Genomic DNA, 277,595 nt, shown 5'->3' with positions numbered 1-277,595 from the left:
GACGTCACGGTACTGACGATTAGCAACAATGTTACAAGGATTTGACCTCAAATGACCAAACAGCGGTGGGGGGGGGGGGGAATAGAACGCTTGGCGGGAACTGGACTGGCGGGACAGAGACAGATAACGCAGACAATAGACATTATACAAACAACTATACAACACACTAAAAAAAATTAGGCACGAAACAAATCTTTTCGAGGCATATGAGCGGGCATAAAAAGGACCTTCTTTATTTATTTATTTTTTGTTAACATCATTCTGTTAACATAGAGATCAACGCATATGTCTTCTTCTCGTCCTCAAACTTCTTCTGTCTTAAGGTCCGTAGATAAGGACCCTCTTCAAATAGCCATGCCTCTCCACATAAATCCTTCTTTTCAAAACAATCGTATCCAAGATCCTGATAACTGTCCATGATGGTTTCACATACATGGGTAAGTCCCTATGGAACAGCATTGACGATACGAGAGTAGATGCTTCTACTATGTTGACACATCATAGCCTCATCCCAACACATTTAGTTGGGTAAGACTTAGAAGCGACACCCTTGTTTTCTAAAAATGTTTTGAAAGGTGCTAGGTTGCTCTGTCCATCCGATTAGTGTTGCACGTTTTGGTGTTAATATAAAGTAATAATGAAAATTTAAAATAAATGTAATTTCAACAGTCTCTGTTTTGCTCGTCAAATGGTAATTGCATAGTTTTGCATTATCCCAGAAAAAGTTTTAGATAATTGTACTTTCTTCCCTATGCCCGGGTTGGCACTGGGCCTGATTTCCAAATTATCATCACTTTGAACTTAGGATAGTACTAGTTCCCCTTAAGACTATCAAATCTAAGGGAGGGGTTCTTTTCCTTTTTGTCCCTTGTAGTTAGTTTTATTATAGTGACTGCCAGTCATTTGTCCTTGTGATGTGTATTGATGAGTGTTGTGTTGTATTTGCGCCCATATAAATGTAAGGACAGTTCTGTCTAGATCAAATTAATTGAAGTAATTTGTTCTTATCTAAACTTAGATATTTCAAGCCGAAAATAAAATATTTAGTATAAAAATAATAAGGTGAATAAGTGCTTTTGTTTTTGTTTAGTGAGTGTTGCGTATTGTTATAGGTATTTCAGTTATTTCTATATGCCGTAGCATATTATGGTCTAATCGTGTTTAGCTTTCTTGTTTCATGTAGGATTGAAATCTTCCATCACGCGGAAAACAGTCATTAAGTTGTTTTTGTATTGCAATTAGTTTTGTTACTTTTTGCATCTTGATGCAAAAGTTGAATAAAAAGTCTATATCACGCTGACTCAAAAGCTTTAGTGTATAAAACTATTTAAGTTGCCAATCTCAAGGCTCCCCGTTCAGCTTCTCTTTGGAGTGCACATCGTTAGATGGCTTACCTATCAGGAGAGCCATGTTTCTTTTTTGGTATGTAGTAGTCATTTACAGATTGCTTCAGTTAAATAGTTTCAAAACTTGGAGTACCTTGGCACTTCCAAAAGGATTGAAATTTTTTATCACGCGGACGTGATGGAAAATATGCATCAGTCAAAAGCGCGCCAAATTATAGTGTTGTATACCTGTAGAGATCCAGTGTCTTAAATAAAATAAATTCATCATTTTGCAATCTTGATTAGTAAATCAGTAATCATTATCCAACTAATGTCGTTTTTCATTGATTCATTTCTTTGTCTATCCATTTGAAATTTGGTTCCATATTGAATAAGTTTCCTGTTGAGATCCAGTGTCTGAAATAAAATAAATTCATCATTTGGCAATCTTGGTTAGTAAATCAGTAAGCATTATCCAACTGATATCGTTTTCCTTGGTTAATTGCATTGTCTGTCCATTTGTAATATATTGAATAAGTTTCCGTGTCTTGTATAAGAAAAATTTGGCAATTTTGATTAGTAAATTAGTAGTCATTATCCAACTGGTATCGTTTTTCTTAGGTTGATTGGGTTAAAACTTTCAAATTTCCATATGAATCATCCGAAATTCTAATTCAAAGTCCATTTTCGTTTCTATGTTCATTCCATTACCAAGAAATTTTCCTGGATTATAATATTCCTTATCATAGTCCTTGTGATTTTGTGGTTTCACGGGTTATACCTTTTTAAAGGTTCTGTGAACTTGTTATTTAAAAATTCCATACGAATCATCCGAAATTCCAAATCAAAGTCCATTTTCGTTTCTATGTTCATTCCATCACCAAGAAGTTTTCTTTCCTACTTTAGAATAATCCATTTCATAGTCCTTGTGGTTTCGTGGTTTTATGGTTTATACCTGGGTAAAGGTACTGGGAACGTGTTAGAATCTAGATTCCACCCCGCTGACCTTCATGTTGGAAATGTCTTCTGTGGTAGATCCAAATTCCATGGTGATTCTGCCACACCGGGATTGGCGGTCTGCCACACCGGGATTGGCGGGAATATGCCCCCATTAGTGAACAAGAAAGACCAAGGCCAGCCGAATTATTACAGTACCTGGTGGCAAAGGGAACAAAAATGAGCGACATAAAGGGACTGAAAAACGAAAGTAGAGGTATCTTCTTCTTGTTTGCCAAGGGAGGCGTACCGCTGTACAAGAATGACCAAACAATGGAATTTAGGGGAAAAGCCGTAAAGATATACGCCCCTCCTCCCCTGATCAAAAATATCGGAGAGAAAGCAATGGAAGTGCACTTCTCAGGACTGCCACTGGAAATACCAACTATAGAGCTCCACACTAAAATACAGAAGAAATATGGAGTTAAGCCGATAAGATCATATAAGGGCTACCTACTGGGGATTCCCATCAATATACACGGGATTCAGAGTAATAAGCCTTTCTCTAGAAGATGCAAAGAAGATGCCATCCTTCTTTTACTTCATGGAGTTTTTAATCAAAACCTGGTACAGGGGAGGCCAATGCCATAGACAATGTTATCAATGCGGAAACACCGGCCACTTGGCCAGGGAATGCCAACAAGCGCCGCAACAGGCCACACAGGAGGCGCCCTCCAATACAACTACAAAATCTTATGCAGCAGCTGTAACAGATACAGAGACTAGATAATACCAATATAGACGGAGAGCATGCTGGAACTGTTCCCGAACCAGAACAGGAAATACAAACCATAAATGGCGAAACTAAATGGGAATTAGCTGACCAAGCCAGCTATTTGAGAGAAGGAGGGCAAAGGCAAGAGCAAGAAAAATCCAGAGGAAAGGAGGAGAAGCAAAACTGTTAGAGAAAAAAAAAACGCACCGTTCTTTGTATTAGAAGAGCCAAACTTTGCAAACAGTTCAAATAGCCTAGAGCAGACACAAGAAAATTCCCAAACCAGTCTGGAAATATCAAGGATAGAGGAGACAATAGAACAACAAGTAGAAGTGGAAACTAATATAGCACCCAAAACAGCCGAAACACCAATGGTAACGCAAAAAAGAAAAAAAGCGGCATCTACACCCAGAACGCCTCCGAAGCAGAAATCACCGATCTCATTAAAGACTGTAAATCTCCACGAGAAAGAGAACCTAGGAAAGAAACAAGAGAAAAAGAACAAAGAAGGACAGTAAGTCTCAACAGAAACGAAAAAAAGAAGAGTCCTAACCATAGAGGAATACAGGGCGAGAAATATTACCCACTAAAATCAAAACTTAAATGACTATCTAAATGCTTTATAGAACGTACACAAATTTTGTTTTGAACAATAATGTAATAATTAAATATATAACTTAAGCACCTTCTCATAGTCAAGATGGAGCTAAATCTGAAAATCCTGACTATGAATGTAAATGGCGTAAATAATAAAACTGAAAGTATTACAGCACAAGCCAAAAAATATGATGTAATTTTAATACAAGAAACGCACGGAATGTCCATACATGTCATGAAAAAACTGGAGGAGGACTTAGACGTGTTAGTTTTTATTAGTAACCACCCAACAGGGAGAAAAGCTGGGGTGGCGACAATTATCAGGCAGACCGCCAAGGGACTAAACCTTGAAAATATAGGAATACCGGATGATTTTCACAAGGACGCTTAGTCCATCTAAAACTAAATAACTGAAATATATTCAACATGTACACTGGGTAACTACCCATCTAGATAAAAGTGAATGATTAACGGGAAATGACAGGAGCATTTTTAAATGGATTAGGACCTTTACAAAAACAAATAATATGGTAGATATTTTTAGATTTATGGATAAAAATAAGAGAGATTACACATATAAATACGACATTAATAAGGAAAGTAAAATTGATATGTTTTATATATCGGAAAGTGAAACCGATGCATTAATAAACTGTGAAATTCTACAAAAAAAGATTATCAGACCACAAATCAGTACTCCTAGAGACTAAAATTCCGAACACACTTAAATGGGGACATGGAGTGTGGAAGATGAACAGTGCTCTCGTGCTCGATGATGAGAATGTGAGTACTGTTTGCACGCACCTTAGCAGGATGAAACAAGAACACGCTGAAGATATAATGATATAATGGGAAAACGTTAAAAATGAAATAAAACGGAAGACAAAACAAATACAAAAACAATGGTTAAAAGAAAAACAAACAGAAAGTATGACCCTTAAAAGACCGCTAACAGAGCCAATTAACAATTAAACAATGGGAGAATACGGAAAAGAAACTACACAAGGGATTAAATTAAGGGCGGGAAAATACGAAAACATATACAACAAAAGGGAGGGGAATATGCAGAAGACTAGAAATTAAAAGGAGAGAAAACAAAAAGATAGATCTAATACAAATTAATGATAACGTTTATAAAAATAAAAATGACATATTAGAAGGTATAAGACAATATTTTGCTGAGATATATAAATCTCAAAATATAGATGAAGAGGTAATAAATAGGTATATAAAGGAAACAATGTATAACCAAATATCATTAGATGACAAGAATATGTGTGAAAAAAAATTTAACTAACAAAGAAATTTTTGAGGCAGTTAATAGTTTACAAAAGGGAAATCACCAGGATCGGACGGTATAACAGCGGAATTTTACAAAAAAATTTAAGTAAGAACTTTTAGATTTTTTAGAATTACTATATAATAATATACTGCTTAAAGGGGAAATGCCTACAACTTTAAGGGAGGGAATTATTACTCTAATATATAAAGGGAAGGGAGAGAAAAAGAAATCTTAAAGAACTGGAGACCAATAACTTTGCTAAATAATGATCACAAAATCCTAAGTAAAATTATAACTAACAGAATAAAAAATTGTATAAGCAAAATTATTGATATAAATCAAAGATGTGGGGGAAGGGGGAAAATATCATAAATAATGCTCTATTTATAGGTGCTATAATTGAATTACTAAATACTAAAGGGGAAAAAGGAGTCATATACCTATTCGATCAAGAAAAGGCTTTTGATCGAATAGAGCATGATTTATTTTTAAAACATTAGAAAAATGTGGCTTCGGACACAATATTATAAACTGGGTAAGAGCCATGTACAAAATATAAGTTCAAAAATAATAATAAACTGAGATCTCTCCAAAGAAATAAGTATGCAAAGATCAGTTAGATGGGGCTGTCCCCTGTCTATGTAATAGCTACAGAATCCCTGAACATAAATATCAACCAAAATAACAACATTCAGGGAATAAAAATACCAAATATGAAAAGAGATTTCAAAACTATATTACATGCAGATGACTGCATTAACTTTACCAGAGATGGCTTATCCTTCAAACATTTACATTAAGAATTCACAACATTTGGAAAATCCTCTGGTTCAGCTATTAGTCACGATAAGACAGAGATTTTATTAATAGGCAACTGGCGGGGTAACCACCCAGGTTTCCCCCACCCAACCTAATTAAGAAAAAGTAAAAGCTTTAGGAATCACATATGGAACGAACTCTACTCACAAAAACTACAGTGAGCTATTAATCAAGATTGAAACACAAATATAAACTTGGTCATATACGAAGATTAACCTCATAACAGAAGCAATGATTAATATGATTGAAAAGAAAATACTGAACTTTATTTAGGATAACAAATCCACCATTTAAAGAAAGACCATATATGCAAACCTAAGGACAAAGGAGGATTAGCCCTACCCAACTTAAGTATAACACAAAAATCTTACATTTTGAATAGATTTAAATGTACAAATAACCCTCCCCAATTACCATGGGAAGTTATTTACATATACATATATGGATACCTATGTCGTTTTAACAATACAATATATCAAAATAACTTATTAACTAAACTATTAAAACCACCCGAGACTTGTAAAAGAATAAGCGATCTATTATATAGATATAGAGATAACAAAGATATATGGGATAAAAACAAGAAGACATACAATATACTAAATGAGATAGCAAGCCAAGATAACACACAATAGAATTCAAGTATCCGAATTTAAACTGGCCGATAATATGGAAAAATTATGTGAACATAAAATCAAAGGCTGTCCAAGGTGAAAATTTTTATATCTACATGGAAGCTGGATGACCGGTGAGATACGGAGAGACAAATTATAAAAAAACAAAATCATAAATAAATATGGAAATTTTAATGCCATGCAACTATTGTTTACAAATAATATCGAGGAAAAGAGTTTATACAATGACATAATATGGTATTCCATTATGAAAACAAGAAGGGAATATTTTGAATAATAATATTTTTATATAGATATCGTAAGGTGACATAAATTATTCTGGGTAAAAGAGATCCTTGTAAGACTATACTATCTCTGACAACAAATACACATATAGTGCACACATAAACACACAAATACCACATACACAGCTTCTTACACATTTTACTCAACAACAAATAATAATAATAATAATAATAATAATAATAATAATAATAATAATAATAATAATAAAACAAATAAATAAATCAATAAGAACGACTCTTCTATGACCCACTACTTACCCACACTAAAATGCTTCCATATACTATTAAATAAAAACAACTAAGAACAACTTGAAAAGTTTTGACTTAATAAGCCAGTTCGAACACAAACACAAGAATAAAAGCAACTAAACAATATAACACCATACATATAGCACACACCGGACAATACCGATCCACTAGCAATGGATCACTCATGTAAACAACTCCAAAACCAGCCAGGGCAATGGAGTTTTTGAAACACTAGAATAGGGCGGTGTTGCAAACCCTATCAAAATTTTATCCAAAAGCAATTTGTAAAATAAAATATACATACAACACACCTATTTAAAAAGAAGAAAAAAAAAACAGACATAACATCCTTTACTGTTTAGGAACTAGGGGGTTCGCCAAATGATGTAATTCTGAGGCGAACCACACCAATAAAGGAAACTAAGAAGACAATGAATTGGGATGCACCGTCCATGGAGACGAGAAGCGATGGTATAGCAGTGGCTACCAAATTCAACACAGGCTTACTTGAAGAAGAGGTCGATTTTAATTGGGATGTAGTCGATTTTCTTTCTTCGCAGTACCTTCACCACCTTCTCCTTTACCACATGTCGAGGATTTTAAACAGAGACAGAAAGAAGAATTGGAGACATTTTTACAATAACAGAAAGAAGCAGCACAAGCTTTTCTCCTTCAACAGCAACAGCGAGAAGAAGAAGAGGAAAGAAGGAAACGACAGGAAGAAACAGCAGAGAAGAAACAAGGCCTAGTAGAGAAGGAGAATAGTGAAAGCCAAACGATAACAGTACTTTCAGACATTTTAGCAGAGTTAAGGAGTCTAAAACAAATGTATTAGACTTCTTTATTACGACCCAAGAGAAAAAGATCTTCCCGTGCAAACCAACCCAGCCCTGTTACTGCAACTGAGATAAAATCCCTAGTGATTTTTACCAAATTACCATCGACAGGAGCCAGTCCAGAAGCAGGCCTTGGGGGTGGCAAAGGCTTAATTAAGGCAATTAAAGATGATTATGTCCGGTCCTTTTGATGGCCAACCACTTGTCGAAAAGAGATAGTATTTCAATTGCCAAAATCAATTAAAACTCAAAGCCCTTTTTTTTACCCATGATGTACGTGTGTGATTGCGTGAGTGTGGGTCCATATTCTAAAATATCAAAACCAAGAGACACTTACGTTTTATGCCTGGTCTATTCTGGTACAAATTTTACAATTCAATTCATAACACAACACAAGACTTTAAAAAGTTCATAGAAATCTTCTTTGTCTATGTTTACTCTGTTTTTTAAAATAATTTCTTCACTTTCACAGTTGTTTTTTTTCCAACTCTTCTTCCTCACTTTTTCCTAATCTTTCTTTCTTCTCTTTTTTCTCTTTCTGCACGTGTTTGAGTTCTTTCTTCCTGTTCGAAACCCCCCTCTTCCCCTTACTCCTGTTGTTTTTTAGGGCACTCTGAAGATAAATGTCCTTTTTCTTGACAATGATAACATATATCTTGAGTAGTTAATGGGGATCTTATAGGGTCTATGGGATTTATCATTACAGACCCCCTTGGGAACATATAGGGTCTATGTAAATTTAACATGGAGAAAAATCGTGGGAACATATAGGGTCTATGGGAATTTACATGGCCAAAAACCCTGGGACAATATAGGGTCTATGTAAATTTAACATGGAGAAAAATCGTGGGAACATATAGGGTCTATGGGAATTAACATGGCCAAAAACCCTGGGACAATATAGGGTCTATGTAAATTTAACATGGACATAAACCCTTGGGACTGTATAGGGTCTATGTAAAATTGAAACAGGGAGGGTCTCTATTTTTTTTTTAAAAAAATAAAAAAATAAAATAAAAAAAGGGTAGGCAATTCAAAGACTATCTCTTTTCGAGAAATATGGCTGGCCCTGAAAAGGGCCTTTGGGTTTTCTTCTTCTTCTTCTTCTTCTAATTTCTTCTTTTCCTCCACCAAGTTCTTATTTTATCTCCTACACTCTTCTTCTCTTTCTTTTTTTTCTTCTCCTCCTCTTCTTTCTTCTTCTCTTCCTCCTCTTCTTTCTTCCTCTTTTCATTTTCTTCTTCTTTTTCAATCTTTTCGTTCCATTTGCTTATTCTTATTCTTTCCTCTTCATCCTCCTTCTCCTCCTTGATCTCTTTCATGACACCACTAATCTTGTCCTTTGCTTTCCTTAAGTTATTAATTTCCATCTTCACACGATGGGGACTATAGGAATAATGGTCTTCAACCAGTCTTAATAGCATCTGTTCCATTATTCCTAAGTTGTCTAAAACGTCTTGCAAGGTTTGAATTTTGTCGATTTGGTTTGACGCCATCTTCTTTTTATTCTTTGCAGAATGGTTTGAACAACGAACACTGTGGGTTATTATAGTGAAAGCGCGGACGTGATGGAAAACATCCCCCTAAAAAACATAAAATCTATCTTACCTAGATCATGACCCAACAACGCGCGAACGTGAAGGAAAACATCCCCACTTTTCTCATTTCATATAATATAACCCAAACTATACTCTCCACATACGCTAAAAAACAATAAAGAAACCCATAATCTACTATTCACACAAACTTACTTTATTAGTTACTAACACACAATCACATACACTCCCACTATTAATAAAGAGTTAGTGTTTATTTTCACACTACTCTACCTACACACATTGGCAAATCGATCGTTATTTCTTTTCTAGAGTATTGGGTAGCCCTGAAAAGGGCTGTTTTGTTTGGAACTTCATGGACACCTGGTTAATGGTGGCACCTTCCAGGCCTGGCGCCACATACACATCTTATCCCCCAGTTACTTTTTACCTTTTGGGGGGAGAGAGCAGAGACAGGATATGTCGCTTCAGAATCCCAATTTTCGCTCTCTGGGATTTTGAAATTTCTTCTCTCCTTTTCCTCCTCCTCTTCTTTGTTTCTTCTTTCCTCTTTATATCTTCTTTCTTCTTCTTCTTTATATCTTCTCTCCTCCTCTTCTTTGTTTCTTCTTTCCTCCTCTCTTATCCTTCCCTCCTCGACAATGGCTTCCGCGGCCAGTTCATTTAATATGCGCCTGGCATATTCCAGATGCACATGAAGCTCCAACAGTTTCTCAAGTCTCGTGTTCATTTTTTGGTGTTGATCAATCAACAAGGGTAGCTGGACTGCCGAACGAGTTTCAATTTATACTGAAAGCGCGGACGTGAAGGAAAACATCCCCCTAATAACATAAAATTCATCTTACCTAGATCATGACCAAAAAAAACAACAACGCGCGGACCTAAAAGAAACACTCATTCACTTTTTATGCTACCCATCACTATTTTAAAATTTTTTTATAAATCACTTCAATAGACTATCCACATACGCAAAGCAATTCAATCTAACTCCAAATTTACACCTCAAACACTAAGAAAAGATATCATTTTAATCTACTATCCACACCAACTTACTTGAGCTCTTACAAACACAAACACACCAACACATACCCTCACATTTTTAAAAAGAGTTAGTGTTTATTTTCACACTACTCTACCTACACACATTGGCAAATCGATCGTTACTTCTTTTCTAGAGTATTGGGGTAGCCCTGAAAAGGGCTGTTTTTTTGTTTGCTATGGCATCCTTTTTTAGTTTCTAAGAATGCGATGTCCTCTGAGGATAGACTTTCTGGCGATAGGTCTGCTTCTTCGGAAAGAGAAGAAGAACTCTTTGGTGTCGATACGACAATCGACAAAGCCTCTGTCAGCTTCAGGTTGTTGCTGCTGTTGCTGTTGTTGCTGCTGTCTCTGAAGTCTGTACTTCTCCGTCCATTCTTCTTTTTCCCTGTTCACTTCTTCTCTGAAGAGCTCTTCTATCAGGTCTTCGGTGATTTTTAACATTCTCACATTCTCTATTTCTTCTGGCTTCGGTATCAGACTGTGTCTGACCCTATGCAAATTCACGTAGGCTTCGTTGAGCTTAGCTAGTTTGGAGCACATCTTCTTAGGAGGATGAGTCGACAATGGATGGCTAGACTGGAAACAACCCCGGTTATTATAGTGAAAGCGCGGACGTGAAGGAAAACATCCCCCACACTTTTTTTCGATTCGCAACGTTCAGTGATTGTCATGAGAGGGATAGTAAGAAATGAAAGAGCATCAATTCAACATTTCTTATAGCTAAACAAAAGACAAAAGCATTTTTTCAAAACACAACATTTTTTATTCAAAAATCACTTAACACTAAACAACAACTCTAACATTTTTAACAATAATCCAACACTATAACATCAAACAATTTTTTCAAATCACTAACATTTTTTCTCAATGGACAATCTACTTTAAACAAGGCTGACAACGTTGTGAATGAAATTGTGATTTCCACTGTTGGAAATCATTAGGCCATTGATGGACACTACGTTTCCTAGCTTGAGACAAAAGATAAGCATAATGGTCACAAAACCATCGATCTACTTTCACATCGTTTCTAGCAGAAGAACGAGGATCGAAATGAGTCACTAAATGTTCTAAGGAATAGCCCAGGCTGCGATGATGCAGAAAATACACACAGTACTGTCCACACACCAAGGAATCTGTGCCTTGTAATTTCACGTTATTGAATCGGGTGGTTTGAGCATTTCTTCTCATAAAGTCGATGATATCGTCTTCCAAAGGGGGCAATCCGTACGAATCGAAATATTCCACACATCCTTCTTGAGGAAAGTAGACGGCTACCCAGTGGGTTCCTGGGAGATGACTGTCGTCCGTGTTGATCACGTAAGCTTGATGGTCTTTAGGTTTGCGATGAGGGAGTTCATCTTTAGCACAGACGACAGGATTCCAAGAAGCCGTATACGAACTATGGTTCAAAAGGTAATAAAGTTCCCAGGTATCCATTGATTTGTGTTTTTTTTCTTCTTCACAGGTAATAATAAGTCGTCAATTCGATCCTGACTTTTTGCTTGAAAATGTCTGACGAATAAACGGTTATTCGTTCTGTTTCCTCACTCTGATTCAGGAGAGCTTCGATACGATGGATCTCTTGAGTGGTTAATGGTGGACAAGAATGTTCACGCAAGTCTTTATACCACTGGTGCAACACGTCTTTGTTCGAGATGAGACTCCAAGCTTCGTCCAGATACTCGTCCAATTTTTCTTCTTGACTCAACATCAGGCATTTATCGTGTTGAATTTGACTGGGATGATCGTTTTGACATCCATAGCAATTTTTCTTGATCAATTCCGTCATTTTGTCGACCAAGTATTTGGCAAAACAGGAGACTAAATGGGCTTCTTGTTCTGGCCATCTTGACTTCATCATGACAACTTCTTCGTCTTTGTCTTGAGATTCTTCTCCTTCCACGGTCTCCTCACATTTCATCTCCAAAGTTTCTCCACTTTGTAAAGAGGGATAACAGTCTTCCATGATTTCTAGTAATCTAGAATGACTTCTCTCAAACTGTTGATTTCTATGGTATTATCGAATTCTGCATACAGGATGACGTTCACTGTCTGGTCCAGTGGCTTTACAAACTGAAGTTCCACACGAATCTGGCCAGATTTTATAGGGTGGAAATGTCCCTCGTCGCTGCCTTGGTCTGGAGTGAAATCGAAAGCCCACAAAGCGTAGCCTCCGTCATAATCCTCGTATGTAATGCCGTGACTGGTGTTGGTTCCTAACTGTCCCGTGGCTTCGTACAGGGACAAGTACGATCTCAAGTAATTCTTCTGGGCAAAGTTAGGTTCGAAAGGTCGGGTACACAAGGTCTTGCCATCGCGACTGACTTCGATCTTGGACACGCCAAAGTGATGAAAGTTGAAAGGATTTTTAGCGAAGGCTCCGTTGAAGGCTTCATTCTCGACTATACCAAGGATCAAACGTTTGGGTAACTGTCCTTGGAACAGATGATCTTCGGTTATGGATTGATTGTTACGGGGAATGGTGAACGTTTTCACTTCCACGCGTCGGATGGGATACTTGGCGGTTGTTCTGCTCAACGTTTGACTGATGTCGTTACCTACTTTAGGTAACACTTCCACGCGTCGTACGTAGAGTTTAGCCTCCATGATTTGGCTTTTAGGATTGCCACCAGTAGTAGCATCAACATCACCCAACAAATGGAAAGCGGCACTGCTACGATTCAGTCTCAGGCGAATATTCACTCCGTTTAGCAAATATTTCTCTTGCAACCACATGTCCAAATGCAAACGATCCATCAGTTCTAAACTCTGTCCATCTAATATTTTCTTTCTTCGTTCTACAAATCCCTCATTGGTGGTTGTTTTTAATTTAGGGTCAGGGTCAAGACCTGTTTTATCAAATTCGTCCGCTTCGTCAGGTTGCCACACCACACAGGCATCGAGATGAGTATCCTTGGCATCTATTCCGTACGTCAAGAGATTTTCCAGGTAGGCACGGTAAGGGTAAGTATCCATGCTGCTGCTAACCAGTTTGTTGTTCAAGTACAAGTCCACTGAGCTGAACAAGGAATGCATGAAATTGTTGATCGGAGCTACTTTCTCTTCGCCGCTTATAGTATCTCCTCCCTTATCTTTAACTTGGACTTTCAAGTACAAGTAACTGCTATTCAAATCGATGTAATCTTCGGGTTGTCCTTTGATGTCAAACTCGATGGGAGCGGAATCGATCAGTGAGGAGATGGGATTAAATTCCACCCACTGGGATTCTTGCATGGTCATCATGGTGGGGGGCATGGCAAACAGATCCAGTTCCGTCTTGGAACAAGCGCAAGACTCTCGGTGCATCATTTTGTTCTGTGTTTCAATAATCGAAAACGTCTAAGTCTCGAACGGTTCTTCTTTTCTTGGCCTTTCTAGCTTGAAGTCTGGTGAAAGGGTGTTTTCTTCGTCGTCTCTTTCTGCCTTGTCCTTGCTGAATGCCTGACTCGGTAGCGTGCAGGGCATTTATAGGTGTCTCTCGTCGGCCTAAAATGTCTTTGCCCGTTTGCGGCAAGACATTTTTGCCTGCCCTCATGAAGGCTTCTTTAGGGTTTTGTTTGTCGATGATGACATTTTGGAGAAATTCTTTGCCTTGCGTCAGTGCCGCATCTTTCAAGGCGTGCAATCCGCGTGTCACCATCGGTTTCAACACCGGGACCACCGAACGAAAGGCCGATTTTAACATATCTCCTAAACCGTGTCCTCGCTGTCGAGCAACCCCTTGGTACACTGGATACATGACTTACTTACGAGTCGTGAGAGAACCGTTTTCGAAAATGGAGTTTCACCGTGACTTTTCCTTTGGTGAATGGAATATTTTGTCCCAAATCTCCTTTTATAGTAATGTTGACCGTGTCCAAATACGACTTGCTGACGGGTAAATAATGAGGATGGACAAATTCGCGGTGGACGTGGTAAGTGTTTCCGCCTTCCTCGTCAGTGTTCGTAGTAGAATCCACTTTGAAAGGAATGACACGCAGTAATGGCACAGAGGTGTGTCCCACCACGTTGTACTCCACCACATCGGAGTACACAAAGATCAAATTCAGTCCTTGGTTCAGTTCTACCGGGTTTCCAAAAGCTCTGTAAAAATCCATATTATTGTTGATCTTGGGGCTCCAATTGTTTGTGACCATTGTTGGATGTCCACCCAAAATTTCAAACAAACTACCATTGAACCTGAGGGACAATATTTGGGTGTCCTGAAATTTCATCAGTAAGCGACGAGCCACTTTATGGTACTCCAGGATGACACGTTTATTTACTTTGTTCAGGGCTTTGCCAAAGGCTAACTCGAACCTGTCCGCAATAGTGTCCACCAAATGTTGGCCACTAAAATAAAACCCTGGTGGAATTTTCAAGGTGTAGATTTTGAAGGCTGGATTGCTGGCTTGTGTTGTGATCCCTGAAAACCCGCCGATTTCATTTATGGTCTTTTGTAATTGTTCGTTCAGGATTTCGACCTCAAAAAAGTTTTGTTTTTCGGTGATGTTTTGGATTTGTGTAGGGTGAATCATTTCTACTAAAGCCACTTCCCAATGGGCTTCGTGATCTAAGGGGATGGCCTGAGGTAATTTAGCCGTGTAACAGCACAACGTGTTATGGGGAAACACCTCCATGGAACTGTCACTGGGTAAGGTTAAGTAAAATTGGTTTTGGTGACTCATAATTCCAGAGTTCTGTGGCTGTCCGAGGGGTTAGTGAACGTCAGAGGCGTGTCTCCGCCCAAAATGGGGTTCTGGTTGTGGTTGTTGTTGGAGTGGTGACTGACACTGGCACTGGACACAAGGTTCCCGTTCGAGGAGAATTTCAGGGAGGGATTGGGAAGCAGGTAACCGATGCAACTGCTCAATAAAATGGTCCACAATTGTTTGTCTCCTTGTTGCAAACTCAAATTGGCGATGGCTGCCCCGATGACACAATACACCACGAAGATTTGGCAGAAAAAGACGATTTGCGTTTTAGGCACACGTTCTCCACACCACACCCACAAGGGTTGTTTTTGTAAATCTTGCACAGAAGAACTGGGTGAAGGAGGAGTGGTCGACGTAGCTGCGTCTGCTGTGTGAAAGGGCATGATGGTCACTTCTTTTTATAGTCGATGACTTGCGAAGCGTCGATCCAAGAATCGAAACTGGGTGGATATCCTTTCCAACGTACTTTGACTTCTTTGACACGTCGTTTGCCCACTTTACGGGTTCTGCGTTCGAGAATGCTTTCGATGTCGTACACGTCGTCTTCTTTTTTGGTGACACGTTGTAACTCGGGCAAATAAAACGTTCCTTTGAGTACTTCTCCGTTCATGTCTTCCAATTTATAGACGGCAGGATGACGGCCATGTACTCGTCCAGTGACGCGAAACAATTCGGTTGTCCAGTTAGGTAAGTAACCTTTGTCGAAAGTGCGTTTGGTTTTGCCAATGCGCACCCAATCTCCTACGGTCAACTCTCCACTTTTCTTGGGGACAGCCCTCGTCGGGGACGTACCGAACAGACGCTCAAACACCAACACTTCATTGTCGGGAGTCACGTCTTGCGGGGCACGTCCGATGCTTCGATGGTAAGATTGGTTGTACGCTTGCACCAGGTGCGGTAAGATGTCGATGTACTTCAGAGTGTGGTGATGCGTAAAATATTTCCACATGCGTTCTTTCAAAGTGCGTTGAAAACGCTCCACGATGCTGGCTTTGGTTTCGGGATTCTCGGTGGTAAAAAAATGAATGTCACGTTTCTTTAATTCTTTTTGGAAAGCTTGGTTCAGAAATTCGGTGCCTTTGTCCGTTTGCCATCGAAGAGGGTGACGGCCACTTTGTTTCAACACTCGTTGCAGGGCTCGCACTAACTCGCTGCTGGATTTGGAAGTCAAGGGCACGACCCAGGCAAATTTGGAAAAGACGTCGATGACACAAAACAGATATTTGTAGCCACGATTGTAGCTGGCCAAATGAGAGACATCGGCTAAATCGGCTTGCCATTGATGATCGATGCCTTCCACTCGGGTGCGACTTCTGGCAAACTTGCGTCGAATGGGTTTGTGCAAAGTGTAGGTAGCTTGTTCTTGTAACCAGGTAAACGGAGACTTTTCATTCGCGTTTTGGCAGCACGATACAATTTTTGAACTCCTGCGTAACCTGCAGGATGCGAGGGATCGTAGTAAATGCTAGCTAAGACTTTTTCCATTTTTTTGTGTTGATTGGTGTCTTAATAAGGCACCCACTCTTGGAAGAGGCTACTCTTTTTCTCTTGGGGTATTTTCTTGGATTGCAAGGCTTTGCGTGTGCGACCGGCAATAGGTGTCGAAGAGGAGGATGTCTGAGCAGGGGATATCGGTTCTTGTTTCACTTCTGTCTTCACTTTCTTTTTCTCTTGTGAGGAAGAAGGGGTGGCCATCATCTTTTTAATCCATCCAATTCTGGAGGTAGGTGGTGTTGTTAACTTGCGTACTTTTTCTGGTGGAGTTTGAAACCCTTCTTCTTCTTCTTCTTTTCCTTTTTCTGTCTTGACCACTGGTACCGGTACTGGTACTGGTACTGGTGATGGTGCTGGACTTTTCATCAAGGTCTTAAAATCTTTCAAAGTGGGTAGAGCTGTTTCGTCTAAAGCTTTCTGGTGAAAGAGTTGCAGTCGTTGCAAGAGTTGACCGTACTTTTGCGATTTTTCTGTTTCGGACAAATCTTGGCGATCCATCAAGGATTGCAATTCGTGTTGTAACTGGGACATCTCGCTCAAATGGGGATTGGGAGGTAAATGCGGGGTGCGTTGTTCTTGCCACCGATGGTATTCCATCCATCGTTTGTAAGGCACTAAAGCTAGTTTTCGTCCTTCCATGGGGTTGTCAGGGGTCGATTCTGAGATCTTGGAACTTCCGAGGCCTTTTTATCTTGCTCCCACCAGTCCTCCCAACATGGTTCCCAAGACTCCTTTCAGTATGGGGCCTAACAAGAGAGGTAAAATGCCTCCACGTTGGACCAACATCTTCTTTTTTTGACGAATAGGAATTTTCTTTTGAACCATTTGGCGAAGAACGTGACGATGTTTGCCTAAGCATTGTTTCTGGTGTTTGGACAAAGGGATCGTGCCTTTCAAAACGTTCAAACAACATTCGCACACGGTATCGATGACCTCTTTGGAGGCCGTTTGAATGAGTTTTTTTCGTAGGGGTGAAGAAGCTTTGGACAGGACAGATAACAGGTCCCCATGTTTAGCTAAACGTGGTGGCAGTCCTTTCCTTTTCTTTCCTTGGGGTTTTCTGGAGGGTGACATTTTTTGCTTGTGGGTTCCGGGACATTCACCGAACAGACACTAACGTCGATGACTTAACGCACGCCCTTTTATCTTTTTTTTTGGGACTATCGCTTTGTCATAAAGGTGACAATGTTTTTCCCAAAATCACCAAGGAATCCTCCCCTTTGTTGACGCCTCTTTTTCTTGGAACGACTGTGTCTTTTCTTAGGGTAATGTCGATGCTTGGCTAAGCGCTTTGTCAGATGACGCGTCTGCCTTTGTCTCTTTCTTTTGTGGCTTCTTGGAGGTGACATCTTTTTTACAAGTTCACTGATACCCCGACTTGGTCACAGGCTCTTTTTATACTGGAACGCGTCGCCACTGATTGTCTTTACGTTTTATCAGTTTGAGGACAGGCATGACACGTCATGCAGGGGTACGCAACGGACTAAATCGAGCCAGTTCTTGCTTGGACAAATCCAGTAAACTTTGTAACATGCCCGATCTTTCTTGGACTTTGATTTTGGGAGAAGGTACTTTGTGAGCAGCAGCCACTGCCACTAAATTGGAGGGTCCTGCCACTGGGGAAGTTCTTTTGGGGGTCATCAACGGAGATGTTCTTGGTGTGATCAACGTCTCCAAGTACTCTTCAGGTCTGGGTGTCATCAACGGAGAAGTGGATGAACGTGAGGATGCCGGAGACGCAGTCACTGCCGTGGCAGGTCGTGGTTTGCGAGTGTAAGGTTGCGTCCTGGCCGAAGTGCCTCTTTTGCGACTAGTTTTCTTCTGTGGACTTTTCTTTTTCTGGGGACTTTTTCTCTGTTTCTTTTTCTGGGGGCTTCTTTTCTTTTTCCGGGGTGGTGGTGTCTGGTAAGAGGAGGGTCCTGCCACTGGAGAAGTTATTCTTCTTGGGGACCTGGTCTTTTTCTTTTTCTTCTTGGGGCTTCGTTGGACTTTTGTCTTGGGGATAACTTTGGGGGCATTAGGATCCCATCTTAAGAGTGAGCGAATGATGACCCCTCCTAGAGTACCGCTCCCTCCAGGTTTCAAAATGATTTGTTTTTTGGTTTGAGTGTCGATGCGGGGATCGGCCAGTTGGACCAAAGCGACTTTGTTTCGATCGAAAAAGCGTTGGGTTTGATGAGGAATCTGAATGATTCCTTGGAGTAATTGACGTGCCGTCACCGTGAACCATCGTAAGACTTCTTTGAGACTAGCTTCTAAGACACGGGCTCGTGTTTGTGGATCTTTTTCTCGACTGATGCCATACAAGGCACGAATCAATTTGACGGGAAGATGCGACTGAAGGGACGTCATGTTCACACTGTGTGAGACAGACGAAAAAGGGTCTGAGGTTTTTATAGATTTTTTGATGGGGAGTGAAATGAAGTCGAGGACGGAGACGTGTACAGGACAGGCCCTCCGTCTTGGCACCAGTGGTGAAACAAGTGGGTACGAAATCGCAAATCCTCGGGGGTCGTAGGTTTCAAATCGACGAGTAAATAGGCGTGTGGCGTTTGAGTGGCATCGTCGTACGCCTGAGTCAGCCAAGGCGTTCCTAACTGTTTGGCTAAGACTTGCACTTGCGATTTATCTCGAGGGCTTTTAAACAAGACCACGTAATGCGCATTGAGACTGATGGTGCGATGGGTTTTACTTTGTTGAAACAAATTTTGGGTGATGTAAATGACACTGGCATTACGGTGATGCCCTTTGCGCGTGAACCACAATTTAATTTCTTCTTCGTCTTCTCCTAACATGTCGTCGAAAATGACCAAATGGGTTTGACGGGAGTCAGAGACGATGCCGTCGTCTTCTTTAGGAATGCCTTCCACAAACACGATGGAATCGCCTTGACTTTCTCGCAAGAGGCTGTACGCCGATTGCCACTCTTTGTAACACCACACGATCCGTTGAGGTGGCCGATCGATCAAATGATGTTTATGTTCGATCAAACGTTTGACGAATTCGGTTTTGCCTGAACCGCTAGGTCCAGCAATGAGCATGTTAAAGGGATGGCGAAGATACAAAGCCTCCCAACTGGCACGATCTAAGTGTTCGTCGATGACTTTGACAGTAGAGGAAGAGGGAGCAGAGACAGCAGAGGTAGCCATGGTGTGAGAAATGTCACTTGTGACACGAAAACGAACAAGACAAGAGTTTATATACTTTTTCAGAACACGTTTATTGAATGTTTTTTTATCAAACATGAATACGAAAGACAAAAATACATAAAAGCCAAAGGCTTAAGTACAAGGATAAAAGGCACATGATAACGATGAACGTGGAATAAACACAAGTGTCTGTACAACAATCACATCTTTTGGGTAATGTTCTAACCAGTTCAACAGAGGGTAAGGTCACACAAGTGTCCTCCCGAAAGGGTCTTTCAGGTCTGTCCACGACAGTCCTGTCCTGGGTGACGGGTTCTTCTGGTACCGTCACTAACACGGGTTGAAAAGTAACTTTTTTCCTTGAACAACTCTCGTGCATACTGGGCCACTTCTTGGGTCCAAGCCTCAAAATCCCATTCTTTCCAGGCACGGACATCTGTCCAATGGGGATGTAAGTCACAAGCTACACACACATCGTCATACACGTCTTGGGTAGCTAAAAGTTGACGAATCTTTTTTTCCCGTAGAGGTCGAGAAGTATCCAGATGAAACCGCAAGGCTTTGAGCAAAAGGAGTTTTTCGTGACCATTTAAGGCCATGGAGGTGGTAAGTACTGATCGTAAAGAGTCCACAAAGAATCGGCTGGTAAACGAAATCCCAGAAAACAAGTCACTAAGACACACACCACTTGTCGTCCCAAATTGAATGGATACAGTTCTTGTAATAATCGATGGTAATGATCCACAGTTTGAATATGGTCATTGAGTTCCTTCCACGGAATCTGTTGGATGACATGTGACATAAGTCGTGGCATGGCAGCCTGTTTTTATAGTCTCTTTGTTTCGGAAACAATACACGTACTTTCTAGCCAGAGATCTTCGTTCTCCAGTAGGGAATCTAAATCTTGCATACTGTAACCGAAACTTCAGAGTTCGTTTAGAAGTTTCCTCTTCCTCTAAGTAGATTCCACGTAAAATATGTTGATAATCCTTTAACTTGTCTTCCTCAATGTATTGCTGTAGGTGAATCTCGAAGTAACCAAAATAATGAACATTTCGATCATTCACTAACTCAAAGTGTTGAACAAGGTCTGACCACTGAAACAATTTCTGACGAATCAGTTCTCTTATACCATTCAGGTACCAGTGGTTAAAGATCTGGTGACGTAACGGATGCAATTGTTCTTTACGTTTGACTTGTATTTTCACCAGCTCTCGGTAAATGCGTTCTCTCAACTCCACAGGCAAAGCACGAATGTTCTCTAGCAAAGTATCCATGAATAGGTCATACTAAATCCTCTTTGGTCTGACACAAGAAATGTACTCTTTGCACAAACATGGTTTCACTTCAGTGTCAAATTTAAATCGTTGAGTCACTAATCTACACATTACAATTCGTTCAGAAGTTTCCTCTTTCACTAAGTTGACATTGTGTTCAAGATGTTGGTAATTCGTTAACTCTTCCTCTGGAATTCGATGCAGTACGTTTACAATGATGTAGGTAGAATCGTCCATACCAAACCAATCCTTTTTAAAACTAGAGGATCGTTGATCAATGTCTGTCCGATGGAACACTTTCAATTGAATCAATCCTTGTATAGCCTTCAGGTACCAGTGGTTCAAACACCGGTGACGTAACGGATGCAATTGTTCTTTACGTTTCACTTGTATTTTGACCAGCTCTCGGTAAATGCGTTCTCTCAACTCCACAGGCAAAGCACGAATGTTCTCTTGTAAAGTATCCATGAACAGATTATTATGGTGAGAAGTTACTTCAATGTCTCGGTCCCACTAAGGGTAAGTAATGACAATTCGGTGACCATCGAGCATGTTCTACGTAGGCCGAATCTTGCGGTTCCCAGTGGTGAAGTGTCACATCGCAACTGAAGCACCTCACTTTATCTCCTTCGCCCAAGTAGAAAAATCCGGCTCTGGCTAATTCTTCGGGGGTCGGTCCTCCCAGATACTTTGGCCATTTTCCTTTGAACGATTGAAGACGATTTTCAAAGTCGCAGTATTCCGACAAACGCACAGGAAACGAATATTCGTTTTTCACAGGTTCGTTTCGATGAGGGTTGAGTGACATGGGTAGGAGTTTGCTCAAGGCTGGATGACATCCGTAGGGGGGTAGACGTGAAGGTGAACATTCCCCTTTAAAACGAAACCCAGTAAAATGTCCAAGAGGACGAGCGGCATCATTTTCGCATCCGACAGGTTTGACACGCACAGCATCACTTTCCATGATAGGGGTAGGGGTACTAAAGTTCCCATGATGCTTTACGGCATCGCTCAGGTCACAACGTACAGCATCGTATCCATCGCAAGGCTCACAATCGCACTCGTCTGCAAACTCCGTTACGCAATTACAATGGTAACCACATGGACAATCGCAGTTTCCTTCCGGACATTTTCCGTCGCAATGCCTGGGTCTTATCCATCCAATATTAGTCACACTAGAGGAAGATACAACTTTTTTACAATCCCCAAACTGGAACGATGTCTCTTTCAAAGTATTCATCTTGTTTGCTCAGTCTTGGTAGTCACAATGAACTATCGATCTTGCCTAGGGTTCCTTTTTATATACAGACCAATACCGACGTGACCGTACGGTAAGGTGAAATGATTGGGAAGTCGAACTCGCTTCTGGTACACGATTTGATAAAGTTTTTCCAAAGGTCGACTGACGATGTGGTGAGTGGGTAAACGTACAATCTTGTTCGGTTGGTAAGTGGTCACTTTAAAGTTTCCATCCTCTTCCGATTGCAAGGCTTCTTTCAATACCCCAAAGTTGACCACACGACTGGTACGATGATTCAGAGTCAGTCCTTTCACTTTGCACGTCGTGTGCACTTCTCCTTGTTTGTCACGGTATTCGTAGCCGTAATTTTTGGGACCGCCACTGACGAAACTTAGAATCTTGTCGTCGGGATGCTCGTCTGTCCAGGCTCCTAAACGGTCTCCTTCGATGTCAGGGTGATGTTGAATCGGGTGATGGATGTAAATGCAACTGTCCGTGTCAAAGTACAGGACGCGTTCTTCTAACAGTTCTAAAGCTTCGTACAATTTTAAGCGAGCATGGGCTGTCACGTAAGCCGCAATGATGACATTTCCAAAGGGGTCGTCTTGTACAAAGTCCAGATCTTCTTCGTAATTGACTAAGATCAAATCCTCGCGAACGACGTCCACGTGTTTCATGAATTTGGTTTTGTCGTGAATCATCTGAAAGTAGCGGGAAGGTTCTGTCAAATATTCCGTCTTGGGTAAACACGGGCGTTGTGCCATTTTACCCCACAAGCAATTTAACATCACTTTGGCAAACGATCGCCTGCCTTCGTTTTTCTCGATGTGGTCTAAAGTGATGCCTTCTTGTTCGTAGTATTTCTCTTTGAATTGTATTTGGTCTTCGGGAGTGTGACACCAGGAAGGATAGCCGCTGGCTTCTTGCTTCAGTTTCAAAAAGGCATCCACGTAGTCTGCGAAAATGCTTTTCTGAGTAGGGTCACCCTTGTGGTATTGTTGTGTCTTGGGAAAGTGGCAAATTTCGTACACTTCTAACAGTTGGTATCCCATGTCCATAGCTTTGAACAATTCCACGCTGACCCAGGTTCCCGTCAAGGCCCGTTCTTCCTGGCTGTGATGACAAGGCTGGTCTTGGTTGCACGTTTCGGCACAAGTACGGCACAAAGGAAACATCAGTTTGCCTTGACAATGGTGAGGTAAGACGGGATGGTATAGGTTCGTGGGAGGCAAAACTTTACACTTGATCAAGCCTTCGTATTGTCGAATGTTGACCAGGTCGATGTGTTCCGTGAACAATTGCGGGTGCCCCACAGGAAAGCGACAATATTTGCACACGTAGGGATACAGCGAACACACGTCCAAGTATTTGATTTCTTCTCCGTTCTCTTCGTCGGCTTGGTACAGCAAACAGGTGGCATTGGTCCTTCCTCCGTACAAACTATCCCTCGGGTTCAGCGGGTCCATGAACTGGTAACTTTCCACGAGGCGTTTAAACTCGGGATCGGTTTTCATACGGTGATCGTACTCGTGTTCCCACATTTCCACCACTTGGTATCCTTGCTGTTCTAACTTTAGGCGTCGCTGACAAGTGTCCTGGTACAAGTCTTCCATGGTTCGTTGCAAAAACTGATTTTTAGTGCCACGGTCAGGATAACAAACGGGACATCCGTGAAATAAGCAACCGTTAAACTCGTACACGATCTTGGGGTTTTCTAAGTCCCAGCCATCGACCGAATACGTTCCGATGGTCTTTTCGCCCCCTCCGTTGCGGGCATGCTGCATCCACTTGTCTTCCTTGTCGCACAAGTAATGTAACCAACGTAGGGCTTTGACCGAGTATTGACGCTTGACATAGTGGGTCGTTTGAGGACTGATGACAGCCACGGTGTTTTCAGGCATGAATCGTTGTCGATACACTAAGGAACACGCTTTGGCAATGGTGCAAGTTTCTTTCAAAGGATCGACCCCTCCGTGTTCCATGAACAGTTCTCGAAATTTTCCACAGCAACGCCGTAAAATGTCCACGTCGGAACGACAATACTTTAGCATTTCTTCCTGAAAGTCGAAAGGGTTCGAGGCGTGAGCCTGGTACCAAGCGTAGAAAGCTTCTCGTTGTTCGGTACGCATGTTGTCGGGGTCGTAATAGTGAGCCTCAGGTAAATGGGGTAGAACGGCGTGTTGATTGGCTTCCGTATTGAAAAGGTGTGGAAAGTACCCTTTAGCCATTTCTGTCATTCCAAACGTTTTAGGCATTCGACTCAAAGGCATGGCCAAATAGCTCATCGAATCTTTAAACTGTACTTGTCCCACTTGCATGAAAATGATTTTGGCTCCGTTCAAAGTCACTTTAGGACGTTCGGTGCCATGTTCCGTATAGTATCTGAGAAGAAACTGTCCATCGTATCCGGAGAAATTGTGAGCCATCACCGTGGCATGACGATGACAATCTCCGTAAAGTCCGATGTCCTCTTGGCTCCACGTCTTGTCGATGGGGTCTAAGACCCATTGGGCAAAATCGGCTAACGTGTTTGGCCCCCGAAAGATTTTTTCACGCCCTCCAGGAATCTTGCTGCAGTGAGGGCAATGACTGAAGATAGGTTCTTGAATGCACTTCTCGCACGCTCGATGAGCCACGCAGAAATTAGGAATGTGAATGCCAGTCTCTTGCATGCATTCGAAATCGAAAAAGATGAAATTGCCTTTCTTCTTGTGACCGTCCTCTTTCTCTGGTGGGGGTTGGTATTTTTGCACGTAACATTGGTGTTCCAAGTCCACGATGTGGTGACAAATGTGACATTTCTTTTTTCCTGAACATACGTGTGCCTTGGTACTATTGGTACGTATGCCTTGTCCACACGTAGGGCACAATCTCAGGAGTTGACAAGCACATTTCTTCTGTGAACCTTGCGTTTTCAGATGTTGTTGGTAACAGGTAGGGCTGACAAACGTGCGCAGACAAGTTGAACAAGGCACTGGTTCTTCGCTCAGACAGGGTGAAGAGGCCAAACATCCTGAGCATTTCGATCCACAATGCTTGTGTTGCTCTCGATTATTATAACCATGGTCACATTTCTCACAGTAATAACCGTATCCCAGGAATCCGGTGATACTGGTAATGGTATCGAAATGGTCATCGTGATGATAAACGTGAATGTATTTTCCGTCCTTAAAATCTTGCCCTCGAAACAACAGAGACCCGCGCACTTCTTGAGGGTGCACTTTCAAAGTGTATCGTGGAGCTAGGGCATCTTGCAATTTTTGCATCTCAGGAATGCCACAGGGTGTGTCTTTGGACATGCCAGCTTTTCGTAACAGGAGTTCTGCTTCACTTCGTTGTTTGGCTCGGTCCGATTGTCGAATGTTCTCCCAGTCTCTTTTCCATTCTACCGTGTCGTTCTTGTTGGCATAGGTTCGTCCCACCACGATGGCACGGGCTAAACACATCTGGTCATGAGGATTGTGAATTTGGACAAGGCTACGCTTAATGCTGCGAAGGTCGTTCACCAATAACATCTTTTTGCGTCCGGTCCCTTGAGGAGGAGAGACGTGGGTCATGTCCAATGTGGCTTTTCCATCGGTGATGTCAAACTGGTCATTAGATTGTTGCACGTGTTGAATCTTGTCCATGACTTTGGAAGCGGTCAATTCTGCAGGGGTGCTAAACTCGATCCAAACAGGGGATTTCAAACCGTCGTGTTGTATGGAAAGTCTCAAGCGATCGTCTTCTTTGGGTTGACATTGTCGCTTGAGTGCAGTGAGCAGAGAATCCCACACTCCGGTGATGAACCCTTCTGCTTTCTCTAACGGTACTTCGGACTTGAAATCTTTAAACTTCACCGTGTATTTGTAAGCCGTGGTTCTAAATTTTCTAGAGGAGCGCTTTTCCGTCTCTCGAATGGAATAGTACTTTTCAGGGTTGACAAAGGGTGGTGGACTTGGTTTAGAGGGTTCGGATTCTGGTTCACTCATGTCCTCTTCAAAATCACTGGCATGAATTTGTGTCAATATTTCAGCCCTGGTACGAGGCGATAGATCACGTTTCTGCCTCTTACTTTCTTCTTCTTTCTTCTCGAATGAATGGGATCGTTTCATCTTGAAAGCAAAAAGTCAAATGACTCAAGTTCAAACACCATGAACTACTTTATAGTCATAGCAGACCAGCGTATATAAAAGGGTGTGTGTCTTGTCCTTTCACTATTCATTTCACTCTCAAGCCGAGCACAACGATGGAAGAGACTAACCAGATGGAACGTTTCGTCAGAGCTTTGCGAGGGGTCATTAGAAAATTCTCTTCAGACCATCCTACGGACTACTCTCCTTCCTTTCGAGATAAAAGTCAAGATACTTGCTATATCTGTCAGAAGAAAGGGCATTGGTCTTCAGAGTGTCCAGACCGTCAAAAAACAGGAGCTAAAAAAGACAAAAGTAAAGATACCTGTTATTATTGTAAAGAAAAAGGACATTGGTCTCCAGATTGCCCAAAAAAGAAACAAGAGGAGTCAGAAGAAAAGAAGGATTCTTCAGAAGAAGAGAGGGATTCTTCAGAGGAAGAAAGCAGACAGGTGAAGAAAAAGAAACAGGAGACGAAAAGAAGAAGGGAAGAAAGCGAGGAGGAAGAAGAGGAAAAGAGTGTGACGGTGAAGAAATTCAAAAAACAGAGAGACTAAACAAGGAGAAAAGAAGAAATCAATGAACTTTTTATTAAAGTGTTGTGTTGTGAATTGTGAATTGGATTGTAAAAAATGGAGAAAAGAATAAATGAATGATATAAGGTAAGAGTCTTTGAGTTTTGATTTTAAAATAAGAAGCTACACTCACGCACTCATACACAGGCACGTACTATAAGGGTAAAAATGGGTGGGGTTTATTTTATTTTTTGAGTTATTGGCAAATTGAAATTGTATTTCTTTTCGAGATATGTGGGTGGCCCTGAAAAGGGCCTTTTTTCTTTACGATGTAGGGGTGAGTTTAAGCAATCAACTTTAACTGCCTTATGCCTTTGCCACGGCCAAGGCCTACTTCTGGACTGCGTAATGTTGATGATGATGATAATGATTGGGTTGAAATCACTAAGGGTGGTACGGTAGGCTTAGTCACAGGGTTGACGTGTTTAGCTCGGGAAGGTCGTATTCTCTTCGGTCGTGATAAAGAAGTCTGATACATTTGTTTCAGACTTCTTAACTCCGCTAAAATATCCAACAGTACCGTGACCGTTTGATTCTCACCCTCTTGTTTCTTTGCTGCTACTTCTTCTTGCTGTTGTTTTTTTCTTACCTCTTCTTCTTGTTGCTGTTGCTGTAGGAGAAAAGCCTGTTCCGCTTCTTTTTGTCGTTGCATAAATTTCTCCAATTCTTCTTTCTGTCTCTGTCTAAAATTCTCCACTTGCGGTAATGAAGAAGGTAACGAAGGTTCCGGAACAAATTCTTGCGAGGAGAGAAAATCCACAAAATCCCAATTCACCTCTTCTGAAAGTAAGTCCGGGTTCCCTTGGGCGGTCTCCGCTGCTGGTGCACCCCATTGGATCGTTTTCTGAGTTTCCGTCATGTTGAATGACTGTCGCATAGATTGACTTCACACAAGCGCTAGCAGATCTATATTGACTACGTGACGTCACAGACTGCTCTCTTCGGATTGGATGCAACTGGCTGAATTTTGTAACGCGTGTTCGGATTGGTGAATGAACTCAATCCGTTTCAATCCTACCTGTCCCTATAAATAAGCGCAGTTCAGTGCATTGATTCACCTATTCTCGGAGCCTCAACATGTGGACCGACGTTGAATCTTCAACCCTTGTGTCAACAATGATGTTCAGGACGGACATGCTCATGTATGTCCGATCCAAGTGGACCGTTGTCCACAGGACCAGCAGCAGCCTGTGGATAAGAAGAGTCTATATAGAGAGACAAGGTTGCCTCAAGAGGACTCTGATGTATGGCCCTGCTGTAAGACGAAGTTTGAGGACAAGAAGATGTCGCAAATGCCCTTTATGTTAAGGGCATATTAACATAAACCAAAGGCCCTTTTCAGGGCCAGCCATATTTCTCGAAAAGAGATAGTCTTTGAATTGCCTACCCCTTTTTTTATTTTATTTTTTTATTTTTTTACAAAAAAAATAGAGACCCTCCCTGTTTCAATTTTACATAGACCCTATACAGTCCCAAGGGTTTATGTCCATGTTAAATTTACATAGACCCTATATTGTCCCAGGGTTTTTGGCCATGTTAATTCCCATAGACCCTATATGTTCCCACGATTTTTCTCCATGTTAAATTTACATAGACCCTATATTGTCCCAGGGTTTTTGGCCATGTAAATTCCCATAGACCCTATATGTTCCCACGATTTTTCTCCATGTTAAATTTACATAGACCCTATATGTTCCCAAGGGGGTCTGTAATGATAAATCCCATAGACCCTATAAGATCCCCATTAACTACTATCTTGACTTTTGTCTTTTCTGGCACCTGTCTTGCTTTTTTGACGGCCTGGACACTCTGAAGACCAATGTCCTTTCTTCTTACAGATATAGCAGGTATCTTGACTTTTATCTCGAAAGGAGGGGGAGTAGTCCGTCGGCTTGTCTTAAGAACATTTTCTTATAACACAGCAAAGCGCTGATCAGAAGTTCGATCTGTGCGGGCTCTTCCATCGTTCTGCTCAGTTTGAGAGTGAAATGAATATTGGAAGGGAAGACACACCCACCTTAAATATATTCTAGTTTGACATAGATATAAAGTGACCCATGGCGTTTAAAATGTAGTCATTTGACTTTTCGCAGTCAAGATGATACGATCGCATCATTTCGTGGAGAAAGGAGAAGAAAGTAAACGGCATAAACTTGATTTATCGCCTCGTACAGTAGCTGAAGTCTTGGCAAAAATAATGCCAGTGATTTTGAAGATGACATGAGTGAGACAGAATCCAGACCCAGAAAGTCTACACCCAGCCAAAGTTCACCACCATTAGTAAACCCTGAGAGACGGAAAAGCGCTCCTCAAGAAAATTTAGAACTACACCTTACATGTACACGGAGAAATTTAAAGATTTCAAGTCCAACGTACCGCTGGAGAAAGCAGAGGGCTTCATCACCGAGGTCTGTGATTTTTTGTTAACCATTCTGAAACGACAATGTCAAGCCAAAGAAGACTATCGCTTGAGACTTTTCATTCATCACGACAGTCTGAAGTTCCCCGTTTGGATCGAGTTTAGCAGCCCTACAGAATTAACACCTTTCAAAGTCATCGACAATATTCGACACGTTCAACAATCCAACGACAAAATTTCACATCACCGATAGAAAAGCCACACTGTTCATGACCCACGTCTCTCTCCCCAAGGGGACCTGACAACGCAGAAAAGTCTTATCGGTGGACGACCTTCTTAGCATCAAGCGTACCCTCGTAAAAATTAGTAATCCTCAAGACCAGATGTGTTTAGCCAGGACCATCGTGGTGGGACGAACGTATGTCGACAAGAACGACACAGTAGAATGGAAATGAGACTGGGCGAACATTCGAAAATCGAACCGAGGCAAACAACTAAGTGAAGCAGAACTCCTGTTACAGCAAGCAGGGCTATCCAAAGACACACTCTGTGGCATTCCTGAAATACAAAAATTGTAAGATGTCCTAGATCCACATTATACCATGAAATTACACCCTCAAGAAGTGCACGGACCTTTTTTGATTTGAGGCAAAGATTTCAATGACGGAAAATACATTCACGTTTTTTATCACGATGAATATTTCGATGCCATCACCAGTATCACTGGATTCCTGGGACACTGTTATTACTGTGAGAAATGTGACCATGGCTATAACAATCGAGTGCAACACAAGCAGTGTGGATCGAAATGCTCATGATGTTTGTCCTCTCAACCCTGTCTGGACGAAGGACAACAACGACTGCATTGCCCTACTTGTCAGCACACTTTTGTCAGCCCTGCCTGTTACCAACAACATCTGAAGAAGCAAGGTAAACAGCAGAAAAGTGCTTCCAACTGCTGTGATTGTGCCCTAGTTGTGTATAAGGCATACGTACCAATAGTACCAAGGTACATGTACATGTATAAGGTACATGTATGTGGAGGAAAAAAACGATGTCAGATTTATCACCGAATCGTGGACTTACCGTTCCAAACATCAAGAGAAAGACCAAAACTAGAAGAAAAGCAATTTCATCTTTTACTGTTTCGAATGCATGCGTGAGACTGGCATTCACATTCCTAATTTGTGTGTGGCTCATCGAGCGTGCGAGAAGTGCACCCAAGAGCCGATCTTTAGTCATTGCCCTCACTGCAGCAAGATTCCTGGAGGACGTGAAAAAAATCTTTCGAGGGTCAAACACGCTAGCCGATTTCGCCCAATGGATCTTAGACCCCATCGATGACACGTGCAGCCGAGAGGATATCAAAGGTTACAGAGATTGTCATCGCCATGCAACGGTGATGGCTCACAATTTCTCGGGATACGATGGACAGTTTCTTTTGAGATACTACACGGAACAAGGCACCGAATGTCCTAGAGTGACTTTGGATGGAGCCAAAATCATTTCCATGCAAGTGGGACAAGTCCAGTTTAAAGATTCGGTGCGCTACTTGGCTATTCCTTTGAGTCGGATGCCTAAAACGTTTGGAATGACAGAAATGGCCAAAGGTTATTTTCCTCACTTTTTCAATACCGAAGCCAATCAACACACCGTTCTACCCCATTTGCGTAAGGCTCACGACTACGACCCCGACAACATGTGTACCGAACAACGAGAAGCTTTCTACGCTTGGTACCAAGCTCACGCCTCGGACCCCCTCGACTTTCAGGAAGAAATATTTAAGCGTTGTCGTTCCGACGTGGACATTTTACGGCGTTGCTGTGGGAAATTTTGAGAACTTTTCATGGAACACAGAGGGATGTATCCTTTGAAAGAATCAGGCACCATTGCCAAAGCGTGTTCCTTAGTGTACTGTGAACGATTCATGCCCGAAAACACACTGCCTGTCATTAGCCCTCAAACTACCAACTTTGTCAAACGGAGGGGGCGAAAAGACCATCGGAACGTATTCAGTAGATGGTTGGGAATTAGAAAACCCCAAGATCGAGTACGAATTTAACGGATGCTTATTTCAGGGATGTCCCTTCTGCTACCCTGAACGTGACACTAAAAATTAGTTTTTGCAACGGACCATGAAAGACTTGTACCAGGCCACTTGTCAGCGGCGCTTGAAGTTAGAACAGCAAGGATACCAAGTAGTTCTTTCACTTCTCCGATGCTGGTGATGCCAACCAAACCCAGTTTGACACCCGTTCTTCCTCATTTGACGAAACCGTGGAATCCCACGTCTCCAAGAACTTCTCCTCCAGTGGTGACATCCTCCTCCTCCTTAGCTGCAGTGGCAGCTGCTCACAAAGTACCTGCTCTCAAAATCAAAGTCCAAGAGAGATCGGGCGTGTTACAGAGTTTACTGGATTTGTCCAAGCAAGAACTTTCCCGATTTAGTCCGTTGCGAACACATTCACGACGCATGATGCCTGTCATTAAGTTGATACGACGTAAAGACAATCAGTGGTGACGCGTTCCAGTATAAAAAATGCCTGAGGCAAAGAATGGGTATCAGTGTTTTGTGCTCCTGAACACCCAAAGATGTGACCCCCCAGAAGCCATTCCTCATCTAAGCCCAATGGAAAGAAAAGGAAAGGACTGCCTCCCCGTTTAGTCAAACGTGTGGACTAGTTGTATGTCCTGTCCAAATCTTCTCGACCCATGCGAGAAAAAACTCATTCAAACTGCCTCCAAAGATGTCATCTCTACCGTGTGCGAATGTTGTTTGAACGTCTTCAAAGGCACGATACAATTGTCTAAACACCGGAAACGCCGGAAACAATGCTTAGCCAATCATCGTCACGATCTTCACCAAATGGTTAAAAAAAAAGTACCCATTCGTCAAAAGAAGAAGATGATAGTACAACGCGGAGGAATTTTTCCTCTGTTGATAGCACACTTGGTAAAAGGAGTTTTGGGAACAATGTTGGGATGACTTGTGGAAGCAAGATAAAAAGGACCAAGAAGATAAAACGGACCTCAGGTGTCCAAAAATATCAGACGTGACGCTTGAAATCGTATGGAATGACGAAAACTAGCTTTAGTACCTTACAAACGATGGATGGAATACCATCGCTGGCAAGAACAACGGACTCCGCATTTGCCTCCCTATCCAAATTTGACCGAGTTGTCCCAGTTACAACACGAATTGCAATCGCTGATGGATCGCCACGATTTGTCCGAAACAGAAAAATCACAAAAGTACGGTCAACTCTTGCAAAGACAGCAACTCTTTCACCAGAAAGCTTTAGGCGAAACTGCTCTACCCTCTCTGAAAGATTTTAAGACCCTGATGAAAAGTCTGCTATAACAACTATCACCACCACCCCCCCCAGTAGTCAAGGCAGACACAACCACATGAAAGCCTGAGGAAGAAGAGGTAAGAGAAGTCTTTCAAATACGGTCAGCAGCTCCCATTTCTGGTAAGATTGCAGTGTCCTTGTTGACCCCTTCCCACACACCCCAACGAGAAGAAATGAAAACTTGGGTTAAAAAGATGATGTTCACACCTCTTTCGAGAGAAGTGAAAAGGAAAGAAGGAAAACCAGAAGTGGAAAAGGAAAAGAAGACTAAAACCATTCTATTACCACCTCCACCACCACTACCTTCGTCTTCTACTCCCGTAGCCCATTGGACACGCAAATCCGTTTCCAAACCACCCATTCGCCCCTTTCAATGTATCATCCGCGAAGAGTCGGTGACTTATTAAAAAATGGAGAAGGTGTTAGCCAACATTTACTACGATCCATCCCATCCTGCAGGTAACGGAGGAGTTCAGAAATTGTATCGTGCTGCCAAAACTCGACTAAAAAGTCCCCGTTTACCTCAAGTGCAACAATGGTTGCAAGAACAAGCCACCTACACTTTACACATGCCCATTCGACGAAACTTTTCCAGAAGTCGCACCCGAGTGGAGGGCATCGATCATCAATGTCAAGCCGATTTAGCCGATGTTTCTCATTAGGCCACATAAAATCGTGGCTAAAAAGTTTTGTTTTGTGTCATCGACGTCTTTTTCCAAATTTCCCCGGTCGTGCCATTGACTTCCAAATCGAGCAGTAAATTAGTGCAAGCCCTCCAACTAGTATTGAAAAAAAGAAGTCGGCACCCGCTTTAATGGGAAACCGACAAAGGAACCGAATTTCTGAACCAAGCTTTCCAAAAAGAATTAAAGAAACGTGACATTCATTTTTGCATCACTGAGAATCCTGAAACCAAAGCCAGCATCGTGGAACGTTTTCAACGCACCTTGAAAGAACGCATATGGAAATATTGTACGCATCACCACACTCTCAAGTACATCGACGTCTTACCGCACCTGGTTCAAGCATACAACCAATCTCACCATCGAAGCATCGGACGTGCCCCACAAGAAGTGACCCCTGACAACGAAGTGACCGTTTTCGAGCGTCTGTTTGATACTTCCCGACGGTGGCTGTCCCCAAGAAAAGTGGATTGTTGCAGTAGGAGATTGGGTGCTCATTGGCTACCAAAAAAGCATTTTCGTCAAAGGTTACTTACCCAACTGGACCACCGAATTGAATCGTGTCACTGGACGAGTGCATGGCCGTCATCCTACCGTCTATAAATTGGAAGACATGAACGGGGAAGTGTTAAAAGGTACCTTTTGATTGCCCGAGTTACAACCTGTAACCAAACAAGAAAACGATGTGAAGATATCGAAAGCATTCTCGAACGAAGAACCCACAAAGAGGGAAAACGAGTTGTCAAAGAAGTCAAAGTATGTTGGAAAGGATATCCTCCCAGTTTTGATTCTTGGATCGACGCTACACAAGTCATCGACTATAAAAGAAGTGATCATCATGACCTTCCACACAGCCTCAGTTACCGCTACCACTGCAGTGACCACTCCTTCACCGAATTCTTCTCTGCAAGATCTACAAAAGCAACCCTTGTGGGTGTGGTGTGAGGAACGTGTGCCCAAAACCTAGATCGTCTTTTTTTGTCAAATCTTGGCAGTGTATTACGTCATCGGTGCGGCCATTGCCAATTTGACTTTGCAACAAGGAGACAAACAATTGTGGACCATTGTATTGAGCAGATGTATCGGTTACCTTCTTTCCAATCCTTCCCTGAAATACTCCTCGAACCGGAGCAACGGGAGTCTTGCGTCCAACGTCAGTCACTCTCTCTGCAGTTACCACTCCAACAACAGCAACCACATTTTGGACGGAGACACTAATCTGACTTCGATTGACTCCTCGGACAGCAACAGAACTCTTGAATTATGAACAACAACATTCCATTTTAATTGACGCTACCCATTGACAGCTTCATGGAGGTGTTTCCCAACAATACGTTGTGTTGATACACGGCCAAATTACCCACAGGCCATCCACTTGGATCACGAAACCCATTGGGAAGTGGGTTTGGTAGAAATCATTCACCCTACACAAATCAAAAATATCACTGAAAATCAAAACAGTGTTGAGGTCAAAGTCTATAACGATCAACTGCAACAATACTTGATCACTCACTCAGCTGTTGTAACTGCAGCTAACGCTAAACCAATACTACCGAAAGAGCAATTTAATTGGTACACCTATGGGTTGCATATTCCAAAGTGGTAGGTGTTAGATTTTGTCCTGAATTGTATGACATTTTGGGTGGAAACATCAACATACTAAAGGGTGGCCCAATACCAACTATTACCAACAACCTGGATTTTGGAAAGTATTTTAATTCTCCGGTAGAACTGAACCAAGGACTGAATTTGATATTTGTGTACTCCGATGTAGTGGAGTACAACGTGGTGGGACACACCTACTTTCAAAGTGGATTCTGCAACGAGCGCTGACGAGGAAGGTGGAAACACCTATCATGTTCACCGCGAATTTGTACATCCTCACTATTTAACCATAAGCATGTCGTATGTTGACACTGTCAACATTGCTAATAATAGGAGATCTGGGACAAAATATTACACTGACCAAAGGGAAAGTCACGGTGAACTTCCATTTTCGAAAATGATTGTCTAACGACTCGTAAGTCATATATCCAGTGTACCGAGGCGTCGCTCGACAGCGATGACACGGTTTAGGAGATATGTTAAAATCAGCCTTTCGTTCGGTGGCCCCCGTGTTGAAACCGATGGTGACACGAGGATTGCACGCATTGAAAGATGCCGCATTGACTCAAGACAAAGAATTTCTCCTAAATGTCATCATTGACAAACAAAACCTCGAAAGAAGCTTTCATGAGAGCGGGCGAAAATATATTGCTGCAAACGGGCAAAGACATTTTGGGCCGACGAGAAACTCCTATAAAGGCTCTGAACGCTGCTGTGTCAGGCATTCCTGCTTCCCTGACGTCACAGAAAGGACAAGGCAGAAAGAGTGGAAGAAGAAAATACCCCAACAAGTCTTCATACTCCTAGAGCTAGAAAGACTAAGAAAAGAAGAACCGTCCGAGACTTAGACGTTTTTTATTATTAAATCATAGGGACAAAAAATGATGCACCGAGAGTCTTGCGCCTGTTCCAATTCGAAACTGGATCTGTTTTCCATTTCGCCCACTATGATGACGATGCGAGAATCCCAATGGGTCGAATTTCGTCCCGTCTCCTCTTTGACGGATTCCGCTCCCATCGAGTTTGAAATCAAATGACAACCCAAATATTACATCGATCTGAATAGCAGTTACTTGTACTTGAAAGAAAAAGTGATCGACACAACGACGGACGGTCCCGATTTAAAGGATACGGATTCTGAAGCCCCAGTCAACAACTTCATGCATTCCTTGTTCAGTGAAGTGGATTTGTATTTGAATAAAAAACTAGGTCAGTATCAGCATGGACACTTACCCTTACCGAGCGTACCTGAAAAATCTCTGCACGTGCGGGAAATAGGCCAAGAACACTCATCTCGATGCTTGCGTAGTATAGAAACCTGACACGTCAGGCCATTTTGACAAAATCGAAGTGGAACTAAGCAGCAAAAATTCAAAAATAAGGGATTTATAGAACGACGAAACCAAATTATAGGAGTCAACAAACGTTTAGAACTGACGGACTGCTTGTATTCAGACATGTGGTTGCAATATTTACTAAACGGGATGGATGTCCGCCTGAGACTGAATCGTAGCAGTACTGCTTTCCATTTGATAGCTGATGCTGCCTATTACAAATCCATCATCCAAGATAACAGACTCTACGTACGCTGTGTGGAAGTGTTATCTAAGGTGGGAAATGACATCAGTCACACTTTGAGCAGAACGACTGCCAAATATGCGAGACAACGCGTGGAAGTGAAAACGCTCACCAATCCTGCTAGACATCAATCCATGATCGAAGATCATCTGTTTCAATGACAGTTACCCAAATGTTTGATTCTTGGTATCGTCAAAAGAACAGCCTTCCACGGAGAAGTCAAGGAAAATCCTTTCGAGTTTCAGCGTAAAAACGTGTCCAAGGTCGAAGTTAGTCGCGATGGCAAAACCTTGTGTACCAGACCTTTTGAACTAAGTTTGGTAAAGAGATGAATTACTTGAGATCATACTTGTCCCTGTACGAAGCTACCGGACAGTTAGGAACCAACACCAGTCACGGCATTACGTACGACGATTGCGCAGGGGGCTACGCTTTGTGGGCTTTCCATTTTACTCCAGACCAAAGCAGCGACGAGGGACATTTCCACCCATTAAAATCGGGCCACATTCGTGTGGAACTTCAGTTTGCACACCCACTTCCAAGCCACACGCTGAATGTCATCTTGTATGCCGAATTCGACAATGCCATATAAATCAACAGTTTGAGAAATTTCATTCTAGATTATTAGAAGTTATATAAGACTGTAATCGCTCTTTGAATGGTGTAGAATCCATTGAAATGGAATGGAAGGATACTGTGGAGGTAGAAGCCCAAGACAAAGACGAAAAGGACATAGTCATGAAGTCCAGATGGCTAGAACAAAAACAACATTTAGTTTCATTTTTGCCAAACACCTGGCAGAAAAAAAATTAGGGAACTGATCAAGAAAGATTGCAATGGATGTCAAAACGATCATCCTAGTCAAATTCAACACGATAAATGTCTGATGATGAGTCAAGAAGAAAAATTGGATGAGTATCTGGATGAAGCTTGGAGTTTCGTCTCAGAAGAAGCCGTGTTGCATCAGTGGTATAAAGACTTGCGTGATCATTAAGCTCCTCCATTGATGACTCTAGAGATCCATCACATCGAATCTATCTTGGCTCAGAGTGCAGAGACGAAACGAAGAAACGGTTACTTGTCAAATATTTTCAAGCAAAAAGTCATGATTGGATTCATCACTTATCATTACCTGTGAAGAAAAACAACAAGAAAAAACAACACAAAAAATGGATACCTCTGAACTTTATTACTTTTTGAACCACAGTTCGTACACTGCTTCTTGTGTGTGCTAAAGATGAACTGCCTCATCGCAAACCTCAAGACCATCAAGCTTATTTATAAAGAGGGGTAGTCTCCAGTCTGACCATAAGTAATATATTATAAGGCATAATTTTAGAAATATGACAAATTAATAAACATCCATACATCATTAGACTGTACACTAACAGACATCCCTCTTAGTGCGGCTGGGTGGAACAGTGGTGGAGGGAGTAGCATACGGCTGACAGCCCAAATAGGGGCGAGTACCGCCAGTGAGAGGGCTGATGCTACACTTGCACCTATCACCAACTTAGGCGCCATGAGCTGCCCAATTTTATAGTCTATTAAGCAATGTAACAAGTAACTGGTAATAAGGGAACCATCGTACATACTAACATCTATCTTCTATCATTACTTAAAGCATGATGAATCGACATAAAATCTACTAAGTATGACTGGCCAACAAAATTAAAACTTATAAGGTGGTTTAAATCTCAGCCATCAGGGCCCGCTGCACAATGCTGCAACAAACTGACCATAAACTAACTAGAAAATTAGAGCAGCAACCCAAAATTAGATCTATAAGGTGGCTAAAAACGCAAAGTCATCAGGACCAGACACACAAGGTGGCACCAAACTATATAATTAGGAATTATGTCCTTTAAAAAGTTGATCTATACGGTGACTAAAAACTCAGTCATTGGGCATTCCGCCTTGTGCGGAAACATTTATCTTTAGAATAGAAACACCAAATATCATTCTATTAAATAATTTTCTCCCTAAAATAAATTTTCTACAAACAGCACAAATGATTTTCCAAAATTATAAATACGGCAAACGATGCCATTTACTATTCGAAACATTGGGGACAAAAGTCGATACCGGATGTAGGGTGCATCCCTTCCACTGAGCCCGATCCTCCTTTGCCGCCTCGAGACATGTACCATCTAAGTGAGTGCGTGTGGACCATTCCCACTCACCACTAGTCAGTGCTACCCAATACTCTAGAAAAGAGACACTAATTGAATTGCCAATGGTGTGTTAATAAGTTAGAAAAAAAATAGAAGTGTGTCTATAAGCACTTAATTTCTGTATCTTTCCTAGAAGTGTGTATATAAGCACTTCGTTTCCGTAGCTTCTCAAATAGTTAGTTAGTTTCTTTTATATAGTAGTTAGGGTTTGTAAGTAAAATGTGGGTGGGTGTTTCTTTTAAGTCCGCGCGATCCATGTTTGTTAGGGTAATGATATGGGTAATGTAAGTTTTGGTGACGGGGATGTTTTCGTTCACGCCCGTGCTTGACACATTTAAGTGGAAAGCTCGTCAGTGTGGCTACCCTTGTTTATTCATCAACTGAAGAATGAGTTGCAGAATCGCTAAATTAATTTAACTTCAGATGCACCTGGAGCATGCCAGACGACTCCTTGATGAGCTGACCATGGAGGCAGTCAAGGAAAAGGATAGGATAGAAGAGGAGGAGGAAAAAAGAAGAAAGAAGACGAGAAGGAAAGAAAAAGAACAATCCTACCTCACCTCATGCTGAGACCTCTGTGTGGGGTCAAGCCTGAGGTGAGGAGACCTCCACAGGCACCACTAGTACCACAGCCACTACCAACACAGCAGCCTCTACCAGTACCACAGCCAGTAGCAGTACATGTACGCGTGGAAATATAAGGAGGCCACAACATCCTCGAGTACAAAATAGAAGAGAGAGGGAAGTCTTCACTATCCCTAAAAGTGAAGACTGTGAAAGTGAAGCGAATCAATCCACCAACAACGGTGAATTGGGCGAACGATTGGAGTCGCCATTGTATCTGTGGTGACAGGCATGGGATATGTCACCATTAGCCAGGTGAATCTGGAGATAAAGAACCAGCCCTTTTCAGGGCTAACCAAAGCTCTAGAAAGGATACACTATTCACGGTGCCAATTTATGTGAATGTGGAGTAGTGTGATTATAAACACTCACTCTTTCACTGATGTGTGTGTGTGTATGTGTGAGAAGGAGAGAGACAGAGACAGAGATTGGGATTTTTAACGTAGCTTTAAAACAAATTCTGTCATATACCTACGATGTCTGCAGTGTGGCAGTTTATGGTGATGTCTAGCACTGGGGCATCATGCCGCAGAGATGTAGCATGATGTCCCACCCAGTCACATTATCCTGACACCAGGCAGACTAGTCCTAACACTAACATTTTAATGCTGAGCGCCTAGCGAGGAAGCTGTTAGTACCATTCTGTAAGTATTTGGTATGACTAGGCCGGGGATCGACACTCTAACCACTAGGCCACCGGAGTGATATAAAATCGATCATATTGACTGTCACCTGTACGCAGTTTAAAAAAATGTTAACTACCATGGTAAAGATTGGTGATATTAACTGTCACCTGTATGCAGGTAGAAAATGTTAACCACCGTGATAAAGATCGGTCCTATTGACTGTCACCTGTACGCAGTTAGAAAATGCTAAATACCGTGGTAAAGATTGGTCCTATTAACTTTTACCTGTATGCATTTAGAAAATTCTAATTACCATGGTAAAGACAAGGTATCATACATACGCGGTCATCGTTATAGGAAGTAATCTGTGGCATTCCTACTTTAGGAAATATATCGTTGGTAGCAGTAGCCTAAGGCCAGTCCGACATAAGCAAGTTAATCATTCTTTAGGGTTAGTCGAGTTTGTGTTGGAGCTAGTCAGGAAAATCATTTCTGCTGGCAAGAAATCTGCAAACTATATGAATAAATCAACCACCAAGCCGACAAATATTGGTTTATATACATACTAAGCCTTCACTGTCAAGAAAAGCGTGGTTTATGAGAAGACAGTAAATAGTCTTTCGTAGGGAGATGGGGTTCTCATAATAAACTGAAGTTTCGAGATACCGGAAGTCGTTTTGTTGGGGTATGGGGTATGCAAAAACTACCCTCTTCACATGATAGTGAACATAACGTTAGCATGCTTATAGATACAATATAACCCTCAAATGATGGCGATTGTTAAAAGTGGAAGATGGATTCATGAACAACGATCCCTTAGTTAACTGCGCATAGTGAATACTTGTAAAGTGTGCATTAAACTTTCTTTAACGTTCAAAACAATTTAAAATTCGACACTTTACCCAGACAGAAGGACAAATAAAACCTAATTGCATTGTTCAAGGCAAATTAGCGACAAACTGGACGAAGCTACTTAACAAGCGATATAATGTAATGATTATTGTTGTTACATGAAAACTTATTTTTGTCATCTTTTACATGTATCTACCATCTTCCACATTGTTTCCAATAATTATCTTTCTTAATCCATGCTTTATTTTTTCACCACTTTCAAAACACACCTTCGTTTTCTTACACCTACACATCAATCATCTGCACGCTTATGAGAAGATAGAATATGACTGGATTAAATCGAGTAAATGGCTGTTGAGAAGACATAATAGAATTGGATTAAATCGAGTAAACGGCTGTTGAGAGAAAAGAATATAATTGTATTAAATCGAGTAAATGACTGTTGAGAGAAAAGAATATAACTGTATTAAATCGAGTAAATGAATGTTGGGAAGAAAGAATATAATTGGATTAAATCGAGTAAATGACTGTTGAGAGAAAAGAATATAATTGTATTAAATCGAGTAAATGGCTGTTGAGAGAAAAGAATATAATTGGATTAAATCGAGTAAATGGTTGTTGAGAGAAAATAATATAATTGGATTAAATCGAGTAAATGACTGTTGAGAGAAAAGAATATAATTGGATTAAATCGAGTAGATGGCTGTAAAGAGAAAAGAATATAATTGGATTAAATCGAGTAAATGGCTGTTGAGAGAAAAGAATAGAATTTGATTAAAAATTAGTAAATGACTGTTGAGAGAAAAGAAAAATAATTGGACCAAATTGAATAAATGGCTATTAAATAGTGCTTAATACGCAATATGATACGAAATTCTTGTCACAACTGTAAAGCAAATAATTTGTGTGTAATCAAATTATTTAAAACGACAATAACTTTCACCAAGGCATCAGACTATAGCCCATAGTTTTGAATTATATGTCTGATACCATGGAACATGTATAGTAATAATGTATTATTATTTCGCAATGGACCGCTCCGAGGCCCTAGTGGTAAGAGCGTCCGCCTCGGAAGCGGGAGGTCGTGGGTTCGAACCCCAGCCGAGTCATACCAAAGACTTACAAAAATGGTACCAAAATTTTATCACATCTAAGCCAGAAAAGCTTTTGTGATGATTCACTTCGACCTTTCTTCTTTTCTCCCCCAATGTCAGTGTTAAAACTTGAACGGCTAGAATTTATGACTGAGTGAGATTCGACAGGACGCTACGCTATCCTGAGAAAGTAAACATTTGAGCTACCAACCATAACCGCTTGATAGGAACCCATGTCAAATTATCATTTTCAAAGGGAAGTTTATATGTCCCGTACTTCACAGATTCCATGCTGTCTGAAATCTGACGGAAGAAATGATTATCTTGGGATAATTTAGGAACCGCTGCTTACGATTGGCCAGAGTTAATTAAGGCGTTCACTTTGAAAGTAATGTAAATTCAAAGTGACGACCTTAGTCGAAATTCTTTAGTCTTAAATTTCCTGAGAGAAAAAGCTACGTGACTCATGTGTGGTTGTACGGGTCGTAACGGATCTTCCCAAAAGGAAGGTCAGCAGCAAGAACATTACGAAAACAGAAACACGGAGAACCGACTAGCAAACAATACGAGGTATAAATACATACAATATGCATACGCTTAACATGGAAATACCTATTTCAATCTTTTTCTATCTATCTTTCCTCCTAAACAAGCGTATACACTAAAATTAATTTATAGGTTCCAAAAGACCGGGAGGCATGCTAGCGACACGAAAAGCTCACAAATGTCACCACCGAACTACCCGAGCCATAACGGAACCATTAATTAAGTAACAACTTAAAGAATTTGATCTCTAATAGCCAGTCCGTACAAAAAACAAAGGATAATTTACAAAACAAATAGCACACACATATAGCAAACATCGGACAACACTGATCCCTGGCAAAGATCACTCTTTGTAATAAAACTCCAAGACCAGCCAGGGTCAAGGATATTCTAAACGCTAGAGAAGTGCTGTGTATAAACCCTAGATCATAATTAATTAAATCGAAATTCTAATAAATGTAATACAAACAACACTTACACGATGGGGGAAAACAAAAACACATAAAATCCTTTAACATTCGGCACTAGGGGGTCCCTTCTATGATGCAAGTCTGAGAGGGACCACACCAATAAAACCGCAGACATGTAACATGATGTCCCACCCAGTCAACCGCTCCGGTGGCCTAGTGGTTAAAGCGTCCGCCTCGGAAGCGGGAGGTCGTGGGTTCGAACCCTGGCCGAGTCATACCAAAGACTTACAGAAGTGGTACTAACAGCTGCCTCGCTAGGCGCTCGGCATTAAGAGGTTAGTGTTAGGACTGGTCGGCCTGGTGTCAGGATAATGTGACTGGGTGGGACATCATGCTACATGTCTGCGGCATGATGCCCCAGTGCTAGACATCACTATAAACTGCCACACTGCAGATATCGTAGCGATATGACTGAAAAATTGTTAAAGCTACGTTAAAAATCCTAATCACACACACACACACACACACACACACACACACACACACACACACACAGTCACATTATCCTGACATCAGGCCAACCAATCCTAACACTAACCGCTTAATGCTGAACGCTAAGCGAGGCAGCTGTGAGTACCAATTCTGTAAGTCTTTGGTATGACTAGGCCGGGGATCGAACCCACGACCTCCCGCATCCGAGGCAGACGCTCTAACCACTAGGCCACCGGAGCGGTTGAAAGTAATAGGTATAGCCTGTGGACCTATCATTATGAAAGCAATCGGTACAGCGTGTTGGTCTATCATCACTAACGTAATTGGTATAGAGTGTTGGCCTATCATCACTAAAGTAATCGGTATAGAATGTTGGCCAATCATCATGAAAGTAATCGGTATAGTGTGTTGGCCTACCATCACTAAAGTAATCAGTATAGTGTGTTGGCCTATCATCACTAAAGTAATCGGTATAGTGTGTTGGCCTACCATCACTAAAGTAATCAGTATAGTGTGTTAGCCTATCATCACTAAAGTAATCGGTATAGTGTGCTGGCCTACCATCACTAAAGTAATCAGTATAGTGTGTTGGCCTATCATCACTAAAGTAATCGGTATAGTGTGTTAGCCTATCATCACTAAAGTAATCGGTATAGTGTGCTGGTCTATCATCATGAAAGTAATCTGTATTGTGTGTTGGCCTATCATCACTAAAGTAATCTGTATAGTGTGTTGGCCTATCATCACTAAAGTAATCTGTATAGTGTGTTGGTTTATTATCATGAACGTAATCGGTAAAGCGCGTTGGCCTATAATCATGAAAGTTATCGATACAACGTGTTGGTCTATCGTCATGAAACTAATCAGTACAACGTTTTGGTTTATCATCATGAAAGAAATCGGTATAGCGTGTTGGCCTATCATCATTAAAGTAATCGATACAGAATGTTGGTTTATTATCATGAAAGTAATCGGTATAGTGCGTTGGCCAATCGTCATGAAAGTTATCGATATAGCCTGTTGGCCTATCATCATGAAATTAATCAGTACAACGTTTTGGTTTATCATCATGAAAGTGATCGGTATAGTGTGTTGGCCTATCATCATTAAAGTGATCGATAGAGAATGTTGGCCTATCATCATTAAAGTAATTAGTAGGGCCTGTTGGCCAATCATCACTAAAGTAAACATTATAGTGTGTTGGCATATCATCATGAGAGTAATCGGTACAGCGCGTTGTTCCACCATCATTAAAGTAATCGGTACAGCGTGTTAGCCTATCACCATGAAAGGAATCGATAAAGCGTGATGGTTTATCATCATGAAAATAATCGGTATAGTGTGTTGGTTTATTATCATGAAAGTAATCGGTATTGCGCGTTGGCCAATCGTCATGAAAGTTATCGATCTAGCGTGTTGACCTATCATCATGAAACTAATCAGTACAGCGTTTTTGGTTTATCATCATGAAAGTAATCGGTATAGTGTGTTGGCCTATCATCATGAAAGTAATCGGTACAGCGTGTTAGCCTATCACCATGAAAGGAATCGATACAGCGTGTTGCTCTATCATCATGAAAATAATCGGTATAGTGTGTTGGCCTATCATCATGAAAGTAATCGGTACAGGTGTTGGTCTATCATCATGAAAATAATCGGTATAGTGTGTTGGTTTATTATCATGAAAGTAATCGGTATTGCGCGTTGGCCAATAGTCATGAAAGTTATCGATATAGCGTGTTGACCTATCATCATGAAACTAATCAGTACAGCGTTTTTGGTTTATCATCATGAAAGTAATCGGTATAGCGTGTTGTCCTATCATCATTAAAGTGATCGATACAGAATGTCGGCCTATCATCATGAAAGTAATTAGTATAGCGTGTTGGCAAATCAACACTAAAGTAAACAGTATAGTGTGTTGGCATATCATCATGAAAGTAATCGGTACAGCGTGTTGGTCTATCATCGTGAAAGTAATCGGTACAGCGTGTTAGCCTATCACCATGAAAGGAATCGGTACAGCGTGTTAGCCTATCACCATGAAAGGAATCGATACAGCGTGTTGGTCTATCATCATGAAAATAATCGGTATAACGTGTTGGCCTATCATCATGAAAGTAATCGGTACAGGTGTTGGTCTATCATCATGAAACTAATAAGCATTAATCAGGATAGCGTGTTGGTCCATCATCGTGAAAGTAATCGGTACAGCGTGTTGGCCTGTCATCATGAAAGTAATCAGTATTAATCAGTATAGAGTGTTGACTAATAATCATGAAAGTAATCGAGATATCTTGTTGTCTTATCATCATGAAAGTAATCACGATCATATGCTAGTCTATATATACTAACAATAATGCACAACGTCTTTTGTTTCATCAGCCTGAGAGGTTGCTATGTTCAAATCTCAACGAACCTATCAAAAGAAAAAATAAAGAGATAAACTGACCCTCCTTCTGATGTAAAACTGTGTAATAAATCATGAAGAAAAAAAACTGTCAGCAAACAGTGCTGGGAGTGGGGGTCTTTTCTTTTCTAGTTTGCCTTAGCGATTTCGACTCTCAATGAATCTTTCTCAAGGAAATAAAATACAAAAAAGAGTCAAACATTACAAAGAATAAATACAAAAGACAGCATTGAATATAGAATTTTACATGATTGTTAGCTTTGCATTGCTTGTTGAACGTTGTTTCAATTATCTTCGTCAATCCCTGACACACACAATCCCTTGATGGACGCACTGGAAAGGACTGTTATCATTGATCATATTATTTGTATTCTGTATATAATCTACTTAGTTTTGAAAAGTCAAGGTGTACATTATACGTAGAAAGTAAACTTTCAAGTTAGTCCGGACTGAGTGCATACATGACGTAATACCTCGGTCGGTATGATATAAAGCTAGATTATAACTTTGACCCTAAAAATATTCTTGGCTTAGTCTATCACAAGGTCACAAGGTCATTTCCCGATCACCATGACTTCAATAACTGATGTAGCCAATTTCAATATTCGATAGCTAATTGGAGCTACTATGTCTTTTGTGGCATAATAAGGTACGTTATATTGTATATTGCTGACAAATGTGCATACTTTTCTGATTGCAACTCTTCAGTTCTGATGCGTCAAAGCTGACCTTGAAAGAAAAACATAAAAGTTATAAAAAGTGATTGGTAAGTCATATCGCTAAAGATATTACAAACTAATACACGTATCTTGTTCATATTACTAAATTAAGGGCAATGGATAACTGATAGAGTTCACCCATTTTTTGTAAACTTTAAATATATTAGTATTAACTACGCAGACGTCAAACCAAAGTGGAGGCCATCGATCATCAATGGCAGTTCGATTTATAGACGTATCTCAATTCAGCAGCATACAAAAATATTTGTTTTGTGTCATCGGTGTCTTTTCCAAATTCCGTCTATAAATTGGAAGATATAAACGGTGAAATTTTAAAAAAGAACCTTCTACTTGCCCGAGCTGCTTACGATGAAAGTGGAAATGCAAATCATGTTCACCGTGAATTTGTACATCCTCAGTATTCTTGTCAGTAAGTCGTATTTTTATGGTGTCAACATAGGAATAAAAAGGAGATCTGTGACAAAATATTCCATTTTCGACAAGAAAAGGCACAGTGAAGCTACATTTTCGAAAACGATTCTCTAGCGACTTGCACGTTTTGTATCTTGTACACTAAGGAGTCGTTCGTCAGAGAAGATATGGTTTATGAGATATGCTCAGATCCGCTTTTCGTTAATTGGCCCCCAACTTTAAACATGCACGCTGTGAAAAATGCCTTTTTTTAATCAAGGAAAAGAATTTATCCAAAATGTCATTATCGACAAACAAAGTCCTAAAAAAGCATTTGTGATAGCAACAAAAAGGTGTTGCTCCAAACTGGAAAAGACATTTTTCTCGCTGAAAGACCCCTATAAATGCGCTCCACGCTGCTGGTCAATGCATTACTTCCTCTTCAATGCCACATCAAGGACAATGTATAGAAAGAGACGCTGAAACCACTTCGAAGCTCATAAACACGTTCTTAGAAAGAATAAGAAAAGAACAGCCAGAAAATTAGACTATTTGATTAGTAAGAAAATGACTCACAGAGATACTTATGAATGTTCTAGGGCCCCGAGTGGCCGAGTGGTCTAAAGCGCTCACCGTTCCGGATCACTGCCATTTCAACTCTGTCTGCGTGGGTTCGAGTCCAAGGCTCGGCTAGCGTGGGTACGTGGGAAAGCCTGCCAGTAGCTTCTCGTGGGTCGGTAGTTCTTCCCTGGGTTTTCCAGGGTTCTTCCTCCACCAGTTATACTGGCCGCCATGTATAGCCTATCTTGTGCTGAAAAATGGCGTTAAACCCTAGAACAACAACAACAACAACCAATGTTCTAAGCCAGAACTCGATCTGTTTGCCATGCCACCTACCAGTCAGTAGAATTTCATCCCTTGTCGTCTTTGATTACCACAGATACTATCAAATTTTAAATCAAAGGACAGACCAATTGTATCATCGATTTGAATAACGGTTGCTTGTATTTGAAAGTCAAAGTCTCAATACGTATAACATTCCCTCCAGATGCCGATGCAAAAATAAATCCGGTCAATTTCATTCATTCGTTGTTCAGCGAAGTGCATTGGTACTTGAATAACAAACTGGTCAGCAGCAGCGTGAATACTTACCTTTATAGAATGTACCTATAAAATCCCATAACGTACAGAAAAGAGCCAATAACATGCATCTGGATGCATCCTTGATATGGAAAACCTGACCGTCTAATCAAAATCAAGCACGGTCGAAGTTTAGAACTGATGGGTCTTTGCATTTAGAATAGTGGTTTCAAGACAAGTGTCTGTTGAACGGAATGGATGTCCGTTTGAGACTGAATTAAAGCAGTGTCATTTTCCATTTGACGACTAATGCTAACGAGTAAAATATAATCTTAGAAGAAGAAGCGGTAAGTACTCTAGAATCAACTATAAAGCTGAAAGATGGTTTGTGAACATTATAGTTATCTTATGTATGTAACTATGAAACGTAATTTGCATTAACGGCACAATGACCTAGGTTAGTGGCAGTTGAGTGTTCATTTATTAAAAGAATTTGGTGTGTGTTGTTATATTTTTATATTGAAACTGTATAAATATGCTCTTTCAACTTTGTATTACTCTAGGTAATGTTTTCCTTTGCGTTCCCTAATCGCGGAGATGTTTTCCATCACGTCCATGCTTTGGGTAAATAAAGCGATGCGCAGGCCAGTCTGACCACCCATCTTTGACTAGTCACAAACATGTCTTAGAAGATCGTACAGTTGAACGAGGCCTACGTAAACTTGCATTGAATCAAGTAGAACCTGATTATGAAGCCAGCAGAAAGAACGTGATGTTCTTAAAGATTGCACAAGACAGGGTCAAAGAGGTCTTGCGTGAAGAATTGCAAAATATAGAGAAGAGTGGACGGATAGGCAAATGCAACAACAAAGGAGAGAGAAACAGGTGCGACAGAGGCAACAGCAACAGCAGCAAGAATGTGTGGAATGCAGAGTGGATACAAAGAAGTTATCTTTCTCGTTCAGAAGAAGCAAGCCATATCATGCGATGAAGCCTATGGTGAGACGGGGTTGTCTCCAATACCTTAAAAGTGACTCACCAAAATGAAAGAGTCCCTTTTCAGGGCCACCCAGATATTTAGAAAAGGTACCAACCATTTTATTTGGGTTTTGTTTTGTATGTCTTTGTGTTTTCCCACGAAAAATGAAAACCTGTTTCGTTCTCCAGTGTGTGGTTGTTTGTAGGAGTATAGTAATGTGTCTATAAACACTTTGTACCCTAGATCAGGGGTCGGCAACCTACGGCACGCGTGCCAGACTTGGCACGCAGAGCGATTTTCAATGCACGCGGAAGACCCCCCAAAAAGGTAATAAGTGAGAAAAAAGATTTTTTCAATGCAAGTCAAAACATCGTACGTCAGCATAATGGCTGCTGCGTGCACTGGACGACACCATATCATTTTCTTAATATTTTTTGCATTAGCTAGGTGTCACCACATGTCCGCTTTCATTGGCCAGCAGCAGGCTATATTAGTGTGGCGTCGAACGCGCTACACCAGTCACTGCATGCTGCCGCTACTGAGGGACGCGGCCAACGTGTTAAACGTTTATAGTTTTATTGCTATTTCTTATGTTCTTTATTAAATACAGTACCCCTAAAATGGCCGATAAAAGGCAAAAACTTGATCAACGCCCATTTCAAGAAAATTGGACAAAATAATCTGGATTTATACAACAAAAGGATCGTGCTGCTTGTGCTTTCTGTTGTAAAGGTGTTGTGTGTCGTACGTCTATTGTACAAAGACACTATGAAACCAAACATCAATCCAAGTTTAAAACCTCTGAAGAGAAAAGCGAAGCCATCAAAAGGGCTATTTCTGATTTCAAGAAACAAACTGGTATTTTGAGTCAAGCAGTTGGAATGAAGAATAAAGCTACTGAATATAGTTACAAAATTGCTCAGTGTGTGGCTTCGAAAGGCAAACCTTTTACAGATGGAGAGTACATCAAAGAAACTTTTTTGAGCAGTGCTGAAATTCTGTTCAGTGATTTACCAAATAAAGAAATATACTGTCTCGGATTCGAGAAATACCAGCTTCTGCAAGATCAATTGGGAGGCGCATAACTGATTTTTGGCTGAAAATGTAACAGTTAAACAAACGACTGGATTAAATCAAGCTATTGTATTTAGTGTCGCTCTTGTTGAAAGCGTTGAATGACTTGTCACGCCTAGCTGTAGTCGCACGATATTGTGAAAATAATCGTATTTATGAAGAGTTGTGTTGCTTGTTAGCACTTCATGATGCAACCAAAGCAGAGGACATTCTGACTGCATTCGTAAGCTATTTCAAAAATCAGAACATCGAGTTGAATAAATTATTTTGTGTAACAACTGATGGTGCTGCTGCAATGGTTGGCAAAAAGAAAGGATTTGTCACACTTCTTGATAATCACGTTGGACGTCGACTATTAAACTTCCATTGCATTATGCACCAGGAGAGTTTGTGTGCAAAGATCTCATCATTTGACTTGCACTCTTTGATGACAAATGTTGTTAAGATAGTCAACTTTAGTGTCCCGCTGTTCATTGATTCAGAGGCAATTCAAGTCTTTTCTACAAGAAATTGAGAGTGAATATGCAATCTCCTGTTGTACAGCAATGTTCGCTGGCTTAGTCGAGGTAAAGTCTTAAATAGATTCGTTTCTTATCTGGAAGCAATTAAGGTGTTTCTTGATGAAAAAGAACAACATTTCCCGGAATTGAATGATGAGGACTGGCTGTTGAAGCTGATGTTTCTGACAGACATAACGACACATTTAAATGAGTTGAACTTGCATCTACAAGGACATTGTCAAACAGTACTTGAACTTTTTGGCTACTGGAAAGGATTTGCGTTGAAACTGGACATATTTTGCCGTGATATCAACGCCAAAACATTCAAGTACTTCCCAAATGTGAAGGCTCATTCAGATCGATTTACAGTGAATATAGATGAGCTTCAGAAGTACATTGAAGCACTCAAAGTCGAGTTTGCTAAACGAAGTCAAAACTTTCAAATTCATGGACCTATATTTTCATACCTCATCAAGCCTGACTTGCTTGATCTGACTACTACCCAATTAGATCTGGATCTTTTTAGGTGGATGGATATTGACAATTTTGAAATGCAGCATGTTGAATTTAAGACATCAGAATTATGGACATCAAAATTTACCGAATGGCAGAAATCTCTGGAAGGAAACTGCTTAGAAAAGTCAGCTGCTATTCTCTACTGCTGGACATCACTCCCTGAAGCATTCATCTGTTTGAAGAAAGTTGCATTTGCTCTACTTTCAGCTTTTGGTTCAACTTATACTTGTGAACAGATTTTCTCTCACATGATTCAAGCTGTTTTAAGTCCACAAAAAGTCGCCTAACACCTGAACACTTGGAAGCCTGTGTGAAGCTGAAAGTGAACAAATATGTACCTGATATTGAACAATTAACCAAGAGCATGCAAGGACAAGGCTCACATTAATTGAGATACAGATTAATTACATTCAACTGAAGTTTTTATGTTCAATTTCTTTAAACATTAATATAATAAATTCAAGATCAAATTTATTTGTTTTAATAGTAGTTTCATATATACGAGTACTTATATAATATATAAAAATATGGTAGAGCAGGTAGACTTATATGAATATAGGTTGTTGGCACGCTGAATGAATTAAAAATCCTACTTTGGCACACTATTATTAAAAGGTTGCCGACCCTTGCCCTAGATTGTATGATTAGTGTGGGCTTTTTGTGTGCAGGTTTGTCTTTGTTATATATATATATATATATATATATATATATATATATATATATATATATATATATATATATATATATATATATATATATATATATATATATTTGTTTTCCATGTTTTGGTCCTGTATGCGGTGTGAAGTTGGTGTTAAGAGATGTTTTCCTTCACTGCCGTTCTTCATGCTATCAAACGGTGCGTTCGTCCGTCTGGCTACCATCGATGCAGGGAGATGAAGAAGAATGAGCAAACAAACTATGAACAGTAGGTTGAGTGCCACCTTAGTGAACCTGGGGTGTGTCCAGTATATCCTAGGTTAAGTGGATGATATGGATCTATATCCCAATAGGAGAGGTTCCCAGAGGGGTATGAGTCGTTCAAAATAAATAAAGGCTTAATACTCTGTTTGCGGGAAGAAGATACGGAGAAATAAAAAAAAGGAAACAGGCAATTGACAGAGGAGAAGAAACAGAAGGGACAGTACAACTTGTTCATTCAGTGGCAAGACGAACAAAAACCCCAACCCCTCATTCTACGAACGGGGATTTGGAAAGTGAGGCTAATCATCCTCACGTTTCCCTTCCGATATGGGATAAGCCTTGGAGTGGGAATAAATGATGTAAGAGATATGTTTGTAGTACCCGACCCGAGAGATGAACACTAAAGAAGTGTAGTGGTAAAAGACAAGCGGTCCTTTGCAAAGAAGGATACTAATCATTTTGCATAAAGTTTTTGTTTTGTATGTGTTTTGATGTGCTTGTCTTTTTTCTCCCTATCAATCAAAAATCTATGCCGTTGTGTGTTTGTATGATTGTTGTATGCCATTGTCTTATTTCCAACCCAAAGTAACCCTTTTCCTTCTGTATTTGTAGAGAGTGATTGTATCGAGTGTGTGTATAAAAAGATGATACCCATGCTTTGCGTGATTGAGTGTTCGTATGATTTATGCCTTTGTCTCTTTTCCAGCCCAAATTAACCCTTTTCCTTCTGTGTTTGTAGAGAGTGATTGTATCGAGTGTGCGTATAAAAAGATCCTACCCATGCTTTGTGTGAGTGTGTGTGTGTGTCTTTTTGTAGGCTATGTGTATGCATGTGCTTGCCTGCCTTTCCCCACGAAAAAAAACGTCCTTATCCAAAAGTGTGTTTGTATATAATGGCGTAATGTGTTTGTATTTAAAAAAGTAGAGAGACAGTTTCTTTTAGATCCTCGCGATATTTCGCTTCCATGTTATTGTTTTGTATGAGGTGTACATTGTAGTTTGTGTATTGGGATTTTTTCCTTCGTGCTTTAAGAAAATAACACCACATACTCGTCAGTAGGGCGACCCTAGCTGACAAGTCAACACCTACTGAAATGACCACAGTGTCTGATTTACAAGACACTTGGGATTGGATAGTGGAAGTGAAGTAACTCATAGAAAAGATAGAGACCTATTTGAATTACCAAGTCACCCTATACCGTTTAACAATACAGGTGACAGCCCTAAAAACAGCCAGGGGACATGTCAAAACAGTGATGGGGGAGGAAGCTATGAAGATGAAGGCGTTCTCAGTAGTTCAACCCAGTCGAGTGGACACACTGGAGGAAAAGGTGGATTGGATGGCAGGGGTGAAATATTTTCTAGAACAGATACAGACCATCATAGATTGGTGTTAACACCAATATTCAGTATAAGAAGGAAGCAGTTGCCTTGCACACAACTGAGAAACTAGTCAGAAAGAACATCTAAGTGGAAGTAGGGAAGATAAAGGCTACATGAATGAAGGAGAGAAAGGAAAAGTTCGAAAACAAACTACAAAGAGATCCACCGCCTGAATGCTCATTGGACCAAGGTCCATGAGTGACTAAGGAAGATGGGTCCTCTCAACTGGATCCCCAAGGAAGAAACAAAAACCGAAGGTAGAGTTCATAGACTCGGTAAATAGACATTGGAAGACCTCGTAGGTCGTGGAGGAAGAATTAGGGCCATTCAAATCCTTAGAAAAGATAATTACTAATCCAATACTGCATAGGTGTTGTCATTATGTGTCTCTGTTTATGTGTGTGTGTGTGTGTGTGTGTGTGTGTGTGTGTGTGTGTGTGTGGTCATGTATATCTATATTTTTTAAATTATATTCTTGAGTGTAAATTTTAGTGATTATCTAGAGATGGATTTGGTGGACGTGCATAGCGTCTATCTTAAATTATTAAGAATGTACAATTGCATAGGATCTATGAATAGATGCCTATGTAAGTGTATATAGTTACTAATAACAAAATTATTAGTAAATATGCTGACAGGTTTCGGGCTGTTTCCCATTGGACAGGTCGGACAGGTGGTATCTTAGAAGAATTTAGTTAATTCCAATTGGATGGGTTAAATCATATGAGTTCTTCTGCGCTGTTGGAGATTTGCGGTTAGACACACAGGAATAGTGTCAATATGCGTGGTTTATCCCTTCACCGTCATATAAGTAGCTACGACTGGAATATTTTCTCATATTTATTTATTGTGTCCTTGCTGTGACATTAAGACTGCATACGTATTTATGTTGTATTTATTTATTATTAGAGAGAACAAACATTTGTTTGGATTATTAAGTGAAAATAGAAAGTGCTCATTGGACTATATTATTCTGGGACTAGTGCGAATTAAACAGAGGAGTTCTGGTCAAGACCTGATTTTAAACGTTAGGACTGTTGACAGACCAGTATTTTCGTGGATCCGAAATTTACAAGAAAGTTTCATTTTTAAGAATTTAATAGAACTTTTCAGGGTTATTTTGGATTCAATTCATAATAATGTAAGTTCCTCTTTAATTTTCATTTTATGACATTGATAATTAATTATTTTTTTAAATTTACAAAACTTGGTGTTTTGCTTCTTTTTGTTACTTAACTTGTCACCACAGACACGTAACACTATGTAGACAATGAAAAACTTTCAATTTTTTCCCATTACCCTTATCGTTTGTCCATCATAAACCCGTCTGCAATATAAATCCTTCTGCCTCTACCCCAAAAAGCCTTTTGCCCCATAAACCCGTCTGCTTCATAAACTCTTCTGCAACCAATACCAGTATGCCCTATAAAGCCATCTGCCCCATAAATCCTTCTGCTATCAAAAACCCTTTTGCTCCATAAACCCTTTTGCCACTAAAACCCCTTTCCTCTATGAATCCTTCTGCCCCATATATCCTACTGCCACATAAATCCTTCTGCCACCATAAACCCTTTTGCCCCAAAAATCCTTCTGCCACCATAAACCCTTTTGCCCCATAAATCCTTCTGCCACCAAAACCCTTTTGCCCCAAAAATCCTTCTGCCACCATAAACCCTTTTGCCCCATAAATCCTTCTGCCACCAAAACCCTTTTGCCCCATAAATCCTTCTGCCACCATAAACCCTTTCGCCCCATAAACCCTTCTGCCACCAAAACACTTTTGACCCATATATCCTTCTGCTCCATAAACCCTTCTGCCACCAAAGCACTTCTTCCCCATTAACCCTTCCGCAACCAAAACATATCTGCCCTATAAACCCTTTTTCCCCATAAACCCTTCTGCCACCAAAACACTTTCGCCCCGTAAACCCTTCTGTCCTATAAACCCTTTTCCCCCATAAACCCTTCTGCCCCATAAATACTTCTGCCCCATAAACCATTTTGGCCCAAAAACCCTTTTTCCCCACGAGCCTTTCTGACCCATAACCCCCAGGTGCCAAATATACTACATAAAATAGAAGGATTAATGCTGTCTGATGGCTGCCCCTAATCGCCACATTTAACTACTCCTTTGCATGAAGATATGATTTTTTTCAGAATGTAGTAAATTTTATTTAATTTATTTCTATCACAGTGAGATTTAAAGAAGTATTTGTTTAGTGTTAATAAATCTAAATCCTATGGTCTTGATTTAAGAAACAGAACGTTAAATTTGGACTTTAGTTTAAATATAGACTCCACCACTGTCTTCACCAATATATATATATATATATATATATATATATATATATATATATATATATATATATATATATATATATATATATGTGTGTGTGTGTGTGTGTGTGTGTGTGTGTGTGTGTGTGTGTGTATTGGTATCATTTCTACAATATTTTCTACATCGACAGTACCGTTACAGGCATTTCCAAGATATTGTATGCATTTGAAAAAAATGTACTAACGCGATATAATAAGGCGAGTTTAATATGTCTTGGAAATCGTTCTGTGACATTTAGCTATGGACTACAATAGCCGAATAATGAAAAGCTATTTCCAAGACATAGCAACTCTGTCTGGATATAAACCGGATATGTGCATCGTAAATGTATATAGATAGGATATGTGTATCGTAAATGGATATGGATAGGATATGTGTATCGTAAATGGATATAAACGGAATGTAAATCGTAAATTCGGTGCAATTCAGAAATGAATGAAGTTAGATGCATACTAAAATTTATGTTGTTATTATTTTCAAAGAACACACCTGCTTCGTATATCTTATATAATTTTATTGAAGCCTTCGTAACGAATACAATTTACGTACGGTTAAATGTACTACATACATTAGATATAAAATACGAGATTAAATAATGTTCTATTGTATGGCAAAAATTGTAAATCAGTCAAATTATTTCTTTATGGGAAAGAGCACAAAAAACTGTAAGAAGATAGCATGCTTACCTTAGCCACATATCCTACTTGACAGATACATATGGCCACATCTCATACTTGACAGATACGTATGGCCACATGTAATACTTGACAGATGCATATAGTCACATGTCATACTTGACGGATATATATGGCCACATATCATACTTGACAGATACGCATGGCCACTTGTCAGACTTGACCGATACATATGGTCACATATCATACTTGACAGATACATATATTCACATGTCATACTTGACGGATACATATGGCCACATATCATGCTTGACAGATACACATGGCCACATGTCATACTTGACAGATACACATGGCCACATGTCAGACTTGACCGATACATATAACCACATGTCATACTCGACAGATACACATGGCCACATATCATTCTTGACGATACATATGGCCACATGCCATACTTGACGGATTCATGTGGCCACGTATCATAATTAGCGGTTAGAAAAGATACATGTGGCCATATGTCATACTTGACGGTTAGAACAGATACATATGGGCATATGTCATATTTAACAAATACATATGGCCACATGTCATACTTTACGGTTAGAAAAGATACATATGGCCACATGTCATACCTTAAAAATTAGAAAAGATACATTTGGCCACATGTTATATTTAACAGAGACATATGACCACATACCTTAAATTAGAAAAGATGCATATGGCTACATATTACAAAACTGGAAAAGCTACACATAAGTCGGTAATCTCTACCCGAGAGGAAAGACTTTGGGGCGTCGGACAGGGTCAACTGACAATTAACTTGTCTGAATATGAACAGTGTCGCTAATTGGACGATTCTTTGAAGTCTCAGTCCAATATATAATATAAGCATGTCTACGACAGTTACGAACCTCAATCAGGATCAAATGTGAAAATTGATGGAGTTGTCTTAACATCAGTTTTAGTAACGTAAAGAAATTGGTCCAATTCAGAAGAAATTCTACATATCACCTAAAATTTCGCTTCATGATAAGCATTCACATTTTTTTTGACAGTTGTTTATTATTATTATTATTATTATTATTATTATTGTCCGATATGCAACTGAGCTTGTTCAATCTATTGTCTACATTTATTTCATTATTATTATTATTATTATCGTCGTTTAATTCCGTTGTTCTAAACTTTGTTGAGGTATACATTCTACCAGTTAATTCCGTTCTGATTATCATACTATGTGATCTATACGAGCTGTAACAAAATCCTTTACAAAATCCCTATTTTAAATTGTATATATTTGTATTAAATGTCATTTAATATGACCACAAATCTTTATACGTCTTTCTGTAGTGTGCGCACCATTGCATATCTTCTTTACTTTCAACAAAATAATGTACAAACACTTAAGTAATCGTCATTTTCCTCTTTTGCTATGATCATTTCTGTCAGTATCCATATTCCATCATTCATTAATTACATACAGACAGTTTAGTACATTTTATAAATCTGACCGAAGATAAAGCATCATTATTAATAAGTGTTCCTATCATTGTATTTTGTAACTGTCACCCTACCATCTGAATCAAAGCAAATATAGTTGTAAACCAAAGTTTTAATGTTTTAAACCTGTCTAAACTAATGCATTGGAGTATTATGTTTGCAATGCTAAAGACAGCAAATAATATTCAGACTTGAATTTTTCAAAACATATTTAAGTGGGAAACCCTATTTCCTATTTAGAGCCAATGGAAACCGTATGGAAACCCTATGGAATGCCGTTCACCAGCACAAAAGAAGTATTAGAGAACCAGCGTTTTCTCAGCATTGGTTATTCTTTTATTTGCTCGGGTTCAGTGACAAAGGTGTTTTTCTAGTAATTTTTCGGATGCGGGGCTTTAGGTTGGGGTTAGCGATGACATGGTTACCGGATTCTTGGCTTTGGTCTTTGTGTAGCAATGCCATGGTTACTGGATTCTGGGCTCTGGTCTTTGGTTAGCAATGCCATGGTTACTTCATTTGGGTCTTTGGTCTTTGGTAAGCAATGACATGGTTACTAGATTGTGGGCTCTGGTCTTTGGTTAGCAATGACATGGTTACTGGATTTGGGGCTTTGGGCCTTGGTTAGCAATGTCATGGTTTCTGGATTCGGGGCTTCGGGCTTTGGTTAGCAATGCCATGGTTACTGAATTCTGGGCTCTCAACGACAGAAACTGAACACATAAAATGCCTATTATTATAACTACCTCAAAGTTTCTACTCAATGTGCGGCACAGCTGATGTTAACAAATATTCAGAATATAAAATATATTAAGTCATTCACAGCTGTATTTTTTGTTGTGATGGTGTTGCACTTAATTTCTGTATGGACGATACTTGATTCAAGGTTAGCTCATCTGCATGTTCTGCACATGTATAGCAAAAGCTTACACCCTGTATTCTAATAGAGTTGAGTACTTTGTATCGACACCAAAATTTGCATTTAGAGAGATCTTGGCATCCCGTCCACGGTACTGCTCAAGAGTTACCTCCCCTTCCCAGATGCCGTCTTCTCCCTTAACTAGATGTGTCCACTCGCCCTCAGCTACAACCGCCACGCTCTGTGTGTTGGGAATATAAGCCCGGAACTTGACCTTAGTTAGATTGGACTTGCTGTTCAGGAACATAGGCTCTTCAATGTAGCAACCCTCCTTCCACTGAGCAAATTGCTTTGGAAACACGTTGACTGGAACTGGGGCTTTCGTGCAGTGGATGAGATAATTGTAGACACCGACAAGAGTTTTGCTCTCGTCTGTCCGGGGCAATGCGAAAATCTGTAGTTGGTAATAACCAGGTCCTGGTATGATCACGACAAGGGAGACAACCTCGCCACGTGTCTGGATCAGAACGTGATTTTGAAGCTCTTCTGACTTTTCGTGGTCTATAAGGTTGGCTGTGATTTTCATTGGATTCGAAGTGCGTATCTTTACTTCCAGCTGAAATAGTAAGATAACCTTCAGATCAGCATATTTTTTTTGCTATTAAAACAAAAAACAAGGTATTTTGTCAGCTGGGACTACGTGCATCTTTTACGACGCCTGTCACGTTTGGATGGCAAAAGTTACATTTTTCACCGAATATTCAACCGATATAAATGATACCGTTTGGAGCTAAATGACAGTAAGAATTTATTGTAATTGAGGGTAAATGACAGTAAGAATTTACACCCTTGGGAACAATGCAATGAGACTTTACTGTAATTGGGGATAAATGACAGTTACAGTTACACAATTGGGCTAAATCACAGTAACAATTTACTGTAATGGAGGCTAAATAACAGTGTGTGTGTGATTTAGATTTAACGTAGCTTTAACAATTTTTCATTCATATCGCTATGATGTCTGCAGTGTGGCAGTTTATAGTGATGACTAGCACTGGGGCTGCAGAGATGACCCAGTTACATTATCCTGAGACCAGGCCGACCAGTCCTCATGCTAACATCTTAATGCTGAGCGCCTAGCGCGGCAGCGGTTAGTGTCATTTTGTATGTCTTTGGTATGGCTCGACCGGGGTACGAACCCGTGACCTCCCGCGTCCTAGGCGGACGCTCTAACCACTAGGCCACCGGAGCGGTCTAAATGACAGTAAGAATTTAGTGTAATTCAGGCTAAATGACAATGATAATTTTGTGTGACTGGGACTAAATGACAATGAGAATTTACTGTAATTGGGACTAAATGACAATGATAATTTTGTGTAATTGGGTCTAAATGACAGTAAGAATTTACTGTAATTAGGACTAAATGACAATGAGAATTTACTATAATTGGAACTAAACGACAATGAGAATTTAAAGTAATTGGGACTCAATGACAGTAAGAATTTAATGTAATTGAAACTAAATGACAATGAGAATTTGCTGTCATTGGAGCTAAATGACAGTGAGAATTTATTGCTTTTGTTGTTGTTGTTGTGGAGTTTAGCGCCATTTTTCAGCACACGATAGGCTATACATGGCGGCCAGTATTAATGGTGGAGGAAGAACCCGGAACCCCGGAAAAAAACACCCACCCTTGAAAAGCTACTGGCAAGCTTTCTCACATATCCACATTGTCCTAACGCGAGACTCAACCCCACACAGACAGAGGTGAGATGATAGTGATCTGTAACAATGAGTGCTTTAGACCACTCGGCCACTCGGGGCCCCCTTTTTGTCTTTATTGAAGACTGTATTCAACTTGCTTTGATGAAGGGTGCATGTCTTACTGATAAAACCACTAAAGGACAACTTTGCTAGATCAAACAGATGCCCATTTCTTATTACGGATGCAACATCAGATAATTGTAGAACATTGAATGTGACTGATTTTTTTCTTCTAAATTGCTTTTCTGTTTATAAAAAACAGTCGGTGCTAAACAGGTAATCAGTTTTCTTTGAAGTTTCAGCAAAACATTTTTTTTTCTGGGTTTTTCTAACAAAAATAACGGATTAGCCATTGTTTGGTTGATTGTAGCTAGTGAGGAAGCATGACTGTTTGAGTGTATCACGGCATACATTACTCAGTCCAAATGTCAGCAGTAGCATATTATGATCTAACAATGCACTGTTAAGATGGTTTGTCAATATGAACAACCACTCTGGTGGCCTAGTGGTTACAGTATCCGCATCAGATGTGGTAGGTTGCAGGTTCAAACCCTGGCCAAGTCATATGAAAGACTTGTTAAAAATGGTACTAACAGATGCCTTGCTAGGCGATCAGCATTAAGAGGTTAGTGCTAGGACTGATCGGCCTGGTGTTAGGTTAATGCAGCTGGGTGGGACTTTATGCTACAAGTCTTCAGCATGATGCCCCTGTGCTAGACATCACTATCAACTGCCACACTGCAGACATCATAGCGATATGACTGAAAAAGTGTTAAAGCTACATAAAAAGTCCAAATCACACACACACACACACACACACACACACACACACAGCATGAACAAAAGATTTGTTTATGTAACAACAGGTAGATTGCAGTATATTTTATAGCTAAGTTTGCGGCTTCCTTTCATTGTGCCTTTGGATTTCAACACTCCAAACCTAATATTGTATATACAGGTATAAACAGCCAACAATATTGAGACTCGAACGGGCGCAGACAGAGGTGAGATGGCAGTGATCCGTAACGGTGAGCGCTTTAGACCACTCGGCCACTCGGGGCCCCATAATTTATTGCAATTGGAGCCAGACGACAAAGAGAATTCCAATATCCAAGCAAATATTTAAATATTTTATTTTATACTTTGCAAGATTTCTCATTTCAGCCTATTATTATATCCAGGGCCGGCGCCAGACTATCTGGCGCCCTAGGCAAGGTTAGATTCTGGTGCCCACCCCCCAGGAAAATATCAATTTCAAAATTTATAAACAATAAATTAAAAAAAAAATTCAACATTTGAGCACAGACCAAGAGTAATTTTTAAATTTAAAAAAAATTACCCCTCTGTGCTCAAATGTCTGGACAAGGACACACACACACACACACACACACACACACACACACACCCAAAAAAGCACTACTTGATACTATTTTATTTGCAAAATTAAGATAAGAATAAACAAACATAAAGACGGACATTTAAATACCCCACACAGGCCATTTCTTTCCTTGTTTATACCATTAAAATAAGGAGTTACCCCCTTCAATTTGGTTTCCGCGGCAAACTGAAGGTTTCGTATACGCGTGATTCAACGGAAAAACTCGTGGTCTATAAAAACACGCGAACGTAATTACATCCTGAAAGTTTCGTATACGCGCGATTTTCACTCACTCATTTTGCTTGTTCCGGTCAGCCTGGTGTTTCGGTCAGACTGAATCTACCCGATTATTTGTCCCTGTATGAAATAAGCCAGGATAAAAAACGATCCTCAATAAAACTGAAATTTATTTATTTATTTTTCAAAACTTTTGTTGATTTGGAGAAATGCGCCCCCTGAAATCAGCGCCCTAGGCGGCTGCCTAGTTTGTCTATATGGTAGCGCCGGCCCTGATTATATCTGATTCTGAGATGGAACGTCTGCTAAAGGAAACCTATTGGATTCACCATCTTAATACGATATATCCAAAAGGTCTAAATTCCAAAACTCTATATGACATTCATTCACTTCACCTTTTCTTATTTCCACTGTTTACAATTAGTTAAGAATATTTTATATTATTCTGATTTACAGAATAGCCTAACTAGTGAAAGTATAAACTAACATCATAAAAATAAGTTTACTAATTCTTTACAAATGAAAGGGCATTTTAAAATTAATTCTTAATATATCATGAATAATTATATATAAAATACTTATTTATATTATGATTATAAGTATTATGCACACCATAATGTTTTTTATATAATTGAGTTCTGATGAAATATTTAACATTCGTCAATAATATATCAAGGGATAATATATTTTTTAAATGTGCATTATGCATAATACAAATATTAATTAAGCTGTTATCTCTGTTCATAAATTGTGTGTGTGTGTGTGTGTGTGTGTGTGTGTGTGTGTGTACGCATATTTATATTCTAAGTATCAAACCAGCAATCCAGTAATGAATCGCTGGCCCAAAGAGTTCAAGAAGTTTAGCACACCTGGTATCATCATATGTAATTAAAACTGTACACACACACACACACACACACACACACACACACACACACACACACACACAGACACACACACACTGCAGTACTATTTCTATAGGGAATGGAACATGAATAAAACATATATAAATCATTTTACTCTAATTAATACGTGACCACAAACCTTGCAACTTCCCAACTGCCTATCAATCTCACAATTGCATGGTTTCTCCTCATTTAATTTCCGTAACGAACCGCCAGTATTTCACGCCGCAAAAATATACAACTCAACCACCTAATACAGGGAACTGTTTTTTACTACGCCACCTTAGGCCGGTCAAATCATGATTTTAAACCTCATTTCGTACGTAACTCTTCACCATATTTATCACCATAACAACAATAGGCGGCGCCTCCCGACGACGGAGCAGTCCCTTCCCGTTTATTCCATTATGATTTGTACCAGCCCCCAATATAAATACTGCACATGGAGTCACTCAATCAATTCACACAATAAGATGTTAATAGGAACTACTGAGCGACAGGGACACTCATGCTCCTGTGATTGAATTCACAAGAAGTAAACCATGACATCATGGAAACTCAATAACATTTCACTCCATGACTTTTGCGTCTAGTAACTGGTTAATTATTCGGGCCAAGGACTATCTACCCAGCACTGACTTCCTATAATCGAACAAGAAATCACAAAAATCTAATAAATCCTTAAAATGGAGAGTTATAAACAACTGTACATACTCGAAACTTATTACAGTATTATCAACATTTAGAATGAAACTAAAATATATACAACCAACCAATCAATCAATCAACTGATTACATGATAGAAATCGAATTATTTTATTAGACCTGACGTAAAATTGTAATTTGCAACTTTAAAAAAAATTCCAAAAATGAGAATAAATCTGTCAACAATTTTTTAAAAAATTCCAAAAATGAGAATAAATCTGTCAACAATTTAGTGTCAATAACGCTCAGAACTGATATACAGTCTGAATAAAATCTGATCTCCGGCGTTCTACGTTGAGATCCGACAGCAATCGCTTACGGGTAACGTTCGGGTGATCTTTGAATTAGCTAATGAAAATGCAGCTTTTTAATCAACCTACTCAGTCTCCCAAAAGCTAAGATATAAGACATCATCTGACTGGCTGATAAAATAAGCAATTATGGTAATTTAAATGCGTGTGGAGATCTGATTGTAATCAGACTGAACTTATCTACTGTCACAGAAAATGTAATCGCGCCTTCGTAATTGAAAAAGACCATCATATCAAACAAAAGTAGTTTACGTTGAGACTACCCCCAATTACACTCGTCTTAATTTTTCCCCAAAATTCAATGAAAACTGCTTGAAAATTTTACACTGATAACAATTTTACATTGTACATGATATAGAGTGGCTGTAGGCTAGATGGACATCAAACCTGAATATCCAACAAATTTCAGTGTGCTTGCAAACCAGGTGATGCCTCACACTACTGTTGGTTGGCGGTTTATGGGTATCGTAAGTGTTCAGGTTTGATTTGCATACAGTACACCTTTGTCCTATGATATAGCAAAAAACACTTGAGACCGAAGAAGGAAACAGAAAAAAAAGAGATAGATAAACAGAGAGAAAAGTAGAAAATGAAAAAGTTAGAAAGATAACTTAGTTGAGTTTGACATTAAATAAATGAATAAATAAATAAATAGTTTTACCTGATTGGTAGCAATCTCGATTTCAGGTGAGTTGTGACTGACTGTGCTCAGTCCAAACTCCAAAAACTTGCTCTGTGGCCCAAGGGTCCCTTTAGGAAGCTCTGGTTTTCCAGACATTTTGTTATTAGAAGACTCGGGTATTCAGGAAAACGACCGATTCCTTGCAAATATCTTTATAATTCTTTTATATATATTGTTTTAAATCGTATAATTGCGTTGTTTTTCGATTCGAATATATTACACCCTTTGTATATCCCAGCAGAACCAAGCTGCAGATTGAAATTTCTTACAGATTTCTTCTTTAAAAACTTCTATCAACGGCTAATCTTTCACCTTTTGTGCAATAGGCTGAAAGTTTAGAATCAAATTTTTGCGTAAGACGATTATATCCCCGTGAGATATCAATGAGCATGGTGTGTTGTTGAAAACTGATGTGTTTAGTTATCTTAGGAAAGCCAGAAAAAGGGTCAGATATACTAATTTTATCATTTTATACAGATAAAGTCTCTCTGCCTTCTTTCCAAATCTGCGATCTATTCTTGCGCTCAGATTACAAGAAGATAGGATTTTTTATATAAAAAATTATGTACTATCATTTACATAGTGTGATCTAACCATGTCTCTATGTACGAATTGCTACATCTATCTTTCTCGGTTGCTGAATCAGCGGAATGAAGTAAACTCAAAAACGTTTGAAAAATTCAAGATCTTCCATGTTTATCAAGTCGTATTTTCGTCTCCTATTTTAAACATTTTACCTTGTGTTAAAAAATGAGGTGACTTTGAGATTTATAAAAATACTAATCCTTACAGCATGTGTATTTCCTTTTACAGTATGAATGCAACTGTCAGCTAATCTTAAAATCATGTGTATTTCCTTCCACGGGTCTATCAATTTACTTCCTAGAAACTTTCGATGCTTAGGGCCTAAAATTCAAACAGTGACATGAACTTAATCAGCTTAGAAAAAGAATGAGAAAGAAACAATTCACATCAATTCATCAAAATTAAGGTTATTTTTTCAACTTGAATTTAAACTTAGGGGGAAAGTTTTTTATTAGATAATACGAAGGACAGAATTTATTTTTATATAAGTTTAATAAGTAAGAGTTATAGGTTTCAATGTTATATATATATATATATATATATATATATATATATATATATATATATATATATATATATATATATATATATATATATATATCAGAATTAGTGCAGTTATCTCAACTTAAACCTCAATGTTCTTTCGGGGTTTTGTAGTATTTTAATAAAATGAGGGGGGTATGCAAAATTTTGAAAACTGACCTCTTTTTTAATTTACCAAAATTTGCAAATTTTAAAATTTATAAAATATTGCTCATGACTAGACCGTCTTGACAATGAAGATATCAGGGTACCAGGTGATACAAGATATCAGAGTACCAAGTGATACAATATATGAGGGTACTAGGTAATATGGTCTACACTTATATACCATTATGGTACTAGGTGATAGTTTCTACATTCACCTACTTGGAAAGTTTGACTTTATTCATTATATAACATTGGCAAAGGTCATATAATATCTGACATTAGCAAAGGTCATATAATATCTGACATTAGTAAAGGTCATATAATATCTGACATTAGCAAAGGTCATAAAATATCTAACATTAGCAAAGGTCATACAGTATCTGACATTAGCAAAGGTCATACGATATCTGACATTTGCAAATGTCATGCAAGTTTTTGAGAAAAATATTTGTTTCCATTGGTCAGTGGGTGGCGGGTGCCTGACCTGGAATGACAGTGGCTGGGAAAGTTATCTAGACAGTATAGCTCGTATATGTGGTTTCTCCGATTTCTTGCGTTTCGAAAAATAAACATGTCTCTTTCAGACGAAATTCTGGTTGGATATCCAAACCCGTTTCCACTTACCTGAAACCACAGAAAATGGTTTGTCTCACTACAGTATTTGTATTGATTTTCCTTTCGATAATCTGAAAACTGTCTATACAGAAGTATCTAGACGTAGCCATTTGAAAATCTGAAAACTTTGCATAAGAAAGTGTCAAGACTTAGCCACTGGAAAATCTGAAACCTTTCTATACAGAAGTGTCGAGACTGTTAGATTGTTGTATTATTTGTGTTATATGCAGATTTAATATTATGTATGACTGTTTTCTTTATTTTTATTAAAGTCATATGTGTACTATCTGGAATACAGACGCAATAAAGTTCCCACTCTACCCAACACACACCAAAGCATGTAAAGAAAATCACGAATATTACTCTCTCTCTCTCTCTCTCTCTCTCTCTCTCTCACCGTTTCTGCCATACGCCATGAATCATAAATAGTCTTAGTAGTTATCAAATGCCTACAAGAACAATACATAAAAATGTCTGCTGCCTAATTTAGTGATGCCAAAGTGGAATATTACACTGATAATTATGAAATGATTAATATATGTTTAAATCTTTGCCATTCATCTAGCATCACGTACGAACACACCATACATAATTCTTCTTAACTATTTTAAATCTTATCAACAAAAGTTAAATGCACGTTTTATGGATCAATGTTGTGCCTAACTTGAAGAATGATATAAAAACCAGACGACATCATGCTGTTAAGACATATGCAATGAAGCCATTATAGAGCTCTATACATTCATAAAACTCCTGGACGCCATTATGTACCTTTAATCAGTAGTCAGTAGCTTACAGACTTACTTACATGCTGCATTTCAATTCGACATACAGGACGACTCTATGGTATTAAACTAAGCAATAGAAAAGAGCGAAAACAAATAACTTTTGTAAAATTCAACAAATAATTTATTTCCCTAGAATACAATTTCAAAATTTAAAAAGAACTTAAAGTATTGCGAATTAAAACCCAAATAGTCCCACCAGTTCTATCAGCATTCCTAATAAATAAAGTTCAAAATAAATTCCAGTAGTGTTCGAAATGAGATCCATCGCTGAAGGTGTTGATGTACATGTGGTCTTGAATGTACTAATGTACCAGTGGCCTGAAGTGTGATGATGTAATTAATGTTTCTGTCCAAGAATATTATTGAGCACTTAATGATTCCAGAGAACAATAATTTGAATAATTCTTCCCAAATCAAAAACTAAACACGACAATGAAAATTATTCTGCTTCTGGGGTTATGGCTAGAATGACAAATTTTTAAAGTAAAAAATATTATATATATAAAAAAAACTAAGACACAAAAGTAGGTCCAAAGTCATTTATAGAAAATTATAAGTTGTAAACATATAAAATCTGTTACTAAAACTATTATAAGGAATATGGCAAGCATAAAGTATAACAGGTTTATCCATGGGGAATACCAATATCCTAGAACAAGACCCCAAAAGACTTGTTTACCTCTATCGATAATGATCCTAATATTTAACCCACACTGATAAGGAAAATATTAATTATGTATTATTTGTTCACAAAATTAAAAGTTACTGGCCAGGCACACAATGAACTTGAGTTTGAACAAAGTCAAGTTCAAAATACAATTATACAGCCTATATAATCACGGATAAAAAACTAACAACAATACAAATTAAATATGCTATTACTTACATGCTGCATTTAGAAGTTACATGTGTACTGATTTTAATAAATAGTCAGTAGTCTAAAGACTTATTTACATGCTGAATTTCAAATCTACAGACTTATATACATGCTGCATTTCAAGTCTACAGACTTATTTGCATGCTGAATTTCAAATCTACAGACTTATTTACGTGCTGAATTTCAAATCTACAGACTTATTTACATGCTGCATTTCAATTCTGCAGACTTTTTTACATACTGCATTTCATGTCTACAGACTTATTTACATAATGCATTTCAATTCTGCAGACTTACTGACATACTGCATTTCAATTCTGCAGACTTATTTACATGCTGCATTTCAAATCTACAGACTTATATACATGCTGCATTTCAAGTCTACAGACTTATCTGCAGGCTGCATTTCAAGTCTACAGACTTTTTACATGCTGAATTTCAAATCTACAGACTTATATACATGCTGCATTTCAATTCTACAGACTCATTTACATGCTGCATTTCAAGTCTACATACTTATTTGCATCCTGAATTTCAAATCTACAGACTTATTTACATGCTGCATTTCAAATCTACAGACTTATATACATGCTGCATTTCATGTCTACAGACTTATTTATATGCTGCATTTCAAGTCTACAGACTTATTTACATGCTGCATTTCAATTCTGCAGACTTATTTACATGCTGCATTTCAAGTCTACAGACTTATTTACATGCTGCATTTCAAGTTTACAGACTTATTTACATGCTGCGTTTCAAGTCTACAGACTTATTTACATGCTGCATTTCAATTCTGCAGACTTATTTACATGCTGCATTTCAAGTCTATAGACTTATTTACATGCTGCATTTCAAGTCTACAGACTTATTTACATGCTGATTTTCAAATCTACAGACTTATATACATGCTGCATTTCAAGTCTACAGACTTATTTACATGCTGCATTTCATGTCTACAGACTTATTTGCATACTGCATTTCAAGTCTACAGACTTATTTACATGCTGCATTTCAATTCTACAGACTTATATACATGCTGCATTTCAAGTCTACAGACTTGTTTACAGACTGCATTTCAATTCTGCAGACTTATTTACATACCGCATTTCAAAGCTACAAGTATTCTTATTGTAGAAATTCGTTGATATTTGGACAATTATTTTAAACGAATTTCTTGTTGTCGCAAATCAGATAACAAAAAGTATTGAAGACTAGTTACAGTAACTCTCGACTATTTCTTTAATGTAATAGTTACGCACACAGCATACACAATATCTATACAATACTTTACCAAAAAATATAGTTATTGTTTGGGGCTGAGATGGATGTAGCGTTTTATGAACCAGTCAACGTCGTATTGAGCGACCAAAAACGATGGTCAATACGACAGATTTACTGGCTCATAAAAAGTTATATCATCTCAGCAACGATCTACAAATGTTTGTACTGTTATAAAGAAATTGAGTATTGCTTATAACAAAGAGATGTGACAAACACCATTAAAAGTTAATGTTTATTGTTTGTTGTTTGTTTGGCCTTTGGTGACCTTTGGCATTTCTTGTCCACTTGCTTTTGTAAACTATCTTTAGAATTTCCTGTAAATTTGTTCTTAACATATCTTTGAAATTTTAAATCCACTTGTTTTTAGTAGCCAATCCGAAAAAGGACTGCATTCATGTTGGGGAGAGTTATTGTTAAAAACGTTATATTCCGAATCACATTTTCCATGTCTCAAATGTGAAAGTTATAGCTTGATTGGTGAATGGAGAGGTAAACAGAACATGGCCTCCTATATCGGTTTTCGTTAGATCTCGTGATGTCGAAGAGATATAGTTTAATCAGAATGTACATGTTTTAAAACGTGATTACGTTCGAACCAATGAAATTATTCGTTTCAGAAAAATTTAGTTACCATTATAGCAGCATGCAACCATGAAAAATAGGTCAAGAGGATACGTGTGTGTGTGTGATTTGGATTTTGAACGTAGCTTTAACAATTTTTGAGTCATATCGCTACGATGTCTGCAGTGTGACAGTTTATAGTGATGTCTAGCACTGGGGCATCATGCCGCAGACATGCAGAATGATGTCCCACCCAGTCACATTATCCTGACACCAGGCCGACCAGTCCTAACACTAACTCTTAATGCTGAGCGCCAAGCGAGGCAGCTGATAGTACCATTTTTGTACGTCTTTGGTATGACTCGGCCGGGGATCGAACCCACGACCTCCTGCATCCGAGGCGGACGCTCTAACCACTATGCCACCTGAGCGGTCAAGATGATACGTAAAAGTAAATAACATCACGACACTGCAATATTCATAAATTATATCGCTTATACTCGCAGACTCGCCCACTTTGGTCTCCCCATAATATCCAAAAGTACAAACTATAATGTATGTATTATATGCGCTGATATATCAATTAATACATTATATTTAAATTTATTTTCAAAAAATAAAGTCAATGTAAATGTCTGGAGAAAAATTTAGTTCTAATTATTTTTATGACTGAATTGCGCATAAACACAATTTATAATTTGACGTGAAATTACGCAGTTGTGTCAGGAAAGATCCGCTTTAATGAAGCCATGTCTTATTAGCATGCTTATTTTGAATTTACTTGTACATAGCAACAATCAGTAATAGTGCTCGATACGTTCAAAAAGTGGCAAACAAGTTCAATTAGTGGATCGTCCCACGCAATGCATCTGCATAAAAATCACGAAATGGGTGTGTATTGTTTGTACTGCTGGATACAGTAGGCGAGACCATATTAAATCAAAGCGAGCATGCGAGACCCCAATCAGGAACTTCTGGCGAAACCACAATACAAAACATTATCTCTCTCTCTCTCTCTCTCTCTCTCTCTCTCTCACAAACACACACACACACACACACACATCCACACATTCTCTGTCTCTGTCTCTGTCTCTCTCTCATAAACACACATCCACACATTCTGTCTCTCTCTCTCTCTCTCTCATACACATCCACACATTCTCTCTGTGTGTGTTTCTCTCTCTCTCTTTCTCCCTTTCTCTCTCTCTCTCTCTCTCTCTCTCTCTCTCTCACACACACACACACACACACATACGCACTCATCCACACATTCTGTCTATGTCTGTCACACATACGCACACATTCTCTGTCTCTCTCTCTCTCTCTGTATGTCTCTCTGTCTCTCTCTCTCATACACACACATCCACACAAACAAAACCTTGTTCTTGACACTTAGCACCAAACGAGGCAAGACAGTAGGCGTGCTCATAAGATAGCGCGTAATGAACACATTTAGCATTGACATTAACCATATTAACCATATCATGACACGACAATAGTTCAAAATAGATCAGCTGGAGAGATCGTAGGGAGAGCTGAAGAAGGACTCGCGGTACTAACGATATGGAAGTATGGGTACCAGTCTAGAGATGCGTCTTGATAAAATAGTACCACGGTACCAATTGTTTTTCCATAGAACTCAGCGCCAATGTTTTGTGAAATAAATATACGTTCTATCCAACATCAGCATGTACGTCACACACTGTCATAGAGAACAATTCTAGATTGTCAATTTGACAAGGACAAAACCAGGTACTCGATTGCATTTTAGAGAGATAACTCTGCTGGAACTAGACAGGGGCAAGAGTTATCTAGTCACAACAGTCACATTTTCAGCCATGTGTACCACATTTTAAAAAAATCATAAAAAAGACAAAATATGATCTAGATATGAATTAACATAATCTCACATGTTGCAAAGAGGGGGCCGAGTGGTCTAAAGCGCTATCCGTTACGGATTACTGCCATCTCACCTCTGTATGCGTGGGTTTGAGTCTAGGATTCGGCCAATGTGGGTATGTGAGAAAGCTTGCCGGCAGCTTCTCGTGGGTCGGTGGTTCTTCTCGGGGTTTTCCCGGGTTCTTCCTCCACCATTAATACTGGCCACCATGTATATCGTGTGCTGAAAAATGGCGTTAAACCCCACAATAACAACAACAACATCTTGCCAAGAGGCTTAACTTTTTTAAAGCCTAACAGATAGTACAGCTCTTACATAATGCACCAATCACAGCTAGTGTTGTTGTTTATTTCTGAATACAATGTACAATGTTCCTACACCTTAAGCTCCGCCCACCCGGGCTTGTACAATTGGTACCGTTATACCAAAATAGAGCACATGTGGTGTTACGACTCTATGGACATAAACTACACAACAGAAAAAAGTGAAGGCCAACTAGTGTAGTAAAACTGAAGAAATAATTTATTTGCCTAATTACCTTATTACGTCTCTATAATCTTAAAATAAGTAATAGAAAAGAGTGAGAAGCAACAAGCTTTGTGAGATTCGTCACATAGTTGTTTCCCCTAGAATACAAAGTGAAAATGTGATAATGGAACTTACGGTATTGCGAATTAAATTCCAAATGATTCTAGAATTACAGCAGACACAACGATTAAAGGTGCTGAATAAACTTTAGTGAAAATCCAAATTAAATCCAATGTTCAAAGCGTTTATCTTCCTGTAGTGACCCATGTCCTGATGATGTACCAGCAGTCTTATGTTGGATCAAAATAGTACAATCCAAGAATTAAAACCTTATTTAAAATGTCACCATTAATTCAAGTCTCTATTTCCAAGAATGTTATTTTAAAGAGCACGTTGTGTTTCTGGTTAATAAATAATTTGAATTTAAAAAATCCAGCCAAAATGAGCTTCTTGACACAACAATGATGCAGTTGATTCCGCTAAGAATAATTCCTATAAAAATAAGATATTACTGTCATCTACTTGACCTCAGGTCACAATTGGTATTTTCTTAAACAAAACAAAAGTATTACCTAATGGAAAATAACCTTCTAGAAGTTTCCTAATGTTTACAAAATAAAATCCTAGTTATAATTAGAAGGTCATGTCACTATAAGTATAATGTAGAATGTGGACTGTATCAGGTAGGTCATGTATATTTATAGGGAAGTTCCAAGAACCTATACCCAGATAAATGTTTACTTGTATTAATAATTATCCTCAAATTAAACCCATACACACAGGGAATATCTTATCTATGTATTAGTTGTTTACAGAATTAAGACTAAATCAATGATTCAGGTCAAGTTAAACATAAATTTGATTTTAGAGAAGGTCAAGTCCAATATAAAATGTTACATTTTTAAAATTTAAACAACTTACAAACAAACAATGCAAATTAAATATACATAACACATCCTCTGATATAGAAAAAGAAAGATTTATGCAATAAGGCTTTCTTTAAACTACCAGTCAAATGTCATGAAATAAAAGTTTACATAAGTCGAATAACACAATGCATACACGAAACGATATAATATTTCTATCATTCCAAGTGTAGTTGTAGATGATGACATCATCGATGTAAGCATCATAATTACCTAGACCATATGTAATCATGTTCATTAAACGTTGAAAAGTACAAGGTGAACCTTCAATCACAAATGGTATCACTTTATATTGATAAAATCCATTTGGAGTCACGAATACCGAAATTTCTTTTGCCCTCAGTGGAATTTGCCAGAATCCTTTCAAAGGTCGAATTTGGTGACATATTTCGCAATTCCAGTTTTAATAATTCATTCGTCGATTTTTGGCAATGGAGATAAATCTATTTTGTTCAAACTGTTCAACTTTTAGGGGGCGCTCACCAGTTATTATGTACTTTTGAGAGAGTGACGTATGTAAGGTGAAGTTGTTTGCATTTAAAACATGCACAATGGAGAGAGAATGTTGGCATACATCTATGCTACATTAATGTAATGTGGATGATATTTCTTTGGATATTGTACTTTTGGAAATTATACATGATCTAAGCACATTGCTAACAAAAATGACTGCTCCCTTGTGCTAAAAAATCAGCCTGAATTAGTCTAAAGTACACTATCCATAGCAGCTATTAAAATAGGGAAAATGAATTTTGCCAGACTAGACAATACCAGCTTCTGAAAGTGCAATGAATGAATTACCAAATATATAAAATGTAAAAAAAAAAAAGTTATCGGCTCTTTTTTATACAATTTATCTCTGAAGTTCAGGAAGTGAAAATGACCAAGTGGAGCTAGCACTTTTGAAAGGTGCACATCTGGAGTAAGGCTAAGCTGTATACTCTATAACCAAAATTACACCCATCAATCATACACCAAAATAAAGGGAGTTAAAGGTTCTTTGAATTATACCTAGGATACACAAGTTTTTTTCTTCATATAAATAGCCAGTATAACCAGAGAGAAAAGCTGGGGAAATTCTTTTTCTTTAAAATCCTAACCCTATGCAAAATGCGAAACTGTAGAGCGCCACCTTAAAGCAAATATAAAAATGTATGCATGATGTTCTGAATAAAATGGTGCATTCATATTGATGTTAAGCATGAAAATAAGCTAATTATGCTCATTTTGGTCTTACTTACATAATTTGCCATGAGGCATGTTTGTGTGAGTAGTGACCTTAATTATGGGGAAATTAGAAGGCTTACAATATAGGAATAGAGTCAACTTAAATTTAAAACTGTTGCAATAAGTAAAATAAATATATAGTGAAAAATGTTTCTTTTCATTTATTTGCAATGAAATAAAAAAATAAATGATGAGAAAATGAATTCGCTTCTTCCATATTAAACAATAGGCAAATATTTTACACTTTGACCTTTGATCTTTATGAACCTGATGAGTTACCTCCCTTTTTCAAACTGTAAACTTCACTGTTGGTATATCAGAAATAATTCTGGCTAGTTTCATGCTCCTGTCAGTCAGCATAACATTGGTTGCTATGTTTACAAAATGTAATGTGCATTTTTAAAATAGCTCACTTTTTATCGGGGGGGGGGGGCTGTACTTGTTAGAGACTCTGACACTCATAAATACAGTTCTGTGGGGGGAATACAGGAGAATTATTCAAAAGGACTGTTTTCATGCTTGCGACTTAAATGTTTCAGCCATACAATCAAAATTAAATCATACAATAATAATAATACCTATGTTCTCTTTATTGGGGCGCTCACCAGTTATTATGTACTTTTGAGAGAGTGACGTGTGTAAGATGAAGTTGTTTGCATTTTGTTTGCACCCATAAAGAGAACATAGGTATTATTATTGTATGATTTAATTTTGATTGCATGGCTGAAATATTTAAGTCGCTAGCATCAAAACAGTCCTTTTGAATAATTCTCCTGTATTCCCCCCCCCCCCCCACAGTATTTATGAGTGTCAGTCTCTAACAAAACCAGTCCCCCCCCCCCCCCATGATAAAAAGTGAGCTATTTTAAAAATGCACATTACATTATGTTAGGCTGAAATAATTGCTAAGACTGCTGGGGAAAGACTTAGTTACAAAAGAAATTTTACGAGCTAACGAATAATCGTCAGCTGTATTAGCAGCATTTTCTAAGGTTTCGACCTTACGTTCATCGAGGTCATTCTTAACGTCACCATGTACGCAATTCTTGAACTCTTCAACTAATTTCAATTGTTTGAGATTTTCGTGATATAGACCAACTTTCTTGGCTAAGTACCACCTGTCAGATAACTGTTCTTTTTCTCTTGCCAATCAGACATGATTTTGTCCAGTTTCTTTTCTTTCTTTTTTTTCAGTTCCTAAACTTTTGTCAATAAGACTCTGGTAGCAAATCATAACCCCGCAAGATACATTCCTTAACCAGATCATAATCAGCAGTTTGCTGTACTGAAGTGTAGATTCACGTGCTTTGCCATGTTTTTATATATAACATATTTATATGGAAACCAGATTTTGGGGTTTAAGATCTCTGAGTGACTGTCCTGCGGGGATGAAGATAAAAGGAGACTTGATGTGTATACTGTTGCAATTTTTCTGCCTTTGCACACACCCATATTCTTTGAACTTAATTGTATAACTTAGTTTATATAATTTTACTTTATATTTCTTTCTTGTATAAGAAAAATAGATCGACGCATTATGTGCAATTATAAGTGAAAAATCTTGCTTTGGTCACCTAATATTTTTTGACAAAATGGCTATTTTACAAGGCTCACACAAAATTAAATAAATAACAATTCTACGTTTCTGACCGAAAAACGCGTTGAATATCTTTGATCTGTACTGTCTTATGATGACCTTTATTTCAGCAAAGGTATGTTTTGCTAATATATCAAGATATGAGAGAGAGAGAGAGAGAGAGAGAGAGAGAGAGAGAGAGAGGCGGGGATAGTTGGATTGTATTAACACTTCGAGAACTGGGAGAGAATATCAAACTTTTAATGGTGTCTTCTTTACTTTAAACTCCATGATAACAAATAAGACAACCGAAAAAGTATGCTAGAACCACTTAGGAATGGTGACATTGAAGAATCCTTACTTCACCTGAAGATGAAGTATTCATTAAAAGCGCAAACAGTCGTGCAAACAAAAACAAAACAAAACAAAAACAACTCCCACAATTATTTGGAAGAAAGAAGCACGTACTTTGTCTTATTATTAATCAAATTTTATGTTGCAGACGAGACATGGTTGGTAGGGTCTGTGTATCAATCTACCATGATTAGAATGTACAATTGTTGCTGACAAGACGCGATAAGTCGGATATGTGTATCAATCTATCATGATTAGAATGTGCAATATACTGGAACCACAATCAGTATTTGCGGTCAACATTTCTGCGCCCTCTAGTGGCAGAATTGAACATTAATTAATTATAACTTGTATCACTCCAACAGCTACTTTGCAACTTAAACTGTGTTATATTGTAAGTTCCACGATGCATGATATCCAACAGTGTATTACCAAAATGAAGTTTGTTATCTGCAAAGTGGAAATTTTGAGTTATAATCACAGTTAAGAATATTAACGTATGTATAATATGGAAAATGGCCACACAATCACTCATATGGCATCTGGAGACACAAATCTGCAATATTATAATAACATACTTTCAAACAATTCATTGATAAATATTGGCATTAGTAAACATCCAATCCAGAATGTAATCGTGTATACACAGATAATGCAAATATAGAATAAAACAATACAGAATATACTTCGTATACTAATAGAAAATGTACGTATGAAATTATGGTGGTGATCGCCCTCCATAGTAAAGGCTAGAAACAGATTTGTTTCTTTTTTGCTAAGTGCTGAGAGAGGTGCGCGAAATTCGACACCGGTACAAGTAATTCACCGTAACCAAAATAGGAACGGGCATCATACATTCTTATCAGCAGCCAAAACAGCAACGAGAGAAGGGGATCCATATGGATGGTACGGTGTAAATAGCACAGTAAATACTTTATTATGGGTATCAAATTCGTGGATTTCGTGGTTTACGACACGCAGTAAATTTACGAATCTAGCTAACAATCATCATTCGTCTGCAAAGGCAACAGAACCTCTTTCACAATCGACTAACGTAATCAGCGTATTTATAATTCATGGTGTATGCTGATTTGCGATTTTTCATTTTCATCAGCGACGATGACAGAAGAATGACATTCGACTATATCACCTTCAACAATCTGATCGTGCGTGCTATTACGCAACGAGGTTCAATGCGTCATAATGCAACATCTGTCGAATGCGATATAGCGTGTGATATCGTCTCAGTCAAATGAAAAAATGTATTCCTATAATTTCAAGGGACCGTAGCTTCCGTTCGTAAAATTGTTTTTATGATTTGAATATCTCTTAATTTCCTTGTTGTTCTGTTGTTGTTACGTGGCCATTTTAGTTTTTACGGAATGTGTTATTTCATTTCTTCGTTTTAAATAGATTTGATAGCTTACGAAAGACAAGAGAATTTGACTCAAGTTCAGCCAAAATTAATTTTGTCCTTCCAAAAGAAGAATGTACATTTTAAGAGGAATCGTCACGAAAGTATTACAACATGTATTCTCTAAAGCCAGGTATTACGACTTTATGGCCTGAAACCAAGCAATAGAAACGAGAGAAAACCAACAAGTTTTGTACCATTCAACAATTTTTTTTATTTCCCGATAACGCAAAGTGAAAATTTAAACAGAACCTACAATATTAGAAATTGAACTCCAAATATTCCAAAAAGTTCTCTTCCACCAATCCAAATGAATCAAGTCCTAATTAAACTCAAACGGTGTTCGAATTAGGATACAGCGCTTAAGGCGTCGAAAAGCCAATAGACTTGACTGGACTAATGTAATACTGCCCTGAAGTGAGATGATGTGCTAACAGTCTTCCAATTAATCGCAGTAATATAATTCAATATGTTTTTATCTGAATTCACTATAATTTCCAAAATATTAAAACTGAAGCAAATGAATAAGAAGATGAAGAAAAAAGCTTTTGGTGTAGCTAAAAGTAAACTCAACCGCGGCAGCTTAGTGATTAGCGTGCCAGACTCGCGAAAGAAAGGGTTCGAATCCTACCGTCAGATCAGAGCTTATTCCAATTGTTTCTGCACTAAAGAACTTGCTTGTGTTGCTGTGCCGTAAAACATCAAACCAGAAAAAGCTTCATATTCTTCAGGAGCCCCTGATTACATATACATAAATAGTCCATATGGAACCCCTGATTACACATATATACATAGCCCATATGGAACTTCTGATTTCACATATATACATAGTCCATATGGAGCCCATGATTCACATATATATATACATAGTCCATATGGAGCCTCTCATTACACTTGCGTACACAGTACGTATCGCTGGCCTTGGGATATAAAGATAACTTGTAGCTAAATCAGACTTGCATACCAGTCTCTACTGATATAATCTAGTCTGTGCTGAAAATAATGTTATGGAAAACCAATATGTAGAGCCCAGGAAGGGGGCGATGTTTTGAAATATCGGTAACATCTTTATTGATATATTAGGGCGTGTCTCTGGAGGATTTGCACTGGTATGCGCAATGTTTTTGGGGGAGGGGACAAATTGGGATTTGTCATTGTCTGCTTTAGCATCAACCATTTTATTATCGGGGAATGGATGGACTGGCAACTCTAGTTTCAAATAGCTTGAAAAAATAATCTTGCCCTTATTAATAGAAGAAAGAACACACGTACATTAATTTTTAAAACAAATAAAGTATACTGAGGTAAAAGAAACAAAAGTATCGCAACTCAAACGACAGTCTCTAAGCCAATCCAACCCATCCCCGGGGAATGTATTGGTCGGTCCCTTAGTGTTCCGGGAGAAATACAACAAAACGGGTAAAAATGCACTCAGCACATGTGCTGTACAATATATTGTGAAAGTTAATAAATGTATTGTTGCAATGTATAACATATGCCATTGCTTTATTTTTTATAGATCCGTGGTGGATTTGTGATTAGCGTGCTGGACTCACGACTGAAAGGTTGCGAGTTCGAATCCTACCATCAGACAAACTTGGATCATCTATCCATGGGAAAGGCACTTTACTTTAGTTGTCTAGGCACTAAATAATCTTCTTTCATTGCTGTGGCGTAAAGTACAAAACCAAACAAAAACAAAACCTCATTTCAAAATATAAAGCTTTTGTTTAATTTGAAAAGGGCCAATGTATAACACTGCATCTATACATTGCCGTGTGCATTGTATCCATTTTACTTTATTTATCGCCAGACGTGAACGGTGAAAATAAATGTTTGGTATATAGGTTTTGTACACAGTCATACAAATATAAAGCAGTTGTTGATATCATGCCCTATCAACGATTATATAATTAAAGTAACAAGGGTGTCAAATTATTTATTAACAAAAATACTTTGAACTATAACGTGCCCACTTGAAGAGCATCCATGAATGGATAAAGAGTAAATATATCGCAAATTTTCTGTTGAACGCACACATAGATACACGCACGCACGTACGCACGCACACACACACACACATACATACATACATACATACATACATACATACATACATACATACATACATACACATATATATATTGTTCGTAGATAAGCCAGTATAATTTAATATGACCCTTAAAACTTTAAAAAATACAACATTTCGATTTTCATTTGCTTTGTACACGTGACTGAATGAATAGTATAAAATCGTTCTATAAATCTCCTTTGGTTTTCCATTGTCTACTGGGAGCATGAGACATTCGACTGGAATAAATGACTCTTTGTCGAGGATTTAGTTTTACAAATTTGGATGATGAAATGATTCATATGCAAGCAATACAAATTCTGGCGATCAAGTCAGAACCTACTCAATTGATGAAATGTATACGATTTCCTTGTTAGAGTGGCTCGTATAATCCGCGTACATGGAATATGTATTTACACACATATGAGACGAAATAATATGCATCACACTTTCAGAGTTAAAAATAGTGCAAATATATTTTAATTAGCATGCTATCAGGGAAATTAAGTCACTTCAAACATTTTTGAAATTAAATTTAAGTATGCTTCGTAGTATTTCTGTGAAATTTAATGGTCCGAGGTAGTTTGAAAAAAAATAAAAGGAACAAATTTGAAAAAGGCGATTTTTAGCAGCAGCGAAGTAGTTTTGCGGTCAATCAGGACTTGCTCTGATCTACACAGCTCATATACTGCTAAATCCTGGTTGATACTTCATTTATAAAAGTAAACACAGATGTCATTATATCATCAAGTACTGAAAGTAGAGAGTAAAGAAAAGAGGTTAAGTATCGAAATAATACTGCTCATTTTTACATTTGTTGAAGAACTATTGGCCAGGACCGTAGAGAGCGATCACGGGCCCTGGGGTAAGAAGCACCAGGGCCTCTCCTAGTTCTTGTTCAAACAACATTTTCCTTTTATAAAATTAAAAAGTGTTGTCGGCCCTGCCATTGGCTATGTGTAGATTCTGCACCGTAGATTCTGTGGAGTAAGATCTAATTGAAAACACAGGCATTTGCAAAACATGTGCACACCACGTATATGAGAACTCACGCCTCATTGCCAGATTTGACTCTTCGCCGAATGCTTGCTGCCCACCTACGCCCTTCAGGTTGAGTTAGTGCAAATCTTATGTATACAGGTTTATCATCTATTCATTTCTTTGTATATTCTTCTGGCGATCGCTCAAGAGGTATTTATCTACCAGTGGGCGACAGGGCTTAATGCTGTCAAAAGATAACTAATTCGCCACTCGTGGCAAGAAAATCTGGAGTCTGCAAAGCTATATTATTTACAGGGCACTGTGTAGACAAGGTTCCGGTAAACTTGGAATACGATTAATTAGAGACACAGGAAGCCAGACTTTATTGTCTTACTGTTATAAGTATGCGCTATTGTTACCACAGTTCTTCTGGAAAGAGGCTGGAAATAATACAGACTTCAAACGTTTTCTTGGACTTAATCGAGAGATTTTAAATACTGCAGGGACCAGTTATAAATTCTTTGATTTACATGTATTGAATCTTTCAAAAAGGGTTACACTCGGAAAGCATTCTAACCCCCTTCTGAATCGTTCTCTTTGAAGGAAGCTTTTGGTGGAAACTTACGTTACGGCACCTTGATTATCATGGCAGACGTCGAACTACCGTATCTGACGGAGGGGTACCTGGGACCACAAAGTAAGTTCGAACCATATGGCATGTACTGTATCTCCCACCCTGATCCTGTTATTCATTCAAACACAAACAAACTTGAAATTGTCATTGGCATCAACGACAAAGTAAAATTTCTTGTGAAGTTCAAGCAAATGGAACCCAAACGGGAGATAAATCAATGTGTTTTTTCTCAGATGATGGGAGACAAACTACATTTCTCGATTGCAGTATCCGAAGTTGGCTTTTATAAATTCGAGATTTACGCTCTGCCCAGCGATGAGGCCGGACCAAACATGATAAATGTCTACAACTATTTGTTAAATATTAAGACTGTGGACACGTATGTCGAGCCATATCCGAAACAGTACCCGCTATGGAAGCAAGAAGGGTGTTTTGTCTTCGAGCCAATCATGTTGCCGAAAGGAATCAATTATCCAGTCAGATTTAAATACTTCATACCACATGCTATCGATGTTCAGATCAAAGTCGGAGAGGATTGGAACCAACTGCAACAAAGCGAGCCTGGGATATATGATGGATTTGTGGACTTTACCCGGGGATATCAACCAGGAACGAAAGTCAGGCTAAACGTAAAATCTGGAAGGAGCAATAAGTACGACATTCTTCTTGAGTATACGATATAAGACTGTAATAGGAAGAATCGAACTCCAGCTGGGTGCTTGAAAACAATTACGTTCTCATCAAGCTTCCGTAATTATCAGCAAGCTCCTTTAGAGAAGTGAAAAAGATGGTATATGAAAATTGACAAAACTTTAATCTAAGGTTTAGGAGACAGACATTAAGTACGTTTCTTTTTATTGCCAGTTAAAATATTGAAAAAAAAGTTCACACGTTTTTTTTTTAAAGTAACATGTTGTACTATTATATATATATATATATATATATATATATATATATATATATATATATATATATATATATATATATATATATATATATATATATATATATATATGATACACATAACTTCATTAAGGTAATTAATTCATATAATTTTGGTACATGAGACCATTATTTCCTAAATTTAAGTACAATTACATCCTTAGTTAAAACTTTTGTGTAATTGCAACAAAAAAATTCCTTCTCATACAAATTGCCGAAAATATTGTTTATATTTTGCTCTTTTCTATTAAATGAACCTGTTTTTATAACCAGTTTACCCTGTTCTTAAATTCCCCTGTGTATGGTGTACCTTGTATGTGCCAGATTGAGACAAATAATGGAAAACAAGGGATTCAGGGTGTTTCCTATAGTAACCTAGAACAAGAAACAATATTCATTATACAGCAATGTCATTATGTGTATTTTTATATACGCACCGTATGAAGTATGGTAAGCAGCAGCCAATATTCCTAAATTTTACTCATATTTCATCAACGACATTAAACCAATTGGAAATCGCTATATTTTGTTTATTCTGGAAAAGAGAAGATCGTAGCTGAGATTTGAGGAATGGTATTGACATGTGCACATTCGTGAACAACAACGTCACTAAAACAAGACGTGTACATAGCAAGACGTTACGTTCTGCTAAATGAAACCTCTCATTTCGCTATCTCATATGAAACATCAATACTTTATATATCCACCAAATTACAAATCTCACACTCAACAGTATGTCTCGGATTACTAATCTCACACTCAATAGTATGTCTCGGATTACAAATCTCACACTCAATAGCGTAACTTGGATTACAAATCTCACACTCAATAGTATGTCTCGGATTACAAATCTCACACTCAACAGCGTAACTTGGATTACAAATCTCACACTCAATAGTATGTCTCGGATTACAAATCTCACACTCAATAGTATGTCTCGGATTAAAAATCTCACACTCAGTAGAGTGATTCGGATTACTCTCACACTCAATGGTATGTCTTGGATTACAAATCTCACACTCAATAGTGTGTCTTGGATTACAAATCTCACACTCAATAGTATGTCTCGGATTACAAATCTCACACTCAATAGTGTGACTAGGATTAATAATTTCACACTCAAATAGCGTGTCTCTAAAGTAGTCGATGATTTGATGGTTGTCAATAAGACATAAAAATGTGGAGTCGAGTCTAAATCTAAGAAATAATTCTTTGTAAACTTTGGTCCAGATTCTATGAGATAGAGGGAGTGAAGGGACCGGGTGCGGTGGCACATATATAACCTAACGACTTTTGCAAAGATTGTTCAAATTCTAAGACTTTCTTCTACTTTAATGTTTTATCAAAATGCATGCGATCATTCATTATAATGCAGATAAAAATAGATAGATGTTTGATAATATATGATTTTAATTCTGGATATGAATAGATTTGTACGAAGTCCACGTTTCAATATATATTTCCTCAATTTTTGTATTATCTATTATTGTATTCTTAGTAACACTTTTACTGTCTCTTCAATAACATAACTTTATAGACTCAATATAGCCAGTATTGTGCTGGAGTGCCGTAAAACCACTCTGCAATAACAAGTGAAAAGCCTTTTGCATCTCTTAGTTGAGTAAATTTTGTATACAATAAGAGCAAATATTGAACTGGATAAATAATTGCATGGGGAGATAAGCTTTATTTGAAAAGAAGCCTTGATGCGAGTCTAGTTATGAACGGCAAACTACTTAATGCTATTGACATCTACATTGTGCGGTGGAATATATTACGAGAAACATTATTATGGATTAGAAAATATTGATTGAAGTAATATATTCACGGTTTATTCATTTGCTTTTTTGGTATGAAATTGAAGCGTTGCCTCTTTTTTCATATAAGAAAAAGTAGGTTTTTTGATCTGATATTCGTGCATATTAAAAGTGGACCTGAATGATGTATGCTATAAATAGCAATTTTAATGTTTTATTTCACGTGCACGCATATTCAATAAATGGCTTAGGATATGTCTATTTCATTGCTGCCAAAATATGACCTCTACGGGAACATCTGAATTACTTTTTGTAAACAGCCATTAGAGGCTCAAGCTTGTGACGTTAGTGGGAATACACAACAGTAATGTATAGTCTAAAAATAAAACATGCTTTATGTTTAATAGTGTTTAAATGATGTTCCTATTACGTGCAGTTGAGTTACCTTTGACATCTGTCTATCTCATTCAAACGTTTCGATACATATCTTGTTAAAAATCGCCTCAAGAAAACGCAATTTATGTCGTTCTTAATCATTTTTTTTTTCAGAGACGAAGTGCAAACCTTTTATGCAATAGTAATAGTCGAATACAAAAATCGGAAGGAAGCAATAACTGCATTTAATAATGACTTGTGTAATAAGTATCCTTTTTTGACTTCTAAAGCTACCTTGCAACAGTGACTTTTCACGTAAATGGTAACCCACTGTCATAATGTTTAAGGGGAAAGAAAGATGTTGAAAACAAACTACGTGGTGAGGATATACCGTGTTAATATTTTATTATTCCTTTCTTCTCATGGCGAATGTTCACTAAGTATGCATTTATTTATGTAGCACCATTCCTAAATTTATCTTATGTGCCACCTTTAGCTTGTGTACGTTCAATTTTTGCATTATTTTATGTAATATCGATTGCACTCTTCGTAAAATACGGAGGAAATCATTCAATCAATCGATCGATCGAATGCGAAGGATTCGATAAATTACATCTTCGGTTGATTTTTGCTGCTCATAAAATCGCAAGTTTTTAATATTTTATTTTCGTGATTTTGAAACTACGCGTACAGTCGTTTAGCCCCCTTGTTTAATTCTTCTCTTTCGCTATTTGTTCCCTCCTTCTCACAATTATCCTCGTCGTTTCAGTTCACAGTTTTACCAATCAATCAATCGATCAATCATATCAACCAATCAATCAATGTTGAGTCTTAAGCATATTGTTTATTTTTTTAATTAATATATCCGTGTAAGTATATTAGAATTCATCCAACTAAGAACGTCTTCGCCAGCAGTGAGACTTTAATATAGATTGGTCTGATTATGAGAGCAATGGGACTTTAGCATAGATTGTCTGATTCAAAGAAAAATGGGACTATAATATAGATTGGTCTGATTCAGACAACAGTGAGATTTTAATATCGATCCGTTTGATTCAGAGAGCAAAGGGACTTTAATATAGATACGTCTGATTCAGACAGCGATGGGATTTTAATATGTATGCGTCTGATTCAGACAGCGATGGGATTTTAATATGTATGCGTCTGATTCAGACAGCGATGGGATTTTAATATGTATGCGTCTGATTCAGAGAGCTATGGGACTTTAATATCGATGCATCTTTAATATCGATGCAACTTATTCAGACTGCATTGGGATTCTAATATCGATGCGTTTGTGAGGAAAAATTTGTTTTACGAAGACATGCTTTAAATAAATATCCGTTCCATATGAACTTCCTCACCAAATATATGATTTTGATATTATACCTGGCATTTTTGTTGGGGGGGGGGTAATGAATGTCTCGTGAAAATGTGAATACAGATTTATGTGTCTGCAGCAGTAGCATTTGAATCATCAACTGACACCAAATCGCTAGTTGATGATATTCTATTTTTCTCTTTGTTGAGAAGAAGGCATATTCGTGCTCTTACATCCATTAACGATACACAGCTCTCCCCCTCCCATGCTGAATAATGCACTCACTCAGTAAACAATTTAGAGAAACTGTATACTCTCGACAAAGGTAGCTTAATGGAATGGTGATTGTTAATGTGTGCCCAGTGACGTCATACAGACTGGAGTCATGGAACGGTAAAAACAACGGTGGCTATCAATGCGCCCAGTGACGTCACACAGACTAGAGTCGCGGAAACTGTCAACGGTATACATTCCCAAGGGGAAATACTTTGACATGTACATTTAAACTTAAAGATCTCGCTAACAGTTGACCAAATGAGTCCTAATGTTCCAATACTGCATAAATTCCACCACACTGAATAAGTTATATGTCAGTAAAATGAGTGTCTCTGGACTCTCTTTAATTTCTCAAACACTCATAGTATTGCCCCCAAAAGAAGCACATTTACTATAAAATGTATTTTAAAAAAAGTAATGCCCAAACGAATGTAATCCTTTTCCACAAAACCGATCACTTCCATTTAGTCACTGTGGAACTGCGGATTACACGCCATATTCACTTACTTCCGAAACTGAAGATTTTAACAACCTGCAAAAACTACGCACCTCCGAAAATGAAGATTTGTCAACGGCATTGTTCCATTGAGCATGGACAATTTTACATTTTGCGAAAACTCATGTTAGCACTCATTCGGCTAGTTCAAATTACAATTTAGCTTAGTTCAAATTACGATCTGGACACATTAGATTCACTTTAGCAAGCTGACACAACAAAACATTGTAAAAGGGACAATTGTTTGGTACTATTTATTAGACTCACAATATACATACGTGCTGCCAAACTGGTCGGCGTAATAATATTATCCAGAAATCGCCAGATATCATGGTTGCTTACTTAGAGGCGGTGGTAAAGAGTGAACTTTTAATATGAAATAAAAACTGGCGAAGTTTTTAAAATAGGGAGTCTATGGACAGATTTTGAAACAGATAGGTCTTTAACAGAGTGATTGATGCACCCACTGAAGTACGAGTAACCAAGAATTTCTTGTAAAGCTATACGTTATCGAGCTCTTGCTTGACTTTGATTGCCATCATTTTTTATCATTTGTTTTGTGGAGCTAAAGCCCATTATTGCCCGATACAACGCCTTTTGGTATCCAGAAACTTCATCTGTTAAAGACCTTCTTGAGCAACTTACAACATCCAGATGTGATGCTGGATTGGCATCATTGGACATTGAACGTTATTAGTTGTGTTGTTGTTGTTATATTGTTGTTCTTGTTATAGGGTTTAACGCCATTTTTCAGCACAAGATAGGCTATACATGGCGGCCAGTATAACTGGTGGAGGAAGAACCCTGGAAAACCCCGGGAAGAACCACCGACCCACGAGAAGCTACTGGCAGGCTTTCTCACATACCCACGCTAGCCGAGCCTGAGACTCGAACCCACGCAGACACAGGTGAGATGGCAGTGATCCGGAACGGTGCGCACTTTAGACCACTCGGCCACTCGGGGCCCAAACGTTATTAGTAATGAAATCCAAATATGATGCTGGATTGGCATCATTGGACAAACTTGAAAGTTATTAGTAATGAAATCCAAATATGATGCTGGATTGGCATCATTGGACAAACTTGAAAGTTATTACTAATGAAATTCAAAGAGAATTACCTGATCTCAATTATGCTCATAGCTTAAGACATTACCGCGGTCACGTGACTGCGCTAAAATACCATGCTATTAATAACAAGCTGGGAGTTTCATAAGACGGTCACGTAGTTCAACACGCCAACAGGCTTGAATTTGCAGGTAAAAACGATTATTATATGTCTGCTGGAGAAATATACCTGTTAAATAAGAATACTTGAGAAATAAATTACATGATTTAAATACGTGGTCTATGTTTACTGTCTGTCTGTCTGTTCTGTAAGTGTAGGCTCGCATAAATTATTAAATCGTCTATTCTTAAGAAAGATAGTGGCCGAAGTGGTCAGAGCATTAGACAATGAAAAACTATTTCATGAGTTCGAATCCGAAAAAAAAAAACGTGATTAACATAATGTCATCGTATTGTGACTTATGGTATTATATATAGGTGGGGGAACTCGAGACGCATCGAAAAAAGACGAGATATACTTAAATGGGTAATTCTTAAAAAAAATAATACCAAGTGCAGCTCGCCTGAACCCTCCCTGATCCTCCAGTGGGATTTCAGTTTAAAGCGTCCGGCATTCACTGGGGGTAGGGGGTAGTGCTTCACTATAAATTTACGAAACTAAACTTTAGCCTGGACAGCCCTCTCACGCACAGTAGAAAAATAAAAATGGAAAAAGAAAAATTCTCTGAATAAAAATTGGCACTCAGCGATCCAAGAATTGAAAACTATTAATTACCCAATATTTAAGAGATAGCCAACGTCAATCATCCTAATGGCAGACACCTCCTTTTGGTATTTTTTTAAGGTCGGAATTACAGTATTGTTGGCTCTGTGAGTCTCGTATAAATTCAGGTCATTCGCAAGAATTTTTTGTTTCTTGTTCATAGAAGCGTCTGATTTCACAATTGAGGGTTTATTGATGGGTAACAAAACAATTGTCGGTTGCCATTTTGTTTTGGTCGGTCCACCCCCTCATGCTGCTTCAGTCCTTTTCAAAAGATAATTGCAACGATAAGAAATAGCTGTTAATTAGTCACGCTGGCTTTCTTGCTTGTTTACTTAATACTAACCTTTAGCTATTGTGCAGTTTGCCCACAGCTGACCAGAATATGAAAAGAGGGCACGTCCTGGGAGAAAAAAAAAATGCACGTCACGGGAAGACACGTCGCTTCCTTTGAGAATTTCACTAGTATTGGACCTGGAAGGCCAGTCAATATTTAGTGAAAACGAGGCTTTAAAAAATGCCGCGAAAAAACTACTGGTTTTAGGTCCCAAACTCCCTGTTTTTTCTTTCAATCTCCGACCTTGGCTTTTGAAAAGTTGACAGGTATCGAGTATGTAGAGGAGAAACAAGTGGGGTACGTTTATCAGGAGACTTAGTGTGGCTACACCAACATACACCTTTCTTAGATATTGAAATAAAGATGCTGAATAAAGAATGTTATACAAAAAAATTCGAATTTACCAGGTAGTACAAGGACCAGGTCTACATTAATATAATTTATTCAGCAAAAATACACCTTAGGTGTGTTTCACTAAGAATATACTATAAAAAGGAAGCAACGCTAAGCTTTCAGAACAGAAAAATAAAAAATAAAAAACAGTAAGAACAACAGGAAGGGGTTAGCAGATAAAATGGCGGATAGAGGGAGTGAATAAAACGAGGCCACAAAAAAACAAAAATACGTAGAACCGTCGGAATCACCATCGAACATTTTTGCTTTAATGCTTTTATTAGCATTTTCGCTTTAATACTTTAATTAGCATAATTTTTTAAATATTTTTATTAGTAGTTTTGGACAAAAATTCAGTCTCCTCAGTCACGCGCTCTACGGCCAGGATATTCACTGACAATTGATAATTGTTTCACCCACCCCTTCCCCCCTAAAAAATCTCCAGGGTACAAAACCCCAACCACTTTCGGGGCTGAGGCGAACTATCAATTATCATTGAATGTCCGGTTAACCTTTGAGCTCGGCTGGAACCCCATTCTAAATAATCTGAAGTTAAAACCGTCAGCAATATCCGGATTCCGAGGCTCGAAGACACGATGTAAACCAGTAGTGGTTCGAAAATCCTTTGACCTTACCACTACACAGCACGGCTTGCAAAGGTAGCTGTTAAAATCTAATATAAATGCATGCATGCTGCTGATGAATCAAAAACATTTCAAATAATTTTTAATTACCCTGTGCTGTGGAATATTCAGTTGAAATAAAATATATGAATAGTGTTACTTACAATATATATATATATATATATATATATATATATATATATATATATATATATATATATATATATATATATATATATATATATTCGTACTACGTATATTGCCGAGTGGGGATAAATACTCCGCTTATGTAGTCCACAGGTAGGGTTAGGCAAGCGAAACAGGTCTATCACAATACTCGAAATAGCATGAAGTTGGTTTTTATAGAGAATACATCAGTATAAATAGTGCTATTTACGACAAATAAATAAAATATTTAAATTCGTACTCGTATCTCTAGTCCAGAGGTAGAGTTAGTCAAGCGAAATAGGTCTGCCACCACATTACTATAGAATATTTCTAGAAAGCCTGCGGTAAAATAAGTGTACAATAATCGATTTTTGGCTAACCTGTAAGGTGGCAGGGTCCAGTTTCGTAAATTGGCCCCTGGCAAATTTCTTAACTTAAGGCTAAGGTGTGATTTTTGTCAGCTATTATTGTTTACTATTTAAAGATGTGGATATATTTGTGAACTAGGTGTTTTGGGCTTGTGTTGTTCTTTAAAGTGACGTCAGGCATGTACACCTTCCATGGTTACTCTGCTATATGTTGATAGTGAAATACCAATAGTCGGCTAGGAAGAAGAGCTAGCCTGCCATAGCAGTAAACACGCGGGTTTGGGGCAAGTAGAATATCTCAAACACAGCTTGGATGGCATCTATTTTCAGTTGGATCAGCCTGTTTAATACAGACTGTTTTGTAGAATTGTCATCTGGGAAAAGGGCTTGTATTTGCGCCGTGAGCATTACATGGTGTCAAAAATGACCTTCGGACATGAAAAATGCAGGTTGAAATTTGGGGTTAGGGTACATAAATTTTTTCTGCTATGAAATAAACACAGTCTAATTGAGATCCAGGTGGTTTATTGTATATGGAAAAATTACTTTACGTTACTGGAATTATAGTAAAACTTTGTATATCTGCTGACTTAGTGATCTTTAAATTGTTATTGTAATAATAATAAATGAGTGATTCTGCGCTTACCATGGAAACTCATACAGCTAAATTAGACTCGACGGTTTAGACTTTTAGCGGTCACGTCACTGCGCTGTTAATAACGCTGTGATTTTCAGATTAGTTCACGTGGTTGCGCTAAAAATAACTATCCGCTATAAATGGCTGAGATTTAGGGGCCAGGGGCCAGTTTTTATGTACAAATTTAATGCCGCAGTCAGTGACCTAGTATAAAAAATCAAATACACAAGTGAGGTCAGAAAAATCCATATTTTGGGATACCTGTAATAAAACAAGGCATACGAATATTATTGACTTGACCAAAAGACGTCAATGATATTTCATAGCAGAAAAAATAAAACTTCCCAGCACCGAAGTAAGTATTCCAATAAAACTGCCCAGCACCAGCAATCGTCAGTAAAATAATAAATCAAGCTGCAAATGAGCGGTTGAAATAATTAGCTGGAGTGCCATCACCGACAAAACAAGCCGCAACTGACATAACAGCAAACCTGATAGCGCATAGTAGTCTGGCCCGTCATCGTTGGCGATATTCATCGTGTTAGAACGTCGTTTTAGACATCAGCAAATTATAATGAAATGTTCAAACGTGTATCTGATGCAGCATTTGACATGGATTCACCAATACTCAAAGATAAGTATGTACGTGGTTATCTGTATTATTCTTATGAAGCACTAGAACCAAACCAACGTGAATGAATCGAGCTAAAAGTCCAAGATACATCAAGGCATTCTGGTACGCGAGGTATTTATTGCAGTTTCATGGTAAACTTGTGTAAAGTGAAGATACCGCATATGCAACAAAATGAACTATATATTATGGCGTTGCTTAACAGTGCCAGATATTTCATTGATAGTAGAGAAATTGAAGCATGCCTCGATAACGTTGATGTTGCTACCACAATTATCGATCTTGCAAGATATTCCGATGGCTATTTGCGGTCCGCAGATCCATCATTGTGTTGGCGTAGGACATTACTGACTACCCCGACGTTTATCAGCATCTGATGGTACAAATAGAACTGGTGAGCGCAGTTAATCCACACCAGCTGTAATGATACCTCGACCAGCTGCTGCTTTTGCGACATTACAGAGTGGTAATCCAAAATTCAACCCGAGATTTTTAGCACTGGGATCTCAGGTTAATGCAGATGGTCGATTTTCATGTGTGATACCACTATCACGTATCTTTGGATTTTGTAGACATGTTAGAAAAGTTATATTCAGAGAAAAACATAGTTACACTGGTTCAAAGATGTTATCTGGCGTTCTAGGATTGATGAGGGTAGTGCTGGTAAAGTAACACTAACAAAACTAGCATTATGGATGCCAACGATGACGCCTTCGTTGACAGAAAAAAACGACTATTGTCGTTCATGAATGACGGCGACAAGTCAACAGTGTCGTGGCTGACAATACCTACATACACAGTTCCAGGCAAAGCAGGAACATTTTCATGGCAGATAGCATCACAACAGGGAATTTCAGCACCACTACACATATTCGTGGCATTTTAGCGTACCACCAGATAAAAAGATCATACAGCAAATCCAATGGTGTTTGATGGATTATCGGTGTCTACGATTTCGTTGATGATCAGTGGGCATCAAGAACCATCCGAAGATATAATAATGATTTTGACCAAAACAACGTTGCACGGGAGTATCGCAGTTTGATGAGATTTATTTGGTGTGATCAGAATTTCGACCTTGGCATGCAAATATCTCAGAGGAATTTCTGTCCAGTGTTGGTAGACGAACAAGAGTCGTTGATGCGCCAGTGGAAAACATGTAATTACATCATTCATGATGTTATAATATCATATTACCACGTCAATGTTACTCTGACACCTGATCAGATTTTAAAAAATCTGCAACCGGTATCAAAAAAGACTTCTGGGGGAAATAACTCTGAAATCAGCTTCGTTGCGGGGTCCAAATAAAGTATCGTTGACTGAACGTCAGTTCAAACACTACAATGACGCCAAGAAATCAAGAACTGGCGTGAGACTTGATCTTTCTGAAAATGTCATCATCGACACAACAGAAACCGGCGGAACATTTCCGTTTCTAGCGGTGTTACCAGCTTTAATTGTATCAGCTGCTTCACCTTTTGGAAAAGCAGCTGACTTTGCGCCGTTGGAAGTTGCTGATATGGCACTGAAAAAAGCAACAAGATAGGATATAAACACTTCAAAAAAGGGACGCGGTCTAAGATTACTAGGAACGCGATATGGTCTAGGTCTGAGACTACCGGGGACGTTTCACTAAAACTCTCCATGTCCAATTTTGATTTACTAGATGCTGATCGGCGATTAAACATAAAATACTTCAGAGGTATTTTCATGCGTAATCAATTACTGGTAAAACCAAATGGTGTTGAAACCGGTATTATTGATCTCGATGGATGTTCCGATCAGGTGCTCATTGGATTGCAAACGTGGTTTATCCACGTGGATTTGTTTATTTTGATTCGCATGGACAGGCACCACCAAAACAGTTTTTACGATATAGTGGTTTAACAGGTGACATACCAATTTGGTATTCAACATTGCCAACACAGACAACAACGGATCCACCAATATGCGATCCAGAAGTGGTTGTGGTACTTAACTCGATGTCAAGGTCATCAACACCGCCGCATGATGAAGTTGATCTATTTGTGTTTGTGTCGCGAGGTGAATTCGTCTTACCAGGGTTGATCCGGATGATATTGTTTTTAAGGATCAGCATTGACGGTTAAAGATAAACAATATCAAATCGTTCGATATTATATTGCTAGTTTTAAGGGCAAACAACGATAACATTTTAGTATCTACCGGCGACGGAATAATAACAAAAACTCGAATATATCAATTGCATTTCGTAAATATATTCCTATATCCGGTGGTTCAGTGACTGGTTTATTCGTCATGACTGGAAATATAATTGCTGGTTTATGAAAACCGTAATTAGCCGATGACGGTGCAACGAAGTACGTGGACGACGGTAATGTCGCGATAAGGACTTTGTTAACCATAAAAATTGATAGATTAACCGTATTACGGTCTGAGTATGATGTTCATTTAACCGCGTTTACGAGCCATCTCAGAAATTATCAGATTCTTCTTCGAGTCGCCTACGATGTTTTTTTTTAAATCCAATGGTAGTCAGCACCAAGATCATTGACACTCTCGTAGAGCTCAATGATATAGTCAGAGTTAAAACCTCAATCGAATGGATTTCAAATCGCTCTCTCAACTATCGGCATCGGTTGAAAAAATCAAGAAGATATCACAAGGATAAATGATAATATTACAAATACAGATGCTAATATTGATGATCTGAACACTAAAAATAAAAATGTACAAGATATGATGAAGAGACCATTTATACCAGATTAATTTATCATCATTCCCGGAGAGGGCAACGTTAATTTGTTGTGAACCCCATACGCGGGGCATTTATTATCAAAAGAATATTTCAGAATATCTGTCGCACATATTTCTCACAAAGAAGAGGAGGGTTATTATGTTAATATAGCAGATATAAATGGCACTGAAGTACATTTTATAGTGGCTAATCATGGGGTGATTATTTTATCCCAAAAAAAACTTATCATTTTCAAGACAAATAATCCGAGTGAGAGTAGCATAATGTACAGAATATTACCAGAATTTACAAAGAGATCTGAGACTATTAAAGTTATTGTTTTTGCTGAGAAAATGTTATTGACCGGGACTCACTATGTCACACACAAGTCATTTTAAACAGGTTAATGGTTTATAATGATAGATTTTTACGGAAGATCTGCTACGCGAAAAGGTCCCTGTGACACTGATTTATCCGAATAATGTTCACGAGGGGAACTTGCCGATGTAATGTGTCTCGTTGATGTTGACCCAAACGAAGTTGTTGTTTTTCAGGATCAAGACGAGCAATATCTCGTTGACATATATTATTCTGCGAGTTCCAGGCGCTACAGAAGATAACTTAGTGGTGTTTACTAAAACCGGTAAAAGTAAAAACTCGGAAGAATCATCTCTAATAATCATAGGAGAGATTACTGGGCGTGTTAGAAAAATTGGAAATATAATGTATGGCGATCTCAACATGACCATGAGTACCATTATCAATGCGAGAGAACCAAAATCAGACGATGACGTGGGAACAAAAAAAAAAAAAAAAAAAAGTGGACAACAACAACATCACAATCAAAACTGAGATCAGTAAGTGCATTGCTAAAACCGGCGATACAATGACTGGTGAACTTAACATAAGCAGAAATAGCATTGCTAATTTGAGAGAACCAGAATCAAACGATGATGCTGCAACAAAAACTTCTTGGAGAACAGCAACATCCCTGTGATAACTTCGTTAATGGCAATCAATAATGGACTGACCACATTCAGATCTGAATATACTAATCATGTAACCGCATTTGCAACTTTTCGTAGAAGCATAGATAGGACCATAGATAATTTCTTTGGAAATCCAACGGTCGTCGATATTAAGTTCCCTGAAAAATTCTCATGCGTCTCTTTGACAGCGCCGAAAATAATCAAAGCGTTTCAAGATCGTGCTGTTCATACAACTGCGCTCATTATTTTGGTATACACAGTATCGTCTGGATCGGCAACATGGTCGGAACAAAATAACTCCATGAAACATACCGCTCATGTTACCGGGGTGTACAACCTCTCCGTGTTCGGCGCCGCTAAATTTAGGATATTCACCACATCTCTATGGCGTCATTCCACATATAGATTTTCCGGAACTGTCTCAGTCTTGTTAAATCAAAATGCCGAGGAGGAATGTTCATACTGGATCCAGAAGACAAAATCCTAACCTCAACGACATATTGGTGGTGTCTGGAATTCGTCGCTAAAACACCTTAATTGGTAACTTAGTATATACTATAATAAATCCCACAATCCTTTCGGTATAATCAAGCATGTGCGTGGAAGGCATCGTTGAAAGAAATAATTGATCAGCAGATGACAAAACAAAAAAGATATCGCAGACAAATCATCGTCATCGACTATCTTGTATACATGGTTTCCTCGTTGGTCGCTGTAGCAACGACGTTATTCGGCACATTATCAACGACGCACATGATACCGCCCGTGGTTGGAATCGACGTCAGTATTGTTGTTGGTTTTGCTGGTATAGTCAATATTATCGCGAGAAAAATATCTACAAGTACCAGCAAAAAATTGCACGAGTACACAGAAATGATTTATGCTGTGACACATGCGTGCATAAATATATCATCGATACTGTCAGCCGAGTTAAACGATTGTGCATATCAGACTTTGAATTTTCCGCAATTAGGGATATTTATTATCGATGTCACAAGAATGCAAACCTGCCAACGCCACATTTAGAATCCGCCGTATAGATAATAATGACCGGAGAAATAACTAAGCAACTAGAGCAGATCATAGCTAACACAGCACTACCGACGACCACAATGATAACAGCAACATAAACTCGGCCTGAATTCATAATAGTCGGTCACTTGAAATCGCACTAGCACAATTACGACTTTATTATAGTTGGCCAAATATCAGAGAAAAATCATTTGATTGATTAGACGCTAATATTTCGCTAATATTCTTGCACAAAACCACCACTGAAAGAATTGCCAAGCCAGTCTCAATCTGGGAAGTTGTCGGCGCACCAACAGAATCATATCAAATCGAACAAATCAATGACGAACTTCAGCGTAGAATCAAATCAATAAAAGGAAAAGAATGAAAGATTGTTATCAAGGTACACGATCCAACGCTAAGCGTTACAGTAGAAATATCGACGCCGGACTGCGCCGTTGACATATACAAGTCGTCCATCAGAACTATGCTGGATGGCCTCTATGGTAGATATGCATCGACTGGGCAAGCATTAGGGAAGGCCCAGCAGGGATATGTTCTTTATAAATTTTTTCCGGATGTCTATCCGGGTCATTTGATTGTGATTGTACCCGTTAATCCTGTTTATTTACGATGTCATAATCCATCGCTGTCACGAATACCTTTTCGTCTAACCGACTAAGATGGTAATTTATTGAACACACATGGTGAATAGTTGACTGTTAGTTTGTGTGTTCGTGGCAGGCCATAATGGCACACTATTGATGAAGAAAAAAAACTGCCCCCCCAAAAAAAAAAAAAAAATTTGTCGTTAATTTGTGTTATTTTGCTGTTGTTGTTGGGACTATTCTTCTCATTCTGCGGAAATCTTAACAGACTCCAACACAAGTCGCGTTAGTTGTCTCGCATGTGCACTTACAGCTGCTCGAGTTTCTTATTGTCGAGACAAATCTGATCTTATTTTATCAATGGCACTTGCCAATGGAACAAATTTAGCTATGCCACGTTGTTCATGTAAATCCGTCAATGACAATTCATTTCGCGCTGGAGTAATTTGATAAATCTGTACTCGGCCGCTAGTGTATACCTGCCCTCATCACGTCGCTGTTCTATCATCTCAAAATCATCGTTGATTTTTTCAACATGGAGTTGAATCGCGAGACCATCTTGCTGCATTTGTTTGATCGTAGAGCTAATCTCGTTAATATCTTCCTGGTTCGTTATACAACAAATGTATTTCTTTAATAAAAGATATTATCTTGACCAATTCGATAATGTGTTGTTGGATCCTGTAAACTTATCGTGATGAATCCATGCGAGGATTCCTGAGCATGTGAGAAGAAATTCTTAAACTTACCTATGTCCATATCGCCGGGACACCATGTCGCATGAAAATTTCTAAGCGTATGTGGTCGTCGGTAGTGCTGTGTTAGCTATGATCTGCTCCAGTTGCCTAGTTATTTCTCCGGTCATTATTATCTATACGGCGGATTCTAAATGTGGCGTTGGCAGGTTTGCATTCTTGTGACATCGATAATAAATATCCCTAATTGCGGAAAATTCAAAGTCTGATATGCACAATCGTTTAACTCGGCTGACAGTATCGATGATATATTTATGCACGCATGTGTCACAGCATAAATCATTTCTGTGTACTCGTGCAATTTTTTGCTGGTACTTGTAGATATTTTTCTCGCGATAATATTGACTATACCAGCAAAACCAACAACAATACTGACGTCGATTCCAACCACGGGCGGTATCATGTGCGTCGTTGATAATGTGCCGAATAACGTCGTTGCTACAGCGACCAACGAGGAAACCATGTATACAAGATAGTCGATGACGATGATTTGTCTGCGATATCTTTAAAAATAACCAACAAATTACAGTTATCTCTGATCACTTTGGGAAATTGAGTATGCCGCTGAGTAGCGTAAATGACATGTGTTTTTATATCTGCCCGAGTGAAAATATTCTGACTGGATTTGCTTGTTTTTCAATGATGATATCATCGTATGCCACTAAGGTGTTGATATCACCGTTGAGATCCTCGACGGACGGTGCATCATCGATGTCTGTGATAAATTTACTACCATCGTCCTCGCCCGACGAAGATTCGTTAAATTCCTTAAGAGCATTACAGCATCGTTGGTCATCCATAGATAGCTCTACTAAATAAAGTTTGTCCCATTTGAGCCATCTCATTATCAGGTCGAGAAACAACTATAATAGCTCGAATGGAAATTTAGTAACACTGGATGATACTTGACCGGTGCTTGCTCACGTGTCGCTGAAAAGATTATCATTTTTGTATTGTACAGATATAATATTATTTAAAACCATGAGTTTATATTGTGCTCGATGCAAGATAGTCACTGGTACAAAATTCCTGAGAGCAACCACGTGAAAAAATGACACGCCTGCACTTACAGGTAAATGTATAAAATGCAGCACACAAAATATAAATTTGTGAGCATTCCTTTTGCAAATAAAATGTGCCGATATTGCTAATGCATTCGGGAAAATACATGTAACGCCATGGGCTGATTACTATCCTGGAGAAAAACATCTTCCAGGATATAATTATTGTTCTCCTGGAACTCGCCTTGATATTAGACCTGACGAAAAAGAAGAAAGAAAAAAAAAACGACCAAGACCAGGCGAATTTCCGGTAAATGCGATTGATCAAGCGTGCCATGTTCATGATGTCGCTTATAAAAATCCAGATCGACAGCAACGACATATCGTGGATGTCAAGTTGATTCATAGGCAGAATTCGATAAAACATAAAAACATACGAGAATCACTCGCGAATTGGTAGCTAAGATCGGCGATGAAAGTTAAAATAGTGTTAGGAACTGGTAATTAAACATCAACAATTACATAATGGAGTATATTTATTAAAGTCCAATCGGATACTGGAGAGGTAAAGCATTAATTACCAAACTAGCTTATGCAACAGGTGTCAGACGAGCTGTAGCCGCATATTGGTTATCACGACAAGCCATATGGCAAATTCATCTTCTCTGTCCCAAAACGAATCAATATGGATCCGTTGATGTCAGCCCACCCAACGAAGGTCATCAGGCAGATATCTTCCTTTTTCCACATGACTTGTATAAACGACGCACATACAAATACGCGTTTTCGGTCGTAGATGTTGCAAATAGATACAAAGAGGCTGAACCGTTATTGTCTAAAACAGCAACTGAAGTCGCAACAGCGTTTGAACGAATTTATGCACGAGGACCTCTGCACTGACCACAATTGCTAAAGTTGATCCTCGCAAAGAATTTCTTGGTTCGGTAACTACGCTGTAACAACAACAACACGTTAAGATCAGACGTGGGCACGCCGCGATCAGACAATCATTGAGCAATGTAATCAAACACTTGCACAACGACTCTTTGGGCATCAATATGCCCAAGAATTACTGCACGTTCATGACAGATCTCGTGAATGTGTTGCGAGACTATCTCATGTTGTGGCCGCGTTAAACAACAAGGCCACGAGCGAAATTAACATAAAACCTGCTGATGCAATTGTTAAAAAAAAAACACATACCACGACGAAAATCACCAGATCAGCTACAGCAACCAATGTTGGGTAGTAGAGTAACAGTGAGGTATTTATATGAACCTGGCGAACTTGAGGGTGGCGCAGCAAGGGCAACTAACCCATGTGGAATGTAACAACGCATACACTGTCAAGCGTGGTAAGATCTACTATGCAGCCATCAATCTATAAATTAGATTCAACAGCCCATCAGCGTGGATTTGTGCGTGAACAGGTAATTAATGAAAATACCCACTTACCACCAGATTGGATATGGCATCGCAGACGCTATCGGATGACTCTCTCCAAGCGCTAACAAGAGTCAAACACATGGAGTAACGAAGCTCTTTTTCGTCTGTTGCATTCAAGACATGTCAGAGAAACATTTTCGCGTGTGACCGAGACTACTGTAGATTCTGTACACGGTAAATTGTCTTACGTCATTAGGAAAATATTGCCACAACAGTGTTGTGTTACAGCAGGCGCGTTGATTATTTTGTCGTTGTTTCAGCATCATGACAAACTGCACATGCAGATCAAACTGGCGTAATTTTTGTGTCATCTCGCCAATAATTTGTCAATTTTTTCTTTACTGCGTTGATAATTTCTGGTCACGCTGTTGTTGTTTGAGACACTGATGGCAGCGCCAGCATGTAGACACTTCTGTGTAACTGAGACATTTTTGTTACACTCGACACAGTCAGATAAACTATATTTGATCACTGGATGCGATCATCGACAATTCAGATATTGGTATCTGATATTGTTAATCCCTGAGACGAATTAATTGTTATTGCACATCCCAGAGTCCAGCACGATGGGTTTAACGGCAACGCCTGTTGCACAGCCTCCATTGGAACCTCGACGATATCACAGGTGCTCGACGCGAGCTTGATGTTGAGAAGAAGAAAAAATCTGAAGGAAAAAATGATACAGAGGGTCCTGTGTCAGAACGGGTCATGGGGGTAATATAAGGTATTTTTGTCACTCTGCATCATTTTTTCCTTCAGATTATTGGTGTTTTCTTTCTCAACATCAAGCTCGCGTCGAGCATCTGTGGGCGATATCATTAACAACGAGTTTTTGCTTTTACGTGTATACATCTGGTGCCTACTGCCAGAATATCAACAAGTATAATTTGACGGCGTGCATCTGTTGGTGGATAACATAGCGGAACTTAATGAGTTGGAGATTTTTCCTTGTGAAGCTCAAATAAATTACACTGAAGTGAATCACGGACGTTTTTCCTGGATACAACTAATAGATCATTAGGGCACCATAAGTTCCAGAAAACTGGCATTGGGATCTCGGAAATTACGGTTTGCAGTATTTCACACTAAACTTTGTCAGGTTGTAATCTGATTAACGATTTCAGTTGCCTTTGTTCATCCTGTGATCTCATGATCGCAAACTTCTTCATAGTAGCCAATATGGTTGATCAACCATTCGTGTGGTGATTCACCTGTAAACGGCAGAGGCTGTCCATGATCGCCACACGTGCAAATTGCAGTAGATTTTGTTGATAACCAATCAAGAAACATTTCTGAAACATATTTGGATACTGTACAAATCTCATCCCCGATAATTCTTCTCGGATATATTTCTCACCCATTCGTCCATGCATAACCTCGCCATCTAAAGAAACTGTGATATGTGCATGCATTGTCTACTCTCTCTGGCAAGCCGGTGAGTTGGCGTCAAAACAATCATGCCAGAGTTTTTAAATAATTCTATCACACGTGTTGTTTTACCAGAACCACCTAGACCTTTCTGACCGACCGTGCTATATCTCGTGATTGGATCGTTTACTGACGGTGATGATGATGGCTCTGATAAATTATCGTTGCAATAATAAACATCTAGTGTTTTAACGTCAGTCGATTCTGAATATTCACGTATTTGCTCACTTTTTACTATCCGTGAACCCCAGTTGTCACCGCAGGTGTCTTCTTCGATAAATGATTTCACATGGTCCATGCTACAACGACTAATATATAAAGAATCTGTGGCGACTCTAACAGTGTCATTGGGAAATCTGTTGATCATCGATAATAGGTTTATTGATGAGTATGCCAACATAGATGATCTCAAATGAGTAAACTGAGGGGAATTGCCCTCCTAGTAGATACATATTGTACCTACTTTTTTCCATCTTGCATGATTGCATTTATCAGTGACACCAACACAACTCGCGCCACTGTGTCCATGATAACAAAATCTAATTTGGATGGATCCATTATTAGTCTTGTGCAACGACGTGCATTATCAGATGATGAACCACGAGTAAACATACAGATAATTTTTCTGCAGATATCTTTGTTGTCTTGTGGTAACCAGATAGATTTTTGTGATTTGTATAAAATTATCGCAGAGGATACAGTCAACGAATTGAGAATCTATCATCGAGCATGTATCGTAATAGTGCTATTGGAGCCCAGCCACGCTGATATTTTACACAACAGTCGTTGAGATTGACACTGGTAACCGGTTTACTAAAGTGTCTACCAAACCAAATTGGTATCACAGGATACCAATGATTATAATGATTCAATCTCGACATATCCAGTAAGATCGATATTTGGTAGTGGTCCATTTAGTGCAACTCGTGTCATTTTGTGTGTTGGGTGCCCAAATCGTTCAAAATAAGGATGACACTCGCCAAATCCAAGAAAAGCCGCCGGATAAGCAGCGATATTGTCAACAGAAATCACGTCAGAGTTATTATATTTTGTGTTCGAAAGACCTCCATAGCCAAACTCAACACAAGATTGTGATATATCTTCGCGAAATTCTTTTTGAGTTTGGTGCAAATTATGTTTTAGTTGTTGGGCTATATGAGCCACACCAGAAGACGCTGTAAAACAATTAACGAGTAAAAACCATCTTTGTTTATGTTATATTTTACCAAAATCCGTTTCATATTTTGTTGGACTGATTTCTTCAGATAAAGAACCTCAGATGGCAAAAGAAACTGATCCAATGTTGATTCATCTGGATATAGCCAGACCGATACAGGGTCACGTTTATTTTTGTTGTAGATTTCCTCGTAGATATCGCCATCATAAAATCGTATTATTCTCCCCCTTCGAAATTTTGTTACTGCTTCTGTCAACGCATGCCATTTATGGTTTATAATGGTTATTGGAGCACTGCTTGTTCTATATATGTCCAAGTTATATAAAACTTCATTTGTTATTGTTTTTACAATTATCGGAAACATTAATAATTTTTCTAACTCCGCTGTGTCATCTATGTGAGTTCCAGTTGTACTGATATATCTTTCCCAATTTTTATATTTTTATATTCTTGATTCTGTTAATTGTTTCCTCGTTTTTAGTTAATAAATTGCTCAATCATACATTGCGCAGTGCAATTTAGCGAGCCTGTTCTCATTGAAGCAAGTGCAGCTATGTCTGGTTCATTCAAACGATAAAGCAAATAAACAACTGTGGAAACTGGATATGCTTTATTGTAGTATGGTTTGTCAATTCCAGTGAAAATACCTGGTTTAGAATTTTTATCTAGTATGACTACATTATGTCACTGTGATTCCTTAATAAGGTCTAGTTTATCACGAATAATCAAAGTTGGAACATGTTCAGGATTAAATTTTATTCTAAATATGTTTTTGCTGTCATCAACAAGATTATTAACAATAGCAGATGTTTGTTTTCCATCCTTTGTGGAATCAATAAATATTCCATCTTCAATGTTGAAAAAGCATGACACTCCATCGTTGATAAATTCATCTTGTGTTGCTTCTAGTGATCTAATGCATTTTTTTTTTATTTTCAAATCTGCTTTTGATTCTGATGTGATTTTGTTAGTGGTGAGATCTTGATATTTTTGCTGCAGTAATCTAGCTTCATCCCATTGACCCATGCTGTACAATTACTCTTCTTTAATATATATTATACATTATAACAGCTAATTGAATTTAATCTACTTAGACTTTTGCTAATAGTATAATGTTAAATCAGATATATAATAGTTGTAAGTGGCTGATGATTGGGTCAGCTATCCAATGTGTGAAAAAATGTCACAATTATTGAAGTTTCATTTACAGTGCATTCAACGTGGAAGTACCGGTCCAAAACCAGGTCTAAACTGTGGAGTTTGCATTAAGGAAAAAACACAATTATGTGTAGCTTGTGGTAGAGGTAAGTATCATGCATTGAAAAGATACTTCGAAATAACAAATGCATCTGTTGATGTTGTCAAGGAATTGTATAAATCCTTTTGTTTATTAAATACATGTACTCGGATTTCGTTTTTTGTGTACAATGATACCCGAGGATGATTTAAGTATATTGTACAATATTTAAAAACAGTTTGGTTCATCCTATGTGGCACGTGCGAAGTGCTTTCGATGGCAAGTACTGAATACTTCCAGTGCCCAGAATATGTATGGCAGCATCGTCTGTGTATAAATGCCTCACCATAAGACTAAATCGACACATTACAGAACGTCTAGTCAGTGAACGGTCTACTTTAAGGACTTGCACATCTTCAGCTGTAGAGGTTTGAGTTATTTATTAATTTCTTGTGTATAACTATTGCAGTACCACGTTTATTTTGGTATATTTTCTATATAGCTTCGACTTACGTGGTATAATGCAAATATTTTCCATTCATGTTTGTGACTTAGCAAGAGATTTATATTAGCAATATAAAGTTGCATTTTTAAAAAACATTTAGTACCGTAGGATTCTTATTGGGCACGGGTAGGTTCACTTCTGAACCGGTGTATTGTTTTGTAATTATTGTGCTGATAATGTAATTTGTATATCTTACAGTATATAATGTCATTATGTTTTATCATATATGCCCGTGTCATGCACAGTACATGGTTTTAAACGTATTTTCAGCTGATTGGAGTCGATGTGGTACCAGCTGTAGAGCTAACCATAGAAGTTGACCTTAGCAGCTGTAAAGCTGAACCACAGCAGCCACAGAGCAGCGTTAACAATGTTGCTGGTCAAGTAGCAGGTGATTGGGTGTTGCTGACCAATTGGTGGGCGCCGATTGCTCGATTGACCAAGGAATTGAATGGTGGTTGGTGACTACCCGGAATACTGACTGCTTGATTGACCAGTGTGATTGGTAGCCAAGTGTGCTGATGATGGAGTGTTTATCTCCTCCATACAAGTAATCTTTTAGCAGTGTTCAAATTTTGGGATTTGTAATACCCAGTGTTTTGGGAAAGTAAAGATATTTTATATGATACCTTGTTTTCATCATTTTACTCTTTGAGTAAAATACCTCATTTGTCACTATTTGAGTGAATTCATTTTTACTATTTGAGTAAAACAGATCATTTTTTTCCATCGTGTGAAATTACTGTAGATCATTCACTTTTGTCCTTGTACCGTGTAAGGTAATTTATTTGTATTTTCATTTGTTTCATTAGGTTTGTGCATAATTTGTTAATTTATCCAGTATCTGGATTTTATACACACACATACATGTATTAAGCATAATTCTTTTTTCATTCAAGTCATTCATCAATAAACATTGTATTTGCATCACCATCAAAAGTGTTGTTATAAATCCGAAATCTAACCCGGTTATCTTGTTACAGATGTAAAAAAAAGAAAGAGGATAACATTGACACATAAAAAAAATGATCAAATTAGTGAAAAATCTGATTAACAAGTTAGTGGAGACTCTTCCAGCACCCTTAAGTCAATTACCCCCCCCCCCCCAATGTTGTTGATATCATGTGTGTGTGTTTGATTTGATTTTTAACATAGCTTTAAAAAAATTTCACTCATATCGCTATGATGTCTGCAGTGTGGCAGTTTTCAGTGATATCTAGCACTGGGGCATCATGCCACAGACACATAGCATGATGTCCCACCAAGTCACATTATCCTGACACCAGGCCGACCAGTCTCAACACTAACTTCTTAATGCTGAGCGCCTAGCGAGGCAGCTGTTAGTACCATTTTTGTAAATCTTTGGTATGACTCGTCCAGGGGTTCGAACCCACGACATCCCGCTTTCGAGGCAGATGCTCTAACCACTAGGCCACCGGAGCGGTCTGTTGATATCATGAATAAGTGTATTCAAATATAACACATAAAGAACATCATGATGTGTCACATATAGATTATGTGCCTCATTTTTGTACCCCCTCTATCAGCCATTTTCTCTGCTCAACCCCCCTCCTGTTGCTATAAGTCAACCAGGTTTTTATTCTTTTAAACAGCAAGGGACTATGAAAGAAACAGCACAAAAACTATAGGTTAGGATTGCTCATTATAAGGACAGATTACAGAAGGTTGTCTTACTAAATAAAAAGACCCCAAATTCTTGATAAATAAGTTTCAGGATAGATGAAATTAAGTGGCACAATTTGTTTACCACGTATAAAATGTCACAATTCAGGCTATGGGTAAAAAAAGTAAAATGGTTGGCAGGCAAGTCCATAGAATGCAAAAGTCAACTGCCTACCCTTGCAGCTTAGAAAAACATAATAACCAAATTGAATAATAACACCCTCATAATGGATAAATAAACTGCCAAGGCATATATCATGTGTACGGAACAAGTCTGTAAACAATTCTCAAGAAAGCTTAACGTGACAAGAACAGAAGAGGGTTCAGTCCTCAAGTTCACAAGTTTAGCACACAAGATGATAATTCAATTAACCCAAGTAAAAGGCAGCTAATGTTCTTTAAGTGAATAATATTGAACATGGCAATCAAAAAACATACGGTCTTTCACACATGTCCAATGTTTGGGGCTCTCATGAAGGAGCGATCAAGCATTTTGGAAGATTCTGGTTCACTCTAATGAAAGGACAGAATTTCCATCATTTGGTTGGGTATTTTCCACACAGAAATGTACTAGCTATGCAATTATATTACACAAAATTCAAGGCATCCACAAAGTTTGATACAGAACTCAGGTTATTGTGTGAAAACTATTTTTCTTTGTTTAGTCCAGGTGACAACGATTTCAGACTCTTTTGATTGTGAAAACTGACATAGCTTGTCCTTACCCCAAGTGTAAGCTATCCACAAAGTTTGGTAGCTGTAGAGTTCTTGGGCCGAGACCATTTTCCCTTTTTTCAACCTGTAACCTTGACCTTTGAGCCCAAAATTGATAAGGTTCTTCTTCACACCAAGAGCAAGCATGCAAAAGTTGGTAACCGTAGATGGTAGGCAACTAAAGTTACTGTGTGGAATCAAAACTAGCAACTGACAGATGGAGTATAATGCACAAGATTTATTCTTAAAGGATGCACAAGTTTTGTCCTAAATGATATACCTTAAAGTCAATATAGGACAAAATAATAAGATGGTTTCAGCTACCCAAATTTACTGTGCAAACATTGTTTTGTATAACCAGAACTAGGTATCCTTGATCATAAACACTCAAGTACATTGTGTCCCTGTTCATGATATACTTCAAAAGGTACTAACTGGAAACAACATTGTTCAGAATGATAACAATGGACAGAAGGACATGTGCAATCCTTTAGATTATGGCAGGGACATAATAAAACTTAAAAGGGAAGGCATCATGTACAAAGCCAGCTTTAATAATATACTATTAGCAAAAAAAACATTAAATACATCATAATATATATCCACAACAATGAACAGAAAAAAGTGTGTAATGTGCACACTAATGCAGGAATTTTGTTTTCAAAACTTGAGCACAATAATCTGAGTAGTGATAAGAGTTTACAAAAATGAACTGCTTAAGAAATAAATTCATGAAATTTTGAATGGGCATAAAAGGTTGACTCTTATCTTACTGATAGCATTTCTAATCTTGACCTATTTTGCTTGACATCAAATCCAAGTGATGACCTATTTTGCTTGACATCTAAGGCATGTGATAACCTATTTTGCTTGACATCTAAGGCATGTGAAGACCTATTTTACTTGACATCAAAGGCATGTGATGTACCTGGAGAATGAGATTTTATAATGTTTGCTTGTCAACTCAATTTAAAACTTGCTTTGGCACTCAAAATGTAAGAAGAAAACAAATTTATCACTAAAGTGATTGCAAAAGTATAATTTAATTATGTCATGTCCAAAAGAAGGCCAAAGTAACCCCGCTGTGGGTGAATACTTTTTTGATACCCAACAAGAAATTAGGCTGCTGTAATCTAATACAAAAAATGAACTACCACAGACCCCCCCCCCTTAATTTTGAAACTTTAAAATACTGACACTTTCTGGTGAAAATGACCATTTACTTCTTTAACATAAAAATAGCTAGCACTGACTTGTACAATTAAGCCAATGCAAAAATTATATTTTATTTCGATTATACAGCAGCCTTTGATAAAACACAGGCAATATATCACGGACAGCTTATGCACTGCTTATGGAAAAACTGGAATTGTGGAGGTTCTTTATGCTGGTTCAGTTTACAATGTTATGTTATTCTCCATTTCAAGATACATCTTTAGAATTTGCTTTTTCCCCCATGCTGATATTAGAGACAATACAGTACATTATATAAAATACTAACTCTGAAATAATAATAATAATACAATAAGAGATGTTGATCAATAAGCACAGAATAAAGGCGAATCAATGCATATATTGACCCCAAAAATACAAAAATGAAAATCATGCATAAGATTTTTTATATAAAGTAGTAAAAAATAACATCCTTATGAAAGAGAAAAAGATTGCACAAAATATAAAAAAGAAGCTATGAGGAAGACGAACACTTACAGCAGCAGCTAAGGTACACAGTCGCTTACATACATGCAGAATGTATCTAATTAGGCTTAATTACAAGTATTATATTAATAGTACAAAACCTATTATCTTGACAGTAAGTACACAGCAGGTACTTGATAACAGCTGGAAATTGAAATCACTATGACAGTTTATATCAGAAATGCCCATTTACATCACAGATACTAAAACAATGAAAACAATTCTGTATGAACAATGATGCTTCTTCTGAGCCTTTGGTTTTAGAAGTTCAAAACTAACTGAAAAAGTTACCCAAGTGATACTATACCAAGGACAGCCAACAATCCATGTCAACCATAACATGTGACTCTGCACAATTTATCTCTTGAGCTCAAGACAGATAAGAGTGGTTTATTAAGAACAAACTATAATGTCCACCCCATATGTGCTGTCAATATGTCTTAAGAACAAACTATAATGTCCACCCCCTGTCAATATGTCTTAAGAACAAACTATAATGTCCACCCAATATGAGCTGTCAATATGTCAAGGATTGGCAGGAATACCACAAATAGTAATAAGGGCAGTACATGATGTTCTTCCAAACAGGGTACAAATAGGCTGCCAGACTATTTTTTTAAAAAACCCAATGTATTACATTTTCTACCTAAAGCCACATCCAAGGACATAATCAGAGAGTAGGAATTACACAAGGTGAGTGATAGTTAATAATTTAATGTCATATTTAAATACTGAATTCTTGATTCCATGGCTCCACCCTAAGACATGACCATGAAGCAACAGTTTCTCCATGGCCTCTACCCTGGGACACAACCATGAATTTAATGTCATATTTAAATACTAAATTCTTGACCCCATCATTCCATCCTTAGACATAACCACAAAGCAACAGCTAATAAATTCTTGACACCATGGCTCCAACTTCAGACATAAGCACGAAGCAACAGCTAATGAATTCTTGACCCAAGGAGTCCACCCTTAGACATAACCATGACCAAATGGCTCCAACATCTGACATAACCATGAAGCAAGTGGGATTGGAGAAAGATATAATGGAACCATATAATATTCCAAATAAAAAGTGATTAAGCAAAACGTTATTTAGATCAGGGAAAAAAAGATGTCCTACTTCTTAATCTCATGGCAAAATTAAGGGAGATAACTCATGGGACAACACTGTACAGAGATCATATAATATTCCACATCTGAAGTGAATCGGATAAGAAGCGAACTAAAACGTAAGAGATGAACTAAAGAATTTCACCCAAAAGACATCCTATATATTGACAGTAGGGACTTGACTCCTAGGGTAGAGTGGTATGATTGATAAAGTAAACGTGTTCTGTTATATTCAAAACATAAAATAAATTCATAATGGAAAGAACTAAGAAGAAATTTTAAAAAAATCAAAATGTGTCACCAATATAAATCCTGACCCTGACCCTATGATCCACCCTTGAGAAGGAGTAAAACTGGGCAAGGGGCTACTAAGCTAAACATACTGGAAAAAAGAATTGAAGTGTACTGTGTCCCCATGCAATTCTTGACCTCGACTCCATGCAGGGCTGGAACAAAAGTAAAGGAATGGCACTGAAGGAAGGTGATATTGTAAATAAGAAGTTAATTGGGAAAGGGGTCACTGAGCTTTAAGTATGAGATAGAACTTAACCTAACTGTTTTCTCAATATAATTCTAGATCCTCTGACCCAATGCACCCAGGAAAAGGAGTAGCAATGAGAAAATGCAATGATGTTATATTCTAAACACTGAATTGAATTGGTAATATAGTAAAGTAGAAGAGATCAAAATAATCCAAAACAAAAAAGTGCTCACATTACAATTCTTGATCCCATGCCCCACCCCTGGGCAGAAGTTGTACTGAAAGATTGTGATGATATTTAAATCAAAGAGAGTGAGGTCATGGGTTAATGTGCTACAACTGCTGGACAAACCTTGTAGCCAAAATGTGGCTCCATTATATATGCAAATTTTGACCATAGGGACAGGAGTGGTACCAAGAGAAAAGAGAATGTGTGATTATGTTTTATTCCAAATGTGAAGTGAAACACGGTTTCTGAGCCACAAGTGCTGTAAAAAAACACCTTTAACTAAAATGGTTCACAAATTCACCTACACACCCAAAAAATGGACAATCCAAATATGGTTCCTGCCTCAGGAACACATACAGCAAAATACTGCCATTATCAGTTATTGAAAGTAACTAAACCAGTGTTTTATATCAAGACCCAAATCCTTTAAAATGAAATGGGATATTTAGAATATGCTAAAAGCTTAAGCTAGTCAACATTTAAACGCACAAGGCAAAAATAAAAAACATGCCTATATATTTTTAAATTCATTGAAATGTTGTACTAATAAGCAGTTTTTTTTTGTTAAAAAGAAGCCTAAGATTACAAAGTGATGTTCTTGTTGTAATAAAACATGTAAACCATCTTTCAACGGCAATAAGGCCTAAATACTACAAGGCAACATCTGGGACAAGAGCACTTGAGCTGTATTATAAAAGAAACAACAAGATCTACAACAAACAAGAAATGACATGCATGCATCTTCAGTCCTCCTAACAATATGGGTTTTCAACTAACCTGAATGAAATTTTTTTCATCTAAAAACAAAACATTATTTAGTACCTAGAACTAAAATTGAAACTTAAGAAAATGTGCAATATAAAGTTGATGACAAACAAACATACTGTTATCATTTATGTTTACCAGTAAAATGATATTAAACTACTCTCTCAAGTTTACATAAGCCTCAAAAGGTAAACATCTCAAACCCGATATTATCACCATGATAACAACATTCATAACAACTATCGTGTGTTCTATGATCACAACATACATTCATTCAAAATAAAGTAGGTGGAACATAATTAAATGTTTACACACTGCCTCTAACTATAATCAAACTAAACAAAAACATGAAATAATTTTTACAATGTCCAATATTAGGAACTTTTTTGTTTTATAACACTACTTTAAGCATTTCTAAAAATACACTTTCTGAAAGATTACGCAAGTAGAGTACCACAACTGAGGAATAGTTATTACGACTAAGGTGATGTCAATCATATTATAAAACTATCATAATCCTGAGTTAACTCCCTTGAAAACAAAATGCCCATACGTTTCAATGTAGAATACGATTAGAAAGCCTGATATTCTTAAGCAAAATTATTGATGGCAATTGCATATATCCTTCAAAACACTTATCATCCTGCAAGTATTGTCATGGAAAGCATGTTATTTTGCATAATGAATAGACAGGATAATTATTTTTATATAACCTGGTTTGGTCTGTTTATTTAGTTAGTTAGAAAAACACTGCAGTCCACCTTGTGAGGTAATTAACAAAACAGTTCAAGAGTGCTTAATAATAAGATCTACAGCATTACATGAATTTCCATCCTAACTGTTCCTATCTTTGGAATACAATACCAACTTTAAGTCTACTTGTATATGAAAGAGATGGGCTCATTTCAGACATTTAGAAAAACTTAAGATACTTGTGAAACCTGATGAGCAAAATTGGCTGATATAAGTCTGTGACAAATACATGTACTTGATTTACTACAATAAAGGCTGATAAAAGCCTGTGAGAAATATATGTACTTGATTTACTACTATAAAAGCTGATATAAGCCTGTGAGAAATATATGTACTTGATTTACTACATTAGAGGCTGAGCCTAAATACTCTCAGAACATACAATCTTCTTTGCATAACCTAAATGTCAAAAGCTTGGATATAAAATTAATAAAATGCAACATTAGTGCCGTCTTAACACAAGGAAGATGCAGCATTCGAGTGTCTTAAATTACGGCCACTTAGACAGTGTATTCAAGCAATGTTGCATAATTAGTTGGATCACCACCATAATTAGCATTTAATGTGATCTTAGCATTTTTACCCATATGTTCTCGTACAGGTACTTTGCCTTCCCATAGGCCTTGGGGATTTGCCTTCAGATGTATCCATTCATCTCCTGCTACAATGGCTACTGCTGCAGCCTTTGGGATGCCAACACGGACGAGGACCTCATCTTGTCCAAGATCTTTATGTAACACCAGTGGCTCTGGCATGAAGCATCCCTCCTTCCACTGGGCATATTGTTTTGGGAATGGGTAGACCCGCTTTGTTACTTTTTTGCAATTTATCAGGTAGTTGTAAACACCTGGTAACTGCTGGCTTGTATCATTGGCTGGAACGGCATACAATTGGAGCTTGTAGAATCCAGTTTGTGGCAAATGTACAACAAAGTATACTGTTGAGCCCTTTATTTGTGTGAAGACGTAGTCAGTACACTCCTTTTCCTTGCCATCATCAACAGCGATAAGGTTAGCTGTCACTCTCATATCCTGCATCGTGTCAAAGTGAATTTCGACGGTATTTGCTTCCAGGTGGATGACTGGGTCATGATGACTCTTAGTACTAAGACCGAATTCGTTGAACTTGGGTTGTGCACCTAAGTAGCCTGCTGGTAGCTTGGGCAGTGGAACTGCTTTCACATCTTCATGACATTCAATTAGATACTGAGCCACATGGTAGAGTGTGGTACCTTCGGTTGCTGGATCATTTGCATAGATTTCGCAACCATACTCACCACGTGCTGGAGCCGTAACATTGAAATAGGCTGTGCTACCTACCACTCTGGTCATTATGTAACCTTCAAGCTCAGAATCACTAAATTTGTTATGTTTTAGTTTAGCCATAAACTGCATGGGCCGAGAAATTCTAATTTGGAGCTCAGCTTTTCCTTCTCTGGTATGGATGACAGCAGTGTTCTGGTATGTGCTAAGTCCATAGCGTTGGAAAGTGCCTCCCTGCCCCCAGTTAAGGTAAGCACATGGAGGGAATGGCTCTGGCTCAGGTGAACCAACTTCTTCTTGCACGATCTTGTATTCGCAAACCTGCGCATAGACAGTGTCTTTGTTCTCAGGGGTATCTTCTTTGGCATATATGTAGATGATGTATGATCCCCGTTGTGGAAGACGTAGCCTGAAGGATGCAATTCCACCAACACTTTCTTGCAAACCATAGCGATTCAATTTAACTCCTTTATATTCCTCAACACCGTTCTCAAACTGGATGCTGAAATTGAAGGCTACAGTGATACGATGAGCTGGGTATCTGAGACGCAAGTTGATCTCTCCTCTGCCATAAATGACTGCTGTTCTGTGACTGACAAATTCTAGGCCAAATTTAAAGAACTGAGGCTTCATGTGGGGCATATTCTCAAATTCCTCCAGCGTGACAGGTCGCTCAAGAAGCTGCCATTTTGGATCATCAGGGAAGTGCGTGTAAATCAACTGATGAGTGTCAGGAAGGAAGAAATATTCATCAAGTTGATAATGGAACTCTTCTGTTGTGGCCTGTTTTCCAATAATTCTTCTTGCTGCCCAGTGAGCATCAATCAAACACCAAGTGCCATAGATATAGACAGCATTCCATGAGTGCTGGTTGGAACCTGGCGTGAACTTCTGGCCTGGCCGATAGTCTGCACCTTTTGCATATCCACTGATGATTTTTGAATGAAGACCAGCATAACTGCAACGAAGAGAATTATTAATTTAGAATTTATCTTCAGTTACAAATTTGCTTCTGAGACACGAATGCTAAAAGTGTATGAAAACTCATCTAAACATACCAGTGACAGGAAAAGATAGCTGGCTGAATGGCTGAACAAGTATAACATAGTAGGCTCACAGTGGACCATTATAATGATCAAGATAATCCTAAAACTGATTAAGCTAATCCTAAATTTAGTGTTTTCATCTCAAAACTTGCAAAATATGAAGCAGACAAAATATATGCAGAACTTTATAATGAAATAGCAAGAAACTGGTACTTGAAGAACCCTGGGGACCAACATGTGGCTTTGGGAATGATAAATGCAAAAGTAATCCACTCATGGACAAGTTGACACAGATCTGACAAAGGAAGCTGTTTTAAGAAACACATGGTACACTCATAACCTGTGCTGTCAATATATCAAGGGAAACAACACCATGACCCTATGGGCAAATAAGTGACTTGACCCAAGGCCAAGAATATTACTGGCATTTAGGAAATAAAAGAGGATTTCAAAAATGTTACCGGGATTTAGGAATACAAGAGGATTTGATAATCAACCAAAGTTAAGAATGTTACTGGGTGCAAGGAGATATAAATGTTTTGATTTGGTATGGCTTTGTTAGGTTTAATGCCACTTTTTAGCATGGCATCCAGTATATTTGGTACAGAAAGAATCAGGGAAGAACCACTGACTGAAAGGAAGCTACTGGCAAGCTTTATAGAAAATGAGATAAAATATTAAAGAGATCCTTTAAAAGAAAATAAGATAAAATATAGAGAAACAGATCCTTTCATAGAAAATGAGATAAATATAGAAATTGAGCCTTTATAAAAAAAAACCAAGTTATAATGGATCTAGCTGTAAAAAATCAGCAACAAATATTCAGCCTGTGGTATGTACTTACTTGCACATTGTATCAAACACCATGGCATAGGTTGTTTTGCCTGTTTTTAGACCCATAAGGATTTCCTCTGGGCTTCCCTTCTCAACCTTGTCAAAATTCATCTCCTTTAGGTTCTTGGTAGCCAGCCAGCGAAAAATCACTCTGAAAAAAAAAAAGGCAAACTTAATAAGCTAAAAGAGAGAACAATGATAATCACTATCATGTAAATCATTCTTCATGCTTGGTCTTATTGTAATTTGTTCAAACAGTAAAAGCAAAGAACAGACAGAAATAACATTTAATTCAGTTTATACACTTCACCAATCTGGTGTAGTAATAAATTTTTGTGTTTTAGTCCAAATTCAAATCCTCTGGGTGACTTTCCAAAAATGTATTGATCATAGAAACATGGGCTGTTGTCATTAGTGTGCACAATATCAACTGAATCCAATAATTAGAACATCTCCATCACACCGTTTCTGCATCTGTATATGGGGGGGGGGGGGAGAGGTGGGATATTATTCTTAAGAATCCATTCCAGTATTGATATTGTATTGAGAGCAAAAGGTAAAAAATATCAATATTCTTCTCCTTCTCAGTTAATCCCATAACATACGCACAGCATTATATACTGCCACTTGGAAGTTAATCCCATTACACATAACCTTATATATTGCCATTTTGAAGTTAATCCCATTACACATAACCTTATATATTGCCATTTTGAAGTTAATCCCATTACACATAACCTTATATATTGCCATTTTGAAGTTAATCCCATTACACATAACCTTATATATTGCCATTCTGAAGTTAATCCCATTACACACAACCTTATATATAGACAGTCTAAAGTTAACCCATAATGTAACCACAACCTTATCTAATTACCACTTTGCTGACACTCTGAAGTAAGTTAATCCAAACACGATGGACACAACTTTATATACTGACACTATGAAACAAGTTAATCTGATAACATAACACACCTTTTGAAATGCTAACCTAAAGCAAGTTAATCCCAGAACAAAAAAACCTTTTATATTGCCACTATGAAACAAGTTAATCTAATAACACACACAACCTTAAATATGGCCACTTCGAACAAAGTTAATTCCATAACATACATACATCCTCATATATTGCCACTCTGACCGTCCATAACATACACACATCCCCCTCAAATATTGACATTGTCTGTCCATAATATACAGGTGTGTACTCATATCCTCATATATTGCCACTTTGATGCAAGAATAAACAGTGAACACAAGCATTCTTTCATCAAGGTCATGAAACTAATTGTCCTTACATTAAATACACTACTACTAAAGGAGAAGTACAATGTACATAGAAGTGGATGGGCTCCGACTGCAGATTTTGTAGCAAAAAGCAGTACATCAGTGTAAAAAGCATCATTATTAAATGTGTTATCATTTCTGTTTCCGTTTTTACCAGAACAAATATTGTAACATTTATTCAACTGTTCTCACCACCAATGCAATGAAAATGAAAAACAGCAAAATATGTATCACATGCCCATCAATGTCTGAGTCAGTGTTGTTTGTCATCACATAAAGTGTTGGTAAATCAATCACATAAAGTGTTGGTAAATCAGACATAGGGTTTGAATCTGTGTTATTTGCCATCACATAAAGTGTTGGTAGATCAGGCATGGGGTTTGAGTCAGTGTTGTTTGCCATCACATAAAGAGTTGGTAGATCAGGCATGGGGTTTTGAGTCAGTATTGTTTGCCATCACATAAGGTGTTGGTAAATCAGGCATTGGGTTTGAGTCTGTGTTGTTTACCATCAGATAAAGTGTTGGTGGATCAGGCATGAATTTGAGTCTGTGTTGTTTTCCATCACATAAAGTGTTGGTGGATCAGGCATTGGGTTTAAGTCTGGGTTGTTTGCCATCACAAAATGAGATCTGCCACCCTGAGTGGAATGAAAATCAGGATATTGAGAAGACAGTGTTTGCTATCATATATTTACAAGAACTTTCCAAAGAAATTGAGATGTCTGCTGTCTTATGCTATTTACTTAATGTGAAAAACATATGCTAATGTATGCTACAGTTAGAATGTGAAAATATATTATTTATCCATTTTTTTAATATCTTTCTTGTTCATATTTAGTTTTAGTTCAATTAACACAGTCAGCATTTAAGATGAAAATGGAAAAATGACAGATTTCACCATATGACTGTAGTGTATTCATCACAGAATTTCTGCTTCACTTTTGCTCTCAGAGTGAGGTGTGGCCATTGTGAATCAAAATGTACTCTTCTGTTTGGCATTTTTAACACTCAGGATTTTTTGTTCAAAACAATTTGAAAATCAAAATTTCAGATTTTTAAACAAAAATTCAGAATGATCCTGAGTAAATCAGGATAAGTGGCAGGTCTGTAATTATTTGGTAACACATACATAGTGTGGTGGATCAGGCATGGGGGCTGCTGTTTGCTTTCAATTATAACAGTGGATGTGGATCTACTAATGCATTATGGGTCTAGGCTACTTGCAGCAGGTGGATATATGTAATAAAGCAAAAAGACTGTCCTTTTAATGTGTCAGATTAACAGACTCCTTCATATGTATCAGTGTAGAATAGAAAAACACAGAGGGATAGAATCCTTCATATGTATCAGTGTAGGATAGGAAAACACAGTGAGGGTCAGAATCTTTCACATGTATCAGTGTAGGATAGGAAAACACAGTGAGGGTCAGAATCTTTCACATGTATCAGTGTAGGATAGGACAGAATCCTTCATATGTATCAGTGTAGGATAGGAAAACACAGTGAAGGTCAGAATCTTTCACATGTATCAGTGTAGGATAGGAAAACACAGTGAGGGTCAGAATCTTTCACATGTATCAGTGTAGGATAGGACAGAATCCTTCATATGTATCAGTGTAGGATAGGAAAACACAGTGAGGGTCAGAATCTTTCACATGTATCAGTGTAGGATAGGAAAACACAGTGAGGGTCATAATCTTTCACATGTATCAGTGTAGGATAGGACAGAATCCTTCATATGTATCAGTGTAGGATAGGAAAACACTGTGAGGGTCAGAAATACACATCAGACACAAGGCTCTGCCAGGTGTCAGATTCTCAAAGCTAGAGATCTTTCCCACCACTGTTTTACATTGGAAAATATGATATCATACACATGTAGAAATGTGCTTTAAATAGAATTCTTCACATGCATAGGTGTGTGAAAGGGAATATGCCATCCTGGAATCTGAACTTCCCTAATAATTCTGACCCCATGGGTGGAATTCCCTCTCCCCCAACAACATCTATGATAAATTGTTTTTCTATCTTTTCTAAAAAAGGAAACACTGTTGGAATAAAAGATGGTACATCAAAAGAACTGATACTGCTTTAAAGTATATAGTATTTTCTGTACGTTTTCTTATGTCATTAAAATGTGCGTACCAAACTTTGTTTATAGAAAATAAGATTTACAGTATCAGAGAATGACCACATCTTTCTCACACAGACATACTGTATCAAGTATATATGCTTTACCTGCATTTCTCAATCTCATTTGTAATGTTCTTCGAATAGATCAAATCCCACACCAGCTCCCTCACATTCTTGTGTTCACTCTTTGACACCTGTAAAAACATACCAAAAAAATCTTCATTTTAGAGCATCGTTATTTGTGTCTTTTATGCATACAATCTGACTATAATGACTATAACACAAAGAAATTTTCTAATGCATTTTAAATTCACACAAAACCATTTAATTTTAAGTGGTGCAGCAGTTCAACATTTGATCTGGATAAATAGCTCCAAAAAATAATATTTTGACATACAAGCTTCTAATCAATCTTACAACAAAAATTCCAAATGCATATTTTAAAACCAAAGTACTGAAAACAATGAAGGCTTGAAATGGTGCTTATTAACATAGGATCAGATGGGAGAACACAATTCCACAGATATAGCTATTCAGTTTTCTCTACATCAAAGGGATGATACTAGTATTAAAGGGTATAATCACTTATATTAATCTCAATTGCCTCCCTTTAAAATTAAAACCATAAATCTATAATTTTGGGCCAATTGTATTAAGATAATATAGCTTGTTGGTATTATTGGTTATACAAATTATATCTGGTAAAAGAGAATGGCAAATATGCCATAGACATGCAAGATCTTAACTTGGCAAGCCATAATATCTAGACGACTGATATTAAGTAACTCTGAATGCCTACTTGCTAAAACTTGTTATCTTGCAAGAATAGAAGCCTTCCATTCAAAGCTCTTCCAAGATGCTAATGAAGTTTATAGTACAGAAAATCTGACAGACTCTTGCTGGTTACATAAAAAGCAACAATGCTGTTAGTGTTTATCATACTCAAATGTCCTGAAAAGAATATACCATTCAAGAGAACCTAATTGCACACAATTCTGTAAGCACAAAACTTGGTCTTACTGAATGAGGTTTTGAGTTTGGAATTTCTAACTTCTTTTTGCCTAAACCAGAGCTGGGCAAACTTTCCAGTGCAAGTGCCGCATACACAAATTTACACCTTGTCGCAGGCCGCATAGTTCCTTAAGTAAAATAATTAATATTTGAAATAGCAAAGACAAAAGGTTTTTCTAAATAACATCTAATTAATTTTCAGTTGTTAATATGTTGTTAATATTTGAAAACAAACTTCAAAAGAAGCACATTTATTTCATAAACAGAGTAACATAAACAGAGTCAGTGCAAATGATGACTTATTTCTAGGCCGCATGAAAACCCTTGGTGGGCCGCATGAAAACCCTTGGCGGGCCGCATGAAAGCCATAGTTTGCCCACCCCTGGCCTAAACTGATAATGCAATATAAACCTAAACTAACCTGGATGGCATGGTCATCCACAGTGTGAAGCACCTGCCTGTCTATGGCCTCAAGACTGGGTATTTCCTGGTGACCTGCAGCTGGTTTTGGTGGTGGGGCTGTTTCCTTCTCTGACTTGACTGGGATCAGCTTAAATGATGGAGGAGCTGCTGGGGGTTCCTGTCCTAAGGTTCTGGCAAAATCAATGTACATACATTTGTTTGCATTTTGTTTTTAAGGTTCTTTGACTTGTACACAATGCATCAAGTTCACTCTTCACAATATGAAACAATATAAATCACAATGTTTTGTTCTTACTGTATTTTCAATATGTTTGAAAAATGAAGTTTTGAAACAAGCTCAATGGCAAATTGCACATTTTGCAAGCATTTCAGTTGAATAAAATGTCAGGGGATATTCTTGCGCCACTACCATGGGAAAATCAACACAAAAGCATGGTGAGGCACTGCAAAGTGCAAATCTGCACTATGCTATGAGATGAAAACTGGATATCAGAATACATTCATGGCTTGTCACATAAAGCACAATAATTTTGAAAAGCCAATCTACCAACTCAAGCAAGTTTACAAAACCACAAATTACCACACTGCATTAAAAAAGTGTGTGTGTGTAAGACCATATTCTCCAACACTTCTGTACTTATCTCATTTGAAGAAATATCATGACTTAATAATGGCTCCAGCAAGCAATGTTTGATTAGACAATTTATCCATTAGAATGCACCAGTAACTGCCCTTGAAGTTATATACTTCTGGCTGGTAAAGTACAAGGAGTGCATAGCTAAGACCAGCCTGGAAAACTGATCAGGGAAATTAAAATCATAAAATATAGCATCAAATAAATTGTTTTCATAACAGACTTTTGGCCTTGTTTTTTAAAAAAAAATGAATCAAAATAAAAAAGATTTGGGAAACACAATGGCACTGACCAAGTCAGCCATAAAATACATGCTAAAATAACACGTTACTTTTTTAAAATAATTATATGAAGCCCAAACAGTTTAGCTATTTCAATCAATAGTTATCATTAATAGTTTTAATTCAAATTTAAAAATATTGCAAAATATAGGGGCTATTAGATGCAATTAACTGGAATACAATAACTATGTATTCAATATGAACTTTCAAATAAATCCCTTCCCCATTTAACTGCAAAACCCACATGATGAAAGTGACTCCCAAACCCCCACTGTCTAGAAGCTTGGCAGGTATGTGAACAACAATGTGATATGTCACAGTGCATCAAGTGTGTGCGTCTGTGTCTCTCTCTCTCTATATATATATCTGGTAGAGTAGAGTTTATTGGCAAATAAATGCAACATGAGTAGAATTTGAAAAAAGGTAAAATTAAAGAACTGCACGAAACTCTAGAAAGATAAACCATCCCAAAGAAATGTAAGCATGAAAGTTTGAGACATTGTTCTGACTTGAACACATCCATTATAAGATGTACCTGAAGTACAAGTCTGGATGCATTTGTGTGTGTGATTTGGATTTATAACATAGCTTTAACAATGTTTCAGTCACATCGCTACGATGTCTGCAGTGTGCCAGTTAAGAGTTATGTCTAGCACTGAAGCATCATGCTGCAGGCATGTAGCATGATGTCCCACCCAGTAACATTATCCTGACACCAGGCCAACCAGTCTTAACACTAACCTCTTAAAGATGAGCACCAAGCGAGTCAGCTGTTAGTGACATTTGTATAACTCTTTGGTATTACTCGGCTGGGGGTTTGAACCCACGAACTCCTGCATCTGAGGCAAATGCTCTAACCACTAGGCCACTAGAGTGGTCTGTGAAAATGTATTGGAATTACAGTGCCGATATATTTTTTAATAAATCTGTAATAAACCACAGAAAGGAGGTCAGAGTGACTAAGTTTTAATGTGCAACACAAGTTTATTTCCATGATGCATCCACAGTCAAAAGGCTAGATTTATCGAAGTTTGACAAAGAGGACAGTTTGGTTGGTTAGATTAATTGGAGTTTGACAAAGAGGACGGTTTGGTTGGTTAGATTAATCAGAGTTTTACAAAGAGGATGGTTTGGTTGGTTAGATTTATCATAGTTTGACAAAGAGGACAGTTTGGTTGGTTAGATTTATCATAGTTTGACAAGGAGGACAGTTTGACTGGTTAGATTTTATCATAGTTTGAAAAAGAGGACAGTCTGACTGGTTAGATTTATCGTAGTTTGACAAAGAGGACGGATTGGTAGGTTTGATTTATTGGAGTTTTACAAAGAGGGTGGTTTTGTTAGTTAGATTAATTGGAGTTTTACAAAGAGGATGGTTTGGTTGGTTTGATTAATCTGTGTTTTACAGCACAGCAACAGCCTGATGGTTATAAGGTACCAATGCAAACAGTAAAGTACCGTTCCGGTGGCCTAAGTGAGGGGTGGGTAAACTTGAGAAAATGCAAAGTTAACTCGACTTTCTGCACAAATCTGAGTGAAAGAATATGCACAGGGTGAATATTTTGCTTGAATCCCCATAATCCCCATCCAGTGTGGCCCCTGCTTCAATCTACACTTCTATACTATCCTGTACAATTTGATGACACTGATTTTCCCTTTCACCGTCATGTTTTTATTTGTGAGACATTTCTTGACCATGAAAAAGTTTGATCATGCTTATGGTTAAAGTGTCTATGTATAATTAGCCTTGTTCCCCCGATTAACTTGACAAACACCCTGTATAATTGGCCTTGTTCCCCTGACTAACTTGACAAACACCCTATATAACTGGCCTTGTTCCTCTGACTAACCTGACTGAGCCTAACACCCTGTATAATTGGCCTTGTTCCCCTGACTAACTTGACAAACACCCTATATAATTGGCCTTGTTCCTCTGACTAACCTGACTGAGCCTAACACCCTGTATAATTGGCCTTGTTCCCCTGACTAACTGGACAAACACCCTATATAATTGGCCTTGTTCCTCTGACTAACCTGACTGAGCCTAACACCCTGTATAATTGGCCTTGTTCCCCCCTGACTAACTTGACAGAGCCTAACACCCTGTATAATTAGTCTTGTTCCCCAGACTAACCTGACAGAGCCTAACACCTGGATCCAGACCAAAAACAGACAAGCCAATATCATAATTTTACAAAAAAGATCGTATTTTTGTTTTGCTCCTTCTTCTTAAAATCTATTTCAGTAAGTTTAATGTTAAAACTGTAAGGGTCTGCTGTGTATACAACCACCTACTTCTTGAATCAGGAATATACAACTATTTTATCATCATAATATTTCAATGTTTGCTGCAGATATGCAAGAAGAAATGATGTTTTACAAGTCCTGTACCTCTTCTCCACCTTGATGGGTTTACTGCTGGTTGGAATGACTGATACACCTGCCTTCTGTTGGGGTGGCAGATCAGTTGCTCCTGCACCAGGGCGGAAAGTGACAGCACCCTGTCCCTGAGGTGGGACAACGCTGGCATATACTCCATGCTGAGGGGTGGTACCATACAGGTATTGCTGCTGCAGGAGCTCAGGTGGGGGTGGAGGTAAGTCATCAAAGTCTGTTCGATCTACCCCTGGGCCTCTCACATGCACATTAGCTACACCACTTGTCACCTGAAATAATAGGCAAGAAATGTTCATGAACCTAAGGTACCAGGAGATAAACTAACCCCATATCAAAGTTCTTAATTCTATGCACTTTCTATGATGTTTTCATATATCAATGTGTTTTGTAACTAAAAATATGAATATATTTGTGAAACAGGTGTTTCAGACTTGTTATGTAGCTGAAATTGATGTGAAGCATGTGCAGCTCTTGTAGTTACTTAACAGCAATTGGAAAATACAACAGTCAGCTAGAAAGTAGAGCTAGATACCTGAAGCAGCAGATATATTGGGTTCCATGCAAGTAGAACATCACAAAAATGGCCTGGATGGCAACTATTTTTAATCACAACAAGTATTTAGTTCTGAGTGTGTTTCAGAATTATCACACGGAGAATGTGCTTTTATGTGTACTGTGTCACTTTTGTGTGCAAAATTACTTTTGGACATGAAAATTGCACACGTGTTTTATGCAGACCTTTTTAGTTTGAATTGCACACACTTAATCTCACTCTATACCTTTCTTGGCTGTTCCTTCCTCTACTCCTCCTCCACCATATAAATGAGGTTCAAATAAGGACAGAAGAGATGAAATTATGCAATACTTAATTTGTCATGTAATTAGTGATTTGTTAATTTGGAAAGAAAGTCATTCAGGTATGGAAGATATTTTTTAATAATAACTCTTGCAGGTAACATAAAGTGCATGCTAAAGTTAAATAAGAACAAGATCTAACATGATATTCAAACATGGTATTGTTTTCCTGAGTGATCTGAGTGCATGACAAAATTTGAATTGCAGTAACACCAGTGTCCAAGAAAAATATGACAGTACTGTGCTGACCACTAAGTTAAAAAGGCAAAACTCTTGAAGCAAATACTATTTCCTTTTTGCAACACTATTAAAGCATTATACGCTCATTTTCTTTTGTCCCATTTAAATGTGTCCCCCCAAATTTGGAGGGTGGGGGACACTGCATCTCTTGTCTTTGGGATCTCATGTGCACCACTCAACCTGACCAAGCATTCAGGAGAAATAGTGATAAGAAGAGTTTCATGATGGTCACTGTGACCAGCAAATTAAATCTGTGAACGGCACCATTAATTAGCATCATTAGAGTAAGAATTTGTATAGTAGAAACCTCATGCTGATATGACCATCCATTCAGGAGAAGAAGTGGTAACAATATTTTCAAGATGGCCATATGGTGGCCATAATGGACATGGACATCAAATCAGCACCATTTTCATCTTGGACCAACAATAACTCATAAAAAGCCTTCTGGCAAAAACCCATGGCAATATCACTTTTTATTCAAGAGTAATAGCAATAACAAGATTTTAAAAATGGCCACTGTGGAAGCCATATTGGAAATCAACACCACTGTCATTTAGGAGTAACCAGACATCACAAGAAGTCTAAGATTAATAACATCTCAATTTAGTTACAGTTTTTAGATTACAAACTGTACAACAATTTGCATACTAATAACTAATTATTCTACTATAAGATACTGGCCAATTAATTTGCGGGGAGGGGAGGGGTGTGTCCTGGGATTTTCTTTTGGGCTGACATTTTGTTCTTTTATCTCAAGATAATTAATATTTTTGCAAAAATAATAAAAGGGATCAAATATGATCTTGTTTTGCTGTAAATCAGAATGTTATTATTTTCCAGTTACTGACAGACAGTCCAGAATACATGTATTCAGTTACTGGTTCCTATTATAAATGCGATATACCATGGTACATATTGCTGTACATTCTGAAATAGTGTTGTACAAAATGTCTTGTGCCCAAGCCAAAAAGAGTTACTCTGTATTACCAACTGAAATTAAATGCACAAAGCCTGACTCTGATAAAATTTAACATGAAAATCATTTTCACACTCACGGGGTTGAACACCCTTTAGTTTAAAATATTTGTCAACATCAACAGTAATAATAATAATAATAATGAAGACTTTGGTTAGCGCCTAATCTTTAGAAGCTCTAAGCGCTTTACAACATTAGACAACACCTATAAGATAAGAAACATAATAATATTATTAGAAAAACAAACAACATGAAATTAGAAAAACATTAAAAAATAAAAAACATGCTGAGAATATTTCAGGTAGGAAACATTATTAGGTCTTTAAGTTTGTTCTTGCTGTCGAAATAACAGTACAGTTTTCTTCTAACGTCAAGTTTTAATTGAGAATTGAATTGAAAAAGCAATAATATCACATTACTTTTTTTGTGGTCTCAAAGTGCATGGTATAGTGTTTGGATCAACTGTCATGTTGGACCACCTAGTACCATATTTAGATGGCCATCCTGATCCAAGCAAACAAGAGATGACCCCGACGAACAGACACAGCTAACCCCGATGAACAGACATAGCTTCATCAAGAACTGCATTTTGTGGTATGTACTTGTAAATGTACCCTCTTTTTTTTTTACCCAAATGAAAGTACTCTAACTTTATAAATTTTGACAATACATGAAGTCAGGTTGATGTGGCATGAAGTCTGTGCATAAAAACTGCCCCTTCCACCCACACATTTTAATACATATACATATAGTCAGGTTGATGTGGCATGAAGTCTGTGCATAAAAACTGCCCCTTCCACCCACACATTTTAGTACATATACATATAGTCAGGTTGATGTGGCATGAAGTCTGTGCATAAAAAGTTCCCCTTCCACCCACACATTTTAGTACATATACATATAGTCAGGTTGATGTGGCATGAAGTCTGTGCATAAAAACTTCCCCTTCCACCCACACATTTTAGTACATATACATATAGTCAGGTTGATGTGGCATGAAGTCTGTGCATAAAAACTGCCCCTTCCACCCACACATTTTAATACATATACATATAGTCAGGTTGATGTGGCATGAAGTCTGTGCATAAAAACTGCCCCTTCCACCCACACATTTTAGTACATATACATATAGTCAGGTTGATGTGGCATGAAGTCTGTGCATAAAAACTTCCCCTTCCACCCACACATTTTAGTACATATACATATAGTCAGGTTGATGTGGCATGAAGTCTGTGCATAAAAACTTCCCCTTCCACCCACACATTTTAGTACATATACATATAGTCAGGTTGATGTGGCATGAAGTCTGTGCATAAAAACTTCCCCTTCCACCCACACATTTTAGTACATATACATATAGTCAGGTTGATGTGGCATGAAGTCTGTGCATAAAAACTGCCCCTTCCACCCACACATTTTAGTACATATACATATAGTCAGGTTGATGTGGCATGAAGTCTGTGCATAAAAACTGCCCCTTCCACCCACACATTTTAATACATATACATATAGTCAGGTTGATGTGGCATGAAGTCTGTGCATAAAAACTGCCCCTTCCACCCACACATTTTAATCATATACATATAGTCAGGTTGATGTGGCATGAAGTCTGTGAATAAAAACCGCCCCTTCCACCCACACATTTTAAGCAACTTAAGGCATTTCAATATTAAATAGAAATGAAACTGAATTTGTTCCATATAATTTGCTTCCCCTATCATCATGGTAACAAAAGACTAACTCTTCATACAAGGAGGCATAACTAAGCGTTGACCCTATTACTTAACCTTATGTACGAGGCAGATAATGGATTGTGAAACCGTATACCTACAATTATTTGCATGACCGACCAGACTGTTTCCTCATGAATGTTTCTGAAATAACATTTTCCATTTTTTCTAAATTAATATTGATCAGACATGACTTTGGTCTTCCATTAACCCTTTACCTCATAGAGCATAGTGACAAAGTGCAGCACGCTATAAATAGAACACCTGTTACCTAGCAGACCGCATCCGCATAGGCATGCCTGTGAATTGTTAAGCAATGTAGTGGTGTTACGTTTAACAGCAGTTTTAACCATTTTACGTTTTAGGTAGACATCTATTATATATGGAAAAATTGAAGAGTAAAGTCCGATTGTTATAGCTGTGTACTTATTTTTCACGGAAGAATATTCTATGTGCTTCAAAATCTTGAGAGAACTCGTTCACCGTCATGTCCGTGAGGCCGCGTGACCGACCATAGCTGCCATTTCCCATACTCGAAATTTACATGTTTTTCGTCTGCGTCTACATCACTAAGTCATCTGAATTTGATAATCAATAAAAACTAACTGCTGCTTACATAAATATCAGAGCCTTTACCTTAGTTACTGAATCTTTCGTGGTTGTGATTCTACTCGTGAAAACTTCGTAAGTACTGAATGAAATCCTGCCTGTGAACTGTTAAGCAATTTAGTGTATGTTACGTTTAACAACAATTTTAACCATTTTACATTTTTGGTACACATATATTATATGTGGACAAATTTAAGAGTAATGTCTGATTGTTATAGCTGTGTAATTCTTTTCCACAGAAGAAAAAGCTGAACAAATTTTAATGAGGGTTTGGGGGTCCTCCCCCGATAGGGTCTCGAGGGGGCAGTGCCCTGATCCTGGTGTAACTTGTGATCATAAAATAAACCAAAACAATCATTTGAAAAAATAATAAACTTACCAAAAATGTTCAACTTTACTTCAATAATTTCATAATATTTATAGTCACATGAATTTGTTCTCCAATACTACTGATGCTGAAGTTATTTCATGTGCATGTCAGTATTCACATTGTCATTAAGTAACAATAATTTGTCAATTTTTGAAGCAAATATATTATACTTCTCTCTTTTCATAAAAAAGCTGTAAAATAAACCAGGGCTCAAATTTAACAAATTTTTTGTAGCCAGAAGGTCTAGTATATTGAGAAATTTACTAGCCCTGCCAAATCTTTACTAGTCCTGTTCACAAAACAATGTCACACAGCTTTCAAGTATGTTTACCGATTCAATTTTAAAATTCGAACAACCCGCAACAAAACTGGATGTTTTTTGTGTGTTTGTTTTTGCGAATTGCATACATCAGTTACACCACATAATGTTCCTATCCTCATCATAATTCAGCCATTTCTTGTCTTTTGTCCATTTCTTCTGAAATTTTCCATTACGCTTTTCTCTATCATAAGAATTATTCCTCATCATTCTCATTCAACTTTTGCTTTTTTTCCGGTGGCTGAACACCTATCAAATGCCACATTTTGCCTGTCTTATAAGGAGGGAATTGTGCCTTGTTTTGAAATACGAGATGTTATAGTATAGCCGAATTATTTAAAGCAAGAAAAGGAATGGCACATTGTCCTTTATATAAGAGAGTCTGAGCATGAAACACGTTTCAAAACACGTGTCTTTGCCCCCTCCCACAATTAAATGGCCTCTCCCTAACAAAGACTTAACTTCAGCGGATGTTCTGCATGATCAAAGCAGTGACTATTGTAAACACTGTTATAAAATATTAGCATCCTAAGATAGTGTCAGTTTCAGCTTGGAAAAGGCGTGTTCCCATCAAACGATGCCATCTGACACTCAGTGCGTTGTATTTAACAGCTCCAATTATGGTGTCATAAGTCGTAAGTTTGGTAATTGTTCCTAATTAATCGAACCTCAATGTATTGTTGAAATTAATAATAAGGTGCAAAATTTTCAAATCTTTGATGCCCATGCTCAGAGATTTTAATTCCCAACAAATGTACGGCATTCTGCTTGGATATCTCTTGTGTATTTAATTCTTGTGAGGGAAAAATGTAAAAAACTATTCTTATCACCATAGAAAAAATAGTTGTATGGAAAGGATATTTCAATAACGTAATCATAATAAATTGATCTAATTCTTATAATTATTTTGATGGAAATGTAAAATATGTAGTTTCCTGTTTGTGACAGTTGGAGTGTTTGGGTAGCAAGCAAACAAAAAAAAAAACCTTAAACAAAAAAAACGTGCAAACTAATTTCTTTGAATATTTTTGCCGTGTTCTTTTGTGTGGTTTACCACTTTGTAGTTTGTTACTGTGGTCGAGTGAATAAAGTGTGATACCATGTCATTTTTTCATTTAATTCGTTATCAGATTAATTTGGATCAAATACCAAACTTCCGTTGTTAATGACGGGACAATAATGTGCACTGTTATGTGAAATGCACAAAATCCATGGATTCTTGTTATAGAAACGCACCTTCATGAGGCAGAAATTGACTTCATCTTCTCATGCTAATATTTTATGACTGTGTTTACAATGACCACTGCTTTGATTCTACAGAACATCTGCTAAGTCAAGTCTTTATTAGGGAATGGCGTAAACAAACGCTGACTATTGATAACCAAAACTTGCTAGCCCATCCAACTATAACATTGTGAAAGTCACTAGTCCGACAGAAAATCTGCTAGCCTCGGGCTAGCAGACTACTGCTAATTTCGAGCCCTGTAAACACCCAAGTACATCAACTATATACAAATAATCCCATGCATTCACTTGTCTTTTTCTCCAATGGACACAACATGTTGATATGCCAGTCAAGCTCTTTTTGCGGCTTTGGCAAAGGTTTCTTTAGCCTTTTCTTTGTCATCACTGACTTTTTTTTGTTCAATGTGCAGTCATTTCTTTCCTTCTCAATGACAGCCTTTTTCCTTTCAAGCTGGTGCTTGTACTGGAGACACCCAGTGCACATATTCTGACAGAGGGCTACATCTGTTCTCTCATGCAAGAAATCTATCTTCTTATGGCAATTAACTGCACTTTTTCCAGATGCCTTCAGAGCTTCAATTTTTCCGTATGCAGCTTCTTTTGTATGTGCTGTTCCAAACTCTTCCAACCATGATTACCGTAATTCAAATCTTTCTTGCAGAGGTCACAAAATGCCAGTCCTCTAGCATTCAGTTTTCTTATAAACTGACCAACTAAATTTCCATCAACTTTTCGCTCCAGCCATTCACATTTCCATACGTTTTTTAAACCTTTATCTAAACTTTTCGTGTCATGCTCTCTTAACAACTCGGGATGCCCTGTTTTGCAAGCACGCTTCTTCTTTCCATTGACATCAGTTTCCATTACACGAAGATTCACCGGATGAATTTAAATCTTTGACCAATCAGAATACTCTTTATGAGAGTCGTGTGCTAATATATGGAACAAATAATTTACAAGGGTCCTTGTAAAATGGGACCGGACAGACCGTTTTTAAAAAACCAGAGCAGAGATGATATTAAAAAAACGGACTATATCAAGTAAAATCTGATTAAAGTCTGGAGAAAAGCAAAATTCTGCTTTAAAATGGAGAAAAATCTTGTCTGAGTGATACAAAATTATATTCGGTCCAGGTTTTTACTCAATTAAATGTCCAATTCTCATTTATTTCCCTTAAATTCAATGGCTCAATCAAATTAGTGATTTTGCCTTTTTCTTGTACTAATAATAATACACACATAATTTTCACCTAATTTGTAAAATACATCTGGAGAACATTATTTACTCATTGTTTGATGGAGCAGTTAATTATTACAATTATAACTGTATTTCAATAATCATATTTTTTACAACAAAAATAACATTAAAATACATTAGTACATGAACTTTTTCTTTTTAATATACAGCATTTTGTTTGTTCTAGTAAATGTGGTATTAAAAACCAAACAAAATCAATGTTATTTAGCTGGAGTAACTAAAAAAAGATAAATTTGCCAACAAAAGATGTATACATACAAATATGATGTATCTACGTGTACTTCCAATGAATGAACTGCATGAACTGTCACATGACAAGTGACTGAATTTAGGATATCACATGACAAGTGACTGACTTTGATCATACTAACTTACAGGTATTATGTTCCACAGACTTTCTTCCTGCAGATCTCCTTCTTCCACTTGACCAGCCATTCAGTATATAGTTACAACTGACAATCCTTCCTCCACTTGGCCAGTCAATGACTAAATAGTTACAACTGACCAATGCTTAAGACTTTTCCTACACAATTTATATACTCACATGCAAGTCCAACTAAAATGACCCATAACTACAACTGCATAATGTGTGTGCAGGCATTTCTGGGTCTATCCAGTTCTGTTAGGAGTACTCAGAAGAACAAACAACACAGACCCAGATCAGCCAGTGTGATGGCACAGCAGGGTCTATAGTGCTTGCAGTTGGACTATATTTATAAGCAAGTACATACGGTACATCATTTAAAGTCAGCTGTATCCAATGATCAAATGTCTTAAAGTCTATCATTTTCTCCTTAAACTTTTCCAGGTAGACAACTTAATTTCTACAGGTGGGATATATCTTAGAGAGGAATGTACTTTATGTACACTCACCTGTGGTTATGGTGAGATAATGCAAATTGACTAATGGACAATTATTGAAGGTCCAAAAGCTGAAAAATTTACATGTACCAATAAAGCACACAGATCTAGCCTGAGGTTAACTTAAAAGGGTTCTTAAAAGGGTTAGGATTCTGAATTCAAACTTGGATAAATATTACTTATTTTCCTGAGTTACAGTAATCATGTAAATTCACAAAGAATTTCCAGGTAATGCCTTGGTAGTTCCAACAAAATATGCATCACGATAAAGAGGTCCCAAAATAATACATATTGCAATATGCATTATGACACAGAGGTCCCTAAACAATACATAATGTAATATGTATTATGACACAGAGGTCTCTAAACAATACATACTGCATTATGTATTATGACAGAGGTCCCTAAGTAATACATAATACAATAAAGAGGTCCCTAAATAAAATATATTGCAATATGTATTATGACAGAGGTCCCTAAATAGCACATAATACAATAAAGAGGTCCCTAAATAAAAGATACTGCAATATATATTATGACACAGAGGTCCCTAAACAATTCATATTGCAATATATATTATGACATTGAGGTTCCTAAATAATACATAATACAATAAACAGAGGTCCAATAAACTGAGGTCCCTAAATAATACATACTGCAAAATACATTACCAAGTTACTTTACAAGAAATAACATCAGATTATTACCAGACAAACAACTAAACTGAATTATTGAAAATAACCTACTTGTTTATTAAGTAGTTTGAAATTTGCAGGAATGTTCAAGAGCAATGAAAATAAAGTTAATTACATTTTAAATAATCAGCTATTGAATAACATTTTTCAGCACATGGTGGCCAGTATAACTGGTGGAGGAAGAACTAAGGAAAACCTAGGAAGAACCAATGACCCACAGGGAGCTACTGGCAGCTTTCTCACATACCCACTTTCACCAAATCTGACACTCAAACCCACATACTCAAGAGGTGAGATGGTAATGATCAGCAAAGGCGAGAGCTTTAGACCACTCCATTACCCTGGGACGCATTATCTGTGTACCCAATGAACAAATTTTAACAACTGAAAATATGTTCTTTTACTTCATTTTTTAAATTTGTTTATTTGATACTGCAAATTTTAACAAATTCTGAAAATTAAAGGTGCATTGTTTACATTTGAACTTTACGTTCTGAATTTTTCATGTTTTACAGCAAATGTAAAGTTACCCAATTTAATAGAAATAAAAATGTAAACAATGATCTTTGGAAAAATAAAATTGGATGTAACATTATTTGAAGTTACATGTTTACCTTGATAGGATGTATCAAGGTCAATGCAAAGGTAAGAATCATGGTAAAAAGTTTTTTTTAAAAATCACAGACAAAAGTCAACAATGCATTAAAAAATTTGCACCCTGTTGGGTCAAATTACAAGAATTTGTTTCTTGGAACTGCAATGACTGGCTAAGCAGGTTCATGCCTATTCAAAAGACATGTAGAAATTTGATTGTGTCAGCTACAGGTTAGAAAGTGAAGTAAAGTGTATTTTTGATGATGGCTTGTGACAATGAGGTTTAATATTAACAAGGAATGTTTACCAGTCAGCTGTAAATAAATAATGGAACTTGACAACAGGGGCAAGAAAATAAGGCATAATTCAATGAACACTGTATATTATATTATTGTCAATATAATAGCGATTACAGCCATACTCATTGTCAATATAATACTGATTACAACCATATTCATTGTCAATATAATACTGATTACAACCATACCCATTGTCAATATAGTACTGATCACAGCCATACTCATTCATGCAAGATGTCAAGATTATATATACAGGTATTAAGTTGCTGCATTTTCCAACATGTATTGCATTTGGACTGCATTTTATCAGATTGCTTTTTTTTCTTTTATGTTCACAAATATAATATTACTTCATTTTATCACAAATGGTGACATGATATCATGCTTGCCAAGGCATAATGACAAGGATTCCAACTGCATTTCAAAGTTAAATTTTACAAGTAATATCCTATTTCATGGTTTCAGCAAAGAAAAAGGTGGCATTTTCCAATTTATGAAACTGGTTTGAATAATATCACTCTTTAAGTTCATGAAGGACATGAAAGAATTATTCAGCCCGCTCATAAATTTCATTTGAAATGAACACTCATTAAAGATTATTATGTATGATGCTAAATATGGTAAACCTACTAAAATGATGAACACGGCATACATGAAGAAATGTGTACTGCAAACAAGACTCCCTTGCAGCCTGAGTGATTGGACTTTTTTGTGCATACATAAACTTTAAGTAGTCTGTGCCTGCAGGAAATCAAACTTTATAATGGAATGGTAACAGTTAAGCCAAATAACAGTCTTTCACAGATATAATGGAATGGTAACAGTTATGCCAAGTAAGTCATTCACAGATATAATGGAATGGTAACAGTTATGCCAAGTAAGTCATTCACAGATATAATGGAATGGTAACAGTTATGCCAAGTAAGTCATTCACAGATATAATGAAATGGTAATAGTTAAGTCAAATAAGTCTTTCACAGCTATAATGGAATGCTAACAGTCAAGCCAAACAACAATCTTTCACAGATATAATGGAATGGTAACAGTTAAGCCAAATAACAGTCTTGCACAGATATGATGGAATGGTAACAGTTAAGCCAAATAACAGTTTTTCACTTATAAAAGAACTAAAACAGTTAAGCCAAAAAAATAAGCCAAAATAACAGTCTTTTACAGCTATAATGGAATGCTAACAGTTAAGCCAAACAACAATCTTTCACCAATATAATGGAATGGTAACAGTTAAGCCAAATAACAGCCTTGCACAGATATGATGGAATAGTAACAGTTAAGCCAAATAACAGTTTTTCACTTATAAAAGAACTATAACAGTTAAGCCCAAAAAGTCTTTTACAGATATAATGGGATGGTAACCCTAATTTTTTGGACCCAATTTTTTCCACCCAAAATTTGCCCGTGGTTGGTATTATTTTGTGTGCGGATTTTAGACTTTTTGGTCTAAGGCAGACCAGTCTGAACTGCATACAGGCAGGCGAACCTTTGCAAAAAGTAGGATAAGATGGGCTCAATACAAAAATGATGGGTCTGTTTAGCAAAATAAAAAGAACTCCAACTTTTAACTTTCTGCTCCTGTGCAAGTGAAATAGCCAATGAAAAATGATGTTTCTAACACAACTAGGAATTAGGTTAACAGGAAATCTCTTGGAAGTCGATGTATTAGGATGTATTCAGAAATAGCCCCCAAAATGTGTTTCCTACTCACATTTCAGGTGAAAATGACAAAAAACCTCCAGGGGTTAATGAGTTAAGCCAAATAATAGTCTTCCATAGATGTAATGGAATGGTAACAGGCCAAATAACATTCTTCCCAGATCAGATAAATACATCTGGGGAAAAAACCCAGTAACACAGGTGTATTGAAGGACAAACAGACAATGGTAGTTGTCACAAGATGAAGCCTGGTTGGGACTAGATTAGTGAAGACACCCAAAGCAACTGCGTTAATAAGATGTTTATTTATAAACGCAAATTAAATATTAACAAATCGTCTATGTTTGTATGATTTGGATTCTGAACGTAGCTTTAACAATTTTTCAGTCATATCGCTATGATGTCTGCAATGTGGCAGTTTACAGTGATATCTATATTATACACTGGGGCATCATACCACAGACATGCAGCATGATGTGTCACCCAGTCACCTTATCCTGACACCAGGCCGACCAGTCCTAACACTAACCTCTTAATGCTGAGTGCCAAGCGAGGCAGCTGCTAGTACCATTTTTCTAAGTCTTTAGTATGACTTGGCTGGGGATCTAACTCATGACCTCTCGCATCCTAGGCAGACGCTGTAACCCACTAGGCCACTAGTGGGTTACAGCGTCTGCCTAGGATGTGCGAGGTCATGAGTTAGATGATGTTGCTATGACTACACTTTTCACAGGTGACTGATTAACAGAGTTTGCAATGAATACGTCATTACATAATCTAAACAACGAGAATAGTACTCTACCTGAATGATTGGTCTGTTCCAGGGCTGACTATGACCCCGCTTATCCATACTTGGCAAAATATGTTGACTTAGTATCACTATTTGTCTTTATATCACAAGGTAACAGTCCTGGATGTGGACTATCTGAGGAAAATATAAAGTTCTGGCTGGCCTAAATATATATCAATATCTTACCATCCAAGGTGAAATTCAACTGCACTTTGATGGCACTTAACATGCTTGATTATGGGTGGAGGCATAAACCTCTCGGACTCGCCAGTGACCCACCTTTTAGTGTCAACAAAGCCATGTACATAGTATCTATCTGGTACTGTACACTCTCTTGTAGAACAAACATTACAAGTTACTGTCATGTTTGATACGACCTGAAATATATACACCACCAACACAAACTCCTCTAGCATACACAGTTTGTGCTACTCAAGGCTATTGAAAGGCACCAAGTCAGCTGGATAATTACAAAATTATGAAAAGAATGTTCCCATTTACACCATGAGATAATGGGGATACATATCAATTTAAAGTGAGTCAACCCAATAGTATTCTGATCAGGATATAGAAAGAGTTCCACTATATATCCTTCCTGCACTTGTACCTTGTAGCTCTTCACAGAGGAGGTAATGATGCTAAATCCAGTTCTACCGGCATGAGGAAACAAAGTGAAATTTCAATTCCTTGATACTATAAGACAACAAAGAATGACTTATAAATTAAATAATTAAAATTCTGCATGAATGAACTAAAATGGGTCAACATGAGTTGCAGTGCTCTCTCTCTCTCTCTCTCTCTCTCTCTCTGTCTCTCTCTCTCTCTCTCATCACATTATGATGATACGTTCATGTAAGGTGTAAAGCATAATTGTAGTCTGGTCCCATTACGATGATACATTAGCATAATTTTTGTCTGGTCACATTAATAAATGCTTTAAATGATGAGGGTAAATCAGTTACAATACAACCTAAAACAAACAAACAAACAAACAAACAAAAACTCAACGAACAATTGTATAAAACACAAAGTGTTTATGAAATGAATTAACAAAAGAAATTGGAGTGCATGTATTTCAATATATACAATGAAAATTGCCTTCCAAGACAGTAGTCATATGTTTTTGTTTTGAAAACATTTAGATTTGTTCTGATATAATTGCTTTAGGAGTTCAATCCAAAGAACAGCATACAAGCAAATAATTTATTTGTTTTTGGGAGTGGTATATTGCAATGATCAATCTGATCTCAGTACATCAGTACAAGATGTTCAGCACATTTTCAGTCCAGTCACACTAGTTTTAGGTGTAAAGCATATTTGCAGTCCAGTCACACTAGTTTTAGGTGTAAAGCATATCTGCAGTCCAGTCACACTAGTTTTAGGTGTAAAGTGTATTTTCAGTCTGGTTATATTAGCATAAGATGTAAAGTCTATTTTCAGTATGGTCACATTCATGTAAAGTGTATTTTAAGTCCAGTCACTTCAGTATAAGGTGTAAAGCGTAATTTCAGTATGGTCATGTCTATAGGTGATGGATAATTATGACAGGTTATCATGGAACTGAACCCAACACCTGTGACAAAATTACTGTTCACTATTGATTCTGCTATTTACATACTAAGCGCATTTTTCTGAATCACCATAAAAATACTACAAGACTGGCGTTAAACTTGCTGAGGTTCTTCTTGATATTCTATGATAAATGTTTCTTTAAAGTACAGGGAATGTTTTGTTGTTTTCTTTAATGTAAGAAAAGGGCTTACTGAAAGCTTTGAGTTCCAATTAGAGCTGTAATCTTATTTTTTGAGGCTAATTTCAAACAATTTGCACCTGATCTATTCCAAATATCTCAAAACAAAGTTGGTTTTCTTCTGATGTACAGTTTGGTTACAAAACCTCTGGGAATAAATATTTCCATTAAATTTAGTTCTATCTTTCAATCACGAATGTCATAAAGTCACATTGCACATAAAAAAAATTCTCTTTTTTCTCTACCTCTCTCACAGAACTTACTATAAAGCTGAGAGAGAGAGAGAGAGAGAGAGAGAGAGAGAGAGAGAGAGAGAGGGGTGTAGGTGCATATGCAAATGATAACAACATTCCAAGGAGTTTGATATTGTATACAGCAAGGAACTGATAACATTATTACTTTGTTCAAGGTTGTTGGAAAGTACAAAAAGGGCTATAATATATTAAATGTTGATTAAAATAAAAGCATTTTCAGTAAAACCAGTCTTGAGAGGCCACTGCTGAGAAAACACCTGTCCTGAAATAACAACATTCTCAAAGCACAGATTCACTAATTATAGTGTTATAACCTATCATGAGACTACCTGTCTTGACAGACACTGACCTTTGGGCAGAATGAGTGGTTTTTCAAGACATGTTCCTGTTTTTAACATATATTCCTGCTCAATTAAAAGATTTCGAAAAAATTAAAATTGCTGACCACAAAAGTTGTACGGTAGTTTTTTATGAGTTAACAATATTTAATGTCAATAAAAAATATTAGTATCATAACTGCAATTAGACTTTTTTGGTGTAAAACAAGCGGAATTTCTTGATGACAAGTGTCCGTATGAGATTTATCTAGGATCCTCATATATGGATATCGTGGGCCAATGTCCCAACAAAAAGGACTCAACATAATGCAGCATTACCAATTTTTTGTGGCATTGTTATGACTTTAAGGTCATAAACTAACAGAAAGAAGCAAAACCAGCAAGTTTTGTAAAACTCAGATAATTTAATTATCAATGTTATAAAATGAAAATCTGTGGAGCTTAAAGGTTCATTAAATGAATCCAAAATAATCCTGATGAAGTTCAATTAAAACCCAAATGAACTAAAAGTTTGATATATTTTTCAAAACTGGAAATGTACTGGTCTGAAAAGAATCAGGACATTGTCAAGATGATACTGTCCAGAAGTCATTCAAATAATTAACAAAATTTCCAGAATAGTATTATAGTCCAAGTAATGGGCACCTTCTATTTCAATGGAAGGTTCAAAACAATGTTTTTCCTCTCAAATATCTAATTGCAACATAAAACACAGACTTACAAAAGGAGCACAAGAACTGAGAATGACCCCAAAATAGGAATGAATCCGATTGCTCAGTTCTCTTCTTATATACACCTTCTATTATGACTATATTTCACAACATACCCCATGTGACAGATCTAACTATTCAACTTGTTCTGAACTTTCCTATTCATGTGACCTAATCCAACTAAATGGAGATTCCTGAATTCTTATAGAACCATCCAAAACCCATCAGCCAATGAGAAATTAACCAAAAGTCTTCATTAAGTCTTATTATTAAGATTATTATTAGTAATGCTCAACATATAAGCATCTCTTTATAGATCCTTTGTAATTATACACTCTTAACAGACCAAGGTCACATAGGCAAAATCTAAGTTAATCTGTACAATTTACAGCCATGATTAAAAAATTATAAAAATTAGATGAAAATCATGTACCAGGAGCTACAAAATATAGATATACATAACAGTATCCCTTTGATTATGGACCCACTTCCAGCCAACCTTAACTGAAAAAAAATGTTTTAAAAAGTGAATGCTAATTTTTATGCAGAACATATTATGTGTTAATTTTCATGATTATAGATTGTAAGGGTAATTTGGTAACATATTAAATACAAATTGTCTTTATAGTTGTGGGTATACTTTAAGATGAGGTTACTAAAGTAAAATATTAATTTCCTTTTTGCTTGCAAGATAAATATATTTCATCAATTTCACATAAAGTCAGAACTCGTGTAACATACTCCATGAATAATGCTGTATGTATTCTTACAACAAATTACACAATTCCATCACGATCATGCACCTCGATCCCACTTTTTCTTATAGAGAAGGCAACAAAATATGGGCCCTTGTTTCTTAAATGTGAATAAAATCATGATCAAAATGTACAAATTAAACCCTGATAACCTTTTACCTCAATAATTCATGTACGACATAAAACATATGGCACACTCTGAGTACAAAAACTATTGAGAGACTTCAACGAAAAATATTATCCCTACCAGACATCAAGAAAACTGGGTGGGTGGGGGTGGTAACGGGGCTATTTAATGGCTAAATGCTTTGTTTTGCAATTGTGTTGAGAATAATTGTAAATAAAGAGCATTTTGCTAATGAAGTTGCTTTTAGTTTTATAAAGTAACTTTATTTTCAATATACCTAAACTGTATATGATTGTTACCAACATTACTCCAATAGGTTTCAACAACCATCATGTGTACACAAAATCACTATTACATCATTGCTTTCTGCTGTTGTTGATTCACAACAGGAGTCCTTTTTCTTTAAAAAACTAGGTACAAAAAACTTCAAAACCCGATTTTTTAAAATTGTTTTACTGTAAAATCTTGATGCCATAATTTCATTGCAAGTAAAAGTGTTAGTCTTGAGCAAATCTGTGGGTGCAATTCAGGGAAGAATGTCACAAATATAGTCCATGCAGCGAAATCAGCCCACTACACTACTAAGATCATGGAAAGTTCCAGCTGCAAAGAGCTCCATGAGATTACTAACAAGCTAATGTCAAGGAATAAATCTACACCACTTCCAACTACCTTCTCTCCAGTCGACCTTCCGGACATGTTTGCAAATTTCTTCCGTGACAAAGTACAAACCATTAGAGATAAGCTTGACACCACAATTTCAACTGACTCATCGTCACCATACAGTTGGGAGACAGAATTTGAGCTGCAACCATTACCAGCATTTGAACCTGTGTCTATGGATTTCGTATGTTCAATCCTGATGAAGAGTGCACCAAAGTCATGTGAACTTGATCCAGTTCCAACATCACTGCTGCTTGAGTGCTTAGATCCAGTATTGCCTTCACTAACTGACGATATTAATACCTCTCTCTCATCCAGGGAATTCCCATCATTTTTCAAAACTGCCATTGTAAAGCCTTTGCTTTAGAAACCAACACTAGACCATAATGATTTAAAGAACTACCGCCCAGTTTCTAATCTCCCATTCATATCAAAAATCTTAGAAACGGTTGTTCTATCTCAGCTTGTATCTCATCTAAATTCAAACAGTCATTTTGGCAATGTACACTCTGCATATCGCCCTTACCACAGTACTGAAACTACTCTTCTAAAAGTAGTTAATGACATTCTCTCTCCTTTGGATAGGGGAAAGATTACAGTCCTCACCCTCCTTGATTTGTCTGCAGCATTTGACACAATAATAATAATAATAATAATGAGGACTTTGTATAGCGCCTAATCTTTAGAAGCTCTAAGCGCTTTACAACATTAGACAACACCTATAAGATAAGAAACATAATAATATTATTACAAAAACAAACAACATGAAATTAGAAAAACATTAAAAAATAAAAAACATGCTGAGAATCTTTCAGGTAGGAAACATTATTAGGTCTTTAAGTTTGTTCTTGCAGCCGAAATAAGTGAGTTTTGAGAGCCCTCTTGAATGTTATCACTGTGTCTTTGTGTCTAAGTTCACTGGGCAATTCACTCCACGTTGCTGGGCCCTGGTATGCAAAAGAAAGCTGTCCATATGACTTTGTTTTCGTAGTGGGAATAATGAGTATACGATTGTCAGAAGAGAAGCGTAAGTATCTTGCTGGTGTGTACACATGGGTGAGGTCAGATAGGTATGTTGGACTAGAGTCCGACAGTGAAATGTAGCACAGAGAACAAATTTTGTGTTTGATTCTGGATCAAATGGATAGCCAGTGTAGGGTACAGAGCAGCGGGGAGGTGTGCTCTGATCGTGGTACTCTAAGTATGATCCGAGCAGCTGTGTTTTTAACTTTTTGAAGTTTCTGGAGTAGATATTGAGATGAACCAGACAGAATTGAGTTACAATAGTCTAATCTTGAAAGTACTAATGAACACACAAGTGTTTTAGTGGCATCAACTGAAAGATATTTGTGAATTGAGCTGACGCGTCTCAGCTCAAGATATTCAGCCTTGCATGTGTTCATGACATGTTGGTGCAATGTGAGAGTACTGTCCAGAGTAACACCCAGTTTCATACTGATTGTGTGAATTTAATGTTGGCGTTGCTGATATTTATTGTTTGAGGTAAAGGATGTGAATGAGTAAGTCTTTGTGTTGTCATCTCAATATCTACTCCAGAAACTTCAAAAAGTTAAAACACAGCTGCTCGGATCATACTTAAAGTACCACGATCAGAGCACACCTCCCTGCTGCGCTGTACCCTACACTGGCTATCCATTCAATCCAGAATCAAACACAAAATTTGTTCTCTGTGCTACGTTTCACTGTCGGACTCTAGTCCAACATACCTATCCGACCTCACCCATGTGTACACATCAGCAAGATACTTATGCTCCTCTTCTGACAATCGTATACTCATTATTCCCACTATGAAAACAAAGTCATATGGACAGCGTTCTTTTGCATACCAGGGCCCAGCAACATGGAATGAATTTCCCAGTAAACTTAAGACACAAAGACACAGTGATCACATTCAAGAGGGCTCTCAAAATTCACTTATTTCGACTGCAAGAACAACCTTAAAGACCTAATAATGTTTCCTACCTTAAATATTCTCAGCATGTTTTGTTTTTTTAATGTCTTCTTATTTCATGGTGTTTGTTTTTGTAATCATATTATTATATGTTTTTTATCTTATAGGTGTTGTCTAATGTTGTAAAGCGCTTAGAGCTTTTAAAGATTAGGCCCTATACAAAGTCCTCATTATTATTATTATTATACGTTCACAACATACTCTGGAACTTGCTCCTCCATAATGAACTGCCTTTGTGAAACAAAGCTTTAGATCCAGCAAGTACTCATTTGGCTTTTGTAAGTGAGTAGACTACTTTAAATATATTACTTACAGAATAATATGTATAAGTGTTTGATTCACTATGTGAAATAAGTTGACCTCACACATGACCATGACCTCTAGCTTCTACACAACAGTTTTCAACCATGTACCCACCCCTTAAAACTTTTGATATCTATCCATTGATTTTTAAGAGGTCCCTTGCTAACTTACACACTCAATTTTGCCACTCAGTATCTTTTTTTTGTGAACCCCATTGTGTGCCACTTATTAGGGAAATGTGTCTCTCACCCTCACCTTTACAACTGTGTTTTATTTTGTGTCCAAATTATTAAGGGAAACCTGTATCATGCCCAGACTTTTGCCATTGTTTTTATTTTTACCCACTGTGTGCCAAGAGACATGTAGTAATTATGTCAGGTATTTTCCAACTAAAGCACTATTGCAGGCAAGACAAAATAAACATACTGACAAACAAAGTCTACTTGTAATTAGAAAGAACTTACAAATGGGAAAAACATTTTCTATCCTGACTTGGCAAAAGTACAGCGATACTGCACATGATTATCTGGCAAAATCCCCAAGGTCTTAACTGTAACCTATTAACATCCACATGACATATACTGCAGGGAAAAATGATCCTTCCTCCTACAACCATCGAAACTTATTATTTATCACCAATTACTGACAACTAACCAAATGCAACACCATGTGAGGTTGGGTTAGTTGCTTTTTAATGGTGCTTGCAACACATTATGTGATGTATTACGCAGTGGAACTGTTAGCAAAGTGTTCCTTTCAAGCAGTCGATCCTGGGTCACCTTGACAACTATATGCATTTACATGTAATTATTTAGCTAAAGAACATCAAAGAAACGTTCAACACTGAACTCTCTAAAATTTGTTTAACATGTTAGCTGTTCTGCATACTGGACATATACAGTGATAATGATGTTGGAGTTTTCTAAAGTAGGCTGTAGTGGCTCAGGTGTACATTACTGAAAGGGTGGGTTCATATACTACCATTAGATCCACATAGGATGGCAGCAATAAGTGGTGTGTTTTAGATCCACATAGGATGGCTGCAATAAGTGGTATGTCCTTTGCAAAGCACTTGACTCCATAACTGACCCGTAATGCAGAAGATCTTTTCCTCCTCCTACTTCATTAGCATATTCATATAGTTGTGAAAAATTGACAGTTTAACCTACGTATTTCATAAAATTTGGTAATTTATCCAAGTATCTAAAGTGTGAACAGTTAGATAGGCCTTAGCAATTACTGTGACATGTGACCAGTCAGTTCTTAGGTGTGGTAGACATGATGGAGAGGTGGTTGGGACTAAAATGTGCTGACAGATCCGAGTCTATGTTTAATAATAATAATAATAATAATAATGCTTTATTTATAGAGGGTGACTACTGATTGCTCCTAACAAAATGCATATTCCCATATCTGCCATTGCATTATATAATGAATGATCAGGGTCCATGTACTTTATAGTTGGACTCTATTAGCAAGCACATATTATTTGGTATTGCTTTCAATGTGTGCATAACTGCAATTAATCTCCAACTCAGAGGGGGAACTAACAGACCTGATAGGTCAAATACCCCTGACTCTGACCCCCAGTACCAGTAAAAAGCAATGCAAATGGCTGCTAGAGGGGGGAATCAACCCTGGAAAAAGAAAACACCCCAAAAAAAATTCTGCATTAGTGAATAACCATCATGAGTTGTAAGGAAAATAAACAGGTCAAGGAAATTGGAAAAAGACAGGACAGTTCAAAGAGGAGTGAACAAATAGAACCTGATAGTCTAAAAACAAGAACGGATGAGGAAGAAAACCAGCTTGACATGGATGGATATGGATAAGTCATAAATTTAGGACTGGACAAAAACAAAAATGAGGAAAGAATAGAACGATTAATGGATAGCACCGATATACATGATGAGAGGAGACCAAAATGAGGATGATCAACCCCAAAACAAAAACAGCCAGTTTGATTAAAGTGTTCCATCTGACTTTGAACTTGCACTATATAGCCAAGATTGTGCTGATGTGCTGTCAAACCACATAAGTACATGTATACATAAATCAAAACGAACACAAATACTGCTATTATACAAAAGTTAACAGGATTGGAACTGATTTTCATCAGTGTACATGCATTCGCAGGAACAGAGTTCGAACTAGTAAGATCTGACTTTCATCCTAATTTTCACACTCGCAGGAACTGAGTTGTAACTCAAAGATCTGATTTTCATTATAGTGTTGATACACTTGCAGAGTGACAAAAAGCTTACAAAATAATGTATGCACTGAAACCTGTATATAAAGGCAACTTACACGGTCTATTCTAGGATGCACAGTTGCAAGGGTCACATTTTTTAAAAACCCACTGAAAAATAAACTAAATATGTGAAAATTGCAGATAATGTTTTCAAGCCCTATCTTTATATCATCAGTAAATCCCATCTATATTCAGATTACTCTGACCCCCCCTCCACATGGAAATGTGAACTCCTCCCTATATTTTAAGCTCTAGAATATACCCTGGGGGAGATAAAGATGAAGGCCTCTTTGGACAAATTATCTGATGTTATATCTATATACCTAATTAATAAAAAGATTAATTAACTACACACTTTACTTGCATATTAATTATTATCCGTTTTATATTAATAATTAGTTTAGGTGTATGCTAGTAATGATTATTATGCAAGTAAAGCGAGGAGTTCATAATTAAGCGCCCTTTATATATTATACATATCTGTCAATACAGGTCTGCTTTCTTTTCTGTACTTGGAACAGTGAGAAAAGAGCTACTTTTTGGCATGACCTACCACTGAAATTGAGGTCCTACTTTCCCGTCTGGTCGTGACTTCCACTTCAATATCCATACTGAATAATATTTTAGCACCAGTCAATCTCTGCTTGAGACTCAAGCAGCTAGCACTTGACAGCTCCAGGAGATACGCAGTGTCTAAGGGAGAAGCTGAGGAAGACCCCAACTATCTGTCATACAAACATATTGCAAAAACAGCATGATTTATAACCAATCTGCCACAAAGTAAGTGGGTAAATATGCGATACATTGTTCCTCACCTTTTTTTTTTTTTAAATTCTGTGCAACAACTATAACTGGCACTTGATGAAAACATGCAAGTTACACACACACACACTCATAAAAACACATACCATTTTTTGTATATGACTTCCTGAACAATATGATCTCTTTAATGTTAAGACACCTCAAGGCATAGATGCTGACTTGAGAGCATTTATGCAATGGTAGGGCTTGTTCCACCTAACTAGTAGGAAGAGTAGATATGATCCAAGATAATTATGCAGGCACATTGGCAAATTCCATAAAGTGCAAAGAAATAGCTTTGCTGTTCTAACTACATCCTACATCACGGCAGTCAATGGATTTTTTTGGTCAAAGAATTAACACAGGATATGCATTTTTACATTCTGCATGTAACAATTGGCACAACATTAATTCTGCTGGCAATTTGCTCTTAATTACAGTTTTCTCCAGGCATTTTATAACCTTAACCTTTCACCCTGAGCTATGAAGATGAAATTCATACTCTTCTTGTATGAATTCATTTTCTACATGATAGTGAAACTCTGATATGGAGTATGAATTCATTTTCTACATGATAATGAGCATTATGATATGGAAATGAATTCATTTCTACATGACAATGAACCTTAATGTCTGATATGGAGAATAAATTCATTTTCTACATGACAATGAACCTTAATGTATGATATGGAAATGAATTCATTTCTACATGACAATGAAATTTAATGTCTGATATGGAGAACAAATTCATTTTCTACATGACAATGAATCTTAATGTATGATATGGAAATTAATTCATTTCTACATGCCAATGAACCTTAATGTAATCCATGTCGGACATTATCTACATTACAATTAAACTTAATGTCTAATAAAGAATATGAAATCATTTCTACATGACAATTAACCTTAATGTCTGATATGGAGGTAAGCTTATGTAACCCATGATTAAACACTGCACATTTCCCAACGATTCAACCAGTCTGTTCACTATCAGCTTGTTCTAAGAATGCAACTAAATACCCAGTCTAATTGAGGCCCCAAGTGGCTGAGTGGTCTAAAGTGCTCACCATTATGGACCACAGCCATCTCACCTGTCTGCGTGGGTTCGAGTCTCGGGCTCGCCCAATGTGGGCACAAGAGACGGCCTTGCCATTAGCTTCTCGGTGATCAGTGGTTCTTTCCAGGGTTTTCCTGGGTTCTTTCTCCACTATTTATACTGGCCGCCATGTATATCCTATATTGTGCTGAAAATGGCATTAAACCCCATAACAACAAAAACAACCAAGGTTAGTCAAAATTCACTTATATAATGATAATTCACTCATAAATTTGATGAGTACTCAGATCTTGTATTTGAAATTCCTCCACAAAAGCAAAAATGTATACTTTTTGTATTGAGGATCAGAATCATTTGTGTAAACCTGACAGCCCTTTATGCCATAATGCTTTGTCTCAAACTTTGGTCAAATTCTTTTCAGTGGCTTTTTAGAAAGAAACTGCTTTGAAATATTTATATTTCTAATAACAACAACCATAACTGATGGCAGATCAGCAAAACTTTTAATGACCCTGAATGACTTTCATGCCATAATGTCATCTAGAAATTGAGAAATTTCTCTTCAGTAGTTTCTGAGAAGTCATTTAAAGGGTCGTCTATTTTTAGTCACAGAAGACTAACAATATGCTCTTCAGCCAACCCTTTAGGACCAATATCCCAAATTTTAAATGCTTCATTTTCGGATTAAAATTTCCTATGGATCAATGTCATATTCTAGTCACATGACACAAATATTTATTATACTAATTTGATTGGCACATTATACATTAGAACATTCAACACACATCATGTCGTTAATTTGAACTTGCATCAAGGAAGTTTTACAAATGCATATTTAAAATACAGGCTACCTAGAAAACGCAAACTGGCTGATTTCCAAAGTGGTTCATCTTCAGATGAAGATTTCATTACAAAACACTGGCTGATGATAATCGTGGTGACAATAATTTTTACAGTTATGAAGTATAGCAGATTACTGGAGCTGGAAAAAGCGTTAATGGAGATACCAATGGGTGATATTGAGCCTGAAAATGGTGTTAAATACAAGTGCTATGCACTTGCTGGATGGACAAAATTTGACAACATACCAGTGAATCACCGTTCAGAAAATGTAGAAAATGCAGAAAACCAAGCCAAATTAAAATTCAATTAGAGAGTTTAATATTTTTCCTGAGTTTATCGTGGCACTAACTGTCAGTTGCTGAATCACATAGCAAATAATATCTTAAGGGCATTATGTAAGCTGTTGAGCATTATGTAAGCTGTTGAGCATTATGTAAACTGTTGAGCATTATGTAAGCTGTTGAGCATTATGTAAGCTGTTGAGCATTATGTAAACTGTTGAGCATTATGTAAGCTGTTGAGCATTATGTAAGCTGTTGAGCATTATGTAAGCTGTTGAGCATTATGTAAACTGTTGAGCATTATGTAAGCTGTTGGGTATTATGTAAGCTGTTGGGTATAATGTAAGCATTGCAGGTTGGCAATTGACACTTTTTACTACAATCAACTCAGAAAAAAAATTCAACTCTTATAATTGCAACTCTTCATAAATTATATTTAATTTCAATTATTTTTTTTAAAGATATGTCCTATCAGCTTTAGAGCTTTATTTAAGTGTATGAATTCTTGTTGAAGGCATCTGCTATGTAGCTATTTACAGAATAGGGGATTCTCTATCTGTAACAGAAAAGCTATGTCAGCATTAACAAATTCTACCAATGGTAGGCGATCTAAGGTTTTGAACATTCCACTGCATTTTATCTAAATTGGCATATGTGATCTGAGTAGAAGTTCAGTATTCAAAGTAAAGGATGTGTTGTTTTGTTTGACAAACAAATGACTCTTGGATTTGATACTTTCATGAGTTCATTGTGACTAGGCCAAATCGCTATTTTCCAAATACAGAAGTAACCAAGTTTTGTTTCTTTAAATCTATAATCCTGTTGATTAACAGTTTAGGACACCTACAGGGGCTACTTACAAATGAAATTAAGACTATCTGTAAATGGCTACAGTGAGGGGATCCAACAGCCAAGCAGTGCAAGACAACGACCATGACAGTTACGATGGGGGAGTAGCTGATCTCCTGCCCACCCCCACGTTGCAACTAATAGGGTCAGTATCTTATATTGTACAACTGTGAGTCCAATGGTTAAAATGTAAGTCTTTGAATGACCCTCATCCCATTTACCTATAGTTTTAAATTCATTTGTAACAAGCCATAATGAAAGTGTAATAATAATAATAATAATAATAATAATGAGGACTTTGTATAGCGCCTAATCTTTAGAAGCTCTAAGCGCTTTACAACATTAGACAACACCTATAAGAAACATAATAATATTATTGCAAAAATAAACAACATGAAATTAGAAAAACATTAAAAAATAAAAGACATGCTGAGAATATTTCAAGTAGGAAACATTATTAGGTCTTTAAGTTTGTTCTTGCTGTCAAAAAAAGTGAGTTTTGAGAGCACTCTTGAATGGGATCACTGTGTCTTTGTGTCTAAGTTCAGTGGGCAATTCATTCCACGTTGCTGGGCCCTGGTATGCAAAAGAACACTGTCCATATGACTTTGTTTTCATAGTGGGAATAATGAGTATACGATTGTCAGAAGAGGAGCGTAAGTATCTTGCTGGTGTGTACACATGGGGGGGGGTCAGATAGGTATGTTAGATTAGAGTCCGACAGTGAAATGTAGCACAGAGAACAAATTTTGTGTTTGATTCTGGATCGAATGGATAGCCAGTGTAGGGTACAGAGCAGCGGGGAGGTGTGCTCTGATTGTGGTACTGTAAGTATGATCCGATCAGCTGTGTTTTGAACTTTCTGGAGTAGATATTGAGATTAACCAGACAGAATTGAGTTACAATAGTCCAGTCTTGAAAGTACAAATGAACACACACAAGTGTTTTAGTGGCATCAACTGAAAGATATTTGCGAACTGAGCTGATGCATCTCAGCTCAAAATATGCAGCCTTGCATATGTTCATGACATGTTGGTGCACTGTGAGAGTACTGTCCAAAGTAACACCTAGGTTTCATACTGATTGTGTGAATTTAATGTTGGCGTTGCTGATATTTATTGTTTGAGGTAAAGGATGTGAATGAGAAAGTCTTTGTGTTGTGATCAGAATGGCCTCAGTTTTATCATCATTCATCTGCAGCTTGTTACAAGTCATCCATAATTTCACATCAGAAATGCACCTCTCTACACCTTGGATGGTAGCATCAACTTCAGTTGGGTGGCTAGATTTGTATATTTGGGTGTCATCAGCGTACAATTGGTGAGACACTGGATGATGGTCTATGACACTTGAGAGCGAATGAGTCTACAGAATGAAGAGAACAGGTCCAAGAACAGACCTCTGTGGAACTCAACAACATAGATCAACTCGGCTGGAGTAATAGCCCCAATGTTCTTGGCAGATTTTTATTTTGCAGCTTTTTTTCTTCCAAATCAGTTATGTTGTGACCAATGGAAATCATCCCTACATTTATCAACTGACGCAACTGCAATTATTTTAAAAGCAGAAATTAAATTTTCATTTCCTTTTGCAAACAATTTAGCCCTGTGAAATCATGTGCTACAAAACTATATATCCCTATCATGGTTAAAATAAACTGAATAAATAAGAATTAAAAAAAAAAGAAACTGAAGTAAAGATATTTTGATCAGAATACTTGTCTACTGGCTAATGTGAGTCCTGCATCAGATAAGATGGAACAGCCTTTTATCACCTAAAATGTTGAATACATATCACTGACAACTAACCGGTAGTCTGTTAAAAAGTTTTTTGTCATCTTGTCATGGATAAGACTAGCATACAAATGAGTAGTCTGCATACTAGAAATGCATCTGGTATATCACATACAAGAGCACTACCTACCACTAACAGACCTTCTAAAGATGTAAAGACCAGCAAGTCAATATGTTCATTGATAATGTATTGCAACAAAGGCTGTGCATCATGAATTGTATCAACATGCAGCATAGGTGTATCGTTTCACCTCTATCAAATCCCAAGCAAGTCTGATTCAGTGACACTTTTATATCTGATTTAAGCCAAGCAAGTCTGATTCACTAACACTTTCATATGTGATTTACACCAAGCAAGTCTGATTCAGTGACCCTTTCATATCTGATTTATGCCAAGCAAGTCTGGTTTACTAACACTTTCATATGTGATTTACACCAAGCAAGTCTGATTCAGTGACCCTTTCATATCTGATTTATGCCAAGCAAGTCTGATTCAGTGACACTTTCATGTCACCAGCTGGTTTGATATGTAGAAGTTATATGAGCTGTGCATGAGCAGATGGGTAAAAAATGAACCTTTCTGTGTTTTTTTTCTTTTCTTTTTGTAACATATGACTCATGATTTTTGTCCCCAGGCAAACATTCTCCAGGCAAATTTCCCCTCTAAATCTCAATCTTAGTTTAAGTTTTGCATAATTTCATACGTCCATGTGTCATCTTGACTGGTCTGTTTGAAATTTAACAAGAGGAAGTCCAGATGCAAACTCGGATTCTGACATTGTTTTTAAAAATGTGTGGCCTCAAAGATCATACTTTATCAGCTGTATTTATGACGTGTAAAACTTGTACATGTTGAGGCATAAATACATCCATATTTCTCACTTCTGGCTTTATTATAAATTGTGATATGTTACAGTCCCACGAACAAGGATACAACTGTAGCCACATATTTTTCTCTCTTTTTGCTATACTATATATTCTTATAAAAGTTACAGCCTAAAGGCACATTTTCATCTCTTCACTATTATCATCCATTTTGGTCAATTATACATTGTGATGTTACAGAAACAAGAACATGGATACAATCTTATGATGCAGTTGGCCTTAATGAGGAGACAAGATGCTTGTCAACATATCTATACATAACACAATACATGCTCTATTACACGATACATAGCAACACATTTTAAAGAATAGAGGCAAACACTTATTAATAATTAACAATTATTCAAGGCTATTTTTAAAATTAAAAATAAGTTTTATAAGGTAAGCATCATTTTGTACCATTCCCAACCTTTTGTATCAATATGTGTCAAGATCATCAGTGCATCGTAGTATCAGTGAATCATTTTACCGATAGTAAGGGGTTGATGTAAATCAGCTAAATTAAAAGGCATGTACATGATGTTTAATACTTACAAAACCCTTGGTGTTAGTACTCTTTTCAAATAAAAATGGATTAAGCATACAGATATAACAATTTCAGGCCAATGATGAAAGAGCTCAAGTCTTTATTTAAACAGTAGGTCAGCAAATACTTGAGATCTGTCTCAGATGTGGGTCAAAATTCTTGACTTGGGTTTTTTTGTTGTTGGTAAATCAAATTTACCTTTTCCAGCCAGTGTGCTCTAGTGTCATACATGGATATACAGCATTATAAATAATGGTAAGAGAGAGATTGAGAATTAAAGACATTATCATCTATGGGCATGTGGCCTGAAGAAAAGACAGTATCGTGGTGAATGGGCATACAGTCTTATCAGGAGTATCATCTGAAGGTATATGACCATATAAATTCTCGTGGGTCGGTGGTTCTTTCCAGGGTTTTCCCAGGTTCTTCCTCCACCATTAATACTGGCTGCCATGTATAGCCTATCGTGTGCTGAAAAATGGCGTTAAACCACACAACAACAACAACAACCTTATAAACAGTTGATTTTTATAACCAACAACAATTACTATTACTGAAATTCACAGAGATGTCAGCATGAGTCTAAGCAAGCAAAAGTCCTTGATGTATGTACCATCCTATCTAGCCACATGCTTGAACACCAAACTTGATGAAAAACATTCTCTTTTCATCATTTTCTTGTAATTATAGTTCTGCATTATGTTTTCACATGAAAAGACCAATGCCATCAAGGTGTCATAATCACTGCGTTTCATTGAAAAATTGTATACAATGTTATACAACTGTATCTGGGAACAAAACGTGATACGTACCACAGTATACTGCAATTATATTATCAACCAACAATTCAATACCCTGGCACAGGAGCCTGACACTTTTTTGTTTTGTTTCTGTATGTCAAAAGTTTCACAAATATTTGGCTCAGTTTCACAGCAAAATAACACCCTACTATATCTATGATATTTGAAAAAAATAATAATTACCTTCTGATAAACGAAAAGCAAATATTTCAACTGAAAAGAAAATCATGGTCTTATCCCAACCCCCAAAATTAAATGGCCAACACCTTATATGACATAAATTTGCTATGTGTAACTGTTGCACACATTGCAATCTAAGAGGCATAACTAAAGTCGGATAATTAAAATAACACTATATCTGATACAGTTAAAGACATCGTGCTGACATTCAAGAGCCTATTGATAAAAATAGAAAATGTTGAAACTGAAGCCAAAAATTTACAAGCTACACCATCGATATGATAGGGACAACACAGCAACATGAAACACACATACTCAACAAAGGAGAAAATACTAAGATGACTCGAGAAATTTACATAAAGTTCAGACAGGAAATAAGTGCGTTCCTGAAAATCATATGATGATTAGCAGCCTTACAAAGGAATAAATATACTTAACACATTCACATAAGCTAGCAAATAACTAAAACATGTTTTTCTTATTGTTTTTTTTTTTCAATCTTAAATTTTTGCTAAAGTTGGATTTGGCTTGAATATGTTTTGCAACATTCCATTTGGCCACTGTGTGACACTTTTCAAACATGATTAAATGAGCATAAATATATAGATAAAACCATACCGGCTTTGTTCTGATTGGGTGGAATGGATGCAGTGTATGGATATGTTGAGACTGTCAGGTCAAGACGCATGTTCATACACCATATCAAACCAGTTATTTCCCTGACATGGAACAAAACACTTATGCGCAGTATTTTACAGTATTTTCAAATTCTCTATTTTTATGTTTCATAAGATATTATTGATGCGATGAACTTAAAAAGTGATAATTTAAACAAAATGAAGATTCAGTATTTTTGTCTAACACAAACTAAATTTTTAAGAATCATCTGGATATCTTTAACAATAAAATTCTAAAAAATATTACTGTTTTCTTTTCTTTAGCTTCTAATTAACAGTAGCAAGAATTTAAAATGTAAAGAAAACATACAGTTCCAAGTATATGTCCAACTAATGAAAAAGTCTCAACAACAAATATACAATTCTTCTATCTTTGTGTCATTTGAAGAACTTGCTCCTTAAAAATATATACATAAAAAAACATTTCCATACAGAAAGTTTTAAAACTCTAAAGCTGAAATGACTTTTTCGATGGCTTTAGTTTTTAGATCATTTATATTGAGGAATGTCTCTTCCGTGTCATCAGTGCTGCAGCTTGGAATGGTCTGCATGTTTTTTTCTTACCTAATTTCTTAAACCTTTTTGTTGATGGTCCAGCACTATGAATTCAGCACTCTGTGGCAATTAGCAAACTCTTCAGAATATCAACTGCTGTAGCCATAGTTACTGTCCATTACATATAAGTCTATATCTGTATTGTAGGTATTAAGACCGGTTCAAGGTACAAACCATTTGGTTTCATTCAAGTAATCAGTTATGCACCAATTAAGTGTGTTATGTATATTTGATTTAATTTATATTTAAAATAATTTAATTGCTTGTTTGTTTGTTAGTTTTAATTTTTTTTAAATTTCATTACATGATATTGCAATGTAATTTTATTTACTGGATTTGAATGCTGAAATAGTTCCTGACTTTAATTCATGAGCTGAAGTTAACAACTTTTATTGCATTCTTTTAATTCTTTCTTAGAGTAGATTTATAGAGTGAAATCGAGGTTGTACTTAAAGTACATGACAAATAACACGTAGTAATTATTTCGAAAATCTGGTTTTACCAGAAGGTTGACCCTCATCCGGGCATCTGTTTTGCACAGTAGCCAGATTTATTACTAATGTATCGAGAAACATTTTTATTCTTGCCTTAACCTTGGAAATCTTCAGGTGTTTTTTGTTGTGACCAGTTTGAGTTTAATTTTTAATCTTTCTTCAAATTATTTGGATTCTAAGAGATTATTTTTCCCTGGAAATACTTGTGCACTAAATTAATTCTTGGACAAAGACAGTTATCAAAATTTACAGAATTCAAACACTGGAATATTATTTTCTGTGACTCAACAAAGAACTGTTGACACATCAATACTACACTGACCACATCATAAGTCATCACCTTCCTATTTGGATTCCATCAGGATTCAAACTCAGATTCATTAGAACATTTTATTACTAGGACTTCAATTTTTTAATTCATGAATTATTCTTGGATTTTTTTTGGGATTTGATTCTTAAAAAGGTTCTTTTTCTCAATTTTACCTTGTTTTTCAAAGGAAAAAAATTATGTTCACTTTTACGAAGATTGTTGTCTTCACTTTTTTCTTGTTACTGTTTAAAAGAGCCTAAACACGTAACAAGTATTTGATTTATTAAACAGTGGTAACGTTTTCTCCAAATGTGAAGGAATTTCTAACCATGCCTGTAATCTTGTCATGATTTCCTTAGTCTTTTTAACTTTCTCTGGATTTTTCAGCTTTTAATTCATGATTTCAGTGACAAAGTACCTGGTATCTACTTCCTCTATCATGTCTGGTGTGAACAGGTAATACCAGCTCCATATGAGATTTTACTGTCAAACATATTGTCCAAAATAGTGTAGTCAATCCCAACGAACAGCATATACCATGACATACTCAAAAACTCCTCATCACAACTTAATAATGGTACTCTGCCATTATCCCCAGCACCAAATGCATCATTTTCACCCAATATTAGAATTACAAAGGTGTGTTGAAATTTTTTAATAGTTTAAAAAATATAAAATAATTCCAGACAATTTATCTGTAGTGGACAATTCTTGAATATTTCAAACTGTAAATGATGGAAATAATGAGTTGGATATGGCATAGGAATGATGAGGCCTTCAGGAATTAAATATGGAGTTGGATACAGCATAGAAATATCAAGGCCCTTGGAAATTAAATATGGAATTGGATATGGCATAGGAATGTCGAGGCCTTCAGGAATTAAATATGGAATTGGATAAGGCACAGGAATGTTGAGGTCTTCAGGAATTAAATATGGAATTAGATATGGCATAGGAATGTCGAGGCCTTCAGGAATTAAATATGGAATTGGATAAGGCACAGGCATGTTGAGGTCTTCAGGAATTAAATATGGAGTTGGATATGGCATAGGAATGTCGAGGCTTCAGGAAATAAGCATGGAGTTTCCATCAGATGTGGGGCATTTCTAACCACCCCATGAATCTTGGCATGACTCACAGAGTCCACTTATTTTGTCTGAATTTTAAAATTTTCAATACAAGATTTCAGCAGCAAAGTACTTGCTCTCTCTCTCTCTCTCTGATGCTGATGACACTGTGCACATCAGATTCATCTGAGAAGTCACTGTCAGGCATTCTCTGCAAGGCATTGTTGTCCACCTCAATTAACTGTCTCAGCCTACATACTGCGAAATGCATATAAACTGTTTATTGCTACTTATGGTACTCTCCCATCATCCATTTGGAGTTTGGCAAGAGATGGTCATTCTAACTTACCTCCCCTAACAAAACATAATCCTTCCAAACACTGAGAAAGGATCACAATACAATTTGCATTAAACTGAAATCCTACACTTTATAGTCTTTGGGATCGTGTCAGGTCAGAAAAAATATGGAAAGGGATAAATTGTCCCCTTTCATAGGATAAGGGAATTCAAATTGAAAGCTTATTTATTTTAACTTTAACTTTACTGACAAAGGCTACAATAAAAGCAATGAATACCATGATGAGAAACTATGGCAAAAGACAAAAAATAACATTCACTGAGGCATCATGAACCCTTATTAATAGTCATTCAGAGTTGGTGCCAATAATGTTGCATTCTGCATACTTAGTTTAGCAATACGACTAAAATGTTGCATCCTTAAATGACAAGACTGCAAAGATGCATTGTAATGTACTATATTTCTGCAATTCTATCCAACAATTTTTTACTGTTCAAGATTGTTTCATTTTATGTTTTTTATGACCACTGATTATTATTATTCATTTCAACCTCTCAGATTTGCATAAGATAGCTAATCATTTTTTTCTTTAATATATCTCTACAATAATGAGTTCTATGTTCCACTGATATTCTGTTTCCACGTACAACTAGTTAATGAATGCTATAACTTCCCCAAGGATAACACTATGGAATTCAACAATGCCTGTGCACAATCACAGTGGCATACCTGCCAACCTTTGAAGGTGAAAAATTGGAATGCAGCCTTGGTGTGTCTGCAACAACCCCGAGGCACCCTTCCCCCTGAAATACATTCTGGCATTTGAAATGATACAAATATCATTATCTCATTGCTCTCCACTATCTTTCTGCAAAAGAAATGTTTCTGGAGTTCATATGTTTTCTTGCATCAGTTGCTCCTCCACAACCAAAAGTTTTATATCCATCCTATAAACCATGCAACTCGCTCCTAATCATGAATGCCTTCAGGATCAGCATAAACACCATGTATTTCTGCCTAGCTTTAGCCTTGGTACACTTCTTGGTCTTTGCTTCTCCCTCTGATCTTCATGCCGATCAGAAGAAAGTTATCCACGGCAACACATGGGTAAATTATCATTTTGGCTGCTCATGTGAAAGGTAAAATCTGGTCAATGACATCTAGCACATCCTGTTTCAAGACAGCAAGAGCAAGATTCGATGGCAAATACTGAAACTTGAAACTTTACTGAATGATCATTTCTTGTTTACTTTTCATTAAGTCCACAAGAAATGGTACAAATTCAGAATTAATGGTTTCAGATTTGAACCAGTAGTTTGAGATACCAGTTTGATAATCAAAATGGTTCTAACTGAATCTGAATGATTGGTAGTTATGATGTAATAAACAAAAAGGAAAAAAAAAGGACCGAAAGTATTTCCTTTGTTTATTTCAATGAAGACTCAAGGAATGAAGAATTTCTGTCTGATCTCGTTACTAAATTATACCATGCCTTGAAAATCAAATGAATTTAAGGGACAATTTAGTCCACAAGAAACTTGCCACTTACCCCTGCAACACCTGGGCTATAGCCTCCATTTTTAAACGTTGCTGTCTGCTGTCCTGGAGTTTGCATCCGTCGGTCTGGAGACTCCTGGTAAAAAGCCTGAGCCTGCTCACTGGGAGTTGCATAATGGACAAAGTACTGGCAGATGTGTGTGAAGGTGTCTCCATCCTTGGCTGGGTCATTACCATAGATTTCCAGGCCATATTCCCCAGGCTGTGGCAGTGATCCTGTGATGATGACCTTATCCCCCTGGTCAGCCTCATTGACACAACGTTCCAGATCCTCCTCTTTCATTCCAGGCTTCCTCAGTTTGCATAACAAATATACTGGCTTGGTTTTCTGTGAAAACAAAAAATATACTCATCTTCTGTTTACCAATGGATTTTAGGTCATTAAAATCTAGTGAATCTATTCATTTCAGCACATTTTTGACAAAATATAATGAATTTAAAAATGATGAAACACATCATATCTCAAGATGCCATATAAAAATTAGTTTCCTTTCAGAATTTTTAAAAATTATACATTCCTCAAATTGTAATGATTAAAGTACAAGCTGAGCTACTTGTATTTTGTTCTTTTTAAAAAAAAAAGAATTTCTTAATGTCTGCACCATCAAAGGTATTCATAACTGTATTTGACCTAGAAGCTGAATGATTAAGTTTTGGAATAGACTAAAGATTGTAAACAGTTTTATCATTTAGCTTTATTTAAAACTATTATTCATCCTTTTCTTAAAAAATATGTCCATAACTTAAGTTTCCTTTAACCTTTTCTATATCAAAATAAACACATCAATGAATGTCAGTCACGTCCTAAAACATGCCAATACCAATGGACCGTCAGCCAATACTGGCAAATGTAGACATCACACGATTTACACGATTTCCTAGCACACACTGAAGCATTCTGGGCATTCAGCCCTAGTGTGTGTCACCTAGATGACTGCCACTATATATCACACACAAATTAAAATCATCATAACCTCATATAAAAAAAAAATCCAAGAAATTTTCATCCTAAAGGAGGATCAACACTGTTTGGAGTAAGTGTCAACATAAAATACTCCAGATTTTTGTATGATGTGCTATGCTTATGAACTGGAGTGGTCATCTATCCTCTGGCAATCGGTCAGCCAACACTAGTTCTGAAACGGTCATCTCTTGTCTAGCAACTGGTCAGCCAACATTAGCTCTCGAGAATATACAAATATTGAAGAATGTTCTCATCTGATCTAATCATATCACTTTTAAACAATATGTACTTGACAGGTATTCAACCATATTTCTATCATACTTTTATAAAGGTTAAATAATCTAAATATGCCTAAACCAGGCTGTAATTACCTTAAATTCAATATGGATTTTTCCATCTTTGGTTGGGATAACAGACTCTGAGTAGCTTGGCTCAAGTCCGAGTTGAGCTACTGGTACCCCAGGTCCCCAGTTGCTGTCTGAGCAATTTGGCAATGGAGCTGCATCGGATGCAGACTTGTCTGCAACCATCTTGTATTCAGCTGAGGCAGTGAACACATTCTTGATGCCTATTTCTCCAGTCAATAGCTGGCCGAAAATGGTCACATAGAAAGAACCTGATTTAGGAGCACGGATGATAAATGTGACCCTATTCTCCCGAGTTTCCTGCAAACAGTAGCTCTTCAATTTGTGCCCTTGGTATGTTTCATCTCCATTTTCTGCAGAAACGATCTTGTATGTGAAATTTGTCGGCTTTACAAAACCAACTGTTACTGCCACTTTTCCATTCTTCATCTGGACAACTCCCTTTTGATGCGACATGAAGTACATGCCGCACCTGAAGAAGTATGATTTTACAAGAGGGAGGTCCTCAAATTCAGCAAGAGTCAGTGGGTGGGAAAGAAGCTGCCATTCAGCTTTCTGTGCCCAGTGGCTGTAGATCAGCTGCTCTGGGTCTGTCAGGAAGTAGAAGTCATCATATTCATACACCTGTAAGAGATACAAATAATAAAAACAATTAAACAAATCCTAATTAACACTTTTAAGATTTTGTTTAAGTCGTATCCAAGTTTTCTTTGCACATAAACATAAAGAAGTCAAGACATAAAAATCATGGGTCCAATACGTAAAACAACAATAAAAAAAAGTATAATTATTACATGCACAAAACAAAATAGTCAAAAACATGATCTTTTTATACACCTAGACATTCAGCTAAATGAAATCTCTCAGCAGCAGGTGTATTTTGATGCATTCAGGAATAACCCATAAAAGGCATTTCCTAACCCATTTCTGGCAACAATGAAAAGAATCTCCATGGGTCAACGAGTTAACAAAAGTACCGTTCGGGGACTAATACTCTACTGGTTGAGAGGATTTCTAGGAATTCAAGATATGAACACTTATTCCACATAAGGGTTCAAGTCGCGGATTTGGCCAATGAGGGTATGTGAGAAAGCTTGCCAGTACCTTCTCGTGGGTTGGTGTTTTTTTCCAGGGCTTTTCCTCCACCATTAATACTGGCTGCCATGTATATCGTGTGCTGATAAATGGTGTTAAACCCAACAACAACAACAATTCCACATAAGTACCAAGTTCTGAGTGTTTGATATTCTTCATCTATCTGAAGCATAGCCAAGCTGTATACTCTGCAAATGAAACTATACCTATCATACACCAAAATAAAGGTTATTTAACCTCTTTCTCATTCAATCCTTTATTCATATATTTGTAAGAACACAACGATTCAGAGTACATGATATATAGTGCATACACCCCTGTACAAGTTGGGTCCAACAGCAAACTGCAAAGACCAGGATACAAGTCTATGCAATTTGTTAGCAGTAATAAAATAAAAAAACACCATTGTGCCAGTACATTATGTGATGGTAGATCTGGATCTGTGTTTGCAGCTTGTACAGTAGATGTAGTCTTATGTTTGTTCTCATTATCAATGTATTTATGAAACTGAACATGAAAAGATGAGTTGCCTTTTCAGCAAACATAGATTTTTTGGTCACTCTTTGTAAAAGTGCGACCACAATGCCATGGTGGATAATAAACAACATTTGTACAAATGTGGAAAGAGATATTTAAATTTCATTACTGTCTTGTGGAGAAAGAGAGATTTACATTTCACTACTTACACATGGAGGGACAGAGATATTTGCATTTCATTACCTACATGTGGTGGGAGAGAGAGAATTACATTTTGGTTACATGCAACTTTCAAAATGATAAGAAATCGGTTGAAAAGACTTACAAGCAAGTCCCAAAGTGAAGTTTGAAAATGGTTACTGAGATACAAGAATTACAAGCAAGTTACAAAGTGAAGTTTGAAAATACATGGTCTTAAAAATTCATTGAAGCAATGAAACCTCAAAAAAGGCACATTTACATTTTATAGTTTTCACAAAGAATTGCATTAGGATATGTGTACAGTTTCTGACCAATCTTGTTCACAAGAAACTGCTCTAACAACGATCTTTATATGACTGAAAATTCAGTGCAACTCACGTCAATAATGGAGTTTAAAGGACAAAGCTTAAAAAAAGGCATTTGTTGCAATACAAGCCACTTCACCTGCCAAATGGCACTGAATGTTCCATTGCTATCCTAGTTGCAAGAATTGTCAAGATGGACAGAATTAAAAGGGATTCCTTTTCAGGCTGGGCCCCAATAATGATGAAGCTAAATTGTATTATAGAAACGTTATAATCAACATAAGAGGCTATAATCAAAAGAATGGTTGCTTGAGCTACCTTCCAACGTAAAACCCCACTGCAGTCCTACCTAATTATACTGGCATGAAAGACATTTGTTCCATTATTTGATTTCTATTTTGGTCTTATAAAACAGCATACAAAAACAAAGCATGCCGATGGCCATGTTTGAAGCAAACAAAAGTAACACTAGTCAGCAAGAATGCTGCACCCAGCCTGTACAGGGACATAGCTTTTTTTCTCATTGTGCCCATATTGATACCTCCAATTTCCCAAAGCAAATACAATCCTGGCAGTCCAAGACTAATATGATTCTAGGCAGTTATCTACCTTTGATACCTACAGTACTTCTGGTAAAGTACATTGAATAACCTGTGTGATTCTAAACTGCATTTACTACAGTATATCTCCAAACAAAGTGAAAACAGTATATTTCAAAGTACCTCAAAGGGGCTGATGCTCTACTGTGCAAAAAGAATTTCCAGGAATTCAAGATAAGACCATTTCTTCCTTTAAAGTATTGAAACCATCTCTGATATTCATCAGCAAGGATAAGATTTTCAAATTAGCTGCTATGGTATAGATAGATAGATACTGGCTGTCAGCTGGACATCATTTTCGTTTTGGAGAAAGTAAACATTATTAGAAGTCATTTGGTGAAAACATTCATAATCATCAGTCACTAGAAATAGTAACAGCTGTAGTCATATTCTAGTACAACTGGCACCATTTTCATTTAGGACCAACTAGGTATCATAAGAAGTCTATCAGTGAAAACCCCATGTCGATATGGCCATCCGCTTGGAGAAAGTACAGAAATATTACTTTTTATTCTGGAGGAGTAGCAATAACAAGATTTTCAAGATCGTTACCATGAAGGCCATACTGGATGTCAGATTGGCACATTTTCATTTAGGACCAACTAGACATAAAAAAAAGTCGTTTAGTGAAAATCTCATTAACCATTCATGCTGCAAGAATAGTGATAACAAGATTTCAAGACGGATGTTCATGTAAAACCAAATGGACATCAATCAGTAATGTTTTAGTGAAAACTCCATTTCAATATAACTTTCAGAGTTGTGGTAAAAAGATTTTAAAGATGGCTCCCATAATAGCCATAATGGACATCAGATCAGCACCATTTTTATTTAAGACCAGCTAGACATCAAAGTCCTTAAGTGAAAACCCCCATTTTGACAAGACCATTCATATCGAAAGAGAGGCAATAATAAGATTTTGCAGATGTGTGCTGGCTGTTGTGGCCATATTGGACTCCAGATCATCCACTCTTCATCAGACTGGCACAACTTTCATTTAGGACCAACTAGACATTTTAAGAAGTATTTTGGTGAAAACCCCATGTTGATATGACTATTCAAGTGAAGTAGTGATAACAAGATTTTCAAAAAGACTGCTGTTGTAGCCATACTGGATGTGCGAGCAACACCATTTGCATCTAGAACCAACTAGACCATGGAATACATGTACATTCTGATCCCGCTATAACAAAGCAGTTCAGAGCCATAGAACCTGACTTTGTTATAGACCAAACTGTGTTATAAGCAATCAGGTCAGTTAGCTGAAGAAAATGATGCATGTACCAAATATTTGCACAGGGGTTATGGGGTGGGTGGGTGGGGTGGGTTAGATAATAAATGCAGGTGCAAAAATACTTGCTTCATTGGCACAGTTCCCATCTTACATCGATGCATATTAAAATGAAAAATACACCTGTAGTGAAAACAGAAAGCATATATAATATTTTACTTTATTCAGAGAATCATGCATTGGTACATATACGTGTATACTGTTCATATATACATATCTAATTATATACTGTTTATAAATACATGTCTAATGTATAGCATGAATAGAATATCAACACCGTATACTCACCCGTGAATCTCATCACATACATTGAATCTACAATACAAATAATTCCATCAAAAATAGGCATACACACACACAAGTGTCAACTTGTATGGTTTACCCGTAATTTGTATGTTTTTGTCCATTTTCGTCAGTGTACAGCGAAAAATTGTTTTGTATAGGGTTTTTTCGTTTTGTGTGCAGGGTGGCCCAAAACAACCAATCAAATCATACTCAAAACCGCGCTTTTCCTTTGATAATGAAACGAGTTTCATTTCATGGTTCAACTCCTGTGTGTGAAGATCTTGTCGTTTATCGCTCTAAAATTTGATGCTCACTTGGATTTCTAATATTCACAAACTACTCGTGTCGTAAGTATGTTTTCTTATTTTATACATTATTATTTTATTATTTATACTTATTACTATCAAATGCATAAAGTTTACCTCAATTTTCATACTTTACAAAGTGTGGTGTCATGTTGATGTAACCGTAATTTGTCAGACTTTTCTGTGTGGAGATAAAGTCGATTTATTAAACATTTTAACAATATACTAGTTAAAAATAAATACTCCATCGATTTCAGCACGGGCATTTTATTGTCCCGCTATAGTTTTAAATTAAGTTTGCCAGATACATAATGCAAACAGGAAGATGCATTGCCATAATGACGAAGCAGTAGAGATACTGAGGGATGTCATTCTCATGGCTTGAAAATAATGTAACACTGCCAATTTATATATTACACATTATATTTTTTGGTACTTTTAAGAAGAAAAAGATATTCTTTTGTGTTCGAGAAAAAATATATATAAAATTTCAGAAGCCCTGCCAAGATCATCTTGTACTATTCATACACCATACATGATCTCTTTGCCAAAATGATAAAATAAACTTTTTATGTATTTTTTGTACTTCTACGAATTTTTTTAAAAAAATTTTTGTGTACGAGAAAAATACATGTATATGACAAATTGGGAGCCACATCATGACCGTGTTATATCCGAATTTGTGTTATAACAGTGCATGCTGTAGCGGGGTCACACTGTATGTCAAGTTTCATGGAGGAGTAGCAATAATACACTTGTGTGAGCGGACTATAGATGACGGACAAGAGACCATCCAATAAGCTCTTATGATCTCTGACTAATAATGTGTTCATTCCTTGTACCTTATTTCTTTAGTTTCAGCCATATCAAACAGACTCCCAAATCTGTACAAGTAACTTACTAAATCCTCAGGCTTGTTTCTCTCTGAGACAAGATATCTAGTGGCCCAGTGCGAGTCAACAAGGTACCAATTCTCATCAATGTAGACTGCATTCCAGCTGTGGTTGTAATCTGTCCCCTTGAACTTGTCTCCTGGGCGATAATCCAAACCCTTGGCAAATCCAGTCAAAACAACACAATGCAGACCAGAAAATCTGTTTAACGAGTAAAAGTGTGAATCAATGACTTTTGAAGGAAATAACAAATCTATTAACTCATGTTGTAAGCAATCAAATCTAATGGACACTTTCCCAATATATTACTCCACATATATCTGACTGCCCAATAAATGGAAACATTCCTATATGTATTTTGGTTTCCACACAAGAATGATCTTGATTGATCTTAGTTTTCCAAACTGTTTGCAACAAAATGGGACATGAAAAAAAAAGAGTTCTTCAAAGGAACTTGCACTCTACTGTACAAAAAGAATTTCCAAGAATTAAATTTAAGACCACTTCTTCCTTTTAACTGTAGAGTGTTGAAACCATCTCTGATATTCATCAACTTTCTTTTTCAAGTTAGCTGCTGTGTTACATATACTGCATGTCAGCATGGCACTGTGTCATCATGGCACTATTTTCACTTAGGACAAAATAGACATCATTAGAAGTCTTCTGATGAAAGCCTGATGTCATAATGTTCATCAATTAAGCGGAGTAGTGACAAAGATATTTTTAAAATGGTCATCATTACAGCCAAATTTGATGTATCATGGGAACTATTTTCATTTAGGAGAAACTATTTATCATCAGAACACTAATGGTGAAAGCCCTATATTGATAATTGGAGAATAGCAGAGATAACAAGATTTTCAAGATATTACTTTCCATTTAGATGGAGTAGAAATAACAATATTTCAAGATGGCCACTGTGGTAGCCATATTGGACATCAGATCTGAACCATTTTCATACAGGATCAACTAGACATCATAGTCTTCTGTGGAAACCCCATATCAGTATGACTTTCTGTTCAAGTAGAGTTGTGATAAGACTTTTAAGATGGCTGCCATGCTGGCAATAATGGATGTCAGATAGTTACCATTTATATTAAAACCAGCTAGACAACATAAAAAGTATTTTAGTGAAAACCCCATGTTGAAGATGCCATCCATTTAGGAGCAGCAATAACAAGATTTTAAAGATGGCTGCCATGGTGGCCATAATAGAAGTCAGATTAGCACCATTTATTTTAAGAACCAACTAGACATCAAAAGAAGTCTTTCAGTGAAATAATCATATTCAGATGACCATCCATTAAGTAGTGTCAACAAGATTTTCATGTTGGACATCAGATCAGGACCATTTTCAGAACAATCAGTATTTAATTTAGGATAAGTACTTGTACCATATCGACATGCACTATAGAATGTACAGGACAAGTTGGCAAATCTTGTACATTTGTTATATGTCTATATGGCTGTACATTTGTTATGTGTCTATGAGACCATACATTTGTTATGTGTCTATGTGACCGTACATTTGTTATGTGTCTATGAGACTGTACATTTTTTAAAGTGTCTATGAGACTGTACATTTGTTTTGTCTATGAGACCATACATTTGTTATGTGAGACCAGTGCTATAATTAGTACAACTAACACTGAACTAGCAACAGGCAACAAATTAACAGTGGCCAACTTTATATTCAATTTCAAAACAAGACCAATTAAATCACTATTTCCACAAAGTTCAATTTAAATGAAAAACTAATCCTTTTGCAGTAATGAAATCAAAATTTTGACATCAATTTGTTTTAAAAAAGTTATTTCTCTTCAAGAAAAGCAGGACTCAATTTGAATTAATCTTGCTAAAGTAAATACAGACAGCAAGTCTCATCATCTGTGCAAGAATGAAATATGGATAGTCTACCATGTTATACAAGTATGCAAGGTGATTTCCGATTGGTCAGAAAGGTTACCTGCACATAGTCTCAAAAATCCTGGCATAAGTACTTGGCTTCTTGTTTTTGAAGGAAGTAAGCACATCTTCGGGGGTGTTGGGCTGGACATTTTGAAAGCTAATGGTCTGCAAGTTCTGTGCAGTCATCCATCTAAAAATAGCTCTGAAAAAAAGATAAAGCCAGTCATTATAAGAAAATATCTTGTTGTGCTGGGAATGAAGACAGTGATTAGAGTAATGGGAATGGTGTTTGTGCATGACAATTCACTTAATTATCTTTTGTCCATTGCGAAAAATTCTCAAAAATAACAATTCATCCAAAGTTTATCAGTGTCAAAAAAGCTACTGCATTGTCCATGAACTTGTTATCTGTTTGCATTGAAGAGATCAAACAATGAGCCTCCTACAGTAGCATGACTTGACCAGTGCTTGCATTCACTGCTTGAAAAACATAACCACAGCAACTAAGTGCAGGGCATCAGTTCAAAAATGTTATTGTAATTCTAGGTACCAGCTTCACATTACTAAAAGAAAACTCCATAAGGATGAGAGGATTTGGCTTTCCACTAGCCTCACTATTCATAAGCGGATCTATGAAGCTGCTATGAAGAATGTCACATAGTTCATGCAGCAAAAGCAACCTAATAAAGTACTATGGTCACTGAACGTGACACTGTGTAGCGTCCACTAGCTACCCATGCAAACCAAAACCAAAAACAAAATCTGTTCAACAGGCTATAATTTGTCACCTCATAAGATGGTATATGATTGAGTACAGACTGCAATGCAACACAAGATCCCACAAGTGGTTCTGATTTTAGTAATTACTGCATCTCTGCATAAAATCCAATAAGAAGTATTTGAGTAAAACATCAAAGAAATAGTGTCAACTGATTAATACGGTATTTTCTTTTAAAAAGTGCCAGGATTAAACCTGCATGAAATTTTTTTTTTAAAAAAAAAAACAAAAAACAGGAGGTTTGTAAAGTAAGAAGATCAGAAAACTACCAAAGTGTCCTACAGACAAACATCCAGATAGTCAATTCTGTTATTAATGCATAATAACCTCAGTATTTCCATGTACAAAAGTGCCAAGTGCCCATAAATCGTGGATCTTGCTAATGCCCAAATACTTCAAAATTATTAATATCATAATTTTAATATCATGCATTTTGCTAGATTGCAATGGTTCACTTCTGATCAATAAAGTCCGAATTTTGTTTCAACTTTAATAAGAAAGTTGTAAAGAATAGGCTAATATGTTCAATAGTGACCGACTACAGGGCCAGCTCAATAAAGTGAGGGTGCATATGGAGGCAAGTGATATTTTTTGCCATATAGCGTGATTGCGCCTTATGGTAGGGTTACATTTTTGAAGCGCATGCATAATTTGAGATTCGTGTAAATTTAGATCATTTTCTCAGTATGAATTCAGTATGTTACAAATTAGGGGATGCCTCTGCAAAGTAGAATAATATGAAAAACTAATAAAGTTTTTATAAAATACATAGGGAAATGAACTTAAAACATAGAAAACAAAAAACCCTGTGAAACTGTGAATTTTAATCAATAGAACATATGTACATTTAATTAAAAATTGAAAGCTATTCACAAATCTGGTTCTAAGGATGATGCTGATAACTACCGACCAATTTCAATACTACCAAACTTGTCAAAATTGATTGAAAAACATGTCCATGACTCATTCATGTCATATTTAACCAAACACTTGCTGTTACACCCTAATCAATCAGGCTTTAGACAGAACCATTCCAGTGAGACTGCCTTGATCTCCCTAACTGATAAATGGCTTCAAGCACTTAACAAAGGTAGAATAATAGGAAATGTTTTTTGTAGATTTCAGAAAAGCTTTTGACATGGTGGATCATAAAATCCTTTTGAAGAAACTGAAAATCTACCAGTGTGATGAAAGAACAATTAGATGGTTTACTTCATACTTAAATGAGAGAACACAACATGTTTACATAAATAATGTTCTGTCTGAACCTGAAACAATTAGATATGGTGTACCACAAGGCTCAATTCTAGGTCCACTACTATTCATTTTATTTATTAATGACCTACCACTTTTACTAAGAGACTCAATATCATCTACAGATCTCTATGAAGATGACACAACATTGTCAGACATCCAAAACACAAAGCATGAGCTTGAAATTTTCTTTACAGAATGCACTAAACAAACTGGAAAACTGGTGCACATGTAATGGCATGGTGGTAAATACTGGTAAAACTAAAATATTACTTATCTCAACACGGCAAAGAAGGACAAATCTTGATAGTGATGAACTATGTCTGACATGGAAGGATACAAATCTGCAAATAGTCTGTCATGATAGGCTACTTGGTGTCCTGGTAGATAATAACCTATCATGGACTGAACATATCAAACATACCAGTAAAAAAGTCAATTCAAGTTTATGGCTTCTCAGTAGGATAAGACATTTTCTCCCAGAAAGGCACAGAAAACTATTTTATAACAGTTACATACAACCCTATCTGGACTACTGTAGTACAGTATGGGGTAATTCAAATGATAAAAAAATAGCAAAGCTGGGACATCTTCAAAAAAGAGCATTTGGGCTAATATCAATCCAGAAAGAAAGCATTAGGAAAGTTTAGCTGGTAGGTTAAAAATATTACCTATTAAAGACAGAATCTGTTTGAGAAAAGCCAAATTAATGTACAGGATATATCAGAATAGTGCTCCTGAATATTTACAATCACTTTTCCAGTATAGGCTACCTGGTAATACTCCCCACCTGCGATCCATGTCTACCAAACAGTATAAAATTCCCAAACCAAATAAGGAGTTATTTAAAAAAAAGTTTCCAATACTCTGGAACTCTGCTCTGGAATAGTATTCCAGTTGAGATTAGAAATGCCCACTCTATTTCCTTCTTCCAAACCCAATATATCCAGTGGCTTCAGAGATGCAGCTTAAATAAATGAATTCCTTTGTATGAGGGCCTCAAGGTAGATTAGTTTTTAGCTAATTGTGTTACCCTCTTTAAATAAGGTTATTATTATTATTATTATTATAAAGCTGCATTGAACAGTAGTGTTCATCACGCTACGTTGCCAACATCCTTTCCATCCTGTCCATTAAGTTGGGGTGGGTATAGCAACTTTTCTGGTTCAAAAGGAGGTTCCAGCTTTCACACTTGCTTTTATTTTTTCTGCACTGGCGTGTATTGTTCTACATGTACTTTCAGTAAGGTTTAAAGCATGCTTTATCATGGCAGTACTCTGACCAGCTTCATACCTTTTCACTACTTCAAGTTTAAACTCGAAAGAAATAGCCTTCATTGGTCTCCATTTGGACGATCACTTGCTCGTCTTTTAGATGATATCACTAATAACATTCCAGAATTGTAACAAACAATTTGTACATGTACATACACATGCAACACTGAGGTCACAATAAACAGAATGGTGGAGGCGTAAGAGCTGGACATTGTGTATAATGTTTGCCTGTGACGGTGGCACAATCTATATGTATGAGAGAGTTACCTCAATTGCAGCGATCTTTTTTGCATTTTCCCCCATCTCACATTATTTTGAATTCGCGTAAATTAAGATTGCATAAATTGCAATCACACTGTTTATCACAAAGGGAGGTAAGTCGGACATAAGTATATATTTTCAATGATGACAGGAATATCATATGAATTTTATCTTATAATCTCATGTCATTCACTGAAACTCTTGTATTATAGCTAAATGGAACAAATTACCCAGTGTTAACAGTGCTGGACACAATCCAATGTTGAAGAAGCATCTGAATATTTGCACACAAGATCTTTTATGTGTAAAACAATTTTGTATTTTAATTTAGATGTAAGGACTATGCAGTCTGAAATAAAGAATTATTATATTCTTAATCATATCTACTTACATAGTGGTCACAGGAGTTGCCAGGCAAATATGATATTGTAATCCATCAAATTCTATTTTGCAAGTTATAAATGTCATAGGGACAATCTCAGTAATGGGTGTCAAAGTTTAGATTTTGATCACATACCTTTAAATGCAGTCCATTCTCTTTATTTGGATCCTCGTACATTTATATTCCTCTAGAAGGTCATTATTTTCATGACTCAAGAAACGTGCATCAAAGAAATAAATGTTAAAGTATTTGGACATTTTTGGAAGAGTTTAACCTTGAGGTGTGGGCAAGTACAAACCAGATTGAATATCACACGCTGTGAGGTCACAATGAAAACTGCAGTGCTGAAAAAGATTTTTTCTTCTGATGAAGGACCTGACACACTCTTTTCTTGACTTAGTTTAGTTCCTGGTGAGCAGTATGTGTTGTTTGTTAGTTTTTTGATGCCATTTAAGGAACTTGAGCAATCAACAGTTAAGATTGAATAGACTTCGGTAAAACTATATTAGCATTAAATTTTAGAAGAAACATTTAAATTTTTGTTAACAAATGTACCTGCATAAGCATGCTGACATAGACTTTTGGCCACAATAGGTTGTTGTTGTTTTTTAAAGCAAAGTATTGATCTGATGAAGATTATTGTAGTTGGTGCATATTGAATATTTGTGATTATTGTCTTTATTTTACTGAATTACAAGATAAATGTGAGCCAGTGATATGGAGCATATGTGGTTCATACAAGCATGTTTATATTGTGAATAATTTGGGAGGGAGCCTTCATATATATATAAATGTTCAACACATGGGGTTTTGTAATGCAGTGGGAGGTAATCAAAGTGTTCAACCATTGATAACTGAGTATGAGTTGCTTCCCTTGGCATAGACAAGACTTTGATTACTGCTCTTTCCCATGTGGTAACAATTCAAAGCTTCTGTTTGTAATACAGATTTTGTGCCCAAAATATATGCACATATCTAGCTGCTAAAAATATAACTTGATGAGAATGCGCATCCTAAATGAGTTTGGGTTTTCATACAGATTTACCACAATGTCTGTGCAACAAACAAAGGTCTTTGTTGTATTTATTTTTTTCTTTGATAATAATTTTACACAACAAGTATTATGGCTAACAGATATTTTCTTTACATAGTTTAATCATTTACACTTGGCTATGTGTTGACAGAATGACTGCTGTGAACTTACTTGTTTTTTGTTTAGTGGTTTTGTGAAAATTTGTTTTTCTAACAGGTTTTTCATCAGCTCTTAAATTCCTGGATTGAGGAAAAGGCCCACAGTAAGATCTGTCATTTTGTTTGAAAGGGGGGTTGTCATGGGTGAGGTGGGGTGGCATATATATGAGATTAGTATTTGTAAACAGACCCCTTGTAGTAAATTTCAACAAATGTGTGTATGATAATATGAACTGACCCTTTACAGTACCTTTCAACAGACGTGTACAATAAATAACTATTAACAAATGAAGATAAAACTGTAGTTGTTAAGTGACTGTGACTTATGACAATGGCACCATCCACATGCATTAGAACTACATGTAAAAACTGAAACGTTACCACCAAATACTGGGACATTACTACCAGATACTGAAAACTGCTTCTTAGCATTCTTCAGTACAATCTTGCCAAGTGCTGCTGGTAAAACACTTTTAACAACTAGTTAATCAGTGACAGCATCGCATTACTCGTTTTAAAAATAAAAAAAAGCCCTTGAATTAAAGAAACTGATCTAAAGTCCTGTTTTGGGTGGTGGTGGTGAATTCTTCAACATCTGTAAGGGATTTGCACAACTGCACATTCAAGAACAAACACCAATTATCTTCTGAACCAATTACCAGATACAAGTCATGTAATCCTGCAGATTTTAAATTCTGTCATAGCAATTTTCAACAAAACTGTTTTAACATTTATACAGAAAAAAGCGGTTCATAATGTTGATATTTTAATCCAATGTATGTTAATTACACTCCCAGTCTAAACCTGAGTGGTATAAAACATACAGTAATTGGGGGAGGTGGGAGATCCGATCCCAATTAACCTGCAAAATCAGCAAAACTAGAGTTTACATTAGAATCTTGTAAGAATGCAATACTACTGAGGTACATTTGGGGAAAAAACCTGTTCTCCTGTTTATATTAGGACTATGGAACAGATCAGCTGGAAACTAAATTCATGTCTTGTTTCTACAGTCTATTGCCTAATGATTGTTAGGTAGGGGCTAATTATAAACAGAAATCAGGAATCAACAGATGCAATTATAAGCTGCACGAATTCTTGCACTGATTTTGATTTGTGATAAGTAATAACTCTGCTTGGTATGAAGTTATCCTCCGTCTATCTATCCATCTAGCCAAGAGAAAGCCAGACACAATTTATTGCTAATATAGTACTATTTGTGAATAGCAACAACTACAATTCTGTATGTAATACAAGTATTCCTGCATTTCTCCATTTCATCACCCTAAGTTTCAGCCTCTAAGGCAAGTTCCTAATGATGGCACCAAACGTACCATATATACTCACACATAAACCGAATAATTTAGAAGAACAAAAAAGACCTGGAAGAAGGGGGTGTCGGCTTATCTGCAGGCCAATGTCTAAACTTGATAGTTTTTGTCTTTTTGTAGACTACTGTAATGGTTGTAAATTTTGGGACACAAAAAAATATCTTTTCTGTATCCAAAGAGATAGGCATGTAAAAAAATAACTTTCGGTAACCTGACAATTATTAAACTGTATTAAAGTTCTATGATCGATTTTGTCATTATTTTGCATGTGCATATTTTCTGATTTCTCCAACATGAAATATTAAATAAAGGTAAATACAGACTTCATAATATGCAGGCCAGTTGAGTTTATTTGGGTAACCAGGCTGAACTATAATGTACAGTACTTACACAGTCGAAAGCGTCACTTAAATCCTTATTTATTCCCAAATATATTAGATGCAGATTTTGCTTTATTCATTGTTTCGACCAAATTGCATTCTTCCAGATAACATTTCAGGTAGTCCATAATAACTGTTTCATTTAAATTGATCACGCACTCACGAGTTACTCATTTTCAATGATTTAAGCAATCCTACAAACTGAGGTAATATTTTTCAAAAAGGTACGCACGTTTAATTGTACAAGGCACATAAACAGCATAATTTATATCTTTACAAAGAGTGATAATTATAAAGGTTACAATTCTCATATAGATCAACTAAGATCAACACCAAGCAATTTTAGTTTTGTGTTTTGGCTGAACAAACACAACTTTCCACACAACTGAACACTTGATGTTTTGGCATCTCTTATGTTGATAGTCAGCGAATTTGTCTTTCGTTTTGCAACAGCAGTACAGGCCAGTTAATCATTAAAACCCTGAAACTGGCTTGTGTTAAAAGGGACATTTGACCGGCAACTATACCAGTACATTAATGTGTAATTGACGTTTATTCCATAATATTAGCATGACTACCATAGTTTTGTAAAACAGGGTGTAAGGCATATTTATAAATTTGTAAAAAGCCAAGTAGGGAGACTGAATAAAAAATAGAGATTGGCACCTAAAATGGGTGGGTTTTTCCTGGCATTTTTAAAACCTTGTTTTCACTAAATGTTGATCAATCTTCCTGGTAAAATATGCAGGACATCTGCAAAAATACTCGCCTTTTCTCCCTGTGACACGCCCTGTTTTGTCCCAGGACATGCATTATTTTCATATTCTAGTCAGCTGTGGCCAAACTGCACAATAGCTAAAGATCAGTCTTAACTAAACAAGCAAGAAAGCCAGCGCAACTAATTAAAAATTAATCCTTATCGCTGCAACTATTTTGTGAAAACAACTGGCCCTCCGTCGTAATTAAAAGAAACATGTTCTACACTACTGTGTGTTATGCAAGCACCAGCTATTGATTGGCAAATAAAGGATTCCCAATTTTGTTGAACTTAAGGTACCTAAGTAGGCAGCCTCATGGTTCCGTACATGTGCAAACTTTTTTCCCCTCATCGTATATCTTACCTTATTCTCTTATTGTCAACTCATAAAGCATTTAGTATTGTTTACTATAAAACATGTATTCTGAATTAGTTTTCTGAGGACAGTTTCTGCGTGGTATGCATTTTCATTCCTTTTAATTTAATGATGGTAATTAACATTTATATATGGTATACAAATGCCAGGTGTTCACTCGTGTGAGTTTCTTTCGTGGGAATGGCACTATAGCATATGGAGTTGCAGCATAAATAGTGATCATTCGTGGGATTGAAATTAATTGTAGACGATTTTACTGTTGTGGTTTATTTTTTTGTTGTGGTTTATTTTTTACTTTTGTATTCTTGTAGAGGTAAACAAAATCATTAATTTATGTGAATAATGGTTAAACTTAACATTCTATTTAGTGAAGAAGTGAATTCTTTCTAGTAATTATTGGGTCACAACAATTCACAGGTGATACAACAGAACATGTAGGATGTTTCTTGAATAAAAGAAATGAAAATCGAAGACAATGTAATAGTTGGGAGTTCTCTGCAAAAATCAGAAGATATTATGAAATCTGAAGGTAGGTGTGGAGCAATCCTAAAAAACGAGATTATTTTTTTCTTCCAGCATGAATGTTGACAGGTATGGTTGAAAGGTCACTTATATATCAAAGCAAACTACAACTCAGCTTTTACGGTATTAGCAAAAAAATTTGAAGCATTTCTCTGTGTGTGTGATTTGGATTTTTAACATAGCCTTAACAATTATTCAGAGGATTCGACCAATGTGGGTATGTGAGAAAGCTTGCCAGTAGCTTCTCATGGGTCGATGGTTCTTCCCGGGGTTTTCCGGGATTCTTCCTCCACCATTAATACTGGCCGCCATGCATAGCCTATCATGTGCTGAAAAATGGCGTTAAACCCCACAACAACAACAAGAACAATTATTCTGTCATAATGCAACGATGTCTGCAGTGTGGTAATTTATAGTGATGTCTAGCACTGGGGACATCATGCCTCAGACATGTAGCATGATGTCCCACAAAGTCACATTATCCTGACACCAGGCCAACCAGTCCAAACACTAACCTCTTAATGCTAAGCGCCAATCGAGGCAGATGTAAGTACCATTTTTTAAAGTCTGTGGTATGACTCAGCTGTGGATTGAACCCATGACCTCCTGCATCCACGGCGGACGCTCTAACCACTAGGCCACCAGAGCAGTCATTATTTCTGAAACTTCATTATTGTATTTTGGAGATATTAAATTTTAGCGCAATGGAGCCCATGATTAGACTCCAAGAAATGTACTTAATTCAGGGCATAAACCTACAATGTGCATGCGGTGGTGCCATTATGTAAATACATTCAGTAGCCTAATTGCGAGCCTCGAATCGAACCGTATTGTTTGTTCGTTGTGTTGTCATACTGGGATTACATTTTAATGAGTTAGGTATTTACAATTGTAAAGCAAAGTAAAAATGTAATTACTGGTGATGTTGTTGTAGGGTTTAACGCCATTTTTCAGCACGATAGGCTATACATGGCGGCCAGTATTAATGGTGGAGGAAGAATCCGGAAAACCCCGGAAAGAACCACCGACCCACGAGAAGCTACTGGCAAGCTTTCTCACATGCCCACATTGGCTGAATCTTAGACTCGAACCGCCGCAGACAGGTGAGATGGCAGTGATCCATAACGAAGAGCGCTCTAGACCACTCGGCCACTCGGGGCCCCAATTACTGGTGAACTAATATAAAATGTCCAATGCAATAATGCAATGACAAACAATAATCGAGTCAAAAGAGAGAGGTAGTGTTAGAAACTAATGATTGCTAAATTCTTGTCATTCAATCAAATTATACACAAAATCTAAATAAGGCAGAAACAATAAAAAAAAACAGACAATTAAAAAAATTACTTTTCAAACAAGTTCATACCATTTCTTTTTAATAGTCATGCATGCCAACCTGGAGATAAGCATACATGTAACTTTTTTAATATTAGTTTGCCTAAATAAATGCATTTAGATCTGACGTTGTGCATCTTGAAATGTCTTGGAGTTGTGGGTTGGCTTATACATGGGTCAAACAATTTTTAGTGTTCAGTTTGGGAGTTGGCTTATATGCGAACGGGTTTATATGTGAGTATATACAGTAAATTTCAATTGGATAAATGCATTCATCTTATAAGGTCCATCTACCTTCTAACCCTCTTGCCAACTCAAGGTTATGATCAAAAGTTTTGGCACAATCCACACCAATAAAACTACTATTTGTTTCGAAGTTTCAAGTTTCTAACTTTTCTGGTGTAGCACGAATTCAGGACATGTACTTATGTAAGGTTGCTGGACAGATAGATTGTATCTATAATTGTGCAGATCTCAATGCACTAGACCTGCAAATACTGCTCTACTTTCCCAGGACAGTTAAAATATCCCCAAATTGGGGGGGGGGGGCAAAATAAATGATGCTTGTAAATACATATATAAACCACTGACAGGAAAGCCAAGGTAGCACACCTGGTAGAGCACCTGATTCCTGATCCAATGGTAATGCATTCAATACCTTGCAGTTGTCGTGGCATGTCCTTGAGAAAGGCATGCATGTCCTCATCAAGATTTAGCTAATGTGTTACATACAAAGTCATTAGTAAAACAACCAACTAATGACAGAAGTTGGATAGTTAGATGAGGAGCAAGTGATTGATGATACTGCAGTAAATTCAATGAAAAAACATTAAAGGTGAAACACAAGAGGGGTGGTGGCCATTCATTTACTCACATGTTAATAATTAAATTAATTTTCCCAAGGGAATGTCATAATCTAAATACTAAAGACTATAATCTTAGTAGAGATAACCATTAGCACTGCATATCATAAAAAAATTAATTTAGTATGGTATTACATCATCAAATGGCATCAATGATTGTTTATCAAACAGGATACTGAGTGGGTTTATGCAAACTAATTACAGTGCACCCATATTCCCTAAGCGGGCAACCACTGTTGGTGTTGCCTCAAGTTAATTGATACACCAGACTGGAAAAGGTAAAAGAGGCTGCAATAGGGAAGTTTTTAAAGCTTTTAGATTACACAAAATTATAACTTATACTGTGTAATCTTTTGTATAATTAAGGAACTTCTTGTATGAGAAATCACATGCAGCTAAAACATAAAAGTATGAATCCGTGCAGCCAAAAATTGGTTTAGGAGCATTATGACTGCACAGAAAACTCTTTTTTAATTCCAGATACAAACAATATCTGTTGACTGGTCATAATTTACAACCAGTCAGCTTGTTGCTAAACTAATTCCTACAAGTATTGTCAGTGGATTTTAGGAGTTGTGCTGCTTCCCTTAATCCTGAGTATATGGTGCCTTCACGCCCCACTAGATCACAATACTGCCAATTACTTTACAAAGAGAGACAATCAAAGATGAACTGAAGGGCAAGCTTATTTCCCAGACATTTGACCATTGGTCAAATATAGCTCTCTATCAATAATAACCAGGAACTTAAGTCCAATGTTTAGCGCATGACTTATACAGAACCACCATACCATGCGAACATTGCTGAGTGCCTCAAGTCGCTCACCATGGAACTTGGTGTTCCTTTGTCAGTGCCTTGGTAACAGATAATGTTAAAAAAATATGTCGATTCCTTCTAGTTCGGTTAACTTTGTGTCCATGCATTGCTTTGCTCACACCCTTTTTCTACTCTGTCACCTAATGAATGAAAGTGCAAACAATATGAAAGAGTGTTATCCCTTAACAGTCATGATAAAGGCTCTCAAAGATCTGCAGCCTGGTTTCAAATTTCTGGACCAAGTTCAAGATGTTTCTACCAGATGGAACTCCAGTAACATAATGATGAAGTGACTTAACTGCAGCTCAGAGTTTATGACACCAATTTCTGAGGATGCTATTTCACAGCCTGCAGATTGGAGCACTTTGGATATCCAAGACTCTTTTGGGAGAAATGTGGAAGACACTGTTAGAGTGGTCGAGTCCTTGGCTGATGCTACCCATCTTTTGCGGAAGAGGACCAGCCAATGTTCAGAAGAAGTGTATTACAGATATATTACGGAATACTGTGGTTTTGACACTAGGCAGTTTCGTCACCTTGCTCGATTAGCAAAATAATATATTTCCATCCATCAATGTCTGTACCTAGTGAAAGAGCCTTAAATCAAAGGATCAACTGTTACTAAACTGAGAGCTTGTCTGGATCATGTGAATGTTGACATTTTGTTATTTCTTCAAAACATACAAAGAGGCTGAAACCTCCAATCAGCTGATCTACATATTAATATATCTTGACAAGACAATATGATGGTACATTAATACTGAATCATAACTTCAGATGTCTCACACCACTCATTATCGTCAGTTTGGTGTTTCAGGACATTTTTCTTTGCTGGTATAAAATGTCGCAGTGTGTTTCGGAAGTGTAGGCATGAGAAAGGACATGCCCCACATCTGTCTAAAGGTCTCACAATCCATTATCGAGAAGGCACAAGTGATGCACCAACAACACATGAGTAGTTATAAACAGAGCTTACCTTCCCAGTAAATGGCCATATCCTCCTGGCAATGGACTCCTATTTTGGCAGTACACTGCCAAGTACAGACCGTATTAATGGTGAAACCAATGCCACAATTGCTAAAACAAGCGTGGCCTTTGATAGATTACACCCAAATGTTTGGGTGTGCAGAGGAATCAGTTTGCAAACAAAACTGAAGGTCTAAATTGTGACTCTAATACCCTCCTGACAAAATTCCAAAGCAAGTAATTGCTCAAAGCATTGCAAATATTTAAGGCAACAATCAAGGATGTGCTGCCAGTGTACTGCTAACCTAGTCATAACTACACATCTGTGCAAAATAATTTAATGCAAAAATGTAAAACAGTACAGTCTAGCAATTAGACAATGGAAAATATACTGATGATGAAGTACAATAAAATTATATTGATGCAAGAATGAGTTTACTGTCTGTATACCCATGAATGCAAAAAACAAGGGGACACCAGACCTGCCAACCCTGACTAGTCCGTCTCAGTAAGGCAGTTGATTTTTTTTTCTCCATAAGATAGATCAGTTTTCAGTAAGGCATAACAAAATATCAATAACTGCTATTGTAAAGCTGGAAAACGTAATTAAAAGTTTGACACATCGATGATAAACATTATGTTCAACTGAATTTTTTAAAAGTACATGTAGAATTTATTTACCACTAGTACAGTTGCACAAACTCTAGTTCCAAACCCTATGCAGCTCAATGGCTTGTTGCTATCTCTCAACTTGACATAATCCTTGGGAATTCTTTTCCATTTCACATGACGACAGAAATTATATCTCCCGCCACGAGACATACTCAAACTGGCACGTGATGTCCAATCAACGTAACTGTATCCTTTCCAGATTTTATTCACAAGAATCTGAATACTCCTTTTCATTCTTCTGTGTTGATTATTAACATGTTTCTAGAAGCTTATTTTCCCTTTCGTCTTAAACATGCATTGCTTTCTGGACGCCATTTTTAAAAATTCTATAATCAATGGTTTTAATCATGCAGACGATTCGCATGGACAAAGAGGTGTAGTTTAAAGCATCTGGGGTGCTGCTATAAAGTTAGTCTGGTTCCCTGACTAATTTCACTAATTCTAAGATGAAACCCGGATCCAAATAAAACAGAAATGAACCAATTATCCGGATTTTTCAGCAACGATCATTTTTCCTTAGTTTTTGCTAGTAATCCGTAAGTCTGTATTTTAAGGGTAATTTTCGTAAGACTTATGGCAAAATCTTAAGAGTTGGCAGGTCTGCTGTAGCAAGGCAGTAGCAGTATGAGGAGACTTAACATCCCTGCAGCAAGGCAATAGAGGTATGAGGTGGCTTGGCATCCCTGTTGCAAGGCAATAGAAATAATGTATTACTGATATTCAATAGCAATTGTGAATTGATGATGGATGGATCACAAATGATGAGTGATGCACAAATGACCATACCATAAGTCAACTTTGGTTTTGTGGTCAGGTGAGCTAATAAAATGACAATGTTTATGAATCTAAAATATTGAAAATGACAGAGATGAATGTATATTTCAACAACATGTTGTTATCAGGGTTTAGCACCATTTTTTTTTCAATGCATGTTTGTCTGTAGATAATGATCAGTACAGCTGGGAGAGGAAGAACCATGGGAAAACCCTGGTAAAAATACCAACCCATGGGAAGCAACTTGCAAATTTTATCATGTATGCACATTGGCAGAGCCCAAGGCTCTAACCCACATGGACAGAGATGAGATGCTGAGATCAGCAAATGTAAGCACTTTAGACCACTCCGCTACCCAGGGCACCTTTCAACAAGAAACATGAATAAATATTAAAATAAATGTACTGTATTTATGGGACTTTTTCCTTCCTGAACTCTGAATTTCAACCATAAAAACTGGCCCATCTACACGGATCTGTAATGAGACTTGTTTTGAGAGGCCACCTGTTGGAAGAAGTCGCTCAAGACAGGTTTTACTTATTTCAAATGAAAGCTGATATGTGTACCTCAACATTAAAGTACAACAATTTGAATTTCCGTTGTGATACCTACTGAAGTAAAGGAAGTGTCCCCACAAATTTTATTTATATACTAAAGTAATACTTTTATCACACAAGAAATCCTATGAATTTGCCAATATAGTGAATATCAGGTTCTCCTGCCACCCATACATGCTACTCTATTTGCCTGATTTTGGTTTAACATTAATCATATTCAGTTCACTGACCAAATAATTCATCAATTTCTATGATTAAGTTTCAATGAAAATCAATTTGTACCATTCTGTTTTGGACTTCAAGGATTCTGAAAGGGAGTAATGGTATTGCAAAGACAGTATATTTACAAACTAATCAATTATTTCTCTATCATAGATTGACATATAGAAATAACTGATCAATTGTAAATTGTTCAAAAATTTCTAACACTAATTCCCCCTTCTTCCCCCTCCATACTTTCTACAAGAATGTATATATATATATTTATAAACAATTCTGGCAATGTGATTATATCAAGACCTGCCTGGCACATGGTCTAGCACCAAGCCACACTGTTACATCTAATTATCATTGTACAATGTGCTGCATTGGCAATTAGAGGGCCATATAGCACCAAATAACAAATACACATCTGACAAGAAAATGCTGAATTTGCAGGATTTGTTTGAATGGCATTTACTTCATGGAGGTCTAGTTTTCCTTGATGTAGAATGTTATGTATAAGGTGGAATGGCACATTCATACAATCCTGTCTAATCATGGCTAAGGAAGTTCAGAGATCCTAAAAGATAACATAAAGCAAGAAAAAATGGGCACAATTAAAAAAAAAATTCATGTCCTGATATCAACCACATTCTTTTTAAAAGTCAAAGAACTTTTCAAATGGAAGATCATCTTAAGATGCATCCCAGGACAAAAAGACAGCATACAAGATGGTGTCCATGACCCCCATATGGAAAAGACTGGATTAGGGAAAGACTGACATTGACTGAAACCATTTTCAGAGAAAGTCATACAATTAGCAAGCACACACACAAATACACACATGCACATGCCCCCCCACCATAATATTGAGGATACTGACCTCCATAATTCTTTGTGTATTTCTGCAACTGAATAGCCCCAATATGGAGCAACATTATATTTGTATACATTCCTGAAGATAGCAATTTTGTTAATTTCTAAGAGACTGTATCATTTTCCTATTAAACAGTCGATACAAAGAATTACAAAATGTTCCTGAACAATCATTTACTTTTAGATCTAGCAGAAACATACTGTCATCTACAAATTTCATACACAACATTTTCTCTCTCCATCATCAGCAATAATCCCTAATGTGTAGGTAGTTTAACTTCTGCAACCATCAAAGCAATGCATTATGGAGAAGAAGGAAAATGGATGACCAAGGTTTGATATCATCCATAAGATAAACTGCAATATTTTCTCTTGTGTATCAAGCTACAGATTTAAACTATCCCATAAAAGGAAGTTAATGGCAGGGCCACATCAACCATGTATCAAAAACGCCTTCCTTAAACCGACTATATCTATCTAAATAACTGCTACACTGTTTTTAAATTCCACTTTACAGAAAACTGTAGTGTTCTAAAATCATTTTACTGAATCTGAACAAATAAAAGATTGACAGAATATTTATAAAAAAAACTTCATTTATGTAATTCAGTCTATTCTATAATAGGTTTCTGCAATGATACAAGCAATGTTTGTTTTGCCTCATTTTACATGCAAAGTATCCAGAGGGATGTAGTCCCCTTTTGTACTGTTTAGTTTCCCATGCAAAGTATCCAGAGGGATGTAGTCCCCTTTTGTACTGTTTAGTTTCCCATGCAAAATATCCAGAAGGATGTCATCCTCACTTGTCTTTGATGGACTAGTATTTTTTTATAGTTTCTGTGGAACAATCCTGATACATATTGTATTGATGACATTTACTGTGGTACATGTCATGATACACTGCACTTGTCAATAGATGTACCAACCTCTAATGATTAACCCCACCCTCCACTAAAATATGAAGGTAACTGTTGAAATATGAGAATGTTGATGCAGACCAATTTCAAAACTGTAAATTGGCATTACAGTATGTACATCATTTCCCACAGAACACAGGCTAGAAGTATGTACATCATTATCACACAGAACACTGGCTAGAAGTATGTACATCATATCACACAGAACACAGGCTAGAAGTATGTACATCATATCACACAGAACACAGGCTAGAAGTATGTACATCATTATCACACAGAACATAGGCTAGAAGTATGTACATCATATCACATGGAAGATAGGCTATAAGTATGTACATCATATCACACAGAACACAGGCTAGAAGTATGTACATCATATCACATGGAAGATAGGCTAGAAGTATGTACATCATTATCACAGAGAACATAGGCTAGAAGCATGTACATCATATCACACAGAACACAGGCTAGAAGTATGTACATCATTATCACACAACATAGGCTAGAAGCATGTACATCATTATCACACAGAACACAGGCTAGAAGTATGTACATCATTATCACACAACATAGGTTAGAAGCATGCACATCATATGATACAGAACACAGGCTAGAAGTATGTACATCATATCACACAGAACACAGGCTAGAAGTATGTACATCATTATCACACAGAACACAGGCTAGAAGTATGTACATCATATCACACAGAACACAGGCTAGAAGTATGTACATCATTATCACACAGAACACAGGCTAGAAGTATGTACATCATTATCACACAGAACACAGGCTAGAAGTATGTATATCATCACACAGAACACAGGCTAGAAGTATGTACATCATTATCACACAACATAGGCTAGAAGCATGTACATCATATCACACAGAACACAGGCTAGAAGTATGTACATCATATCACACAGAACACAGGCTTGAAGTATGTACATCATATCACACAGAACATAGGCTAGAAGCATGTACATCATATCACACAGAACACAGGCTAAAAGTATGTACATCATTTCCCACAGAACATAGGCTAGAAGTATGTGCATCATTATCACACAGAACATAGGCTAGAAGTATGTACATCACACAGAACACAGGCTAGAAGCATGTACATCATTTCCCACAGAACATAGGCTAGAAGTATGTACATCATTATCACACAGAACATAGGTTAGAAGTATGTACATCATATCACACAGAACATAGGCTAGATGTATATCATATCACACAGAACATAGGCTAGAAGTATGTACATCATATCACACGGAAGATAGGCTAGAAGTGTGTGTGATGTGATGTGATTTGGATTTGTAACGTAGCTTTAACAATTTTTCAGTCATATCGCTAAAATGTCTGCAGTGTGACAGTTTATAGTGATGTCTAGCACTGGGGCATCATGCCGCAGACATGTAGCATGATGTCCCACCCAGTCACATTATCCTGACACCAGGCAGACCCGTCCTAACAATAACCTCTTAATGCTGAGCGCCAAGCGAGGCAGCTGTTAGTACCATTTTTGTAAGTCTTTGGTATGACTCGGCCAGGGATTGAACCCACAACCTCCCACATCCGAAGTGGATGCTCTAACCACTAGGCCCCCGGAGCGGTCATAGGCTAGAAGTATGTACATCATATCACACAGAAGATAGGCTAGAAGTATGTACATCCTGTCACACAGAACATAGGCTAGAAGCATGTACATCACATCACACATAACGTAGGCTAGAAGTATGTACATCATTTCCCACAGAACATAGGCTAGAAATATGTACATCATTTCCCACAGAACACAGGCTAGAAGCATATACATCATTTCCCACAGAACATAGGCCAGAAGTATGTACATCATTTCCCACAGAACACAGGCTAGAAGTATTTACATCATTTCCCACAGAACATAAGCAAGAAGTATGTACATCATTTCCCATAGAACACAAGCTAAATGTACATCATTTCCCACGAACACAGGCTAGAAGTACATACATCATTTCCCACAGAACACAGGCTAGAAGTATGCCCAAAGAACACAGGCTAGAAGTCTGTACATTGTATCACAATGAACATTTACTAAAAGTATGTACATCATATCACACAAAAGGAAAATGTCCAACTGACATGAAACTTTAAAGAAGAAAAAAATAACTTTGTTGTTAAATGTTTAAGTGCTATAATAAAAACAAAACACAATTTTTCAAAGCAAAACATTAAACAGTAATTTGTCCACTGACTTATAACATGAGAATTAAAGTGGATGTCATAGTTCCACAGAGATTCCAAGATATAGTTCTTACTATTAGATATTCTTGTCATCATTGAACAACACAAATTTTCTCATTACTTCATCAAAACTGAATATGTTATAATTTACAAACATGTAGGCACTGTTCCATCTTGGAAGACTTAACAGGAAACGAAGACTATTGTTAAAACCAATAACTAGTTTTCTTTTCCTGAGTCACTAAAGTTTGTCCACACAAGCACACTGTAAACTGTGCAATAAGATTTGAATACTATAATTTTGATATTCAATGAACATTCAATGAACATTTCCTAAATTTATGTAGAAGTCTGCTTGTTCAAGAACTCAAAAATCAGTAAAGTCTCATCATATCTTCATCATCTGACAGACTGGATTTTAAAATGTAACCCAAATACATACAACTGTTTACAAATGTAACCCAAATACATACAATTGGTGACATATGTAACCCAAATACATACAAATGGTGACATATGTAACCCAAATACATACAACTGGTGACATATGTAACAGCATGGCCATTAAGATATACATGGGGAGGAGATGGTAATTCGAAAGACGTTGAATGAAAGACCATCTATACAGATTTTTGTGTATTATAGATATTATTCTCGAATATGTATTGTTCACATATCTTTGATAATTTCCTTAAACCTGCGATAGAAGGACTTATCAATAGCATCATCAGCAAAACTAAATTGTTAAGAAATGACATATCTGGTGGCAGATGTAACCATATGTGATGCTGACCCAGTTTACAATTTAACTCATCCATGTATATATTAAATAACAAAGAGCAAAGAACACCTCCCTGCCTCATCACACTGGTTACATGGAAAGAGTTGGATATTACATTTCCCCCAAGCACATAGTAGAACTGTATGTTATACCAGTTAACTAAAGTATGAACTATGTAGATGGGTATTTGAATATTGAGCAAATTTTTAAAGAGTGTCAAATGACTGAACCTATCAAATGCCTTACTAGCATCCAAAAATCATGCAACCACTGGGCTGCCATGTTCTACATAATAGCTGAGAGTTTCCTGAAAGGCATAGAGGCATAAATCTGTTGTATGCTGCTTTTTGAAACCAAACTGATTATCAGAGATTATGATTTCACATCTTTTTAGCAAGATGAAAATTTTACGATAGGTTTATTGTCCAATTAAATTAATTATTGACATTATGAGATCGGAGTCGTTAGATCAAAGATTCATGCACTTAATGTACAGACAGAAATAGATCAAAGGTTCATTCACTTAATATATGGATAGACTTCATTTTTATTGCATTAAATATGCACTCTACACAAAAAGCAAATTTTCTTTTCTGTATATACGATTATTTTAAATTTCTGAGTTATTTGTTATACTTTACATCAAATACACATTATTTATTTTTATATTACCATAAACATAAACTGATGTGTTTTTTGTTTTAATTGTCTCCATAAAGTTGCATAAGAACACTCATGAAGATCAATCTGTAAAATGTGTTCTCTGTAACAAATACACTAAAAGTCTACTAATATTTATTATGAGGTATAAAAGGGACCTTAAATCAGCACTTAATTAAAAAAATATTCAGGTGACCAATTTATTATCAAAAGATCTCAACAAATTCATCTTTCCCAGAATAAAGGCAAAATTGTATGGAAGAATCATAGAGGTGTTTTCTTCTATAACTGTACACCATCCAGAGTCAATTTGTATAAATTTACCCTATAACCCTCAAACCGCAATCAAGAAGGAATCTGGATGCATGTGCATTCCTTCTACTTGTTCAACAGGGCTTGAATTTAACACCTGCATATTCATACAATGCAACTTTAGAAAACTTGAGCTGAGATTTAAAGCTCATACCTCTTTCTTCGTGAGTGCAGAATCTCTAATGTTATACAACACATTGTTACAACAACTCCTTAAAGCAAATTCAGCAAAATACACGCATATTATTAGGAAATGTAAAATAGAAATCGTTGTTCATACAGTAGTTTCATTGGGAAATGCAGCTTTCCAGCACTTTTCAAGGACAATACTTTTAAATTTTTGGTACTATAATTTATTGCATCTAAACTTTGAAAGAATATTAATTATGGTATGTACAGTCCACAAAATTTAAAATGTATTTATTTCATTCACAAAGCTCACAAATAATTATTTTTATTCAACTAGCTTAAGTGGTTTGGCGCATCAGGAGTGGGTGGGATGGAGTAATGGGGGAGATGAAGGGGGGGGGATTCAATCATCTCATGTGCAACAGATTTGGAGTTAAGAATCTTATTTGAAGGAGTGTCTGGCTCCTTGAGCTTTTCTGCATTAAAGAAAAATTGACCTGTATTGTTGAATACTATAAATTTATTTGCACTGTCAACATTTTGTTCTTTTGTGCTTTTCCCTTTTTCCATGAGATGTTAAGCCACTAACACCCATTGTGTAATGCTAAGGTTTTCTTTATAAATTCACTGACTCCTTCTTCCAGGATATAAGAGTACTATGAATGGCACATTTTATGCCCACCATTTTGTCCTCTATATAGGCCCTAGAGGAAACACAATGATTTTGAACTTTGACCTTTTGACACCTTAAATTAATAGGCTTTTACCTTACTCCAAATGCAAGCTATCTACAATTGGTCGAGATATTTTATCCATGGATTTCAATGACTTGAACCTTTGGTCCAGATATTGTAAATACATATTTAATTTAATTGGTTGTTTGTTAGATTAATTTTTTTAAATTCCAGTACATGCTATTGTAATGTAACACTGTTTACTGGATTTGACATTGTCCAGAACTGACACATTCTACTAGTTGCTGACCTTCAAAACCAGTGACAGTTTTGGTAAACAACTTTTTATGTTGTTTTAAAATTATTTTTCTCAGAGTAAGAATCAGTAAGTCGAGTCAAGGTCACACGTGGACTACCTGTCACTAAGTATGTGTCAATTGATAAACAAACTTATATTTTTTCCAGAAGGATGGACTTTTGACCCCCAACCAGGAATCTGTTTTGCATCTTAGATAGGTGTATAACTGATGTTCTGATAAAAGTTCCATCAGTCATGCTTTAACATCTGACACATTAAGTTGTATTATGTTGTGAACAGTTTGGGCTGAATTTTATTTTCTTCAAATTATTGAATTCATGTGATTATTTTCTCTGGAAATACAAAAGTGCTCTGATAATTCTTGAACAAAGACATTTACTGGAATTTATACGGAATTCAAAAACTGGAATATTTTCTGTGATTCAAGAAGAGACTGTCGACACATCAGTACAGCTCTGGCTATTACAGACGTCATCACCTTCCATCTTGAATTTCATTGGGATTTGAACTGAGATTCACTTAGAACGTTCCATTGATTGGGCTTTTGTTTTTTAATTCTTGGATTATTTTTGGATTTGATTCATAAAACCAAGTTCATTTTTCTCATTTTTCACTTTGTATTCTAGAGAAATAAATTATTTGTTAAATTTTACAAAGCTTGTTGTCTTCACTCTTTTCTGTTACTTATTTTAAGAGTACACACTCGTAACAGTATGCAGTTTTAAAGTAAACTTAATGTGCATACACCATCAGACTTACCATGACAATGACCTTTACATCAAGACCCCAAAATCAGTAGGTTACTATATTACCCTAAGTGCAAGCCATCCACAGAGTTTAGTCAAGGAACTCATTCTATAAAAAAAAGTTTTCATGGAAGCACAATGATTTTAGACTTTGAACTTTTGACATCCAAACTTAATATGGTTCTACCTTTCTCCAAAATGCACCCCATCCACAATTTAGCACAGATCTTTGGAGTAGAAGCAAAGTTATATTGCAGAAATAATCAGTTTTCTTTGAGTCACAGTGCTCTTGAACTTTGGCCTTCTAACCCCTCCATAGATAAATAGGCTTCTTCCTTATCCCAAGTACAAGCCACTCACAAAATATGGTCCAGGTCCAAGATAGCACTTATGTTACTGTTTTTAAAACCATCTTTGTTCTTTCAGTCAGTGTCCTTGACATTTGACATTATGACCCCCAAATAAAGAGATTTCTTCCTTACTCCAAGTGCAAGCCATCTACAAAGTTTCTTAACAGTAGGAAGTAGAGAACTTGAATCATTTTGCAGAAAAGAAACTGGGAACAGTTATATGGAGATAATGACAGGTGTTACGATACAATATATTGTGCTTCATAGCTGGATATGAGAAATTTATACATGACAAGGGATTCTACAGCAATATACCTTGTTTTTTGGATGTCATATTGTTTAAACCTCAAAAAAATGTAAATGCTGATAACACTGCCACCATTGCCACCCAGTAACTGATACAGTGTCACTCACTATCAGGCACTTCACTGTAAGAGTCCCTTGTTTAAGGTGTGTACTGATAATGAGCCCCATTACATTACGTAAAAATAATACTACATATATTAGTAATGATCATAATTATGTTATGGATACATCCTGAATTCTTATTGTCAATCACAGACACTCAAGAATTAAACATCTGATATGGTTCTGGATTAAGAATTTTGTATTGGTCTCATCCCTGATCTTAATGTAAATTCAACTTGAAAGACAAAATGTTGAGAATTTAAATGAAACTGAGGAATGATGTACAAAGTGTTTTATTTATTCATTACCTTGCTCTATCTAGCTCTGAATGAAGGCTGACACTATAGCACAGATGCCAGATGAGATCACGGAATGATGCATGAACAACCTGGGCTACCTGAAAGGAAACAGACGTACCTCTTAAGTTGATGATCACTCCTTTCAAGCTGTAAGCCGAGCAACTTTGATGGCGTGTAAAGCACTGAACATTTCTTGTAAAAAGGGAAATCTAATGCAGATTATGGTTGATGCTTTTTGATATTTAATAAGCAATTAAGGATAATACTCTTTCAAATATATTAAGCAATTAGGGTTACTTCTTTTTGATATATAATAAGCAATCAAGGTTACTGCTATTAGATATATATTTAAAGAATTAGGGCTAATACTTATCTATATTAAGCAATCAAGGTTACTGCTTTATGATATATATTAGGCAATTAGGGTTACTGCTTTCTGGTAATTATTAAGCAATTAGGGTTACTGCTTTCTGGTATATATTAAGCAATCAAGGTTACTGCTTTCTGATACATATTTAGTAATCAAGGTTACTGCTTTCTGATATATATTAAGCAATTAGGGTTACTGCTTTTTGATACATATTAAGTAATCAAGGTTACTGCTTTCTGATATATATTAAACAATCAAGGTTACTGCTTTCTGATAAATATTAAGCAAGTGAACTTCAACTGGTAAAAAGTCATATATAATAAAATTTGACAATGAATCTATCTATAGAAAGCATCTACCACTGAATAGCAAACTTATCCAATTCAGTGACTTTCATACTTTAACTTGAAACAACTAATTACCAATTGCAATCAATAATTACATAACCTTTACAATATTACAAATAGATCAAGAAATATCTATGTTGGACAATGGATTCATTACAACTCTTTAATAAAATGTAATCATTAACAATGATCCCTGATTAAAAAGGACTTCAGTTCAATATGAAAAGCATTCTGCCTAATAAACTGAATATAATAAATCCCCCTCTTTTTTCCAGAACACTAAGTTCCAACCTTCTTAGCCTTCTATATCTTCAAAAGGACTCGGCCCAGTTTTCATATGGAGGCTGAGTGAGTGTGAGTGTGTGTGTGTGTGTGTGAAATCCAGGAATGTCTTAAAAACAAAAGTTTATTTTAGCAGGGGCAGATTATATCCTTAAATCAGCAACTGCTACGCTTGCTTCCATGATTTTCATTTTTTTTCTTCTTCTCAACTGGACCACAACAGCTGCAAAGCACCCAAACTTTCCTTTGCAGAGAATAATGTACTTCAGTTTTTTGGGTCTTTGATTGACAGACACGTCTCAAATATTTATATATACCAAAGTCTGCAATGCTGCTAAGCTAATAAAATCAGATAATTCCATTGTAAAACTAGTATTAGCATTCTATAAAAACACCGTAAAACTGGCATTCACATTTTATAATTCCACCATAAAACTAGCATTCACATTATAGAATCCCACTGTAAAACTCAAATTCACATTTTATAATTCCACCATAAAATTAGCATTCACATTTTATAATTCCACCATAAAACTAGCATTCATTCTAAAATTCCACCATGAAACTAGCATTCACATTTTATAATTCCACCATAAAGCTAGCATTCACATTTTATAATTCCACCATAAAACATTCACATTTTATAATTCCACCATAAAACTAGCATTCACATTTTATAATTCCACCATAAAACTAGCATTCGCATTCTAGAATTCCACCATAAAACTAGCATTCACATTCTAGAATTCCACCATAAAACTAGCATTCACATTTTATAATTCCACCATAAAACTAGCATTCACATTCTAAAATTCCACTATAACACTAGCATTCACATTCTCCACCATAAAACTAGCATTCACATTCTAAAATTCCACCATAAAACTAGCAATGACATTCTATAATGCCGCCATAAAACTCCATTCACATTCTAGAATTCCACCATAAAACTAGCATTCACATTCTAAAATTCCACTATAACACTAGCATTCACATTCTCCACCATAAAACTAGCACTGACATTCTATAATTCCGCCATAAAACTCCATTCACATTCTATAATTCCACCATAAAACTAGCATTCACATTCTATAATTCCACCATAAAACTAGCATTCACATTCTATAATTCCACCATAAAATTAGCATTCACATTTTATAATTCCACCATAAAATTAGCATTCACATTCTTTAATTCCACCGTAACACTAGCATTCACATTCTCCACCATAAAACTACCATTTACATTTTATCATTCCAAAATAAAACTCATTCACCTTCTATAATTCCACCAAAAATCTCTTCCACATTCTGTAATTCCGCCATAAAACTCTCAAATTCTATAATTCCACCATAACACAAGCATTCACAATCTATAATTCCATCATAACACTAGCATTCACATTCTCCACCATAACACTAGCACTCACATTCTCCACCTGAACACTAGCATTCACATTCTATAATTCCACCATAAAACTCTCACATTCTATAATTCCACCATAACACTTGCATCCACATTCTCCACCTTAACACTAGCATTCACATATAATTCCACCTTAAAACTCTCATTCACATTCTTTAATTCCACCATAACACTAGCATTCACATTTTATAATTCCACCATAAAACTAGCATTCACATTCTAGAATTCCACCGTAAAACTAGCATTCACATTCTATCATTCCACCGTAAAACTAGCATTCACATTCTTTAATTCCACCATAAAACTAGCATTCACATTTTATAATTCCACCATAAAACTAGCATTCACATTCTATCATTCCACCGTAAAACTAGCATTCACATTTTATAATTCCACCATAAAACTCTTACTGACATTCTATAATTCCATCATAACACTAGTATTCTCATTCTATAATTTCACCATAAAACTTCAATTTTTTGAAATAACTTCAGATGACCTAGCCTTCCAATAGAAAATAAATTCTTCTAAGAGCCCACCTGACCAAAACTTGTTCAATGGGATACAGACCTCAACTTTTCATCATTTTTACAACTAGTATTATTATTAGCAACTGTCAGTATAAACGTAAGCATCTATTTTTAGATCCTATGCAATTTGCATTATTAATATCTTAAAATAGAACTTATACACATCTGAACTTTCAACTAAAGATAATCACTCTAATTTACAGTCATGAATAAAACTGACAGAAATTACAGACATACGTAACAATGTTCAAAACATTTGTCATGACATGGAATACTTAAAGAGCAAATTACAGAATCTGAATACATACCTGTATAGCATGGTCATCTATGAATTTGAACTGGCTAACATCACGATAGAGGTCAAACTTCCTGTAGCGAGAGCGGACTGCTGGTGGAATCTTTGGCTGCTGTTGCTGGATACTTTGGAGGCGGAATTGAGATGGGGCCTGCATCCTGGTCACGAGGGGTGGTCAGTCTGCAAAGAAAATTAAGTCAGTTCATCATCTTGCCCATGGTCATATTGCTGTATTATATTCATTACATAAGAACGAAAGCTGCACATCAATTATGAGGACCTAGATAAGGACAGTGATAATGCGATCACTTCATCCCTTGCTCACTTTGAACCTCTGCAATATAATGCTCAGTCCCTAGTTCCCACACAAGCAAAATCGTCAATATAAACTGAATGTGGTACATTTCTTTCTCCAGAAGCCCAAGTACAAAATTTTGATTTCTACAAGTTATACTTTATATTACTTCATTAATACATACTTTATATAAAATATATTATGAGCCAAAGCATTTTTTGCAATTATTATCTTTAGAAGTTAACTTAATTCACATGAATTGCTTTACCATTAAACCATATGATATCAATATTTACACACAAACATGTATAGATTTGAGTCTTTTCACAAAAATCTGTTCCAGAGAAGAATTCCAAATATTTTTAGCACCAAAATGGCTGCAGACTTTAAATGTTATCTTTGCATGATTGGTTTTGGTTGGAAAATTTGGGTGAAGAAAATGTAAGACATTACTTGTGGATTAAGTAACATTACCCTCACTGATCTAAATATGTGAAAACAATGAACTAATAATTACTTTTCTCTCTGAATGAATTTCCCTAATACTCTGCCACTAAAATGTATATCATTACTGCCAATATAATGTACAAAATATTCCATGTTTCACTTTCAACTTAATGATAATTTCTCATCAGCTTTAAGCAACCCATAATGTTCCAAAAAAGATCTTGATGCCTAGCCCATAGAATATATATATATATATATATATATATATATATATATATATATATATATATATATATATATATATATATATATATATATATATATATCCAGCTTCATGCACCTACAATTATATGGTTTGAAGGGCATTTTTTTCTACTGGTGCTCTTAGTTCAAGAGTAGAGGATTCCTTCATGTGATAACATAACATAATCAACAGCATCCTTCATGTTATAACATAACATAATCAACAGCATCCTTCATGTTATAACATAACATAATCAACAGCATCCTTCATGTGATAACATAACATAATCAACAGCATACTTCATGTGATAACATAATCAACAAGATTAATCCAAGTCCAAACTATAATGGGAAATGCAACAACACTTGTCTATGACTAGCTCCTGCCTTAACAGAGTGCAATTCTAACATCAGAATATATATCAATATAGAGATTGCATCTGGTCCAGCCAAAAATCAATGTTGGTACAACTGCTTCAGATGCATCAAGGAAATTAAGCTTGGGTTAGCAAGTTTACAGTTGGATCACACACATCCAGTTTGAACATTACCATAATGTCATTTTTTGTATAGATTTATCTAATAATTTTTTGATGCATGAATAATAATAAATACAGGACTGAACATTTCAACTATTCTTTTAGCTCAATTCTTTAAGTTCAAAATATTTAAAAAGATGTTTTACAAGAAAAAAAATCCCTTAACAAAAAAATTAATGTACCATAAAATAATAATTGAAAAATTACTAATATGGTACTTCAAGCAAGTTCTTGGGTGATGGAATGGCATTATATTCAAACCAAGATCCAAAATAATTTTCTGAGAAATTCTTTACATCTGACCAACTCTGCTGAGATTTCACACAAAAATTAAGATAACAGTTAACAAATCCAGATCAGTAAATTCTGGAGACAAGCCAGATATTCTAAGCAAATTTTAGTAGTCCCTCATTTTAATCAATCTTTATATTACAAATTCCTGCACATAAAGTTTCCTTTTTTGGGTCAAGCCATCCCCAACAATAACTGTTTTAAGCATAAAAACTTGTGTAACAAACACCTTCTTTTAGTCGTCAAAAGATCCTATGAACACCTATCTGCATGCTTGTTACAAGCTCTGGCGGTTTGACTTCTAAAGGGCAAACCAAAATCTGCCAAGTCATGTTTCTGCTGAAAGGAAAACATCTCTGGTTTCAGATATCTGTCTATCACACATGAGGAATGTATCTCTATGTCGGAATGATTTCATTAAGTAAGGAGATTAGACAAAAAATGGCAGACACGACTGGTTTTCCAAGCAGTGCATGTTGATTATGCATACTACACAATCTTTGATTAAAATGCCAGAACCAGTATGAATATCCGGAGACGTTCATTTTGCTTTGAGTCTTTTGGCATATCCACACAAAAAGCTTAACCTGTCTTAACTTTACAACAATTTTATTGTATCTATGTATAGGTCTACCAGTTAACTTTCTAGTAAAAAATTACATCAGATCAAGTCCATGTGAAAATTACATGCATTGGTAACAAAGTAAATGCATTCTGCTTGAAGATATAATTTGTACCAAAAGTTCATGTGAAAATGACATATTTACTGAAGTAAATGCATTCTGCTAGAAGATATCATTTGTACTAATCAAGTCCATGCGAAAGTGACATATTTATTGAAGTAAATGCATTCTGCTAGAAGATACCATTTGTACCAATCAAGTCCATGTGAAAATTACATGTATTGGTAATGAAGTAATTACATTCTGCTAGAAGATACCATTTGTACCAATCAAGTCCATGTGAAAATTACATGTATTGGTAATGAAGTAATTATATTCTGCTAGAAGATACCATTTGTACCAATCAAGTCCATGTGAAAATTACATGATTTATTGAAGTAAATGCATTCTGCTTGAAGTTGAAGATATCATTTGTACCAATGTGAAAATTACATGTATTATTGTTGTTGTTGTTGTTGTTGTAGGGTTTAACTCCATTTTTCAGCACACAAAAGGCTATACATGGCGGCCAGTATTAATGGTGGAGGAAGAACCCGGGAAAACCCCGGAAAGAACCACCAACCCACGAGAAGCTACTGGCAAGCTTTCTCACATACCCACATTAGCCGAATCCAAGACTCAAACCCACGCAGACTGAGGTGGGATGGCAGTGATCCGTAATGGAGTGCTTTAGACCACGCGGCCACTCGTGGCCCCATGTATTATTGATGTAAATGCATTCTGCTTGAAGATATAATTTGTATCAATCAAGTCAATATGAAGATTACATGTATTATTGAAGTAAATGCATTCTGCTTGAAGATATAATATGTACCAATCTAGTCCATATGAAGATTACATGTATCACTGAAGTAAATGCATTCTGCTTGAAGATATTTGTACCAAGCATTTCCTTGCAATGCACAAATATCGATCCATCAAAATATTCACACAACTTCACAGAAAATACCACTCTCATCCATTCTTCTTTCATAAAAAAATGTTGCTGATAAATTCAATGCTGATGTTCATTAGATACCCTTGTAGATTGTCAAATAGCGACAATATGCCAACTAGCACATACATCTCTAAATATATAAATCCCTATGAAATAAAACTTTTTGCCAGAAAGTTCAAATTAGCCACTCTACATTCCTTATTTGATATGATAGAAACAAGCTGAATTTGACAAAATTTAAAAGGTTTTTAAAAATTCATGGCCTTGGTTGTACAATCACCAATCTCTAATTTTTGTAGCCAGATCAACATGGGGCTACCAAGCAGTCGGTAATTTTCAAATTTTTAAGGTGGAATATCCATTTTACAGAATGATCATTAAAACTTTTCTTAACTGAAAAGGTTGTATGTTCACTTATGAAGCCAGCAATGGAAATTACTGAAATATATGAAATACCAGTAGATTCCATTATGGCATGGTGATCATATGATATGTCATTGCAAAGACAATGAGCATCAAAACTCACACACTGGCAGCTGAGCAAAGACAGGTGCAACCTCAACCCCTTAAAACAAATCCCCCCCACAATTAAAAAATTTGAGTTAATAATCAGTGGTCATCTTAATTATATACCCAAGAAGAGGCAGAAACAGCAGTCATTCAAGTGTTATGGGCTTGAAAAAAAATGACAGGAGATTCATTTAACACAGTGGTTTGCAACCACAACGTCATAACCCAAAATAGGGTTGTGAGGACGTTTTGGAGCATCGCCAGGATTTGTTTTAGTGTGGCAGAACATATCAACATGTGAAAATGGGTTAGTGAAGCACAGAACAAGGACATCAGGAAACAGTAAAGTACTGGTTCATATCATATTGGTGTGTTCTAAAGCAATGTGGGCTGTAATGATTGCATACGAGGACTGCTATAGTAAAAGGCAAGGGGGGGGGACACTACTACAATCTTGCTCAGGACACAAGCTTATGTCAGGGTTAGTAGCATATTTCTTTCAAACTTTTCAAGGTTTTTTTAAAAGTTTTTTCAAGGTTCAAAATCATGTTTTTCAAGGTTCATTCTTACATTAATTTTAAAGGATACATAAACAAAGCTGTAGGTAAACACAGGTTAATACTTACTATCACTTCATATGAGGAACATTTCTTGCAAACTTATTTTTTGAAAAACAAAAATAAAACATGAAGTCAATAGTATGATCATTGATATCTTTCCCATTAATATCAAACATCCTACATCTGGGCAATAGAATAATGCAGTCACTGAACGAAGTTCATTTTACTCTGGTCTACATTACACTATTTTCACAGTCCAAAATATTTTAGAGTGAATTTTTCAGTTCTTGTAGCTTGTCATCAAGCTGTTTTTCAAGAGCTCCAAGTTTAGCATTTTTGTCCTTTTCATTTTTCCTCATATTATCCTATGGACCTTTGCTTTCAACGCATAGTCAGCAGCTGTTGTTGTCTTGATGTCTTTTTCAGTACCTTTCTTTCTTCTTCACTCATCCCCATAAACAAAAAAAGTACAGATATTTGTTTTTTATATTATCACTTATTTAAAAACAGTGTATGGATATTTTAAACTATTTCATATCAGATATATTGATATTTCTCTCAGCTTAGCTGTATTCGATATTTTTTAGATTTGTCTTGTTCGTTGCAATTATTGTCTGTCCTATTTCCACTCAATCCCAATTTAAGAATATATACAAGTTTTCTATTTTAAAACTTGAACTTCTGTGTTCACAAGACATATGTCATTCATTAAAAATTATTTCATGCCATCTATAGACATATATAATCTCTCTTCTTTTTTTTTTTTATCTTTTTTTTATTTTTTTTTCTGTTTTTTTTTTTTTTTTTATTTTTTTTTTTTTTTTTTTATTTTTTTTTTATCCTTCTGGCATAATATGTATTTTACAGAGCTCTTAAGAGAAAGATTTCATAATCCAAACTTTATATTTTTCTTCATCTAGCCACCGAAGTTTGAATCAGCAGCCAGCCATGTCGAAGAGAATGAGTCAAATTTAAACCACTGCTACATCTGGGCTTCATACAATCAGAAATTCAAAATGTACAACTGTACAGTGGCCAGTTGGGGAAACGTTTCCATTCCCACACAAACTTAGCAAGAGAATGTTTTATTGTTTTTTCCCCTTATCTTTTTATTCAATTCTGTAAAACGAAAATTATTTATTAATTCCTTTTGGTTTCATGAAATTCAAGGCTTTTCAAGGTACCCAGACAATTTTTGAATTTGCAAGGTGCTTTCAAGGCCTTGAGGGAACAAATCATTTTTCAACACTTTTCAAGGTTTTCAAGGTCTCCTACAGACCCTGTTATATTCCAAGTTTGATCAAAATCAGATATAAAATACAGTCTTGAGATTAGTTCCATGCTCTGCAACCTAATGCAAGGTTACTGCCTCAGTCAGTCTGGATCTCACTCATTATCAAACACATGCAAGATCTTAATGAGACGTGTACAAGCAAATTTTCCGTGCTGATCAATATAGGCTGAGAAAAATGGCCTCTAGTCATTTCTACCTTTGAGAACAATTATTTTGATCCAATGAATTAGCTGTCGATTATTATGTACATAAACACCGCTTGTGTGCTAGATTTTCCTATAGCTAATTTTTAGAAAGAGTGCAATTTCTTCCGAAACTCACCTGCCAAAGAAATCTCATAAGTCAAACAGCATTATCATCAACTGTCACTTAGTCAGCTTGAAATCAGAGACAGGCATCAAAACTATCTTTGTCTAGCCAAATGGTTCAAGTCAGCTTCGCACAAGGTTGCAAACTGGACTGCATCTATTAGAAGAATTTAGCGGACAAACCCCCTGGGGACTGATTGTATTAGGTCAGGCATGGGTGTGAAGGATCTGTGTTGATGATGATGCTACAACTCTTGTGAAGTCATGGTAGGGAAGAGTCCAACTAAAATAGCCTAGGCTTACAATGGAGTGTCCTTGAAAGTTCCTTATAGTGATTATGTAACAGTCCAACATAACATCATAGCACATTTGCATAGGTTCTGCTAATAAAGCCATTGAGACATAAATTGCATTCTGGGATGTCTTGGCCAAAGCTTCTAGCATATGTTGTAATGTGGCTGGATTCAGTGCTGCCTCTTTCAGCATACTAGCAGAAATGTTAGAGTGAGAAGCTTTGGTGACCAAAAGCCAGATTTTCTGTTCAATTGCTTCAATTGTTTAATGGCATCTCAAAGCAGAAACCATAGGTCTGAATTTAGAGTGGGAAATGGACCACCCTCTACATTACTCAGTGATGTCCTGATCTGTTGAAAAGCTGTTATACTTCCTCACTCATGGAGGAATGAGTAAGAAGAATGAAATCTGATTGTCATTGAGTGTTATAGATCTTTTCCGAAATGGTAAATTCCTCTTGGCTTGTGCAGCAGATGGTTTTGGGCCAAGTCCATGGGTAAAAGGCAGCAAACTTCATTTACTGCCTTAACAAAGGACTATAACTCCTTATCCAACCGTGAGGAGCTGGTACCCATCATAGAAGGCATCAAATGAGCTAGAGTAACTGGGCATCACTATGTCCTTTGGTGGAAGTGACACAAAAATACTCTGGGTCTAAATATGGTGAAAAGGGGGTCTCTGTGTACTACAGGTTCAGGAGGAAGATGAGACCACTTGTCTTTCCTGAATGATGTTATGCCTCCAGCCTTTCTGGTGGATGCCACCACACATTCAGCTCACCTGCTTGTCTGTAGTGTATGCTAAATATACTTCAGTGTATTTTCATAAGGTAAACAATTATTATCTCGTAAGGAATTTCTGGTCTTTTCTTAATGAGGATGACATTCAATTACTAAACCGTTACTGTTCATTATATGCAATGCCGGCACACAATAACAATGTGACAAGAGTTACACAAACCATTATTAATATAATGTAAAATGTAAAATGGTAGAAAACACCAAACTGACGTTTAATAAATAATTTTTAAAAATGAAATAAATACAAGTTCCCTTTATGCTGAGGCAAGGCCTTTGTTGGAATATTACTTACATGCATTCACAAGACTTGCATGTAACTAACTACATATTGTAAAAGAGAATGCTGTACTCTAACCCCTAAAGGGTAGGATACAATATGGTAATCTAATGGCCATTTAATCGATTAGTGAGAATCTTTAAATTTCCTAACAAGGGATTCCTAATATTTGTGCAATAGCCTTAAGACTTTATAATAGAGAATTAAAAAAAAAAAAAAAAAAAATCTAAGGAGAATAAAAACACTTCAATTCTAAGAAAAACAAATAAATTCAGATCTTTATATGAAGAACAAAAGAAAATCCCCCTATAGATAGAAAAACAAATAAGGTACACTAAGTTCAACAGTTCTTAAAATTCTTAACTCCAACTGCACTACAACTACTCAAGATCAAAAGATGTGAATGCAACCTCCTGAATATTTGGTAGCGATCAGAGTTTATGGAGATTGCCAAAGCCCACCTTCTCTCTTCGACACACTTCACATAAACACATTGGCCAATGCTGTATACAGCAATTTGCATAATTTATGCGTACCTGAAGTTGTCCAAGGTGGACAAAATCAATTTCTGGAATAACTTTGATGCATGATATGATGCCTTCACACAGCATCTTAAAATTGTCCGCCATGAAAGTATGCCATGTGTTGTCACATATAATTTTTTTTATATTTGATGTCGCATGATCGCTCATCAAATTTTACATGTACATTTACACACAGGTGTAAGTACATAGTCTAGAAAGCAGCCTTTCTGTTAACAGGCATATGGCCGCAATTTTCACTCAAAAGTTTGGTTGTGATTCCGAAAGTCAATAATAGACTTCCAGCAGACTTACGAATTTTAGATCGTATGCCGAAAATCATAAGCTTGGATATAAGATAAGAACAAATTGCAACCATTTTTGTGTATAATTTTCATTATCTTTTGTTTTGAGAGTTTGAACAGCTGATTTACCAGGATTTAAAGAACAAAGATGTACTGCTGCTGCAGAAAATAAATCAACAAAGAATGATTGTTGGAAAAGATTTGTGCACTTTTTAATGCTCTCCATAATCATGTCAGCACAATTATAAATATCTGATTGGTCACGTGTTGTAACCCCACCCCCAAGACCAAACAGTTTTATTTTAATTACATGATGTAATGGTATGAAAATAAACATTTAAACATTTGTTTGTCGATTCATTTTATATTTTCAAGGACTGAGGCTTATTTTCAAGGACTTTTCAAGGTAAAAACGATTTTCAAGGATAAACTGAAAGTCAAGTACTTTTCAATGTACAGTGTGAACCCTGTTGTTGTGCAAATGGGCATGTGAGGTGCATGAGTGGACAATGTCTTCTTAACAATTCACATCAAATGGACAAGGTTTATCAACAAAAAATGTAAAAGCTATGCAATAGCCAGGGTTAAGTTATTGCAATACCTGAAAAAGCACAACTCTGAAAGTTGACAGACCTGCATGCAGGCTACATTTTTCATTTACATTTAAAATGAGATGAAATAGTGCATACATGCTCGTCTTGCCCTTAAAACCCAACAGCAGATGAGGCAAAATAATTTTTTTTTGTTATAATAGCATAACAATTCTGTTCAGCAATTTAATGGCTCAAAACTCATAAAGAACAATTTCTGTTAAATATTTGTTTAAAAAAAAAACATGTAAAAGAGGGTCAGGTTTTGAAGCCAAATGAAAATGCATATACTTGTAAGAATGCAAACAATCAAAAGTCAATAGATGTCATGTACCCACCCGTTAAGTAAATATTTCAGTACTTGAAAATGCTATAAGGGTAAGACATCACTTGACAATCTAAAGTGTTTTGTGTGGGTGGAGCACAGAAACAAAAAAGATATAGATGGGATAAAGCTGAACATTACAAAATAAAATTTATTTCAAGAAATTGTTTCACTGATTATTTTTGTTTTATTTCAAAAATTGTTTTAACCGACTTTGTGTTAACATAAGTGATATTAACCTGCAATTAGTAATACAAGTTTACAAGTACAATGGCAGGTAAGGCAAGTAAATATAAATATATTTCACAGATATGGTTTATTATAGCGAAGCAAATTTTCAGAGTTAACTTCAAATCCCTGCAATGGCACTCAGATTTCCTCATTTTACTTATAGAACACTAAAAAAAGGGTTTCAATGTTGACAGTTGTTTCATTCAAACAAAGTCCCATGTTTTTGAAAAAAGAAAACTTGTTTGTTTGTGAAATGAATCACCAACAACAAAAAGCAGTTACAAAATACAGAATGTTTTCAAGTACACATGAAGGTTGTTGAAACTAGTTGGAAAAATGTTAATGATCTTTATCAGAAGTTGGGCTTCTTGAAAATAAAGGTAATTTATACAGAAAAATTAACATCTTCATTAGAAAAAGCACTTTATTCACAATTATTTTCAATGTGATTATAAATAAAATATTCAGCCATTAAACACTAGTTGACCACCCCCACCCCACACTGGTGGTTTTCTCAATGTCCAGTGGGGATAGCATCACTTCTTTTGGAGGTCCCTTGCTAACTCAAACCATTCCTTACAGCGGGGTCTATGCTTTTTCATTCCATTGTGCTTGAGTTATCGAGTTGTACCTTGCCAGGTGTACAGTCTTGGCAGTTACTGAATTAACTCAATTAACAGATTAATTAACCATGAAAAGGATGGCCATCTGATGCATCAAACACAAAACCTCTTGTAAATTCAAGATAGGAACCAGCAGAAAAAGTTTACTTACCCAACGGATTTGTGAACACTGCCATTTTCTTTTAATGATCCATAGGTAGATTTACTGACCTTTGTTTTAGCAGACTGGCATTAATTTTAAGCCCTACCTAATGGCAAATACATTGTGGTCTTTTAATCACACAAGTTTAAAAGGAATAAATGTAAAAAATATTAGCTTGGAAATACATATTTTATGTTGTCATTTACAGTAATATGCTCTAAATAGCACTGATATGAATCTCTATTTGAAACCTGTAATTCTAAACGTGGCCATAATTCCTTCTCATCTTCTCATGCTGATTTATAATAATGTAACAAGCATGAAGCCATGGCTGCCAAAATGATGAAAAACTTATCTTCTAGCTCCTGGCACAGAAAATGTAGCTGTCATCTCTTTCCCACATAGCTACATCAGCTTTCATGCCAGAGCAAGCGCAATATAATTGCCAAAAACATTAACTGCTGAAAATTTCAAACACAACTACTCCACTATTGTCAAGATATCAATCAAGTTCATGCATACCTGAGGAGGAAGTATGTTTAAGATGCAAGAAAGCAACAACAAAAATGTGATAACACCTATTTCTGTCTTTAAAAAAAAGGTAAAGTGTGTATTTGACCCATACAGTCTGACTGTGATGTGCAAAAATCAGATTGGAATTTGCCATGTTTTTATACCACTGTTTATATAACCAGCATTTGGACTCTTGGTGGGCATCTTAAATCAGTTTGGTGCACAGCAGTCACTTAGAATACTGTTCAGGGAATCACACAGGTATGCCACATTACAATCGAGGAATCCTAATACTAAGACAGATTCGGTATGAAATATGAAATATCTCATCCATGACCATACTGTGACAGATTCAATATCAAACATGATATGACTCAAAACATGACCATACTGTGAAAGATTCAAAATCAAACATGACATGACTCAAACATGACCATACTGTGATTAGATTCAATATCAAACATGACATGACTCAAACATGACCATACTGATGACAGATTCAATATATATTTGTATGCAAAATTACAAAATATGCATCGTCAAATTTTTTAATGTATTCAGAGTATACCATTTTACTGTAAGCAATTAGTCCAGCATCTCTTTATTAGAGGAAGTCTTTTCTATTGCTGGCATATTCAATCCCATCAATTATGCTTCTGGAGTTTTGCATGTTCCATACATGTTGAAAATGACTCAAAGACATATGACCAAACACATTCTGAAATAGTCCTGATCGCCAAGACGTTTGATGCATTTCTAAACAGCATGATTAGTAAATGTCTTAATGACTAATACTTAGTTAATAGTGTCAGTTTAAAGAGGTCTGGTTAAATCTTGAATATTCTATATTTTTGCAGTATCCACAAAACACCCTATTGAATTTTTTTTCAAAAGCAACCCAAAAAACATAATTATTTCCACACCAGGGAGTACAAAAATACCAACTGACTGAATTCTGATCTTGACTTTTGAATTGAAAATGATAATTTATTGATTCATAGCTCTGTTGCCCGCATCTGAATAGGCTCGTGGAAAGACGAAAATAACCACTGAATTCTGATTAGATTATATGCTGTAATTCTTCATAAAATATACTGCAGTCATAATAAGAGATGCACAGTCTTACACACGTGTGCAGAATATAACAACCAACTAGCTCATGAACATGAATTCCCTTATAAACAGGAGCACATTTGGTGTAGGTGAAAATACAACAGTTCCTAATGCCTGAAAATTTGGTCATTGATACACAAGTTTTGTATGGTTGAATAACTCTCCCTGTCATACATTCATAAATCAATTTGGGTCCAAGATACTGAGGGTTTAACAAATGTAACTATACATAGGTCACTCAAGCAAGAAAACGAGTGTGGGTATGTGTGATTTGGTATTTTTAAGTAGCTTTAAAATTCTTTTAGTCATATCACTACAATGTCTGCAGTGTGGTAGTTTACAGTCATGTCCAGCACTATGGCATCATGCCGCAGACTTGTAGCAACATGTCCCACTCAGTCACTTTATCCTGACACCAGGCCAACCAGTCCTAGCATTAGCCTCTTAATGGTGAGCACCTAGCGTGGCAACTGTTAGTACCATTTATGTAAGTCTTTGGTATGACTTGACCAGGGCTTGAACCCATGACCTCCCACATCCAAGAGATGCTCTAACCACTTGGCAACTGGAGTGGTAAAACAATTAGGTCACTGTGAGTAGTTCTTTGTATCATCAAGTCACACTCCTTGAAATGAATCTACATGCCATATTTAATCAGTTTTGATGAAAAAGTGTCAGACATTATGGGAATAATGTCTAAGTCACTCAAGCATTGAAATTAGATCACAGTGCTGTAGTTTTAATATCACAGAATTACTCACCTAATATGCATCCACAATGCCATATGTATACCATATTTCATGTATTTTTCATATCCTTTAATTTTTTGTACACAATCCAGTTATCAAGATAATAATTTTTCGTACATATCACTTTATATTTTCCAAAAAATCCATTAAATTATTGGACATAAAATTTCTAAGATTTACGTTTTCAGAAAAGATAAAAACGACCATATTGCCATTTTGTTTTTACAAAAATTAATAATAAAGTGTTGGTGAGAAAATACAATGATTGATGCATAAACATGGGCGCCTGTAGTATAGGTCAAGGCGGTGGGGGGGGGGGGTCACATCCCCCCCAAATCATACTGCAAATATATATGGATATATATAAAAATTCCAACAAGTTTAATCATCCAATGAAGCTGAAAATGTCACAAGATTCAGTTCAAAGTGCTTGGTAAATATCAGATTTAGTTTCAGACTGTTTACTATACTAACTCTCTCAGCCATGACTGACTGACCCGCCTCCCTGCAAAATATCCTGACACCAACCCCCGAAAAAAAATCCTGCGGGCACCCATGTACATAAGCTCTCTTACTGTCATTATAATATCTACTGGTGTTTATTAACAAATGGAAAAAAGACTTCACAGACCATACCTTTAAGTATTATCGTTAATTATAGTACTCCTTTTTAAGTCTGTCACCGTAACAAAACATGTCATGCATTTTAAAATGAGTTCGGAAGCCCTTTGATGTTTTCTTATCCAACAGAAATTACATCTCAGCACATGCTAAAGTGAAGACCATAGACCACTGGCCAACTAGTCTTATTGTTTCATTATAGTCATACAAATATAAAATATAAATCATTGTCATTCTGCATTGTCAATTTGAAAGTCAAGGACTGTTAAATTGTTTTTTATATATACCTATACTATCTTTTAAGAGCTTGTTCTGTTTTGACTTAGATATAATTAACATTTTCTTGCAAATCTATTCTATGATATACCTCACTATTATCTTTATTCACGAGTTCGAATAACAAGTAATACATATGAATGCTTGTCCTTGTAATAAATTCTGCTTGGGCAACAGCTTCAACAGCCCATTGACAGATTTTCATTTCTCTAAAGAAAGCCACATTTCCCTACTGGTAGCCTCTCTGATTTGACCTCTTCTGTCCATTCTTGACATCAGTCTGGTTGTTGTTGTTGTTGTTGTCAGAGTTTAACGCCATTTTTCAGCACATAATAGGCTATACATGGCGGCCGGTATTAATGGTGGAGGAAGAACCCAGGAAATCCCCAGAAAGAACCACCAACCCTCGAGAAGCTAGTGGCAAGCTTTCTTACATACTCATTCTGGCTGAACCTGAGACCCGAACCCACGCAGACAGAGGTGAGATGGCAGTGATCCATAATGGAGAGCACTTTAGACCACTCAGGCCCCCTGACCTCAATATGGTTTCAACTGGATAACCAAAGCGCTAAGCATGCTTAATTACTGTGTAAATAACACTGCAATAGCCACGTGGTTGTAGATAATGGAATATAGAAGGTTCATAATACAGGAGGATCATCACAGTTGTCTGGTAACTGAAAAGCCTTATTTTTCTCGTTGCAAAAGCTACAAATAAAAACCACCCTGAATAAATACGGTCTTGTACACTGGCACAATTTTTTAAAATCTCTTTCTCTTTCTCTCTCTCTCTCACACACACATACATGGGCGATGCACACGCTCATGCACATTACCTAAAACGTGATTTCAAGTTCTTTTTTAATTGCAATTTGATGAGATTATTGCTGCTGTAAAAATATAAGTTATACTTGACGTCTTGACAATGTGGACTCGTATTGTGCACACAATTTACATATAAATAATACCCATAACTAACACATGGTTCAAACCATCTTAATCATTTTGGTAGTTTTAGAAGTAAGACCTCGATGCTGATATTTTTGTTTTGACTTTTGTGAGCACTAACACATAATAACATGTGATATGTCTTACATGTAGAACTATCATTTTGCCAGCATTACACAACAAAACAGCTACATATATATGCTCTAAATGCAGACGAGCTTTTGCACTGAGACATAATCCTCTCTCTCTCGTTCACTAACAACATAAGTCTTTTTCAGTGCTTTTATTTTTATTGTAATTAGATTCTTGAGGTGAAAGCAGAATGAGACAGAAAATATACGTTTACTGTGTACATTTGTACTGTCGAGTTGCATGTGTTCCATAGAGCTTGTTCAGGTACATTCCTTTTATTTTTTGTACATGGTCAGTACCACCAAATGATATTTATTTTACATATAATTTTTCATACACTGAAATTAATAATTTTTTCTTGTATGAAAAATTACATGAAATAGGACCTAAGATGTGTAATGGTGTAATAAACGGATAGCTGAACCTTTAAAAGTCACTCGGTATGAAATGTGGATCACAATGACCTAGTTTTGGTGTAGATTACTTACTCTAAATGAGATGAATACTTGTATATTTTAAGGATTTTACACATTATCTTGATCTTTATGCACATTTTACAGAATTTTAATATCTTTGTTTTACATTTATCTTGTTGTTTCTGTGTCTACATTTATTTGTAAAGGTTTGTATCCCATAATTTTTTTGCAGTTCCTTTAACGTTTTTCAAACATTACCTTAAGCTGATACCATATAGCCACTATTACGCTAAGATGCCACACACACACACACATGCATGCATGCACACACACACACACAGTCATGAGTGCAAATTAAATTGGTTCCAATGAATGGAAAACTGAAAATCCAAAAAGGCACTCAAGCATGAGATTGGTCACACTAACTTGACTTCTATATTGCTGAATACTGCTCCTTAAGATTCATAGTTATTTTCCCCAAGTACTGATAACGCAAGTAATGGAAACAGGATTCAAGATATTTAGGGCAAAAAAACCCTGAAAGATGATTTTTTTAAAAAAAAGCCACATGTGAAATCTTGGTCATGTTGTAGCTTTAGTATGTAGGTGAAACAGAAACTAATCTAAAGGAGTGTGTAATAAACAGATAACTGAAAATAAGAAACTCAGTCTGGCATGAAAATTGGGTAACACTGACAATTTTCTTATGGTCAAGATTCTCTTGCTGTGATTGACCAAATCTCAATTTTCATGAGTTTAGGTAGAATGGGTCTAATATATTGTGCACATAATGAAAGAAAATTCAAATACAAGAAGAGCAAATTGAAAATAGCACATTTATACACCTGTAGTGTGTTTAATAGTGAAAAAGACTTGAGACATAAAACAGTAAATGTACAGATACCATTAATGACCATGATTGTGAACTTTTCACTCCAGAATCTACATGTATAAGTTAGTTTACTTACCTCAATGCAAGCCATCCACAAAGAAATTTGCTCCAGGGCAAAGGTTAATATATAAAATCTGTTTTATTTGTTGCCAAAATGACTTTTGACCACAAAATCATTAGGCATCTTAAATACCTTCAACAAAATATGGTCAAGGTTTATGGTGTACAAGCAAAGTTGTTATGCAATAACTATTTTTCTATTTTTCTAGCAGTGACCATGACCTTTGACCTCCCCAAAAGTCTTCCTCCTTAACCCAAGTGCAGGCCATCCAATAATTTTCGTCCAATTATGTGATGTTCAAGTAACCAATTTTCTTCTAGTCCATGTGACCTTGATTATTAACCTTTTGGTGCCAAATAGATAGGCTTCTTCCTTGCCACATGTGCAAGAAATCCACAAAATTTAGTCCAGGTAAATTTGGGGAAGGGAGCACCACAAAGCAATGCCCAAAAAGATATTTCAAGAGCCAAAGTGTGTTAATACTAATGACGAATGCTGCTTTATATAATATTCATTTTTAAAAGTTTATAATAAGCAATGCCGGGGTGGATGGAGGTGCACAAGGTGGAAGGTTCGCCTAAGGCACAAACTACCCTTACAACTGGCCTGGGGATAATACATCTTGTTAAAACAATTATTTACTAACGACTAGTTCTCACGATCAGCAAGAATGTCTGCAGCTGCATATGGTCACTACTTAATTATAAATGCTTTGTACAGATTTTGCATGTTGAACAACTTAAAACAATGATTCATGCATCTCTACCACAGCATGAAATATTTGATGTTGTTATGGGGTTTAATGCCATTTTTTATCACAAGATAGGCTATACATGGCTGCCAGTGAGAGGAAGAACCAGTGAAAACACAGGAAAGAACCACTGACCCATGAGAAGCTATGACAAGCTTCTCATGTACCCACACTGGCCGAGCCCAGGACTTGAACACATATAGACAGAGGTGATATGGCAGTGATCCATACTGGTGAGCACTTCAGACCACACGTGGCAATTAAAATGTTTTGTAGAGAACCTGCACATTTTCAGTGCAAACTTAAAACTATATTATGTACAAACAGATCTGAGTAAATGAAACTTCAGTTTTTTTCTGTTATGAGAATACAACTGAATATATAGATGGAGCAATTTTAGTTAGTCTACATCATGCATGTTCCCAACAGCAGATCTATTCTAAACACAGATAGCAAATTTATCAAATTATTTTCTATCTACTACCATATAACATGTCTTGAAAGACCAATGCTATGAAAGATCACCTGTCTTGACAAGATTCTCCATGCAGATTTATTGATTACAATATAAAGTGATATGATCTGGTACAAACTCCACTTGTTTTGAGATAGCATGCTTTTCTTGGCAAAAGCGGTGTCTCAAAACTGGTTGTACTGCACTGAAATAGATGGGAGAGGGAGACTATATATATATATATATATATATATATATATATATATATATATATATATATACATACTGAACATAGATATCAACCTTTCACATCACCAGAATTTATAGACCTTTGGGAATGACAATCAAGCTTGTAGAGTGCCTATGTATCTAATTACTTACAAACAATCCAATGGCAATCATTATAGGCACTGCATCATGGTTCTCTATGTGGATCAAAATGTGGGAAATGTTCCCGACTGGACAAAACAACCCAAATATCTCTAAACCTACATGTTTTTGATTTTACTCCAATCTGAACAAGCATATTAGGTCCATACAATTTCTTATTTTGTTTTCATTTGGAAGATTTTCATATACAAGTGAGCACTGGCAGGTTTAAGCAAATATGGAAAGGTTGTTAAGAAAGACAAGAGAGAATATGTATGTAATGATCCTAGTATCAGGAAGCACCTAGCAAAACTGTTATAAAGCATTGTACTCTAGTATGCAATTCCTAAGCAAAAGTTGTCTACAGGCTTTGAGTATTTTTCTGTGCAAAAATTTGGAAAAGTTTTTCTGACATTTTATATAAGATTGGAAAAACCTATAATAATAATAATAATAATAATAATAATAATAATAATAATAATAATAATGCTTTATTTATAAAGGGTGACTCATTAGTCAAGGACTATTCTTCCTTGAGGCCCTATAACATAATAAATGAAAAACCCAAAAGGTAGATCCATTGCGTCTCCTCTGAAATGGATGTACATGTTCCACAACAAATTATCAGACTAAAAGACAGGAAAGGGGAACTGGATTGATTATATTGTACATAAATCTAATCAGGGTACTTTGCTATACAGTAGTGCCTTATCAAGGAGGGATAGGAGTAGCTCTACTTGAACTTAAAGGCTTAAATCAGTCTTTGTTTATGTACAAGTATAATTCAGATTTCAGTTCCAGTTAGTTTCATCTCCACTGGAAGCAGACTTGGCCATATTTTGACTGAACATTCTTTACCATCATAAGAGACAGGAATGGTAAAATGATACATTCAGTATCCTTTATCAAGGGTTCTGTGGAACTCTAGAGCTCTCCAATTTTGGTCTCCCCATACCAACCTTCTGTTGGTTACAAAAAAAACTAGTTATCAGTCTGCAAGAAAACTTTATCATGGACTTCTAAAAAACTTAACCATCAAGACCAAGCCATGCCATAAAATCACATTTATGTCTTGCAGTTTTCCATCAAAAAGGCATGCCAACAAAAAAAAAACATCTGAAGTGCGATTTACCACATGTAGCAAGTAATACACTTGGAATAAAAAATATTCATTGGTCAAAATCACACCATGCTATCAAAATTTATATTTATCAAATCCAGTTATCATGCAATATCTTCCTAACTGATGCAATGAACCTTCCTCCTCGCCATGCACTGCCGGACATTAAATTAATAAACGTGCATAGCACATATTAAATACATTAAGGAAGAGGCACTTTTTCCTCTCTTCATGAACAATTAATAACCCTCCCAATGGGAATATATACCTAGGTGTCCTGATGTGATGTCATAGTGGCGACCAATCGCTACTGGCATCACATACTGCTTGGTTGACACCTAGCGCAGCTAATGCAGACTGAATTGCTACCTTTAACTCGAGTGTGTGTTGGGTCTATCCCCACTCGAGTATAGCCCTACATTCAGCTCACTAGGGTCTATGAAGCCAGTCATATTGACCCAAGACCTGACGGCTCAATTAAACAGTGTCTTTTATGCACAGTAATGCCTGGGGGATGAAGCTCTAATTTTCTTCCCCTGGGATCAATTAAATAGTCTGCTAATGGACATTAACCAGATGTACATGCCCATATGGCCGAAAATGTCTATAATTTATATGATGATGATGATGATGATGATGTGTTTCACCTTAATGTCTACTCCCTTCCCTACTTCTGAATGCATATTCTTACCACATGTTTAGCATTCTGCTCCAGGGACAAATATATTGATTTTTATCCTAAATGCTTTATTAGGAATTTGTTAGTGAGAAAAATAGAATGTTTCAAATCAGAAACTTCAGTCACTTTGGGGGCATACTACAATTAAAATTTGTTCAATTAATTTGTACACATTTGAAAATATATAGCCACTTTTTCTATTGAGATGCCATAAAACCAGATTACAAACAAACAGACTTTACAAACAGCAGTGTCCAGGAAACTTACCCCTGCTTACAAGGCTCAACTCAATGCCCCCTGAAATTTTTTGCCTAAAATAGGGTAGTGGTGGTAGGAAATGCATTTTTGAGGTTACTTCTAAATGGATCCAAATCATCCATATTTTGATTTAACCTGCTGCTTACAGTTTTGGTGTTTAAAAGATCTTTTTATTAGCTATTTCAAGCACATAAGGTGGGAACTAAATTTTGTTGCAATTTTCTTGTCCTGGCCCATATTTTTGGTGATGGTTCACCTATCCATATGCAGTTCAGGTCAGTCGGATTCAGATCCAAGGCCAAAAAGTTTAAAATGTAGACACACACTGATTCCAACACAAGTAATTTTTCTCATGAAAAAACATAGGGTCTCAAAAAAAATCTGCTTTTTCTTTAAAAACATCAGAAGAAAGTCAACATTACTTGATATCCTTGTATCAGTAATAAACACCCACTTTGGTCTATTGTAAATGATGTTATAGAACTCAGAAGTAGGGTACTGCTTCATCTTCATGATATACAAAGGGGGCACCTGGTGTAAACTAGTAAAAGTCAATGAAGCATGAAAATGTGCTTACAGATACATACTACTGTAGGATGTTTATGAACATGTGATTGCTGGATTCATGCTTATTTCTAAAAAATTGTGCTAAAACCAACCAGATGCAAAAATATCAAGCAATATATTGTCAAGCTCTACCTTTCATTCCCTATGTTCAGAAAGAAAAAAAGTGTGGCAGTTAATAGTGATGTCTAGCATTGGGGCATCACGCCGCAGATATGTGGCATCATGTCCCACCCAGACACATTATCATGAGACCAGGCCAACCAGTCCTAACACAAACCTCTTTCTGCTGAGCAGCAATTGAGGTAGCTTAAGTACCATTTTTATAAGTCTTATGTATGACTCAGCCAGGGTTCAAACCCGCAACCTCCTGCATCCGAGGTGGATGCTGTAACCACTTAGGTCACCTGAGAGGCATACTGAATCGTTTCCATGGTCACTGTTATAAAAAGGGAGAGTTGCAACATCATGCATGCCAGAAATTATTCATTTACAAAATGCTCAGACACTCCAGGCAATACTGGTCTAACACTATGAACGCCTGGTGAAAGGGAACTGCTTGCCTGCACTCTGATATATACATCGCCAAGCAACAACTTTTCACAGTAAACCCTGTACTACCCAAGTTGTATGCACATGTCAACTTTCATAACTATGCACAGAAATGTTGTAAAGGGTCGCAGCATCCGAATATGTCATAGAGGTTCATTTCATTGTAATGATACTGGCAATCTGTAAAGACTTTCCTCAGACTGCTCCAGTTGCCTGTTAGTTAGAGCATCCACCTCGGATGTGGTAGGTCATGGGTTCGAACCCCAGCCAAGTCATACCAAACACTTCTAAAAATGGTACTACACCTGCATCACTTAATGCTCAGCATTAAGAGGTTAATGTTAGGACTGGTTGGCCTGGTGTCAGGATAATGAGACTGGGTGGTACATCATGCTACATGTCTGTGGCATGATGCCCCATTGCTAGACATTACTATAAACTGCCACACTGCAGACACTATAGTGATATGACAGAAAAATTGTAACGGCTACATTAAAAATCCAAATCACACAAACAAAGACTTTCCTATTATAGAACAAGTACACAGCATCTCAGACACCAATGTTATTTCTACATTTGTACCACAGCCTAATACACTGTAGTGGTATTGTAGGCTGTTTTTGTATCACACTCTACAAGCAAGTAATATTGGCCATTTTGTATCACAGCCTAACTGGTATTACTGACTGTCCCTGCAACACAAATTTTAGAAACTTCAAAGTGGAATTTTTTGGGCAAGATTCCTACACATTCCAAGTACTTAATACATGACCTCCAAGTAACCTCCTGTTAAACATCAGGTGAAACTTTCAACCAAAACAAACATAATAGATGCCAGGGGAGTGACTATGCAGTCTGAATTGGTGCCTAACAGGTTTATGCTCCAGCCAGAATCCCCCTTCACACCAAATTTAGTGGCAGATCCACCAGTACACAAAAACAAAACTGTAACTCAAAACCATGGTATCTTTCCTTTCACTTTTGTACTGAAGCAAGTATAGCATACCAGTTCACTGTTAATTCATTTTGTCCAGGTAGTTTTTTGAAAAATAAACTCAGGCTTTAAACACACACAAAAAAACATTTCCACCTACATATAAATATTTGCCAAATGTTTTTATTCCTAAATGCAGATTTGCCGATGCTAACAAGACCTTCTCAGTAAGATAGTCTGAGTAAGGTGTAACAAAATATCATGTACTGCAATAGTAAAGTTGGAAAACATGTACTGAACAAGTTCAGATGTTCTACAGCGATGAATGCATTATGATAACTAAAATTTAACCTTAATTACCTCAAGTACAGTTGCACCAACATCAGTTCCATACTCAATGGTTTGTCACCATCTTAGAGATGCCGTAATTCTTGGATTGTATTTTCTTAAATTTTACGTGATGATGGTAGTCACATCTCCTGCCATGAGACGTACTCAAAAGTAAAAAATAATACCCAATAAAGTGTTGCCCTACCTGTTCTTTTTTCACAAGAATCTGAATATTCCTTTTTTATTCTTATGTACTATTAACATTTTATCACAGGCTTATTTTCCCTTTCAAGTCAAACGTGTATCGCATGTTTCGACGTCATTTTGTAAACTTCTACAAGCAACAGCTTGATCATGCAGGTGTTTTGCATCACAAAATACGTGCAGTCTAATGCATCTGATTCACTGACCAACTTCATTAAATCTAACATAAAACCCAGATCCAAATCAAATGCGGAAGGGCCAATTATCCAGAGTCTACTGCAAAATCATATCGCCACAATATTTTGCTTTTATTCCATAATTCTGTATTTTAAGGTTCATTTTCTAAGACATGTGGCAAAATCATTAAGTGTTTTTGGCATTTCTGGTAATGATGCTACATATTATAAGCCCTCAAAATTCCTTTGCCCACTGCTATGGGCAAATGAATTAAATTTCCATGGGCAAGCAAATACCCTAATTACGCATCAAAGAGGAACTTCATATATCTAGCACTGTACAAAGAGCTGTATAAAATGTGCATTGATGTTATGTGTTGCTCTTATCTGAGATGACATGGACATCATAATCTTAAAGCCCAAATGCCACCATTTTTCATAAATTTCACCATTCTTCCCGTCTAAAGTTTGGAAGGAAGGAAATGATTTGCTAAACAAACTATCTGGCATTAAACATTCTTTGAAATAAACAAGACATTAGGTTTAAACGACATTCAAATAATCAATTTAGAGTTAAGAGTGCCACCTCTTGGATTCAGCCAATGTGAGAAAGCTTGCGGGTAGCTTCTCGTGGATTGGTGGTTCTTTCCAGAGTTTTCCCGGGTTCTTCCTAACCATTAATACTGGCCACCATGTATAGCCTATTGTGTGCTGAAAAATGATGCTAAACCCTACAACAACAACAACAAAAGACACCTCTTAATTCATTCACTAAAGTTGCTCATTAATTCCATTCTTTCTCGGGAGTGATCCAAAAGTAGTTACGTCATGCATTCCACAAATTCTGCTAGTGACTAGTCTAATAACAACAACATTTACACAATCCTGAAAAGTTCAAGGGGTAAGGGAAGGAAGAGAGGCAGGCAGGGTTGGGCAAGTGAAAAAGCTGAAACAGCCCAATTTATACATTTTTTTTTAAAAACTGAAATATTGCAGTTTCTAGACAATTTTCATAGCATTATCTTTGCCGGGCAATTACGCTGGTTAAAATCTTGATCTACAAGTCCACTATGCAACAGATGTTTGTCTATTTAGTTCAGAGATGAAATGCTTGATATACGTATAAATAAAGTACATGTCAGAGAAATACATAAAACAAGATAAATGTTCTGTTCTGTGTCACCAGAGACTGATTTTGGAGGGAGACACTGAGGCCATTGGTCCAGAACTTGTCCATACCAAACGAGTTCTTTCACCTGACTTGGAACAAACCAAGAATGCACTGTTGTTTTTATTACATACCCCACACTGGAATGTATAAAGTATAATGTATATCAGCCCAAAACCATTCAATGGGGAAACAAACTGAAATTGTTCTAAATTGAGTATGTGATATAGAAATATGAATAAAGCAACTGTATTTTAGTCAAAATCAACCATGTAAGCCTAAATGGGTACACCACTTTCTTGTGTCAATGACTGCTTATAACATGAGGTGTGGAACCCATTCATTTTTCTTACAAAAGAAAGGCAAGAGATAGGCTTCTCTTTGCTTAACATGAAAAAGTGATCAAAACTGGCCAATTAAAGCTCAACACTTCATTAATTTTAACACTGCAACTAGCAGTGTACATAAATTTTGAAATGATATCATTATTCAAAAATTTTAATACAAAATATATTCTTCTACAAAAAATATTTTCAATAAACAAAGCAATGACAAAATATCAATCAATAAAAATGTTGATCATTGCACACTGGTTACAACAAGGTAAGCAGTAAATATAAATAAATGAAATCTGCTCAAGTTAATTCACATTTCAATATCTTAATTCAATTTAAATGCAATTATCATAAATGTTATATGCACTATTCCACTTAACATGAAACATATCAACTGACCATCACTTCAATGCTTAAAAGCCAGTGGCATAGCAACTGCCCAAGCATACTCCACAATTGAGAAGGGGGATTGAGACAGGTCCCGAAATTATGTTTTGCATGGGGTGAGGGGTGGGACCAACAATGGCTGCAAAACTGCTGCAAGTGTTCCTGCAAGCCTAATCGAGTGCTAATCGACTTGCCAATCTGGCTATGTTTTAAAAACTGTTCAGAACTTTAATGGTCCTTTATCAAGATGTCACAAGCTAAATTGACATTAATTTTCTATGGTCAATTACATGAATGGCACCAATATCATAACATCCAGGTTTATGGTTAGCCTAATTTCTTGCTAAAATTACACACCAACAGTTTCTGCTTTTGGCTAATTTGTGGATAACAAAATGCACACATTTGTGTCATTCCATTTTTATTTGCTTATTTTTAAAATCTGGATGTAGTGTTGTAATATAGGACCACGTAACTACATGTACCATGTTTGAACTGTCTTCATTTCTAAAATGAAGTGGAGTTTGTCTTCAGTCATTGCTATGTGCTACATTGCTATGTGATTGAAGTATGTGGTGACATTAGAATCACTATTCTTGAGGAGTTAACATGTGCAAATATATTTATGGCTTGGTTCCATTGGTTTATAAGTGTAATTTTGCAGTCTAGTTTTTTTTTGTATTTGCTTATGATGAACACATTCTCTGCCACTATGAAAAATAAAGTTACAATGGATACATGATCTCTCTGCCACTAACAAAGTCCAACTTTATTAAATCATCATAATGACTTTAATTTTGACTTTTGAAATCTTAATTATATAATATTTCTATAGAAAAAAGCATGCAACAATACTCGATATCATCAAAAGTTGCAAGAACATGCCACCATCCTCAGCTGTTAGCATATGCTAAATTCAAGTCTCCCTTGTTATCATGTTCCCAATTTGTCTTGCAGTTATTGTTTATGGCCCTATTGACTGACCTCGATTTATTAAAGAATAGGTGCTGCATTTAATGTTAAATGAATCCCTTGACTGGTCAGGTTTTATTCACGAAGAGGTGCTATATTGGATGTTTATTAGGACCACCTGATTGGTCAGGCTTTATCCACGAAGAGGTGCTGCCTTTTATGCGTATAGACCCTTTGACTGGTCAGAATTTATCTATGAAAAGGTGCTGCAGTTGATGTTTATGGACCTATTCACTGGTCTCAATTTATTAATTAATAGGTGCTACATTTAATTTTAAATGAACCCCTCGATTGGTCAGGCTTTATCCACGAAAAGGTGCTGCATTTGATATTTAAGGACTCCTTGATTGGTCAGGCTTTATCCATGAAGAGGTGCTGCATTTGATGTTTAAGGACCCTTTGATTGGTCTGGAGTATTCCAGGAAGAGGTGAGTGCAATAAAAAAAAGCTATGAAATACACATGCCACAGTTGCAAACTTGCCTGACATTTGTAGGAACAATAAGTACTTTATGATTAATTTTGAATATACATCAAAACAATCTGTGACATGAATGGTAAAAGAGTTGTTCTCTATAAACAAAAGCTAATCTATCCACAATGAAGGTCAACCAATACAATTAACAGTTAGCATGAAAAGGTGATGCAGTGCTATATGATTAAGGTTACACTTGCTGGTGGAAACAAACAACATGCCTATGTTTCCCATGAAATATGACTAATGGGGAGGGGGGAGAATGTTATGAACAATACTTGGCTTTAACTGAATTAAATAGATTAATCATCAAATGAATGGAAAAAAGAACCCCAGCAGTTTTACAGTTTAATAACTACAATAAATCATGGTAAAAATACAAAAACAAAACAACAATTTGACCTTTGTTTAGAAAGTTACCCATGACTGTATTCAAAACTTCAAGCCCTTTTTAAGGGCTACATGCATCAGGGATTGCTGATCAAGTACAAATTATACCTTCTGACTTGTAAAACTGCTGTATGTTTTCCTTAACAAGCCCATGTTAGCTAGTCTGATAAATTATTCCCCAAACCTGTATTGATACTGATGAGTGGTTTGCAGTTATGATCGCACCTATTAATAAAACCAAGTGATTGCTGCAAACAGATCTTTCTACAATGCATCAGTGCATATAGTGATCATGCTGCCTATCAATATCTGTCCAGGTTTAAGGATGATTTAATGGATTTAAAGTAGGCCCTATATCACTCACCTGGTTGACACCTACACAACAGCCATGTGGATTGGCACAGGGTGTATTCACCAAAACTAAAAACTGCACACCATATCTGCAAGGCCTATCTTCATAATACCCCTCCCTTATAAAATTCCGCCCACTCAGTCCTATTTAGTTTGATACTTATTGGTTTTTCATTTAATGGTAATGACATCTGTATTAAAAGGTGGATCAGCATTTGCGCAAATCTGAATGGCTTATGTCAGATGGTTTTCTGTGAAATTTGGTCATTTTCTATTTTGCTAAATGTAGTCACAAAAGCCAAATTGAAATATGGCTCAGTATCCTTTGCACAAAATAAAAGGTTTTCATGACAAGATGCTATATGTCAAACTTGTTTCAATTATATTTAGATGCTATTTCAAGTTTGTTTTATGAGTAATGTGGCCATTTGTGGTGGTAGATCAGCATCATTTCAAAATCTGAAAGGCCTTCTGGCCTAGATAGTTCTTGTCAAATTATGTTCTATTTTTACCAATGGTGGACATGTTTGATAACAGATCAACATCACTACATACATCAGAAGGGCCATTATGCCAGAATGCTGTCAAATTTGTTCCTATTCTGATGGGCCTTAATGCCAGATGCTGTCAAGTTTGGTCCTAGTCAGAAGGGCCTTAATGCCTGATGCTTTCTATCATATTTGATCCTCTTCTGATAGGCCTTAATGCCAGAATGCTGTCAAATTTAGTCCAATTCTGATGGGCCTTAATGCCTGATGCTTTCTATCATATTTGGTCCTATTGTAATGGGCCTTAATGCCAGATGTTTTCTGTCAAATTTGGTCCAATTCTGATGGGCCTTAATGCCTGTTGCTTCCTATCATATTTGGTCCTATTCTGATGGGCCTTAATGCCAGATGCTAGTCAAATGCTGTCCTATTCTGATGGGAATTAATGCCAGATGCTTTCTGTCAAATTTGGTCCAATTCTGATGAGGCTTAATGTTAGCTGCTTTGTAAAAAAAAAATCCAATTCTGATGAGACTTAATGTCATGCTTTGTCCAATTCTGATGGGCCTTAATGCCAGATGCTAGCCAAATGTGGTCCTATTCTGATGGGCCTTAATGCCTAATGCTTTCTATCATATTTGGTCCTATTCTGATGGACCTTAATATTAGATGCTTTGTAAAAAAAATTAATCCAATTCTGTTGAGAGTTAATGTCATGCTTTGTCCTATTCTGGTGGGTCTTAATGTCTGATGCTTTGTCAAATTTGTCCAATTCTGATTGGCCTTAATGTCTGATGCTTTGTCAAATTTTGTCCAATTCTGACTGGCCTTAATCTCTGATGCTTTGTCAAATTTTGTCCAATTCAGACTGCACTTAATGTCTGATGCTTTGTCAAGTTTTTTCCCATTCTGACGAACCTTAATGCCAGGATGCTTTATGTCAAATTTTGTCCAATTCTGAAAGACCTTAATCATGCCAGGATGCTTTCTGTTCAATTCTGATCAGAGATTTTTTGAGAATGAAGACATATTATGCTATTTCGAATAATGGCAGTATTTGACAACTTATCAGGATAAATTTTGCAAAGCTAAGAGGCCTTCATGCAAAAAACTGGCATAATTTGGTTACAATCTTTGAACAGTAGTTTTTTTTAACAGAGGTTTCTTCAAGTTTGTTGTCCACTTTTTAGTAACAATGGTCACATTTAATGGTCAATTGACACCATTTGGAATAAACCTGAAATGACTTTCTGTGAGGTTTTTTTTAACAAACTAAGTCAAATTATGTTGAGTTCTTTTCAGAAGTATTAGATAACATGTTTTTTCTATTTTTTGTGTAATGAATGGCCATATTGGATGGCTGATCATCATCATCCAATAAAATTGACAGTGCTTCATCCTAGGATGTTTTCTGTCAAAATTTAATCAAATTTTGTGGAGCAGTTTTTGAGAAACTTTTGTTAGAATGTTTTAAGAATTTTTTTTCTGTAGCTGCCAGCATTTCTGCCTCTTTCATACAGTTTTTAGGCCAGGATGCATGATTTAAAATTTTTGTCAAATTCTGGGATCTTTCTATAGATAAAGTCATTAAAAGATATTTCTATTCATTTTAGTGACACTGTCCAAATCTGATGTCAGATCAGCATTATTTGTACAAACCTGAAAGTTATTCATGCAAGAATACTTTGTAGAATTTTGTTGAATTATATTTAGCCTTTTTTTTCTTCCAGTATTTCAAGTTCCTCAAACTTTTTTTTATAATAATAGTCATATCTGACTGTGAATCACCTTCATTTGCACAAATTTAAAATTTCTTCGAGCCAGTATGCTCTGTGCCAAGTCTGGCGTGAATGGCTTAAGTGATTTTTGAGAAAAAGGTTATAATAGCAATTGTTGGTGGGCATATGACAGATCTATATCATAAGCTCACTTGGCTGTGCTGGTTACTCAGCAAATGAGGGAGCTAATGCTTGTTGCAATCACTAATATACAATTGGACCAGAGTAAAAGGTCACCTGTATGAAGCAAAACCTGTCTTCAGAGTGAGTTTTCTCTCTTTTAATCTTAAAGTGGCTACTAAAGATGGGATTGGTTTGAATTTTACTATCACCTACATAATGGATGACAATGTGTCAATGATGCCTGAAACTAAATTCACACTAATTAACCCCTTGCACAGCATTTATGTGTCAGGAGGTAGTAGCCTACTGCCGAGCTCTGTAGCATCAAGGTTATGTAAGATACACTAAAGTGGGTGGTATTATAGAAAGGTAGACAGATGTAGCTCTACAATGATACCGAATAATCTGGAATATCTAGTTGCACTACAAAATACTGAGGGAAAAACAATTTTTGGACCCGATTTTTTCCACCCAAAATTCGCTTGTGGTTGTAATCCGATTTGTGTTCGGATTTTAGATTTTTGGGCCTCAGATCTAAGGCAGACTGGTCTGAATTGCACACAGACTGGCAAACCTTTGCAAAAAGTAGGATAAGATGGGCATTTGGAATAAAGAATGGTCTCAATACAAAAATGATGGGTCTGTTAAGCAAAAAAAAAAAAAAAAAGAAGGGAACTCAAACTTTTACCCTTCAGCTCATAATCAAGTGTTGTTGTAGGGTTTAACAACATTTTTCAGCACACAATAGGCTATACATGGCAGCCAGTATTAATGGTGGAGGAAGAACCTGGGAAAACCCTGGAAAGAACCACCGACCCACAAGAAGCTACTGGCAAGCTTTCTCACATACCCACATTGGCTGAATCCCGAGACTCGAACCCATGCAGACAGGTGATTTGGTAGTGATCCGTAACGGAAAGCACTTTAGACCACTCGACCACCCCATGATCAAGTGAAATATCCAATGAAAAGCGATGTTTCTAACACAACTAGGCATTATGTTAAGGGGAAATCTCGTGGAAGTCGATGTATTAGGATGTATTCAGAAATAGCCCTCAAGATGTGTTTCCTACTCATATTTCTGGCGAAATAGACAAAAACCTCCAGGGGTTAACGAGTTAAGGAAGGTGTAATGAATGGATGGACTAGGGAAACACTATATGCCTTACATGTCTTGGTGGGACATAAAAATTTTAACCATGGTGTATATTGGGCTAGAAAGAGCTTAAGATTTTTCAAGCACCGTTTCATGACATCACTAAAATGTGTAGATTTCATGCATACGTAACTCGCAATATATATATGTGTGTGTGTCTGTCTGTCTGTCTGTGTAATCAGATGGCAAAAGTATGTGTATTTTAGATATTTTCCCCAATAATATATCTGCTTTTATTCCCTAAGACAAAAATATCACCTTAATACTGGAAGAGAATTATGAAAAGTAACCAATATCATCAAGTTCCGATATCTATTCCACAATGTAGAGACATTGCCATTAAGATCAGAGTCATAAAGCCTTACAGTCAGTATGTATCAGAGAAATGACAATGAGCCCTGTGTGTTACATGGCAATGATATGAAACTCTATTTGAAAAGAATACCAACAATTTCAGCTAACACATGACCTGTGTATGTATTGAAAGTGGAGGTTACAGCTGGGTGCAGCCAAGCGAAGCCTGATAAAGCCCTAAGTGAGCTGTGGCTGGAAATGAAAATCAGACACAAAAAGGTGCTAATATTGAAATGATATCATGTCAGTATCAATCCTTTCAAAATCAATAATTCTAGGGTGATATTTTCTGCCTGGTGAATTATACAATTTCCTGCTCTTTTACCAATAGGTCTTGATACATGGCATGGGTGCTCAATAATCCAATGAATCTATTCAACATAACAGGATCAAACGTTGGGGTGGACAAAATAGAACCTGGGGGTCAGATCTGGCCAGTGACCTGTTTCTTTCCTTTTACACGTTAACCCCTGGAGGTTTTTGTCATTTTTGCCTGAAATTCGAGTTGGAAACACATTTTTCATTGGCTATTTCTGAATAAATCCTAATAAATCAACTTCCAGGTCAATTTCCAATAACATAATGCCTACTTGTGTTAGAAAAGTCATTTTTCATTGGCTATTTCGCTCGCGCATGAGCGGAAGGGTAAAAGTTGGAGTTTGAGTTATTTTGTTTTTTTTTGGCTTAACAGACCCATGAGGAGTTTAAATGTAGGAAAGTAAAAACTAAAGGGAAAGGATTTTTTTGTTGGTATAAGTAATAGGTGTTTGTCTAGTCTATTTCAGAACTTTCTCTGGTAACATTTTGTTTGCACTAGTAGATTAAACAAATAAACAACTCCAATTTATGATGAAATGACTTATTTTTAACGTAAATATTTTTGTTTCATCATCAATTGAAGAAATTAATCTTACACACTGTGGGCATGGTGTTTTAAGCTACAGTAACACTGTGGGCATGGTGTTTTAAGGCACACTAAACAACACTGTGGGTATGGTGTTCTAAGGCACGGTAACATTTAATGATGTGACAACTGGAGAAAATTTAAGTGCCTTGCCCAAGGACACATCATTGTCACAGACCTGGGCTAATCCTAAGGAAGGATTCAAGCCAACACCCTTTCTAGCAAGAATCTGGCATTCTAACCACTGAGGCTAGTACCACATAAAATTTTCAAAAACTACTTTAATCGAAAAGACAGATATGACCAATAAGTAGTAAGATGCTTTTCTTGGTTTTAGATAATTAAATCCATGAGAATCTGTGAAGAAAATAGATCCAAAAACAAATTAGCATACTATATCATATCACAGGGTATCTTTGTCTTTAAATGACAATTCAGGCCTAGAATTCATGTAGCCAGAAGGACTAGTAGAATGTCGAGTTCAACTGCAAACTCCACAGACCCAGATCTGTTGTTGCACAAAGCACCTGCAGACCTGGGTATGTGCAGTTTGTTAGGAGTAAACAGTAGAACAGCATAGACCCTGATCTGCAGACACATTATGCTATGGCAGATCAGGATCTTTGTTGTTTGAAGTTTGACTCGATTTATAAGTGAGTACATACGGTAATAGTCCATTAGGGAAATTTAGTAGCCTTGCAATTATCCTCTGAGTCAATATGAACTGCAATTATATTGTGTATAACTTATGAAATACAAATGCACAGATGGAACACAGATGGCCCATAATGTAACCTGAAGACATATCAAAACACAAAACTACTCCAAAAGTGTGATGGTGGATTGCCAAGGGTAACAGTGGTTTGTCCTCCACAAAATGCCACTTTCATTGTAGATCATACAAAACACTTTTGGAAGATGCTGAACTTGTAACATCTGTAATATTTTATGAAAGATATGTCAGTCTACAACGTATGTAGGGATAACCCTAATTTTCTTCAAACAAGCTGTCAGAAGGCATGTCATTATACAATTCATCACACCTCAAGTACATGCACTGCTCAACAGTCCATCAGTGTCAGAATATAGTCAACTGACATAAGGAAACAAGGTAACTAAATAAGTAACTAAAGCAAAGACAAATCCACTGAATAACCTTGAAAAGACCTGAATACATTTCTGATATGTAAGAGTCAATGGTACTCAAAATTGTTTCTACACAGAATCCTCAGTAAATACTAAATATGTTCATTTCAGGCAGATTAATAGATTTACCCTTTTTATATATTGCATGATACTGCCATTTCAGGCTGGCAATCATGGATTTACCCATGTCATATACCATACTGCCATTTCAGGTAAGCAAATAATCTTGGATTTGTCCTTTTTATATACCATACTGCCATTTCAGGCTTGCAAACAATCTTGGATTTACTCTTTTCATTTACCATATCACCATTTCAGGCAGGCAAACAAACTTAGATTTGTCCTTTTCATAATTGCCATAATGGCATTTTTGTGCTAAGGTACTTTAAAATACTTGCATACAAATATTAAATGAACTGATCATTTTCAAGTATCATTTTCTCTTTCATATTAAAATGAATATGACCTATCAATGAACCAAGGAAAAGTCTGCATAAATTTACTTCAGGATCAACAACTTAATGCAACTAAGCAGCATACCTAGATGCAACCTTTGAGTTTAGCTTGGTCTATTTGTTCACATTAGGTGGATATAGCTCTATCTACTAGATCTGCAACTACACCATATGCATGTCAAATAATGGGCTTGATTAAATATACACAGTGGTTCATTAAGCTGCTTGCAACCAGGTCATGGCCTGTGGGTTTTAAGGAGGGCCATACAATCCAGACAGCCCAGGGCCTGCAACCAGGCCATGGTCTGAAGGTTTTAAAGGGGGGCGGGAAGACAATAAAGCCAGCCAAAGTACATCCGGCCAGTTAATTTTCTACAAGTGATTATTTATCACTTGATTAGGAAGGCCAGCTGAATTTTATGTGAACTAGTCTTGAATGAGAAATATGTGCAGTCAAGCCCGGCATACTTGTACATGTAAACTAAATAACACAAGAAAAGTTTTGTCTTCTTTTAGCAAGTACAAGTATTTGCCAAATCCTTCCAGGGCTGAAAAATTTCTCAAATTTACTTGCCAGTCAGGCAAATACAATTTTTTTTACTAACCCAGAAAAAGCTCTTGCTCAACTAGATATTACAAATTTATAAAGACTGATCTTCATGACCTGAAGTTTAATCATGTCAAAGGCTGTTTTCAGGAAATTATTTTGTAATTCTTTAAATTCCAGTTGCAAGATTTACCAAGTCCAGTCTACCATCCACAAAACTTGGTCCAGGTCTGAAATGCAGAACTAGTGTCACTGTGACCTTGACTTTTGATTTTTTAAATCTCAAATCAATAGGCTTCTTAATAAACCCAAATGCAAGCCATATGTGTGTGTGTGTGTGTGTATATATATATATATATATATATATATATATATATATATATATATATATATATATATATACAAACACACACACACAGATACATACAGGGGCCCCGAGTGGCTAAGTGGTCTAAAGCGCTCTCCGTTATGGATCACTGCCATCTCACCTCTGTCTGCATGGGTTCGATTCTCAGATTCGACTAATGTGGGTATGTGAGAAAGCTGGCCAGTAGCTTCTTGTGGGTCGGTGGTTCTTTCCGGGCTTTTCCCGGGTTCTTCCTCCACCATTAATACTGGCTGCCATGTATAGCCTATCGTGTGCTGAAAAATGGCGTTAAACCCTACAACAACAACAAGATACATACATGCACACACATGTAGACTGGTACTGTAGAAGGTGATGAACCCAGTTAGTGCATGAAAATGAAATAGGGAACAGACAGGTGGTGAGTGGTTTAAAATGCTGGCCTTTACTGATCACTACCATCTCACCAGTGTCTGTCCACATTTGTTCAACTCAGGCTCCACCAGTAATACTACAGGTACGTGAGTCATGGTTCTGCTTTTCCTGTGTTCCTCTTCCACCACTTATACTGCCTACCTTGTGGTGAGAAATGATCTTAAACCCAAAATGACAGACAGATATAAAACATTGCAATATTCCTACATAAGACGTAAAAAAATGCAATAAGCTCCAAAGCAAAGAATAAACTGCCAGGTTATTAAATTTTTCACTAGAACTCTGGGTATATTCATCAGAACTCAGGTTACCCTGCACAATCCATTTTATTTCTGGAGTCTTAATGACCTTGGCCTTCCAAATTAGACCTCTGAAATCTATCATTTTTTGGATTGTAAAGTGACTCACTCATTCCCAATTCAGGAATGTCAGGACTCCTTAAAGTTATTCTTTGCAACTATACCCCTTACTTTCATACAGAAAATTATCATATTCAATATAAAAACAAACACAGACTGATTGCAAGAATTTTTCAGGGTACTCAAGGGCCATAAAAATTTTTAAAGTACATTATATACATTTCATCTGAAAGGCTTTTGATGCAGTAGTAGCAACAGCTTGTCTGAAAGGCATTACATGGAGTGAGTAGTAGCAACAGCTTGTCTGAAAGGCATTACATGGAGTGAGTAGTAGTAACAGCTTGTCTGAAAGGCTTTTGAGTGAGTAGTAGTAACAGATTGTCTGAAAGGCATTAGAGTGAGCAAAAGTTGTTGTTGTAGGGTTTAACGCCATTTTCTGCACAAGATAGGCTATACATGGCGGCCAGTATAAATGGTGGAGGAAGAACCCTGGAAACAACTGGCAAGAACCACCGACCCACAAGAAGCTACTGGCAAGCTTTCTCACATAACCACATTAGCCGAATCCGAGATTCAAACTCACGCAGACAGAGGTGAGATGGCAGTGATATATAATGGTGAGCACTTTAGACCAGTCGGCCACTCAGGGCCCCCATGAGCAGAAGTAACAGCTTGTCTGAGAGGCATTAGAATGAGTAGTAGTAACAGCTTGTCTGAAAGGTATTACATGGAGTGAATAGTATTAACAACTTGTCTGAAAGGCATTACATGGAGGAGTAGTAGTAACAGCTTGTTTGAAAGGCATTAGAGTGAGCAGTAGTAACAGGTTGTCTGAAAGCCATTAGAATGAGTGTTAACAGCTTGCCTGAAAGGCATTACATGGAGTGAGTTGTAGTAACAGCTTGTCTGAAAGGCATCAGACAGTGAGTAGTAGTAACAGCTTGTCTGAAAGGCATTAGACAGTGTGTAGCAGTGACTGCTTGTCTGAAATACATCAAAAGTAGTTTATTTTTGCCACTCTGATGTTGTTATCCAAACTTAAAATGATCTTTCATTACATTATTTTGCAATGCGTGCAGGAGATACAACAAGAACAAAGTAATCACTAGATGTAGCGCAATAAATTTAATGAAGATAGATTTTGTTGTCTCATGTCCTCTAAGTATGGGAGATTAGTGAAAATCTAAGTACCCTCCAGAAACACAGCCAACCTATTCATTACCTATATGAATTAATGAGCAATAAGCATGCTTTTAGAAACCCCTTTTTTAGCAATCTACCACAGATATTAAGATAAAAAGATATCCTTCTAAGTAAGCTTGATATGTGTCCCATAGTTGACACTATCACTCTATGTCTAGAGGCTCAAGGTTATGTTATCTGCATCAGACCATGAAAAACTCTTACAACAAACCTGCATATTCAAAGCACTGACCTATCCTACATATTCAAGTCAATTTATCTACAACACAACAACTATCCTAATGAATCTTTTACCCTGGCATATATTCAATATACCAATAGTCAGGACTTGAATTACATTGGCTAAACACTAAATTAAGTTCATCTTAAGAGTGATTGACAACTGGACTGATGTGGGGTAGCCAAGTGTGAAGTAACACCTGGTTTGTACATGTAAGGAGTTCATCTAGTTGTATTACACCAGACTGAAATTCTAGACTTGTATCAATATCAATAGGCTGATAAACATAGTGTAACAATAGTGGCCCGGACTGCTTTTCATGTCCATTTAGTATACAAATCACTATTACAGAACTCTGAGTAAGTCTGTATTTCTCTTGCTTCAAAATATACAATCATTATATGAAATTATTGATCATTGCAAATGGTGTGTGACATAGGGCTGGGATTTTCTTTCAAATCATGACAATTATTGTTCTTCAACATCCAGATTATTCATTGTTTTCCACTAATATAATAGATATTATTCCTTTGATAAAACTGAGGGAATTTTTTTTAAAGCTATCTGATGGCTGGAAATTGTTTTCCCACCTCACCCCATAAAATTAAATCTTAAGTCTCTAATATATAAATTGTATTTTAAAAAAAATCATTGCATATGAATTTTACACTTGGAGTTTTCCATTTTTAAATGATATTGTACAAAACATGAACAACCATATTATGGACAGTCAATGAAATGGCACAGAAATGCTGACTCTGCAATATATTAAATTTTATTGACTTGTTTAGCAGCAGATCTGGCAAATGCCTTTTCACCTTTTCCACTGACAGTATTAGTTCCCAGTCTACACTTGATCATTCTTCTCTGGGGAATAGGTTCCAAGTCAACAATTATTTTGTATTTGCTTCAAACACTGCAAGCTGCATAATTCATCAGATGCAATGCCCTTTATTATCTATGAAATGTTGCTTTGGAAGCATTTCTCTTACACCAGTCTGTAACAGACTGCTTCATACATGTACATGCATCTATTGAAGCAAATGTGGCAAATAATCAAAATGCAACAAGCGCGTGATATGAGTCACTCTCTCCTCTCTCTTTATATATATATATATATATATATATATATATATATATATATATATATATATATATATATATATATATATATATATACACACACACACACACACACACACACACAAAATGGCATTAAATAGCATACTGCAGCACAAGCTGATATAAAGCTGATGTAGCAATATGTGTTCAAGAGATTGATGCTCAAGATAGCGGGTTGTTATCATATCATCTCACGTTCCCCCTGTAAATGTAATTTCATCTTTCTAATTCAATTACATATTGTTAGGTGATGTGAGATAGTAAGAATAAATAAGCCAAATATGTGTGTGTGGTTAGTAGGATGGCAAGAATGAATAAGCCAAATGTGTGTGTGTGTTTATGTGTGTGGGTGTAGTTAGTAGGATGGAAAGAATGAATAAGCCAAATGTGTGTGTATGTGGTTAGGAGGATGGAAAGAATGAATAAGCCAAATGTGTGTGTGTGTGTGGTTAGTAGGATGGAAAGAATGAAAGACAAATGTGTCTGCTGTTAGTGGGATGGTAAAATCTCCATAACAAATACTACTGACTGTATGGGCAATAAGCATTGCCACTGTAATCCCTATTTTAAGTGTCTTCCTGAAGCTCAGCATCACTTTGAAATGGGGAATCATAAACATTGCCAATGAAATTTTTGCAAGCAGAGCTTCCTGTTGAATTTTGTAACCAGAAATGCAAGATGATAACTGGAGTAGAAACTATCTTAAAGACCACCATTCTACTGAAAATCTTAAGACAGGTGTTATCTCATGACAGGGTATAATGCTATATAATCAATAAATATGCATTCAGAATCTGGTCTAGCATGATATAGCAGTGATCCTACAAGACAATAACACTATAAAATAAAAAAAAACACCGATCAATACCCATTTGTCCAATTTTGATACATTGAAATACAGATCACACTTACAAAGTTTTCACCAATGGTTGTTATGCTCATCATAAAACATTTACAACCCAAGTAATTGGATTCAATTAGCAACAAGGTGTGAGAAAAAGACAAAAACACAAACCCCAACTTTTACACAGCACTGACACTGAAGAATGCATGGATGCTGCCAGTGTTTTACCTAAATGGTGAGCTCCCATCTTGTCAAAAAAATTGCAAAACAAATGTAGGGGGAGGAGCCATAGTTCAATATTTACCTAACACTTAAATATGTCTTTCTTCCTGCTCCAGTGTCAGTGCTCTATTGAAATCAAAATCTTGTAAATATGTTGCATCTATTGGTATAAACATAATCTGTTTCTGGGCTTAATCTGTGTATGTATACTGGACTGTACTGTGCTGAGATCACCCTTTTACAAACCACTGTCTGAAAGGCATATATATATATATATATATATATATATATATATATATATATATATATATATATATATATATATATAGAGCTAGCTTAGCCAGCTTTAAGAAGTTGGTAAACCGTTATTTTTTTTATTTTTATTGTTATGTAGAAATTTTCACAGCTATAGGTATTGTGTTTTGGATACTTCTTCAAAATAAGATCTTTCACTAACCCAAGTTTAGCAGTTTCACTTTCTTAAGTCAGTATTCTGCTGCTACTACTGAGTCGTATTTCTAATCTGCTCCATAATTCTACAGTAGAGTTTTAAGTCCCTCAATAAACAGTCATTCTAAAGAATGATAAATCTCCACTTTTTAATTTCATTTAAGATTCTTACTTATCAATTTATCTGGAACCTTACTGGTCTAGTTTCCGCTGACTCTCTGAACCCCATCTTTGACATTTGGATATTTATGTTCGAGTGTCCATGTATCACAAATAGGGTGGAAAGGGTCAGAGGAACTCAGATGACACAAAATCATGCAGGGCAAAACTGAATGATAAAAGAAATTAAAACTGAATTCTACTTTTAAATTGTCTAAATTTTAATTAGGCTTGGTAATCTGATTTTTGTACATTTAATTTTGAAATGCAGCTGAAAGAGGGCCCTGCCAACCTACATGCTGCCTGTTCTTAACTGTCAGTCCACTCATATTCAACATCATTTCTGATCAGTCACTCACTGATATCTTCATTAATACTACACTTTCCCAGTTCCAATAATCTGTTAAAGTACACAATTTAAAAAATTGCAATTGTCACTTTCATCAGCTATTATTCTGTGCAATGAAATTGTCATCCAAAGATGAAACATGAAATCAGCCATTGTGGTGTTCCGAAGTGGATGTATATTAAACTTATATATTTCAAAAATATACTTGATGCAAGGTTCAAACTACAATGGGGCCAAAGTTACATTAAAATTCAGTTTAACAACAATCCACATCAAGCCAAAGAACCCAGATTTGTAAATAATTGCCTGCCTGAAAAGAGACAGATGCTGCAACAAGTGCTACAATATCTGCAATATGACTTATGACTTCAGAGTTTACAGTTAAACAAAAATGGTATACTGCACAGAGTACATTTTGATTTGTGCGACTTTAAAACTAATTTGTGCGAATTAGCACATCACTGTTCTCAAAGTGTCCAATTTATACAAATTTTGCATGATTCTTGCATTCACATGTCCTGGCAGCATCTCTGCAGATGGACTTCTGAACAAACTTACTATAATCAATCAATAAGCCACAACTGCTTAGCAACAAGTCTTTCAAGAACTTTAGCAAGTACACCTACATGTACTTTCAAAGTGATCTTTGCCATGCAGAAAAACTGATGCATTTAATACTTTGTTATAAACCAAGGACCATAGATGTACTGTAGGAACCAGGATATACTTCCTTAATTCCTCCCCCACACCTGATCCAATGCCACATAATTTCTTCACCATCATGGCTACATCTGGCAAACAGTAGATGAAAATGTCTGGAAAATGAGAAAGATGATGGGTCCAAATTGGTAGAATGTGTAATTAGTGCCAAGGGAAATACTGTCATATCTGATAATGTATACTGGTAGCTGGCAAGACATAGGGAAGGTATACTAATAAAACATAATCAAGAAGTTTGTTATATTTTGGTGTATCTGCAAAATTACAGCTCCTGGTGCATAATTTGACAAAATGTTGCTCTATCAAAATGGTGTGTAACCCAGTTTATTACAGTGCTCCCTCGCCATTAATAGGCAGATAATTAAAGTAACATGCATTACAATGTGGCAGTCTTAAACTAAGGGTTATTCCCATAATATACTTAAATGTTATATAAGATGCATACTCTGATCTCACCACATTACATACATGAGCACCTATATTTAGAGTTCATATGTACTTCTACAGCATAAATGCCTGCAGTTTCTTTCATCTATGGGTCAACTAATGATCCTTTATTTCACACAATACACTGTTAAAAGTCTGGCGGTTTCATCCTCTTGTCAAAGTCAATTTCAAATGTACCTGTACAAACATATTATCTAACTATTTGATGCAAGCTTTACAAATCAGTTGTTGTTGTTGTTGGGTTTAACGCCATTTTTCAGCGGCAGCCAGTATTAATGGTGGAGGAATAACCCGTGAAAACCCTGGAAAGAACCACCGACCCACGAGAAGCTACTGGCAAGCTTTCTCACATAACCACATTGGCCGAATCTGAGACTTGAACCCATGCAGACAGAGGTGAGATGGCAGTGATCCATAATGGAGAGCGCTTTAGGCCACTCAGCCACACATATTTACCTTCTAACTCAGCAGTTTAATTAATAATATTTATACTTGATGAATCTGACACAATTTTAGTTTAGGATCAGCAAAGAAGTGAAACCCCCATTCTACTAGAGCCATGCACTGGGGAGGAGTAGCAGTAACAAGATTTTCAAGATGACTGATGTGGCATCCATAACGGATTTCACAGTGGCACAGTTTTCTTTCAAGACCAACTAGATATCATAAGAAGTCTTTAAGTGAAAATTCTGTCGATACATGTATGACCATCCATTCAGGGAAGAAATAACAAGATTGTCATGATGGACACTGTGGAGACTATATGTCCAAGTAACACCATTTTCAATTAGGACCATGGGATGAATAAATGTGTAGTTTCATGGCAATCAATCAAGTAGTTTAGGAGAAGTATTGATAACAAATGTGTATTTATCCAGCTCTTCTGGTCTATGATGAGTATAATAAATAACAACAATGAACGTTACTTCAGTGCGCGTGATCTAGACTATGACACTGCGGTATCGGCTCATTAACATTTAGTAAATGAGTGCAGAATGATAACTGGATCTGTAAAAAACAAGTCAGCAAAATCTGTCTTAAAACTTTCTGGACTTGTGATGAAAATGAAACTCATGTTAACAAAAGGCAAAAATTTTACAGAAGTGAAAGCAAAAGTGAAGACAACAAAGAGAACTCGAACTCATGGATATTTAATGTGGATTCTATCTCAACTTAAGTGAGATACACTTATAAGCATGGTGACATGTATAATCTTTAAAATAATTTAATCAGATGGTACATTAAAAGTAATGTGCGTGTGTGTGGTTAAGATTGCTAGAAAGCAAAATCCCATCACTCAAAATGAAAATACTAATTTGTAGCTATAAGCCTTTAGCAATTATGAATTTAGCACAGCTCATTGTTGAAGATTGCTGTGCAAAAATGTCAATCTCATACGCTGATGAGTAAACTCTAAAAATTAGTGTGAAAATTATGACTAGTCTGCAGATGGTAGAGGGCAGTATGATATGTTTATTCCGGGCAATTAAAGATCCATTGAGTGAAGAGTCCAGGACTCTGATCCTGAATCTGTTGAGAGCAGTGTATCATTCTCTAAATGGATTTTGTTTGCTGTGCTTGGGTTATGTCATCACAATTATCTTAATTTATTTTTGTTTTGCTTCTTGCACACAGTCAAATTTATTAAAATACCCCACCCCACCCGATTTCTACTCTCTTCAGGTCTCTTCCTGCATGGTTACCACAACTTGCACATATCCTGCAATTGATCCATGTTCCAGTACCACACATCCAGCATGGGTAGACTCTACATCCTGAAAATGGTCTGTGTTCCAGTATCACACTTCCAGAATGGGTAGACATCAAATAACTGATCCATGTTCTAGTACCACACTCCCAGCATGGTCAGACTACACATCCTGTAATTGATCAGTGTGCCAGTACCACACCCCCAGCATGGTTAGACTACACATCCTGTAATTGATCGGTGTGCCAGTACCACACTCATAGCATGGGTAGACTCTACATCATGTAATTGGTCCATGTTCTAGAACCACACTTCCAGCATGGGTAGACTCTACATCCAGTAACTGGTTTATGTTCCAGTACCAAACTTCCAGCATGGGTAGATTATACATTCTGTAATTGGTCCATGTTCCAGCGTCACACTTCCAAAATGGGTAGAGATCCTGTAATTGGTTCATGTTCTAGAACCACACTTCCAGCATGGGTAGACTACATCAAGTGATCAGTCCATACTCCAATACCAAACTACCTGAATGGGTAGATTATACATCCTGTAATCAGTCCATATTCCAGTACCACACTTCCAGCATGGGTAGATTATACATCCTTTAATTAGTCCATGTTCTAGAACCACACTTCCAGCTGGTAGACTCTACATCCTGTAATCAGTTAATGTTCCAGTACTAAACTTCCAGCATGGGTAGATTATATAACCTGTAACCAATCCATGTTGGGTAGACATTACATCCTCTTGTATATGATGCCATATGCATACCACAATACTCACCAACAGATTTTCACAATCACCTCTCTACTCCATAGTTTTAGTCAAATGCCCTTGGTATTACCTTGAAACATTCAATATAGCCAACAGCAGGTTGACTCACAATTGCTAGGGCAGGCATTATACAAAAATTATTTTCATTTCTTTTAATTTATAAAAACACCCAGTCTGAGATGGCCTTGTTGGTGGGGGAAGAGGGAAATGTCTTGTCTGGCCTAGCAAAGAGGCATTTTCAATTAGCTAGAACAAAATCCCAACAAGCCCCACCACCACCAACAGTCATTCTGAGATGGGACCATCCCAGGCTACACCTGGTGGAGGCAAAATATTCCTATAAATATGTGGGATTCAACAACTTTCAAGCCATAACCTAGTCATTAGTAGTTTGCGAGTAGTCACTGATTTGTGTTGAACCTGTCAAAGATTGTTTTAATGCATATCAATTACTTACATAAGATGAATAGGTGACAATTATTAATAATTTTTCTTATGTTTATTTGACTCCTTTGGTTGGAAATGCTCTCATCTCTAATGATTAGCCTTCTGTATTTGGTAGCAGAGTGAATTGTGCAGATATCGCTGTAACATAGCAATTTTAAACTGATATGTGCGATTTTGCACCAAGTTAAATCTGTGGCATGATTAAGGATGCTAAAAATACCATTTGGACATTTTATCAGAGCGATCCAAGTTTTTATCAGGCAAATTACAAGTTTTCAACAAGCCCTATGGGCACCTCACTTAGTCTACCAAACATCAGAGACTTAACTTCAGGTTTGTACACATTTAACACAATTTCCGTTTGATTGGGTACTCAGGTAACCTATCATTAGGATCGATAAGTAGTTTTCTAAGCTTCTGACAGCTCTAGTGACTATGTGATAACTCTTCTGTTGCAAATTGCCAATTTCAGGGTGACTAAGGTGACAATTCTTTTGAAGAAAGTTGCCAATTTCAAGATGATTAGGTGATAATTGTTAAGTAAATGGGTGATAATTATTAAGCAATTGGATAAAATAAGTGTTCTCAAATCATCCAGGCTAGCTTCCATAACTGTTGATATAGATGGAGACATGTCTGCTAGTGTATCTAGGAACCAATCTAATGAATGTTTTAAAGAAAATTAGTTGTTACATTTTTCAGTCGAAGAACCATTTACCTATGCATATGTCTCTCTCAAAATTCTAGCTATTTCACCTACTTACCTACCTATCTGTCTGCAAATTCTAAACCTGATCTACAAATCTTTCTGCATGTATTATTTATATACATGTATATATTTTTATAACTTTAATTATGTACAGAGTAAAAAGAAAACAAACGTTCTAAAGTTATAAAAGAAATAAAGTTTCTTAAACCAACCCATATTTTAGTTTACCTAATATTCTAACTTTAAATGTGATGATGTGTTGACATTTTTAAACAAGCTCAAATCTCCCAAGGGCAAGTTCAATTTTCTAGTCAGCTTGCCTTTCCTTGGGCAAGCTGATTTTCATACAATCTGTAAAGCTCTGAAGGATATGTGTACATGGATGTTAGTCACAGAATTGTCTATCTGGATAACTGATATATATGAACAAAATAAGTTGTTAAATAGTGCATGCAGAGAACTCTTGAGTTGGTCATATGATTGGAACATTCCAAGAAGTGACATCTGTATAATGGATGTTTCACTATAATGTTAATCTCCCATTTCTGCAAAATATACACAAAACAAATGATGATTAATTTGATTTAACTGAAAAACCAAATACATGTATGCAACTTCATACATCAGAAGGGACATTCTCATTCCTTCTACTTCCACTCCCATCAGAGGCACCTGACACTGTCATAGAAATGTATAACCAGAAAAACATAATCATTGATTACACAGATCACCTTAACTTTCACTGGTCTCCAGTAGACACTGTAAACATCATCTTTAGACTACAGAAATCCCCTTTCTAACAAAAAAGATTTTCAATCTTTTATCTTTACAAATCATGATTGAATCATTTTAAAAATGTCAACATGCACTTTTAATTGGCATAGAATACAGCTAGTATTGTGCATACATAATGTAAAATCTCTTACACAACCAATTACTCTAATAAAGCATAAATGAGACAAAATATTAAGAAAGAACATTCATTTCTATCACATCAAAAAGTACAGGTCCAGGTCACAAGTTGATAAAAGATTAGTGTTATTTTTATATTAACCTTCTGAAATCAATATTCTTAAAATCTGCTTGACAAGATAATATTAGTGACCATCCTGGAAAAGAAACCTCCACAGGTGCTGTGAGTAGCATGCCTTACTCCCAACCAATAGTGTGCTAGTTCAAATCCAACTACAGGATTTGCATGGGTTGGCTACTGCAGAGGTGCTGTCAGAATTTTTTCTAATGGGGGGGTTTGCTCCCCCTTGTCACAAAAATAAGAGAAAGTAGAAAAAGGAAGGGGGATGAAACAGCCCAAGTTCAATATTTCCTTAACACTTCAGTATGTTGGTCTCTTTCTTCATGCTCCACTAGGTTAGAGCTCTAATGAAATCAAAATCTTTCACAGATGTTGCCTCAAGTTGTATAAGCATTAATTTGTTGATTATTACTGAGATTAATCTGTGCATCACCTGTGTATGAATAATGTGATGAGATTTTCCATTTCACTGTCTGGTATATACCTATCTACCTTAGCTAGCTTTAACAAGTTGGCAAACAGTCCTTTTTTGGTTGTTGTGAACAATTTTCCACTGCTCATTGGTACTGTCCGAGTTTCACTTTCTTGAATCGGTGCTTTGCTGACAATAATACCAGATGCTCCAGAATGATATTAGGGTTTTAAGTACATCAATGTCCTAGTGTCCTTTATATGAAAAATATTTTGATCAAATAAATATCTTTACTTTTTTATTTCATTTTAGATTCTTATTTATTCAATTTATCTTAAACCTAATAGAGCAATATAGTTTTGTACCAGTTTTGTAGAACTCCCACATTCGCATATTTGCACATCCTTGCATCGTCTCTGCTATTTTGATTTGTCCTTATGCAAGTAAAGTTACTCTAATCGTGCATAATAACCTGCTTGTATTGTTGTGCTTTAAAACACCAAACTAATCCAAGCCTGTACTTGTTCACATGTACAATGCACAGATAACCTGCTGAGGATAATAAACCTAAATTCAAAAACTTAACCGCCACCATTAAAATCTGAAATGTCGGTCACTGTGACATTCTTTTGAGGTAAGTGCAATTATTTAGTTTGATGATTCTAGAATCAACAGAGCTTGAGAAGCAAACAAGACAAAATTTAACTACAGCCAATGAACCATGAAAAGTAACTCACCGTGACCTGCTTTTGTAAAGAGGGCATAGTACGCATCAAGATTCATCCCCTCACCATCTTTCAAGAATTTAGGTGTAACAGTTGTCGCAGAATTGTATAAATCCTTTTATTTATTAAATACATCAGTGTATCCCCCAGGGGTGTAAAACTGAGGGTTAAAAAAAAAACTTGGTGTCAGAACTGGGATAGGATATTGCAACTTGCACAACATACTCTTTCTCTCTAAACATACAAATAAATCAACATGCACAATTAACAAACAAACGCATTGTCCATTTAAAGAATAATTTTATTAGTTCATTTTTCTTTTAATGTTGTACTTTTAAGTCTCCTTATAATCAATATGAAGCAATATTATAGCCCAACACAGTACATACAAGCCAATACAAAAAGCCAAATAAATCTTTTTAACCAAACGGCGGTTAATTTACTGCCTTTCATAAAATGTGTACTATCATCGGTTTCATTGTACTTCGTCCTAGAACAAATTTATCCAAATATCAAGGAGGATAATGATTCATCTTCTTTCTAATAAGTTACACTTGAACTTTAAGATCTATCTTTTATTGCATCAAAGTTAAAAACCAACAAAATCTGCAATGACCAGCTGTCTTTGTACTCCAAATAATGCATTTGTCTCTGCAAGTTTACTGATTTCTTTGTTGTGAAAGAATGTCTTGGGTTATAATGTGTTCTCCAGATATCTTGTGGCGAAGAAGTGCAAAATTTAAAAATTCTAAAACTCTGTTTCTGCTATTTTGATTTGTCCTTATGCAAGTAAAGTTACTCTAATCGTGCATAATAACCTGCTTGTATTGTTGTGCTTTAAAACACCAAACTAATCCAAGCCTGTACTTGTTCACATGTACAATGCACAGATAACCTGCTGAGGATAATAAACCTAAATTCAAAAACTTAACCGCCACCATTAAAATCTGAAATGTCGGTCACTGTGACATTCTTTTGAGGTAAGTGCAATTATTTAGTTTGATGATTCTAGAATCAACAGAGCTTGAGAAGCAAACAAGACAAAATTTAACTACAGCCAATGAACCATGAAAAGTAACTCACTGTGACCTGCTTTTGTAAAGAGGGCATAGTACGCATCAAGATTCATCCCCTCACCATCTTTCAAGAATTTAGGTGTAACAGTTGTCACAGAATTGTATAAATCCTTTTATTTATTAAATACATCAGTGTATCCCCCAGGGGTGTAAAACTGAGGGTTAAAAAAAAAACTTGGTGTCAGAACTGGGATAGGATATTGCAACTTGCACAACATACTCTTTCTCTCTAAACATACAAATAAATCAACATGCACAATTAACAAACAAACGCATTGTCCATTTAAAGAATAATTTTATTAGTTCATTTTTCTTTTAATGTTGTACTTTTAAGTCTCCTTATAATCAATATGAAGCAATATTATAGCCCAACACAGTACATACAAGCCAATACAAAAAGCCAAATAAATCTTTTTAACCAAACGGCGGTTAATTTACTGCCTTTCCTAAAATGTGTACTATCATCGGTTTCATTGTACTTCGTCCTAGAACAAATTTATCCAAATATCAAGGAGGATAATGATTCATCTTCTTTCTAATAAGTTACACTTGAACTTTAAGATCTATCTTTTATTGCATCAAAGTTAAAAACCAACAAAATCTGCAATGACCAGCTGTCTTTGTACTCCAAATAATGCATTTGTCTCTGCAAGTTTACTGATTTCTTTGTTGTGAAAGAATGTCTTGGGTTATAATGTGTTCTCCAGATATCTTGTGGCGAAGAAGTGCAAAATTTAAAAATTCTAAAACTCTGTCAAGAAAGGATTATTCACTTTTGCAGTCTTCGTAATCATGCGATCATAAGTCACACCGGTAATCCTAATATATGAATACCGTATTCCAGTTAAGGGCATTTTTTTCTCCATTTTTCATTAAAGTTAGATCCAGTTACTCTTTTATGTTCTGCTTCTTTCACATTTTTCGCTAATGATTTTTAGTGCAAGGCATTTTAATCTGGAGATCACTTTCTAGTGCAACAAGCATTGAGATTAAACACCTAGATGACGGCTTGCTGAGCTCAATGGAAATCGCGTGAGACCTTGTGAGATTAGGGGATGCTACTCCAACATAACATTGCCTATGCTAGTCTGGTTCATTGTTTCGAATGTTCCCTGTGTTGCACTCTGCTATATGAATAGAGGCGTGCAAGGCAAGGAACAGACAAAGCGGGGAACCAGTCAATGCCTATGCTCGAAGTATATACGATGCCATCCATCATCCAATGCATTGTGTATTAAATAAATCCTGAACACATTATGAAAATCCTTTGCATCAAAAAAACGCACAGCAACAAAATCGGTGCGTCAATTTTCTCCAGTGTGCGTCCCTGACACACAAATGTGCGTAAAGGGAAACACTGATACATGTACATGTACTCAGGTTTCGTTTTTTGTGTACAAGGATACCCAATGGTGATTTATGTATATTCTACAAAGATGTCGAACTAGTGAGTTCAGTTCATCTTATGCCGCACGTGTGAAGCACTTTCGATGGGAAGAACCAAAAACTTCCAGCTCACAAACGATGTCTGTGCATAAATGCCTCATCATAAGACTAAATCTTTACATTATGAAACATCTTGTCAGTGAGCGGTCTACTTTAAGGACTTGCAATCTTCAGCTGTAGAGGTGAGTGAGTTATTAATTTGTATTTTCATTATTTACTTTGTGCAGATTATGTTAATTGATCCAATATTTGGATATTATACACACATATTAATCATAATTCTTTTCTCATTCATCATTAAACATTGTATTTGTATCACCATCAAAAGTATTCTGTTGTAAATCCAAAATCCCACTTGGTTATCTTGTTACAACAGTAAATACACAGGGTGCAAACACAAGAACTTAAACTTAAGTAAATAAAATGTGAAATGTACGTTTTTCCTTTAAAGTGCCCATGTGATACCAAGACAGAAACAAAATCATGTACTTCATTGCTTTAATCATGAACCGAGCTTGGGAAATAAACAACAAAATTGAAGCAAAGTCAGTGAAAGATGAATTAAAGGTCGCAGTGACCTACATTTCTAACATTCTTATAGTTTTATCCCATCAACAAGTTTCACGATTCCAGGAATAACAGTATGATAGCCCTTGGTGTTAAAATGCTCTTCTATGCTGTTTATATAGACCCTAGAAAGCATTGGTCATAGTCTGAACCATCCTATTTGCTACAAATTAGAAATATTTCTCCAAAATATTTTTTTTTAAATGATCCGAATGTTATTTTCAATTACCACATCTCTCATGTTTGTTGCTGACGCATTAAAGTCATTTGTTTGCTTATCTGAAAGTTTTTTTTATGACTCAGTGATTTGTCATCTCTACTTTCAATGGCTTGTTTAGTCCATCCACAAACAAATCTAATCAACCAAAAGCTAAAATGTCTACTACATGAGCATACATGGTTTGTTGACAAAGTAGTTCCTAATACAGGATAATATTTTTAGACACATGCGTGTAGTATCAAGTCATTTAGTATGGAAAAATACTGCAAGATTCTAATAATGCAAAGATATGTAATTTACTCATTAGTGTACACACAAAGGCACAGAATATGGATTCTGCACATAAGCATTGTGCAAAACAAACTTGCATTTTTGCAAACATCTCTCCCTCTCTCATATACAGACACAAATAAAAATCATTCCCCACATTATAATGCATCTCATTATGTTGCAATTCCAGATATAATGTGGCATTACTATATATTACATGACCCAGGCCATTTCAATGTACAGCAATGTGAGTTGAAAGAAAAATGCCTGCTATACCATGGTTCCATTTCATAGTACTCAGTATAGCATAGTTCCGTACATAATGCAGATCCCTACTATGCATTATAACCATGTAGAGCTCTGTGTGGTTGTGGTGTGTGTGTGTTGCTAATCTGCTTAACAGCACAAAACCACTTTTCAAGGTATAGAATACATACCCGGTAGCTGATCTCATTATGCCCATTAACTCTCAATTCCAACACATTAACTATTAGGCCACTATTGCAAATTGTCACAGGACAACTGTCCTTCATAGAGGCAACACTTGTTCATAATAATCATGTGTAAAAATGTGAACATCTACCCTCCCTCTATCAAAAGCAAAGGGAACATCTACCCTTCCTCTATCAAAAGCAAAGTGAACATCTACCCTCCCTCTATCAACAGCAAAGGGAACATCTCCCAATCAACAGGCTATGATCAATGACAGAAGGAAGATGTTCAGTTTTAAACATTCTTACGGACAAAAACAAGTGCATGTACCCCACACAAGAAAAAACTAGCTCCACTCAAAGTCCTCGAACAAAATATGTTTCATCAACTATATGGATCAGAGGATAATATTATTATTTTCAATACTTTACTGCCCATGTTTTTAAGAATTTGTTTCCACAGAATAAATGAATTCAATTCTAACCCTTGATTTCTTCAGTTAAAATAAAAATTTGGTCTATCTGACTTCAAAAAAAAGTAGTGAGGAATTACAATAAATGCCATCCAAGACAAAAGGCTGAGTCAACTGATATGTTACTAAAAGAAACTGCTATTTCCTTGAATTACTAACAATTTTATTGAATTGAAAGCAGCAGCGAAAAGCTATTTGTCTTCAAGTTTTTAAAGATTGTCATTTTCTTTTCTTCCATCTATTCTCATATAAAACAAGGGAACAGGCTGAAAGGGTAATGTCAGAAAAGAACATCCAGGATTTCAAGATAAAACCATTTCTTCTTTTTTAATTCAGTGTTAAAACCATTTCTGATATTCTTGAGCAGTCATACTTAAAAAAGATCAGTACTATTTCCATTTAGGATGAACAAGAAAGCATGAAAAGACTTCTGGTGAAAACCCAATACCAAAATAACCATTCATTCAGAAAAATGGCCGACAAGATTTTCAATGTGTTCATTGTCACAGCTAGACAGGATGTCTGCAGGGCATTCTCTTTCATTTAGGACCAACCTGGTATCATAAGTCTTTTGGTGAAAAATATGCCATCAATTCTAGTGGGATAGCAATAACATGATTTTGAAGATGGCTGCCACGGTGGCCATACTGGAGGTCAATGGAGCATCATTTTCATCCAGGAGCATCTAGACAACATAAGATGTCTTCTGGTGAATACCATGTCAATATAACTTCCATTTTGAAGAAGTAGCAACAAGACTTTCAAGAGAGCTGCCACATGGGTCATAACTGAAATTAGACACTGCATAATGGTTATTCGGACTGCACCATTTTCACTTAAGACCATCCATTAAAAAAAAACTTGCCCTTGTGGGATTTAAACTTACTCCTAAATATGACAAAAAAAATATCAAAACAAATGTGAACAAAGCAGCACCATTTTCTTATGGGTCAAGCTAGACCATGCGATGCTGAATTTCAATGCAATTCACATATTTTAGACAGAAAAGAGATAACAAACTTGCACTAACTGGGAGACAGACAACTGATGATGGAGAGCAAACCATCCCATAAGCTCCACCAGATATATATATATATATATATAAACATTAATGTACATGTAAAAACTCACCAGCAAGTGATAGTGATGGATCTGATGGTTGTGGAAGGTACAATCCTTTCAGTAACCTGGAAAAAAAATCTATAATTTAATAACAAGTGCAGCACTTGCAAAGCAAGCTCCTATGGTAAAATGAATCAGTAGTTCAGTTGAAAAACATTTGTTTTCCATGGAATCTCACCTGCATCTACAAGTACTTTGCAAATAACACAAAATTCAAAACAACAAAAATCAAAGGCAACACTTTTCTTATACAAATTCATATCTTTTGACAAACAAACCTTTCAATAGTAGTCTCTCTGATATGGGGAAAAAGCAAAATTCTTTCCACACAGGTGACCAATGAACACAGGTTCACCCTTTAAATTGATTTTTGAACAAATACTAAGCAACAGATCACATTTGTGTTATTATTATTATTTTTGACCACTCCGTTCACTTAGTACTAATAGCTGCCTTGCTTTGTGATCAGCATTAATAGGTTAGTGTTAGGACTGGTTGACCTGCATGGTGTCAGGATAATATGACTGGGTGGGGCATAATGCTACATGTCTGAAAAAATTATTAAAGCTACATTAAAAATCCAAATCACATACAGACTGTATTATTATTATTACTATTATTATTATTCAGTGTATCCTCTGGGAGTAATAAAATCCCCTTGGTGTCAGAACTGGGCATAAGACTGAGTAAAAAAATAAACCATGGTGCCAAAATTGGGGGTCAGATTAAAAATGGGGACTCTGATGAAAATATGAGGGTAAATGGAAACAAGGTTATTATCAAGATTGTTTTATATGCACTGTAATAATTATTAATTATGGGCATATATTGTTTTCTCCCAAATTTATGCATAGATTACTATATATCCTGGGGCTCCCAAGTGGCCAAGTGGTCTAAAGCGCTCACCATTCCGGATCACTGCCATCTCACATCTGTCTGCGTGGGTTCTAGTCTAAGGCTCGGCTACTGTGGGTACGTGGGAAAGCCTACCAGTAGCTTCTCGTGGGTCAGTGGTTCTTCCCTGGGTTTTCCAGGGTTCTTCCTCCACCAGTTATACTGACCGCCATGTATAGCCTATCTTGTGCTGAAAAATGGCTTTAAACCCTAGAACAACAACAACAACAATACATCCTGGAAATGAAATCATCACCAACTTAACAATGTACACCAATCTTAGACGGCTGGCTTATATGAGAAACCTGTGATGAACTGACTATCAAAAGAAGCCATATATGGCTATTTGTCATGAGCCATGATCTGTAACTTCACCTGACTTCAGACACATTTTGAATACTGAATGACCCCTGACCCTCTGAAATGGGGTGTAACTCATATTGTCTCAATGTCTTTAGAGATAGCTTTAATTCACAACATATGAAATTATCTACCTATATCTGCCAATAAAGCACAAAAGGCGACTTCCATTTCTGCAGTGACAACACAACAAATTTTCCCACCATACATCAAGCAAATTGCTTATATTCTCTAATACAGATATATATATATATATAAAATTTGCTTACAAAGCTGACATCTTGACACCTTCCAGTTTGACAAACAATGAATCACAATATAGATCTTTATATACAAAAAAGGCCTTTCTCCTCAAACAAAAGTATTTTTTTTGCATAGTCACTACAATTATGCTCCAGTGACCACTTGAGGCAGGGTCAACCATTGTTTGGCTAGGAAACATCTGGCTGCTTAAGACTTGCATGTCAGTTACATACAGGAAAAAAAAAAGGAAATTTACTGTGGGAGAGGGAAATCAGAATGGCAGTTGTGACAGCCAAATAGATTCGACTGTATATTTGAATACTCCATGTCATGTAGACACATTTATTGCACCACATTGTTGAGAAGTGTCCAGTCACATGACTGAATGTGCTCAATCCAAGTGCTTCATCACTTTTGTATTCTTGTTAAATTTGTAAAGCAGTACTGATTTGTCGTTTTTCTGATCTGACATATCTTCAAAATTGAAGCTTAAAAAGCCCCAACTGCTCCAAGAATTTTCATTTACAAGTCAAACAATAAAGACCTGTTTTGCCTAACATCTGGCGCCATTTTCTTAAAGGTAAAGACTGGTGTGATAACTAACTTGATTACCAATAGAAGATCAGAAAAGTACAAAAAGGAATTTTATGAATGAGTGTCTCCATCCAGACCAATTAACTTTTATACTATTCTTATGCAGCAGTGATTTTTTAAATAGAATATTCTCAAATTTGTATAATAAGTTAGGCCGACAAATCAGCCTCACAGCTGTCATGATACTGACTGAAGGTTTAGCAAGTGATATCACATATTCATTAAAACAAGCAAATATTTGCAGACACTTTTGTCAGAACACATTTATGTACATTTTATAAACTCACCCATATTTCCTGCAGCTGTTGAATTACTGATGGCTGATGTTTTTTTTTTGGTGGTATGTAAATACCATTTCCAGATCAAATTTTACATCTGACAACATTGATGTTGAATAGCTCAACCCTATGTATTGAGCCATTTTGAATTTAGCTTTAGATATGGCTGGTACCAAAAACAAGTAAGCATTTAAACTGTATGCCGGCGCTGTTCTGGAAATATCTGCGTCCAGTAAAATTGCACATTTTAATGAACAGGTGACAACATAACCACAAACGAACAAGCGAAATCATACCCACAAATCAACCCTCAGTATCAACACAGATTTGGGGTTAGATTTAACAGGCAAATGATGACAATATTAAAAAGATGACAACGTTTTACTGTTTTATTTATTACTTTTTAATGTAACAAAAGCACAATCCATGTACAGACGAGCATAAAACATAATGAGGTAAAAAAACTGAAAGGATTCCTTCAACAACAAAATTTTTAAGATTGCCACTGCGGTAGCCATAATGGGTATCAGACATAGATCAACTTCTTCTAGGACAAACTAGACACCATAGGTATTTTGTTTAGTGAAAAACCCATGTTGATATGACCATCCATTCAGGAGAAACAATAACAAGAGTTTCAAGATGGCTGATATGGCAACCATATTGTACGTGTGCATGTGTGTAAATATGGATTTTTTTTTACATAGCTTTAACAGTATTTTGGTCATATTGTTAAGATATCTGCAGTGTGGCAGTTCATAGTGATGTCTAGCACTGGGGCATCATGCTGTAGACATGTAACATCATGTTCTGCCCAGTCACATTAAACTGACAGCAGGCCGACCAGTCCACATTAACCTCTTAATGCAGAATGTCAATCGAGGCAGCTGTTAGTACTACTTTTTACAAGTCTCTGGTTTGACTCGGCCATGGTTCAAACATGTGACTTCCTGCATCCGAGGTAGATGCTCTAACCAAGGGGCCACCAGAGCGGTTCCATATTGGATGTCAGACCAGTTTTTTATTATTTAGGAACAGCTAGACACCATAACAAGAGATTTTGTGGAAACATTAATATAACAATCTATTCTTCTTCTACAGTGATAAGATTTCAGCACTGAAATTGCAGTGGCAATGTTGGATGTGCAAGCAGTATCATTTTTCTTTAGGTCCAACTGGACCATGGGATGAATGTGTAAATTTCATGACAATCCCCCATTTAGTTTAAGAGGAGAAGCAATAATATGTGCTATCAGATGATGGATGTCATTTGACAATGTACCAGAATAACTGACCATCCCATAAACTCATCAGGTCTATAATCAGTACAGCTAAAAGCCAAATGTTTGACACCTCAAAAAAATTTTAATGTCACATGCTGTTATATGCATTTGTTCAGCATAAAGTCAGCACTAGTGTAACTGATTTTCAAGGCTGTATAAATTTAATAGCCATGATTTCTTAACAATATGAAGAAATGCATTACTGAATAATAATTAAAACTTGCTAAAGTCTGAAAAGAAGTGTGAGAAAAAGAGTGGAATGAAAATATTGAGTAGGGACTAAATTAGATAGCAACAGTGCAATGGAAAATATCAAATAGCAACCACTGAATAATAAACAAGAAAACTACACATGCCACTGGATTTGGGGCAAAATTTGGCCTCTATCTGGATAATTACATAATCAACCTAAACATTGATCACAATAATGTATCCATAAAACTAATCAGGTTTGGCATCTCTTCTGATCATTACTACTGTATCACCTGACTACAATGATGCACCAGCCATAACGGTGGTATTCAGACAAGTGACAGCCAGACTGACCAGTCCTCACTGAACAAACCAGTCTGACAGAATGAGTGTAAACCACAAGTTCTGAATATCAATGCCAATCATACCACAGGGGTCCCAAGTGTAAGTTTTATATTAATACCACAGGGGTCCCCAGTGTCAGTTTCATATTAATACCACAGGGGTCCCCAGTGTAAGTTTCATATTAATACCACAGGGGTCCCTGTGTAAGTTTCACATTAATGTGCCCTCTCCAAGGAATTGAATCTGAGTTAGTGTATCAACCAGGTTCATTTGTGTTGTAGCCAAGTGGCTACAATCTGATTTTGAAATCTGTCAAATCTTTAAGTGAAAAATGTTCTAAATACAAGAGCAGGATATAAACCATAAATTTACATTTAAATTTGCAATCAACCAACAATATAATACAAAGGACACCATTACAATAAAAGTTAATTTAACAATAAATGATAAACAGCACATACTTGTAAACAGTTAAAGCACAGTCCTGGGTAGGCCTTCCTGTTCTTTTTTCCAACAATATGTTATCAAATGTATGAATATTCTCTCAATCTCACAGGCAGACACATTGCCCCACTGCTAACAGCAGTAGAATTACTTTGATAGCCAAGCAGAAAATTACATACCCTCACACCATAAACTGCTATTTCCTGTGGTGCTTTACTGGCTTCAAAGGATTAAAATAAGATAAATGTTAAATTGTTTTGTACATAAACCTTAAAAAGTCTAAACACTCCTCATAAACAGGGGAAGCAACCAATTTCAGCTAAAAATGGACTTCAGTCCTTATGCATCTTGTTATCAGTAAGCTTACTCCAAGAATGCACAGGTGCTCGACATGAGCTTGATGTTGAGAAGAAAAGAAAAAAAATATGAAGGAAAAAATTCATACAGGGTGAGATTACCCCTAAGACCTGTTTTTACATAGGACCCTCTCTATCATACTATATAAGAGAGAAGACATGTAACTTCCAAATATTTCATTCCACTCATGAACCTCGAATTCCTTCTGCTATTTCCATCTTTAAAGGCACATATCCATACTATATGGCTCGTTTTACTCCTATATATTTTTCTATTCATCAAGCCATCATTGACTTTTCTGCGTTGTACCAAACTGAAGTTACGGGCTCTGAAATGTGCGATTTTTGCCTCTTTGGACAAGTGCATACAAATTATATTTAGTTACTTACAACAACAAATATTTTTTATTAAATAAATCTGCAGTATATGGTGGGGAACTGCACAACTTGTTTAAACCAGTCTTGGTGGCTATAATCTAGCATTTAACCACAATGGTGAAACACGCTTAAAATTAACTGATCCAATGATGGAAAAATGTTGCCATCATAAGTTAAACTGTCATATCTTAAACTTTACTTTTTGAACTGAAATTAGCATTCCTGAAAAGTTTTTAAAGAAACAAGTGAAATTAGATGCGGTTTTCAATGGATTGTATAATATATTAACATAAATGCGTCATACTACTAGCTATGGTCATCATCCACCCGTCAAAGACTAGAGTTACGCTACACGCCCTGCTTTCACAGCCTATCCCTTCTATCCACACCACTAAATCGTTTTTTTATATACACAAATCAGTGTTATTTCCTATTTATTACGCTTATTTTTCCTTTTATTTAATACAGGAAAAACAAATTACCGTGTTTTTATCTGCTAATATTTAAAAAAAATATTAAAATCTAAATTTCATTATAGACATCGTCCTGTCATCCACAAAAACCTGTGTTACAAATATTGCCTCTTCCTTAAGAAACGTCCATTAAAAGTTCAGTTCTAAAATATTCAATGATAAATAAATAAGTCCAACTAGATAACAGCTACTATCACCCTCCAGAATAAAAATATCGGGTGATGCATCTTACGTTGATGGACTACTACTGTATCGACTGTAAACTTGGCCAGCTTCTTCTACGAGGCATCGATATACACCGTTTTTGACAAGATAAAATACCACGTCTATAAAAAGCTAAAGTTGTCCAAAGCGGGTAAAGGATGCCCGGTAAACAAGAGTTCTTGCATTCAACCGGCATGCCCTCCAACACAAATTGTTTACTCATTCAATTTCAGGTCAGACCACTCTACAGTATCCCAATCACATTTCCAGATATAGCAAAAAAAGATAAACTAAAAACCAGTTGCATTTCAAGTTAAGCATGCAAAACATGGCCATGTATAAGCATGGCATTCAATCTGCACAAAACGTCTATGGTGAGGCAGTAACAGATTATTTTAAACGTAAAACTCACCTTTCGATAGCATAAATATCCGTAACTTCTGGATCGAACACCAAGCCTTGTTGCTCCCACTTGCCGGTAGAAACTTTCAGGTCAATGCCGCTACGCCTGCGCACAGAATAACGCATGCCAAACGAATGACAAACTAAATTCTAGATTGACAGAAAAGACCGAAGTTACCCGATTGGACAAACTCGCACCGCTCCCTGGAAGGGAAGTAATCAAAATTATTTTTTTTTTGTTCTTCCCGCTTGGTGATTATATGATATATAGTTAAGTTATACTGAATAAGATCAATAAATTTAAGATTTTGTAAATGTCAGCCTGTATGGTTTTCGAAATCAATAAGAACTTCTAAAAATAAGAAGTCGTTTCAATGAACACAAATAGACACTATCCAAATTCAATTACGCTAATAATATAGGGTTCAGATTGAAGAAAAGAAATAACAATAAATTGCAAGAAATGTATCACATCCGTAATACTTTACAAATGTAATTTTTTTTTCTTGCAATCGCCATTTTCAAATTACAGCCTTTTCTCCATACACTCTTACACGTGCTATGTGAGACATATAGATGTACTTTCCTACACTATTGATGCTATCAAACGCAGAGAGCAGCCTACAGAAGAAAAAAAAAATGAATATACACATATTATGCTCTGCGCTAGGGCAGTTTTTACATCCATGTATATGTATTTCAGAATGATCTCTCATTAGAATTAAGTAATATAACGTTGTCTTCATCCTTCCTGCAATCACCATTGTTTAGGACCTTTGGGGTGGGGAGTACTGAATAAATAGCTATATACCTTAATATCTTTTTTCATGATAAGAATTACTTCGTAGGAAGCAAGTGCGAAAGGGACACATCTGTGCCAAAAAGGTACTTTTTTGCCAAAAATTATTTTCCTTTGTTGCCAAAAGGGCTTGTTGTTTGCAGAATGAATTTTCCCGTGTAAAAAAAAAGAATAATAATTAAAAATACTGTCAGTACAATGGTTCTCATTGTGTGTGAGTGTGATTGGGCTAACTGCCATTTTTTTATTTTTTTTATTTGCTTTTTAATATTTTTTTATTTGTTTATTTTTTTTTTTTTTGTTTTTTTTTTTTTTTTTGGTTCGTTTGGGTTTTTTGTTTGTATTTTGTGAATGGTGACGCCCAATTTTTTTCTCATCGTCAGTAGTAATTGGGGCGACATAGGGTCTATGGAAATACAAGTCAAATAGGTGCCGCGGCACTATAGAATAAGGATGAGAATTCTTTATTTCAGACTACAAAGTCCATGCCTCTAAATTAAAATATAATTATAAAGTAAAAACATTGTAAACATAAAAGAACACATATATCATACATACAAGTATACAGATACATCTACAACAATTAATTGTGCCATGCATTGTTAAGAATGAAATTAAATGGCACATTTAAAGAGTTATTGACGCCAAAATTAATATTGGTCTATGAGGTCTAGGAGACTTTAACATGGATGGATTTGTATAGGGTCAAGAAGAATTTAAAATAGGGAATGGATTGGGTCTGTATAGGGTCAATAGGAATGGAACATGAGTGACATCACTGTACTGAATACTGGCAACAATGTTGCACGTGGCTGACCTCAATCGGACCAAACAGCGAGGGAAAAACCGAGAAAATTTGGCGGGAAAGGGACTGGCGGGACATAGACATACATAACACATACAACATGCAGCAAACATACATAGATTTATGAACATCAATCTATCACACATTTTGGGTTTTTCTTCTTCTTTTATTTTCTCCACTTCTTCCACCATCTCCTCACTTTCTCAATAATTCCTTTCTTCTTCCTCTTTTCATCGTCTGGTATCCAGTCAGGATGTCCCATCAACCTAAATTTTTTTTGCACTTTCATCCAGTTTTGGTTCATTTTTTCAAAGTCATCTTTTTTATTTATGCGGTATTTGTCCAATAACTATTTAGCCCAGATATCTTTTTCACCTCTTCTTGCAGTACTTTTCTCATCATTTCTTCTCCTTTCTTTAATTGATCTAGTCCCCACTTTACAAAAGACCACTTTGTGAAATTCAATATATCTTGTAAAAAAGCACCTCACTTTGATTACATTATCAAGGGCCTGCTTCAATCTTCCCACTCTCACATACTTAGGCTGAATGAAGCTTCTTGACTTTTCTACTTCCTCTTCGATCATGCCTTTCAATATATCCCTGACTACATTAAGTCTTGTCACTTGACTTGTCACAAAGCCTTTCGTAACAGGGTGCCACCTCTCATGTTCAAGCCTTTCCACTACATAAGCTGCATCCACCATCCAGTACCAACTGTCTTTTAAGTTGCTGAATAAATCCATTTTCCAAAAGTGTTGACTAGTCAACGCCGGGTAGCCAGTCTGGCTGATTGCATTTTAATTATGGTGGCCTTCGCCCCTTCGGGAGTGTGCGACCCGTCAATTTTTGCACCGTATGATCTTTATTTATTCTCACGGGGAGGGGGGGGGGAATCGGAGCTTCACCCCCATGCGCTTTAATGTGAGCACCGCTCACTCTTCAGTTTGGTCCAGGCAGGGAGAAGAGGGACCCGGGAGGAGACACCAACGTCGACCGGAAGGCACCTGAAACGCCAAAATTAATATTGCAAAATTAACCCAGTTGCCTATATAATGGGTATTCCCTATTACCAATTTTGTGTTGTCCAATTGTAATTAGAGTCTTGAATTTTAGTTTTAAATTGTCCTACTTAAATTAAATCGAAAGGTAAATAGTGTGCATATCTGTTATTTAAATCAAAGAAGTAGCTCTGAGAGACCATTAACAATTTAGTTTGTCAAGTTAAGGATTGTGGTTTTAATTTAGAACGGTGGCCAAAGGATCATATTAGGTTATAAAGAGTGTTATCGGGTCGAGATTTCAAGCCAAATTGAAATCTTTCATTAATGGCAATGTTTGGTAACCCTTAGAAGGGCTGAGGTTACACCTCAGAGAATGGATACAGGAACGGTTTGATTTTTTGAGGCAGGATGAAATTCTCCCTTCTCAGATTTTCGTATTCTTCAATACCGCATTCGTCTCCCAAGACTAAGAGAATCCATTTGTGATGTTGTTTTTTTTAATTGGTTTGGTATGTATTCCATGGAATTTTTGAAGCTCATTTATCAGTATTGCCAGGATTGGTATTGGACAGTCATAAAAATCATCTCCTTGAGTGCTGATATCTACAATGGCTTCTTTTGCGTCTTCGAATTTCTTCATGGCTCTCTTTCCTAATAGTCCATCATAGTAGACTTTTTGGCGAGCTCTATTATTGTTCTGAGTGCATCCTTGAAATATTTAGTTGCACCAGCATTTTGTAGTAGGTACGTAAGACCCCATTCGTCAAATTGTTCAGCCAAATACTTGGTCACCAGACTGTTATTCAGTCATTTTAATTTAAGTCGTTTGCGCCCATATGGGCATGTACGACTAGTTAGTGACCCGTTTGGGACGGATTTATTTTTTCGAGGGGGAAGGAATGGTGCCACTTCCCCCAACGCATTATTGCACTTAGAGAGTGCTATTTGATTAGTCCGATTTCGAGACATTGATTTCTCACGGGACTCATGGTGAGTGGGAATGGCCCACACGCACTCACGCATATAGTAAATGTCTGGCAGTGGCAAAGGTATGTGCCTTACATCGGGGATCGTGTTTTTTGCTCCCCAGTTTCCGAATAGTAAATGGCGTCGTCTTGCCGTATGTGTAAATTGGAAAAGCATTATTTGTGCTGTTTGTAGGATAATATAGAGATCACGTGATTAATCTTCCTAGTCTATTTTAGGGAAATTGATTTATACTGTTGATATTTGTGGTTCATACTCTAGTCATTAATTATTCCGCCTTGTGCGGGGTGGGGGCCTGATGGCTGGGTTTTAACCACCTTATAAATCTAAATTTTGGGGACATATTTCCTAATTATGTAAATTTGCTGCCACATTGTGTAGCTGGTCCTGATGGCTTTGGGTTTTTAGCCACCTTGTAGATCTAACTTTTAGGTTCTAACTTTATGTTTTAACAAGTTTATTAGTCCAATCGTTGCCACATTGTGTAGCAGGTCCTGATGGCTGGGGTTTAAGCCACCTTATAATGTCTAGGTTTATTGGTCAGTTTTAATTCTTATATTTTAAATGATTCATCATGCCTTAAGTGGGAGGGGAGAGCAGATAGATGTTGTTAGTATACGTATTGATGGCTAATTGGTTACCAATCACCTAACGCATTGCTTAGAGGGTCGTACATCCGGACAACCCAGGGTACTGCAGTAGGTGATAGGTGCAGGTGCAGCATCAGCCCGCGCTTGGCGGTACACACGCCTACTTGGGTGGTAAACCGTATGCTACCTCCGCACCTAAATCCCCACCCAGTCACTTCAAGAGGGGCGTTCAGTGATGAAGTGACCAGATTTTGTATAAGTGGAGATTGGGAGATGACCTGCTTTTCTATCTGTCGCTATACTGCATTACCGATATAACCACCCAGGGTGCCGTAGTGGTTGATGGGTGCAGGTGCAGCATCAGCCCGAGTTTCGCGGTACGCACCACTACTTAGGCGGTAAACCATATACTACCTCCGTACCCACTTCCCCACCTGTTTCAGTGAATGAGACTAGTGGTTGGGTGTTTGGGTTGAATGAGATGTTATTATGTAGGTATATAGGCTTTATGAAACGTCAAACCGGTCTGAGTATAATGGGCAGGGTTATATCTTGCCAATTTTATCAATCTCCCTGAGGAAGACTAACATGGTCTCATTTGTTTGATTGGGATTATGATTATTTTGATACAGTAGTTCGGGGTAGGTACAGGATGAGCCAATTTTCTTTAGCGTGGTAGTTAATTTTTTCCTTTGTTCTTCATATTTCGGGCATATGTTGAATACATGCTGGAGGTCTTCATCATCAACACAACTGTGTCATTTTTCTCCATTTCCACAATAGCCAGGGCATATTTCCCCATACTACCTGCAAGTAGGGTTTTTCCTGTTTTTATTCGGTTCATGATCCGTTGATGGTGTTTGGTGTTAGCTGATTGTGCTTTGATCTTGCGACTCTCTGTTTTTTGTATCGAGTACAGCGTTCGTCCTTTGGGGCATATATCCCATTCGGTTTGCCATTTAGAGGCAATTGTTTTTAATATCATGCTGTATTAATCTATGACGCTGTAATCTATTAGGACCGGTTCTGGTTCGTAGAGTTGCTTCTCTGCTGCTAGGTCGGCACAGTCATTGCCTGGAATGTTAATACGGGACAGGACCCACATGAATTCTACAATCTGGTTTTGTTTCTCCATATTGTTAAGTAACAAGTTTGTTTGTTTTAGGAGGTTTTCACGCCCCTTCGAATTGCCTGTTTTCAAGGTTTTTAGTACACTAAGTGAGTCGCTTATTATTAATATTTTCCGGAATTTCTGTTAGTATGCTGTCTTCAGTGCTTCAGTTATGGCTCAAAGTTCTGCTGTATATATTGAACAATTATCCGGGAGTCTGCGTCCTATTTCCTTATTCTATTCTGGGATAGTGAGTGATGCAGCAATTCTGTCTGGGTGGTTTGATTTTGATCCATCTGTGTATATTTTGAAGAATTCTTTATATGAATTATCTAATATAGTCACGATCTTTGATCTTATTTCTAATGGTTGTTCTTCTTTGGATCCGAAAGTTATTGCTAAGGTGTTGATATTAGGTTTTTTGCTTGTCTATGGTGTGGGGTCTGGATATCGTGTTGGTTCTGCACGAAGGCAGTCGAGTTGTAGTTCTTAACATAATGAATGAATATTTTTCCCGGATGGGGACGAGTCTCTGGCTAAATGGGATGTTGCATTTGTTAATGATGCCCCTTGTGGGATGGCTGGGGTTGTGTAAGGAGATTCTAGCTTCATATCTTAATGTTACTTTTCTCTTCTTAAGGATGTTTCGCCTGCAAGGATCTGTAGTTATTCTCTGGAGGTATGTTTGAGTGTACCTGTACATATACGCAGAACTTTAGCTTGGATTATGTCAAGGCCTTTGAGGAATGATGGTTTGGCAGAGGCGTTGATCTGGCATCTATCATCAAGCTTGGATCTAATTAAAGCCCTGTGGAGTGTTACAAATGTGTCTTGGTCTGCACCCCATTTTAAACCGTTGATATTTTTCAGGAGATTTAGGTCTCCATTACATTTGCGTACTAATTCAGTGATGTGATGTTTCCATGAGAGGTGCTGGTCGTAATACATACCTAAAAATATGCAACTTTTTCAAATTTGATGAGTTCGCCTTGAATGTATAGGATTGGGGGTTCTATAGTGTACCCTTAATGGGAGAGAATAGTATTTCAGTTGTTTCTCTTTTTGATAGTTTGAACCCCCATTTGTCAGCCCATTTGCCAATTTTGGTTAAATTGGCTTGCAGTTCAGTAATTAACTGCTGGCTGCGTGGATTGCCCGCTTTCCATATTCCACTGTCGTCAGCAAATTGCGATAGATCGATTTTACTGAGGTCAACAGAGCATTGTATGTCGTTTATCATGATATTAAATAGGCTCTGGGTTTAGCCACTTCCTTGGGGGTGCCATTCTCCAGCACATGTTCTTTTGAATATTGAGCACCTATTCTAGTTCTGATATGTCTGTCTTTTAAGACGTTTTTGATCCATTTATGCATGTGGCTGTTGATTCCAATGTCCAAACTAGATCAAAGGCTTTCTCAAGGTCTAGAAAGATAGTTTGGAGATGTCGATCACATTTTCGTTGAGCATTGAAAGCTAGTTTAATGCGAGACTCAAGCCCTATTAGTCGATCTAGGGTGGATCTTTTTGCGAAAGTCACTTTGGATTTGTGAGAGAAGATCGTTGCTTTCAAGGCGATGCTTAAGTCTGTTGTTTCTAAATGTCTCTGTCACCTTACATACAGTATCAGTGAGGGAGATTGGTATGTCACCATACTCAGTCAATCAATCAGTTAAAGGATTTAAGTCGCCTAAGCAACTAGTGCTTTCGCGACTGGTTAAGTCTGGAAGGTCGAGATTTTCAATTGATCGGGACTGTAGGAATGGAGCCATTACAGTCCCGCTTTTATGTACGAATGTCGTACTTTTTAATTCATGAACATGTCCGGCCGAGGTAAGGAGGCAATGGACCGGCGGGTCGCGAAACGCTATAGGAAAGCTCTAAGCCCAGAAACAGCAAAGCGCGTAAGATCAGATCAAGTCCAGTTGTACTAGTGGACAGAAATCTATTCCAGTGGAGTGTAAGCCACTTGTGTAATTTTCCTAATCCTTTGAGTTGTGTAATTTCATTACTATTTTTAACTAAAGTTGGAATTTGGTGTACATGGTGTACTTTTGATTTTCCGAAATGTTGTCAATCAGTTGGGTGTCAGGCACCCTATAATCAGTTGGGTGTCAGGCACCCTATACATGTTTGGGTCACGCTGTGTTTACTTTCGGTTTTCACTTTTGATGGTGGCATACAAAGGATCGAGTTAGGGTTGTGGGGATAGAGCTTTTATCGAAAGAGGTCTTCAATAGCCAAAGGAAGAACCTCACATAAATTGGCAGTTTGAAAGTCGATGTCCGTTTTCTTCTTTACTCCTTCATTCTGTGTTACCCTCTTTCTTTCTTCTTCGTGCTGTTTTAGTGTTTGGCTGTTTTGCTAGAGTTTGCTGTTCTGCTTCGACTCGACTTCCATTGCCTTAGATCTTGATGTTTGCGACTGGTCTTTTATTGCCATGATTCTTTGTTTAATAGTTATATTGAATTTGGAAGGTATATTGTGCCCCTTTTTGTTGTATAAATTAGTACGCCTATAGTCTTAAGATGGTTGGGGCCTTAGAATGTTTGTGTTTATTTATATCTTACTACTCTTGTTGTCGCGGATTTCTGTGCCTAAAGGCGGGGATTTGCCACTTTTATAATATGTATACATAGTTATGGGAATATATGTGTTGTTTTTCTCTGATGGTTAGTATTGTGTTAGCTGCATGCCTACATGCGAGAAAAAAAACCCCACACACAACAATAACAACCACGGGCTTGCGCTTCAGCTAGCAGTCTTACCTTACTGTTTATCCCATCTATTAATTGTTATTATAATTACTTGGGGGGTGTATTTATATGTTGCCATGTTTGTTAATTTGTTTGAGGTACCTTATTATGTTCATGTATGTGGTATCGATGTTTTTGTTGCGTACCTTGTCCACAAATTGACGACGGCTATGATTTATATAGTTCAAGCACGGATATGAAGGAAAACACCTATTACATTCACTTCACATGACATCCACTATCCACACAGAAGGGTAGAAAAACTTTTATATACTATCAAAAACCCCAATATCTACTATCCACACAAACGTACGCGAACATATACAAACCCAAAATATACTATTAAAAAAAACAATATCTACTATCCACACACAAGAAGGAGAAAAAAATACCACAGTCTGTACTATCCACACACGGGAAGGAGAAAAAACCACAGTATCTACTATCCACACACAGGAACGAGAAAAAAAAACAACAACCCCAATACAATATCTACTATCCAAACAAACGTACTCGAACGCTTACAAACCAAAAGAATCTACTATCCACACAAACGTATGAGCACTTATACAAACACACACGCTACTATCCACACAAACGTATGCGAGCTCATACACATACACACACACACACACACACACACACACACACACGCATACACACACACACACACACACACACACACACACTTTCATAAGTAAAGGAGTGAGTGTTTATAATCACACTACTCCACACTCACACCAATTGGCAACTTGAATGGTCTCTTTTCTAGAGTACTGGGTAGCTCTGAGAAGGGCTGTTGTTTTGAACTTCAGATGCACATAGCTAATGGTGACATCTCCCAGGCCTGGCACCACAGACATAACGGCGGCTCCAGTCATTGTCCCAATTGACTGTAGCTGATGGGAGTTGGGAGATAGCTTGAGTGGTCCCATCATCCCAAGCTTCAGTTTGTGGGACCCTGAATAATTCCCTCTGTCTTCTCCTGCGCCATACACGGGGATGATGTTGTTGATGTGGTTGCTCTCGCAACTTCTCCTCCCAGTTTTCCATCTGGGGGATCACGACTCTTGCTACGGGTGGTAAAGGCTGTGTTTGTGGCAGTGGAAGTAGCTGACAAGGTTGTGGTGGTCCTGCTTGTGGAGGCATTCTCACCTCAGGCTTGACCTCACACAGAGGCCTTTGGTCTCACTGGACAGTTTATCTGGTGAATTTTCATCCGACAATGACCTATTGCAGAAAAATGAGAATAATTTTTACACTGAAGATACAAATAAAAACAAACTAATGATTGTTGTAGAAAGCATACATGTGCGATTTTGACAGCGGCAATCAGGTTAATTCCTAATGCAACTGGTGGCTTTTATGCTGATGAAACACGGCCACCAACCCCTCTTTTTTACATTCATTTTTGACAGGAAAGAGCTATTTTGAATATTTTCCTGTGATATGGCAGCTAAAAGAATCAGTATGTGCCTTATGCATGAATCAGGTTCACTAGTACTGTAACAAATTAGCATACTTTTCATCACATCTCAACCATCTAGATTTTTAGATATTTACCTCTGTAGCAGACACATGTAAGCCAAGTCGGCTGCTCATTTGCAGCCCAAGTTACGCATTTGATCTCCAATGCTCGTCTAACTGTGACAGGCAGTCAACAACAAGCCAACCCATTTCCAAGCCTAACTCAAAATAAATCTCAACCACATTACAGATTTAGCTTCTGTGTTAATTTATAAATGCTAGGCTTGTGGTAATTGGGTTCATACCTTCTATCTTAAAAATTAGGGAGGTGTCAAAATACAAAAATATCCAGTGAGACCTTAACACGAGGTGAGGCAGGATTCTTTATTCCTTCTCTTTCTTCATTGTCCTCTCCTCCTCCTCTTCAATTCATTCACATTATGCAATTGCCTCCATGGCAAACTCGTCCAGGAGGTGCCTGGCATACTCCAGGTGCATCTGAAGTTCCAGAAGCTTGTTGAGTATGCTCATCTTTCAGTTGATGGATCAACGACATGTAGCCAGACTGAAGAACGCTCCCTTTATATTTGTCAAGCACGCACGTGAAGGAAAACATCACCCTGATACGAAAACGTACAAGACCCATATCATTACCCCCCAAAAAACATGGAACGCGCGGATCGAAAAGAAACACTCACTTTTTACCTACAAACGCTAATTACAAAAAAAAAAAACACACAGACTATATTTTGACAAGACACGGAAATAAAGTATTGATAGACGACCTTTTATTTTTATAACATAAAACAAAGAAACGAAGTGCTTATAAACACACTTCTTTTTTTAAAACTTACTAACATACAATTAGCAATTGAATTAGTATCTTTTTGATCTAGAGTATTGGGGTAGCCCTGAAAAGGGCTGTTTTTTGTGGACGGGGAGTTATGGCAGTCTTTTATTGTCGAAGATTGCGTCCCCGTCTGACGACAGGCTTTCCACAGGATAAGGTCTGCTAAATTTGAAGGCATCTTCATAAGAGGATGAGTCATCAATGGATGGTCAACTGGAGACTGTTTCGCTTCATATGGTTCAAGCGCGGGCGGGCAAGAAAATGTCCCTACAATGTTAAAAGTCGGAACACAATGATTGTTGATTTTAGGGTGAGGTATAGAGACAAGTCTAAGAGCACGTATAATGATAACATTTGAAAACATAACTTTTTATCCAAAAAACTAACAACCAACAATTAATCATAAAACACTTTTTCAAACAAACAAACAAAAATCATTTTTTAAATAACAAACTAGTTTTGACAAGGTTGACAACGTTGTGAAGTTAAGCTAGACTTCCACTGAAGGAAGTCATTGGGCCATTGGTTTACGCTATGTTTCCAAGCTAAAGAAAAACGATAGCCATAATAGTCACAAAACCATCGATCTACTTTATAGTCGTATCTAGAAGAGTGACGATCAAAATAAGTGACTAAATAATCTAATGAATATCCAAGACTGCGTTGATGAAGAAAATGCACACAATATTTTCGACACACCATGGAATATGTGCCTTGTAATTTCACATTACTGACTGGTGTCGTCTGGGCATTTCTTCTCATAAAGTCGATGATATCGTCTTTCAAAGGTGGCAATCCATACGAATCAAAATACTCCACACGCCCATCACGGGGAAAGTAGACGGCTACCCAATGGGTTCCTGGGAGATGGTGTCGTTCGTGTTGATGACATAAGCTTGTTGGTCTTGAGGTTTGCAATTAGGAAGTTCATCTTTAGCAAACACGACAGGATTCTAAGACGCGGTGTACGAACTGTGGTTCAAAAAGTAAGACAGTCTCCGTCCCCAGACATCCATTTTTGTGTTGTTTTGTTGTGTTTTTCTTCACAGGTAACGATAAGTCATCAATTCAATCCGAACTTTTTTTTGCTTTAAAATCTCTGAATAGTAACCATTTCTTCGGTTCGTCTCCCCACTCTAAGCCAAGAAAGCCTCAAAGGGTTTTCCGAGATAAGAATCCAAGCTTCGTCCAGATACTCGTCCAATTTTTCTTCTTGACTCAGCATCAGGCATTTATCGTCTTGAATTTAACTAGGATGATCATTTAGACACCCATAACAATCTTTCTTGATCAATTTCATAATTCGTTTCTGCCAGGTGTTTGGCAAAACAGGGGACTAAATGTTGTAATTGTTCTAGCCATCTTGACTTTATCACTATGTCCTCTTCATCTTTGTCTTTGGGTTATAATTTCACAGTATCCTTCCATTCCATTTCTATAGATTCTCCACCATTCAAAGAGCTATTACAGTCTTCCATAGCTTATCATAGTCTAGAATGACTGCTTTCAAATTGTTGATTTCTATCGTATTATCAAATTCGGCAAACAGGATGAAGCTCACCATTACATCAGGATCTCGGTTTGCGAACTGAAGTTACACACGAATCTGGCCGGATTATATAAAGTGGAAATGCCCCTCGTCGTTGCTTTGGTCTGGTGTGAAATCAAAAGCCCAGAAAGCATAGCCTCCTGCATAATCCTCGTACGTAATACAGTGAATAGTGTTGGTTCCTAACTGTCCAGTAGCTTCATACAGGGGCAAGTATGATCTCAGAAAATTCTTCTCATTAAATTCAAGTTCAAAGGGTCTGGTACACAAGGTCTTGCCATCACGACTGACATCGATTTCGGACACGACAAAGTGTTGAAATTTGAAAGGATGTTTTTTAAAGTTTGGTTCCATTGAAGGCTTCATTCCCGACGATACCAATGAGTAAACGTTTGGGTAACTGTCCATGGAACAGATGATCTTCGATAATGGATCGCTGATCCCTGGGAATGGTGAAGGTTTTCACTTCCACGCGTCGCATCGGATACTTGGCGGTCGTTCTGCTTAAAGTGCGACTGATGTCTTTTCCCAATTTAGGTAACACTTCCACGCGTCGCACGTAGAGTTAGGGTTGGGTTTTTTGGATGATGGTTTTGAAAGCGGCATCAGTTGCATCCATCAAATGGAAAGCGGCACTGCTGTGTTTCAGTCTCAGGCTAACATCCACGCCGTTCACCAAATACTTCTTTTGCAATCATATGTCTAAATGAAAACGATCCATCAGTTCTTAACTACGTCCATCCTTGATTTTGTTTGGTCACTCTTCAAATCTCGTTCAATAATGTGTCGAACTTGTATGAACATGTACACTGACATCTAGATGGATGTTCTTTGCGTCTATTCCGTACGTCGAGGTTTTCCAAGTAAGCACGGTAAGGGTAAGTATCCAAGCTGCTGCTGACTAGTTTGTCATTCAAGTACAAGTCCAATCCGCTGTACAAATGATGCATGAAATTGTTGACGGAGCTACTTTCTCGTCGTCATCTATAACACCTCCACCTTTATCTAGAAATTTGACTATTAGGTACAAGTGACTGCTGTTCAGATCGATGCGATCTTCGGACTGTCCTTTGATTTCAAACTCGATGGAAGCTGAATTCGTCAAAGAGGAGACGGGATGAAATTCGACCCATTTAGATTCTTGCATCGTCATCATAGTGGGTGGCATGGCAAACAGATCCAGTTCCGACTTGGAACATGCGCATGACTCTCGGTGCATCATGTCTTCTCTGTGATGTTTCAATAATCAAAAAATTCTTAGTCTCAGACTATTCTTCTTTTCTTAGTCTTTCTTGCTTTATGAGCATGAAGTCCTCTGGAGGGTGTCTTCGTCGTCTTTTGTGCATTGTCCTTGCTGTTGCGTCACGGAAGCAGGAATGCCTGACTCGGCAGCGTCCAGATCATTTATAGGAGTTTCTCGTCGGTCCAAAATGTCTTTACCCGTTTGAAGCAAATCATTTTTGCATGCTCTCAAGAAAGCTTCTTTAGGGTTTCCATTTTATAGATACTTAAGTTAGCTTTGCCTAGTGCTGTGTTTTTCTTTTTTATCTTTGCAGAATTTGTTATCTTTGGCAATCAACTCTTCTTGCACTTGATCGTTCAGGATTTCGACGTGAAAAGTGTTTTGATTTTTAATGATGTTTTGGACTTAAGTCGGGTGAATCATTTTCACCAAAGTCACTTCCAAATGGGGTTCGTGAGCCAATTGGATGGTCTGAGGTAATTTGTCCGTGTAACAACACAAATTATTGTTCGGAAACACCTTCGCGGAACTGTCGCTGGGTAACATTAAATTAAATTGGTTATTGCTGTTCATAATTCCAGAGTTCTGCTGCTGTAGGAGAGTTCACTCATAGTCAGAAGAGTGTTTAAAAGAGGATTGTTGGAATGTTATTGTTGGAGTGGTGACTGACGTTGGACACAACACTTCCGTTATTCCAGTTTGAGGAGTATTTCAAAGAAGGATTAGGAAGAAGGTAATCGATGCAACTGCTCAATAAAATGGTCCACAACTGTTTGCTTCCTTGCTGAAAACTCAAATTGGCAATATCAGCACAGATGATTGTGAAGTTCTAAGTGACCCACTGTTACGCGTTGGGGTGGAATGCTCCCAATATTTATTTGAATTACTATGGAATTCCCACCCTGGCTCGTTTTATAGGAAGTGAAATTAGTCATAGAGAGAGGTAAAGCTCCGAGCCCCAAGTCAGCAATACCGACAAATAAATTATTAAGAACACAAAGGTGAAATTCAAAAGAATAACAATTTAATACAAATTAAACGATATTAATTTCTCAACCAATCTTCTTCCTCTCGACCATGTAACAACCTATTTCATCACGTGATTATAGTGTGAGATGGCTTTCCCCTGTACTTGGTTTCTATTCATCTGTGTTTACTCCGCCAATTGCTTTCCTCCTTTCGGCGTTTTCCGATTCTTCCTATCCTCTCCCCTTTTGTCTCATTTTCTCCTCCTCCTTTTCTCTCTTTTTCTCCAGCAACGAGGCTTGTTCTCCGCCTACTTCTATCATGTCTCTCTGAGACTCGGGACTTGACTACCCGGTAGTTCTGTCCCCAAAAGCTTCCTACGAAAAACACAAGGACGTTAGCATTTGTGTTAGCCAACTCGCCTCACACTACATCAACAATCAATCAATCATCAGATAAAGGCTATCTACATCTTTGGTCACGCATTCGTGCACATCGAAAAACCCACACGTTCTTATAGAGACAACGTTGTAATAAGAGCGGTATCCTACTTATCATACAGAAATCACTAAATTGCGTCACATCAATATATATATATATATATATATATATATATATATATATATATATATATATATATATATATATATATATATATATATATATATATATATTCTTAATCAAATTATTCTCAACAATATCACAACAATCCGACGCATTGCTGTACATTACACTCCCACAAGTGTACACAAATATTCAAATATCCATACTATTTAAATTTACACACTGCAACCATTTTACAAGTTACAATTTAATTCAACAGTTGCAAAATCTAGAATATCACATAAATAAATACACTAGTTTACCACGAAGTAACTAAAAGCGAAGTACAATATTAATTCTGACGAGCAAGCAATCTACATAATCATAGCTCATTTCTCAAGTACGCATGTAAATTAAACAATACAAAGGTAATTCTGCGTACTAACGATTCTAGTAAGTAAATATACATACTGTACATAATTACAATTACAATGCCGTAACATTCTGCAACAATCGAGCAAATAACTCACTGACCTTTACGAAGCTTCCTGTCCTTGAATGTACCAAGGTTTTTCCCGCCAAATCACGAGTGGCTCCCGGAGTTATTGCTACAACTTGTCAGCACGATGCTTCACAATGACTAATTCGTTCCCAGCCCAAATGACTGTTAAATTATGTTCGAATTGATGGCCCCACCCTTTCTCAGTTCTGATTGGATATCAATTCTACCCCAGTCGGTCTAGTTAACAGACGAGCCTCAGGCCATCTGTCAACGCGGGGAGATTTACAACAGCATCGAGGGTCCTTTGTTCGAGCACAAAGCTTCTAACATCTACATGTTAGTTTTGACACCTAACGGAGCGGCTCTTGTACAAACACAAATCGCCACGGCAGTGCATGGTCGACATACTCATGGCGCTATCCCATCCCTTTGTTCCTGACTTACGTAATCGCGGGCAGGTAAACGTGACAATGATACGACACACCAGAAAGATTTGGCAGACAACGGTCGTTTTTGTAGATCTTGCAGAGAAGAACTGGGTGAAGAAGTGGTCACTGAGCTGGTAGCGGTTGGGTCTGTGTTGAAGGGCATGACGATCATTTCTTTTTATAGTCGATGACTTGCGAAGCGTCGATCCAAGAATCAAAACTGGGAATATATCCTTTCCAACGTACTTCGACTTCCTTGACATGTCGTTTTCCCACCTTTCGGGTTCTTCGTTCGAGAATGTTTTCGATATCGAACACTCGTCTTCTTATTTTATCATGCGTTGTAACTCGGGCAAGTAAAACTTCCTTTCAACACTTCCGCGTTCATGTATTCCAATTTATAGACGGCAGGATGACGGCCACGCACTCGTCCAGTGACACGAAACAATTCGGTGGTCCAGCTAGGTAAGTAACCTTTGTCGAAAGTGCGTTTGGTTTTGCCAATGAGCACCCAATCTCTTGCTGACAACACTCCACATTTCTTGAAGACACGCCACCGTCGGGGACGTACCAAACAGGTGCTCAAAAACAGTCACTTTGCTGTTGGGAGTCACTTGGAAGGGGTGGGGGATGGGGGGCATCCGATGCTAGGATGGTAAGATTGGTTTTGTACGCTTGAACCAAGTGTGGTAAGATGTCGATATACTTGAGAGTGTGTTGATGCCTAAAATATTCCCACATGCGTTCTTTCAAGGTGCGTTGAAAACGTTCCACGATGCTGGTTTTGGTTTCGGGATTCTCGGAAATATGAATGTTTCGTTTCTTTTTGGAAAGCTTGGTTCAGAATTCAGAGCCTTTGTCGGCTGGTCATCGAAGAGGGTGACGACCACTTTGTTGCAACACCAGTTTGAGGGCACGCACTAACTCACTGCTCAATTTGGATGTCAGTGGCACGACCCAGACAAATTTGGAAAAGACATCGATGACACAAAACAAATATTTGTAGCCACGATTGTAAGTGACCAAATGAGAAACATCGGTTAAATCATCTTGCCAATGATGACCTATGCCCACCACTTGGGTGCTCTAGGGCTTTTAAAAAATACCACGTAGTGAGCATTGAGACTGATGGCGCGATGGGCTTTACTTTGTTGAAACAAATTTTGGGTGATGTGACTGATACTGGCATTACGATGATGCCCTTTGCACGTAAACCAGTTTAGTTTCTTCTTCGCCTTCTCCTAAGATGTCGAAAATGACCAGATGGGCTTGACTGGGGTCAGACACGATTCCATTGTCTTCGCCAGGAATGCCTTCCATGATGGAATCGCCTTGACCTTCTCGCAAGAGACTGTACGCTGATGGTCACTCGTTGTAAAACCACACTATCCATTGAGGTGGATTTTATGTTAGATCAAACATTTGACAATTTTTATTTTGCCTGAACCGCTAGGTCCAGCAATCAACACGTTAAAGGGATGGCGAAGATACAAGGCCTCCCAACTGGCACGATCTAAGTGTTCGTCGATGACTAAGAAAGAGGAGGAAGAAGGAGCAGAGACAGCAGAGGTAGTCATAGTGCAGGGAATATCACTTTTGACACGAAGACAGGCAAGACAAGAGTTTTCATAATATTTCAGGACACGATTATCTTTTTGAAATGCAAAAACACGAAAGACAAATGGTTAAGTACAGCGATAAAATACACATCAAAACAATCAAAGTGGAATATAAACAAGTGACTGTACAACATGTTTTTGGTAACAAAGGTGTTCTAGGTGTGTAATGTTCTCACAGTCTCTACATTGGGTAAAGTCACACAGGTGTCCTCCCGGAATGGCCTTTCGGAAATGTCCATGAAGGAAGTTATTGTCCTCGGTGACGGGTTCTTCTTCTGGCACTGTCACTAACACAGGTTTAAAAGTTACTTTTTCACTGGACGTTTTATATTTAGGATCACATCTCTTGGGCATAATTTGTCCAAGCCTCGAAATCCCAATTTTCCATGTCATGTACATCTGTCCAGTGAGGGCGTAAGTCACAAGCTATACACACGTCGTACACATCTTCAGTACCTAAAAACTGGCGAATCTTTGTTCCCCGTAGAGGACAAGAAGTGTCCAGATGAAAACACAAGGCTTTTGGCAGAACGAGTTTCTCGTGCACATTTAAATGGACCACTTTGATGCTTTATTTGGTGGTAAGTACTGATCGTAAAGAGTCCACAAGGAATCGACTGGTAAACGAAATCCCAGAAAGCAAGTCACTAAGACACACACCACATGTCGACTCCAATTCATGGGAATCAATTCTCGTAACAAGTGTTGGTAATCCTCCACCATTTGAATACTCTCATCGATTTCCTTCCACGAAATCTGTTGTATCATCACTGAAAAAAGTCATGGCATAGCAGGTCGTTTTTATATCTCTTTTTGTCGGAGGCACTTTCTGCACATAGATGATCATAATCCAGTGGCAAATCTAAATGAATTAGTCACTAACATATACATCACAACAGATGTATAAAATATTTTGGTAACCCTCTAACTCATCCTCTGGAATTCGTTGCAGTATGTCTACCAATGTAAAAAGAACGAATCACAACAAACCAATCCTTCTCACCCAAGTCCAGTTTAACAATGTCTGACCTAAGGAGCACTTTCATCTGAATCAGTCCTCTTATAGCATTCAGGTACCAATGGCTTAAACATCGGTGACGGGACGGATGCAATAGTTTATTGCGTTTCCCGTGTATTTTGAGCAGTTCTCGGTAAATGCGTTCTCTCTACTCCACAGGCAAACCATGAATGTTCTCTTGTAAAGTATCCATGATCATGTCAGTCAGTATTATTTTATTTAAAATTATCTCCTAGAGCTAAAGTAATGGACACAGTAATTTCTGACCACTGCCATTCAGGGCAACGGTAAAGAATGTCAGTAAAGTCTTCTAATGTAAATGGTCTAAAACGTAATAATCAGATGAACGCAGACTTGATCCAGAGAAATCTGATGAGTTTGTTGACTTTTTTCCCTTTCCTCTTGTGAGTTTCTCGACACAAAAGTTCTACAGTCACCAAATGAAATTTTGTTCTTGCAAGTCTCCGCCAAAGATCCTTGTAGATCTTCTCTTGCAGATCGTTTGGTAATCCTTGAATATTACTTTTCAAATGGGGTTTAAACTCTTGTCTCGGTGTTGTCCAACGTTTGACTCCCAGCCAAGCTGGTTTCTTAAACGATATGGTATGCCTCTTTAATGACTAGGGTCCCACTAAAGGTAGGTTGTGATAATGCGAAGACCATCGAACATGTTAGAGGTAAGCAGATTCCTTCTGCTTCCACTTGTGAAGCAATACACCGCAACTGAAGCAATTGATTTCATCTCTTTCGCCCAAGTAGAAAAATCAAGCTCTGACTAATTTTTAAGGGGTACGTCCTCCCAGATATTTAAACCATTTTCCTTGGAACGTTTGAAATCGACTTTCTAAGTTGCAGTATTCAGGTAAATGCACAGGGAACGAATATTTGTCTTTCACATGTTCATTTCGATGAGGGCAGGATGAAATTCGCAGGATTTTACTTAGGGTTACATGACATCCGTAGAGTGGTAGCTGCATGGTTTCACGTGGAGGATGACATTTTCATTTCATTGTGCATTTGCCTGAATACTGCGACTTTGATCCTTAGAGTGGTAGCTGCATGGTTTCACGTGGAGGATGACATTTTCCTTGGAACGTTTGAAATCGACTTTCAAAGTCGCAGTATTCAGGCAAATGCAGAGGGAACGAATATTTGTCTTTCACAGGCTCATTTCGATGAGGGCAGGGTGAAATCCGCAGGAGTTTACTTAGGGTTACATGACATCCGTAGGGTGGTAGCTGCATGGTTTCATTTGCATTGATAGTATAGTAGTAGTAGTCATAGCAAAGTTCCCATGATGTACTGAATCAACGAGGTCACAGTGTACGGCATCGAAAGGCACAGCTTCACACTCCACTTGAGAATCGTTTGGGATACACTAAGGAACACACCCTTTGCAATGGTGCAGGCTTCTTCCAAATGATCGATCACTTCGTTCTCCATGAACAAATCTCGAAATTTTCCACATTAACGCCATAAAATGTCCGCATCAGTGCGACAATACTTTAACATTTCCTTCTGAAAGTCGAAGCGGTTCGAAGCGTGAGAATGGTACCAAGCGTTGAAAGCTTCTCGTTGCTCGGTTCGCATGTTGGCGGATACATAGTAGTGAGCATCAGGCAAATGTGACAGAAAGGCATGTTTATTGGTTTCGGTACTAAAAAAGTGCTGATATAGCCTTTGACCATTTCTGTCATTCAAAACGTTTTAGGCATTTGTCTCAATGGCACGGCCAACTAACTCATTGAGTCTTTAAACTGCAGTTGTCCCACTTGCATGGAGATGATTTTGGCTCCGTTCAAGGTGACTTTAGGGCGTTCAGTGCCTTGTTCTGTATAGTATTTCAAAAGAAACTGTCCATTGTATCCCGAGAAATTGTGAGGAGCCATCACAGTGGCATAGCTATCTCCTGAACAATTGATTTCCTCTTGGCCCCACGTCCAGTCGATAGGGTCTAAGATCCATTGCTGTAACAGGAGTTCTGATTCAATTCGTTTGGCTCGGTCTGATCGTTGAATAATTTCCAGGTTCTTTTCCGCCCTGCCGTGTCGTTCTTCTCAGCATACATTCGTCCCACGATGATGGCTCGTGCTAAACAAATCTTGTCTTGAGTCTTGTTAATTTTGGGTTATGTTGCGCTTGATACTGCGAAGTTCGTTTTTGCGTTGTCGGGTCCTTTTGGAAAAAGAAACATTGGTCATGTACTGTGTCGCTTGTCCTTGGGTGATTCGAAACTTGTCGTTTGATTTCTGCACGTGTTGAATCTTGTCGAAGACTTTGGAAGGTGTCAGTTCTGCTAAACTCGATCCAAAACAGGAAACTTCAAACTTTCGTGATAAATGAAAAGTCTCAAGACATCGTCTTATTTGGCTTCACATTGTCGTTTCAATGTGATTAACATAAAATCCCACAAATCGGTGATGAACTCTTCTGCTTTCTTCAGCGGTACGTCTGACTTGAAATCTTTAAACTTCACCGTGTACGCGTAGGCCGTAATTCTAAATTTTCGAGAGGAGGGCTTTTACGTCTCTTGAAGAAGGTAATACTCTTCGGGTGATACTGGTGGAGTTTGGTTTAGAGTAGGGTCTCTCGGTCTGGTCGCAGACGTGGAAGATGTTGGTTCAGGTTTGCTCATGTCTTCGAGTTGAGCAAACACTACTTTTCGAGTGTGAAGCGATACGTCACGTCGCTGCCTCTAACCTTCTCTCACTGAAATCGTACGATCGCTTAATCTCGATTGCTGATCCTTCTAACTCTTGTTGTGACAATGACTTGGTATATTTCACAAGGGCCAGTGAAAGCCAAACATACAAGAACCGTGGCTGACTTATGCGAACGACAACGGTGATACTTAAACACCTCATGCATCATGACAACCCTTCGATTCAAACCCTACCACGAAAGAAAAAAGTTTCAAGAAAGAAAATAAATAGACAGTTGGTGTCATTAAGAGAGCTAGCGACGATACGGTGCCGTTAGGACACGTACGTACTCCAGAAAACCACTCTACTCGGCAACGATGTCTCCTTCTCTCTATCACTTCTACTGTCCTTGAACACGGTGTCTACCAACGTTGGTTTAACACCCGTGTTTCTTTGATATTTAAAAAAAATATTAAACACATTTTGTCAAGACCTATCCTTATTCGACAGCAGCGATTACGTCTCCTACTGCTATTACCATTGTTGCTGAAACTACAAAGGTGGTCTTCTCAAAGACCAAAATATGAGACAGAGCAGGTGCGTTGTTCAGTTGATTGGATGCATCTAAACAACAACTGTTATGACCCTATGTTCCACTTCTGTGTGTGATACTAACTTGTGATACTTCACATTTTTTAAAGTGGAAATGTTTACCAGCTGTAAAAAGGTTATGTGACTTTAGCTTTTGACACTTGCACCGACTCTTCACTTTACAAGTGTCATGAGAAAAATGTCAGACTTTTACCATTTTCCAAAACACTCACACACACATGCAATTTAAGCAGAAATCTGTACTTCTTTATTCATGGATATCCCACAGACTCGCTCCATCATATAGAGCTGGTTAAGAACTTTATGAATATCTCCTCATTTTTTCAAAAATATCAAAGCTTTTATGGGTATTTTCCCTGTTCCACCCTTTATTAATTCTTAGGTACGTTCCCTATGCTTGCCCGATACGACTGTGGGAATCCGAGGCATGATTGGCGTGGTTGCAAACGACACCCATGAACTTGATAAAAACGTTGGAGAGGCAATTGAGAATCTTCCACCTTCACCATCATCAGTGTATGAATCAGTATTGAAAACACCACAGCAAAATTTGAATGAACGAATTTGTCAGTGGATTTAAGAAAATCTCAGAAATGCCACTTATAACATAACCCCAGAGTGGAAACAATTCGTTTTGATAATGCCATCGAATATAAAAGATGTATGGACCAAATGGGTATAAATGGAAATTGTTGGATTTTAGAAAACCACTATCAAAATGTTTGATTTTAATAAAAAAATAACAGAATACTTAAATCAGGTGAAGCTGGAAATGTTGTCGAAAGCAATAAAATTGCAGTTTGTTTGACCAGATAATCAGATGTGCGTTTTTCGTGACTGCATTGCATCTCGAATGCAATTTCAACCATTTCAACCTAACATTTTTAGGTGCTGAGCTAGAAGTCATGGATCATTTCGTTGTTTGTATTGTCGTGACAGTACAGCTCCGACACGTTCAGCCACTCATGTGACTGGCAATAATGATTTCACTTCCACACTGAACTAAGGTACTGCAGCAGTTCCTTGACAAATCTGTATTCAGGCGGCAAGTAGCTGTTGGATGTCATCAAACATTTCACTTCCAGTTGTGGCTGAAGTTTATATCCATTTATTTCATAAATTATCAACTTGATAATGTCTATGTTCATGTTTAATATATTTAATTATCTTTAAATTAACTTAACATTCATCACCGATATTTTCACAGATTGTGCGGCTGAATATATTTCTTTGAGATAATGCACAGTTGCTTGAAACTGCTGCACATATTTTCTTACAGTTAACAGATGTGTTGAGTCAGTGTCAGTTACTATGGTGTGAATCTACAGCCCCAAATGAACCCTAGGTAACAAAAGTCATCTTAGAAGGCTTCAAGGTTGTTTCAGATCCAACTACCTCTGAAAGAATCATGCATGTCTGGCACGTAAATTTTATTTTCCTATCATGTGCAACCAATCTAAGCATAACCATCTCTTCAATCAGTAAGCAAAAACAGTTTTTTAAAATCTCAAGCATGATTCGAACCCATAATATCTGTATCAACATTGTCATGCAGCACTCTAATCCATTAGGCAACAAAGAGTACTTGTAAACATAAATAAAAGAATTCATGTAGGAAAATAACAATGCTGGCTTGAGAACATATAATACATCTTCCCACCATGCCAACACAAACAGAAATCTATCTTATTAAATCTGCATGTTCACCAGCAATAATAATTTTTTTTTTTTTTTATGCTGGCAGTATTAAATTAGACTATTATTGGTAACATCTCAATTAAACAAATGTTATTCCCTCTTTGAGATTCTTCATGCTAGAAAAAAAATTGGAATGGTATAGTTAACAAACTTGAAAAAGAAATTTCCTCATTTTGTCTTTATTAGATGTAAAAGGTAATTATAAAGATTGATCAGTTTATTTTTTCATATTCACTTAAGTATGAACCAAAGAAAGATGAGCAAACTTAAAGTATGGTCCGTTTTATTACACAGTAATGAGCAGAAAAAGATAATGGTAAATCTTTAATTAACCTTTCCAATATTTATGTACCGTAACTATTCATTATTCCTACTTCATCAAAAACCATTTTGATGTGCAATTGTATCTTGACATGATATGCATGATTCAATTTTTAGAATTATATTATCATGTAACAAAACACACATTTAGACATGTCCCCCCTCCCTTCCATACAACAGTTAACATGATTCCTCTTTCTGTCAAGATGTTTAAAGAGCCTGATGAACCCTAGTTAACAGCAAGATGGCAGACAATCCTGAAGTTAACAGCAATATCGTAGACAATCCTGAGGATCCATAATTAACAGCAAGATGTTAGACAAACCTAAAGAACCCTAGTTAACAGCAAAATGGTAGACAAACCTAAAGAACTCTAGTTAATAGCAAGATGGTAGACAAACCTAAAGAACTCTGGTTAACAGCAAGATGGTAGACATTCCTGAAGTTAACAGCAAGATGGTAGACAATCCTGAGGATCCATAATTAACAGCAAGATGTTAGACAAACCTAAAGAACCCTAGTTAATAGCAAGATGGTAGACAAACCTAAAGAACTCTGGTTAACAGCAAGATGGTAGACATTCCTGAAGTTAACAGCAAGATGGTAGACAATCCTGAGGATCCATAATTAACAGCAAGATGTTAGACAAACCTAAAGAACCCTAGTTAATAGCAAGATGGTAGACAAACCTAAAGAACTCTGGTTAACAGCAAGATGGTAGACATTCCTGAAGTTAACAGCAAGATGGTAGACAATCCTGAGGATCCATAGTTAACAGCAAGATGTTAAACAAGCCACAAGCCGGAAAAGCCCAATGAACCACTGTTAACATTATGTTGTTAGACAAGCCACAAGCTGAACAAGCCTGATGATCCAGCAAGATGGTAGACAAGCCACAAGTCGGAAATGCCAGATGAACCATTGTTAACAGCAAGATGTTAGGCGAGCCACAAGCCTGAAAAGCCCAATGATCCATTGTTAACAGCAAGATGTTAGACAAGCCACAAGCCGGAAATGCCAGATGAAACATTGTTAACAGCAAGATGTTAGACAAGCCACAAGCCTGAAAAGCCCAATGATCCACTGTTAACAGCAAGATGTTAGACAAGCCAAATATATAGTTAACAGCTGGTTAACAAGCTATAAAAACCAAGGTTAACATGAACATCATAGACAAGACATAAGAACTATGGTTAACATCAAGGTTTTAGATAAACCTTAACAGTCATGGCCAACAGCAAAGATTTAAAGAGGAAATTGGTTCATATTCATGAAACAATAGAAGACCCTGTCAAAATATTTATTGGAGGTTCCTTGCCTGGAATCTAAATTACACTGTGAGGCAAAGATCAAGGCTAAATTTTAATCAGAATTATCCCCAACACCCCAAAATTACAAGGCTAAGGAAGAATCTTCAAATGTTTAAAATTGGCATAAATTGAAGACAACAAGTATCAAATAAATAATTTTTTTTCAATTTTGACATTACACAGGGCTTTCTCCACAACTTTACAGCAAACATTACCATGAAATACACTGGTGTTTTTTCACTCCATCTCTCCTATGCTCTAAAATGTTAAGTTACTTTTGCACTTAAATGTTAAATTTAAAATGTGGTTTTTAGCCATGATCTTGTACTAAAATTATTGACCTAAGCATTACGTTCCCAATAGCACAGTAGCTTGAGCGTATGGTCACTGTGTCATTAGTACTAGGATCAAGTGTCACATTCCCAGTAGCACTGTAGTTTGAGCGTATGGACACTGAGTCATTAGTACTAGGACCAAGTGTCACATTCCCAGTAGTACAGTAGTCAGTAGTTTGAGCATATGGACAGTGTGTCATTAGTACTAGGACCAAGTGTCACATTCCCTGTAGCACTGTAGTTTGAGCGTATGGACACTGTCATTAGTACTAGGACCAAGTGTCACATTCCCAGTAGCACAGTAGTTAGTAGTTCGAGCATATGGACAGTGTGTCATTAGTTCTAGGACCAAGTGTCATTAGTACTAGGACCAAGTGTCACATTCCCAGTAGCACAGTAGTTTGAGCATATGGACAGTGTGTCATTAGTACTAGGACCAAGTGTCACATTCCCAGTAGCACTGTAGTTTGAGCATATGGACACTGTGTCATTAGTACTAGGACCAAGTGTCACATTCCCAGTAGCACAGTAGTTTGAGCATATGGACATTGTGTCATTAGTACTAGGACCAAGTGTCACATTCCCAGTAGCACAGTAGTTTGAGTGTATGGACACTGAGTCACTAGTACTAGGACCAAGTGTCACATTCCCAGTAGCACAGTAGTCAGTAGTTTGAGCGTATGGACAGTGTGTCATTAGTACTAGGACCAAAAGGCCTTACAATCTCAATCTCAATCTCTCTCTCTCCCAAACCTGTCATAATCATTTAAGGCATTCTAACAGGGTATTTAGAATTTGTGTCAATACGGCTATAAAACTCTATACATATCATAGTTACTTGACTGATCATGCAAAGACCATTATCAGAGATGAATCCTAATAAAATCCTACCTTATTCTTTACTACAATTATGCTTTCTGCTCTCGCCACTCAATTCGGTTGTACCTCTACCCAATTTTGTTATGTCTGAAGTGAACTGAATAATCTACTAGTATGTTGTTGTTGTCGTGGTTGTAATGTCATTTTTCAGCACAT

At 36.9% G+C, this 277,595-nt stretch overlaps 4 protein-coding genes across 4 annotated transcripts; 2 read left to right on the top strand and 2 right to left on the bottom strand.

Moving 5' to 3' along the window:
- Positions 1-48,809: 48,809 nt before the first annotated feature.
- On the top strand, positions 48,810-51,248 carry LOC149794831 (general transcription factor II-I repeat domain-containing protein 2-like). The gene is made up of 2 exons (XM_089963718.1): positions 48,810-48,891; positions 50,548-51,248. Exons 1-2 carry the CDS (start codon positions 48,810-48,812, stop codon positions 51,246-51,248), a joined length of 783 nt encoding a protein of 260 aa, XP_089819844.1.
- Positions 51,249-56,105: 4,857 nt separating this feature from the next.
- LOC149794830 (uncharacterized) lies at positions 56,106-64,907 on the bottom strand. The gene is made up of 2 exons (XM_089964488.1): positions 64,562-64,907; positions 56,106-59,216 (listed from the first exon to the last, which is right to left on the bottom strand). Exons 1-2 carry the CDS (start codon positions 64,676-64,678, stop codon positions 58,668-58,670), a joined length of 666 nt encoding a protein of 221 aa, XP_089820614.1. The 5' UTR covers positions 64,679-64,907; the 3' UTR covers positions 56,106-58,667.
- A 16,097-nt stretch (positions 64,908-81,004) lies between these two features.
- LOC149794829 (kyphoscoliosis peptidase-like) lies at positions 81,005-83,055 on the top strand. Its single transcript, XM_089964487.1, has one exon. The coding sequence runs from the start codon at positions 81,605-81,607 to the stop codon at positions 82,274-82,276; it is 672 nt and encodes a 223-aa protein (XP_089820613.1). The 5' UTR covers positions 81,005-81,604; the 3' UTR covers positions 82,277-83,055.
- Positions 83,056-107,552: 24,497 nt separating this feature from the next.
- Positions 107,553-251,558, bottom strand: LOC149794828 (uncharacterized). Its single transcript, XM_089964486.1, has 13 exons — positions 251,419-251,558; positions 244,972-245,027; positions 193,329-193,495; positions 190,076-190,164; positions 166,735-166,878; positions 164,777-164,969; positions 159,324-159,941; positions 157,981-158,316; positions 123,370-123,644; positions 120,062-120,233; positions 118,735-118,823; positions 115,217-115,357; positions 107,553-114,284 (listed from the first exon to the last, which is right to left on the bottom strand). The coding sequence occupies exons 3-13, from the start codon at positions 193,470-193,472 to the stop codon at positions 112,565-112,567; spliced, it is 3,921 nt and encodes a 1,306-aa protein (XP_089820612.1). The 5' UTR covers positions 193,473-193,495; positions 244,972-245,027; positions 251,419-251,558; the 3' UTR covers positions 107,553-112,564.
- Between the last annotated feature and the right edge of the window lie 26,037 nt (positions 251,559-277,595).

The sequence above is a fragment of the Sinohyriopsis cumingii genome, chromosome 7 (genome assembly GCF_028554795.1).
Source record: "Sinohyriopsis cumingii isolate HCF-2022 chromosome 7, ASM2855479v2, whole genome shotgun sequence".
NCBI lineage: Eukaryota > Metazoa > Mollusca > Bivalvia > Unionida > Unionidae > Sinohyriopsis > Sinohyriopsis cumingii.
Note: the sequence above shows the minus strand (reverse complement) of the source record. Positions and strands in the feature narration are given on the sequence as shown.

Bases quoted from the DNA above. Each gene is read 5' to 3' on its own strand.
- LOC149794830 (XM_089964488.1), bottom strand. From the start codon at position 64,678: ATGTCTGGAAAACCAGAGCTTCCTAAAGGGACCCTTGGGCCACAGAGC. The intron at 59,217-64,561 runs GTAAAACTATTT...TTACTATTTCAG, and splicing joins TCGAGATTGCTACCAATCAG to CTGGAAGTAAAGATACGCAC.
- LOC149794828 (XM_089964486.1), bottom strand. From the start codon at position 193,472: ATGCAGGCCCCATCTCAATTCCGCCTCCAAAGTATCCAGCAACAGCAG. The intron at 166,879-190,075 runs GTAATGAATAAA...TCTTTTTTTCAG, and splicing joins TCAGAGCTAGATAGAGCAAG to AGCTATTTTTAGATGGATGA. The intron at 164,970-166,734 runs GTAACCTTTCTG...CTCGTTAAACAG, and splicing joins ATTTTTGAGACTATGTGCAG to ATTTTCTGGTCTGCATTGTG.
- LOC149794831 (XM_089963718.1), top strand. From the start codon at position 48,810: ATGTGTGGAATGCAGAGTGGATACAAAGAAGTTATCTTTCTCGTTCAG. The intron at 48,892-50,547 runs GTGAGACGGGGT...CTTATCTGGAAG, and splicing joins ATCATGCGATGAAGCCTATG to CAATTAAGGTGTTTCTTGAT.
- LOC149794829 (XM_089964487.1), top strand. From the start codon at position 81,605: ATGGCAGACGTCGAACTACCGTATCTGACGGAGGGGTACCTGGGACCA.